Consider the following 288,358-nt stretch of genomic DNA (forward strand, 5'->3'; position numbering starts at 1 on the left):
GGCAATGTTTGTCCGTACGCCAATGACGTTCATCGCTGTCTTTTCCGGGGAAAATCGCCCCCCTGGCCCGGTTTTAATGTCTGAAAAGCTCCAGTATTTGTATTTAATCATGAAATGCTGCTAGGAAGTGGATTTTACCCAATTTTTGTGCATTAATTTATTGATTATTTTTATGTGTCGCAGCTCTAGCTGCAGTAGAGGTTTTATAGCCAGGTCTTTTTTGCATATCTTTCGTGTATAACAATATCTACAAGCACGGAACGATTAATTCAGACGAGTTTCTCATATGACCAGGAAACGCACAACGCGCGGGCAAAAATAGGGCTTTCTGGGTAATGAAGTATACTTGTGCACACAACACCCATAGGCAATGGCAACTTTTCTCAGAATAAAACTTCATTACCCACAATCAATACGTGGGTAAGCTCAACTATTGTATTTCCTGTTATTCTTTCTAAGGAAAGATGCTCCCACGATCGTTCTTTAAAGACTATTTCTCATTGGCAAGTGGCCGTGCGTTATCCTATTGTGATGACATTTGTATGCGACATTATCGAAATATTTTGAAGGGTAGACAAAAACAAACAACTCTTGATGCGTTCGTTTTGAAGACTTCGGCGTAGCGGCCAGGTGGTGTCAACCCGTAGAACTACGTAAGGTAAAAAAGATTACAACAAATTTAGAATTTAGTTTTGTTTGAAGTTACATTAAACGTTGAGTGTCTGTATATAGTTATCCAAGTTAATTTAAATTTGTTTGTTCGTTTACGAGTGCATTGTTGCCGTGGATAAAGCCCCCCGAACACCCCCCCCCCCCACCTCCGTGTATGCCGCTGTCTCTGCCCTCCGCGAAATGTGTCTAATTTTACTCCTATTAAACACATTATTACTATCAAACCACTCGTTATTTATTACTTTGTCAATATATGGCGAATTATAAGAAATACAACATTTTTTTCAATCCAATATCCTGTTTTTGGTGTTTTTTTCAGAGAGTTGGAACGAATTAATTTGTTTCCCATTCATTTCAATGGGAAACTTCCGCTCGAGTTACGAGAATCTTGTCATACGAGCTCAGTCCCGGAACGGATTAAGCTCGTATCTCAAGGTACCACTGTATATATATATATATATATATATATATATATATATATATATATATATATATATATATATATATATATATATATATATATATATATATATACACACACATTTTTGTGACAGTCACAGAGTATGATGTTAAGATATAACACAATGACTTATTTCACTTACTTCCTCTCAAGAATATCAAAACCATAGAGAAAATCACCCTCGGATAAAGGCACTGTTTGTGGGATGTTCTACAAGTTAATGTCAGAAAAAGAATTACATTAAGTGACTGAATCAGTGTGTTGAAGGGACAGTTTGGCTTATACAGACGCTCCCCAACTTACGAACGAGTTAGGTTCCGAGCGATTGTTCATAAGTTGAATTTGTTTGTAAGTTGATTCAGTGCTATATTTTGTATTATAATTTATGTTTAAGGCCTATATAAGTATATTGAAGGTTTATATAAGTGCATTTGTATGTTTAAGGCTTGTATAAGTGACACACATTGGTTTGTACTGAAAAAACATTTAATAAAATGGAGAGAATATGTACAGTACTGTATAGAGAGATTTATGTATTAGAAACTGGCCGAAAGAAGCGATCTAACGACGATTGCACAGTTTTCTTCTTTTTTTCATCATAAATGATGCGGTAGCACTGTATGGCATCATTCAATTGATTTGCAAACTTTGTGCAACGTTCAATATTTGGGTCCTGCTGCTCGATCTTTCTGTTTATAAATGGTACTGACGGTCGAACGATTCAATGCCCGTGAAACGCTCACCACTCTCACGCGCATCAAGCTTCGTTATTATTGCCACTCGTTTCAAATGAAATGGCTTGCCTCTTCCTTGCAACTCCCTCAATAGAAGCATTTCGCTTTTTACCAACCATATTCAATAATGGATGCACGAGATATTTAATGATACAAATGAAAAAGGTTTTTTGCCCACTGGACATACGTTCACGCACTTCCGCATTGCGACGAAGAAGGTAGAGGCTGGGTGAGCTGAGCCCTCACAGCGCCATGCATCGGTATTAACGGCGGAAAGAAGCACTACTCGGAAAAAAATACAAAATTGGACTTACGAACATTTTTTGACTTAAACGCAATTTGCAGACATGTTCGTATGTACCGTTGTTCGTAAGTTGAATGTTCGTAAGTAGGGGAGCGTCTGTAATCACAAGTTGTCCCCACTGATAGGCCTGGTATAGTAAATATCCAAATCATCAAAATGACAAAAACACTTTAAAAACAAAACACAGTATATTTGAAGCTATAATGATGAACGCTAACGGTCAGGGTTAAAGGCTGGCAGCAGGAAGACAAAAGGAGTATGTGGGTGAATGGACATGTGGCAGCAAAACAAGACGAAAAGCACCTAATAAGTTATTGCACATAACATCTAGTGGAGCTCTTTGAGAAAATTCCTAATGCATATATCTAATTAGAAAAGGCTACTTTTCCCATAAGTAACGATCGTGACGATAGGCGGCTCGGAAAATTGATGGATTTTAGAAACTTAAGCACATTTAATGAAGAGATTCCATAGCGAGTCAAACTTGCAAAATATTATGTCACGCGCACCTGCCAAGCGAATTGAACTTTTATCGGGCACAGATTTAACTCGCTGCCTGCCATTAGCAGCATTAGTTGTCCAATCCATTTAGCAGAGTGGATGTGCGCTCTTAGTCACAGTCATTAGCCTGTGGTAACAGATTTTTGGTTGAGCTGAAAATTTGAGTTGTAAGTGATATTGTCCCTTAAAAGGAAACGTGACAATTTTTGGTCATTTGAAAAGAATTTAACCACATCAAGACCTATATCAGGTCAGATATATTTTATAATTACTGTGATCTTTCACTGCTTCAGTACATCGCATTTTTTATGTTAAGTATAAAAAAATTCCTAAAACTGCAAAAATTCACACTGACACTTGCAAGCGGAAAACAGGGGATAAAAATGGCGGAAGTCAAGACCTCGCTTCTTCTTCGGGGCTGAATTGGGTGGCACTCAGCGCTGAAGAAGAAGCCATATTTCACCATAGAAGAATGACATAAAAAGGCCAAGAAAGGCAACATCTTGCCTTCTCCTGTTTTGTTGCGAGTGAATTTCCCAGCGCGCACTTTACCTGTGGAGAAAGACTACGCCGAGCCTATTCTAGGTTTGTTTGGATTTTGAGTCGCCGTGGAAAATGCCTCCTAGGCGTCCTGGCATCCAATGAGCCCAGGAAAAAACGAGACATGATGACAGTGACCACAAAAGCCACATATGCTAAAAGCATAGCACGCCATTGCAGCATAAATAAATCTACCGTGTGTTTTTTCCAAGAAAGAAGAAGCGAACATTCGGAAGACGGCCACAATATCCTTTTCCAAGGATAGTAAGCGAGTGATAACCACTAAGAATAAAAAACTGAACCAGCATTATGAGGGATTTACGCCGTAGATACGGCCATGAAGCTAGCATGACAAGGGGACGTCAACACACTGCGAGCCACTCAGAAAATAGTTCTTATTGATTATAATTACTATGTTATTATGAGTGATATTTGTGTTATTGAGGGCCAACACCAGAGTGAGTTCTGATTTTATTAATTTGAATTGTATTAGTTGTTTTTCTTAACAGTTTATTAAATTATAATTTGTACCTATTCATTAAAATATATTATAATATTAAAAAAGGAAGTATTACTTACATTTTTAACCAACTAGGTGGACATTTTGAGTCATGTAGGTAAAAAAAGAATGTCCAGCTATGTAGACACCATGGGTTAATTTTAATAACCACTTTCCCTTTAAAGATTAAACAACAAGCTCAACAAAACTGCCAGAAGCAAGACAAATGGAAGGCTCAACGTTTTTGTACGTTAAATAAACTCTCTTACAACTGCCGTGAGGCAGCTTTGAGGCATCATGGGCCTCTCTGCACCCGAGGCAAACAAATGGTGCAGGACAAAAAGGTCACTTGAAAACAATAATATGAAATGAAAGCTGTGGTTACTTCTGGATCTGAACCGTAAACCAGCGCCAATTAGTTATCTTGAAGTAGACTATCAAAATCCGGCAAGCAGGATCATGTTAGATGACGTCTGAATCCCCCGACGAGATCCTGGTCAACCTCTTGTTGGAGCCCCACAGCTTCTGTGTGATGTGGCCTGAACGCAGCTGAGATAGTGGAGGAAGTGAAGTAAAGGAAGGTATGATGGAAGCGGAGGATGGAGAATAAGTGTAAAGAAACAAACACAGAAGAGGATACGATTTATGACTGTTGTTCACATTTGATTGCGTGTGAAATAATAAATAAGCATTAACGGCTGATTAGGTTGGTTGTGAAAAGGTGACAAAAAGGTGCAATGATTCTGATTCTTGATTAATTTCGGTAATGTTGCTATAAAGGACCAAAAACCAAGCATATATGCATATGCATACATATACATACATACACACACACACACATATATTTATATACACACAAACACATGCATACATATATACATATAAATGCATATGCGATTACACACACACACCGTATTAGCCTGAATATAAGACTGATTTTCGCAGTGAAATGAGACTCAAAAAGTGTCAGTGGTCTTACAATCGGGGTCTAGACATTATACACATTCACAATACTAGATGGCGCAAGATATCTTTAAAGTGAATGCTGAACACTGATGGTTAATGCAGTTATTGCAATTTTGTTATTTTATGATCGCAGATCAATTTGGTTAACCTAATGAAAAAGAGGGTTTCGTCTTATATTTGGACAAATACAGTATGTATTGGAAATGGAAATCTATATACTTCATATGTACAGTCTTAGCCACCAGAGGATGTAGTGGTTCATACTCTTGACTATAGCGCAGGCAGCTTCGGATCGATTCCTGCTCGGTGGTCTGCTTGGTTTTTGAGTGCAAATGGATGCCTGTCCCTGTGTGTGCCCTATGACTAAAACAGTTTAGGGAGTAGTCCGCCTTTCACCCAAAGTCAGCTGGGATCACCTGACCAGGTACACATTATTATAGATCCTACTTTGTCATACATAGTAATCTTATGCATTGCTTAAACACCGGTAAATCAGTGCAATATTATCAGCTTGCATTAATAGAAAAGTAGCAGCGATTAGTCTTACACGTGATTACAAAAATCACAACAACTTTTCCCATAATGAGCATCCAATCATCTACGGTTTTTCGATGACAGAATCAGGACTTAACACCAACTGATTTCGTTGATGCAATATGCGAGTAGGAGAGCGAGCACAGAGCGGGGCCAGCAAGGGAGAAGCCAAGAGCGGCGATCCCTCCAGGCTCAGAGTGATGTAGTTCCTCAGAGAGTTCTTTACCTCAGCTGGCTTGCCCACACCCACAATGATCAGCTTGCCATCCTGCAAGCCCACCAGGATCTGACTCTGTTCCTTGGTGATGGAGACACAGCGCACCGGCATCCGCATGGCAATGGGCTCAGCACACAGCTTCAGACTGTGGACAAGGGCCAGACAGATCACTTGACATATCATACCAGTAAAAGCAGTAAAAGATGCATTTCTGTTCATATCCTAAGCAATTTAATGTACAGTAATACCTTGAGATACAAGCTTAATGCGTTCCGGGACCGAGCTCGTATGTCGATTTACCCGTATCTCAAATCAACGTTTCCCATAGAATCAAACAAACCTACATTTGTAATTACTAGGGCTACTGAATTTAAAAAAAGGAGAAATTTTGACTTTAAAGTCAGACTGACCTTATTCTCAGAATTCAAACTTTAATAAATTGGCCTTTTTTTCCCTGAAGTGGCTCTAATCCTCCTGCGTATACTTAGTATGTTGTTGATTTACTGGCCGCAACGCACCTAACATTGCTACGATATTGAAAAGCATTAAAAGCGATGAGTCCTTGGTGGCCTCTCTGTGATTGAAGAAAAGAGGTTGTCACTGAACAACGAGATGAGACTCCTTTAGATAGAAGAAATTGCAGGGCGTACAGTGAAGGAGTCGATTATTTCTGAAAAAGCAACTATTTAATGCTAAGTTCTTTTGAATTCATAATTTGTTCGTGTACTTGGTCTGTTGCCTAACATTAGCTTTCTCCTTAAACTTGAGCACTTGCACAAATAGAAAATGTTTTTGCATGATTGTTATTCATTTTAATACATTAACAAATAAATTTCTCATTTTTGTGTTTCTCACATCTTACAAAATTGGGATACTTTGATCATTTTTAAAGGGTTTAGTTGGTAGTTTTTTTGAGGACCATGGAACGAATGAGAAAATGTACATTTAAAATACTGCTCTATTTACGAAACAATTTCTGGAACCAATTAATTTCACAAGTAGAGGTACGATTGTATTTTTAAATTTTGCTGCAAATGTCAATTATTGTCCCCCAAATAAATAGAACAACACATTACAATTGGTTCCTGCTGGAATATTGTATAAGACTCTTAGAAACTTAATGGTTATTTGGTACCCCATACCTGCCTGAGTGGCTTCCTGTGAAATAATACGAAAACATGGTTTGAGGCTTTGATTACCTGTAGAGGTTTCGAATGGACAAGTAGCCTTGCTCACTTCCAGTAACAGCAAATTCCCCTGACACGCACATATCAGTCACCTGCTCTTTCAGATATTCACTGCAAAGGTGCTTCCCATTTACAGAGTAGAGATGGAGGGCGTATTTATCCTGTGACAAGAAAAAAGAACAATTCAGGTCGTTTGGAAAATGTTAAAAAAAAACAATTCTGAGATGGAATGTTTAACAAAGCAACATAGGTACTTTAAGTGCTGCCTTGCCCTCCAGGCAAGTGTGGACCAGCAGGTGACCTCCGCAGGACACAGCCAGGTGTAGGACGAAAAGAGGCAATGAGCTGTCACTTGGGGGTTGCAAGCAACGAACGTACTGACCTCTGCGGATGGTGTGGATGATCACTACTCCATCCTGATACACACAGAGATGAAATAGTCAATAGTAATAGGTTACAAATTGGGCTACTGAAGGGTACTGGAGGCAACATTTCCTATTGATCTTATGGAGGAAAAATGCTTCATACAGTAATACCTTGACATACGAGTGCCCCGACATAGGAGCAATTTGAGATACGAGTAAAATTTCAAGCAAATATTTATCTTGAGAAACAAGACACATTTTGATATACGAGCATACAGCGGACGCGAGAGCTTCCTCATAAGAACATCATGGGCACTGTCTTTCTCCCCGCAACTCCCTCATGTAAATGTCTCTACGAGCAGTGGGCGGAGCGTTGCATTTTTTCAGTCTGGAATATGGTCAACATGAGCACTTCCAAATTATGAAATATCAGCCTCTGAATAATGCAAAATTCTTTATGTAGACGGGTTATTTAAGAATTAATAGAATGGGATACAGTGGTACCTTGAGATATGAGCTTACTGCATTCCGGGACTGAGCTCGTATGTTGATTTACTCGTATCTCAAATCAACGTTTCCCATAGAAAAATGAACTAAAAAAAAATTAATTCCTACCAAACCCTCTGAAAAAACACCAAAAACAGGATATTGGAATGGAAAAAGATTTTTATTTGTTCTAATTTGCCATCTATTAATATAGTAATACATAACTAGTGGTTATGATGTTCACTAATACTAAAATTAGACGGATTTCGCGGAGGGGAGAGAGAGAGGGACGGAGAGAGGGAGAGAGAGAAAGAGAGAGAGAGAAAGAGAGAACAAGAGACTTTTTGCACGGCAACGCGCTCGTAACATAACATAAACAAATTTAAATGAACTTGGATTACACACTAAAATTAATTCCAATTTTGTTTTACATTTTTATACCTTTCTTCTCCCAGGTTGGCTCTATTTTCACTGCCTCCACCCTGACTTTCAGCTGCAACCTATCGAGGGTTGTTTGCTTTTGTCTTCCCTTCAAAATTGTCAGGCCCCAGACTAGACTGGTGGCTGGTTGCGCCTGTCACCCTATCACAGGTCCAGCCCCTAATGACTCGAGTGCTGCCTGGTGTGAGTTAATAGCCTACACGGAGTATTTAAAGCCACCAGGAACATGATCATGCTGCTGGATCGTCTAAACAGTTTACTGTGAGGTACCCTCTCACGTTTTTCCTTGCCTGCCTTATTGATATTCGACCTCTTGTTTGCATCCAGGATTCCAACCACGGACAACGACCACGGATCACGCACCACAGACAACGACCACTGATCACGGACCACGGGCAACGACTGCGCCTTCGAACCTGTACACGCCACACAGACTCCACGGCAACCGACCTTCCCCCTACGGCTAACGACCCGCCTCCGCCGTCCCCTCTTGTGCTCGCCCGCCTCGCGGACGATTGAAATAAATATTTGAAAGAACCAGACTAGCACCCTCGCCTGCTTTGGGGTCCTCCATCCCCGTACGTTAACAAAAATATTCCGAAAATGATGCACACAAATGTCCTCACAATTGGATAAAGCACGACCACTTGCCAACGAGAAGTAGTATACTCCTCTCGTATTAGCGAGCAAGATCAGCCACGCGTACACCATTCTGCACTGGGGGAAAAAATAAAAAATGCAACGCTCCGCCCCGTGCTCGTAGAGACATTTACACGAGGGACTTGGAACGGCAAAGACAGTGCCCATGTTGTTCTCAAAAGCAGCCTCTTGCGTTGGCCACACCTAGCTGTATGCTCGTATATCAAAATTTGTCTCGTATCTCAAGGTAAATATTTGCTCGAAATTTTACTTGTATCTCAAATTGCTCGTATGTTGGGGCACTCGTACGTTGAGGTATTACTGTACTGACCTACCGTATTTACTCACATGCAAGCCACCTGCTCGTATAAGCCGCACCTTTAAAAATGGTTGAATTTTAAAATTTCTTGCGTATAAGCCCCCTGATTCTCAATTTTCACCTCCATATTTATGGTTTTAATAGGGAGTACAAATGTGTTACTTTGAAGGGAAAATCTTAAGAAAATCATCACACGTGGTATTGCTGAGCTATTGTATGAATCAAAAGCATATTATTAGGGTCAATATCTTTAGTTAATTTGCCTGTCTTCGTAAATGCAAAATATGAAATTATTAAATTTGAAAAAAGAAATACCGTAAAACCTCTATTTCAACGGCATGCCGTTCTATTTTTCAAACTTTCCCCCGTACTGCCGTTCAATTAGAGGTGCCGTTTAATTAGAGGGTGCCACTATATTTTTCGATTAGCTGGTCAGAATTTTGAGAATATGCAGTAAATTTTATGGATGAAAAGAGAAACCAAACCAGGTAACATATACATATTCATTTAACAAAAGGCACAAATACAAGGCAATTATTAGTAAGTAATTACAAATTCACTGGTGAAAATCAAGTGACACATCGCTGTTGTAGCTGTCCTCGTCCTTCACATCACCTTCCGCATCAGCGTCGATTTTCTGAGTGAGTTCCTGTTCATCGTCGCCAGCATTGGCTCGCGCTTGCTGGAGAAGTTGCAAACCAGTCTGAATCGGGCCATCTGACCTGAAACAATGAATCTGGCAATCCTTTGAGCCGTTGAGAGGGTTGGTCAGTCCGCATCCCTTGAACGACTTGATGATTAGATCCTTCGGCAGATGAGCCCAAGCATCAACAATCCATTTCAAATAAACTTCCATTGTTGGTGCTCGCATGTTGCCAAATTTGGTGTATGTAGCTCTTCTCGCCGTGGAACATGCAGTTCTCGTAGAACTGTCGGACTTTGGCCTTGAATGCGGCATTCCAGTAGACCTCGGGGGCCTGTATAAATTTGGTGCAGCCTCCTGGAAATACGGCCACATCAATATGGAGCTTCTTCAATTGCTTCTTGGTGGCATCGCTAATGTGACAACAGTATGAATCCCAGGCAAAAAGGCGCTTGCCATCTGACCAACTTCTCAGGTTGAGAAAAAACTCAATTTCACCGGCATGCCGCTCTATTTTCCAAACTTTCCCCCATAGTGACGTTCAATTTGAGGTGCCGTTCAATTAGAGGGTGCCGTTCTATTTTTCAATTCGTCCACCAAGGTGCCATTTTATTAGAGGTGCAGTTCAAATAGAGGTTTTACGGTAAGTCTATCGTGATGAGAACCAGATGCTTTTTAATGAGATAAATTACAATTTTCTTACCAGAAGTTTAAGATGTTGTGTCAGCTAAATTACCTCTAATGTCGATATATCTAATTTTTTTCAATGGCTCATTACTGCAATAGTTGTCACTTTCGAACAAGAAATAAAAAGAAAACAAAATCAAAGCGGAATTTGGTTTTATTTCATAATCACAAATTTACAATCATTTCCTTTCTGTGTTCCGGAAAAGAAGGGTGTGTAAGTCGACAAATTCAAAAAGGAAGTAACGTAAGCACAACCAGGAAATTCCAATTCCAAGATGGTGCCGCTCACGCGGGAGCCAGTGGCAGTAGGTCTGTACACTCTTATGTTTTTCGTGTTTTACAGCCCTTCTATCTTTTTTTAAATTACATTTTAATATTTCTTAACTTTACTTTATACTTTTTACTTTAATGTTTTTACAACTTTCCTTGTTCTGTTAGCCTGGCTTTTTTCGGCTACTTCTTTTTTGGAACCATTCAGCCATGCCTACGCTGTCACACACATGGGACTAGCTGTTACAATACGCAGCGGAAGGAGCAACACCTCGGTGCCGCCGGGGATTCGGAGCTGGACAAAAGTGCCGGGAGAAGAGGCAACGCTTCTGACCAACCATTCCATCGGGGGATAAGATGGAAGAGCTGTCGGTGCTTACCAGCAACGGAGTCGAGGTGCCCTACTCTGCTACTGTTGTCTTCAGCTCCAGACTACTGAGGAACTGTGCGGATAAGCTTGGAAGAGTGACTCTGCATATTCTCTACCTCGGTCACTGTCTGCAGAAGTTCTCCATCTTGTGGAAGACTTCCTGTGTGTGGTTCCAGTTTTTGATTCCATTTTCCAGTTTCCATTTACTTTGATTTGCTTTGTACTTTTTGCTTTTGCTTTGTTGTTCTGCGGCCTTTGCGACTGTACTGTCCAACTTATAACTATGCCTTTTCTTGCTAATGTCACAATGAAATTTCCCGAATACGGGATGAATAAAGTTATCCAATCCAATCCAAATATGCCCATATCCTTATACGTAGTGTTGACCAAGTCTCTGGGTGCAATAATAGCATAAACATTACGCAGGTATCAAGGTTTATATTTTAACGATCGATCGCAAGACCTTCGATCAGCCTTTACTATTGTGATGTCCTGACATGGTAAACGCTATGGTCAGAGCACGTTTAATTACGGTAAGATGGCTGTGCCCCAAGCGAGCAGTGACGGGAACATGAGTTTTTTCATGTTTTATGCAAGGTACGTACGTTTTTTTATTGAATTTCATTCAGACATCAAAATACATTTTGTTTAGCGTTTTATCTGTTTCTCTTTTCTCTAATTTGAAATAAATGACCATATCAGCTGCATTGTCTTGCGTCATGACGTCACGGCGTCATTTTGTCGTGACGTCAACGTGTCATGGCGTCAACTAATTGAAGTTTTGTGCATGTCGTATTTCATGCGCACGTAAGCCGTACCCTCGATTCAGTCATCATTTTTTTGTCCGACAAAAGCGGCTTAGATGCGTGTATTTAGATATTTTGACATTAGAAGCAATATGACTGCCATAACATCTTAAACTTCTGGTAAGAAAATTGCAATGTAAGCATGTGCAATACTCACATCTTAAGACCTGCAATCCTCTTAGATTTAAAGGTCATTGGTCGCGAGACATATCTGCCTCTTTTAATGAGCTGCATTCACAACGTTGTAATACTAATAAATCTGATAAATTTCACCGCCCAAGTCTACGACGTGCCGGATGGAATTGTAGGTTTGACGTGTGTTTCTTCCAAACGGCATGGCCTAACGTCATTAAGTCTGTGGTGGACTAGCACTATACAAAACAAAACTTCTGGTTTCCTTTTGAAATAAAGCAATGTTGTCAACGAGTATAGCGAAACCTGTCCCAACTTTCAATTTTCATGGGCAGATAAAATATTTATTTCACTTTTCTCATGAGCTTGTAATGTCTTCATGGAGAAAAAAGGCAAACTTATGTGATCATTTTAATTATATAGTTTGTTTCGTGATATAACAACGAAAAATAGAGGTTGCCCTTCAGCATCATTTATTCAACAAGTGGCTGACAAAACAAAAAAAAATTGCGCTATTAAATTACAGTGTGCAGAAAGCGTATTTGCCTTTTTTTCCTCATACATGCATTTTAAAATGTGTTTGTGAGGAAATTTAGTCTAATCAGTCTAAACAAAGAAGTGTTGCCCAACCGTTTTTGAGCTGAGAAACACTGCATTGAAAAATGTCAATGCACACCACCATCTGAAAATCTGATGTTTTGCAAACTGTAACCTAAATTACTAATATTAAGTCATCCTCATCAAAGTTGTATCAACAGGAATCAAATAAATGATTTTTTAAAAAGGATTTCAATGTCTAATTTTTCACTGCAACCTTTTGTTGCCTAAAGTCTATGGAATACGAACATCTTCGAGTTAAGGTAACAAAAAACGTATTTACTCGCATATTAGTCGCTTTTGTCGGACGCAAAAATGATGACTGAATCGAGGGTACGACTTATAAGCGCATAAAAACATGATATGCAAATTTGATGACGCCATGACACAATGACGTCATGACGCAATGGCACCGTGACGTCATGACACAAGACAATGCGGTCAATACGGTCATTTATTTCAAAATAGAGAAAAGATAAACAGATAAAACACTAAACAAAATTTATTTTGACGTCTTTGAATGAAATTCAAGAAAAAAAAACGTACATATCTTGCTTAAAACGTGAAAAAGCTCACGTTCCCGTCACTGCTCACTTGGGGCATGGCCATATTACCTAGGTCCGGCGCAGCCATCTTACCTAGGGCGCTGCCGTCTAAACCTAGTTAAAAGTGCTCTGACTGGCCAGACGCGAGTAGCCTTGATTTAAAAATTGAAAAAAAATCGACTTGATTTTTTTTCCGTTTTATTTCTTATTCAAAGGTGACAACTATTGGAATAATATGAACCATCGAAAGAATTGAGATATTTTGACGTTGAAGCAATATGGCTGCCACAACATCTTAAACTTCTGGTAAAAATTTTTTAATTTTTTAAATTAGAAAGCATCAGGTTCGCATCAAGATAGACTTTCTTTTTTCAAATTGAATAATTTGATATTTTGCATTTACAAAGACAGGCATATTAACTTCCCTATGACATTGACCCTAATAATGTGCGTTTGATTCATACGGTATTTCAGAAATACCACTTGTGATGATTTTTCTTAAGATTTTCCCTTCAAAGTAACACATTTGTACTCCCTAAAACCATGAATATGTAGGTGAAATTTGGGAATCAGGTGGGTGGCTTATATGCGAGAAATTGTAAGATTCAAAAATTTCAAGGCAACTTTCAGGGTGCGGCTCATTCGCACCGGCGGCTTATATGCGAGTAAATACGGTATATACCAGTGGTGGACCGTCAGGGCCTGCAAGGCCTTCTCCGTTGGCCTAAAAAAAAATATCAGAATCACAGACTGATTATGTTTTCTCCATGAGTACTTATCAAAAAATTCAAATTTGTCTGTCAGCTTCCTTTCATTGCTTTTTCCCTGGTTGCGCTGCTTCCAGATGCGTGTTTTCATATTTAAGCATCTAACCAATCACATTTCAGCCATTATTTGTTGCCAGGGTCAGAAATCTGCCTTGAGACCATCACAATCAGTTCTGCAGGCTCTGCTGCATAAAACAAGCGTTGATAAAACTGTTGCTTTAACCAATCAGATTTTGAGTTGACGACACTTAGGCCTTCTCACAGGCGTAGGGATACGTCATCGCTTTCACCAACTATGATTGGCTAGTGATAGAGTGGACTAGCCAGAGCTACCAAACTGTATCTGGAGCAAGCTGCACAAGCAAATATAATGTTGTGTTGATTTAATAGCGGTTTTGTCAACCAGCAATGGCTGAAGGAGGAGAAGAAATGGATTTGTTGGCAGATTTACTGTCAAAGCCATTTTCAAGACAGACTTTTCAAAAAAGCTGGACATCATTAAGAAAGGTCGGACAACTCCAAAGCAAACAAGCCTGTCACACCTGGGAACGAAATACAACAGAACAGGCTCGACTTTCAGCATTAGCTGTCAAGGAGCCCTTTATGGGGATGGCAGGCCCAATGGACTTGTGGGTGGCGCATCGAGTACACAGTTCTGAGATTGACTATTGAGCCCCGGAGTGGGTTCCAACCTTAGAGCATGGTACCCCCCGAGAATTTGTGGGTTTTCTCCGGGTACCAGTTTCTTCCCACAAACCAAAATTATGCATGCTAGGCTAGTTGAACACTCTAAATTACCCCTGTCTGTGAGTGTGAGTGGGAATGGTTGTCCATCTTGTGTTTTTGAATGGCTGGCCACCGAGATATAATCAATCGATTAGATATTAATGCGGAAAATATTTGGCCAATAAGCCCTTTTAAGGGATGGCAGCGACAGATTATGTCAAAAATATTTTATCCTATTAAAGTTTAATGAAATGCAGCAGCAAAGTCCAAATTTGAAACTTAATCTGTGAATGAACCAATCAGCAAAATGGGAATTTTGGGAGCACTGGGAAAAAAAAACAGCCAAATTTGTAGATAAACTTTCTTGGGTGGGCTACTATATTGACTCATGGGAAATCTCATGTCGCAACAAGGGGGTGTTGGGCTGAATGCAGCGCCACTAAACAACTTTTGGGTTAATTTGTTTTCTAAAAATAAAAATTTATTGGAAGGAATTGTTCGATCGGTGCTCCACATAATCCCCAGGGCAATACATGACCAAGGCGTGGTCAATCCCCCAAAAATATATCAATTTCAAGGACTCCATATGGATTTTATCAAATTAAATGACAGTGAGAAGTATTGTCTATTCCTTGTAGATGTTTTTTTAGGGTTAGATGACAAGACAAATACAACAAAAGTAATGGTCTACTATCATGAATTGGACAAATTGAACTTAGTTAAACTAGGTTATAATCGAGTTAATAATATGTTAGGGTTATTAGTCTTACATTATTATATATTTGCTTGCAATGAAGAAAGTGCTTCGCTTTCTACATCTAAAATGCCTGCTTGCAACGAAGTAAATGCTTTGCTCCTTAATTAGACTGAACAAAAGGGAAGCCGTATCCACTTGGACAGCTGGAATGTGGAGAAGATCCTTCGGCTGCACATGACCTTCATTTGTTTTGACTATTTGACGTCTTATTTCTGTTTTCCCACCCCTCCCTTGAGAGTTGAGACATCCATTGTAACTAGGGTCCTTGAAGTTAATAAACAATAAAGAAGCATGTCACGCGAGAACGGGACTAGAACCTCAACGGTTCGATTTCTCCTTGCAAGAAAAAATCCAGAATATTGTCTTTTCTCTTTATTTGTGCATGCATTTGGGAATGCCTATTGGTGAACCTATCATAATATAAAGAATTGATCGCTGAATGACTTAAGAGATGGATAAAAAATCCAGAATATTGTCTTTTCTCTTTATTTGTGCATGCATTTGGGAATGCCTATTGGTGAACCTATCATAATATAAAGAATTGATCGCTGAATGACTTAAGAGATGGATAATTACTAACAAACATAATACACTTGCGGATGCAACAATTAAGATGTTAAGAAACGGGTATAATTGTTTCAATCAAATAAGGCAAATATTTAGACTTGAAGAAAGAATGTAAGAAGAGTTTTCGAGCTTATATACCGTAATTACTCGAATATAACACGCATATTTTTGCTATATAATTAATTCCAATAGTTGGGGGTGCGTGTTATAATCAATAACTAAAATAAATTACAAATTTTCGATCGAAAAAAGCATTGTCAAACTCACTTTGACGCACGGACATTGTGCAATTTCCAACTTTGAATTCAAAATACACGCATATTAAAGATCGTCAAGCCTCACAAACATCACAATCCTGCATTAATAAGCTGGAAAGTAGAATACTACATTGTAGTGTAGTACGTACTTGTATTTAGAAATATGTCCAGCGGGGGGCAGTACATTCCCTTGTTACATGTGATAGTCTTTTCCATTGTGCATATCTTCAAATCATTTATTTATTCAATTTGTATGTTCCTTTTCTTGTTTGAGAATGACAATAGATATTTGAATTAAAACATGGTATTGTCAATTGAAATGTAGTCAATGTTCAAGGTAGTCTAAAAGGTATTGCAACATAACATGTCTACATGATATGTTTGTCCACTCTGTGTATCATCTATTGCCCTAAAATTCAAACGCTCGTACCTGAAGATTTCTCTATCCGGTTTTGAACAAAACAATCGTGAAACGAAGAAAAAAAGGTAAGATTTCTGATTTTCGTCAGCGGGAAATTTTAGGTGCGCACTATATTCGAGTACTGCGTTTTTCCAGATTTTTTTGGCCCAAAATTACCTGCGTGTTATTTTCGAGTGCGCGTTATATTCGAGTAATTACGGTATATATATATATTGTCAGGGCCTTCAAGGCCTTCTCTGCTGGCCCAAGAAATATCTGAATCATATTATATTTTGTCAAACAATACTTATTATTCTTTTCATTGCTTTTCCCCCTGGTTGCACTGCTTCCAGATGTGTGTTTTCATATTGAAGCATTTAACCAATCACATTTCAGCCATTATTTGTTTCCAGGATCAGAAATCTGCCTCAAAGCCTTCACAATCAGTTCTGCGGGCTCTGCTGCATTAAACAAGTCTGTTGCTTTTAACCAATCAGATTTCGAGTTGGCAACCCCACAATGCTTTTTCATAGGCGTTGGCATTTTGCTGGCTGGGATACGTCATTGCTTTCACCAACTATTATTGGCTTGCTATAGAGAGTAGACGGGCCAAAGCCATAGTGAGGCAGCCAGAGATCGCAAACTCCACCCACAATGGCCGACAGAGCAAAACAAATGGATTTTGTTGCAGATTTGCTCACAAAGCTATTTTCCAGATGGACTTTTCCAGAAAAAAATGGACATCATTAAGAAAGGGCGGTCGACTACGAAGCTAGCAAGCCTGTTACAGCCGGGAAAAGGGTGTGTGCGCCACTTTCAGTGCGCTAACTTAGCTGCACAAGCAAATATATTGTTGTGTTGATTTAAAGCCATTTTCAAGACGGACTTTGCCGAAAATATGGCTCGATTTTCATCATTAGCTTCGATGGCGATAGAAAAGAAGGAAGAAAGAAAGGAGGATGGATATTGTATACAGTTAAAAATGATTTTTGGTGAGTATAATATGGCTATATTCCTAAATAATATTTCAATTGTGGGCCTGGTTCTGATATCTGAAAAGCTCCAGTGTTTGTATTCAATCAATAAATGCTGCTAGGAAGTGGATTTTACCTCATTTTAGTGCATTTTTTTTGCTGTTTCACGTATGGACGTATATGGACGTATCGACGTTCATCGCTGTCTTTTTACCGGGGAAATGATACTCTGATGTCTAAAAAGCTCCAGTATTTGTATTTAATCAATAAATTGGCTGGATTTTACCCCATTTTCGGGCAATGTTTGCCCGTACGCCATTGACGTTCATCGCTGTCTTTTCCTGGGAAAATCACCCCCTGGCCTGGTTTTGATGTCTGAAAAGCTCCAGTATTTGTATTTAATCATGAAATGCTGCTAGGAAGTGGATTTTACCCCATTTTTGTGCATTGATTTATTGATTGTTTTCTAATGTGTCGCAGCTGTAGCTGCAGTAGAGGTTTTATAGCTATAAATTAGTTTTTGAGGGTTGGATTGATACGTTGAAGGCGCTACCAGAAAATGCACGGACCGCCACTGATATATATATCAGTATACACATTCACATACACACGCATATATATATATATATATATATATATATATATATATATATATATATATAAATATATATATATATATATATATATATATATATATATATATATATATATATATATGCGTGTGTATCTGAATAAAGCAATGTACATACACACGCATATATATATATATATATATATATATATATATATATATATATATATATATATATATATATATATATATATATATATATATATATATATATATATATATATATATATATATATATATATATATATATATATATATGCGTGTGTATGTGAATGTGTGCGTGTGCATGTGTGTTTGTATATGTGTATCTATATTATGGTTGAAGTCATAACTCTCACCCGTGCTCCAGACACAGCCATGTCTAGCTCTGTGCTCACATTGACACAGACTACCTCATCCGTGTGGCCATATAACACCTGAACAGGTTTAGGATGCAGGCCTACTGGAGCGCCATCCTGTTGGTTGAAAGCAAACCACAAACAGTTATCCATTATAGTATAGTAATGAGTGAGAGAACATAAGAGCGTCGGAGCGAGACACTAACAATTATCTAGACATAACAATCATCACCTAAGGTCATAAGCTGAAAAAAAGGTTCCTGGAGAAATAAAATGGACAGTTTGATGAATATACAACCCTCCAGTTCTAATGAGTGATGCGCCAGATCGTTGCTGGTCGAACATTTTGCTTCTCAATATTTTCTTAGGAATTTAGTATCATCTTCTAAAAAGTAACTGAACTCTTAACATTTCTTAGTTAATTACAGTCTTAATTATCAACCATGAAAAAAAGAAAATAACTTTTTTGTTTCTCAGTAGATTGATGTGATGTGATATTGCGGTGGTGGTCGAGTTGTAGCAAGTGTGACAAACAATCCATGGAAGAAGCAACCCTGTTCTCCCCAACACTTCACAGTATTTGATAAAATTGCGTGGCTTCAACCTTTTTCTGTAGAAAATATTATTTTTTTTAGAAATATATAATGCATCATTGTATTACGTATTAACCTGCAACGCAACTCATAAAAAATGCATAAAAGAACCAACTGCATGTGCATAGCTGGGTTATGCTAATGTATACAACACCGGCTAGGTCTAATGATACAGCGTGCATTATAGACCTAGACAAATCGTACAATTCTCTTGTAATTTACTACTAGTAGTGCTCATGTACTAATAGTGATACTTGAGTTCAGAAATCAAAAAGATGAGAAATGTTTCAGGGGATGTTTAATTTTGTTTGACGTTTTGTAGCTTGGATTGTTTTTCGTCTTGGAAATAAAGGTTTCCCATCAAAGATTTTCGTAACCAGAATATTTCGTAGGATTCATAAGTATAGATACTATACTACTTCAATGTGAGATGTGAATTTTTTTTTAAGTATTAATGTAATTAGCAATGTTTTACAAGGGAAACCTTGGCCTGTGGTTGCCATCTATGCCTTCATCAACAAATAGTAGGAAAATGAAAAGCAGAAATTCTGACACGCCAGACTTCCTACTGTGGTTGTCAGGCATCTGAGACGCCAGAGAGGCAGTGGGTTGAAATGTCACAGTATCCTCCACTTCAAAATGTCGGTATTCTGTCCTATTTTGATACCGATCAGAAATAGCTACTTTGTGGTTCTGTGAATGCACACTTATGTCTGGCATTAGAAGGCATGGTAAAGTGGGTTATATTTTATCTTCTTAGTAAATGTAGTGAATCGATTTTTAAATTTAGTTTTTTTAAGGCTTCAGCGGACACGAGTTGGACTTGTGGTGTCAGCTTATCTGAGGAACAAGCCTCTGCATATAAATGAGGACATAGCCTGGCGTGTTGATGCATGTTTGTTTGGGTAATAAATGCATTGTGATTAATCAGATATTTCTATGTGACAGTTCACTATGTAAAAATATATCCCATATTAAAGGGAGCGAAGTGACAGCTAATTTGTTTGCCATATGGTATCAAACTAAACTACATTAGAGTCAAATTTAACCTTAAATTGATTTGTGAAAGCTATACAGTAATCGCTCGAATATCGCGGTTAATGTAGACCAGACATGGCCGCGATAAACAAAAAACTGGGAAGTAGGATCACCCCTATTATAACTACCTTTTTTTCTTCTTCAGTGCTGGGTTCAAGTAGGGGAGTGGCTTCTGCTCACAAGTTCCAGCGTGGATTTTCACATTCTTATGAACTTAAAAAATAAAATAAAATAAAAAAATCCCCAGAAAAAGCCGCGCTATTCGAGGGATAGGGGGATTGGGGATAGGGTTGTTTTTAAATGGATAGTCCAGCTCATTTTGTCCGCTTGTATCCGATATCTTGTTCTTTCTGTCACGACCCACAGGTTGTAACTATAGAGAGTATGCACATAGATCACCTCGTAAATAATAATAATAATAAATTAAGAATTTCTTAATCAACCATCCACAAACTGTTAGACTTGGTCCCCACCTCTCTTCCTCCATTACACTGAGCACTGGGTCCCCTCAAAGTTGTGTAATGAGTCCTCTCCTATACCCCCGGTACACATACGACTGTACACCAACCCACCACTCTAACTCCATCAAATTTGCCGATGACACCACTGTGGTCGGACTAATCTCAGGGGGGATTAGTCTGCCTACAGAGATGAGGTCAACAAACTGTCTTCGTGGTGTTTGGTGAACAACCTCACACTAAACACCACGAAAACAAAAGAAATAATCTGGGACTTTCGCAAACGCAGCACAGATCCACTCTTCATAAATGGAGTATGCGTTGAGAGGGTCCAGTCCTTCACATTCCTGGGGTCCAAGTCACGGACGAGCTCTCTTGGTCTACCAACACCACAGCATTGGTGAAGGCGGCCCAGAAGTGACTCCATTTCCTGAGAGTAGTCAGGAGGAACAACTTGGACACTAAGCTTCTGGTAACCTTCTACAGAGCATCCCCACAGAAAAGCCAGGCAGAGAGTGATCAACACCACCCAGAAGACCATTGGCTGCTCTCTGCCCTCATTGGATGACATTGCCATCCCTCGCTACGTCAGCAGAGCCGCGAACATTGTCAGGGACCCTTACCACCCTGGTCACAACCTGTTCCAGCTGCTGCCCTCTGGCAGACGCTACAGGTCTCACAAAACACAGACAAATAGACTTAGGGACAGTTTTTTTTCCCAGAGCCATCAGGGCTCTGAACTTACATTAGCATGACACACAATCCCTTCTGTGCAATAACTTCATTGTGTGCAATAACAATGTGCAATATTTTAGAATACAGTGGTACCTCGAGATACGAGTTTAATTCGTTCCGGGACTGAGCTCGTATGTCGATTTACTCGTAACTCAAATGAACGTTTGCTAAAGGAATGAACTAAAAATAAATTAATTTGTTCAACCCTCTGAAAAAACACCAAAAACAAGATATTGGATTGGAAAAACATTTTCAACGCGCTCGTAACATAACATAAACAAATTTAAATGAACTTGGATTACGATGCAGACACTCAAAAATAAGTTTAATCTAACCTTACACTAGACTTAATTCTAATTTTGGTTTAAAATTTGTTACCTTTCTTCTCCTGGGTTGGCTCTATTTGCCCCGCCTCCACCCTTACTTTCAGATGCAACCTATCTAGGGTTGTTTGCTTTTGTATTCCCTTCAAACCATTCCGAAAATGATGCACACAAATGTCCTCACAATAGGATAACGCACGACCACTTGCCAACAAGAAGTCTCGTAATAGCGATCGTTGCGCCAACAGGAGCTAACTGGTTGACGGGAAAAAAACCCTGTAAAAATGCAACGCTCCGGGACCCAGTACTTGTAGAGACATTACACGAGGGAGTTGCAGGGAGAGAGACAGTGTCCATGATGTTCTTAAGAGCAGCCTCTCACATCCGCTGTATGCTGGTATATCAAAATTTGTCTCGTATCTCAAGATAAATATTTGCCCGAAATTTTACTCGTATGTCGAGGTACCACTGTATTCTATAATCTTGCCCGGACGTGACTTTTTTAAATTACTTATGTTTTACTCGGAAACACGCACTTTGTGAGTAGCCCCACTAATTTCATTATACGCAGTTGATGTATAATGACAATAAAGGCTTTTGACTTGACTTTTAAAATAAACAGCTTCACTTTTCGGCTCAGATCCTACTTCACTACAATGAACCGTTGCAAAGTCCGAATCACTGCAGACACCACACCGATCCGCCTTTTGATCTTGCGCTCCATTCTTCCCTCACTCATGAATGAGGCCCTGAGATGCTTCAACTCCTCCACTTGGGGAAGGATCTTATCCCTGACCTCGAGAGGGCAGGGCAACTTTTTCCAACCGAGGACTATAGTCTCAGATTTGTACGTGCTGATTCTCATCCTGACTGGTTCACACTCAGTTGCGAATCGCTCCAGTTAGAGTTAAAGACCTAATGAACCCAACAGACCTAAATAATAAACAAAACAGCAATGCAATTCTGAGGCCACCAAACTGGACACCCTCAACACATGGGCTGTCTAAATATTCTGTCCATAAAACTTATGAACAGAATCAGTAACTAAGGGCAGCCTTGGTAAAATTCAACCCTTACTGGTACCAACTTAGCAGGGGTTCCGGTACCCAATACTCCTAGAGAACATCCAACAGAACCCCCGTGGAGACACGGTCAAACGCTCGCTCCAAGTCCACAAAGCACATGTAGACTGGATGGTGGAAGAGGATAGTGCAAGGTGGGAGAGTTTGACAGCCAGAATGTCCGGTATTATAGTGTTGAAGGCTGAGCTATAGTCAATGAAAAACATCCTCACATATTTGCCCTAGTGCTCCAGGTGGCTCAGTGCTGTGTGTAGAGCTACGGCGATGGCGGCCTCAGTGGACCTGTTTGCTCTATAAGCAAATTGGTGAGGGTCAACTGAGGGAGAAATTGTGTACCTGATGTGGTGGGCGACCAACATTTCAAAGCACTTCATCTAAATCAAAATCAAATCAAAAGCCTTTATTGTCATCATACACAGCTGCATATAACGAAATTGATGGTGCGACTCCACAAATTGCGTTTTCCCAGTAAAAAAAAACACAAGTAATATAAAAATATAAAAAGTCACATCCTGGCAAGGTAAATTCTAAAATATTGCACAATCTAGGATATTGCACATTGTTATTGCACACCCCGAAGTTATTGCACAGAAGGGATTGTGTGTCGTGCTAACGCAAGTTCAGAGTCCTGATGGCTGCGGGAAAAAAACTGTCCCTAAGTCTATTTGTCCATGCTTTGTGAGACCTGTAGCATCTGCCAGAGGGCAGCAGCCGGAACAGGTTGTGGCAATGGGGGTATGGGTCCCTAACAATGTTCCTGGCTCTGCTGAGGTAGCGAGGGCTGGCAATGTCATCCAGTGAGGGCAGAGAGCAGCCAATGATCTTCTGGGCGGTGTTGATCACTCTCTGCATGGCTTTTCTGTCTGCTGCCGTACTTCCAACGTACCACACTGTGATGCAGTATGCCAGGATGCTCTCCACAGTGGCTGGCTCTATAGAAGGTTACCAGAAGCTTAGTGTCCAAGTTGTTCCTCCTGAGTACCCTCAGGAAATGGACACTTCTGGGCCTTCTTCACCACTGCCGTGGTGTTGGTAGACCAGGAGAGCTTGTCCGTGACGTGCATCTCCAGGAATTTGAAGGACTGGACCCTGTCTACGGATACTCCATTTATGAGGAATGGGGCCAGATCTGTGCTGTGCTGCGTTTGTGAAAGTCCAGAATTATTTCTTTAGTTTTCATGGTGTTTAGTGTGAGATTGTTCACCAAACACCACAAAGACAGTTTGTTGACCTCATCTCTGTAGGCAGACTCATCCCCCCTGGTATGAGTCCGACCACAGTGGTGTCATTGGCAAATTCTATGATGGAGTTAGAGTGGTGGGTCGGTTTACAGTCATATGTGTACAGGGAGTACAGAAGAGGACTCAGTACACAACCTTGAGGGGAGCCAGTGCTCAGTGTAATGGAGGAAGAGAGGTGGGGACCAAGTCTAACAGTTGTGGACGGTTGGTTAAGAAGTCCTTAATCCAGCAGCAGATGGAAGAGGATAGTCCAAGGTGGGAGTTTGTCAGCCAGAATGTCCGGTATTATAGTGTTGAAGGCTGAGCTGTAGTAAATGAAAAGCATCCTCACATAGTTCCCATGGTGCTCCAGGTGGCTCAGTGCTGTGTGTAGAGCTATGGCGATGGCGTCCTCAGTGGACCTGTTTGCTCCATAAGCAAACTGGTGAGGGTCAGCCGAAGGAGAGATTATATCCCTGATGTGGCGGGCGACCAACTTTTCAAAGCACTTCATGATCACAGGCGTAAGTGCAACAGGCCTGTAATCATTCAGGCTGTCAATGGTTGGCTTTTTAGGGACAGGGATAATGGTGGCAGATTTTAGGCAGGATGGGATGATGGATTGTTGCAGGGAACAATTGAATTTTTTTGTGAAAACCCCAGTCAGCTGGTCAGCACAGGCTTTGAGCACCTTCCCAGGTACTCCATCAGGGCCAGCAGCCTTCCTAGTGTTCATAGTCTGCAGTACCTGTCTTCCTGAAGCTTCACTGTACTGCTGCAAGGTGGTGGATGTGTTGAGACCGAATCCGAATTGTCAGTCTCAAAGCGGGCAAAGAAACGGTTCAGTTCCTCTGCTAGTGAGGCATCTGTGTTAAAAGACACATCATTGTCATTGTAACTGGTGATGTGTCGAATTCCCTGCCACATCTTCTTTGGGTTATTTTCTGTGAAGTGGTCCTCAATTTTCCTTGTATATGCTGCCTAGGCCATTTTAATGCCTCTCTTCAGGTCTGCTCTGGCAGCGCTGTATTGTAACTTGTCCCCTGACCTGAAGGCGGTGTAACGGCATTTAATGAGTGACTGTGTCTCACTGGTCATCCAGGCTTTTTGATTAGGAAAAACCCGGAAAAGTTTATTAACAGTGACAGTGTCCGTACAGTTTTTTATGTAGGAAAGTACAGTGTCCGTGTAGTCCTGGAGGTTGTGGTGTTCAAAAAGTTCCCAAATGGTGCGGAAAAACTGTCCTGCAGCTGAGAAAGGGCATCCTCGGGCCATGTTTTTATTATCTTTATTTGTGGCCTTGTTAGCCTCTGGAGTGGGGCGTATGAGGGGGTGAGGGACAGGCAGAGATCCAGCCAGGTGAGGGAGGGGTGTGGCTCTATAAACATGTTTAATGTTAGAATAAACATGGTCTAGAGTTTTATCTCCTCTGGTGTGACACTTAACGTACTGGATAAACTTAGGCAGAACAGTCTTTAAACATGCTTGGTTGAAGTCACCGGCGACAATAAGGACTCCATCGCTGCTGTTTGTTTACAGTCGCTAGCAGGAGGCTAAGTGGCGTGCTAATGTTAGCATCCAGTGGGATTTAAACAGCCATTACAATGAATACCGGTAGCTCCCTTGGTAGATAGAAAGGCCTGCACAGAACTGCCAAGAACTCTAAATCATGAGAAGTGTGTTAATGATCCTACTGTTGCAGCACCAGTCATTGTGTATGTACACACAAAATACACCCCCCCCCTGCTCTTTCTGGAGTCTGTGGTGCGGTCCTGCCGCAGCATTGGGGATTTGCGGGTGTAGCCACGTTTCCGTGATGAGAATAATGTTGCAGTTCCTGACAAAGCTGTTGGTATCAAGCTGAAGTTCCAAATCATCCACTTTGTGGGTGATGGATCTGGCGTTGGTCAAGAAGATACTAGGTAGGCCTGCCCGTCATCCACGCTTTTGCTTTCTTTCCCCTCGCCGCCTCCCTCGTACGCTGGGTGGGCTGACTATCCACTGAGATCCCGATGGTCTCGAGATATCCTCAGGGATATTGTAGGTTTGTTGGTAATTTGTTGTGATAGATATATCACATCTCCTACCGACAGTAATTAAATCCTGGTGACTGTAAAAAACGTTTGCCTCGCAGATGTTTGTAAATAACAATAAGACTGAGGAAACACAGCACCTAACTGGAGAGCAAAGAGCCGCTGCACCCGTGCTCGCCGCCATCTTGGATGAATCACCATCACCGTCACTGACCTATTTAAGCCACCCTGAGCCTGAGCACGTCGCTGGATCGGCTTAAGCAGTTCACAGTCAGGACCTTCCCATATTACCAATTGTTCTCCTTGCGTGATCTATGACTTCTTGTTTTTGCCCTACGACCACATCTATGCCCACACCTCTTATAAGTTCACCTACAGACCTCATGGCTCTCGACGTCCATGTCACGTTCACCGACCTGCCTACGATGCTTCCCTCGTATCTTTGCCCTGTCCCAACCTCATGGCTCTCGACCTCCACGCCACGTTCACCGGTCTGCCTATGCTGCTTTCCTCGCACCTTCGCCCTGCCCTGGTACATTTCTAACAAACAGAAACCGCTAAGACTAGAGTTGTCTTTGTGCCTGCGTTGGGGCCTTCCGCCCATGATCATCTTTCCATCGCTGTCAAATATTTTTTCATGGTGTTTTGTAAAAGCTGAAAGTCAGTCAGTCCGTGTCGCTGACGTCTAGTACGGCAAAGGTCAGATGCTTTCGGGCATTGCTTTGCGCCACCCGAGGGGAATCACTACAGTCAGATGTGCTTTATAGTTCAGAAATTACTGTATGGAAGATTGACTAGTCAAATTAGGGTCGAACCTGCTGGAGAACCTGCCACACCATGCATGTGGTGTCTCTGGAGCCGGACATGAGGTGGATTCCACAGTGGTCTGTTGACAGGCAGGTTACAATGTCTAGAGGAGATACATGCACAGATTGAATTCATCTAAGAAAAGAAAAAAAACTAAATGGAAATGGTCAATTCAGGATTAATGACGCCAGCATTTAAAAATAATTAAGATTTAAGATTCTTTTACTCTTGGTTTTGCTTTCAAGTGCTAAAACAAGTTGATAAAATAAAATAAAACAAAATAACCCACTAAGAGAAATCATAATAATAAAGTAGCGGCCTGGTGGCGTGAGTGGTTAGCGCGTCGACCTCACAGTCCTGGGTTCAAATGTCCAGCTGTGGGGAGTTTGCATGTTCTCCTCGGGCCTGTGTGGGTTTCCTCCTGGTACTCCGGTTTCCTCCCACATTCCAAAAACATGCATGGTAGGCTGATTGGACACTCTAAATTGCCCTTAGGTTTGGGTGTGAGTTTGTATGGTTGTCTATCTCCTTGTGCCCTGCGATTGGCTGGCCACCGATTCAGGGTGTCCCCCGCCTCTGGCCTGGAGACAGCTGGGATTGGCTCCAGTACCCCTCGCGACCCTAATGAGGATAAAGCGTTTCAGAAAATGAGATGAGATAATAAAGTACTACATTCTGTCGGGCCCAGGGCCAGACAGGTGGGTGGTTGGTCCTGTCACGTTATCATAATTCCAGCAGCTGATGGATTAAGCAAAGGCAGGTGCGGCTCATCAGACAACTAGGACTATTTAAGCCAACCAGAACATGATCACGTCGCTGGATCGTCTTAATTAGTTTACTGTTAGGTACCTTCTCGCGCTATCTCCTTGTTTGCCTCGCCTGATCTGCGACCTCTTGTTTTGTTCCCAGGGCCCTGACCACGATCACAATTTCAACCACACATCTTGTACCTTTGCTCTGGACCTCTCTACGGACCCCTCGGCTTGCGACCTACACGCTACGTCAAACAACTCGTCTACGCTGCTCCCTTTGTGCCTTCGCCTGCCTCCGGAACATTCTCAATAAATAGAAAGTTCCACGTCCAGCTTATGAGCATTTGCCTCCTTCGGGGACCTCCGCCCATGATCGTAACACATACAAGTTTATGTATTTTGCGACAGCAGGCCTCTATACTACAAAAAATAAAATAATAAATAAATAAATAAAAACAGACTCTGCTTTGCCTGTGCCAAATTTGGCACCATATTCATTCATTAATTTTCTGAACCGCTTTTCGTCACAAGGGTTGCGGGGGAGAGGGGGGGGGGGGGAGCCTATCCCAGCTGACTTGGGTCACCAAGCAGGAGACACCCTGAAATTGGTGGCCAAAAAAAAATAAAAAAATAACCCTATCGTTATCAAGGATTAAATACTACTGTATACTTTTGGTATACAAGTATGGCTTAGACCAGGGGTGGACAGACTATTCCACAAAGGGCCGCAATGGGTGCGGGTTTTGATTCCAACCCATAAAGAGGACCGCTTTTCACCAATCTAGTGTCCTACAAGTGCAATCAGTGGATTGCAGTCAGGCGCTCCTTGTCTTCTGCAGAAATCTCATTGGTTAAAATGCCTTTGCTGGATTGGTTGCTACAAAAACCTGCACCCACAGCGGCCCTCGAGGACCGGTTTGCCCAACCCTGGCTTCGGCGAACCAAAATGTCCACATATGTGGATACCAATGTTCCCTCTAAGCTGCGCACTACTCTTGTCTTCTCTGCGCAGCAGCAATCATATGGCGCGCAGTATATATTTTTTTAACCCTTTCCCCATGATGGCGCCGTTTAAGCGGCAGCCAGTGGCAGTAGCTCTGTCCACTCTTATGTTTTTCGTGTTTTACAGCATGTTTTACTTGAAAAATTAGAGGGAACATTGACATGCACCTGCTTGTGGCAGGTGTACTACTGGTGTGCCCATAGCGAGCAATGATGATGTCGTGACCGGATGATTCGCCTAAAGACGTTTTGCCGACGGAGTTTTGACAGACGGACAGGTCGCCGAATGACCGTTCGTTCAAACAGCGTTTAATGATTAAATACAAATACTAGTATTTGTTAGTTTAATGATTAAATACAAATACTAGTATTTGTTAGTTTAATGATTAAATACAAATACTAGTATTTGTATTTAATCATTAAACGCTGTTTTCAGCTGGATTTGACCGAATTTGAGAGCATTTTGAGCCGTTTGGCGAATGGACGTATATAGACGTTTTTTTTGCCTCCATCGCGACATTTTACCGAGGAATTCACTTCCCTGGGCTCGGTTCTAATGTCTAAAGAGCTCCAGTATTTGTATTTAATCATTAAATGCTGTTTTAGGATGGATTTGACCAGATTGCTGTCATTTTACGGCTCAGTTCTGCTACAGCTGCCCGCCCAAGAGTGCTTATTCCCGGGCTGCCATGCCCGCCCAAGAGTGCTTATTCCCGGACTACCATGCCCACCCAAGAGTGCTTATTCCCGGGCTGCCATGCCCGCCCAAGAGTGCTTATTCCCGGGCTGCCATTGATGGTAGACTAACATTGATTTTTACTATAATTTGGACAACGCCGGCGGCGGGCCAGATTAAAAATCCTAACGGGCCGTATATGGCCCGCGGGCCGAGGTTGAAAAACTTGTACACACACGATCCGGGGGCGGGGCGAGCGCGCGAATCCCGTTTCGGCGAATGAACGTTCGGCGGAAGTCCATTCGGCGACCTGTCCGTCTGTCAAACGTCCGTCGGCGAAACGTCTTTAGGCGAATCATCCGAGTACCGATGATGTCGCTCACACTGGTACTCAGTGCACTCAGGGAGGTTGTCTTTCTGCCCAGACTAACGAAAAATTAGAGGGAACATTGGTGGATACCAGTATTTTCTGGCCTGTAAGACGCTTTTTTTCATAGTTTGGCTGGGTCTGCGACTAATACTCAAGTGTGACTTATAAATGATTTCTTTCCCTCTCTCTCTAGTTATGGCCATCAAGATCAACCTAAATTTTACCCCCATGTATTTAACTCAGTAAATACCGAACAATAGATGCCTAATTCATTTAAATTCCTCCATTTTATATTTAAACTAGGAGGATTCGTTGTGAAATATTCTCATTTCAGCACAATAGACAGCCAACCAATTTTGTTTGGGAGGTTTGACAGCGATTGTTCGCAAATAGAAAAGCCAAAATTGATTGGAAGTCTTGCACCATATAAATCAGCTAATAATATTAAATGAGTGTCCTATTAAGGGATAATAGGGGTGAGAGTGGTGACATGACGATATAATTTACCCATGTGCCTGATGTGCTGACCAACAGTCTTGCCCTTTACAAGCGAAGTGACCCGGATGCTGTTGTCACAGTGTCCTCCACTGAATATTAATTTTCCATCGTGTGACACCACAAACAGTGCCGTTGTTACGTCTGGACCGGGAGCGATGGGTCCTGACAGAAAACGCTGGGTTCTGCGGGCAATGCGTCGAACATGTGCTTGGTAAGTATTTCCCAAGAATTTAAAATGCACTCTTGAATGTGCAATTTCTCACTTGGAGTTGGACACTGTGGGGTCTTTAATGAAGGTGAAGTAGTTGGAGATACTCTTGTTGTAAGGCAGCCATCCATGGGTCCCAAAAAGACAGTTTTGACTTACTGTCACCTTTAGCAAAACGAGAAATGGAAAGACTTCACTCAAATATTTGAACTGAACAAGAATCATTATTTAATCTAATTGACATATGTTACTGAGCCAACCATAATGTCTGGACTCCCTTGATTGATGAAGAAGTGGGATTGATTCTTTGGGACAATAGCCTTAACCAGTGGCACATTGTCACTGATGCCCTACAGCGACGTGATATTAATGTGAGTCGAGTTGCATGAGACATTTAATTTTATAGAATAACACAGAGGTCAAACCTCCACAAAGAAAGATTTCAGGTCGCTGAGGTGTTCAAATAAAACCAGAGGGCACGGGTCAAGCATGGCCTTCCTCTTGTCTACTTCCTCCTGGGAAAGACGAATTGGATGGGGCTCCTAGTCCCCCTCAACACACACACACACACACACACACGCAGACGCACAAACACACGCACACAAACACACACACATAAAGAGATGTAGTTTGAAAGAAAACGATGGCAACCAGTTGGTATTGGTAATTACTGATTTAGGGTGTTTCTGCACCTTGAGTAGCTGGCAAGGTGTCTGCCCAAAGTTGCTGATCATGCCTTCAAGGGCCTTTCGTTCTTTTTCCTCAGTGATGGCATCAAGATCTACAGCTCCTGCACAGAACACGTGAGGTAAAATATTGTATTTCACAATTATCTAGTTCAGGAGTTTAAAAGTCATCTTTGACGTGAGCCATTATGTTTTTTTTTATCTTCCCAGCCTGGTGCAGGTCTACAATTTAGTCTCTGGTGTCCTTGGACAGCTCTTTGGTCTTGGCCATAGTGGAGTTTGGAGTGTGAGAGACTGAGGTTGTGGACAGGTGTCTTTTATACCGACCGATAATGAGTTAAAACAGATGCTATTAATGCAGGTAACGAGTGGAGACCTCGTTAAACCTCGTTAGAAGAAGCCAGAAATCTTGCTTGTTTGTAGGTGACCAAATACTCATTTTCCACTCTAATTTGGAAATAAATTCTTTAAAAATCAAACAATGTGATTTTCTTTTCTTTTTTCCACATTCTGTCTCATGAATGAGGTTTACTCATGTTTTCAATTACAGGCCTCTCTAATCTTTTCAAGTAGGAGAACTTGCACAATTGATGGTTGACTAAATACTTATTTGCCCCACTGTAAACGTGCTCTGACTGGCCAGACGAGAGTGGGCCTTGATAAATGTGTAGGGTTTACCATGTCAGCACATCTCAATTGTATTTAAGGTTGATCGAAGGTCTTGCAGTCGATTGTTAATGAAAAAAAATGGAAAACATAGGAAATTTATCACAATCAAAGTGGAATTTTGTCTTATTTCAAAATCAAGGCTACTCGCGTCTGGCCAGTCAAAGGACATTTACCTAGGTATACGTCAGCGCCCTAGGTAAGATGGCGTCCCTGGACCTAGGTAAGATGGCTGTGCACCGAGCGAGCAGTGAGAGGATTGTGAGTTTTTTCACGTTTTATGCAAGATATGGACGTTATTTTTTCTTGAATTTCATTCATTAAATACATTTTGTGTAGCTTTTTATCTGTTTATCTTTTCTCTATTTTGAAATGAAAGTATCGGCCGAATATGCCTGCGTCATGACGTCACGCGCCGACGCAACGGCGCCAATTTGTCGTGACGTCATTGTATCGCAGCACCGTCAATTTGCATTTTTTTTGCATGTCGTGTGTTTATGCGCATATAAGCAGTACCCTCGATTCAGTCATCATTTTTTTTGCAAGACAAAAGCGGCTTATATGCCAGTAGATACGGTATATACAGTCATACCGCTACTTACGAATGCCTCTAGGTACAAAATTTTCAGGTTACGAATTTTTTAGATGCAAACGAGTGACCTTGAGATACGAAAATATCCAAGTTACGGAATCCCCCCCAAGAGTAAATGCATTTCCTCATCCGTCATTTTATTTTGAAAGTATTGTCGCACATGTAGTGATTCTCACTTTAGAACATGCTACCCTCTAAAGGGCTCCCATTTCATCACTCATTCTATCTCATTTAATGACAATAAAAGCATTCAATAAAATTTAATTGGCTCTCTCACAACAACCATTATCCCTGTTTTAAGATTCTCTCTTACATACCTGTCCACCTCGGCTAAATGTTCCACTTATTAATGATTGCAATTCCGCTTATTAAGCGATTAAAAAAACGTACAAATGCAACGTGGCACATATTTTCACACACACGGGGCACACGTAAAAGTCTAAAATATACTACAAAGTTGACGGCTTTCGGGTGTGTGTGTATATATATATATAATCCTTGTGAGGATAAGCGGTTCAGACAACGTATATATATATACATACGTTGTCTGAACCGCTTATCCTCACAAGGATTGCGGGGGGGGGGGGGGGGGGGGGGGGAGGCTGGAGCCCAAATTAGGATTGCTTTACCCTCATATGTGCAGTAGTAGAAAACATTGAGGGCCTCCACTGCGGCAGGACCTCTCTGCTTGTAACCGAAAATCAGATCAATCCACTCATTAAGGTGTGCTGACACATATTCCGACTCCTGTTAAAGTGACAGTCACACAAGTCATAAAGCTTGAAACAATAACAGGAAAGTCAAGAAGCACATGAACTAAACAAAATCTCACCAGGGCTTTGCAGTGTTTATAAATGAAGTCCTCAGGGGACTTGGCCCATTTGGGAAGAATCACATCGTTGACTTTTTCTTTAGTTATTTGCCGGCGACCAAGGTCAAAATCTGAATGATAAAGAGTATATGTAAAAATATGTTATCGTAAATGCAACAACTTGGAATTAATTTTATCCATTGAGAACCACACCATTGTGATTCTCTAGAAACTCTGAGAAATAAAAAAACTCAGGGATGAGCTCCTTGACATCATTTGGGTTATCCATTAGAGTCAGCCATGTTGCTGGAATGGAGTGGAATTGGCGGTCGGAACAGTCGAACCTAAAAAACAGAAACAAGGTGGGAGCATGTAACCTACAATAAATACCGTATTTTCACGCCTATAGGACGCACTTAAAGTCTAAAATGTTCTCTAAAATGGTCGAATCGCCCAATCGGTCGGTGCGCCTTGTCTGTGCAGTAAATTCAATTTTTGTATGGCCCTGACCACTTGAGTGACTGGTTTTATTTCTTGCTGGCATGCTATTTATTGCGATCAACCCAGCGGACGTCCACCCTAAAAATAGCCTCCCCGCGCATTCCAAGCATTACGGTAAGTCCATTCAAACCATCCCAGGGGAGTGGCAAAGCATTTGACCTCCGTGTGCTCGCAGCACTTTTAACCCTAAAAAAAATCTCAATACTCAAAGAAAGAGCATATTAGAGCTATACAGAGGAAATGCCTGACGTGAATGACAACAGAATGCGGGTGTGAACGCTTGGAAAATGGACTGAAGCCATGGATCGAACACAATTTAAAAGCTTTGCTAACGTCTTGGGAGTGATGAATGTCGGATGGCCAACATAGTAGTTCGGGCAGACAGCGTCGCACAAGTTACGTGAGTGACGATTTGGAATGAATTGTCGATGCCGATATAACAGCGAGGAGAATCAAAGGCTTGGGACTGATGCATGTCGCGTGTTACAATGGATTGGGGATGACTGGGCTCAAGTGTCGGCCAGCACTGTTGTTCGATCTTTCGCCAAAGCTTGAATCAAGTTCCCGGAATACACAACTGATTGACAGTGGAGCCTAGCATGTTGAACGCCGAACTCTTTATATCAGAGTGTACCTTTTACCTCAATAAAGCATTATCAAACTTAGTTTTGCTCGTGCTGTCTTTAAAAAAACACGCTAGTGGCTAGCCTAACATACGCTAGCAGCTGGCATAACATACGCTAGTGGATAGCATAACATCCGCAAGCGGCTAGCATAACATAGGCACGCTGGCGGCTAGCATAACATCCGCAAGCGGCTAGCATAACATAGGTACGCTGGCGGCTAGCATAACATACGCTAACCTAGTGTCATGCTAGCGCCTTTTCCGACGAGGCGCCCTATGTATTGACAAAAAAAAGAAAATATACCCGCAACTGACACTGCGCCCTATAAGATGGTGCATTTTATAGGTGTGAAAATACGGTAAATTTTATAATATCAACCCTTTCAAACACAAATTACGATTTATTTTACCTTTAGATGGCAATAATTGAACTTGTTGGCTGCCATTGACGCCGCTAGACATCCAATCTGTTTTGATTTTTTGATTGTTGATTTAAATATTTGTTTAGTCGACCCTTCCAGTAAAAACGAATTAGAAGTCTAGTGCTGTCATAGGCACGGAAAGATGAGTACTCCTGACCAATTATATTAGGTCATGATTTAAATACTATGTAAAAAAAGGCTACAAAATAGTCATATGTTCTAAAAAGGGATAAGAGTCTTTGGTGTCAACTGTTGATTAGCTCTCCACTATCCTGATCACTGTGCCTGAAAGGGTTTATATGAGGGATCCTGTTTACCGTCCGCTTTGGAGTTGGATGTGCAGGGAAGTGAAGGGCTCAACTCTGATCAGGTAGTGCATTACCCCAGCAGCACTTGAATAGTGTGTCCCATAATGGAACTTGTCAACGGTTCCCGCTGGGTCTTCAAAACCTTCATACCTGAAAAACATAAAAGAAAGTTAGGGCTTTTGAGTTCATTCTAGTGAACTAAAACAAATAGCCTATTTTTTGTTACTGTATAGCTAATGTACAGTTGTGGTCAAAAGTTTACATACACTTCTGAAGAACATAATGTCATGGCTCTCTTAAGTTTCCAGTTATTTCTACAACTCTGATTTTTCTCTGATAGAGTGATTGGAACAGATACTTCTTTGTCACAAAAACATCCATGAAGTTTGGTTCTTTTATGACTTTATTATGGGTTAACAGAAAAAGTGATCAAATCTGCTGGGTCAAAAATATACATACAGCAACATGAATTAGCAATTTTGGTGACTAAGAAAGTTGTGTCAGTGAAATGAGCTTCATAGCATGGCCTCTTAACTTCTTGTGAGTGATGAGTGACTACAGCTGGTGACTTCTCTGAAGCCATTTAAAAAGAGCTCATTGGATGCAAACGCCCACAAACGCTACAATGGGAGAGAGAGTCAAAGGAGCTCAGCATGGATCTGAAAAAGCGAATCCTTGACTTGAACAAGTCAAGAAAGTCACTTGGAGCCATTTCAAAGCAGCTGCAGATCCCAATAGCAACAGTGCAAACAATTGTTTGTAAGTATAAAGTGCATGGCACTGTTTTGTCACTGCCACAATCATGAAGAAAACGCAAGCTATCACCTGCTGCTGAGAGAAAATTGTCAGAAGGGTGAGGATTTAACCGAGAATAACCAAAAAGCAGATCTGCCAAGAATTAGAAGCTGCTGGAACACAGGTGTCAGTGTCCACAGTCATGCGTGTTTTGCATCTCCATGGACTGAGAGGCTGCCGTGCAAGAAAGTCCTATGTTTGGAGGAGAAAAGGTGAGGCCTTTAACCCCAAGTACACCATGCCTACCGTCAAGCACGGTGGTGGTAGTATTATGCTGTGGGGCTGTTTTGCTGCCAATGGAACAGGTGCTTTACAGAGAGTAAATTGGATAATGAAGAAGGAGGATTACCTTCAAAATTTTCAAGATAACCTAAAGTCATCAGCCCAAAGATTGGGTCTTGGGTGCAGTTGGGTGCTCCAACAGGACAATGACCCCAAGCACACATCTAAAGTGGTAATGGAATGGCTAAATCAGGCTAGAATTAAGGTTTTCGAATGGCCTTCCCAAAGTCCTGACTTGAACCCTATTGAGAACTTGTGGACAATGCTGATTCACCAGAAGCTTGTGGATGGCTACCAAAAGCGCCTAATTGAAGTTGTTAGGTTTATCATTATTATAGATGTGTATCAATATTATTATATTATATGTACTTGCAACGAAGAGTAATTGACATTAATACAAAGGGCATTTTAATGCATCTCTTGCAAAAGTAAGGACTGTGGCTCGCATAAAGAGGATTGGGAACTGTGGACTGTTTTCGGCTTGGGCAGGATGAGTCCACAACAAGCGCCCTTGGGAACTGTGGACTGTTTTGGCTTCGCAGCACGGGTCCACAACAGGCGCTCTTGGGAAGATTCGACAGACCTACAATTGTTTTGATGACTGTGATAAATTGTTATGAGACTCTAAAGATGTTTAGACTTCAGTGGGGCATGTCGTTAAAATCTTATGAATAAATTAGCGAGAGAGACCTCGAGTTGTTAGAACTATCCTGACCGGAGTCGCGGATGGATGTATTCTCTTCTTGCAAGAATTAAACAAAGATATGACTTCAGATGCCTCTTTTATTGTGAATTTGGAAATTCCTAAGGATTATTCCAACAGAAGTGAAAATGGCCAAGGGACATTTTACCAAATATTAGCGCTGCTGTATGTATATTTTTGACCTAGCAGATTTGATCACTTTTTTCTGTTCACCCATTATAAAGTCATAAAAGAACCAAACTTCATGAATGTTTTTTGTGACAAAGAAGTATCTGTTCCAATCACTCTATCAGAGAAAAATCAGAGTTGTAGAAATAACTGGAAACTCAAGAGAGCCATGACATTATTTTCTTCACAAGTGTATGTAAACTTTTGACCACAACTGTAGGTGGGCCATTCAATACATAAGGTGAGTGTGTGTGTGTGAGTGTGTGTGCGCGCGCATACGCACGTGCGTGCGTGTACATACACTTGTGAAGAACATAATGTCATGGCTCTTGAGTTGCCAGTTATTTCTACAACTCTGATTTTTCTCTGATAGAGTGATTGGAACAGATACTTCTTTGTCACAAAAACATTCATGAAGTTTGGTTCTTTTATGACTTTATTATGGGTTAACAGAAAAAGTGATCCAATCTGCTGGGTCAAAAATATACATACAGCAACATGAATTAGCAATTTTGGTGACTTGGAAAGTTGTATCAGTGAAATGAGCTTCATAGCATGGCCTCTTAACTTCTTGTGAGTGATTGAGTGACTACAGCTGGTGACTTCTCTGAGGCCATTTAAATAGGGCTCTTTGGATGCAAACGCCCACAAACGCTACAATGGGAAAGTCAAAGGAGCGCAGCATGGATCTGAAAAAGTGAATCATTGACTTGAACAAGTCAGGAAAGTCAATTGGAGCCATTTCAAAGCAGCTGCAGGTCTCAAGAGCAACAGTGCAAACAATTGTTTGTAAGTATAAAGTGAAAGTGCATGGCACTGTTTTGTCACTGCCACGATCAGGAAGAAAACGCAAGCTATCACTTGCTGCTAAGAGAAAATTGGTCAGGAGGGTGAAGATTCAACCGAGAATCACCAAAAAGCAAATCTGCCAAGAATTAGAAGCTGCTGGAACACAGCTGTCAGTGTCCACAGCCATGCGTGTTTGCATCTCCATGGACTGAGAGGCTGCCATGCAAGAAGGAAGCCCTCGCTCCAAAAGCGGAACCTTAAGGCTCGACTGAAGTTTGCTGCTTATCACATGGACAAAGATAAGACCTTCTGGAGGAAAGTTCTGTGGTCAGACGAAACAAAAATCGAGCTGTTTGGCCACAATGCCCAGCAATATGTTTGGAGGAGAAAAGGTGAGGCCTTTAACCCCAAGTACACCATGCCAAGTGGTAATGGAATGGCTAAATCAGGCTAGAATTAACGTTTTCGAATGGCCTTTCCAAAGTTGTGACTTAAACCTCATTGAGAACTTGTGGACAATGCTGAAGAAACAAGTCCATGTCAGAAAGCCATCAAATTTAACTGAACTGCACCAATTCTGTCAAGAGGAGTGGTCAAAGATTCACCAGAAGCTTGCCAGAAGCTTGTGAATGGCTACCAAAAGTGCTTAATTGAAGTGAAAATGGCCAAGGGACATGTAACCAAATATTAGCGCTGCTGTCTGTATATTTTTGACCCAGCAGATTTGATCACTTTTTTCTGTTCACCCATAATAAAGTCATAAAAGAACCAAACTTCATGAATGTTTTTGTGACAAAGAAGTATCTGTTCCAATCACTCTATTAGAGAAAAATCAGAGTTGTAGAAATTACTGGAAACTCAAGAGAGCCATGACATTATGTTCTTCACAAGTGTATGTAAACGTGTGTGTGTGTGTGTGTGTGTGTGTGTGTGTGTGTGTGTGTGTGTGTGTGTGTGTGTGTGTGTGTGTGTGTGTGTGTGTGTGTGTGTGTGTGTGTGTGTGTGTGTGTGTGTGTGTGTGTGTGTGTGTGTGTGTGTGTGTGTGTGTGTGTGTGTGTGTGTGTGTGTGTGTGTGTGTGTGTGTGTGTGTGTGTGTGTGTGTGTGTGTGTGTGTGTGTGTGTGTGTGTGTGTGTGTGTGTGTGTGTGTGTGTGTGTGTGTGTGTGTGTGTGTGTGTGTGTGTGTGTGTGTGTGTGTGTGTGTGTGTGTGTGTGTGTGTGTGTGTGTGTGTGTGTGTGTGTGTGTGTGTGTGTGTGTGTGTGTGTGTGTGTGTGTGTGTGTGTGTGTGTGTGTGTGTGTGTGTGTGTGTGTGTGTGTGTGTGTGTGTGTGTGTGTGTGTGTGTGTGTGTGTGTGTGTGTGTGTGTGTGTGTGTGTGTGTGTGTGTGTGTGTGTGTGTGTGTGTGTGTGTGTGTGTGTGTGTGTGTGTGTGTGTGTGTGTGTGTGTGTGTGTGTGTGTGTGTGTGTGTGTGTGTGTGTGTGTGTGTGTGTGTGTGTGTGTGTGTGTGTGTGTGTGTGTGTGTGTGTGTGTGTGTGTGTGTGTGTGTGTGTGTGTGTGTGTGTGTGTGTGTGTGTGTGTGTGTGTGTGTGTGTGTGTGTGTGTGTGTGTGTGTGTGTGTGTGTGTGTGTGTGTGTGTGTGTGTGTGTGTGTGTGTGTGTGTGTGTGTGTGTGTGTGTGTGTGTGTGTGTGTGTGTGTGTGTGTGTGTGTGTGTGTGTGTGTGTGTGTGTGTGTGTGTGTGTGTGTGTGTGTGTGTGTGTGTGTGTGTGTGTGTGTGTGTGTGTGTGTGTGTGTGTGTGTGTGTGTGTGTGTGTGTGTGTGTGTGTGTGTGTGTGTGTGTGTGTGTGTGTGTGTGTGTGTGTGTGTGTGTGTGTGTGTGTGTGTGTGTGTGTGTGTGTGTGTGTGTGTGTGTGTGTGTGTGTGTGTGTGTGTGTGTGTGTGTGTGTGTGTGTGTGTGTGTGTGTGTGTGTGTGTGTGTGTGTGTGTGTGTGTGTGTGTGTGTGTGTGTGTGTGTGTGTGTGTGTGTGTGTGTGTGTGTGTGTGTGTGTGTGTGTGTGTGTGTGTGTGTGTGTGTGTGTGTGTGTGTGTGTGTGTGTGTGTGTGTGTGTGTGTGTGTGTGTGTGTGTGTGTGTGTGTGTGTGTGTGTGTGTGTGTGTGTGTGTGTGTGTGTGTGTGTGTGTGTGTGTGTGTGTGTGTGTGTGTGTGTGTGTGTGTGTGTGTGTGTGTGTGTGTGTGTGTGTGTGTGTGTGTGTGTGTGTGTGTGTGTGTGTGTGTGTGTGTGTGTGTGTGTGTGTGTGTGTGTGTGTGTGTGTGTGTGTGTGTGTGTGTGTGTGTGTGTGTGTGTGTGTGTGTGTGTGTGTGTGTGTGTGTGTGTGTGTGTGTGTGTGTGTGTGTGTGTGTGTGTGTGTGTGTGTGTGTGTGTGTGTGTGTGTGTGTGTGTGTGTGTGTGTGTGTGTGTGTGTGTGTGTGTGTGTGTGTGTGTGTGTGTGTGTGTGTGTGTGTGTGTGTGTGTGTGTGTGTGTGTGTGTGTGTGTGTGTGTGTGTGTGTGTGTGTGTGTGTGTGTGTGTGTGTGTGTGTGTGTGTGTGTGTGTGTGTGTGTGTGTGTGTGTGTGTGTGTGTGTGTGTGTGTGTGTGTGTGTGTGTGTGTGTGTGTGTGTGTGTGTGTGTGTGTGTGTGTGTGTGTGTGTGTGTGTGTGTGTGTGTGTGTGTGTGTGTGTGTGTGTGTGTGTGTGTGTGTGTGTGTGTGTGTGTGTGTGTGTGTGTGTGTGTGTGTGTGTGTGTGTGTGTGTGTGTGTGTGTGTGTGTGTGTGTGTGTGTGTGTGTGTGTGTGTGTGTGTGTGTGTGTGTGTGTGTGTGTGTGTGTGTGTGTGTGTGTGTGTGTGTGTGTGTGTGTGTGTGTGTGTGTGTGTGTGTGTGTGTGTGTGTGTGTGTGTGTGTGTGTGTGTGTGTGTGTGTGTGTGTGTGTGTGTGTGTGTGTGTGTGTGTGTGTGTGTGTGTGTGTGTGTGTGTGTGTGTGTGTGTGTGTGTGTGTGTGTGTGTGTGTGTGTGTGTGTGTGTGTGTGTGTGTGTGTGTGTGTGTGTGTGTGTGTGTGTGTGTGTGTGTGTGTGTGTGTGTGTGTGTGTGTGTGTGTGTGTGTGTGTGTGTGTGTGTGTGTGTGTGTGTGTGTGTGTGTGTGTGTGTGTGTGTGTGTGTGTGTGTGTGTGTGTGTGTGTGTGTGTGTGTGTGTGTGTGTGTGTGTGTGTGTGTGTGTGTGTGTGTGTGTGTGTGTGTGTGTGTGTGTGTGTGTGTGTGTGTGTGTGTGTGTGTGTGTGTGTGTGTGTGTGTGTGTGTGTGTGTGTGTGTGTGTGTGTGTGTGTGTGTGTGTGTGTGTGTGTGTGTGTGTGTGTGTGTGTGTGTGTGTGTGTGTGTGTGTGTGTGTGTGTGTGTGTGTGTGTGTGTGTGTGTGTGTGTGTGTGTGTGTGTGTGTGTGTGTGTGTGTGTGTGTGTGTGTGTGTGTGTGTGTGTGTGTGTGTGTGTGTGTGTGTGTGTGTGTGTGTGTGTGTGTGTGTGTGTGTGTGTGTGTGTGTGTGTGTGTGTGTGTGTGTGTGTGTGTGTGTGTGTGTGTGTGTGTGTGTGTGTGTGTGTGTGTGTGTGTGTGTGTGTGTGTGTGTGTGTGTGTGTGTGTGTGTGTGTGTGTGTGTGTGTGTGTGTGTGTGTGTGTGTGTGTGTGTGTGTGTGTGTGTGTGTGTGTGTGTGTGTGTGTGTGTGTGTGTGTGTGTGTGTGTGTGTGTGTGTGTGTGTGTGTGTGTGTGTGTGTGTGTGTGTGTGTGTGTGTGTGTGTGTGTGTGTGTGTGTGTGTGTGTGTGTGTGTGTGTGTGTGTGTGTGTGTGTGTGTGTGTGTGTGTGTGTGTGTGTGTGTGTGTGTGTGTGTGTGTGTGTGTGTGTGTGTGTGTGTGTGTGTGTGTGTGTGTGTGTGTGTGTGTGTGTGTGTGTGTGTGTGTGTGTGTGTGTGTGTGTGTGTGTGTGTGTGTGTGTGTGTGTGTGTGTGTGTGTGTGTGTGTGTGTGTGTGTGTGTGTGTGTGTGTGTGTGTGTGTGTGTGTGTGTGTGTGTGTGTGTGTGTGTGTGTGTGTGTGTGTGTGTGTGTGTGTGTGTGTGTGTGTGTGTGTGTGTGTGTGTGTGTGTGTGTGTGTGTGTGTGTGTGTGTGTGTGTGTGTGTGTGTGTGTGTGTGTGTGTGTGTGTGTGTGTGTGTGTGTGTGTGTGTGTGTGTGTGTGTGTGTGTGTGTGTGTGTGTGTGTGTGTGTGTGTGTGTGTGTGTGTGTGTGTGTGTGTGTGTGTGTGTGTGTGTGTGTGTGTGTGTGTGTGTGTGTGTGTGTGTGTGTGTGTGTGTGTGTGTGTGTGTGTGTGTGTGCGTGCAGTGGTACCTAGACATACAATCGTAATCCGTTCCGAGACTGAGATCGTATGACGAAGTTCTCGTAACTCGAGCGGACGTTTCCCATTGAAATGAATGGAAAACAAATTAATTCGTTCCAACCCTCTGAAAAAAACACCAAAAACAGGATATTCGATTGGAAAAAATGTTTTATTTCTTCTAATTCCCCATCTATTAACAAAGTAACACATAACTAGTGTTTTAATAGTAATAAAATGTGTTTAATCTAACTAAAATTGGGCGGATTTCGCCGAGGGGAGAGAGACGCACAGAAGGGGCGGGGGCTCCGTTTTTTACTTTCCACGACAACGCACTCGTAAACGGAACAAATAAATTTAAATTAACTTGGATTAATATATACGGACACACTCAAACATACGTTTAATGTAACTTTACACAAAACTGAATTCTAATTTTGTTTTAATCTTTCTTTTAACTCCGTTCTGGCTGGGTTGCCACGCCTCCACCCTTGCGTTCGCTATCGATGGGCTGTTTGCTGTTGTGCTATTCGCTTCAAGATATTCCGAAAATGATGCACACAAATGTCCTCACAATCGGATAACGCACGACCACTTGCCAACGAGAAGCAGTCTTTTATCAGCGATCGCTCCGCTGCTCATGGGAGCATCGGGGGCGCTGGCTCGCGGCTCCCTTCATCTGTGGTCGCAACCGCTTTGAACGGCGCCTATGAGAGAGTTGCGACCGGGGATGCTGTTGCGGGGAGTTGCGAGCCAGTGCCCCTGATGTTCTTATGAGCAGCGAACGAGAAGTAATATAATACTCCTCGTATTAGATAATAATAATAACAGGAAATGCAACAGCTGAGCCTACCCACGTATTGATTGTGGGTAATGAAGTTTTATTCTGAGAAAGAGTGCCATTGCCTATCGGCGTTGTGTGCACGAGTATACTTCATTACCCAGAAAGCCCTCTTTTTCCCGCGCATGCGCGTTGTGCGTTTCCTGCTCAGAACTCGTCTGAATAACTCATTCGGTGCTCGTAGATATTGTTATACGCGAAAGAGATGCAAAAAAGAGTGCCATGGCCAGCTGGCTTGGTCGCATCACGACATTTTGATCGCATCTCGGGCGAATTATCCGATCGAAATTTCCGCCGTAAGACGAGAATATTGTATGAGGAGCGGTCGTATGACGAGGTATGACTATATGTATATATGTGTATGTGTATATGTATATGTGTATGTGTGTATGTTTATATATTTGTGTGAATGTGTGTGTTTGTGTGTGTATGTGTATGTGTGTATGTGTGTGTATGTGTATGTGTGTGTATATACATATATGTAGGAAGAGAGATGCTTACATTTTTTTTTCTCAACGTAGACTCCCAGCACTGATCTCACAACAATTTTGACTTCTCTGTCATTTAACTTTGTGCCCCTCATGAACACTTTCAAGGGACTAAACAGGTGATAATGTATGGGGGATTAGATGAAGGCCCAGCCCAGTTCATTAATGGTCTGCACCACTTGGGCTTCTTCATAATGTATAATGACTGCCTCTAAACCACATGTGTCAAACCGATTCCGCCGAGGGCCACAGTGGGTCCTGGTCTTTGTTCCAACCGATCCAGTGCCGACATTTTAACCAATCAGGTTTATTTTAAAATAAGTAGCACCTGACTTTAATTAACTGATTACACTTGCAAAAGGTATCCTCTTGTTGAGTTGGAATGAAAACCTGCACCCACTGCGGCCCTTTGAGGACCGGTTTGACACCCCTGCTCTAAACGATGACTGCTGCGTTTGTTCTTCATGGCTTTCTTGACCGGCCTTAGCAGTTTATAGTAGTTAGTACGGAGCTTGAAAGTGACAGTGAAGTCATAAGTGCTGTTAGCGACTGGCTGAGATAGTCGAACATTTTTTACATTGAGGGACAGTGCTGTGAGACTACATTGAAAAATGAAATCTGTAATACAAAAATTCACCATATTTTTTGAATGACCCCTGTACAAAGGACATCTAGGTGAAGCATACTTCTCCCTAACAGCCTTTGCATTGCGGTTGTTCTGTACTGCCACAGGTTTTGACAAGTCCCTGAATACCAGGGGATCCAGAAGGTCGAGTTCTTCTGAAGTGTAGTCTGACAAAATCCAGGGAAACTATTTCAAAAGGATAAAGGGTTATAAAAGGAAGGTACTTCAATGGTTCATGTATAGATTCAAGGTATGTACGTACCACTGGATATTGGGCCAGGTCATTGTATGTTCTGCCAGCTATTGTGTTGAGCTGCATCAAGTAGTCAAAGTTGGAAATCTCTCGGTTGACCCATTTCTGAAGACAGTTTGGCAGCCAAATCAGATGACATTTAAGCATGGGGTCATTGAATATATATGATTTTTTTTCTAAAACTGAAAGTACAAACACCTATTCCCTTAATTTTTTTGCATGATTTTTCCAGCAAGCCAAGTTTCATGACCATGTGTAGGATTTATTTAATAAATTTGAATTTTCTCCGAAATTGACGGACATGAGTTCCCAAACCTGTCAATGTTATGTGACTTTGATGAGCGCGCCGTTTGACGGACGACATGCTGCCAATACAGTGGTACCTCGACCTACGATCAGCCCGTGGTACGACATGCTCGTAGTACGACATGCTCGTGGTACGCCGAAAATTTTGATCGAATAATTCGCCCGAGATACGATCAAAATTTCGAGATGCGACCAAGCCAGGTGGCCATGGCACTGTCTTTTTTGCATCTCTTTCGTGTATAACATATATATATATATATATATATATATATATATATATATATATATATATATATATATATATATATATATATATATATATATATATATATATATATATATATATACGAGCACTGGGCGGACTTTGCATTTCCCCACCCGTTTTTTCCCCCACGTTGGTCTACATTTACATACAAGGTATACAACAATGTATCGGCAGAGTTTTGCAAAGAAAAGGCGACCGTTGACAATCGACATGAAGCGCGAAATAATTGACCCTATCCCCGGCGAAATAAGTCTAATTTTACTTCTATTAAACACATTTTATTACTATTATTACTATTACTATACTCGTTATTTATTACTTTGTCAATTTATGGCGAATTAGAAGAAATAAAACATTTCTTCTAATCCAATATCCTGTTCTTGGTGTTTTTTCAGAGGATTGGAACGAATTAATTTGTTTTCAGTTCATTTCAATGGGAAACGTTCGCTCCAGTTATGAAAAGCTCGACATAGGATCGGAACAGATTACGATCGTATGTCGAGGTACCACTGTATAGAGGAAAGGCAGAAGTTGCTGAGGATTTTTTTTTGTGCACCAACTTAACCCCAGTCTAATTTGAAACCACTACTTTTCAAGACTACAGCATCATGTACTCATTTATTTTTTGGAATGTAATATACATAGGTTGTAGACTACACATATTGTATGTTCACATGACCATTGATAATTTTAATTGTTGCCAGTTTTTGCCCTCAGTCTTACAGTAATCCCTCAAATTTTGCAGATAATGTAGACCAGACATGGCCGTGATAATTGAAAAAACATGAAATAGGATCACCCTTTTTATTACTACCATACATCCACGTTTTTGAGCCTATACAAAAATAGTACAATTATCAAGTGTATTTATTAAATGTTACACTTATAGGCATATGAAAAGACTAATGTATTAATATCTAAATCTAATCTATTTATTAAAAATTGTAGAGTGGTACGTTGAGATACGAACTTAATGCATTCTGGGGCTGAGCTCATATGTCGATTTACTCGTATTTCAAATCAACGTTTCCCATAGAAATGAACTAAATAAAATTTAATTAGTTCCCACCATCTGGAAAAAACACCAAAAAATGGATATTACAATGGAAAAACATATTTTTATTGGTTGCAATTCACCATCTACCAACAGAGTAACAAATAACTAGTGGTTACGATGTTTAATAACAGGCATTATTTTATACAACGGGGAGTTTGTGGATGGGAGAGAGAGAGTACAGAGAGAGAGTCACTTGACGGATGCCCTCGTAACATAACAAACTTTAAATTTAACTTAAATGAACTTAGATTCCTATAAACACACTTAAAAAAAGTTTTAATCTTACGTTACACTAAATTTAAACTTTCTTGTGCAATAACCAAGGCAAAGAGGTTCATGTATTCTCCCGCGGTTTTTGGGGCGAACTTCCTGCTTCTCCATACGTATTCATGAGCCAGCTCAGTCATGCGTATACTACTCATGTTTTTCGATTATTTCATGCTTAATATCGATTGTCATCATACGCCTTTTCTTTGCACTACCCTTCATTGCACCGGCTTGCTTTGGATCCATTGTGTTCCCCCTAATTCTGCACTGACTATTGCAAAAATAAAATGAAAAAATGCAACGCACCGCCTAGTGCTCGTAGAGATCTTTGCACGAAGGAGATTCAGCAAGAGAGAGTGCGGGGAAATCATAAACCAGCCTCTCGCAGCCTGGCCAACTGGCTGTCTCAAATGCTCATATCTCAAAATGTGTCTAGTCTCTCAAGGTAAATATTTGCTCGGAATTTTACTCGTATCTCAAATACCTCGTATGTCGAGGTGCAGATATTCTTAAAGACCACGTTCGTCATCCTTATCCTTGTCGTTGTCCGCTGCCTCTTTGAGTGGCTCTCGAGCAGTGTGATGTCCTCTGTGGTCATGTCTGAGAAGCCTTTAGTGGCTACCAACCGAACCAGCTTCACGGTCTTATTTACGTCGTAAATCCCTCATAATCCTGGTTAATTTTTTGGGCGTCCACAAATTTACAGTTCGAGATCCTGACCGATAGAACATTCTCAATCTTTAATAAGTTTTCATCCCTAGTGGTTACTTGGACAAGGACTTGGTGTCCTTGGAAAAAGATATCGTTGCCGTTTTCGGAATGTTCGCTTCTTCTTTCTTGATGTAACGCACGTTAGATTCATTTATGCCATAATGACATGCTACATAGGCATACTTATTGCCCAGCTTCAGCCTATCCAGCAACTTCACTTTTTCGGTCCCTGTCATCATGTTTTTTTTCTTCTCTTGGGGTCATTAGATTCTTTAAATGGCACAAGACTCTTCAGAAGGCATTTTCAAGAGTGATTCGAAATCCAGACAGAGCTGGACTAGGTTAGCGTAGTCTTCCTTTACGAGGTGATGTGCGCGATGCGTAATCCAATCCGAACAAAGGAGGAAAAGGGAGGATGTCGTCTTCCTCTACGAGGTGATGCGTGCGATGCGAAATCCAATCCGTACAGAATAGGAAAAGGCAAGACGTCGTCCTTCTCGGGCTTTTATCATATTATTCTGCACGTATTTTTTCTTCTACGGTAAAATTTCGCTTCATCGGCGCTGAATTGCTTGGCGTTGCAAATTTTGACATTTTTATGAACATTTTTTATTCAGATGTCGTGAAACCGCAAATGTTGAAACCGCCCAGTGGTGAAGGATGACAGCATTGCTCCTTTAAATAAAGTGGTACCTCTAAAAATGCATATGTTCCAGAAGTGGATTCGTTAATGGGGTTCTTTGTAAGTAGAGAGTAAGTAGTTCTAAAGTCTTCAATACTACCCTTGAAAACCCTATAACAATAATAAAAGTATACAAATTTTTGTATGAAATATGTGGAAACACAAAAAAGAGAAAAAAAGTGTCGTGCAAAACCTTTCCATTGGTGTGGATGGGTGAGGGTGGAGAAGAAGGCAAAGGATTGGTAGCTGAGTAAACATACGCACAAACGCACGCAAACACACGACCGCAAAACTTATAATTTTGTTATATTTTCTGAAAAATGATTGCCTTTGAAGACACTTAATTTTCCTAAAATGTGCACGGTACTCACTCGTCGTCAACCTAGGCGATAGTAAGGCTCGTGACCACTTTGATAACAGCATGCTACTTTTTTTTCACTCGCTCCATAACTTTCTTCAGTGAAAATGATGATAAGCAAAGAATAGAGCTCCATTAAGCACTTTAAAAGCCCAAGAAACAAGGAGTCAAAGCTCCTTGACGAACGAGGTACGAAGGCGCCACAAATCAGGAACTCACCGCCTGAGCAGCTCTGCCATGATCCGGGGAAAAGAGAAAAAGTTCCCAGAAAGGGGGCTTTTGGTTGGAAGGTGACGCTCATACTTCGGACAAGATAGAGGTCAATGTTTTTGGTCCGGGTTCCAGTCATTTTCCCCTGTTGCATACGATGGACACTAACATAATTGTGCCAAAATATCAAATTATTCAAGTTGAAAAAAAGAGTCTATCTTGACGACAACTGGATGCTTTTTAATGACAGAAATGACAATTTTCTTACCAGACGCTACAGGTCTCACAAAGCATGGACAAATAGACTTAGGAACAGTTTTTTTCACACAGCCATCAGGACTCTGAACTTGCCTTAGCACGACACACCATCCCTTCTAATAATAATAATAATAATCGGACATAGGCCCTGTTGTCATTTTCACAACACAAAAAAGCCTACTTGTCATCACACGCAGAAACTGCGTGTGACGAAATTGATGGTGCTTCTCCATAAGCTACGTTTACTCGGCAAAAGACCTAAATAAGTGTAAGTTACGGACTTGTAATTTGGCATTCTGCTGTTGTGGATACAGGTCGCTTACCTCTCGCTTACCTCTCGCTTACCTCTCACTGTCTTTCACTTACCATACTTCAGTCAGCTAGTAGGAGGCAGATCACCACCCAAACATCTTTTCATATTACCGCAGAAGGGAATGTGTGTTATGTTACCGCGAGTTTAGATTTCTGATGGATGTGGGGAAAAAACTGTCCTTAAGCCTATTTGTCCGTGCTTTGTGGGACCTATAGCGTCTGCCAGAGGGCAGCAGCTGGAACAGATTGTGGCCAGGGTGGTAAGGGTCCCCTATGATGTTCTTGGCTCTGCTGAGGTAACGAGGGCTGGCAATGTCTTCCAGTGAGGGCAGAGAGCAGCCGACAATCCTCTGGGCAGTGTTAATCACTTTCTGCATGGCCTTTTTGTCTGCCGCCGTGCTTCCAGCGTACCACACTGTGATGCCGTACGCCAGGATGCTCTCTACAGTGGTTCTATAGAAGGTTATCAGAAGATTGGTGCCCAAGTTGTTCTTCCTAAGTACCCTGAGGAAATGGAGTCGTTTCTGAGCCTTCTTCACCACTGCCGCGATGTTTGTAGACCATGAGAGCTTATCCGTGACGTGGACCCCCAGGAATTTAAAGGACTGGACCCTGTCTACACATACTCCATTTATGAGAAGTGGGGCCAGATCTGTGCCTTGTTTGCGAAAGTCCAGGATTATTTCTTTAGTTTTCGTGGTGTTCAGTGTGAGATTGTTCACCGAGCACCACGAAGACAAATTGTTGACCTCATCTCTGTAAGCCGACTCATCCCCTCCTGAGATGAGTCCGACCACAGTGGTGTCGTCAGCGAATTTGATGATGGCGTTAGACTGGTGGGTGGGTGTACAGTCGTATGTGTACAGGGAGTACAGAAGAGGACTCAGTACACAGCCTTGAGGGGAGCCAGTGCTTAGTGTAATGGAGGAAGAGAGGTGGGGACCAAGTCTAACAGTCTGTGGTCGGTTGGTCAAGAAGTTCTTTATCCAGCAGCAGATTGAAGAGGATAGTCCAAGGTGGGAGAGTTTGTCAGTCAGAATGTCCGGTTTTATGGTGTTGAAGGCTGAGCTATAGTCAATGAAGAGCATCCTCACGCAGTTCCCATGGTGTTCCAGGTGGCTCAGTGCTGTATGAAGAGCAATGGCAATAGCATCATCAGTGGACCTGTTTGCTCTATAAGCAAACTGGTGAGGGTCAATTGAGGGAGGGATTGTATTCCTGATATGGCGGGCTACCAACTTTTCAAAGCACTTCATGATCACAGGCGTGAGGGCAACAGGCCTATAATCATTCATGCTGCCAATGGTTGGCTTTTTGGGTACAGGGATGATGGTGGCAGATTTCAGACAAGATGGAATGATGGATTGTTGCAGGGAACAATTGAAAATGTTTGTGAAGACTCCAGCCAGCTGGTCAGCACAGGCTTTGAGCACCTTCCCAGGTACTCCGTCTGGGCCAGCAGCCTTCCTGGTGTTCACAGACCGCATTACCAGTCTCACTTCCTGTTCCCGGAACGTCAGTGTATTGCTGCAGGGTGGTGGTGGGGTTGTTGAGACTGGGTCTGATTTGTCAGTCTCAAAGCGGGCAAAAAAACGGTTCAATTTCTCCGCTAGTGAGGCATCTGCATTAACAGACATATTATTGTTATTGTAATTGGTAATATGTCGTATTTCTTGCCACATCTTCTTTGGGTTATTTTCTGTGAAGTGCTCCTCAATTTTTTTGGTATATGCTGCCTTGGCCTTTTTAATGCCTCTTTTCAGCTCAGCTCTGGCAGCTCTATATTTTATCTTGTCCCCTGATCTAAAGGCGGAGTTACGGCATTTGATGAGTGCCTGTGTCTCATTGGTCATCCAGGGTTTTTGGTTAGGAAAAACCCGTATTCGTTTATCTATAGTGACGTTGTCAATGCAGTTTTTTATGTAAGAAAGTACAGAGTCCGTGTAGTCCTGGAGGTTGTCGTGTACAAAAAGTTCCCAGTTGGTGCGGGAAAAACAGTCCTGCAGCTGAGAGAGTGCGTCGTCGGGCCAAGTTTTTATTATCTTTATTTGTGGCGTTGTTTGCCTCCGGAGTGGAGTGTAAGCGGGGGTGAGAGATAGGCAGAGGTGATCTGATCCAGCTAGGTGAGGGAGGGAAGTGTGCAATATCTTAGATTGTGCAATATTTTAGAATTTACCTTGCCAGGATGTGACTTTTTATATTTTTATTTTATTTATCTATGTTTTTTTACTGGGAAAATGCACTTTGTGGAGTAGCATTGCCAATTTCATTATACACAGTTGTGTATGATGACAATAAAGGCTTTTGATTTGATTTGATGTTGTGGCGGCTATATTGGTTCTAATGTCGAAATATCTCGATTCTTTCGATGGTTCATTTTCGAACAAGAAATTACAAAAAAAATCAAAGCAGAATTTTGTTTTATTTCATAATTACAAATGTACAATCATTTCCGTCCTGTGTTCCAAAACTTAGACAAATTAAAAAAGGACGTAACGTGACCAGTACAACCAGGAAGTGTGTCCATAGCTGTCTAGTGTTCAACAAGTTTCTGGGTGCAATAATAGAATGAGCTACACAAAATGCAGGCTGATATTTTAATGATCGACCACAAGACCTTCGATCAGCCTTGACAACTATTGGGAAGTGCTGACGTGGTAAACACTACGAACACATCTATCAAGACTACCGTATTTTCACGACTATTTGGCGCATCATATTTTACGCCGCAGTGTCAGTAATGAGTGCTATTTCTGTATTTTAGACACACAAAGCACGCACCATTTCATTAGACGCATATATATTATATATGGATGAACATCGAAACGCAATAGCGCTGGCTACCGGAAGCAGCTTATTTCCGGGTTCCGGTCCGCAGTGACTGCTGGGAAATATAGTTCTTGCGCGCAACACCCACACGCTAAAAACACACTTTAAAAAGGCAGCGGAAGCTAAACTGAGTTTGGTTGTACTTTATTTAGACATTTTACAACTTACTCACGTCATCATCACCCACAAATCCATCAAAGTCCTCATTTTCTGTGTCCGAATTAAACAATTGCCCAAATGAGTCTTCCAAAACGCTGGGTCCCGCGGTTGTAGTTCTCAAGCCTCCGGGAATGACGGCAAGCTCCGAGTTATTATATATTATATATATACATAGTTCACAGTCTAACTTTGAATGCTCTGTTGACGCCAACATTTAGCGGCAGGATTTCTTTTGTAAATACAGCCGAAATGACGGCCGCCACCAAATTAGTGTGGTCGCCATCATACTAACTGTATTGAAGAGCTGGGTGTATTAAGAACTCTATATCCCAGCAGTCACTGCGCAGTACTTTATCTACGGGAAAATAGTAGAGTCGGGGGCTGGTTTCCGTAGTTGTCCTATCGACTGATTTATTTTATTTTATCGTGATAACAATTTTAGTATTAGTCCATATATAAAGCGCACTGGATTAAACGGCGCACTGTCTATTTTGGAGAATTTTTTTGACTTTTATGCGCGCCTTATAGTCGTGAAAATACGGTACTCACGTCTGGCTAGTCAGAGCACGTAAGATGGCGACGCCCTGAGCGAGCAGTGGCAGGCACAAGTGAGTGAGTTTTTTCATGTTTTATTCAAGATATGTTTGTTTTGTCTTGAATTTCATTCATAGATGTCAAAATACATTTTGTTTGGCGTTTATACTGTTTATCTTTTCTCTATTTTGAAATGAATGACCGTATCGGCCGCATTGTCTTGCGTTATGGCATTTCGTCGTCGTCACCTTGCAGTTTCGTGCATGTCAAGTATAATTTATGCGCAAATTAGCCGTACCCTGGATTCAGTCATCATTTTTTTAGCGACAAATACGGCCTATACGCGAGAACATGCGGTAAATACAGTCATACCTCTACTTACAAATGCCTCTAGGTACAGAAGTTTCAGGTTACATTTTTTTTAAAATATGCAAATGGGTGACTCAAGTTACGAAAAAGATCCAAGTTACGAAATCCCCAAAAAGTAAATGCATTTCCTTATCCGTTTTTTTTAATTTCCCACATTAAGCGATTACAAACTGTACAAATGCAACACCACACATATTTTCACACAGACACACACACACACACACACACAGTGCACACGTAAAAGTCTAAAATGTACTACAAAGAGGATGGCTTTCGGCCCTGGTAGAATGGGCTCTTGCCGCCATCTGGCGGAAAACACGGGTATTACATCTATAACGCCCGCGGAGGAAGATTTTTCAGTGGCGCAGGGCATATTTTCATATGCTTTATTTATTTTAAGACATTAATAATTCATTTCCTTATAATTTTCTCTCATTTTTGTGTGTTTCCTCACATCTTTCATACAAAATTGGGACACTTTGACCAATTTTAAAGGGTTTAGTTGGTAGTTATGTGAGGACCTTGGAACGAATTAGATAATTTACATATAAAGTACACCTAAATACGAAATTTTCAAGTAACGACAAAAGTCTTGGAACCAATTAATTTCTTAAGTAGAGGTACGACTGTACAAGCAAGTTTGGGGCAAGGATCACCACTTCATCAATAACTGCTTAACCATTAAAAAAATCATTGTACAATTGCAAGGAGATTGTTTTGCTCAATGCCCAAACATGAACAATTATTAATATCCTAACCTGTGTTAATCCAGACGCCTTAAGGAGCTCTTGTGGTGACCGGGTTCCATACAGACTGAGGGATCTCAGTAGCAAAATGCGATCATACACTTTATTTCTTGCCTGTAAGTCCAGAAAACACGGCAGACAGAATATTGCTACCCATCAAGAATCTGAGATGGATTCATTACAGCAAATTGGTCATCACCTCTTTTTTGAAGTTGAGAAAGTAGTTGGTTTGATCAATAAGAAAAATCTCTAGAGCAGAGCGTCTCAGATTATATCTCCTTAGATGGACCTCACGGATCTGACTCAGGGGCCATTTAAAATCATGGCCCAAACCTGTAGTAAAATGGAAGTCAGTCATAACGGTTGCACGTTAGTATTTTTGTTTACTAACACACCTTCATCCTTCTCTTGGCTGCTGTCATAAAAATATATGTGCTGCGTGGTAAGTTCCAGTCGGCCGAATACAACATCAATCACGGTCACAAGGTGGCAATCTTCCCAAAGAATACATTTTTCTTTTTGAGCCGCTTCCTCCTCTTCCATTCTATACGAAAGAAAATAGATAAAATATTACTGTATTTACTCACATTTAACCCACCTTGCGTATAAGATGCAGCCTTAAAATTGGTATATTTTACAATTTCTCACGTATAAGCCGCCCCCTGATTCGCAATTTTCACCTCCATATTCATGGTTTTAATAGGGAGTACAAATGTGTTACTTTAAAGGGAAAATCTTAAGAAAAGTCACCGCACGTGGTATTTCTGAGATAATGTATGAATCAAAAGCACATTATTAGGGTAAATATTATAAGGAAGTTAATATGCCTATCTTTGTAAATGCAAAACATCAAATTATTCGAGTTGAAAAGAGAAATAAGTCTATTTTGATGAGAAATTAATGCCTTTTTAATGACAGAAATTACAATTTTCTTACCAGAAGTTTAAGATGTTGTGGCGGCCAAATTGCTTCTAATGTCGAAATATCTCGATTTTATCGATGGTTCATATTACTGCAATGGTTTTCACTTTCGAACAAATAATAAAAAGAGAAAAATCTAAGCGGAATTTTGTTTTATTTCATAATCACAAATGTACAATCATTTCCTTTCTGTGTTCTGAAATGGAGGGTGTTGCCTACACGTAGACAAATTCAAAAAGGAAGTAACGTAAGGACAACCAGGGACTGTCCATAGCGGTATAGTGTTCACCAAGTTTCTGGGTGCAATAATGGCATGGGATACACATTATGCAGGTATCAAGGCTTGCAAGCCTTAACACCTATTCTGATGTTCTAACATTGGTAAAAGCTAAGAACTATCAAGGCTACTCGCGTCTGGCAAGTCAGAGCTCGTTTAACTAGGTAAGACGGCGGCACCCTAAGTAAGATTGCGACACCCTGAGCGAGCGTTTTATCTGTTTATCTTTTCTCTATTTTGAAATAAATGACCGTATCGGCAGCATTGTCTTGCGTTATGGCATCATGGGCTTATGGTGTTTCGTCTTTGTCAACTTGTAGTTTCATGCATGACGTCTTTTTATGCTCATATAAGCCGTACCCTCGCTTCAGTCATCATTTTTTGGTCCGACAAATGCGGCGTATATGCGAGTAAATACGGTATGTATTAACGGTTTAGATTTTAATTTTCTGAATATCAACATGGGCGGCCCGGCGGCTGAGTGGTTAGCGCATCCGCCTCACAGTGGGGGACCCGGGTTCAAATCCAGGTCTGTCTACCTGTGTGGAGTTTGCATGTCCCCCCTAATATTTTCTCTGGGTACTCCGGTTTCCTCCCACATTCCAAAGTCATGTATGGTAGGCTGATTGGATACTCTAAATTGTCTCTAGGTATGAGTGTGAGCGTGAATGGTGGTCCGTCTCCTCGTGCCCTGCGATCGGCTGGCCATCAATTCAGGGATTCCTCCCTGCCTCTGGCCCGAAGTCAGCTGGGATAGGCTCCAGCACCCTCCGCGACCCTAGTGTGGATAAAGCGGTTCAGAAAATAAAATGAGATGAGATGAATATTGACATACTGATTATCTGCTGCTGCCAAGTCATCCTCTGGCAGCTCCAAAATGTCATCATCCAGGTTGGTGACTTTGACCTGCTTTACTGCCTTCAGCAGCAGAGATTCTGGGTTGATAAACTGCTGAGGAACACCTGAGCAAAGCCACAATGTTGTAATGTTCATACTTGTAATGAAATATACTAGAATACATTTTTCCCTTACCAAGGTTGTCACGCAGGGCACTAGCCTCCCTATAAGGGTCAAAGTTGTAATTAGGAATCAACTTTAGCCTCATGCGGGAAAAGTTTTCAGCGTTGGAGAGCTTCCAGTGCATCGTCTTTGGCTGCCTGTTGCAAACAGATAAAAGGTTTCTTCAGCTGAATGCTTCAGTATGAAAGTAGATTGAGCCAAGTGTTAAACCCAGTTGTCTGGACATTCTTCGGGCACTGTGGTTATCTGTATTTGAATCCCTTTTTAAGAGAATTATATATTGAATTTCATTAAACAAAACTTCAATTTACTTACAATTTTTAGTTGAAGGCATTAACTTAATTTTTATTTTTCCAGCAAATCTAAAAGAAAATGTGAAATTGGTTGATTTGAAATTTGAAGTTCTGTCAACTTTTATTGTTTAACAGTCCAATACAACTTTTGAAGTGTTTCATCTCAGAGTTTTCCTAAACATTTTCATTATTTGTGCAATCATATGAGATGTCTGCCTAATTTTAACTCAATATATATTATTGGATTACTGTACTGCTGCATCTCTGATATAGGGTGATATAGGGGAAATTTTACTGCATCAGACAAGAAACAAAAACTACACTGGCCGACATTGTTTTTTTTCATTTGAGTTTTTTTTTAATACCAATTTTGTACAATTGTTAATCATTGATTTCAAATCTGACACAGTGTTCTGTATGTTTTAGATTTATTCGGCAATTTTCATATTTTTTGATTTGGAATATGTTGTACCAATTTATTGTATATTTTTACCCAATACCAGTTTAACCTTTAACTTTATTGCATACGTAGTTACAGTACTCTTTCGGAAATCGTAGATAAAGTAGATCAGACAGGCCGCGATAACCGAAAAACCGTGAAGTAGGATCACCCCTATCATTAGTGCAATATTACGTTTTCGCTCGTATACAAAAATACAAAATTATCAAGAAGTGTAATTATTAAATATTACAGTTATAAGCATAGAAAAAGACTAATATATTAATATATAAATATAATGTATAAATATAAAATCTAAATACTGTACTCAGTGAAAATAGTTCCTCTCTGCTTGATTTAAATAATAATTTAAAAAAAAACTGGTTACTGGGAGCTTTAGTCCACATCCTCTTTGTCAGATTCGAGAGGCATTGGATCATCGATAAAATCTCCAGGGGGCGGCTCGAGTGGTTAGCGGGTCGGCCTCACACCTCTGCGGTCCTGGGTTCAAATCCAGGTCAAGTCCACCTGTGTGGAGTTTGCATGTTTTCCCCGGGCCTGTGTGGGTTCCCTCCGGGTACTCCGGTTTCCTCCCACATTCCAAAAACATGCATGGTGGGCTGATAAATTGCCCCTAGTTATGGGTGTGAGTGTGCTTGGTTGTCCGTCTCCTTGTGCCCTGCGATTGGCTGGCCACAGATTCAGGGTGTCCCCCGACTCCTGCCCGGAGTCAGCTGGGAGAGGCTCCAGCAACCCCCGCGACCCTGATGAGGATAAAGCTCCGGCCATGTTGTCATCAATCTCCTGGGCCCATTGTTGCAAACTGCCATATTGAATATCTCCTGCAGATGTCTTAAAGGAAGACCACGTTCTTCATCCCCATTCTCATTGTTCTCCGCTGCCTCTTCTACATCACTCCCTGATGGGATCATTTCAATTAGGTCCTCATCAATTTGGGGTGCAAGGGGGTTATTAATATCTAAATTTAATGTATATATATAAAAATGTAAATATTTAAAATACTGTGCTCACAGTGAAAATGTTTCCTCTCCCCTTGATATAAATGCTAAAAAACAGGTTAATGGGAGTTTTAGTCCAAGTCCTTTGTCTTCTTGTGGCCATGGGTCCATTGTCCGCGATATTCGAGGGATTACTGTACTCGCCTGACTAAGCGTGGTAAGGAAACATATCAGGTAACAAAACGACCTAAAAAACACCATTGTCTGTTCTGAACATGTCAGTCAAAACATAGGCTTTGTTCTTGTTTTTTAAAGCATGAGGACGGATGGTCGAACTTGTTGATTAAAGCTGGCTTTACCATGAAGCCAGGCAGCAGCATTCCCACACATGATGAGGATGATCCGCACATTCAGTTATTAAAAAAAAACTTGTTCCTGCCTGTTCCGGCCGGGACCGGGTCGCGGGGCAGACCTCGCTCGCCGCCGGCATGTGCCGCTGGATGGTCGGCCCATACGCCACAGGGCCCCCAGCCGAGTAATTAAACTTCCATTTCACTTCTGTTAGGGTTATTAGTCTTACATTATTATATATTTGCTCGCAATTAGGAACGATTTGCTTTAATTAGCTTATGAACATTAAAAAAGTCATTTTGCTACATCTGCAACCGTGTAATGCTCGCTCCTGAACCTAAACAACGTGAAGGTCACTCCCCTCTCCATTTGGACTTCTCAAAACTGTTGTTCACACCGAAACATCGAGCTCCCTTGGGAAGATCTGGAGGACTTTCAATTGTTTTGAGAAACATTGACTTCTTCAAGTGTGGCTCACATGAGCTCCCTTGGGAAGATCCGGAGGACTTTAAATTGTTTTGAGATCTGAGATGCATGTTGTAAAATCTTATGTAATAAACAGCGAGAGAGATGCGTCTAACGGCAGAATGATCTAGGACGAAGACGTGTCAGGATCGATTCTCTCTTGCAAGACACCGGTTATGAGTCAGATGTCTGTTTTATTTTTGTGTGCATTTGGGAATGCCTATTGGTGAACCTATTATTTTGGTCCTTCGAGCCTGGGGTCAACATACCGGAGGAGTCGGGGCGCTTGGCCTACATCTGGAAAGACCGTGGCCACGGCGTCTAAAACCCTTTGCGGGCAGGATTTTCGGCGGAGCGCCTGGATTCACGACGGTTGAAGACCCATCCTACTAAAAGAGACATCTGAAAACATCTCTGGTGAGCCCACATGAATGTTTGCATGTTGCGACGGAGTCTCCAAATGCGTAAAAAAGAGCATTGCATGTGACGGTCCATTTTGAGAAGTGGACTCGTGTCCTGGGGACGGCAAATGCCTATTGGTGAACCTATCATTTTGGTCCTTCGAGCCTGGGAGTCAACATACCGGAGGAGTCCGGGCGCTTGGCCGACATCTGGGAAAGACCGTGGCCACGGCGTCTAAAACCCTTTGCGGGCAGGATTTTTGGCGGAGCGCCTGGATTCACGACGGTTGAAGACCCATCCTACTAAAAGAGACGTCTGAAGACATCTCTGGTGAGCCCACATGAATGTTTGCATTTGTTGACGGTTGCCAAATGCGGGGAAAGAGCATTGCATGTGAAGTACGCGGTCGATTGGTCGCCGGTCTTTTGGGCACCAGTCTTTTGGTCGCGGTCTTTAGGTCGCCCAGAAGTTTGGTCGTCGTCTTTTGGGTCGCCGGTCTTTTTTGTCGCCGGTCTTTTTTGTCGCCGGTCTTTGGGTTGTCTTTTGGTCGCCTGATCGGCTACTGCCATCTACTGTCAATTTATTAAATAGCAGATGGTGTTTTTATTGAAGCAGTCCAATGAACCTTCATTCTCTCTGGGAGAACTTGCAGTGTTGAAATACTTTAGATTAGATGGTCATTTTTATCAAACAAATAAAAGTATTAGTATACTTTTAGTTAGACAGTATTTAGATCGTTTCAACAGTATTTAGACTCTAAATACTGTTGAAACGATCTAAATATCTAATATCAAAATATCAATAAGAACACTCATTTAACACATCAATAAGAGCACTCATTTAACACATCGGCTGCTGCCATTGACTGACATAGGCGTCCAATGAACCTTCATTCTCTCTGGGAGAACTTGCAATGTTGAAATACTTGAGATTAGATGGTCATTTTTATCAAACATCAAAATATCAATAAGAGCACTCATTTAACACATCGGCTGCTGCCATTGACTGACATAGGCGTCCAATGAACCTTCATTCTCTCTGGGAGAATGAATGGGAGAATCTCTCTTAAGGTAGAAAAATGGTTAAAAATGCCCAGAAAAGTGTTCCAAAAGCGGAATAATAGTTTTTAAAACAGCATTTAATGATTAAATACAAATACTGTAGCTTTTCAGACATTAATTGGGGGTGATTTTCCCGGAGGAAAGACAGCTATAAACCTCGACGTGACCAAATGTGACGACCATTTGCGAAAGGGCCTACATTTCACTAAAACGGGGTAAAATACGCACTTATTGATGAAATACAAATATCGGAGCTTATCAGACATGACTACCGGGTTCTAGGGGTGATTTTCCCGGGGGAAAGACAGCGATAAAAGTCGGTGCGACCAAATGCGACGATATGCGACCATTCGCAAAAGTGCCAAAAATGCACTAAAATGCGGTAAAATCAGCACTTAGTGATGAAATACAAATACTGGAGCTAAAATGACAGTCAATGGCAGCAGCTGATGTGTTAAATGAGTGCTCTTATTGATATTTTGATGTTTGATAAAAATGACCATCTAATCTTAAGTATTTCAACATTGCAAGTTCTCCCAGAGAGAATGAAGGTTCATTGGACGCCTATGACAGTCAATGGCAGCAGCCGATGTGTTAAATGAGTGCTCTTATTGATGTGTTAAATGAGTGCTCTTATTGATGTGTTAAATGAGTGCTCTTATTGATATTTTGATATTAGATATTTAGATCGTTTCAACAGTATTTAGATCGTTTCAACAGTATTTAGATCGTTTCAACAGTATTTAGATCGTTTCAACAGTATTTAGATCGTTTCAACAGTATTTAGATCGTTTCAACAGTATTTAGATCCTAAATACTGTTGAAACGATCTAAATACTGTCTAACTAAAAGTATACTAATACTTTTATTTGTTTGATAAAAATGACCATCTAATCTAAAGTATTTCAACATTGCAAGTTCTCCAGAGAGAATGAAGGTTCGTTCATTGGACTGCTTCAGTAAAAACACCATCTGCTATTTAATAAATTGACAGTAGATGGCAGTAGCCGATCAGGCGACCAAAAGACGACCCAAAGACCGGCGACAAAAAAGACAGGCGACCCAAAAAACGACGACCAAACTTCCGGGCGACCTAAAGACCGCGACCTAAAGACCGCGACCAAAAGACCGGTGACCAAAAGACCGGCGACCAAAAGACCGGCGACCAATCGACCGCACACGGCATGTGAAGGTCCATTTTGAGAAGTGGACTCGCGTCCTGGGGACGGCGACATTAAAACCCTGTGAATACTAGTCCCTAACAGGTGAGAGACAGAGCATGAGTCTATAAAACTTAGGGTGTCCTGTACTGTGCTCTGGTAAGTACTTAAACTCCGAAAGTATACCACGAGCAGGAGGGTATACTTGTGCTTAATATGCATAGACCTGCAGGATAGGATACGCACTAAGCGTAGGGGTAATCTATATAAAATGGAGGATGATATGATGATACAAATTATTGGTTCTTGATGGCAAAAAACGTTGCGATGGAAATGTTAAGATTGTTTTTTTGCAAAGATACCTGAGCTGAGAGGGAATGAGCATGTTGATAAGAGAAACGGCTTATTCCACAGAAAGGAGGGTGATGAGACGGGTCCGTTGTGTAAAAAAAAAAAAAAAAGAATAGTGGGGCCTCCTCGGCTGAAGGGGAAATTCTTTTACCGAGATAGGTGGTGGGGGCGTAAGAATGTTAGCCAAGAGATTGGGAGAGAAGAAATGAGGAAATTAAACAGAAATCAAGTTTTCAAAAATGCTGCGTGCTGGGTTTGTGGAGAATTAGGGCATATATCGCGTGATTGCCAAACAAGAGGGTCTCTAAAAACAAGGCCCAATCGGCATGCCTGCTCAAAATGATTAGAATGAGGACTTTGAATATGGAGATGTTGAGCTAAATTTAATGGAAACACTGGCATTTGATTTGGTTAAACCAGGGATCGCATTTTTTGTGAAAGGAATTCAATTGGAATTTTTGTGTGATACTGGAGCTTGTAAAACGGCAATTAAAATGGATATTCCAGGTGCTAGGCCAGACATGGGCAAACTACGGCCCGCGGGCCATATACGGCCCGTTAGACCTTTTAATCCGGCCCGCCGACGTTGTCCAAATTCTTATAATTAAAAAAAATATATATATACAGACACTCCTCAACTTACGAACACAATTGGTTCCGAGCGATTGTTCATAAGTTGAATTTGTTTGTAAGTTGATTTAGTGCTATATTTTGTATTATAATTTATGTTTAAGGCCTATATAAGTATATTGAAGGTTTATATAAGTGCATTTGTATGTTTAAGGCTTGTATAAGTAACACGCATTGGTTTGTACTGAAAAAAAAAACATTTAATAAAATGGAGAGAATATGTACAGTACTGTAGAGAGAGAGATAGATTTATGTATTAGAAACTGGCCAAAAGAAGCGACCTAATGACGATTGCACAGTTTTCTTCTTTTTTTCATCATAAATGATGCAGTAGCACTGTATGGCATCATTCAATTGATTTGCAAACTTTGTGCAACGTTCAATATTTGGGTCCTGCTGCTCGATCTTTCTGTTTATAAATGGTACTGAATGTGCAACGCTCACCACTTTCTGACGCGCATCAAGCTTCGTTATTATTGCCACTCGTTTCAAATGAAATGGCTTGCCTCTTCCTTGCAACTCCCTCAATAGAAGCCTTTAGCTTTTTACCAACCATATTCAATATTGGATGCATGAGATATTTAATGATACAAATGAAAAAGGTTCTTTGCACACTGGAGATACATTCACGCACTTCCGCATTGCAACGAAGAAGGTAGATGCTGGGTGAGCTGAGCTCTCACAGCGCCAGGCGTCGGTATTAGCGGCGGAAAGAAGTACTACTCCGAAAAAGACGCGAAATACAAAATTGGACTTGCGAACATTTTTGGACTTAAACGCAATTTGCAGACATGTTCGTATGTACCGTTGTTCGTAAGTTGAATGTTCGTAAGTCGGGGAGCGTCTGTATATATATATATATATATTTTTTAATGCGGTCAAAATACAGGAAATCGTTGGATGACCTGCATGAGCAATTCTGCCGTCGGTTTTGTGATTTTGGACAAATTGACAGCTGGTGTCATGTCCTTTCTCACAAGACCCGGAAACGGTTCCACAGGAGTTGCAGTTGGAACTGATTGATCTCCAATGTGAAAAGTTCAACTCCCTGAAAGTCTCTGAGTTTTATGCTTCATTAAGTGCAGCCAAATTTCCAAACATCCAGAAGATGGCACAGAGGATTCTGGTGTTATTTGGCTCTACATGTGTGTGAACAGACCTTTAGTCTGATGAAAACCAAGAAAGCACCCCGTAAATCCCGCATGAATGATGAGTATCATACTTCAGTCCTTTTTTCTGTTTATGTTTCATATGTACTGTTAACGGATGCAGTTTTTATATGTATCGTATTTTGTGCTGACCCAGCCCGCCTGTCAAATTTTTCAAGTCAATGTGGCCCCCGGGCCGAAAAGTTTGCCCAATCCTGGGTTAGATGCTTAAATATGAAAACATACATCTGGAAGCAGCACAACCAGGGGAAAAGCAATGAAAGGAAGCTGACAGACAAGTTGGAATTATTAATAAGTATTCATGGACAAAACATAATTAACATCAGTCTGTGATTCAGATATTTTTTAGGCCAGCAGAGGCCTGGCAGGCCCTGACGGTCCACCACTGGATCAGTGGTGGTCCGTGAATTTTCTAGTGACGCCTTCAGCTATCGGAATCAATCCAACCCTGAAAAACTATTTTATGGCTATAAAACCTCTACTGTGGCTACAGCTGTGACACAAAAAACATCAATAAGAACCTCATGCAATTGAAATATTATTTAGGAATATAGCCATATTTTACTCACCAAAAATCCTTTTTAACTTTACACAATATCCATCCTCCTTTTCCATCGCCATCGAAGCTAATGCTGAATGTCGAGCCTGTCCTGTCGTATTTCTGGCATACGTTTTTATTCGATTTAGTGATGAAAATGTTCGTTCCCGGTTGTGACAGGCTTGCTTGCTTTGGAGTTGTCCGACCTTTCTTAATGATGTCCAGCTTTTTTTTCTTGAAAGGTTCGTCTTGAAAATGGGTTTGACAGTAAATCTGCAAACAAATCAATTTCTTCCCCTCCTTCAGCCATTGCGGGTTGACAAAACTGCTATTAAATCAACACAACAATATATTTGCTTGTGCAGCTCGCTCCAGATACAGTTTGGTAGCTCTGGCTAGTCCACTCTATCACTAGCCAATCATAGTTGGTGAAAGCAATGACGTATCCCTACGCCTGCGAGAAGGCAATGAGGTATCCCTATGCCTGCGAGAAGGCCTTGGTGTCACCAAATCGAATTCTGATTGGTTAAAGCAACAGTCTTATCGACGCTTGTTTAATGCAGCAGAGCTTGCAGAACTGACTGTGAAGCCCTTGAGGCAGATTTCTGACCCTGGCAACAAATAATGGCTGAAATGTGATTGGTTAAATGCTTCAATATGAAAACACACATCTGGAAGCAGTGCAATCAGGGGGGAAAGCAATGAAAGGAAGCTAACAGACAATTTGGAATTATGTAATAAGTATTCATGGACAAAATATAATTAACATCAGTCTGTGATTCAGATATTTCTTAGGCCAGCAGAGAAGGCCTTGAAGGCCCTGACGGCACACCACTGGTGGAATAGCGGCAAAGTATGTTGGAATCTCCCCAGTAGTGGAGTAGGAAGCAAAATCATGACAAGTTCAACCTGTTTCTCTTATGTAGTCCGCCAAATTAGCTTAATCTAATTTCCATTGCGTAGTAAATAATGGCAATTTATATGGTCTGCTAAATAAAATTCCACAAGATCTAAACTTATTATATTTATATGTAGTTTACTAGATCAATGCAATGTTTCTTCTATGCATTTTTTAATATTTTTTTTTCTTATTGCACAAATAAAGAGGAAGGACACTTGGATTTTTACTTGCTAGGAGGATGACCGTTGAGGATGGTCACAATTGACGTTTGTTCTTTTCGACCTCGGATCTACAACGCCATGTGTTCATTTTCTGTTCAGGATGGTTTTTGGAAGACAGACAGAGACATACTGAGATTCAGCGTGCGTAGTAAATAATGGCAATTTATATGGTCTGCTAAATAAAATTCCACAAGATCTAAACTTATTATATTTATATGTAGTTTACTAGATCAATGCAATGTTTCTTCTATGCATTTTTTAATATTTTTTTTTCTTATTGCACAAATAAAGAGGAAGGACACTTGGATTTTTACTTGCTAGGAGGATGACCGTTGAGGATGGTCACAATTGACGTTTGTTCTTTTCGACCTCGGATCTACAACGCCATGTGTTCATTTTCTGTTCAGGATGGTTTTTGGAAGACAGACAGAGACATACTGAGATTCAGCGTCAGTTCTCACACCAGCGTGACATTATTGTAACAGCGACCCCTTAACTGACTAGTTTATATATCCCTTTTCAGCAGGCTAAAGTGGACATTCATTTGAACATTAGTGGGTGTGTTTCAGTTTAGAATAACCTCTCCAAATATGGGATTTTCTACTATGCCCAGCTAGTCCAGGCAATTAACCCCCCCCCCACCCCCCCTTCACTCTGGGGCTAAGAACATGTATCTGGGTCAGGTACCCCCAGTCTCTTTTCTTTGATCACCCACCAATGATCAGCACAGTGTTGTGACCCCAAGCCACATGCAGGAGTTGAGCGCTCACTCCATCCCTTCCCCATCGTCAGCCTCCTGAACGGACATCGTCGCTCCTCGCAGTTCTCCAAAGCTCGTACGGTGTCCCTCACTGAATGGCTCTTCCCACAAGAAGACTTTTCTCGGTTGACTCACCACGCAGAACTTGTCCCTGGGTGGCTCGTCCCACAGGAACACTCTTCCAGGATGGCCCCGAGAACTCGTTCATCTACCTCTTCTGCCTGAATGCCAGTGTCTATCGCCAAATGTGTGCTAGTGTACACGTAATAAATGTGACTGTGGCTAATAATGCCTTTAACCGAGTATTTTGGGTAGAATATGAATACTGCACTGTTATGGAAAGTGTAAACCATAAGATAATGTTATAATGCCCAAACTCTGATGATGGCTAAGTACTGTCATTCTTGAAATTGTATATGTTAGTCGGACTAAGATAAATGTCTCGATGTATAGCTGATATTGAGCGGTTAGTTACTAGATGTCTTGTAATATCTGCTAGCTGATCCCACTCAGCAACCTTAGTGGTATATAGTCACAGGTACAAATTGTTAGGTGTCAGTCCCGTCATAACTCATTTGCTGTCTAGACTATTAGTCGCTGTCGTCCAAGTCATCTGAATTTGGGAACAGATCAGGCTGCTCGTATACTAGTTGCGCCAGCTGTACCTCTCGCACCTTGGTAACAGCAACTGTAGTCATCTCCTTTGCAAAAGTTTTTATTAGTAGTTTCTTCAGAACGGGTATGTCCGGACCACGATGAACATTTAACAAGGTCGAACACAACTAAGCACGCCAAGACAGATGAGTGAGATTTTGACGCTTCTGCAGAAGGAGAGCACGGAGGGAGAACAGACAGAGAGTTACTCTGCGTAAGTCTTCGGTCAATCTTCGACTGTTTCCGCTCTCCAATCTCCGACTCTCCTTTGTGCATCAACAATTTAATTAGGACAAGATTGCGTGACATACAACGTCTCTATGACAAAGATACAGGGCTGTGACACCGATGAAGGCTGTGACACCGATGAAGGCTGTGACACCTATTGAAGGCTGTGACACGTATTGAAAGCTATGACACGTATTGAAACATTCTTTTTGTTTCCGCAAGATTATTTGACAGGGTACAACACAACAAACCAAAAGGCATGATATTGGCAGAACCGTTAACACAATTTTTCCCATCCTTGCCAATCTGGCACCCCAATACACCAGTTTTGAGCTTAGCCAATGGAATGAACATACGCCACGCCCCCTATAGTCAGTTACTTCCTGGCGTAGCTCACTAATTCTAGCCATTGCTTCAGTAAATGCTCCTCCACTAGCAGTATTCATTGGAATGTAAATACAACACTGATCTCCAATCATATGACATCCTCCTCCTTTTTTGGCCAAAATCAAATTCAAAGCCTGACGATTCTGCACCGTCAAACCTGGATGTTTCATGCAACTGCTCATCGATCACTCTTAGGGCTTCAATTCAATAGTTAATGAAACGCTGCTGAAACGGTGCTGATTATAAAATACATATTTAATCCATTCTGCCTTTTTATTCGGAGTAATCCAAACCCTGACATAATTTCACTTCTGGCTTTGAACTCCTTGGTTCTCCTATTGAGTCTAAATAAACACGAGAGTATATGACCTCAGAAATATTTCACCAAATGAAATTTTAATGACAATAAAGAAGCAACGTCCAATTTTGAAACTTAAGGTGTAGATCAGGGGTCCCCAAACTTTTTCTTGTGAGGGCCACATAACTTTTCCCTTCTCTGATGGGGGGCCGGTGTCAGTTTGTAACAGAAAAAGCCATGGAACATTAACTTTCTGTTGTGCCATGCACAATCTTCTCCCTTTGCTCTGAAGTTTATGCACGACACCACAACCGTCATTACAGAATCCCACGTCAACATTTTGCAGCACAGTGCTTGGTGGTGAATTTGGCAGTGGACTCGTAGCGGGGCGGTGAGACCCCTTTTTTCCAACTCCCGGTTCATGCTTCCCATTATTAGACCGCGAGTTTCGGCCACCATGCTAGGAGCCCCGTCAGTCGTGATGCTAGCTAGCTTTGACCAGTCCAGGTCCAACTTCTCCATGGTTTGGCACACTTTGTCAAAAATATCCTCTCCCGTTGTGAGGCTGTGTGTTAAGACCTACCGTATGCATGCATGTACATTTATGTGTATGTATGTATATATGTGCTAAGCAACACGCTTATTTAATTATATATTTATTCATGTATTTATTTCTTGACCTACTTATTACCTATCTATTTATGTCTAAAATGCCTTTCCTATTCCTGCATCCTCACCCTCTTGCCACTGGAACAACGAAATTTCCCGAATACGGGATGAATAAAGTTATCCAATCCAATCCAATCCAATAACTCCACGAATAAAAATGAGCAGTTGCGCTGTGTCTTGCACGTCCGTGCTTTCATCCAGTGCTAATGAAAAAAAGTCAAATTATTTCATCTTCTGCTGCAGCTGGGCATATACATTACTCCCGATTTCATCAACGCGTCTGGTCATTGTACTCACCGACAGACTTACGGCATTAAATGCATCTTTCTTCTCGGGACACACCTCCTCCGCGACAGTATCCATACATTTCTTAACAAACTCTCCGTCAGTGAAAGGCTGCTTGCTATCAATTTAGCAACCCAAAAGCTGGCCCGAACGGATGCCTGGTTCTGCTGAGATAGTAGTCCACTTTTTCGCTTTGAGAGTTTGTCTGCTCGTATTTGGCCTTGCAATCTATCGTACTTGTCTTTGTGACGGGATTCATAGTGTCGGCAAAGATTGTATTCTTTGAATACCGCCACCGTCTCTTGACAAATGAGACAAACAGCCTTTTCTTTGCATTGAACAAAAAAATAATCGTTTGTCCACTCCAGGTTAAATATCCTGCATTCTGAATCAATTTTTCTCTCACCTAACTTTTTCGCCATTATTCCATTCTCAAACAGGTTGCAGTTTTAATATGCTTGAATAGTCCGCGATGGTCCCAGGGCTCCGCCCTCACCTGCGATCGTCCAGATGTCTCGGTAACACTGCTCGTGCATGCAACGGTGGACGTGCCTGCATGCATCAAAAGGAAACACTCTCCCCGCGCGTGTCACCAAAGAAGCAATGCGAAGCCCCGCTTCACTGGGATGATTTGTGGGCTCAGCAGGGGTGCAATGAACCAAACACAAGATTAAAATGTCCCAGTCTTCAAGGCCAAATAGGAAAAAAAATCCGATAGCGTCTCTGGTATTGTTCAGAGGGCCGGTCCAAATGTGCCAGCGGGCCGCATCCCCCCCCCCAAAAAAAATAAAAATAAAAAATAAAAAATAAATTAAAAAAAAAAAAAATTCCGATAGCGTCTCTGGTATTGTTCAGAGGGCCGGTCCAAATGTGCCGGCGGGCCGTATCCGGCCCGCGGGGCGTAGTTTGGTGACCCCTGGTGTAGATGAACAATTTTGGGAGCACTGGCGGAAAAGACACATTTGTAGATACGCTTTTGTTAGATGATCTTTTCTTTGTTCTGAAAGATCTTGAGACAAATGTCAGCAATAGTATAAGCAAGACATTATTGAAGCTTACATGACCAGTTCACTTTATTGGCTAGAGAAAAGGACAGCTTCTCGTGACTCCATTTCTTAAAGCCTTCATTGCTCCACCCAAAGTGGGCATTAATTTGAATACAAGTGGGTGGGTATCAGTTTGAAGGAACATGGCTGGTTTGAAATCAAATACTATTGGGTCTTAACTTGGACATCTGTTGAAATGGATGTTTAAGATATGGCACTTCCCTTTGAACCATAAAAGCAGGATATTTAGACAGGTAAGGAAAATGTTTACAACTGCCAGAACACAGCTCAATTGTTTATACAACAAACACCCAGAGTTACCTACTGTTTTTCACACATTGTTCTGAAAAACGTTACGCAACCCCCATGATCAGATAGTGACAGGCACTATGCTTAAGTAAGCGAATACGAATATGGCTCCAACCTTAATTAGTTAATTTTTTGTAACAAATTATTCATAACACTTACTTGGGTGGGCTACTATATTGACTCATGGGAAGTCTCATGTCTCAACAAAGGGGGTGTTGGGCTGAGTGCCCTCTAAACACCTAACTTTTGGGTTACTAATTTGTTTTCTAAACATACAATCTTTTGGAAGGGATTGTTTTATCTTTGCTCCACATAACCCCCAGGGCAATACACGACAGTCAATCTCCAAAAAGAATATAGTAGTATCCATTTCAAAGACTCCATATGGATATTATCAAATTAAATGACATTGAGGGGAAGAAGTATTGTCTATTTGTTGTGAACAGGGCAGTTGGAGTCCAGGAAAGACTGGAGGACAGACAGGAAAGACTGGATGACAGCAGGGAAAGACCGCACCGGGAGTGGGCAGCGACTTACCCAACCCACTAGTCCCTCGTAAGAGGGACACCCACCCTTAACTACGAAGAACCCAAAGAAGAAACAACCCGGAGGCCCTCCGAGAGGCGGGATGGAAGATGGGCCTAACAGGACGGACCACATGGAATCAACTATGGCAATGGAAAAGGAAAATGAGCATATCAGAACCCCAGTTAATGAGATGATCCTCCGAAAATGTGCTTGCGGATGTGAAAAGGTGACCACGTACAGGGGACTATGAATCCAAGATGAAGTGTGATCAGAGAGGCCAACAGCGACCTTCCACCGCGGCAGCGGGTGCGACAAGAGGGACGGGGAGCCAGGTAGAAAACCACAGTGCCAAAGGACCCAATGTTGCTGATAGCTGAGAAGGCGCAGAGGAAGAAAACCTGGGGATGTCATATACCAGACCTGCAGGGACAGGTTAGGTGAAATTACCTTCAAGCAGAAAACCACCCCAAGAGACAGGGAGAGGAGGGAAAAGGAGATTGCCCAGCTCGTGCAAAGGCGCCGACAACTCCGCAAGAACTGGAGGAAGGCAACCGAGTCAGAGAGAGAGGGCCGAGAGTTCTGTGGGAAGATGTCAGGTAAAGACTATCCAGGCTTCGCAGAGCTGAACGCAAACGCATCCGCATGCGTAGCAAACGGAAGCAGAAAGAGTGAGCCAGCTTCTACAAGGACCCCTTCAAGCACGCCAGACAATTGCTGGAGGAGAAGTCCCGAAAGCTCGAGACCATCAGGGAGCTAATGGAACAGCATGTCAGAAGGCAGTACAGCAACGAACTAAGAGACGCCCCACTAGGAACACCCGTGTGCGGTCGTTTGGTCGCCCAGACCCAAACAACGGGCGACTAAAAGACCGGCGACCAAAAGACCGGCGACCAAAAGACCGGCGACAAAACAAGGTAAAACAACACGGTCTACGCATCAATAAAAGCCAACAATGGCCTTGAGCAGTTTCACTGAGCGGACGTGAGTGTATAATGAGAGCTAATGAGAACTGCCTGGGAGAAGCAGCTCATTCCATCGGAGTGGCAAAGGGCTTGCGGTCTTCATCCCGAAGGAAGCGAATTCGAAAAAAATAGGCCAATTCAGAAGCATCGCCCTCCTGAACGTAGAGGGAGAGATCTTATTCATGGTCTGAGCGAGAAGGATGTCCACCTACCTTCTAGAGCAGGGGTAGGGAACCTATGGCTCGGGAGCCACATGTGGCTCTTCTGATGGCTGCATGTGGCTCTTCGCTAACCTGTGAGGTAAAATTTGTTTTTAAACCGCTGGTGACAGAGCAGAGTCCCGAATGCACCATTAGGAGCGTCACGTCGGCACTATGGCGCTGACAGTACCTCTAACTTTAATCATCTTTTTTTTTAAATTATATTTTTATTAGACTTTTCTGCATGCATATTTCCATTGCTTAGCAACTGCGCAACAGTTCTCTCTAAATAATTCATTTAGTACTTTAAAAGTGGTAAAATGACCCCAAAAAGTCACATCTCATTTTCACATTTTTACACTAAAATTCTGAGTATGGCTCTCAAAGAAATAAAATTTGAAAATAGGAATTGTTTATGGCTCTCTGTGTCAAAAAGGTTCCCGACCCCTGTTCTAGAGAATGGCTACATCGATACCAACTGCCAAAAAGCAGGAATCCCTGGCTTTCCAGGGTGCGGAAAGCATTTTGCCAAGATCTGAGACCAGACACAGAAGGCCGAGAGGGAGAAGACCGACCTGCACGACATTTGGCTCGATCTCGCCGATGCGTATGGATCTGTCCCACACCTGCTGATCAGTTACGCCTTGGAGTTCTTCCATATGCCTCCCTGCATCAAAAAGCTGGTAGCAACCTGCAGATGAGCTTTTCCCTCCAGGAATTTACCACCGGGTGGCAGCAGCTAGAAGTGGGAAATGCAATGGGGAGTGCTGTATCTCCAATTCTCTTTGTGGCAGCCTTTGAGGTAATCCTCATTGGAGCAAGACAAATGGTTGGAGAAATCACATTAAGATCTGGCCAGAGATTACGCCAATTGAGGAGCTACATGGACGATGTCATCGGCCTGAATCGGTGGCCAGCCGATCGATGGGCACGAGGAGACATACATCCATGCACACTCACACCCATACCCAGGGGCAATTTAGAGTGTCCAATCAGCCTACCATGCATGTTTTTGCAATGTGGGAGGAAACCGGAGTACCCAGAGGAAACCCAGGCACGGGGAGAACGTGCAAACAAAAAACCGGTGGACGTGACCTGGATTTGAACCCAGGACCCTAGAGCTGTGAGGCTGACGCTCTAACCACTCACGCAACCGAGCCGCCCACCGTAGAAATCAATAATTGAAAATTATTGCAATATATTTCTAAATCCAGGTGTTAATATTTTGCAAATTTACAAAAGAAAATTGGTGTATAACTCGCAAAGTTTCAAGGAAAATTATCATATTTGGCTGTCTTTTATTATTGATTTCTGACATTGAGTGGGCGCACCGTCTAGAACAGACATGGGCAAACTATGGCCCGCGGGCCATATACGGCCCGGCCCGTTAGGCTTTTTAATCCGGCCTGCTGACGTTGTCCAAATTATAGTAAAAATCAATGTCCTCATTCATTTCCCTGCAATACCCTCGTTTCCCCGATATATGGCGTACTAGCCTAGTAAAAGTATGTAAATGTGTGATGGAGCTACTTGAGAATACTGACACATTTCTGAACATTTAACTTTTACTGTGGACATCCTGACACACGAACGAGCTGAATGTGAAGCTACAAGAGAAAAAACAGTTTGTGCATGAAATGCAAGCAAACCTTCCGCCTTCAATACCAAGCTGGTTTTATTTTTCAAGCAAATATCAGACAAGTCATTTGCTCATTTCCCCACACTGGTTGCGTTAAAAGAGGCCCCTGCATGTGGAAAAATATAGGAAATCATTGGATGACCTGCATAAGCAATTCTGCCGTTGGTTTTGTGATTTTGGAAACATTGACAGCTGGTGTCATGTCCTTTCTCACAAGACCCGGAAACGGTTCCACAGGAGTTGCCGTTGGAACTGATTGATCTCCAATGTGACAAGTTCAACTCCCTGAAAGTCTCTGAGTTTTATGCTTCATTAAGTGCAGCCAAATTTCCAAACATCCAGAAGATAGCACAGAGGATTCTGGTGTTATTTGGATTGGATTGGATTGGATAACTTTATTCATCCCGTATTCGGGAAATTTCGTTGTTCCAGTGGCAAGAGGGTGAGGATGCAGGAATAGGAAAGGCATTTTAGACATAAATAGATAGGTAATAAGTAGGTCAAGAAATAAATACATGAATAAATATATAATTAAATAAGCGTGTTGCTTAGCACATATATACATACATACATACATACACATAAATGTACATGCATGCATACGGTAGGTCTTAACACACAGCCATTTTTTTGTTAAAGAGTCTGACAGCTGATGGGAGGAAGGATCTGCGGAAGCGCTCCTTCCTGCAATGAGGGTGCCGCAGTCTATTGCTAAAGGAGCTTCGGAGGGACTCCACAGACTCATGCAGGGGGTGGGAGGTGCTGTCCATGATGGACATCATCCTGGTCAGCATCCTCCGCTCTCCCACTTCCTCCAGAGAGTCTAAAGGACAGCCCAGAACAGAGCTGGCCCTCCTGACCAGCTTATTCAGCCCGTTCCTGTCCCTCTCCGTGCTCCCGCATCCCCAACAAAGCACTGCATAAAACACTGTAGATGCCACCACAGTGTCGTAGAAAGTCCTCAGCAGTGTCCTGCACACTCCAAAGGACCGTAGACTCCTCAGTAGGTAGAGGCGGCTCTGGCCCCTTTTGTACAGGGCATCTGTGTTTGTGGACCAGTCTAGTTTGTTGTTGAGGTGAACACCCAGGTACTTAAAATTCTCCACGATTTCAATGTCTGTACCTTGGATGTTCACCTGAGTGGTCTGTTGAGGATTCCTCCGAAAATCGATGACCATTTCCTTTGTCTTACTGGTGTTGATGTAGAGGTGGTTTTGCCTACACCAGTCAACAAAGGCTGTGATGACTCCCCTGTACTCCAGGTCGTTCCCGTCCGTCACTCGTCCAACAATAGCGGTGTCGTCAGAGAACTTCTGGAGGTGGCAGGTGTCTGTATTATGTTTAAAGTCCGATGTGTAGAGGGAGAAGAGGAGTGGAGAGAGCACTGTGCCTTGTGGGCCCCCCGTGCTGCAAGCTACCACATCAGACGTACAGTCCTGGAGTCTCACATATTGTGGTCTGTCAGTGAGGAAGTCGATGATCCATGCGGCTAGGTGGTTCCTTACTCCAGCCTCTTCCAGTTTCCCTCTCAGTAGAACCGGCTGAATGGTGTTGAACGCACTGGAGAGGTCAAAAAACATCATTCTCAGCGTGCTTCCCACGTTCTCCAGGTGTGAAAGAGACCTGTGCATCAGGTAGGTGGTAGCATCTTCCACACCAATGCCTGGACGATAGGCGAACTGCAGAGGGTCCAGCTCTGCATTCATCAGGGGGCTGAGGTGATTGAGGATGATTCTCTCCAATGTCTTGATCAGGTGAGAGGTTAATGCTACCGGCCTGAAGTGGTTTGGCTCCCTGGGGTACGCAGTCTTAGGAACTGGGACCACGCAGGAAGTTTTCCACAAGGTGGGGACCTTCTGCAGACTGAGGCTAAGGTTGAAAATATGCAGAATCACTATACCAAGCTGATCCGCACACTCTCTCAGTAGTGTGGAGCTGAGGCCGTCTGGACCGGTAGCCTTCCTTACCTCGATCTTCTTGAGCTGTTTTATCACCTGATCGACAGTAATGCAGAGACCGGTGGAAAAGGGGGAGGAAGAGGAGGAGGAGGAGGAGAACGAGGGGGGAGCGTTGCTTCTGGTCTGGGGGGTCAGGGGAGTGGGGGCAGGACTGAATCTGTTAAAGAACTGATTCAGTTCATTGGCCCACTCCCTGCCGCCAGACTCCGGGTCTCTCTCGCTGTTGCCTCCATGGCCCGAAATAGTCCTCAAGCTCCTCCAGACCTCTTTGGTGTTGCCTCTCTGGAGTTGGTTCTCCAGCTTCCTCCTGTAGATGGTCTTACCCTTCCTTATCTCTCTCTTCAGCTCCTTCTGGACGATTTTCAGGCTCTCTTTCTCCCCAGACCTAAAAGCCCTCTTCTTGTTCAGGAGGGCCCTTAGGTCCCTGGTGACCCACGGCTTATTGTTGGAGAAACAACGGACCTTCTTGGAGGGTACAATGTTCTCAACACAGAAGTTAATATAATCTGTGATGCAGTGGGTCAAGCTGTCAATGTCATTACCATGTGAATTGCACAGCACCTCCCAGTCAGTGGTCTCAAAACAGTCCCTCAGTACCATGCTGGTCTCCTCGGTCCATCTTTGTATGATCCTCGTGGTAGGTTTTATTTTCCTCACCATAGGGATGTAGGTGGGGATCAGATGGACCAGGTTGTGGTCTGAGCGGCCCAGTGGGGGGAGGGGGACTGAGCTGTATGCCTCCTTTGTGTTGGCATACAGCAGGTCCAGAGTTTTTTGTTCCCTGGTGTGGCACTTCACAAACTGAGTGAAGGTGGGGAGAGTAGAAGCCAAGGGAGCATGGTTAAAATCACCAGAGATAAGAAGGAGAGACTGGGGGTGTGACGTTTGCAGCCGGGACACAGTGGCGTGAAGCAGCTCGCAGGCGACTGTCGCATCGGCCGAGGGACGTATATACGCAGTTATTATGATAACGTGCGAGAATTCCCGGGGGATGTAAAACGGCCTGATGCTAACAGCTACTAGCTCGATATCTCGAGTGCAGAGTCGCTCCTTCACAGTAATGTGCCCGGGGCTGCACCATCTACTATTAATAAAAACAGCTAGTCCCCCCCCCTTTCTTCCTACCGCTCTCCTCAGCATCTCTGTCCGCCCTCACCAGCTGAAAACCGTCCAAGGAGACGAGAGAGCCCGGAATTAGTTCATTCAGCCAGGTCTCCGTGAAGCACATAATGCAGATATTCCGATATTGTCGTTGTTGTTTGGTCAGCGCCGTTAGCTCTTCCATCTTATTGGGGAGAGATCTTACGTTCCCCATAATAATAGATGGAATGCTGGGTCTGAAGCGTCGCTTTCTCTCCTGACATTTTCGTCCAGCTCTGCATCCTCTTCTCTTCCTATTATATTATTTGGCTCTACATGTGTGTGAACAGACCTTTAGTCTGATGAAAACCAAGAAAGCACCCCATAAATCTTAGATGAGTTTAGTATGTTCATACTTTATTCCTTTTTTTCTGTTTATGTTTCATATGTACTGTTAACGGATGCAGTTTTTTATATGTATCGTATCTTTTGCTGACCCGGCTCATCTGTCAAATTTTTAAAGTCAATGTGGCCCCCGGGCCGAAAATTTTGCCCAACATTGTGCTAGGCATACAAGGCGGATGGTCTTTGGGACAACGGCAGGTGGTCAGGATACCGCCGTTTCGGAAACAATTCCGGTTTTGGATAAGAGATCCGAATGGAGAAACGTGTGAAATGTCTGTGTTAGTAGTACCTGAATAAACTGTCAATTTACTGGGATGAGATGGCCTATTGCATCTTAGCCTGGCTTTGATCCCGTCCGCTAGCGGGAATATGGTGGTTAATAGACAAAAATAAATTCAAAACAGCCAATTAAAGGTTTTGCAGGGTTGCCAACCTGCGTTTTTTATTGTGACCGGACGTTTGGTCGAAAGACGTTTGGTCGACGGACGTTTGGTCGATGGACAGTTCGTGGAACGGACGTTTCGTCGAACGGACGTTTGGTCGACGGATTTGCCGGCGGACATTTCGTCGAATGGACATTTCGTCGTCGCCGGGTTTGCTCGCTCTCAAAATTATAATCATGAGAGAGAGAGACAGACAGAGTTTACTGTTGAAAGCGATCAACCAGGTAATCTCTCGCTCTCAAAATTATAATCATGAGAGAGAGAGTGAGTTTGTAATTGCATTGACAATGTAAGAGGATTAATATCTGAATATCTAATATCAAAATTATCAATAAGTTGCGTATTATTGGCGTGTGTACATGTTTCTCGTCGCCGGATTCGCTCGCCCCCCCCGGATTTGCTCGTATTGGCATGTGTGTACATGTTTTTCAAACTACGGCCCGTTAGGCTTTTTAATCCAGCCCGCCGACGTTGTCCAAATTATAGTAAAAATCAATGACCTCATTCATTTCCCTTTGCCCTGCAATACTGCTCATCACTCTCAATTTAAAGACTGCTTTCATGGAATGAAACAAGTGCTGGAATTATGGTCCAAATTCGCACTTCCAAATTATGAAATATCAACCTTTGAGTAATGCTTTAAGTAGACAGGTTGTCTAGGAATAAATGGAATGGGCGAAACTCAAACGGAATACGAGATACATTGACGGCTACTAAAACAAACTTTAGAGGCAAAACCATTGCCACCTCAATTCTACGTACAAACAGCTAAACTGATTAAGTATTAACGGAAGTGTATAACTTAATGCAAGACATGGAGGTTAAATTTTTTAACAAACGGTTAATATACTTGTGTGGGGGTGCGTGTGTTTCAATGTGTCACAGCTTTTCCATTATTGCATTATTGGCAAACAAAGAGTTAATCACAGCCAGTTTACTCCCACAAACCAAACTGATGGATGCTATACTGGTTGAACACTCTAAATTCCCCTGATTATGAGTGTGAGTGTGAATGATTGTCTGTCTTCTTGTGTTTTTGATTGGCTGGCCACCAAGATGTAATCTATCAATCAAATATCAAGGTGGAAAAGCATTTGGAAATTTGAAATTGATTTCTGAAATCGCCAATAAGCCTTTCGGGGATGGCGGCAACAGATTAGGAAAAAAAAACAAGTAAAACATTTTCGTCAAATGAAATTTTGGAGGAGAACGCAGCAGCAGTACTCCACATGTGAAACTTAACGTGGAGAAACAAGTAATCTGCTCTGCGAAATGGGAAATTTTGGAGCACTGAGGAAAAAAAAAAGAAAAACAAATTGGTACTTCAGCTTACTTGGGTGAGCTGCTTTTAACAAAGATGGCTTGAGTCATGGGAAGTCCTATGTCTCGACAGGGGGGATGGTGGCCTTGGTACGGTGCCACTACACAATTTATAGGGTTAAGTTGGTTGCAGAGCATGTTTAACCTGTGCTCGGCATATCAGTGCACGATTTGAAATTCCAAAGAATATTGATTTATAGTGATAATGGCACCCAAATTGTGTTAACAAAATAATGGGCTGGATTGACAAAAGGTTCCATATCTCGTTTAGAAATCACTGCCTACATAACAAGTTCAACCGGACAACAAATGAAAATCCTATTTGGATAGACCATACAAATTGCCATTATTCACTGCACGATTGGAACTGGATGATGAGGCTAATCTGGCTGACTACATAAAAAGGAAACGCATTGAATTTGGGTTAGCAGAATTAGACTGCTTCTCAACAGGAAACGGACTGGACCAACGGTGGTGCCAGGAGCCTGGGTGCTCAACCTGAAGAAGCACTAGCACGCCGAGAGGGGGATGTGGAGCCACCTTTTGCACTGTAGGAAAGTTATCTCAGTTGAAATGTTTGAGGAGACGGGTAAGATAAACTTTCTGACCTAATAATATGCAACCACTACAATATTAATAGGAAACATTAATGCTCAGGGAGCAATGCCATAAACCATAGGGAACTTTTTATATTGGTTTTATTGTCTCCATATGCAAAAAAACTGTGAAAACATTTCAATTGAGACTAAACCTTCTTACAAAGGGTTAAAACAAACGACCAGACGAGGGAAAATACGATCAGATATAACAACTCCCTTAATCACCATTCTTTGGGGAAAGTGTTTTTACAAAAGAAAAAAGTGCCCTGCTTGTAAAGAAAAGGAAAAATATTGAAACGGTGTCTATCCTGTTACGAAATCAGTGAATGACAAGCCAATTTTTCCACTGTGCTAACTTTACCTGGTTGAACCTTACAGGGCATGGTCTGAATCTGGGTGCGGTAGATGAGACATAGTGTGTCCATTGTCCAAGACAAACTGCGTCACTGATTCCATGTTTTGGCTTATGGTGGTGAAGTGGGGCAAATAAATTATATAACTCCTGTCAAAAAAGAAACAGGACTATGTGCTTTGGCTTCACTGTTTTTACCAGTATCTATTTTAGAGTGGAGGAGATGCAATTGGCGGCTCGGAATTTCGGTGCGGCGGCTGGCCTCTCTCGATGACGTTGAGCCTCATCGAGGGATGGCGATCCGATTTATGGGTTGGTTTGCCAAATTGCAGCAGGCGGTGTATGAGCATGACCATGAGCTTCGGACGGCAATGAGTTCTTGATTCGTGTGTCTTTGAACTTTGTTTGTGCACGGAGTTGTAAATTGAGTTTTTTTGTAAAATAATTTTAAGATGTGTTTTGTCATTAATCAATGCGCACAGATATTTTATAGAAACATTGCATGTATTTATAATTGTCAAGGGTTTAGTGGGTAGTATTAAAGATCATGGAACAAATTATGCTAATTTAATGTAAAATATGCTTCTACTCACAAAAAACCCAAGTTACATAACCACTTCCAAAACCAATTAATTTTGTAAGTAGAGGTACCACTGCATTAATTCAGATAATATAGTTTAAACAACGGAACATAATTCAATTAACATATTCTCAGTTTCACTTCAAACCACTATCACATCCATTCATTTCCTGATCTTCAGTATCCCTTCTGAACAAATCCGCTAAATCTGGCAGTGGAGAGCACGTGCTCAAGAATGCTCTTTGGTGGTTTTGAGTGTGAAAAAAAACATGGCACACCCAAGTATAAATTGCAGGTCCAGCTATATAATGTGTTTGGCTAACTGAAAATACAATAGAGGCAAACTGATAAAACTGTACCTTTCAGCCCATGGTCCCCTTTCACAAACAAGGCCTCTCCGAACTGAATTCCACTGTCTGATGGAGGTGCTGGTATGGCTATGCTGTTGCTTTAACATGCTGTTGTACCTCAGGTTTTCCTGATGGCTTCGACAAGAGAAGGGCTCAACAAACTGTTCCTAACAGAACAATGGGATTAGATGACATGGTACCACACGTAAATTCTAGTATTTGATTCAAATTTATTCATAGGAATCTAATTAACCTGAAAACAGATCTTGCTCTCCCCTTTTTCTTGCTCTCTCCTGTGCAGGCTGACCATGAAGACCTCATAGCATTCCTTCCAGTAGAGTGCCATGGTCTCGTGGGTCTGACTAAACATCTCAATTTCATACTGCTTCATGTACGGAATAATCTGTACAAAAAGGATGAACTTTAAAAATTCTGTCATCTTATATAAATTAGCAAATTCTCGTACATATTTATCCAGATAAACACGCCACTCAGGTGAGTTGCAGTATAACTGGAAGTCCTCAAAAAAGGATGGGCTGCCATCAATATCAGGCAATTGGGGCAAGTGTAGCTCCATATAGAGGATGCGGTGAACTTTAGAGAGGAGTGTTCGTAACAAGGGAACCAAGATTGAGTATTTCTCCTCTGTCTTTTCCTGGATAGAGCGCCACAGGATGCATTCAACCTTCCCAAGCAGGTAGCAGGCCTCATCCTGGCTGGAAACTTCCTTTGTTTGTAGAATACAATTGAGCTTCGCAGTGGCTATTGCACACAACTGAAAGGTCAGAAAAGTAATAATTTTCATGACCTAAGTTGGCCTCAGCAATTTCTGACAACATTTAAAGTTTAAAGTTTAACCTTTGGTTCCTCATGATCCATGAAGCCCAGCAACAATCTGAGCCCAACTTGGGAGAGCTGGAACCACTGCGTGCCAACAGAGTACCAACCCATGAGACAGTCCATTAGTGTTACAGTCTCCTCTAGCACCTTCTCTGTCCACAAGGCTGGGTTGATCAACCCCTCAGCTTGTAGAAAATCTTGTACCATGTGAAGTAGGCGGACCGCGTTCTTTGTGTGTTGAGGTAACGTGGCAGCAGATGCCTCGTGGTTGTCAGTCACGGCCCATTGCAGCATACGCTCCATGAGACTTGAAAAAGAATGCACAGAGGGGAAGGTATAACATTACCAAAAACAGCCAGAGGAAGCTTATAACCAGCTCTATTAGCTAAAGGTGCCGATTTCATACATTTTGTGTGATTGCAGATTAGATGATCACTAATAATACACAAAATATCTTGTCAAACTAACTTAAGCCACATTAGCTCCCTAGGCAGTCGGAAAACTATGTGTGACCAACTTAGTGTGAGCATATAAGGGCATTTGTTGCAACCCCAACACAATGTTCACATTGTAGCATCTGATGCTGTTTCTACGCTAATGTGGGAAGGAGAAAAAATTATTTTGAGTTTCCATATACTGCAATCCTTCACCACTTTGCAGCTTCAACATTCGCAGATTCAGTACATCGCATTTTTTATATTAAGTATCCAAATCAAAAAGGTTCCTAAAAATGTCAAAAATCATGCTGAGACTCTCAAGCAGAAGACACTTCCCTATCTTCCACTTGCCACTCAGAAAAATGGCGGAAGACAGGAGACTGTCACTCAGCTCTGAAGAAGAAAAATGGCGAGTGGGGGCCATTGCTTTTATACAGAAAGAACTTTTTGAGCGAACTGGACGGCCAGGAGCCTCGGTAAATGGAGATTTTTTTTCCAGAAATGCACACCCCCGGGCGTCGGACACTGTCGCCCTTATTTGAAAATAGAGATCGCTCAGCGTACGGCCGGGAGTCTTGGGGTAGCGGAGCTGTTGATGGAATTTGTCAGAAATGTTTCAAAGTACAAGCTCTGACGCTGTCGCCTTTATCCCAAAATAGAACTCTCTGGGTGGCTAAGACAACTGGACGCCGCGGAGGAGCAAAGTGGAAGTTGAGTTTGCGTTTAATTCTGGGTAGCAGGCAAACGCCATCGCAAATAGAGCTCTCTGGACGGGAAAGATGGCCGGATGGCCATAAAGATGAAGAACGAGGCCTTAGTGCTTTGAGAAATCAGCAAGAAATTTTCAATATGGCTCACAGTTTGAAACAATGTGTCCCAGAGATTGATGACAACATGATCATAGACATTGAATATGTCAATCGTCTTGACAGTGTCATGTCCCTGTACAAAAGCATATTTGTACAACAAAAGAAACAGCGGTCACAACTCTCCAATCACCATGTTCCTTGTGCGCCGAAAACCTTTCGCAGAAAGAAGCTCCTCCTGCTGCCTCTATGGTGCCTCCTGAAGATTCCATCGATGCCTCTCGAATCTGATGAAAAAGACTTGGACTAAAGCTCCCAATAACCTGTTTTTTGGGATTTAAACCAAGCGAAAATAAACTATTTTTACAGTGAGTACAATAGTTAAAGTATTTACAATTTTTAAAAATATAGATTATATTTAGATATACATTACAATATTTTCAAATGCCTATAACTGTAAAATTTAATAAATAGACTTCTTGATAATTGTACTTGTATTTTTTATAGGAGCGAAAACATATAGTATGGTAATAATAATAGGGGTGATCCTACTTTGTAGTTTTTCGATTATCGTGTCTGGTCTACATTATCTATTACTAGTGTGGGCCCCATAAACACACAAAAAATCCTAAATTTGTTTCTCAAAATTTGTAATATATATGGGTTATTGACAACCAAACATAGTCGACACACTGTATTTAAGATTGAAAATATTTATTTAACTTGTTAATATGAACAATGAATACATTCTTTTTTGTAGTTATATATTTGACACTTCCACAGAAACAGCAGCTATGGTCAGAACATGATGTATACCAGGGGTGCTCATTACATCGTTCACGGTCGATCGCCAAGGTACTCCTGGTAGATCGCATGACAGTAAGATTTGATCCAGCCTAAAAACTGTTTTCTTTGGGCCTGAACAATGTCTCATATGTACTGCAACCTCGCAATGTGCCCAACACAATACTCACATCACAGAAATTTTATTTTTTTGAACACGTATACCTAGCTGTTAACGAGAATCAGGCTCATCAGGATCTTCTTTTGTCTGGAGCTGAAAGTCTCACCTTACATAAACAAGCTGCGACAGCTGCTTGTTAATTAATAACTTGATCTTTTATGCATTAAACATGTGCCCCAATTATGCTTTAATTCAGTGCCCTTTGGTGGTGATCAATCTCTGTGTCCTCCCCTCAGTACTGAGCGAGTCCCCCACCTAAAAACCCTATAAAACCAATTCAAAAGAAGATGAGTAATTTAAGAGCAGCAGCACAACTCATATACAAGAAATTTGAGATGCGAGGAAAATTCCGAACAATTTTTTGCCCTGAGATATGAGACAAATTTGACATACGAGCTTACAGTGGGGCAAATAAGTATTTAGTCAACCACCAATTGTGCAAGTTCTCCTACTTGAAAAGAATAGAGAGGCCTGTAATTGTCAACATGGGTAAACCTCAACCATGAGAGACAGAATGTGGGGAAAAAAACTGAAAATCACAGTTTGATTTTTAAAGAATTTATTTCCAAATTAGAGTGGAAAATAATTATTTGGTCACCTACATACAAGCAAGATTTCTGGCTGTCAAAGTGGTCTAACTTCTTCTAACGAGGTCTCCACTCGTTACCTGTATTAATAGCATCTGTTTTAATTCATTATCGGTATAAAAGACACCTGTCCACAACCTCAGTCTCTCACACTCCAAACTCCACTATGGCTAAGACCAAAGAGCTGTCGAAGGACACCAGAGACAAAATTGTAGACCTGCACCAGGCTGTGAATACTGAATGTGCAATAGGTAAAATGCTTGGTGTAAAGAAATCAACTGTGGGAGCAATTATTAGAAAATGGAAGACATACAAGACCACTGATCACTAAATCTGGGGCTCCATGCAAGATCTCACCCCGTGGCGTCAAAATCATAACAAAAACGGTGAGCAAAAATCCCAGAACCACACGGGGGACCGAGTGAATGATCTACAGAGAGCTGGGACCACAGTAACAAAGGCTGGCCTAGCCAGACTCCAGATATCAACCCCATAGAAAATCTGTGGAGGGAGTTGAAAGTCGGTGTTGCCCAACAACAGCCCCAAAACATCACTGCTCTAGATGAGATCTGCATGGAGGAATGGGCCAAAATACCAGCAAGTGTGTGAAAAGCTTGTGAAGAGTTACAGAAAACGTTTGGCCTCCATTATTGCCAACAAAGGGTACATAACAAAGTATTGAGATGAACTTTTGGTATTGACCAAATACTTATTTTCCACTATGAATTGCAAATAAATTCTTTAAAAATCAAACAATGTGATTTTCTGAGGGAGGGCTTCTTTTAATATGGTCAAAGGGGAAACAGTTAGAGGAATCTACGAGCACTTGAAAGTAAAGCAAGTAGCTGAGAAAGGGGAAACTTCCGCACCAACGGAAACCTTCAAAGTAGAGCTGGGTTATATGATAAAAATTGTCATCACGATAAAAAAAAATATCAGTCGATTTCGATGATTATCCTGATAACTATCACATCTCTTTTGTTTGAAATTTTAAACTTCAAACTTCTGTGAATAAGTAAAAACATTAATACTTCACTCTTATTCAAATATGAAAGTAACTATGTTACCTTCATAAAAAAGAGAATATGAAATATGATGATTTAAAAAAATATTTTAGTTAATCTGTTAACTAGCTAAACAACTCCCTCCTTACACTGTGAAAAGTAAAGTATAAAACTTGGAGAAATTTTAACAGGCGTCTTTATTTTTTATAAATTTGCCTTCAAACTAAAAGTTTCTGTGCAATATGAAATAAATAAAATAATCAATGGAAGACATCGTCACCATTGGCAAGCAGACTATTTTCAGCATCACAAAAAGATTAATTGATTGATTAATTTGATAAAGGACAGCACATAGTAATGAACATATTTATATTCATGTAAATTAACATATGTAAAAATGTAAGATTGTAGCCGTGAGCTAATTTCCATCTTTAGTCCCTTGTGTAGGTACAAGATAAACAATGACACACACACACGTAGCACAATTTTAGACAGGGTTGTTATTGCAATTTTGTTCGTCTAACAGCCACGCTTTAAGTTGATTGGCGAAGAGGTTCAGAGACAGGAGTTCATGTATGTTAATTGGTATTGAGTTCCAGGTATGTGCGGCGTGGACAGAGAAGGTGCTTTGGCTGAAAGCACTCTTTTTGAAGGGAACTACATTTCCACCTCTAGAGCTAGCCCTTGTTGATGTTAGATTTTTTTGTGCAAAACCTTGCAGTGGAGGAGCTTTGTGTTGGAAGATTTTGTAGACTAAGGTGGCATCTGCAAATTTAACAGTATTGTTCCAGTTCAGGTGTTTGTGTTTTTTTAAATATCTGACCGTGGCGGTGTGTTTTTGGCTTTCTGTCCAATACTTTCAAAGCTTGCTTATAGATGGTTTCAATGTGTTTTAGTGTTGTTTTGCAGGCCGATGACCAACTTGTTAGGCAGTAAGTCATGTGTGATATGATCACTGTGTCAAAATATAATTTTGCTGACTCGGGTGTTACATTGTCTCTAATGAATCTAAAATTGGACAAATTGAATTTAATTTTATTTAGCGTGTTTTTCATCTGTTGCTTGAAGGCAAGTTGAGAGTCAAGAGTGATTCCTAGGTATTTATATTCTTGGACTACATTGATTTTTTTTCCATGGACAAGTATGTTGGGGTAGGTGTTATTTGTCCCTCTTTTTGAGAAGTACATACAGACAGTCTGTAGTTGAGATTTTTCAAGCCAGTTATTGACGCTCGTCATTGCATCTGTGAGTTCCTGTGTAGCATGTTTTTTGTCTTTCGCGTGGACATATAATACGGCATCATCGGCATACATTTGGCAGGTGACAGTTGAAGGACAGCAGCTTGGCCTATCATTTATGTAAAGACTGAAGAGCAGTGGGCCTCGCACTGTTATTCCGCAAAGTAGATTTTGTGCTTTGCATCCTGACGCACTGTGATCTTAAATTCACCTCACATATGGCTATTTAAAAAAAAAATAACATCAAAAAAGTTGGATGAACTTAACCCATTTCAACCCACATAACAAGATTTTTGCAACGTTTTCTGAACACTTACATGAAATAGGGAAACACCTTGATATCAAGTAAGAAACGAGGACAGTAGGTTAAGGTTATGTTCAATAAGTCTGTTCTTTGTGCTCAGGTGAGGCATTTTATAAAAAAAAAAAAAGAAAACGCCAAGGAGAATTCACTTGGAACTTTTAGTGGATAGGCTCTGTTATTATCTGTTATTGTCCTTTTGCGTCCCATGTTGGCCTTTATTTCTAACCAAACTAAAAACACATTTCCTTATCATCCTCTTCTTCTCCTGAGCGTTGGTCTAGAACTAGCGTTCTGTTGGAATTATTTTATATAAGTTATCCTGATTCTGGTATGACTGTTGAAATGTTAGTTAATAGAATGAGAGTGTCTTGGGCCCTGGAAAGTTTCACCTTAGAGGAACTACCCAGGGGGGCCGACGCCTGTCTGTTTGAACTATTGTGTGAGGGTTGCAGGATATCAGGAGGGTGACTGTAAAGATGTTATCTCGAAGGGGCATATGGTCATGATCAAAGAACCTTTTGTAACTGGGAGAGAACTATCTCTCCTGTGATCAGCTTGAAACTTCCTGTAACTTGGACACTCCCAAAACACAATAAGAGACTTGGCGAGGGAAGATTTTCTTCAGAGTGCTTTTGGAGGACTGTCACGAGGGACAGTCCTTGAACCTCTCATTTTTAAATAAAGTTTACTAAAATTCTCTGTGATTTCCTCCTTTTCAGATTGGTGATACAAATGTCTGGTGTTTAAACCTAACATTTAATTGGTCCTTCGAGCCGGATTCCAAGATACCTAAGGATCCCAGCGGGTGAGCAAGATCCAGAAAAGTCTGTGGCCACAGCATAAAGATCCTTTTCCAGGACTGTTTCTTCCTTACGGGCTGGGGTCCAAAGGTTGAAGGGATACCGAGGACGCAGAGAATCGTGAGTAAATTTTATTTAAAAAAGGAATGAATGAGAAAAAAGGAATGAATGATGAAATCCATGGCGTAACAGACCCCCTTAGTTGAAAAAGACTAATTAAACTCTGTAAAACTAAATCCATGGCGTAACAGACCCCCTTAGTTGAAAAAGACTAATTAAACTCTGTAAAACTAAATCCGTTGGCGTAACAGACCCCCTTAGTTGAGAAAGACTAATTAAACTCTGTAAAGGATAGCGGAGTCCTGATTAAAAAGAAATGAAAACCCTGACAATCCTAGGCCCTATCAGGTAAAAAATTCAAACAACAAAATTCCACATGCGTACAGAGGTCAAATTCAAACAACAAACTTTCGCAGGCGGACAGACACCCTTAGTTTTAGCAGACTAATTAAATTCTGTAAAGGAAAGCGAAGTCCAGGATGTATTGAATAGGAAAAATCTGTGACGGATAGTGGAGTTCTGGGTGTATTGAATGAAAAGTGAAAAAAAGGATAGAGTCCTGGTTAAAGAGAAATAAAGAAGCGAAGTAAAGAGAAAAGAAGCGAACTAAAAAGGAATGAAAGTGTGTAAAAGTGAGAAAGATATTGTTATACAGTGCCAAGATACTGAAAGAGCTCGATAAAGAAAAAAAAATAGAATAAAACTATAAACGCATGCAAGTAATCTTCATATGAATAGATAAATAAGATATAAGTACGCTGTGACGCGTTCATAAATCTCGATTGTAGCGCAATATAAGACTAGAAACGACTAAGAAATATACTTAGGCGGATAAATAAGATAAGAATATATATATATATATTAGGCCTGTTAAAAAACAGTGGTCCCTGTTCAGCTCTCCTCGTGCGAGGCTCCACACGCAAGCGGGGAGCACGACGACGAGGGGGGGGAAAGGGGGCCTGCTGGTCGTGCGGCAAAGAGGGCCACATAGCCAGGGAATGCGGGGGCAACCCTCCCCGCGCACAGCGACGACATGATAGCGCACGACTAGAACAGGAGGTAGCAAAACAAATGGTTAACAAAAGTAAGGGGATAGATAGATAAAAAAGGTGGTGAAGCCCCCCCTTCACAGATGCGGACCCCCTCAAGCTAAGCACACTCTTTGCAAACAAAAGGAGAGGGGGGGGGTGGGGAGCGCCCATACAGCTTACTGCTCCCTTCACACCAAAAACAAAGGGCAGGAAAGACTACCACAAGAGAGAGAGAGATAGTTGATAGTGTTATGATATATTAGTGAAAAATTATGGGTCTTTTATTAAACACTAAAATTTATATTAGGAAATGCCTAGTGAAAGGTTATTTTCCCTAAATTGTAATTGAGGTAATAGTGAGCACAGAAAATGGCTCTTATTTTAAATAAAACCGCCTTCTTAGAGCGGATAGGAATTCAGCCAGAGCTTTAACTATTGGGTTTTAGAAATATGAGAGTGATTTGCGATTTAGACTTAAGTATTAAGAATCATCCAAATTATTAATGATATCAAACATGAAAACAATGCAGAAATGGCATTTATCCAAATTATTAGGTAAATTTAGATAAAATAATAAATTTAGGATAGGCATGATTTCCCTAGGACGGAAGAGGCATGAAATGTTTTTCGGTGCACAGAAAGACATTCCTTGTTTTGCCCGAAACAGGTGGAATATGCTTTAGCGTGGTTCATATTAATGACTATTAGAATATTAATTGCATTAGCATCAAACAGTTGATGTCAACCAAACAACATTAACCTATTTCTTTTGAGAATGATTAGGCTGATAGCACAGCAAAAAGGTGGTTAGCTGCCAAGAAGCCCCAGACTGGGGATGGCTCTTAACCAGTGATAAAAAATTGCAGACCACTGAGTGTAAATGAATGGTTGTTTTGTTTGTCTTTTTGTGTTTCTAATTGGCCGACCATCAAGATATAATCAATCAGATATCAAGGTGGAAAATGATTTAGAAATTTGAAATCAATTTTTGATGAAAATTATGGAAAATTGTTTAGTCAAATGAAATTTTAATGGTAAAAGCAGCAGTACTCCAAACGTGAAATTTGAAGTGGAGAAACAAATCTGCTATGCAAAATTTAGGAGCACTGAAAAGACAGTGCTTGATACCAAATTCCAAAGTACTATTGATTTATTGTGATAATGGCATCCAAATTGTGTTAACAGAATAATTGACTGAATTGACAAAAGTTTCCATATTTCGTTCCGAAAAGAAAAAAAAAATGGAAATCTAATTTAGTGGAATGTACCAAACGCCATTATTAACTACACGATTGGAACTGGAGGATGAGGCTAAACATATGTCTGCATAAAAGAAAAAACTTTAAGGAAACGCATTCATTTTGGGTTGGCAGAGGGAGATTGCGTTTCTCAACAGGAAACATGATGAGCAACCCGGGATGAGAGTGCAAATGTTCCTGACCAAACCAGCAGACATGAAAATAGCGGATCCATTTTGTGCTCTGTAAGAAGGTTCTCTCAGTTGAAACGTGAGGAGACAGGTAAGATAAACTTTTTGACGTAATCAGATAAAATGGCAAGCACTCCAATATTGATTGGAAAGATTATTGCTCGGGGAGCAATGCTGTAAGCCATGAGGAACTTTTTATATTGGTTTTATTGTCTCCATATAAAAAAAGCGTTTCAATTGAGACTACACCTTCTTACAGATAGTTAAAGTAAACAATTGTGACTAGATCTTCTTACATATTTTTAAAGTAAACAATTAGAGAGAAAAGAGAAACTACAATGGATAGAAATGTAACTAGAATTTGATTTTATGCCTGACTATTGAAAAATATTGATTAAGAAAGATTTATAGGAGATGATTGGCAAACTCCGAAGACAATGGAATGTTACATTTGATAATAAGACTACTAGATTGGGATATTTTGAATTAAAAAACACTGAGGTTAATATGCAACGCAATACACATTGTTAGATGAATTGGGACTTGATTAGTATGCATTTTAAAAGTAATGGGCTTTAATTGCTCTAAAGGATACAATTATGCTAAAAATATTGACCCTGACAAACAAGGGGTGATTACATTTTACTGGGTTCAATTCTATTTAGAATTATAAATGTGTGCATTTTGTTTCTGAATATTAATTGATGTGAATCTAAACTGTTACAGAGAACGGGAAAGCTGTTTTCCTGAGGAGAAAGCAGCCTGGTTTGCTTTTTGTATTTTTCCTATTCTTAGTATGATTAGTTAATTTGTGTAATTGTAGGAAAGAGGAAAAAACAAATATGGGTTTTGATCTTAACAAGGAAGCAGTGTTCAAAATAGAATATCAGCTAGCATGTTTAATTTTGACTGATAAGGTATTTAAATTTTCACAAACATAATGATGAATGTTAAGCACGTGTTAAAGACAACGACAGAACACAGCAGCATACACAACAACAGAACTGAGCCGATCTCAAGAACAGTCAGCAGACGAACTGTACAAAGCTAAAGGCCTACCGTGCCTACCAAAAATGTATTCCATAATTGAGCCATATAAATGTCTCAACAGGGGGGAGGTATGGTGAACAGGTATAAATACCTATTTTAAAATTTTTGTAGGAACTGTTTAAGTTGTTATTTTATTGATCTGTAAAGAACGTGGGATCTCCAGAATCATCTGGAGTGACAATGGAGCTCATTTTTCAAACAGCATAGTGCAAAACATGGCAAAACAACTGGTAGAACTAGCTTGAGATTAACACTTTTTGAGATAGTTATTGGAAGACCATTTCAACTTCCTTTATGGGGAGATGACCCATGACGAGAGACTAAGGAAGGAGAGAAACTTATCCAAAGAACATGTAAGCTGCCGTGATCTTTTGTCTATCTTGCAGGAGGTGGTGTAGCCAGGTGACTGGATCCTGATCCGAGTCATAAAAATGAAGTCCTGGTTCTCTCCACGATGGGAAGACCCATTCGTGGCCCAACTCACCAACCTCCACAGCAGCAAAGATCGCTGAAAAGTCAAAGTCGATTCAGGTCAAGAGTTCGAGACAGGTGACTCTGAGTGGACTAAGTCGGACGGTGTCAAAACCCTTGTCCGTGAAGAAACTCATCTGACGTCTACTCACCAGCCACGAGCACCCCTCACTTAACCCTGACCTCCCATAGACTTTGCACCTCTATACAGAAGCCACAGTGAAAGCTGTTGCCATCCACATCACAGTGACTGGACTGTCAGTGACAGCCTGGGCGTATCTGAACGCCCCGCCCACAGAGCCTCGAGTTGGAAAACAAGTGCAGGAAACGTCCTGCCTCATCGCGGGAAAGGCAGAGCCAAGCGGTCCACTCTTGGACGGGGACCCAATCTACATCAACAACATCGGGGTTCCCCGCGGCGTACCAGATGAGTATAAGCTCGCTGACCAAATTGCACGACTCCAGAACAGGACGGAGGAAGGGTTTGCAGCCAATCCATGAACAGTTGTCGGTGACCTCTTGATGGCCTTCCAGAACAGAATTGCTGTTGACATGCTCCTGGCAAAGGAAGGTGGCGTGTGCTCCATCTTTGGCGACCAATGCTGCATGTTCATCCCTAACAACACAGCAGCTGACGGGAGTTTAACCAAGGCCCTGGAGGGCCTTCGATCCCTCAACAGCAAGATGAAAGAACATTCTGGAATCGACACCTCAATGTGGGGCGAATTTGGTAGCATGTTTGGCAGATACAAACAGTTGGTTGTATCAGTTTTAATGTCAATCGCTGTTTATGCTGCCATTCTCACAACTTGTGGCTGTTGTTGCATTCCCTGTATTCGTACGTTATGTCAAAGGTTAATAACAAATGCCATAGAACTAGTCAAATCCGAAATGTATGCCTTATTGACATCTGGAGGCGAACCACGGGATGACGACGACGCCGACGCATCTGGGGATGAGGAGGAAATGCAGTTCATTGGACTGCCTGACATGTTCCCAGATGCTAAAGACTATGGCATTAACTTTTGAGTGTAACGTTTTCTGTTATTTTTGTGATCCTGTAATGTGAAAATCTGAAAAGAAGAGGTTATGGATGATGATATTTTATAGCAGAATCCGGATAAACAGGAGGGTTATGTTGGAATTATTTTATATAAGTTATCCTGATTCTGGTATGACTGTTGAAATGTTAGTTAATAGAATGAGAGTGTCTTGGGCCCTGGAAAGTTTCACCTTAGAGGAACTACCCAGGGGGGCCGACGCCTGTCTGTTTGAACTATTGTGTGAGGGTTGCAGGATATCAGGAGGGTGACTGTAAAGATGTTATCTCGAAGGGGCATATGGTCATGATCAAAGAACCTTTTGTAACTGGGAGAGAACTATCTCTCCTGTGATCAGCTTGAAACTTCCTGTAACTTGGACACTCCCAAAACACAATAAGAGACTTGGCGAGGGAAGATTTTCTTCAGAGTGCTTTTGGAGGACTGTCACGAGGGACAGTCCCTGAACCTCTCATTTTTAAATAAAGTTTACTAAAATTCTCTGTGATTTCCTCCTTTTCAGATTGGTGATACAAATGTCTGGTGTTTAAACCTAACACGTTCATATCGCACCAGCGTCCCCGTACTCTTTTGTGGTCAGGTGGTGTATTTGCAGTTTAAAATTATCGAATTTTTATCTAAAGTTTTTATTGTTATTGTTGACAAAAAATATTTCACGAAAATTATCGTTATCGTTTCATCGCCCCGCTCTACTTCAAAGCGAGTCGTGGCTGGTTCGATAACTTTAAAAAACAAACTGAGAAAACACTCGGTTGTGAGGCACGGGGAAGCAGCTAGTTCTGACTCGAAAGCCACGGCAGAATACATACATCTTTGCCTCAGTTATAGATTAGATTTCATAAATAAGGTAATTTAAGTTAAATTTAAAGTTTACGTTACGTTACATAGTGTCACAAATGTGTAGCTGAACGTGTTGCCGTCAAGTCTCTCTCCTCCGCCATGAGCCGCTATCATCTGTCTCGAAGAAAAGAACTCCATACAGTAATGTACATAATAATGTCACACTTTATTGCAGCTCATAATAAATAGATAGGTATTTGTTACTTTGTGACCGTAAGTGGTCAATTGAAACTATTAAAAACATGTTTTTCCATTGTAATACAGATGCTCCCCTACTTACGAACATTCGAGTTACGAACAACGGTACATACGAACATGTCTGCGCATAGGTATTTTTTGTAAAAAAAAATGTATATATTTTTTTCCTTTTTTGTGTTTTTTTGTGTTTTTTTTTCCCAAGATGGTGCCGTCACGCAGAAGCCAGTGACAGTAGCTCTGTATATTCTTATGTTTTTCGTGTTTTACAGCCCTTCTATCTTTTTTTAAATTACATTTTAATATTTCTTAATACATTCCTCTTGACTTTACTTTGTACTTTATACTTTTTACTTTAATGTTTTTACAACTTTCTTTGTTCTGTGAGCCTGGCTTCTTTCGGCTACTTCTTGTAGTGCTTCTTTCCGCCGCTAATACCGACGCCTGGCGCTGTGAGAGCTCACCCAGCATCCACCTTCCTCTGCCCAGTTTGTTGCAGTGCGTAAGTGCATGAACGTATCTCCAGTGCGCAAAGAACATTTTTATCATTAAATATCTCGTGCATCCATTATTCAATATGGTTGGTGAAAAGCGAAAGGCTTCTAGTGAGGGTGGTAGTGCAAGGAAGAGGCAAGCAATTTCATTTGAAATGAAAGTGGCAATAATAAAGAAGCTTGATGCGGGTGAGAAAATGGTGAGCGTTGCACGGGCATACAACTTGAAGCGTTCGACGATCGTTCGTTAAATGTTTTTTTCAGTACAAACCAATGCAGGTTACTTATACAAGCCTTAAACATACAAATGCACTTATATAAAACTTCAATATACTTATATAGGCCTTAAACATAAATTATAATACAAAATATAGCACTGAATCAACTTACGAACAAATTCAACTTATGATCAATCGCTCAGAACCTAACTCGTTCGTAAGTAGGGGAGCGTCTGTATCCTATTTTAGGTGATTTTATCAGAGGGTGGGAATGGATTAATTTATATTTAGTTACTTTACATGGGAAAAAATGATTTGAGATGAGTAAATTGACATACATGCTCGGTCCCGGAACGCATTAAGCCCATATCTCAAGGTATTACTGTACAAATGCAAAGGTATTCAAACAAAGCTTAATTGCACTTTTATGTTTGTGCAACATGAATCATCAAAATAAGTTGTAAGAATTATCAATATAATTCTGAATAAATATGGTGGTAGAATAGATATATCAACATGCATAACAGCAGAGCTTAGTTGGTGGCCCGGAAAAAAGGGCAGAACCCGGGGGAGTTGGCTTAGTAGATCTTGGAGTAAAAGTGTGAGCACTCCTGTTCTATATAGAGTAGAACAACAGTGCCAAAAAAGCCCCAACTGGGTCATCTTTTTCACCCAAATGTTGTAAAAAGGCAAATTTTACCGATCATTTTACTGCGCACTACAAATAAATTTGCTATGCTCACACACTACAACTTGCTAATACTCATTGCTTCTCATCTCTCTCACCGGCCGTGACAGCCCCCATCCTCACGTGTAAAAATCATTATTTCTGGTTTGTCGACAAAATGGAATCATGGGATATGTGCAGTTTTTCATTGTTTTTCGACGGGAAAAAGGACAAGAAGTAAAGGAAAATGGATAAAAACACATGATCATGCAGCATTTGAGCATTTGCGAGGGCAATAAAACTAGGAAAACTCAAGTGGCATTATCTCCTTTTCCCTGATGTATTGACTTTAAGTAAAAACAAGGGGTGTGGCATGTAATCATGAAGTTATAAGGCTTAATAAAATGACGTGCCTAGGACACATTCACACATGCGTTGACTCCAGAGGGTTAAGAACAAAAAGACCAAACGTGGAGACAAACAAAAGACTTAACATTGAGACAAACCGGCAAAGTCCATAGTTTGCTTCCGTTGGGCCAGACCAAAATATATTTTGTGCGGACTAGTTTAGCGCAGTCCATTTTGACAAAATTTTTGCAAGCGACCCAGCGTTTGACAACAAACCTATGCAAATGCAGACATTGTTCAATCATTGGACAAAACTGTCGGGGTGGGTTAAATATGGAACTCAACAATACTGAGCTCCAGTGCACAGCACTCAGCTCATATTGGTATGGTTAATCTCGCTACTAGCGTTTCAAATCCATGGCATCTGCCCTAATAGCTACAGGACATTCCATGTCCTTATTGCTCCATGTTGAACCCCAACTTTTGTTAGTCGACGTACTGTGAACCAAACAATATTTCCCATAGTTAATCACCTCACAGGGGCCACGCAGCTGAGTGGTTAGCTCGTTGGCCACACAGTTTTAGGTTCCTGGGTTCAAATCCAGGTCGGTCCACTTGTGTGATGTTTGCCGGTTCTCCCCAGGCCTACATGGGTTGCCTCCGGGTACCCTGGTTTCCGCCCAACATTCCAAAGATATTGCATGGTAGGCTGGCTGGACACTCTAAATTGCCCCTAGGTATGAATGTGAGCGTGCATCGTTGTCTGTCTCCTCGTGCCATGTGATCGGCTGCCCGAAACTTAGCTTGGATAGGCTCCAGCACCCCCGGCGAGCCTTGTGAGGATAAAGCGGTTCAGAAAATGAATGAATAATAATCACTTACCAGTGGCTACAGAAGCCTGTTATGTGTGAACAGGTGTGTGATTTCATCTTTGGTCCAAAACATCATTCTTTATTTTTATTATACAGTTGCATGCATGGGACGTCTACTAGTAAGCAACTAATTTGAATTCACAACAGAGGAAAGCAACAAGCCACATGATTAGACGTTAATGGCACTGATAGAGTTAAAGGGGCATGCTGTTGTTTATGAAAAACATCATCATCAGTGAAAATTAAAGACTGGCAGGTTAGAGGAAAAAAAAATGGTAAATGGCCAGAAAATTGTGATTGATGCACCGCCATTTATCAAACATGCACTCCCCACTCTGGTAAGGGCTATACCTGAGTTTGATTTGATCAACAGGAAGTAGCAACTCGTTGGCAGTTCCAAGTTTGGTGAGAGCTGAAAAGACCTGGCCACGCTTTTGCCATGCTGAATCGTCTGAACCTTCAACTCCACGCCACATCACGCATAGAACTATCTCCAGCAACATGCTGCACAATTCCTCAGCACGCTAAGAAGAAATGACAGTTGCAATTAGGTACACTTACAGGAATACTGCAGTTTCCGGACATAAATCACAATTTCATTATAATTTCGCTAGGCCTCCAACTTACAGTTGTGGTCAAAAGTTTACATACACTTGTGAAGAACATAATGTCATGGCTCTCTTAAGTTTCCAGTTATTTCTACGACTCTGATTTTTCTCTGATAGAGTGATTGGAACAGATACTTCTTTGTCACAAAAACATTCATGAAGTTTGGTTCTTTTATGACTTTATTATGGGTTAACAGAAAAAGTGATCAAATCTGCTGGGTCAAAAATATACATACAGCAACACGAATTAGCAATTTTGGTGACTAAGAAAGTTGTGTCAGTGAAATGAGCTTCATAACATGGCCTCTTAACTTCTTGTGAGTGATTATGAGTGACTACAGCTGGTGACTTCTCTTAAACCATTTAAAAAGAGCTCATTGGATCCAAACTCCCACAAACGCTACAATGGGAGAGAGAGTCAAAGGAGCTCAGCATGGATCTGAAAAAGCGAATCCTTGACTTGAACAAGTCAAGAAAGTCACTTGGAGCCATTTCAAAGCAGCTGCAGATCCCAATAGCAACAGTGCAAACAATTGTTTGTAAGTATAAAGTGCATGGCACTGTTTTGTCACTGCCACGATCATGAAGAAAAGGCAAGCTATCACCTGCTGCTGAGAGAAAATTGTCAGAAGGGTGAGGATTTAACCGAGAATAACCAAAAAGCAGATCTGCCAACAATTAGAAGCTGCTGGAACACAGGTGTCAGTGTCCACAGTCATGCGTGTTTTGCATCTCCATGGACTGAGAGGCTGCCGTGCAAGGAAACCCTATGTTTGGAGGAGAAAAGGTGAGGCCTTTAACCCCAAGTTTCCAGTTATTTCTACAACTCTGATTTTTCTCTGATAGAGTGATTGGAACAGATACTTCTTTGTCAAAAAAACATTCATGAAGTGTGGTTCTTTTATGGCCATTATGGCTGAACAGAAAAAAGTGATCAAATCTGCTGGGTCAAAACTATACATACAGCAGCGCTAATATTTGGTAACATGTCCCTTGGCCATTTTCACTTCAATTAGGCGCTTTTGGTAGACATCTACCAGCTTCTGGCAAGCTTCTGGTTGAATCTTTGACCGGAGTGATCTTGACAGAATTGGTGCAGTTCAGTTAAATTTGATGGCTTTCTGACATGGACTTGTTTCTTCAGCATTGCCCACAAATTCTCAATGGGGTTTAAGTCAGGACTTTGGGAAGGCCATTGGAAAACCTTAATTCTAGCCTGATTTAGCCATTCCATTACCACTTTTGATGTGTGTTTGGGGTCATTGTCCTGTTGGAACACCCAACTGCGCCCAAGACCCAATCTTCGGGCTGATGACTTTAGGTTATCTTGAAGAAATTGAAGGTAATCCTCCTTCTTCATTATCCCATTTACTCTCTGTAAAGCACCAGTTCCATTGGCAGCAAAACAGCCCCACAGCATAATACTACCACCACCGTGCTTGACGGTAGGCATGGTGTACTTGGGGTTAACGGCCTCATCTTTTCTCCTCCAAACATATTGCTGGGCATTGTGGCCAAACAGCTCGATTTTTGTTTTGTCTGACCACAGGACTTTCTTCCAGAAGGTCTTATCTTTGACCATGTGATCAGCAGCAAACTTCAGTCGAGCCTTAAGGTGCCACTTTTGGAGCAAGGGCTTCCTTCTTGCATGGCAGCCTCTCAGTCCATGGAGATGCAAAACACGCCTGACTGTGGACACTGACGCGTGTTCCAGCAGCTTCTAATTCTTGGCAGATCTGCTTTTTGGTGATTCTCGGTTGAATCTTCACCCTCCTGGCCAATTTTCTCTCAGCAGGAGGTGATAGCTTGCGTTTTCTTCATGATTGTGGCAGTGACAAAACAGTGCCATGCACTTTCACTTTATACTTACAAACAATTGTTTGCACTGTTGCTCTTGGGACCTGCAGCTGCTTTGAAATGGCTCCAAGTTACTTTCCTGACTTGTTCAAGTCAAAGATTCGCTTTTTCAGATCCATGCTGAGCTCCTTTGACTTTCCCATTGTAGCGTTTGTGGGCGTTTGCATCCAATGAGCCCTATTTAAATGGCCTCAGAGAAGTCACCAGCTGTAGTCACTCATAATCACTCACAAGAAGTTAAGAGGCCATGCTATGAAGCTCATTTCACTGACACAACTTTCTAAGTCACCAAAATTGCTAATCCGTGTTGCTGTATGTATATTTTTGACCCAGCAGATTTGATCACTTTTTCTGTTAACCCATAATAAAGTCATAAAAGAACCAAACTTCATGAATGTTTTTGTGACAAAGAAGTATCTGTTTCAATCATTCTATCAGAGAAAAATCAGAGTTGTAGAAATAACTGGAAACTCAAGAGAGCCATGACATTATGTTCTTCACAAGTGTATGTAAACTTTTGACCACAACTGTATATGTTTATTTTTTTCACACTGACAGCTGGCACCCTAGGTGTGCCCTCTACTTCGAGACTTGGCAGTGGTTTAACTGGGACATGCGAAAGAAAAACATGTGCATATAATTTGTTTCTCACTAGAGTAATTTGAAAATATTGACAGTTATTGTAAATATTCCCCCAATATTCCCCCCTCTTTTAATTAAAAAAATAAAATGTAATTTATTATTATTTAAATTAAAATTTTACAAAAATAATCTGCAAATTCCACTCTTTATTACTATATAAAATGGTGAATTAAATCAATACATAACAATGAATCAATGTACCTAAATATTTTTAAATAACCACAGACGTCAACTTACACCCAATGTTGTGGAGATAACACGGTTGACAGGGTTGCCTGACAGTTGGTATCTGCAGCCGATGAACATGAGGCGGTGTCATGGTGAAAGAGACAGGCGATGCTGTCCCATTCATTAATTGGCATAAAATAACATGCAAAGCCCTGTTCCTTCTGCCTGAAGTTTACAAAACTATACTTTGTGAAATGTTTACTTCTTGCAGAGAGGGTTTTCGTCATTCTTTATTTTTGGAACAGTTGGTATGTCCCGTTAGTCAATTGCAGCTTTGCCAAATTTTGAGAACAGGAGAAATATAAACCTTTTCCCATTCATCCTTATGCAGTTAGGATAATGTATTTATCTGCAATCTGACAATATTTTGTTGTTTTTTAGGGCGTCATAGAAGAATACGGCAGAACATTACGTTTGCAATCAGAGCATACCAACTGTTCCAATATGTAAGGAGGTATTGGTCCTTTAGAATAGGTCTCTATTTGTGAGTCTTCCAGAACTTTTGATGTTTTTTTTTTAAATGATTACAACTTGTTTCCTTTTAAATAAAAAAATTTGGAGGTTGAAGAGGTTGTAAAAAAGAGGCTTTGGACCGTTTTTATGTCAACGTCGTTTTTGTTCTGGGAAATAAATCTGATCTCACCTCATTATTATTGAATGACTCCCCCAGTGAGACGTTGTCACTGAAGAAGAAGCTGTCATCAGTCAGTGGGGTGGTCTGATCTAAACTTCCAGAGGTCCCTAAAAAAATCTTTGGTGCCCCTATTGGAGAGGGTGTGCTAGGCATACTTCCAGGTGTCTGCTTGTCACTCTCCAAGCCTTTATAAGATTGTAGGTGTAACAGGTCAAGCGTCAAGCCCCCGGATTTTCCTCCTAACCAGGATTTGACCTGGATTTGTGGCCCAGGAGAATTGGAAGATAACGCTGTGTCCAGTAGTGAGTTGACATCGCTGTTCTCTATGCTGTCTACGGATCGAGAGTCACCTCTGTCCATCCAGTCATCCTCTAGGTGGTCCAAGAGGCCAGAAGTACCTTCCCTTGTTCTATGGTCTAGCGGTAGTTCTAGGCGGTTATTAACGCTTCCGATGGTTTGGTTCAAGTTCAGACTGCTGGTGCTGACAGTGTCGGTACTACGTGATGGCGGTGAGCCTTCATCTCGCAGGTAGAGTCGTGCCAGGGTATCCTGCCAACACTGTTGCTTTGAAATTAGGTAAGCAGCATCTTGTTGGGACTGGATGAGCTGGTACAGCTAAACAAAGCAAAACATTACTAAGTCTTGACATGGAGGTAAAAGTTTACTATTTTTAACTTGTCCTTTGTGTTTTTCTCTTAAATTCCTGATGCTAAGAACACCTGATACAATTGTTCTAACTGTCTTGCGATGTTAAACGAGTTCAAATGAACTGCATCCGGCCAGCAGCCAAATAAGATGTGATCAAACACGGTCATGCTTTGGAAAATATGCTACAATTACGCGATTACTCATTCCACAATTAATTACCGTATTTTCACACCTATATGGCACACTTAAAAGTCTAAAATTTTCTCTAAAATGGTCTATGCGCCCAATCGGTCGGTACGTCTTGTCTGTGCACTAAATTCAATTTTTGTATGGCCCTAACCCCTTGAGTGGCTGGTTTTATTTCTTGCCGGCTACTTATTGCGATCAACCCAGTGGACGTTCACCCTAAAAATAGCCTTCCCGCGCATTCCACGCATTACGGTCAATCCATTCATAACATCCCAGGGGAGTGACAAGGCATTTGATTTCTGTGTGCTTGCAGCGCTTTTAACCCTCAAAAACACTCATTACTCAAAGAAACAGCATATGAGAGCTATAAATATAATGAATTGTCGATGCCGATATAACAGCGAGGAGAATCAAAGGCTTGGGAGTGATGCATGTCGCGGGTTACAATGGACTGCGGGTGACTGGGCTCAAGTGTCGGCCAGCACAGATCGAGCTTTCGCCAAAGCTGGAATCAAGTTCCCGGAATACACAACTCTGACTGACAGCGGAGCCTAGCATGTCTTTTTCTTGTGTCTGCATCCGTTTTTGCTACTGCAACCAAGATGGCACCGCTCAAGTGGCAGCCGGTAGCGGTAGCTCTGTCCGCTCTTGCTCGTTTTGTATTTTTGCTGATTTTCTGTCTTTTTTTATTGCATTTTGGTATTTCTTCATGATTTCCCATATACTTTGCTTTGCTTTGTACTTTGTGCTTTTTGCTTTGTTGTTCTGCGGCCTTTTCGACTCGGCCCCACCTGTCGCGTGGCCAGGTTTCTTTGTGCTGGTCCTAGACGTCTTTGGAGCCGTTCAGCCGTACCGCCGCTGTCAAGCACGCAGGATCAGCTGTAAGCAGTGGACGATAGTGCCGGGAGAAGAGGCAACGCTCCAGACCGAGCATTCTATCATTGTTATGGGAGCGTGAGTTCTCTTCCCGGTCAAATGGAGGAGCTGCCGGTGCTTGCTGGGCTGCTTGTGTGCTTTTAAGCCCCCCACCGTACTCTCCGCTGCTGCTGATTGTTGTTGTTGTTAGGCCCAGGCGCCTGAGGATTACCCTCAGCAGCGCTAGAGCTGTCACTGGAACGCGGATTAGTTCATCCAGGGGGTAGCCGGAGGTGTGGGGCAGTGCGAATATCTCCGACTGGATGAACAACGTAGGGCGCCACGTTCCTGGGTGGCAGCTATGGGTGGTTTTGTTGGATTCGCAGGCCGCGACGGGCGGCCTCTTGGGAGACACCTCGTGAAGGTTCCAACTGTTGTCTCCCCCGCTGCTGCTGATTAGGTAATAGGACAGTTTAGGAGGATCTAGGCAAGGAAGATGATCTTTAAAACCTCTAGACTACTGAGGGACTGTGTGGTAACCTCAGTCTCAGTCTGCAGAAGGTCCCCACCTTGTGGACTTCGTGTGTGGCTTCAGTTTCTTACCTAGGTCTACAATGTGTTGGATTGGATTGGATAACTTTATTCATCCCGTATTCGGGAAATTTCATTGTGACAGTAGCAAGAAAAGGCATAGTTATAAGTTAGACAGTACAATCAAAGGTCGCAGAACAACAAAGCAAAAACAAAAAGCACAAAGTACAAAGCAAATCAAAGTCAATGGGATCATTAAGAATCACCAAATCATTAAGACAGAAAAGCAGCAAAAACACAAAAACGAGCTACGAGTGTCGGTAGCAAAAACGGATAGACTCAAAATGACGTAAAGTTGGACAAAAACTGGAACCACACACAGGCAGTCTTCCACGAGATGGGGAACTTCTGCAGACTGTGACCGAGGTAGAGAATATGCAGAGTCACTCTTCCAACCTTATCCGCACAGTTCCTCAGTAGTCTGGAGCTGAAGAAAAGAGCAGCAGGGCAGAACTCCTCGACTCCGTTGCTGGTAAGCGCCGACAGCTCTTCCATCTTATCCCACGATGGAATGGTTGGTCAGAAGCGTTGCCTCTCCTCCCGGCACTTTTGTCCAGCTCCGAAACTCCGGCGGCACCGAGGTGTTGCTCCTTCTGTTGCGTATTGTAACAGCTAGTCCCGTGTGTGTGACAGCGTAGGCATGGCTGAATGGTTCCAAAAAAAGAAGTAGCCGAAAGAAGCCAGGCTAACAGAACAAGGAAAGTTGTAAAAACGTTAAAGTAAAAAGTATAAAGTACAAAGTAAAGTAAAAAGGGATGTATTAAGAAATATTAAAATGTAATTTAAAAAAAGATAGAAGGGCTGTAAAACACGAAAAACATAAGAGTGTACAGAGCTGCTCCCGCGTGAACGGCGCCATCTTGGAAAAAAAAATCTAATCTAATGTTAAACACTGAAATCTTTATATCAGAGTGTACCTTTTACCTCAATAAAGCATTGTCAAACTTAGTTTTGTTCGTCCTGTCTTTAAAAAAACACGCTAGTGCCTAGCCTAACATGCGCTAGCAGCTAGCATAACATACGCTAGCGGATAGCATAACATACGCTAGCGACTAGCATAACATAAGCTAGCCTAGTGTCATGCTAGCGCCCTATCGGAGAAAGCGCCCAATGCATTGACAATAAACAGAAAATATACCCGCAAATGAGACTGCGCCCTATTACACGGTGGGTTTTATAGGTGTGAAAATACGGTAATTACCCTTGAGACACAATATATAAAAAATAAAAATATAAATCAGACTCCAAGCATTGATGCATATACATATCTAGAGTATACCAGAAAAATGTCATTCTGATCCCCCAATGAATACCAGTGAAGTAGCCATTTTAGCTAGGGTTAGGTTTGTTTCAACTAAGGCAATAAAAAATACAAAGCAACTCAAATGAGTTGCTTCAAGTAACTTAGGTAGTTTGTGCTTCCTCACCCTCTTGCAGACAAGAAGCCGTACACTGGGTCCGCTTCGATGAGTGAGCTGAACCAATGCCATCAGATCCTTGTAGTTCACCACTTTATCTTTTATTTTAAAATTGCACACATTTAAATATCCCATAGTTCATTTCTGGCGGTTCCCAAATTATTGCCATTGTGGAAAATAAAGCTGACCTGTATGAAGGACCTGGTTGAGGAGACAACGGATGAGCGTCGATGTGATGTGAAGATCGGTGAAAAGCAGCGAAAGGCCGCTGTAACCTGCCTCCCTCAGTCTCAATCGCTGCTTGTTTTTTTCATAGATCCGGTCGCACTGCAGCATCCGCTCAAACAGCTGGGCAGAACAAATTATGAAAATTCAGTGAGCTTCATAAGCATATCAACAGCATATAAGAAAAATGTATCCAGCATATTGCTGGGTGGATGGAGGTCATTTTGTTATTCCCAGGGATAGTTGGCTGGAAGTCACCTTGAAGACCAATTCCCTAAGCTGGTCAGAATATTTGTTGTTGAGTAGAAGAGCGTAGCAGGAGTCAGCAGCTCCAGGCTCGAAGAGGAGCAGAAAGAGTTGGTCTCTGGCTGGACCACTTTGAAGGAGGCTGAGTAACATCTCTAATAGCCCACAAATCTTTAATAACACAAAAAATAAAATCATTGATGACACTGTCTTTGCATTCTTTGATGGATTTCCAAACGTTACTAAACTAGTTGTTTAACAAATAAAAGATTGAGTTTACACACTTAGAAAAGGTGAAGAAATTAAATCGTCTATTAGGATCCGACAGCCGTTTCTGGCCACCTTAAAAAAATTCAACTCTCTATATTGCACGGTTTGGACAAACGTAGAGAAAGAATCTTAGCGTACACACACACACAAACACACTCACACCCATAAATAACGTTTTATAAGGATTATAGATTAATTTATTATTGTTATTACCACCTATTCTGTTCAATACAGTGGGGAAGTTTCCCCTCTCAGCTACTTGCTTTACTTTCAAGTCGTCGTAGATTCCGCTAACTGTTTCTCATTTAACCATATTAAAAGAAACCCTCCCTCTTGTCATGAATATCACTGCCCAGCTTGAAAAGGACTACCTAGCAGCCGCATCATACAGTGGGGTAAATAAGTATTTAGTCAACCACCAATTGTGCAAGTTATCCTACTTGAAAAGATTAGAGGCCTGTAATTGTCAACATGGGTAAACCTCAACCATGAGAGACAGAATGTGGGGAAACCCCCCCAGAAAATCACATTGTTTGATTTTTAAAGAATTTATTTGCAAATCATGGTGGAAAATGAGTATTTGGTCAATATCAAAAGTTCATCTCATTACTTTGTTATGTACCCTTTGTTGGCAATAACGGAGGCCAAACGTTTTCGGTAACTCTTCACAAGCTTTTCACACACTGTTGCTGGTATTTTGGCCCATTCATCCATGCAGATCTCCTCTAGAGCAGTGATGTTTTGGGGCTGCCTTTGGGCAACACGGACTTTCAACTCCCTCCACAGATTTTCTATGGGGTTGAGATCTGGAGTCTGGCTAGGCCACTCCAGGACCTGAAATGCTTCTGACGAAGCCACTCCTTTGTTGCACTGGCTGTGTGTTTGGGATCATTGTCATGCTGAAAGACCCAGCCACGTCTCATCTTCAATGTCCTTGCTGATGGAAGGAGATTTTCACTGAAAATCTCTCGATACATGGCCCCATTCATTCCTTCTTTTACACAGATCAGTCGTCCTGGTCCCTTTGCAGAAAAACAGCCCCAAAGCATGTTTCCACCCCCATGCTTCACAGGGTATGGTGTTCTTCTGATGCAATTCAGTATTCTTTCCCCTCCAAACGCAAGAACCTGAGTTTCTACCAAAAAGTTATATTTTGGTTTCATATGACCATAACACAATCGCTATTTTGTTCAATAGCTCCCAAGCCAATTGACGTATTGTTACCAAATTTACAGAAAAGATGGGTTTACCTTCTGTTTAACGAACATCTTTTAGTTTTTCAATAACACACTTCATTTATTTTTATTACAAGCAAACTGCTTGTTTAGAATCAAAAGACAATTGATGCCCTATTAAAAAAATCTCTTTGGAAAATGGTTGTTTAACAAATAAAAGATTGAGTTTACACACTTCAACCAAGCATGTTTAAAGACTGTTCTGCCTAAGTTTATCCAGTACGTTAAGTGTCACACCAGAGGAGATAAAACTCTAGACCATGTTTATTCTATCATCAAACATGCTTATAGAGCCACACCCCTCCCTCACCTTGCTGGATCTGACCATCTCTGCCTGTCCCTTACCCCCTCATAGTAACAAGGACACAAATAAAGAGAATAAAAATATGGCCTGAGGACGCCCTTCCTCAGCTGCAGGACTGTTTTTCCCCCACCATTTGGGAACTTTTTTAACACTACAACATCCAGGCCTACACGGACACTGTACTTTCCTATATAAAAAACTGTACGGACACTGTCACAGTTAATAAAAGCATCCGGGTTTTTCCTAACCAAAAACCCTGGATGACCAGTGAGACACAGGCACTCATTAAACGCCGTAACACCGCCTTCGAGTCAGGGGACAAGTTACAATACAGCGCTGCCAGAGCAGACCTGAAGAGAGGCCTTAAAAAGGCCAAGGCAGCATGTACAAGGAAAATTGAGGAGCACTTCACAGAAAATAACCCAAAGAAGACGTGGCAGGGAATATGACATATTACCAATTGCAATGACAATAATAAGGTGTATGTTAACACAGATGCCTTACTAGCAGAGGAACTGAACCGTTTCTTTTCCCGCTTTGAGACTGACAAATCAGATTCAGTCTCAACACATCCACCACCTTGTAGCAGTACACTGAAGCTTCATGAACATGAAGTGAGACAAGTACTGTGGACTGTGAACACCAGGAAGGCTGCTGGCCCTGATGGAGTACCTGGGAAGGTGCTCAAAGCCTGTGCTGACCAGCTGACTGGGTTTTTCAAACAAAAAAAATCAATTGTTCCCTGCAACAATCCATCATCCCCTCCTGCCTTAAATCTGCCACCATTATCCCTGTCCCTAAAAAGCCAACCATTGACAGCCTGAATGATTATAGGCCTGTTGCACTTACGCCTGTGATCATGAAGTGCTTTGAAAAGTTGGTCGCCTGCCACATCAGGGACACAATCTCTCCCTCAGTTGACCCTCACCAGTTTGCTGATAGAGCAAACAGGTCCACTGAGGACGCCATCGCCGTAGCTCTACACACAGCACTGAGCCACCTGGAGCACCAAGGAAACGATGTGAGGATGCTTTTCATTGACTATAACTCAGCCTTCAACACTATAATATCGGACATGCTGGCTGACAAACTCTCCCACCTTGGACTATCCTCTTCCATCTGCTGCTGGATTAAGAATGTCTTAATTAACCGTCCACAAACTATTAGACTTGGTCCGCACCTCTCTTCCTCAATTACACTGAGCACTGGCTCCCCTCAAGGTTGTGTACTGAGTCGTCTTCTATATTCCCTTTACACATACGACTGTACACCGACTCACCACTCTCCAGTTCTTCAAATTCCTGGGGGTCCAAGTCATGGACAAGCTCTACTGGTATACCAACACCACAGCAGTGGTGAAGAAGGCACAGAAGCGACTCCATTTCCTGAGAGTACTCAGGGGGAACAACTTGGACAATAAGCTTCTGGTAACCTTCTATAGAGCCACTGAGGAGAGCATCCTGAGTAATACAGCGTGGTACGCTGGAAGCACGGCAGCAGACAGAAAAGCCATGCAGAGAGTGATCAACACCGCCCAGAAGATCATCGACTGCTGTCTTCCCTCACTGGATGACATTGCCAGCCCTCGCTACCTCAGCATTGTTAGGGACCCTTACCACCCTGGTCACAACCCGTTCCAGCTGTTCCAGCTGCTGCCCTCTGCCAGACGCTACAGGTCTCACAAAACATGGACAAATACACTTAGGGACAGTTTTATTTCCCAGAGCCATCAGGGCTCTGAACTTGCATTAGCACGACACACAATCCCTTCTGTGCAATAACTTCGGGGTGTGCAATAACAATGTGCAATATCTTAGATTGTGCAATATTTTAGAATGTACCTTGCCCGGACGTGACGTTTTCTATTACTTATTTATGTTTTTACTTTTGATTTATGTTTTTACTGAGAAACACACACTTTGTGGAGTAACACCACTAATTTTGTTATACGCAGCTATTGTATAATGACAATAATGGCTTTTGATTGATTTTGATTTGAACTAGATCAGTGGTTCTTAACCTGGGTTCGATCGAACCCAAGGGGTTCGGTGAGTCGGTCTCAAGGATTCGGTAGAGTGTATGATATATTCATTAATAAATTTTCCATACCAGTTATCTTCATAAAAGTTGCAGGGGGTGCTGGAGCCTTTCTCAGCCAACTATGGGCAGCAGGCGTCGGAGATCCTGAATTGGTTGCCAGCCAATCACAGACCACAAGGACACAGACAACCATTCATGCTCACACTCATACCTCAGGGGAATTCAAAGTGTTCAACCACCAGCCTACCTGGTTTTGGGATGTGGAAGGAACCCGGAATATCTAGAAACCAAACCCACGCAGGCCTCCAAACTCCACATAGTGAAGACTCACCTGGGATCGAACCCTCGGCGCCCAGAAATTTGAGGCGGCCAACTCGCTAACCACTCTCTCACCAGGCTGCCTGTTTCGGGCGTAATTCTCCCCCCCAAAAAATGTATACTTTCAGAGGTACTATTGGTGATCTTAGAATTGTTAGAACAAAATAAAGCATTTCCATGTAAAATGTGTCTTTACTTACAAAAAAATCAAATTTACGAAACCATTTCTAAAACGAATTAATTTCTTAAGTAGAGGTACCACTGTATTTGACTCATTGCATGCCACTGACAATGACAGATATCCAGTTCATTCACACTGGGAGGACTGGATGTGAATGCTCATCTTTCTTTGCCATTGATTGTGCTAGACCTCCAATCCATTTTGACTAGGAAGGTTGGCACTGATAAGTCACTGCCTGCCATCATGTACCTGTCAAAATGCAATGAACGTCTACCACCATCAAAGTAGTATGTAGTGTAATAGTGTACAAAGGGAAATCATTTTGAGCAGAACCTTAGGAATTTGGATTTGACAAAAGCCACAAAAGTACTGCTAAAGGGAAAGAAACAAGCATTGCAGAAAGAGAGAAATTGAAAACACATTTACAGTTGATATTGCTCATGCAGAAATCATTTTGAAAATTCCCCATCTGGTGAGGCTGATACCGTGGATTCAGTGGAAATCCTAACCACTTTTCCATTGGGCCGCCAGACATTGTTTAGTCTAATGTAAAGTGCTAGTAACACATACAATTTATGCTTGCTCACCTGTTCTTCATTCCCAATGGCAGCGATGTATCCAATAATACTTTGCATCTCGTCTTGTGATATGCCCTTGCTGATGTAGTACTTGATAAGATCACAAATTGATGTCCGGATGTTAAGAATGTCATCGTCACTGAGGTCACTCTCTTTATTACAATTTTTCCTGAAGAAAAAAGTTTGACCAGGATTGTTAAATCTAAAAATTGGGGTCATTAAATCTCACCCATAGTAGTGGCGTATTGCGTCCAAAAGGAATCGGACTCCGTATTTTTTACGGAACAGCTTTCTGTTTTCTTTGATGATAGTTGTCATGTACTGTATATGACCTGAAAAATAAAAATAAAAGTAGGAACACTCTACACTACTAAAGTTAATGTTCAAATGTCCACTGTTTATGGTTAAAAATATGTAAATTGACAGTTTTATGATCTCACCTATACGTAAAGGAAAGTCTCCTTTGTTCCAAATGTTAAAGTTGAACAGCAAATGTGTGTGAAGTTGTTGCAGCAGACCATGGTTCTTCTCATGTGTCACTTGCTCTATTAGCAGTTGCACTGCCACGAGGACATGGACATCGATGTGTACTGCTGGAATCTGATACGCCGTACATACAGGTTTTAATATATTTTATACACTATATTGTATGAATTCACAACTAATCCTAAACAAAATACTAAATCAGGGTCTGGAAAGAATAGATCCACTAAAGGAACAACTGAGAGAGCACACTTATACTTTAGCAACCAAATTCAAAGGTTTGACATATTTCTGCCCACTGTGACCTTTTAACCTCTCTTCTCATCACATGACCACTCTGCAAATTTCAGGGAAAAATGCTAATCCATTGTCAAGTTATTGCAAAATGATTTTTCTTATCTATGTAATCTTGAACCTCCTTAACCCGAAATGTAATTACCTCTCCAGTTTACTATAAAAACGTTTTTTCTGCAAGTGTGATAATAATACTTTTAGTTATTCCTGAGTTATGTTGAACACATACATACAAACAAACATGAAACCCAATATCGTAGAACCTCTGCCTTCAGTAGCGTCATTCATTTAATTCAATACCACTTATCAAGGGCCGCGGGAGTGCTGGAGCCAATTCAAGCCAACTGTGGGCAGTAGGTTGGGAACAGCCAGAATTGCTTGCCAGCCATTCGCAGGGCACAAGGAGATGAACAACTAGTCACACGAGGCCTGAACTATATCTTGTTTGAAATGTGAAATTGCAATGTAAGCATGTGCAATACTCACATTTTAAGACCTGCAATCCTTTTAGATTTAAAGGTCATTGGTCACAAGACACAAAAAGCACATTGCATTTATTTTTCAATGTAGAACAAGAAATACAGTAATCCCTCGATTATCGCGGTTAATGTAGACCAGAAATGACCGCGATAAACAAAAAAACGCGATTGTTCCTTCGGTTTTCAACTTCCTTTATTCCCTTCCTTGGAGGGAGATATTGCGGTGCCGTCCAAGCACACCTGGCCAGATGTCTGTATCTGGGAACAATTTATCACAGTCATCAAAACAATTGTAGGTCCCAAGAGCGCCTGTTGTGGACCCGTCCTGCGAAGCCAAAACAGTCCACTGTTCCCAAGGGCGCTTGTGGTGAACTCCTCTCGCGAAGCAAAAACAGTCCACTGTTCCCAAGACCGTTTGTTGTGGACTCCTCTTCCTAAGCCTAAAAACAGTCCACCGTTATTGTTGTGAACCCATCCTGCCCAAGGCCATTCCCAGTCCTCTTGATGCGAACCACAGTCCTCACTTTTGCAAGAGATGCATTAAAATGCCCTTTGTATTAATGTCAATTACTCTTCGTTGCAAGTACATATAATATAGTAATATTGATACACATCTATAATAATGATAAACCTAACACAGGTAGATATTGCGGTGCCGTCCAAGCACACCTGGCCAGATATGTCTGTATCTGGGAACAAGCCCGGGCTGTGCTGCAACCCGCACCCAGAATCATCTTCACACCCCCGCACCTGCCTCCGTCGTCGGCCAGAAGGTATGGCTGTCCTCCCGAGACCTCCCTCTTAGGACCGAATCCTGGAAGCTATTTTCCGTATTTTCACACATATAGGACGCACCGCCTGAAAGGGGGCCATCTCAGTTGCGGGTGTATGTTGTTTTTTGCCCATAGATAAGGCGCTTTGCCCCAAAGGGCGCTAGCATGACACTATGCTAGTGTATGTTATGCTACCGTATGTTATGCTAGTGTATGTTATGCTAACATATGTTATGCTAGCGTGTGTTCCTCGACTTTTGTATTAGATATATAGTTCGGCCAAGTGGGTGAGTTTGCCGTTCAACATGCTATGCTCCATCTCATTGACAGAGAAGAGTTGTCGCCGGGGTATTCTGGGAACTTGATGCCAGCTTTGGTGAAAGCTCGAACAACAGTGCTGGCCAACACTTGAGCCCAGGCATCCACAATTCATTGACATTGTCGCGTAACTGGCCCGACGCTGCCTGCTGGTATTTTGTATACCATTGGACATCCATTGCTCCCAGCCCGTTCGCAACTTTGTTTTGAATGCTCAGTTTATGGCAGTGTTGTTGTAGTTCCTTCGTCAAGCCTGCTGGAATCCTGACATGCGATCCGTGTGAACCCTGGTACTATCAGTTCATTTTTGAATAAAAATGTCCGAGAAAGTATCCTCTTCCAAAAAACTTGCCACTGCCTGTTTCGGCTGGGGACGGGTCGCGGGGCAGGCCTCGCACGCCGCCAGCATGCGCCGCCGGAGCACCAGCCGACGCCGCTGCATCGACGTAGCGCCGCTTTTCAGCCATGTCGTAGCTCTGCAACGGGGAGGCGGCGTGCTCGCCTCGTCCTTGGCTCACTGTGGCTTAGACAAAGCTGGACGCTTAGCAGGCGATGTAAAATTCAAAGAAACCTAGGATTGACTCAAAGTATTCTTTCTTCACGATGTATTACGTACGCTATGCGAAACGCAACCCGCTGGAAACAACAAAAGACCTGGCGGCATATTTCGCAACTATTTATAGTTTGCTGTGCGCCCATTCTTCCTCGGTGGTATTCACTTATTTCAGCGCCGAAGAAGAAACGGTGCCCTGACTTCCGCCTTTTTCAACTCCATTCATCATCTGCCGACCGGGTGCAAGTTTCAGCGTAGATTTAGACATTTTTATGAACTTTTTAAATATAATTCAGAAAAAAAATCTGCGATGTAGTGTAGCCATAAAATCTGAAGCCGCAAAATGAAGAAGGATCACAGTATTTAATTTTCTGGTGGACTGGCAACAAGTTGCTTGTATAAAAAAAGACATGTCCATGTTTATGGGTTTATTTTGTTTTAATTGATTATCAAAAATAGCCACTTGCCATGAAAAGGGTTACTGTAGTGCCCAAGAAGTGTCGGACAAACTATCTAGTCCAAAATCTTTGCAAAAAGAAAAAAGCACAAATGCAAATTGGCCTGAGCACGAATTGACATTGGCCTAAGAACAGATCTAAAGAGACAAAACATGAAAATGACACGGCATCATCCCTAATTGCCAGAACACAAATGCCAATTGCCCAAAACACTTTATCACATGCCAATTAAACCCTACTTTGCACAAAACACATATGACATTTTTAGGCCTACCAAACACAACAATGAATGTAAAAAAGGCCTTCAACGCTCACCTTCTGCAGCAAGGCCCCCAGAGTTGCAACACCGTGTGAATGGAGCAGACTCTCCTGATTGATAGTATGCCTTTGTAGGAAATGCTTCAGCACCAACAGTAAGGTAGCCACCAGATTTTTCTCAAGGCGTGCTTCTGATACAAGTTATTAAAAAAACATTCAGTGGTTATTTACAGATTATTCACCAATTGAACTGCTGCTGGACCAAAATTAAAGCCTTAAAGCTAAGGTGTCTAGTTCAAGGCACGGAGGTCAGATTTGGCCTGCCACGTGATTATTTTGTGATCTGCAAAAGTAAATCATGTGCATGGACTTCATGTTCCTCAAAAAAAAAAAAAATGCTTTGTTCAAATTTTAAAAGTTAAAGTGTAATTATTTGTCTTTTCTTTACAATGAAAAATAAAGAAATAATGAAAAAAATATTTTAAAAATTAATAAAATATTTAATGCCTTTGCCCTTTTTTCAAATAAATGTTTAAAAATTACAAACATTGAAGAGAAAGAAAAAAGGCGATTTGGGTCATTCAGATCAACAATATCTCTAAATGATTCATCAACTAACAGATTATTGACAATTAAAATGCAACAACTATGAAATTTTTTAGGGTAAATAAAAAAAAATGGAATGTTTTTTTTGTCAATTAAAAACACCCAAACAAACAATTAGATTTTCGCCTTGTGCTTTTTAGTTTAGGAATGTAAACATAAAAAATACAATTATATTTATTACTTTGCCTAATTGGTTCCTTCCTTTTTTTGTTTAAAATAAGGGTTCAATAAAAAACATAAAAATAAAACTTTCAATTAAAAGGTTCATAAAGAGAACCTGGACAATTCTGAGGATAATATTTCTAAACAATTCGGCGACCATGAAAATAGTTGTTGATTTGTTGTCGATTAGTTCATTAAATGTGGTATTTTGCCTGGACATGTTTCCAGAGAGATGCCAAACAGACCTGAAGCCCTGTGAGCTTGAACAACGACCCACTCTCCATCACCGGGAGAAGCTACATCTGGAGTGATGATGTCTGAACCAGTCGAACTGTCACTATTTTGTTGATGAGTCGTGAAAGCCAGCTGCTCTAGTATTGGAAACAACACTTGCACCCCGCCTACACAATTGATCATATCCTGCCAAAGGTAGAAAATAGAATTCAACACAAAAGTACTGCATGAGATGTGCCGAGGATGATGAAATTTTGGGGTTTTCTCAACCTTGATGTCCCAATTAACAACTTTCTTCCCAGTCAGGCGCCCATGCAGTTTGTTGGGAGAAAGATCCAGACAGATAGGATTTTGACATGCCTGTAAGGAACAGGTGGTTCAAAGTTAAGATGTCACTTAACTAACACACCGTATTTTGCAGAATATAGCAGGATCCTGTGTATAAGTCGCACAAGTCTAATGATGAAGAAAAGAAAAAAAACATGCACTATGTCTCACTAGAATTTGGAGTATCTCACAAGTCAAAGGGCTCTATTTTCAGACAAGGGTGATGATGTCCGCCGTAACGTCACCCGGAGCTTGCACTTAGAAACATTTCTGTGAAATTCCACCATTAGCTCCACGACCACAAGGCTTCAGGAGTCTGCTGAGCGAGCTCTATTTAATGTTTAGGACCATGGCGTCCGCCGTAAGGTCAGGGTTCAGGAATTCTGAAAAAAAAATCCACCCTCACAGAGGCTACCGGCCCCTCAGAAAGTTCTATTTCCGTATAAAAATGACGGCCACCGCCCACTACCTGCCATTTTTTTCTCGGTGCTGAGTTGAGTGACAGTCCCCTGTCTTCCGCCAATTTCTTAGTGGCAAGCGGAAGACAGGGAAGTGTTTTCGGCTTGCAAGTTCTACTGTGAATTTTGACATTTTTATGGACTTTTTTACATGCGATGTACTGAAGCCGAGAAGTGGTATAGAATTACAGTAAGCGAGTTTTCCCAATGGAAAAATATGGACATAGTGACATTTATTAAGATATGTTATTAACGGATATTCGTTCATTCATTTTCTGAACCGCTATATCCTCACTAGAGTCACGGGGGTTGATGGAGCCTATCCCAGCTGACTTTGGGCCAGAGGCAGGAGACACTGGATCGGTGGCCAGCCGATCGCAGGGCAGGACGAGACAGACAACAATTCACACTCATACTCATACACAGTTGGCATCCTCCGTCAACCCCTTTTCAGGAGTACCCTTGTCCTTTATCCGGAGTGAATGCGATTCGCGCAAAATCGATATAAAATGCAAAAAAAAATATTTGTTATTTTCATGTTTTTCTACAGTGGGGCAAATAAGTATTTAGTCAACCACCAATTGGGCAAGTTATCCTAGTTGAAAAGATTAGAGAGGCCTGTAATTGTCAACATGGGTAAACCTCAACCATGAGAGACAGAATGTGAAGAAAAAAACAGAAAATCACAATGTTTGATTTTTAAAGAATTTATTTGCAAATTGTGGTGGAAAATAAGTATTTGGTCAATACCAAAAGTTCCTCTCAATACTTTGTTATGTACCCTTTGTTGGCAATAACGGATGCCAAACGCTTTCTGTAACTCTTCACTAGCTTTTCAAACACTGTTGCTGGTATTTTGGCCATTCCTCCATGCAGATCTCCTCTAGAGCAGTTATGTTTTGGGGCTGTCGTTGGGCAACATGGACTTTCAACTCTCTCCACAGATTTTCTATGGGGTTGAGATCTGGAGACTGGTTAGGCCACTCCGGGACCTTGGAATGCTTCTTACGAAGCCACTCCTTTGTTGCCCTGGCTGTGTTTGGGATCATTGTCATGCTGAAAGATTCAGCCACGTCTCATCTTCAATGTCCTTGCTGATGGAAGGAGATTTTAACTCAAAATCTCTCGATTTATGGCCCCATTCATTCTTAACTTTACACAGATCAGTCGTCCTGGTCCCTTTGCAGAAAAACAGCCCCAAAGCATGATGTTTCCACCCCCATGCTTCAGGGCATGGTGTTCTTCGGATGTAATTCAGTATTCTTTCTCCTCCAAACACGAAAACCTGTTTCTACCAAAAAGTTCTATGTTGGTTTCATCTGACCATAACACATTCGCCCAGTCCTCTTCTGGATCATCCAAATGCTCTCTAGCGAACCGCAGACAGGCCTGGATGTGTACTGGCTTCAGCAGGTGGACACATCTGGCAGTGCAGGATTTGAGTCCCTGGCGGGGCAATTGTGTTACAGATAGTAGCCTTTGTTACTGTGGTCCCAGCACTCTGTAGGTCATTCACTAGGTCCCCCCTGTGGTTCTGGGATATTTGCTCACCGTTCTTGTTATCATTTTGACGCCACGGGGTAAGATCTTGCATGGAGCCCCAGATCGAGGGAGATTATCAGTGGTCTTGTATGTCTTCCATTTTCTAATAATTGCTCCTACAGTTGATTTCTTTACACCAAGCGTTTTACCTATTGCAGATTCAGTCTTCCCAGCTTGGTGCAGGTCTACAATTTTGTCTCTGGGATCCTTCGACAGCTCTTTGGTCTTAGCCATAGTGGAGTTTGGAGTGTGAGAGACTGAGGTTGTGGACAGGTGTCTTTTATACCGATAATGAATTAAAACAGATGCTATTAATACAGGTAACGAGTGGAGACCTCGTTAGAAGAAGTTAGACCACTTTGACAGCCAGAAATCTTGCTTGTTTGTAGGTGGCCAAATACTTATTTTCCACTCTAATTTGGAAATACATTCTTTAAAAATTAAACAATGAGATTTTCTGTTTTTTCCCACATTCTGTCTCACGGTTGAGGTTTACCCATGTTGACACTTACAGCCCTCTCTAATCTTTTCAAGTAGGAGAACTTGCACAATTGGTGGTTGACCAAATACTTATTTGCCCCACTGTACGTGAGATTTATAGTCAGTAAATCCACCATGTGTTACGCTGAAGTGATGTGCAATCTGAAAATGTCGGTCCTTTTGGAGACGGCTTCAAGATTGGATATTTTGTCGAATACGACCCAGTAAACTTCTGCAAGTGTCTGTGTTTCTAATTAGAAGTTTCATCCAAATTGCCATCCATTTTGCGCTTAACCTGAGCAGGCATAGAGACTTACCAGGGTACACGGTCGATTGGTCGCCGGTTTTTCGGTGGCCGGTCTTTTGGTCGCGGTCTTTAGGTCGCCCGGAAGTTTGGTCGTCGGTCTTTGGGTCACCGGTCTTTTTTGTCGCCGGTCTTTTGGTCGCCTGATCGGCTGCTGCCACCTACTGTCAATTTAATAAAAAGCAAATTCACAGATGGTGTTTTTATTGAAGCAGTCAAATGAACCTTCATTCTCTCTGGGAGAACTTGCAATGTTGAAATACTTTAGATTAGATGGTCATTTTTATCAAACAAATAAAAGTATTAGTATACTTTTAGTTAGACAGTATTTAGATCGTTTCAACAGTATGTAGACTCTAAATACTATTGAAACGATCTAAATACTGTTGAAACGATCTAAAAACTGTTGAAACGATCTAAATACTGTTGAAACGATCTAAATACTGTTGAAACGATCTAAATACTGTTGAAACGATCTAAATACTGTTGAAACGATCTAAATACTGTTGAAACGATCTAAATATCTAATATCAAAATATCAATAAGAGCACTCATTTAACACATCAATAAGAGCACTCATTTAACACATCAATAAGAGCACTCATTTAACACATCGGCTGCTGCCATTGACTGTCATAGGCGTCCAATGAACCTTCATTCTCTCTGGGAGAACTTGCAATGTTGAAATACTTTAGATTAGATGGTCATTTTTATCAAACATCAAAATATCAATAAGAGCACTCATTTAACACATCAATAAGAGCACTCATTTAACACATCGGCTGCTGCCATCAACTGTCATAGACGTCCAATGAACCTTCATTCTCTCTGGGAGAAATAAGAGCACTCATTTAACACATCAGCTGCTGCCATCGACTGTCATTTTAGCTCCAGTATTTGTATTTCATCACTAAGTGCTGATTTTACTGCATTTTAGTGCATTTTTGGCACTTTTGCGAATGGTCGCATATCGTCGCGCCGACGTTTATCGCTGTCTTTCCCCCGGGAAAATCACCCCCAGAGTCCGGTAGTCATGTCTGATAAGCTCCGGTATTTGTATTTCATCAATAAGTGCGTATTTTACCCAGTTTTAGTGAAATGTAGGCCCTGTCGCAAATGGTCGTCGCATTTGGTCGCGCCGAGGTTTATAGCTGTCTTTCCCCCGGGAAAATCACCCCCAATTAATGTCTGAAAAGCTCCAGTATTTGTATTTAATCATTAAATGCGGTTTTAAAAACTATTACTCCGCTTTTGGAACACTTTTCTGGGCATTCTTAACCATTTTTTCTACCTTTAGAGAGATTCTTCCATTCATTCTCCCAGAGAGAATGAAGGTTCATTGGACGCCTATGACAGTCGATGGCAGCAGCCGATGTGTTAAATGAGTGCTCTTATTGATATTTTGATGTTTGATCAAAATGACCATCTAATCTAAAGTATTTCAACATTGCAAGTTCTCCCAGAGAGAATGAAGGTTCATTGGACGCCTATGACAGTCAATGGCAGCAGCCGATGTGTTAAATGAGTGCTCTTATTGATGTGTTAAATGAGTGCTCTTATTGATGTGTTAAATGAGTGCTCTTATTGATATTTTGATATTAGATATTTAGATCGTTTCAACAGTATTTAGATCGTTTCAACAGTATTTAGAGTCTAAATACTGTTGAAACGATCTAAATACTGTCTAACTAAAAGTATACTAATACTTTTATTTGTTTGATAAAAATGACCATCTAATCTAAAGTATTTCAACACTGCAAGTTCTCCCAGAGAGAATGAAGGTTCATTGGACTGCTTCAATAAAAACACCATCTGTGAATTTGCTTTTTATTAAATTGACAGTAGGTGGAAGCATCCGATCAGGCGACCAAAAGACCGGCGACAAAAAAGACCGGCGACAAAAAAGACCGGCGACCCAAAGACCGACGACCAAACTTCCGGGCGACCTAAAGACCGCGACCAAAAGACCGGCGACCGAAAGACCGGCGACCAATCGACCGCACACGACTTACCAGTGCTGTGTACGCCTACTTTCTTTAGAACAACCCCACAAATGATAAGATTTGTTCCAAAATCAAAGACTGGTGGTTTACTCAGCCTTAATAATATTTACTTCCCTTATGAAAAAACGGAAACGAAAATGTTAAAGCGATAGAGGCTACCTATGCAATCGATTCCGAATCGATTGCCACGCTGACGTCGCACGGGACGAATCATTCATCAGAACTTGTAACTCGGATGATTCACAATGCACTAGTGTTACCAAATTCTTCCAGTTTACAGTGCAGTTGAATCAAGATGGCAGAAGCCATAGTGATGGTGTGAATTTCGAGGCATTTAAATTGGAAATTTGGTACTTTTCCGAAATGGTTGCTTTAAAAAAAAGTGATATTTTTTGGGGATTTCCAGAGTTTAGGGTGGTTGTCCAGAGTCCCGGAGTTTGCGTGGCATTTCAGGGTAAACTCCGGAAATTCCGGAGTAGTTGGCAGCTCTGCTCATACCTAGGGGCAATTTAGAGTGTCCAATCAGCCTATGATGCATGTTTTTGGAATGTGGGAGGAAACCAGAGAACCCAGATAAAACCCACGCAGGCACGGGAAGAACATGCAAACTCCACACAGGTGGACTGATCTGGATTTGAACCCAGGACCTCAGAGCTGTGAAGCCGACGCACTAACCACTCAAGCCGCTGGGCCATTTATGGATATTATACGTCACATTTTATTATGGGTCGTAAAAATGCACTTGCTGATGGCAGGTGTGATAATGGTTTGTGGCAATGGTATGTTGCTCACAGGAAGGTTTTCTTTTGCCCAGACGTGAAAAATTAGAGGGAACATTGGGTACAAGTTCTCCTTATGGCAAGGGAAGGGAAAAATCTATGCTGGCATCTCTCTTAATTTTTGAGTAAATGAGTCTATCATTCGCTCTATCAGGAAGGACGAGGCTAACATTAGGAAGACGTCTTCCATCCTTTTAATAAGACAGCAAACGGCTGTTACGTCTCATAAAAAGACGTCTGTATGGTGGCTACTTTGGCCATATGGTCTCTTCTCAGTTGTTTTTATAAGTTACAGGCAATTCTACAGGTTCGCCATGGAAAACCATGGAGGGATCGGCAGAAAGTCCACCTACTGGCAATTTTGAAATTGTCAACACGGGACGAAAGTGCCTCCTTGCGGTTCAGGGTAAAAATAACGAGTTATTTGGGAAAAATTAATGGTTAATTCATCTTTACAAGCGTAAAGAATAAATTACCTTTGGAGAATAATGTAGCAGCAATTTGCTTGACAGGTCACCAATATCTGAATCAAGAGCTTTTGAAGGAGACATACAGTTGGGACCTGTAATGACACAACATGAAGTCCAACATTAATTACAAGTATATTTTCTTCCTCCATCTATCCAACTATCCTTATTAATTTACCTGCACTACAAAAGGCTTTAATGTGGTTGGGCTGCAGGGCTTCATGGAAAACCATGACACTTGCCAGATGACCCTGTAAAGATGTGGGGCTTCCCCACTCACTGTCCTGGGTCCCCGCTGAGATGAGCTTTGTCACAGACTCAGGCTTTCCAATCAGTACTACCCCCCACGTCTGTGGTGAAAGGAGGCTTCCCAACGAGGGGTGTGTGCTGGGCGAGCTGGTTGAAAATAAGGGGGGGTCAGGTATTTGGGAGGGTGGGGGAGTGGTAGTCCTGTGGCCTGCTGAGCCTATACAACAGGAGGTGAATGGCTGTGAAAGATAACGCAGAGATCTTTCAGATTACATATGCATATGCACATACACACACACATTATATATATATATATATATATATATATATATATATATATATATATATATATATATATATATATATATATATATATATCAGTGGCGGGCGGTGCATTATCTGGTAGCGCCTTCAACGTATCAATCCAACCCTCAAAAACTATTTTATGGCTATAAAACCTCTACTGCAGCTACAGCTGCGGCACATAAAAAATAATCAATACATTAATGCACAAAAAGGGGCTAAAATCCACTTCCTAGCATCATTTCATGATTAAATACAAATACTGGAGCTTTTCAGACATTAAAACCAGGCCAGGGTGTGATTTTCCCGGGAAAAGACAGCGATGAACGTCAATGGCGTACGGGCAAACATTGCCCGAAAATGGGGTAAAATCCAGCCAAAAACAGCATTTATTGATTAAATACAAATACTGGAGCTTTTTAGACATCAGAACCGGGCCCAGAGTATCATTTCCCGGGTAAAAAGACAGCGATGAACGTCGATACGTCCATACGTGAAATGACAAAAAATGCACTAAAATACTAAAATTAGGTAAAATCCACTTTCTAGAATCATTTATTGATTGAATACAAATACTGGAGCTTTTGAGACATTACAACCAGGCCAGGGGGTGATTTTTCCTGGGAAAAGACAGCGATGGAAGTCAATGGTGAAACGCCAAAAATTAAACTGGGGTAAAATCCACTTCCTAGCAGCATTTTGTGATTAAATACAAACACTGGAGCTTAAATACAAACACTGGAGCTTTTCAGATATCAGAACTTGGTCCACAATTGAAATATTATTTAGGAATATAGCCATATTTGTAATTTTACTCACCAAAAATCCTTTTTACACAATATCCATCCTCCTTTCTTTCTTCCTTCTTTCCTATCGCCATCGAAGCTAATGATGAAAGTCGAGCCTGTCCTGTCATATTTCCGGCATAGTCCGTTTTGAAAATGGCATTAAATCAACACAACAATATACTATTTGCTTGTGGAGCTAAGTTAGCGCGCTGAAAGTGCCCCACACACCATTTTCCCGGCTGTAACAGGCTTGCTAGCTTCGGAGTTGACCGCCCTTTCTTAATTATGTCCATTTTTTTCCTGAAAAAGTCCGTCTAGAAAATAGCTTTGTGAGCAAACAGAATCTATTTGTTTTTGCTTCTGTCGGCCATAGTGGGTGGAGTTTGGGATCTCGGCTGCCTGGGTACTGCTTTGGCCCGCCTACTAGCCAATCATAGTTTGTGAAAGCAATGACATGTGCCAGCCAGCAAAATGCTAACGCCTATGAAAAATCATTGTGGGGTTGCCAACTCGAAATCTGATTGGTCAAAAGCAACAGTCTAGTTTAATGCAGCAGAGCCCGCAAGAACTGATTGTGCAGGCTTTGAGGCAGATCTGATCTGGCAACAAATAATGGCTGAAATGTGATTGGTTAAATGCTTCAATAAGAAAACACACATCTGGAAGCAGTGCAACCAGGGGGAAAAGCAATGAAAGGAAGCTAACAGACCATTTGGAATAATAAGTACGTATTGATGGACAAAATATAATATGATTCAGAAATTTCTTAGGCCAGCAGAGAAGGCCTTGAAGGCCCTGACGGCCCGCCACTGATATATATATATATATATATATATATATATATATATATATATATATATATATATATATATACATGTGTATATATATAGACATGTATATATGTATATATATATACATATATATATATATATATATATATATATATATATATATATATATATATATATATATATATATATAATACATACGTGCACGCACGCACACACACACACACACATATGTGAAAAAGTATTTGCCCCATCCTGATTTCTTGTATTTGCATATTTATCACACACACAGGTTTCAGACCATCAAATCAATTTTTGTATGACACAGAGACAATCCAAGGAAAGAGAAAATGGAGTTCCTAAATAATGACTTTATTTACCAAGGCAGAAAATAATATGAACTTCTCTGGCACTGTGAAAAAGTAATCGCCCCTTTGTTAAATCACAAAATAACTTTGACTGCTCACAATTGTCGGAAACCTGAGTTCATTTTCACAGGCCACACCCACACCTGATTACCACCACGTGTTGAATCAAGAAAACATTTAAATAGATTGTGTCAGACAAAGTGAATGAAGTAGGCTACAAGATCAGAGCAGCATGCCATAATCCAAATAAATTCAAGAAGAAATGCAAAAAAAAGTGATCTATCAGTCTGGAAAAGGTTACAAAGCCATTTCCAAGGCTTTGGGGCTCCAGCAAACCACTGTCAGAGCCACTATCTACAAATGGAGAGAACTGGGAACAGTGGCAAAGCTTCCCCGGAATGGTTGGCCAGCTAAAATTACTCCAAGAGTGTGACAACGACTCCTCCAGGAGTTCACAAAAGAACCTAGAAAAACATCAAAAGAACTACAGGCCTCGCTGGCCTCAGTAAAGGTCAATTACTTTTTCACAAAGGGCCAAACAAGTTTGTAATTTCTTCTGCCTTGGTAAATAAAATCATCATTTAGAAATTGCATTTTCTATTTACTTGGGTTGTCATACCAAAATTAGTTTGATTATCTGAAAAATGATAAATATGCAAAAAACACAGAAATCAGGAAGGGGGCACCATACATTAAAAAGTACTTTAAAAGTTTTTAATTTTATCACGATTGAGGGTTTTACCTCTGTCATGGTGGGGTACTTGAGGGGGGCAGACACCTTTTGCTGTCCATCCACATAAATGTAGACAACACTCTGCCCAAATGGCCTTTTTCCTGGAATGTGCACCACACCAATGCTGTGCTGTTGACATTAACATTATTATACCCAAAGTGCCTCATACTGCCTCCCTGTTAATGTGTGCTATCCCTCTGGAACCACTAGTTATTGGCAGGATTAACAATCAGTGCTCATTGATTAATTCATTTTCAACACCGCTTATCCTAGGTCATGGGCTACCCAATTCTAGCTGACTTTTGGGCGGAAAGCAGACTACACCATAGACCAGTAGTGCTCACTGAATCGATCGCAATCGACCAGTCGATCACCAAGGCACTACTGGTACATTGCCTGGGAATAAGGCTTCATCACAGATCTTATATTAAGTATAGAAAAAGTTCTTAAAAATGTCAAAATTCACGCTGAAATCGCAACCGAAAGACGGGACATGAAAAATGACGAAAGTCGGGGCTTCGCTTCTTCTCCGGCGATGAATTGGATTGCGCTCAGCACCAAAGGAGAAGAATTTCACCACAGAAGAATGACGCGCCGAAGAAGAATTTCCCCGCAGAAGAAGAATGACCCGCCGTCTCGAGCCGTTGGTCGGCAGGCGATCCCGCGGTGTTCCCGAACATTCTTATTAAAAAATGAACCAAAAGTGCCAGGGTTCACACGGCTCGCATGTGTGGTAATTGTACTTTTGTTGTACTGTTTTTTGTATAGGCGCGAAAACATTTAGAATGGTAGCAATAATAGGGGTGATCCTACTTTGCGGCCATGTCCGGTCTACACTGTCTGCAAAAATCGAGGTATTAGATTACTGACACTTTGTTCGAACTTGCATATCTGATTCAATTAATAAATATTGTTAAGGTCTCATCAGGACCTTAGTGTGGTGCCGACAGCCCCGGCTAATATATACCTCTTACAGCTGCTTGCAAAGGCTTTCCTTTGATGTTGAACAGCTTCATTTTGGTCAGCGCCCTTTGTTGACAATCAGACGCGTCTGAGCAGCCCTCCCCCCAACTTCTGTGCCTATACCCCCAGGGAGGTTGGCTGCTTTAACATGGTAGATTGCAGGAGGTTGGCTACTTGAAAAGTAGATCTTGAAGCAAAAATGTGTGAGCACCGCTGCCCTAGAGTGATCATCACTCAGACATAGGCCAGAGAGAGACAGACAACCATTTGCATTCACAATCACACCACCACCGAGCTGGAATCAATCCCACGCTCGTTCTCAACAAAGTCAGGTGAGTTAACCACTACAACTGCTCATTGAAAAAAAAGAGCTTTTTCATTGCTTAAGATAGTGCTGGGGAATATGATGAATATATATAATACCAAAGCTATAGTAAATTTGGTGGGGTTTCTCCCAGTGCTTTATAAACCTGGGGGGCTGCTAGTATGATCTTGCTCACCCATTAGGCTAAGACGGGTGGGTGGTTGCGTCTGCTGGCCAATCGCAAGTCCAGCGCGGGATGGGCCAAGGTGCCAGGTGTGGCTCATCAGCCGTCAAGGAACTATTTAAGCCACCCAGAGCTTGACCACACCGCTGAATCGTCTTACACAGTTTACTGTTAAGTGCCTTCTCGCGCTATTTCCTTGCTTTGCTTACCTGATCTTTGACCTCTTGTTTTGCCTTAGGACCAACGACCACAGAAGCTACCACGATCACGATTACGACCCTGCGCTTTGTAACCTTGCTTTGGACCTCTCTACAGACTCGTCTACGCTGCTCCCTTTGTACCTTCGCCCGCCCCTGGAACACTCACAATAAATAGAAAGACGCCACGTCAAGCTTGTGTTGGTTTGCCTGTTTTGGGTCCCCCCGCCCTTGATCGTAACAAAATCAGAGGTACAAAAGAAAGAATAAAACGTATACAGATTTGAACAAAATCTGGTGATATGGTGAAAATCACAATGGTCAAATATTTTGGTCAATTTTTGAAAAAAAAGCCATAGTTCTCTTCATTATACTGCACTGTATTTTTGTTTGTTAGAATCTTTTTTCAAGACTAGGCCTTTTTTAAAGAAGCTAAAGTTAAATATTGGTCATAAATAGCTTATGTTAACAACCCCATAACATTTGTGAGGGTACTTTACTGAATTTGATAGTTGGGACTTTACTCAGGCACAAACAGTCTGTTTCTTTGTGAATTAAAAAAAAAAAAAACAGAGAAATCCCATTTTGCTGCATCGGAAAATTTTGCAGTATTACGGCGGAGTGACGCCAAGAACAGAGGGTGTAGTCGCGCACTACTGCATTACTTTACTGTACTATTATTGGCTTCATTACTGTGGCAGCTCGCATTTTAGTTGTTTTTTTTTTTCAAGAAATTCAAATGTTGATGGGATAAATGGTTCATATCTGTTGTGGAGGAAATTAGAACAACAGGAACACTGCCGATATAAGCCTTTCTTTCCCGTCCGACCATGGGATGAGCTTTATAATTGGGTACATACAAAAAAGTAGCAGCCGGTGAGTAGTTTATTCTGTTGTCTTGACCCGAATAATTTCCTCAAGACTGAATGACGAATGACGTTTAGCCAATAGCTAAACTACAGAAAAATATCCCGGCGTTAGATGGTTAGCATGCAGGCTAGCTCCCTTAGTCTTTTGCAAGGGGCTTTTGTCTCTTACGGGGTCACCCAAAAATATTTATTCTGTTGTTTTAAGCCAAATATTTTCCTCATGACTGCTTTGGCCAAGTGGACATGACGTGTGGGCAATGAGTTGTGTTCTTTTTGTGTGTTAAACTGGAGCGACTGGCGTTGTTTTCACCTACTCGCTACTGCAACAAAGTGAATTTCTCGAATACGGATGAATAAAATTTAGTCTAATCTAAGCTAAATGGTTAGCATGCAGGCTAGCTGACTGCAGTTCATATTTGATTGTGAATCAAAACAAAGGCTTTAGCTGGCGTTGTTGGTTCTGCCATCATCGTCAAAGGTGTACCATTAAAAATTCCGTTTTAATATCAAATCATGAAATATCAATTTCGATCACCAGGTTTTTTGTAGAGCCAAGAGGTCGTAAATGTAAGACATTAAGCGTCCAGTAGATACTATGTTAGGGGTGGAAAAACTATTCCACAAACGGTCGCAGTGGGTGCAAGTTTTCATTCCAACCCATTAGAGGAAACCTTTCCACCATATATTAGATTTACAATCAATCGGTGAATTGCAGTCAGGTGCTACTTGTTTCAGCAGAAATCTAATTGGTTAAACTGTCTGTGTTGGATCGGTTGGAACAAAAACCTGCACTCACAGCGGCCCTCGAGGACTGGATTGCCCACCCCTGTACTATGTGAATGGTGCCCAAGCTGCTTCCATGTCTTTCATTTTCTAAGTTGCGGCGGCCGTGTTATGGTGGGGTTTGAACTTGAATAGTACAATCTCATGTTTTCAGGGCCAACTTTCAATTTTGTATTCCATGATAAAACCAATAAGAATACGTCTACATACTGGTTTTGCGTTTAGGTGTGTTCCCTCTGCTGGCTCCCACATTCATGTGACATCATATGTTTTTAAGAAAGCTGATGGCAACGTTAGATAAATGTTTTTTGTATATTTTAATACTTATGTATCTGGCTGAGTCTTGATTGGTTTTTTTTAATACTCGTTGACAAGATTCTATCAGGCGGCCCAGTGGACGAGTGGTTAGTGTCGTCATCACAGTTCTGAAATTGAGGGTTCAATCCAAGGTTCAGACCTTCAGAGACAAATGCAAGATGCAAGATGGCGGCGCGCACTGACGCAGCGGCTCTAAGCTCTCCAGTTCGGTGGCGTTCGTTATCTTACAGTCGCCAGGATTTACTCACTATCCGAAGGATATGCGATACATCCGATTTCTTAACACACCCTCCGGGATCTCCGTGGCTAGCCAGCCCACCAAAAGCACGTCGAAGGCGGCGAAGGGACAGAAAACAGAAGCGTGGATGCCGGGCGGGCCTTGCTGCTAAGCTGAAACAACAACCACACCGAGCACCGCTTCCTAGTATCCTTTTGACCAACGCCCGATCCATCACCCACAAAATGGATGAGTTGGAACTTCGTATTGCTACCAACAGCTTTGTTAGAAACTGTAATATTATTATCATCACAGAAACGTGGCTACACCCGCATATCCCCGACGCTGCGGTATCGCTAGCTAGCCGAACGCTTTTTCGAAACGACCGTTCAAAAGTATTAACAGGCAAAAGCAAGGGAGGAGGACTGTGCATGTATATACATAATGAATGGTGTTGTGACAGTAAAATTATTGACACTCACTGTTCCCCGGATTTAGAGTTATTAGCAATACGATGTAGGCCCTATTATCTACCAAGAGAGCTAAATGTCGTCATAGCAACGGCTATCTATATACCTCCGAATGCTAACGTTAACACGGCACTTAACCTCCTGCTAACGGCTGTAAACAAACAACAGCTTGACCACCCCGATGGCGTTTTTATTGTCGCTGGTGATTTCAACAAGGCGTGTTTAAAGACTGTTTTACCTAAGTTTATTCAATACGTAAATTGTAATACTAGAGGAGACAAAACTCTTGACCATGTCTATTCTAACATCAAACATGCTTATAAAGCCACTTCCCTCCCTCACCTAGCTGGATCAGATCACCTCTGCCTATCTCTCACCCCCGCTTACACTCCACTCCGGAGGCAAACTACGCCACAAATAAAGATAATAAAAACTTGGCCCGACAACGCACTCTCTCAGCTGCAGGACTGTTTTTCCCGCACCAACTGGGACCTTTTTGTACACGACAACCTCCAGGACTACACGGACTCTGTACTTTCTTACATAAAAAAACTGCATTGACAACGTCACTACAGATAAACGAATACAGGTTTTTCCTAACCAAAAACCCTGGATGACCAATGAGACACAGGCACTCATCAAATGCCGTAACTCCGCCTTTAGATCAGGGGACAAGATAAAATATAGCGCTGCCAGAGCTGAGCTGAAAAGAGGCATTAAAAAGGCCAAGGCAGCATATACCAAAAAAATTGAGGAGCACTTCACAGAAAATAACCCAAAGAAGATGTGGCAAGGAATACGACATATTACCAACTACAATAACAATAATATGTCTGTTAATGCAGATGCCTCACTAGCGGAGAAATTGAACCGTTTCTTTGCCCGCTTTGAGACTGACACATCAGACCCAGTCTCAACACCCCCACCACCACCCGGCAGCAATACACTGACGTTCCGGGAACAGGAAGTGAGACTGGTAATGCGGTCCGTGAACACCAGGAAGGCTGCTGGCCCAGACGGAGTACCTGGGAAGGTGCTCAAAGCCTGTGCTGACCAGCTGGCTGGAGTCTTCACAAATATTTTCAATTGTTCCCTGCAACTATCCATCATTCCATCTTGTCTGAAATCTGCCACCATCATCCCTGTCCCCAAAAAGCCAACCATTGGCAGCATGAATGATTATAGGCCTGTTGCCCTCACGCCTGTGATCATGAAGTGCTTTGAAAAGTTGGTAGCCCGCCATATCAGGCATACAATCTCTCCCTCAATTGACCCTCACCAGTTTGCTTATAGAGCAAACAGGTCCACTGATGATGCTATTGCCATTGCTCTTCATACAGCACTGAGCCACCTGGAACACCCTGGGAACTACGTGAGGATGCTCTTCATTGACTATAGCTCAGCCATCAATACCATAAAACCGGACATTCTGACTGACAAACTCTCCCACCTTGGACTATCCTCTTCAATCTGCTGCTGGATAAAGGACTTCTTGACCAACCGACCACAGACTGTTAGACTTGGTCCCCACCTCTCTTCCTCCATTACACTAAGCACTGGCTCCCCTCAAGGCTGTGTACTGAGTCCTCTTCTGTACTCCCTGTACACCTACGACTGTACACCCACCCACCAGTCTAACGCCATCATCAAATTCGCTGACGACACCACTGTGGTCGGACTCATCTCAGGAGGGGATGAGTCGGCTTACAGAGATGAGGTCAACAATTTGTCTTCGTGGTGCTCGGTGAACAATCTCACACTGAACACCACGAAAACTAAAGAAATAATCCTGGACTTTCGCAAACACGGCACAGATCTGTCGCCACTCCTCATAAATGGAGTATGTGTAGACAGGGTCCAGTCCTTTAAATTCCTGGGGGTCCACGTCACGGACAAGCTCTCATGGTCTACAAACACCACGGCAGTGGTGAAGAAGGCTCAGAAACGACTCCATTTCCTCAGGGTACTTAGGAAGAACAACTTGGGCACCAATCTTCTGAGAACCTTCTATAGAACCACTGTAGAGAGCATCCTGGCGTACGGCATCACAGTGTGGTACGCTGGAAGCACGGCGGCAGACAAAAAGGCCATGCAGAAAGTGATTAACACTGCCCAGAGGATTGTCGGCTGCTCTCTGCCCTCACTTGAAGACATTGCCAGCCCTCGTTACCTCAGCAGAGCCAAGAACATCATAGGGGACCCTTACCACCCTGGTCACAATCTGTTCCAGCTGCTGCCCTCTGGCAGACGCTATAGGTCCCACAAAGCACGGACAAATAGGCTTAAGGACAGTTTTTTCCCCACATCCATCAGAAATCTAAACTCGCACTAACATAACACACATTCCCCTCTGCGGTATATGAACAGATGTTTGGTTGGTGATCTGCCTCCTACTAGCTGACTGAGGAAAGGTAAGTGGAAGACAGTGAGAGGTAAGCGGGAGGTAAGCGACCTGTATCCTCAACAGCGGAATGACAAATTACAAGTCCGTAACTTACACTTATTAGGTCTTTGCCGATTAAACATAGCTTATGGAGAAGCACCATCAATTTCGTCACACGCAGTTTCTGCGTGTGATGACAAGTAGGCTTTTGTGTTGTGATAATGACGACAGGGCCTATGTCCGATTATTCTTGAGTGGAGTTTGCATGTTCTCCCGGGGGATTTTCTCTGGGTACTCCGGTTTCCTGCCACGTCCCAAAAACATGCACGGTAAGCTGGTTGAACAATCTAAATTTCCCCTGGATATGGATGTGAGCGAGAATGGTTGTCTGTCTCCCTGTGCCCTGAAATTGCCTGGCCACCAATATATGTGTGCTCTGCCTGGTGCCCGTAGTTGGCTGTGATTTCAACTTTTTCATGAAATAATCAAAAATATAAAAAATTATCTGAGTATGTTGCATAGTAGTAATTTTGACTACATGTCACTCACCCAGAGAGAGTCACAAAAGCAGTTGTCTGGTAGCATGACTGTGACGTATTCCTTCTTTGTACAAACAGCCACCACCAGTACACCTGCAGCACTAATAAAGGCCTCAAACCCAGTGCCACCCGAGTTGAAAAAGCTGCACAGGTTGAGAAATAGGGAAAATAAATACTGATTAAACATATAAGGTCCTATCTGTTAGGGATGTTCCACTCTTTATGCTGTGTACTTTAAAAAAAAAATTATGCAATGTTTACACGGCTATCTAGTAAAAATGTGTTATATTAATGGTAGTCAAAATGCTGTATATTGAAAATGCTGCTTTCTGTCTCAAAAGTACACTCATAGCAGAGCTGTAATAAGTGTCAAACCCAAGGTCGAGCGGTCGGACCCGGTTCCCTTTCTCATTTTATGTGGCCTGCAAGAAAAATCATTTGCATTTGCATTTTTTTTAAATTAACAGTTCTGTTGTCCTCAATGAAAGTGTGAGGACTACAGCAATTAGACAACATTTATTGTTTGTAATATTTGTTTGTATTTAATTTGTATTTTTTTCTTAATAAAAATCTAAGAAGAGCATTTTCAATTGTTTCCCTTTTGGTTCAGGAAAATTTTGGCCTCAAAAAAATTAACTGACTGCCAAAATAATATTCAATTAATTTGCTAATCGAACGGTCAATCCATTGTGATAGCCCTAGGTGGCAGATGTAATCCGAAAGACAGCATAACTACAATGTGGCCACCACAAAGATCAGGTTAAGACAGGTAGTGGTATAAACAAAGTCAAAACTACTGATCTTATTGAGAATGTGTATTTTCTCTGCTTTTCTTAACCAACCTGTAGAGCTGTTTTCGCTTGTCTTTGCTGAATGGACTCAATTGATCCTGGTCCAGGGACAACCAGGCTAGGAAGCTGAAGGCAGTGCCTGGCCAGCGTTGCACTGTTGGAACTGCAATCCCAGCCATGCTGGGAGACAGATCAAAGTATTGCATGGCACTTTCCAGACCCTGCTTACGTACCATAGCTAAAAGAGCTTTTAGAGCCGGACCCACATAAGGGTGCGCTTGGCCGAATTCTGGAGGTCTGAGCAGGTGCAGAAGCCTAAGGAGATCTTTGGCACTTAAGGAATGGGAACCAAGACAACCTACTAATCGGAAAAGGCTCTCAGCACAAACTTGATGTAGTCGCTGGTAGCACTCAAGGACAGCCAGTGCTCTCAAGACCATGGCAGCGTTGACGCAAATGGCACGTGTCTGCCGATTAAGGCAGATTAGACGACACAGCCAGTTGGCAGCAAAAATCTGCAACTCGGATGAGTTTAATTCTGGCAGCCACTGGACTAGCAGGAGCAAAGGTTCCACATTGCTGATTCCCAAAAGGCCCACTGATGTATGCTCACCCTCCACTGCCTACAAGGCACACAAGCGATTGCAACACAAGTTATGGAAGAAATACAACAACAAATAGTCTTACCATGTTCATCAGCTCTCTAAGGAGGTGTTGAGATGGCTGGCCGAGCGAAACGAGAATTTCATACAAGTGATTATAACCGATCCTTTCTTTGAACACCTCCTATGGGGTTTCAGAAAATATATTTATTACCTAGTTATCAAAAACAGAAAGAGACAGCAAATTTCAACCAAGAGTTAGGCAGAGGCGTCAAACTCATTTTTGCCATGCAGCAAAATGATTTCAATACCATATAGGTGTATTATTGTCTCATTATTGCTTATATACACAAATTGATTGGAAGCTGGATTCAAAACCAGAAGCCACTCTTTTTTCCCAAAAGGAATGCTTTTGTGATTTAGCTTTTGCTGACTACACAGAATCATGTGGTCGGACGGATGTGGCCTTGGATTTGACGCCTGTGCTCTGTTAGATGACCCTTTACCTTTGCAGCTGGTGATTTATGCATCACAGTGGTTAGGGCTTTAATTGTTGCTACAGCAAGAGAGTTTAACCGTCCTTGTATTACCTAAATAAAATAAATCCAAAAGAAGCATATTATTTGAACACATTTTACAACACACATGTAAAGTACAAACAAATGTAGTTAGTTACCTGATTAAAAATTTAATGGAGATTTCACTGTTTGGATTTGAATGTTTCCAATGTGCAAAATTAGTAAAATCAACACAGACGTTAGAACGCTCACTTTAGTAGCAACAGGAATCAATTATATTGAAAATAAGAAATATCCTTGGGGCAGCCCCGCGTGCGGTCGATTGGTCGCCGGTCTTTCGGTCGTCGGTCTTTTGGTCGCCGGTCTTTTGGTCGCCCGTTGTTTGGGTCCGGGCGACCAAAAGACCAATGACCAAAAGACCGGCGACAAAACAATGCGTCGACCGTGTTGTTTTACCTTGTTTTGTCGCCGGTTGTCGCGGTCGGGGCGACCAAAAGACCGGCGACCAAAAGATCGACGACCAAAAGACCGGTGACAAAACAAGGTAAAACAACAGGGTCTACGCATCAATAAAAGCCAACAATGGCCATGAGCAGTTTCACTGAGCCGACGTGTGAGTGTATAAGAGTTTGTATGTACATGCGTTGTCCCTTTAAGAAGCTACGTCAGTCAGGGTCTTAACAAGATCTCCAACAAAAAACAATAAAAGTCTGGGAAATTTGGAGCTTTTCTTTAGCCTAATAATTACTAGGGCATTAAGTATGACTAAATAGTAATTCGCAGTTTGTATTTAGGGAATTTGAGCAACGATTTAAATGGTAATTATCACTTACCTTCCGGGCGACCAAAAGACCGGCGACCAAAAGATCGGCGACCAAAAGACCGGCGACCAATCGACCGTGTACCGGGCGGCCCGGTAGTTAGCGCGTCGGCCTCACAGCTCTGGGTTCAAATCCAGGTCATGTCCATCTGTGTGGAGTTTGCATGTTCTGGTTGGGTTTCCTCCGGGTACTCCGGTTTCCTCCCACATTCCAAAAAACATGCATGGTAGGCTGATTGGACACTCTAAATTCCCCCCAGGTATGGGTGTGAGTGTGCATGGTTGTCCGTCTCCTATTGCCCTGCGGTCGGCTGGCCACCGATTCAGGGTGTCCCCCGCCTCTGGCCCGGAGTCAGCTGGGATAGGCTCCAGCACCCCCCGTGACCCTAATGAGGATAAAGCGGTTCAGAAAATCAGATGAGGTGAGATGGGAAATATCATTGTTGCAAAGATATGAAAAAAAGAAAAAAACAAGCGCACGTGTACAGTTACACACCATGCCAACACGCAACCAATGCACCAGAAGCCAGGCCATGAAAATAAACACATTGCTGCCTAGCGCTGTCCTGGTGCTGTCCAACTGGTGCAGTGTTTGAGTTTTGAACCGGGTGGAGTCTATGTTGAAAGTGTCAAATTGCCCGATGCCCTCATACCCCTCAACTCTGGAAGGAAAAAAAAAGCTCCAAAGTAACCATAATAACTGAGGAAAACCAAGGGGTGGGTGGTGGTTTCTCATTTCATCTCATTTTCTGAACCACTTTATCCTCATTAGGGTCGAAAGGGGGTGCTGGAGCCTATCCCAGCTGACTTCGGGCCAGAGGCAGGGGACACCCTGAATCGGTGGCCAGCCGATAGCAGGGCACAAGGAGACGGATGCACACTCACACCCATTCCTATGGGCAATTTAGAGAGTCCAATCAGCTTACCATGTAGGTTTTTGGAATGTGGGAGGAAACCGGAGTACCCGGACAAAACCCAGGCAGGCCTGGGGAGAACATGCAAACTCCACACAGGTGGACGTGACCTGGATTTGAACTCAGGACCCCAGAGCTGTGAGGCCGACACGCTAACCACTCGCTCCACCGGGTCGCCCAAAGCGTGGTTGGTGGTTTGACAACAGAAATCGGAAATCTGATGAAATGGCAAAGATGCGTGAGAAGCATTGAGCTCACTCCTCATCAAGACTGCAGAGATGTCCTATAACACCATTTATAAATGAATGGTGAATTCTGGATACAAGAATAATTGTTTTTTAGTTTTTGCGATCTTGCCTTTTTGTCTCAATTGCAAATGGCTACATAATAGGGGGGTGTATTGCCTCATAACCGAATACGATTCGATCACGATCCGATCCCGATACAATTCTTTCTTTAATATCAACCAAAATGGACGTAAAAGTACATTCTTATCAATGAAACCTCATTCAGAGCTTAAGTAAACATGTTTTTGTTTAAACAACGTGACCTCCATTATAACATTTTCTCCGTTTATAGTGCAGACCTGCTTTAGTGTGAACCAGCTTTAGTCCAAACCTGTTTAGATGGATTTTGAATATGAAAAAAAACATCTTAAATGATATAATATGATACAGAGCGGCCAACCTCTATCGACTACAATTTCAGAAGTACCCTTGTCCCATTTCCGGAGTTTATCCGGAGTGAATGCGATTCACGCAAAATCGAAATGCGCTGATGTTGCACAAGACGAATCATTCGTCAGAACTTGTAACTCGGATGTGTCGGGGGGTGTAGTTTATTATAAAGATTCTCTCACTACGTTTGTCCAAACCGTGTACGTAGAGAGTTGAAATTTCTTATGGTGGCCAGAAAGGGCAGTAGGATCCTAATAGACGAGTGATTGAATTTCTTCACCTTCTCCAAGTGTGTAAACTCAATCTTTTATTTGTTTAAGCTGAAAGCAGATTTGATGTATGAATCTTTTTTTTAACATGATGTGCCCTAAACGAATCACGTGGCTGATTGGTCGTAAGGTAGGACGCCTTTCCACGTCATTTACAAACGTCATTTTGGGAAGAATTTCCGCCAGCGAACTTCCAGATGCTCCCCGGAGCACTTTTTTTTCTGTCGTGATGGGAGTTATAAAACATCCACCCATCCATAAATCACGCTTTATCTATTCTATAATCCTTATAAAGCGTGAATTATGGATGTATGTGTGGGTGTGTGTACCTGGAAACTCGCTGGGAGAAATTCTTCCGAAAATTACGTTTGTAAATGACGTGTAAAGGCGTCCTACCTTACAACTACATTGGGTCAGCGCGTCCAGCACCACCGTGTCTCGCCGAGTCTTTCCGTCACGACAGGAAACCTGCGTGGGTTTTCTCCAGGTACTGCGGATTCCTCCCACATTCGAAAGACCTGCCCGGTAGGCTGATTGGACACTCTAAATTGCCCAGAGGTATGAGTGTGAGGGTGAATGGTTGTTTGTCTCCTTGTGCCCTGCAAATGGCTGGCCACCAATTCAGGGTGTCCCCTGCCGGCCCCAAGTCAGCTGGGATAGACACCAGCACCCCCAAGACCCTAGTGAGGATGAAGCGGTTCAGAAAATGAGATGAGAAAAATGTATTTATCTGTTTAAGTATTGCTATTAAATCGCTTACACACTAACAGTAATAACTTCAAAATTCCTGTCAACTTATTTATTTTACCAAAACATAGCGGTCTGCCAGCGGGCTTCGCTACCACCAGTTTTTGCAAGTTATGTGGGGTTAACCCTGCAACAGAAAACTTGGAAATAAAATACAATCATTTGGTCTCATCATTAGGTATTAGATCAGCTAAGTGTCTTTTGTGTAAAGACTGACAAATCCACAATCATCAGTGCCCTCGGAAATTGCATCTGAAGAATCATGTAACAATTTTGCAGCATTCTGCACAAAGTGAGTGAATAATAAGAGGCTTTGTGGAACTCTAGTTCAGACAAAATTATTCCTAAACCTTTCCCCTAGTCAATCTTAGGCAGTTAGCCTCTTAGACTGTGCCACTGTAAAATAAATTATGTCAAAATTAAAGCCCAAAACTAAACTTATAGCCCCAAACAAAGTGCAAACATAAAACACAAGTAAAAAGTGGCCATGGTCTAGTTCGGTATGTGTGTGCACGGTGGATATGGATAGCGAATGAGGGAGAGGTTAAGGTTGGACTTTCACTGTTGTACCTGAGGGTCTGTCTCTCCCGTCAGTAACCTGTTGTTGGTTATATCTCTCTTGTCCATGCCTGCCGCCGTGCACCTTGCATTTACCAGCTGACACACACAACAGGCAAGAAGTCAGCATAGCATGTGTGAAAGATGAGAGTGGAAGAGAGATGGAAAAGGTCGATGCAAGAGGAGGAAGTATGTACGTAGTTACAGTTGTGGGAGAGAGGTGAAAAGACCTGACAGTCAGAAGGGTGGAGGAGCGATTATGATCCAGCCAAGCAGCAAAGTCACAATGCAGCTGTGTAAAATTCTTAAACTAAAGTTTCAAAAGGAGTAAACCACAAAAAGAACCACAAAGTCATAATAGGCATGTACCTATTCAAAAGCTTTGAGAACTTCTCAAAATGAAAAGAAAAAAAATCATAGTTTGTCTGATTATCATTATCATCGTCATCATCATGATCATCATCATCATCATCATTATTATAAGCCTTCAGTTTACAGGCTTTAATCTTTTGAGCCAGTGGTGGTAAACTCATCTATTCAGGGGGGAAATATTGTGGAGGGCCATTGTCTGGGCAACTATGACTACCACTATTAATCAACAACTAATTGAGTACTGTATTACAGATTTTGTTGTTGTTGTTCTTGCCTTGTAATCATTTTATATGTGTTGCTTGGGTCCAAAAGAAATTTTAAAAAGTGCCACTAAACAGGTAAAAGTTTGGTTGTTCTAAAATTAGAGACTATATTAATAATTTCAATTTATACGTCTAAGTTATGGAGCAAATATTGATGTTAAAAGTCATTCCTTTGTGTTTCAGGTCAAACCAAGTCTATGAAATATGGAGGGAAAACGAACAGAAATGCATTATAAAGTACATTAACCCCTGAAACCCAATCTTTTTGGTAAACAAAAGCAATTTTATAGGTTAATGCGATGAAACAAACTAGGAAATACCACTTAGACCTCGGAACAAAATATGTGTTTCAAGGTGACTATTTTTATGGCCTATTAATTGCTTGGACACATCGTTGACCTAAAAACTGTCCGAATCCTTCTGTGAAGCGCTTAATATCAAATGTTCTTTTATTTTTCATTTGATTTTGTTTTAATTCATTTTTAACAATCAGATACAAATGGGGGATAAAAGCAGTGAAGAATATTTTTGTATTGTTTTTATTTTGTAATCAAATTAGAAAAAAAACAGCAAATATTTTCTTTTCTTTTGTCAGTTATTTTTCATTTTTATTCTTTTATGTTTGTTTTAAAAAAACAAGAAAGGAACAAACACCAAATAATCTCAGATTTATGCATTTTGTTGTTTTGTAATTTAAAATGACACCAAATAATCTCAGATTTAAGTATTTTTTGTTTTGTAATTTAAAAAGACACCAAATAATCTCAGATTTATGTATTTTTTGTTTTGTAATTTAAAAAGACAAATCGGTTTAAAAAAAATCTGCTTTTGTATTTTAATTTTTTTTTAAATTACCTATACTTAAACTTAAAAAATATGTTCAATTAAAAAGGTGAAAACAGGAAATAACCAGTTTTTATATAAAGACATGAGATAATCTCTTGAAAAAATCTAAAAGGACACAAAATCTGATTTCTGCAGACCGCGAACTTTTGAGGACAACAGCAATTTTACCAAGCCTTGAGTTTGAGCCCTGCGAGCTAGGAAGTCACCTTGCTGTTCTGGAGTAGTCTTGTCAAATGCTCAAAACAATTACTGTTGAGGAAGATGGCTTGTAGAACTGGCCTGTCTGAACAAAGGAACATGTGCCTCATTGTATCTGTAAGGCAGTAAGTGACAAGGGAGGGGAGGTGATTAAGTGAATATTCAGCCAAATTAAGAATTGGAAAAATAAGTACACCCTTCATTACCCAGCATTTGCACTTGCAGAGCCACAAAACGGCTCTGCCAACGCGTACTCAGTGCTCGCTCTTTCGCTTGCTGCTGGTCTTGTTGTCGTGCAGCAAATACAGCTGCTGGGTCCGAGTTGAGCAATTTGAAGTAGTTATCCAACAGTGAAGCAATTTCCACTTGCCGCTGGTCCGAGCTAGCAGCCAGGAGGCACTGTACTACTACCCTCAAACAGCCCAAAGTCAGGCATGCTTTCCGATTAGAGGCCTCACTGTCCCAGTCCTCTCCTTCACCTAAGTAATAACTACCTATGGAGCAGTCCACCAAGACCCGTATCAAAACCTCCATGGTGGCTGGAGAGACTGCGAGCAGTGCGTTCCTCTGCCAGAAGGATAAGGAGAGAAAAAAATGAATTCAAGGATTTTAGATTTAGTTATTTGTTAAGCCTTTAAAATTTAAAATGCATCCTCTATGCTCAAACTGTTTTGCTCAAAGATTTACTTTTCAAGGAGCCAACTTTGCACGATCTACCCTTTTTTTCCAGCCCATGACAAAGGTCAGCAGTTATATATGCTGATGATATATCTGATGCCACCAGGACCCAACATAGTGTAGGCAGGTAGTCATCGTGCTTGGACTCGTGATGGCGCTGTTTCCCAGCTCAAGCCCCATATAAAATTTTACGACAAATCCAATCCTTGGATTAAATCTTTCGGTCATGCGATCTACCAATAGTACTTTAGCGATCGACTGTTAGCATGCGATCGACTGTTAGCATGCGATCGACGTATTGAGCACCCCTGCTCTATAGGGTTTAAGATAGCAGACTGACTTGGCCAGTATAAAAGCCTTTCACTTCATGATCCGGGCGGCCCGATGGCACGAGTGGTTAGCGCATCGGCCTCACAGCTCTGGGGTCCTGGGTTCAAATCCAGGTCACGTCCACCTGTGTGCAAATTGCATGTTCTCACCGGGCCTGCGTGGGTTTCCACCCGGTACTCCGGTTTACTCCCACATTCCAAAAACATGTATGATAGGCTGATTGGACACTCTAAATTGCCCCTAGGTATGGGTATGAGAGTGAGTGCTTGTCCGTCTCCTTGTGACCTGCGATTGGCTGGCCACCGATTCAGGGTGTCCCCCCCCCTCTGTCCCGGAGTCAGCTGGGATAGGCTCCAGCTCCCCCCGCAACCCAAACATCATCTCATTTTCAGAACCACTTTATCCTCACTAGGGTCACATGGGGTGCTGGAGCCTATCCCAGCTGACTTCGGGCCAGAGGCGGGGGACACCCTGAATTGGTGGCCAGCCGATCGCAGGGCACAAAGAGACAAACAACGATTCATGCTTACACTCATACCTATAGGCAATTGAGAGTGTCCAATCAGCCTACCATGAATGTCTTTGGAATGTGGGAGGAAACCGGAGTACCTGGAGAAAACCCACACAGGCCCAGGGAGAACAGGTAAACTCCACACAGGTGGACCGACCTGGATTTGAACCCAGGTCCCCTACTGTGAGGCCGACACGCTAACCACTTATCTGCCAGGCTGCCGCCTGCATAAACAGCTCATTTTTTTGTAATTGGAAAAACACAAATATATACAGTCAGACCCCTAGTTACGAAATTAATTGGTTCCAAAACTTTTTTCATAACTTGAAAATTTTGTAAGTAGAGCAGTACTGTATATGTAAATTCTCTAATTTGTTCCATGGTCCTCACAAAACTACCAACTAAACCAGGGGTGGGCAAACTGGTCCTCGGGTGCTGCTGTGGGTACAGGTTTTTGTTCCAAACGATCCAGCACAGAGTTTAATCAATGAGATTTCTGCAGAAAACAAGAAGCACCTGACTGCAATCCACTGATTGCACTTGTAGGACACCAGATTGGTGAAAAGGTGCCCTCTCTATGGGTTGGAATGAAAACCTGCACCCACTCCGGCCCATTGTGGAATAGTTTGTCAACCCCTGAACTAAACCCTTTAAAATTGGTCAGTATCCCAATTTTGTATGAAAGATGTAAGGAAACAGAATAATGAGAGAAAACTATAAGGAAATGATTTATTAATGTCTTAAAATGAATAAAGCATATGAAAATGTGCCCTGCGCCGCTGAAATATTTCCTTCCACGGCCGTTACAATGAGAGAATTAATACCCGTCTTTATCCGCCAGATGGAAGTAGGGGCCGTTCTACCAGGGACGAAAGCCATCCACTTTCTAGTACATTTTAGACTTTTACGTGTGCCCTGTGTGTGTGTGTGAAAATATGTGCCGCGTTGCATTTGTATGGTGTAATCGCTTAATAAGGGGAATTGCAATCATTAATAAGGGGAGCATTTAGCCGAGGTGGACAGGTATGTAAGAGAGAATATTGAAACTTGGATAGTGGTTGTTGTGACACAGCCAATTGAATTGAATTGAATGCTTTGTCATTATGAGATGGAATGAGAGCGATTAAATGAGAGCCCAATATAGGGTAACGAGGTTCTAAAGTGAGAATCAATGATCCGCGCCAAAATTTTCAAAATAAAATAACGGATAAGGAATTGCATTTGCCGTTTTTACTCGCATATAAGCTGCATTTGTCGGACAAAAAATGATGACTGAATCGAGGGCACGGCTTGTATGCGCATAAAAAGACAACATGCACAAAACATAGATGGTGGTGCTCACAGGTGCAGCGGCTCTTTGCTCTCCAGTTTGGTGCTTTGTTTCCTCAGTCTTATTGTTATTTACGAATATCTGCGGTAATGTTTTCTACAGTCGCCAGGATTGAATTACTCTCGGTAGGAGAGTGTGCACATACACAACGACTGGTGCTGCAACAGTAGGATCATTAACACTCACTGTTCTCCTGATTTAGAGCTCTTAGCAGTTCTGTGCAGGCCTTTCTATCTACCAAGGGAGCTAACGGTAGTCGATGTAATGGCTGTTTACATCCCACCGGATCCTAACGTTAGCAAGGCACTTAGCCTCCTGCTAGCGACTGTAAACAAACAGCAGCTTGACCACCCCGAGCATGTTTAAAGACTGTTCTGTCTAAGTTTATCCAGTATGTGAAGTGTCACACCAGAGGAGATACAACTTAGACCATGTTTATTCTATCATCAAACATGCTTATAGAGCCACACCCCTCCCTCACCTTGCTGGATCTGACCATCTCTGCCTGTCCCTTACCCCCTCATACTAACAAGGACACAAATAAAGAGAATAAAAACATGGCCTGAGGACGCCCTTTCTCAACTGCAGGACTGTTTTTCCCGCACCATTTGGGAACTTTTTGAACACCACAACCTCCAGGACTACACGGGCACTGTACTTTCCTATATCAAAAACTGTATGGACAATGTCACTGTTAATAAACATATCCGGGTTTTTACTAACCAAAAACCCTGGATGACCAGTGAGACACAGGCACTCATTAAATGCCATAACACCGCCTTCAGGTCAGGGGACAGGTTACAATACAGCGCTGCCAGAGCAGACCTGAAGAGAGGCATTTAAAAGACCAAGGCAGCATATACAAGGAAAATTGAGGAGCACTTCACAGAAAATAACCCAAAGAGGATGTGGCAGAGAATACAACACATTACCAATTACAATGACAATAAGAAGGTGTCTGTTAACAAGGGTGCCTCACTAGCAGAGAAAATGAACCGTTTCTTTTCCCGCTTTGAGACTGACAATTCGGTTTCAGTCTCAACACATCCACCACCTTGCAGCATTACAATGAAGCTTCAGGAACATGAAGTGAGACAGGTACTGCGGATTGTGAACACCAGGAAGGTTGCTGGCCCTGACAGAGTACCTGGGAAGGTGCTCAATCAAAGCCTGTGCTGACCAGCTGACTGGGGTTTTCACAAAGCAACCACTCCACTCCACTCCTGCCTGAAATCTGCCACCATTACCCCTGTCCCTAAAAAGCCAACCATTGACAGCCTGAATGATTACAGGCCTGTTGCACTTATGCCTGTGATCATGAAGTGCTTTGAAAAGTTGGTCGCCCGCCACATTAGGGATACACTCCCTCCCTCAGTTGACCGTCACCAGTTTGCTTATAGGTCCACTGAGGACACCATCGCCGTAGCTCTACACACAGCACTGAGCCACCTGGAGCACCAGGGGAACTATGTGAGGATGCTTTTCATTGACTATAGCTCAACCTTAAACACTATAATACCGGACATTCTGGCTGACAAACTCTCCCACTTTGGACTATCCTCTTCCATCTGCTGCTGGATTAAGAACTTCTTAACCAACCGTCCACAAACTGTTAGACTTGGTCCCCACCTCTCTTCCTCCATTACACTGAGCACAGGCTCCCCTCAAGGTTGTGTACTGAGTCCTCTTCTATACTCCCTGTACACATACGACTGTACACCGACTCTATTTCCATCATCAAATTTGCCGTGACACATTCAGCCATGCCTCCGCTGTTTTACACAAAGGATCAGCTGTTAGCGCTACGCAACACCTGGATGCCCCTGGACCTCCCCCCAGAGTTAAAGGGGAAGAGAAGAGGATGCAGAGCTGGACGAAAATGTCAGGAGAGAAAGCGACGCTTCAGACCCAGCGTCCGATCTATTATTATGGGGAACGTAAGAGCTCTCCCCAAAAAGATGGAAGAGCTAACAGCGCTTACCAAACTACAACGACAATATTGGAAAATCTGTATTATGTGCTTCATGGAGACCTGGCTGAATGAACTAACACCAGACTCTCTCGTGTCCTTGGATGGTTTTCAGCTGGTGAGGGCGGACAGAAATGCTGAGGAGAGCGGCAGGAAGAAAGGTGGGGGACTAGCTGTTTTTATTAATAGTAGATGGTGTAGCCCCGGGCATATTACGGTGAAGGAGCAACTTTGCACTCGAGATATCGAGCTAGTAGCTGTTAGCATCAGGCCATTTTACATCCCCCAGGAGTTGTCGCACGTTATCGTAATAACTGCGTATATACCTCCTTCCGCCGATGCGGCAGTCACTCGCGAGCTGCTTCAGGCAACTGTGTCGCGGCTGCAGACGTCACACCCCCAGTCTCTCCTTCTTAACTCCGGTGATTTTAACCATGCTTCCTTGGCTTCAACTCTCCCCACCTTCACTCAGCATGTGAAGTGCCACACCATGGAACAAAAAATTCTGGACCTTCTGTATGCCAACACAAAGGAGGCATACAGCTCAGTCCCCCTGCCCCCACTGGGCCGCTCAGACCACAACCTGGTCCATCTGTTCCCCACCTACATCCCTATGGTGAGGAAAATAAAACCTACCACGAGGATCATACAAAGATGGACCGAGGAGACCAGCATGGTACTGAGGGACTGTTTTGAGACCACTGACTGGGAGGTGCTGTGCAATTCACATGGGAAAGACATTGACAGCGTGACCCACTCCACTACAGATTATATCAACTTCTGTGTTGAGAACACTGTACCCTCCAAGAAGGTCCGTTGTTTCTCCAATGATGAGCCGTGGGTCACTAGGGATCTAAGGGCCCTCCTGAACAAGAAGAGGGCTTTTAGGTCTGGGGAGAAAGAGAGTCTGAAAATGGTCCAGAAGGAGCTGAAGAGAGAGATAAGGAAGGGAAAGACCATCTACAGGAGGAAGCTAGAGAACCAATTCCAGAGAGGCAACACCAAAGAGGTCTGGAGGAGCTTGAGGACCATTTCGGGCCATGGAGGCAACAGTGAGAGAGACCCGGAGTCCGGAGACAGGGAGTGGGCCAATGAACTGAATCAGTTCTTTAACAGATTCAGTTCTGCCCCCACTCCCCTGACTCCCCAGGCCAGAAGCAACTCTCCACCCTTTTTCTCCTCCTCTTCCTCACCCTCTTCCACCGATCTCTGCATTACTCTCGATCAGGTGATAAAACAGCTAAAGAAGATCGAGGCAAGGAAGGCTACCGGTCCAGACGGCCTCAGCTCCAGACTACTGAGAGAGTGTGCGGCTCAGCTTGGCAAAGTGGCCTCAGTCTGCAGAAGGTCCCCACCTTGTGGAAAACTTCCTGTGTGGTCCCAGTTCCAATGATTGCAAACCCCAGGGAGCCAAACCACTTCAGGCCGGTAGCATTAACCTCTCACCTGATAAGACTTTGGAGAGAATCATCCTTAATCACCTGGCACGGTGCTCTCTCCACTCTTCTTCCTCTACACATCAGACTTCAAACATAATACAGACACCTGCCACCTCCAGAAGTTCTCTGACGACACCGCTATTGTTGGACGAGTGATGGACGGGAACGACCTAGAGTACAGGGGTGTCATCACAGACAACCTTTGTTGACTAGTGTAGGCAAAACCACCTCTACATCAACACCATTAAGACAAAGGAAATGGTCATCGATTTTCGGAGGAATCCTCAACAGACCACTCAGGTGAACATCCAGGGTACAGACATTGAAATCGTGGAGAATGTTAAGTACCTGGGTGTCCTGGCCATACTGCATTACAGTGTGCAGAGCTGCCAACTACTCCGGAATTTCGGGAGTTTACCCGGAAATGCAAGGCAAACTCCGGATCCGGACAACCTCCATAAACTCCGAAAATCCAAAGAACTTGTCACTTAAATATTTTTGGAAGCAACCATTTCGGAAAAGTACCAAATTCACAATTAAATGCCTCGAAATTCACACCATCACTACATCTTGATTCAACTGCACTGTAAACTGGAAGAATTCGGTAACACAAGTCCACTGTGAATCAGTCACACGTTCTGACGAATGATTTATCTTGTGCGACTTCAGCGCATATCGATTTTTGCGTGAATCGCATTCAAACCGGATAAACTCCGGAAATGGGACAAGGGTAATCCTGAAATGGGGTCAACGGAGGTTGGCAGCTCTGAGTGTGGTACGCTGGAAGCACGGGAGCAGACAGAAAAGCCATGGAGAGAGTGATCAACACCGCCCAGAAGATCGGCGGCGGCTCTCTGCCCTCACTGGATGACATTGCCAGCCCTCGCTCCCTCAGCAGAGCCGGGAACATTGTTAGGGACCCTTACCACCCTGGTCACAATCTGTTCCAGCTGCTGCCCTCTGGCAGATGCAAAACATGGACAAATAGACTAAGGGACAGTTTTTTTTCCCAGAGCCATCAGGGCTCTGAACTTGCATTAGCACGACACACAATCCCTTCAGTGCAATAACAATGTCCAATATCTTAGAATTTACCTTGCCCGGACGTGACTTTTTATATTACTTATTTATGTTTTTACTGGGAAAACGCACTTTGTGGAGTAGCACCACCAATTACGTTATACACAGCTGTGTATAATGACAATAAAGGCTTTTTTATTTATTTTTTTATTTTGAAAAAGACGACATGCACGAAACTGCAAGGTGAAAAGACAGATCGCCATAACACCATAATGCCATGACGCCATAATGCAAGCCAATGTGGCCGATACGGTCATTTATTTCAAAATTGATAAAAGCTAAACAGATACAACGCTGAACAAAATTTATTTTGACGTCTATGAATGAAATTCAAGGAAAAAAACATCTTGCATAAAAGGTGAAAAAACTCACTTGTCCTTGCCACCGCTCGCTCATGACGTCACCAGCCCACCACAGTTATAAACGTGCTCTGACTGGCCAGACGTGAGTAGCCTTGATAGATGTGCTCGTTTACCATGTCAGCACATCCCAATAGTTGTTTTGGCTGATCGAAGGTGTTGCGGTCGATAATGTGTAATGTGTATCCCATGCTATTATTGCACCTAGAGACTTGGTCTATAATCCTTTTAAAGCGTGATTTGTGGATGGATGGATGGATGGATATGTTAAGATTCTCACGTTTGTCCAAACCATGAATCGTAGATAGTTGGAATTTTTTATGGTGGTTAGAAACGGCTGTCAGAATTTCTTCCCCTTCTCAAAGTGTGTAAACTCAAGCTTTGTATTTTTTAAAGCTGAAAAGAGTTGATGTATGGATCGTTGTTTTTACATGCTGTGGCTGATTGGTCGACGTGTTTCCAGGTGCGGGAAAACTGTTTTCTTTCCATGTTGACGACGCCTTATGGTAGATATGTTCATGCTCTCATGTGTGCTTCACGTATAGCCTTGATTGGCCCTGATTTGTTTGAATTGCGTGGTATAGCTGCCTTTGGGCCTCTTGTGCTTTGTAAACCAGGCATGGATGCAGTTATGGGTGCGAGTTGATGGTCGTAGTTAACACAATCAAATGATTGTAAAGGTCCATTTAAAGTTTTGCTGCTGCTTGGTTGATTTGGGTAATTTGTGTTGGTGGTTATTGTTTCCAATGAAGTTGGGCTGAATGTGTGGATGCTGTTGTCTTGGTTTTTGGTAAGTAAACTTCATTTTAACCTTAGCTCTCTCCAGAATATTCATGTTTTCTTTCACTTTTCAGGATGTCCATGAAAGAGAATTCTATTTCTACATATTCCTCAAACTGATATTGTGTGCTACTTTGTTTTGGTATCCTACTGATGCTTTGGCTTGATTGAATTGAACTGCTGAATTGCTTCTTATATCATATCTGTACATTTTGCAAAATTGATTTGAAGTGCTGAACCTCTTCTGTATCATAGCTGTACATAATTGTATACAAATGTTTGCCATGCTATGCGTGTAACTAAAATTTTCATTTCTCATCTAACCAATTTTTCAAAAGAGATTTTTTTATAGCGCAACAACTGTCTTTTGGTTCTAAACAAGCAGTTGGGACCGGCAAAGCAACTTGTGACCACGTGCAGGCAAACCCTCCCTTTCGGAACACATTAATGAAATAATTGTACATTTCTAATTATGAAACAAAACAAAATTCCACTTTGATTGTTTTTCTTTTTATTTCTTGTTCGAAAGTGACAGCTATTGCAGTAATATGAACCATCGAAAAAAAAATAGATATTTCGACATTAGAAACAATTTAACTGCCAAAACATCTTAAAATTCTGGTAAGAAAATTGTCATTTCTGTCATTAAAAAGCATCTGGTTCTCATCAAGATAGACTTATATTTTTTTTCAAAATGAATACAGACGTTCCCCTACTTACGAACGAGTTAGGTTCCGAGCGATTGTTCATAAGTTAAATTTGTTCGTAAGTTGATTCAGTGCTATATTTTGTATTATAATATATGTTTAAGGCCTATATAAGTATATTGAAGGTTTATATAAGTGCATTTGTATGTTTAAGGCTTGTATAAGTAACCTGCATTGGTTTGTACTAAAAAAACCTTTAACGAACGATTCAAGTTGTATGCCCGTGCAACGCTCACCATTTTCTCACCCGCATCAAGCTTCTTTATTATTGCCACTTTCGTTTCAAATGAAATGGCTTTCCTCTTCCTTGCACTACCACCCTCACTAGAAGCCTTTTGCTTTTCACCAACCATATTGAATAATGGATGCACGAGATATTTAATGATAAAAATGTTCTTTGCGCACTGGAGATACGTTCACGCACTTACGCACTGCAACGAACTGGGCAGAGGAAGGTGGATGCTGGGTGAGCTGAGCTCTCACAGCGCCAGGCGTCGGTATTAGCGGCGGAAAGAAGCACTACAAGAAGTAGCCGAAAGAAGCCAAACTCACAGAACAAATAAAGTTGTAAAAACATTAAAGTATAAAGTACAAAGTAAAGTAAAGAGGAATGTATTAAGAAATATTGCCGTGGATAAAGTCCCCCCAACACCTCCCCCCGCCTTCGTGTGTGCCATTCCCTTCCCCTCCGCAAAATGCGTCTAATTTTACTTCTATTAAACACATTTTATTACTATTAAACCACTCGTTATTTATTACTTTGTCAATATATGGCGAATTAGAAGAAATAAAACATGTTTTACACGAGTGTGTCATTGCTATGGATAAAGTCCCCCCCAACACCTCGCCCCGCCTCCGTGTGTATGTCGCTATCCCCGGCGAAATGCGTCCAATATTACTTCTATTAAGCACATTTTATTACTATTAAACCACTCGTTATTTATTACTTTGTCAATACATGGCGAATTAGAAGAAATAAAACATGTTTTACACGAGTGCGTTGTTGCCGTGGATAAAGTCACCCCAACACTTCCCCCCGCCTCTGTGTGTGCCGTTCCCTTCCCCTCCGCGAAATGCGTCTAATTTTACTTCTATTAAACACATTTTATTACTATTAAACCACTCGTTATTTATTACTTTGTCAATATATGGCGAATTAGAAGAAATAAAACATGTTTTACACGAGTGCGTCGTTGCTATGGATAAAGTCCCCCCCAACACCTCGTCCCGCCTCTGTGTGTGCCGTTCCCTTCCCCTCCGCGAAATGCGTCTAATTTTACTTCTATTAAACACATTTTATTACTATTAAACCACTCGTTAGTTATTACTTTGTCAATATATGGCGAATTAGAAGAAATAAAACATGTTTTACACGAGTGCGTCGTTGCTATGGATAAAGCCAACACCTCGCCCCGCCTCCGTGTGTATGTCGCTGTCGATATCCCCGGCGAAATGCGTTTAATTTTACTTCTATTAAACACATTTTATTACTATTAAACCACTCGTTATTTATTACTTTGTCAATACATGACGAATTAGAAGAAATAAAACATTTTTTCCAATCCAATATCCTGTTTTTGGTATTTTTTGGGGTTGGAACGAATTAATTTGTTTTCCATTCATTTCAATGGGAAACGTCCGCTCGAGTTACGAGAATCTCGTCATACGATCTCAGTCTCGGAACGGATTACGATCGTATGTCGAGGTACCGCTGTATATCGTATTGTCATGCCTTTAGAAGACACCGACTAAAAGGGCGCTGTCTAAGTTGGATGCTTAATATAAAAAAAAACACGATGTACTGAAGCCGTGAAGTGGTGAAGGATGACAGTACACTGTGTTTCTGAGTTTGAAACGACTTGCCATTGGATAATAGAATAGTCAGGCCAAATGGATCCAACAGACTAAGAAAACATTTTTCATGCACCCGCTGGTCACAGTCACATCATCATTAAGCATGATGAATACATAATCTTGCCAGATTGGACAACATTCATTAAAGTGATTGTAATCTCCTTTAAATGCCTTACCTGGTCACCTGCTACTATGGCACCAAAAAGGTGTAGTAGCCAACATTTTACACTCTCTTTAAGGTGTTCACTTTCTTGAAAACACTCTACAAAAAGAGTAAACACAGAAAGTTTGACACATTAGTGAAAAGTTTGGAAACTAAATGTACCTAGGCTTAATGATTCAATGCGGCAGATAAAACATGGTAGTCTCAGGTCATTTATTCGTTTTTCTGTCAATACAGCTTGTTGACTTTCAAAAAATTGTCTTTGCTCATGAATAGTACATTTAAGGAAAAATAATTTCCACATTAATTTACTTATCGGGAGTAGAAACGTGAATGGCGGTGCAAAGGAGTTGGCTTTTTGACATACGGTAAAAGAAGGGAACAAATTCCACAGTAAGTGGAGCAGCTTTGTACTTCTGTGTGCTTCTCTCGACTGTTCCCAGTGGATTCCTAAAAACATAATTGTAGTTAGGACATGAAAATGAATGCAATTGCACACACATTCCAGTGGTTAAAAACAATTCAACGCTTAGCTGTTTTTCGCTGGGTGATATTACCTGTTAATTTGATGCCTCCAGTTGCAATATGGGTCATAGAGGCTTTCGCAGAATGCTAGTGCATGATGGATGAACTCCTCTGCCTGGCTCTGGTTCACCAACTCCTTCTCCTTGTTATTGCTCTTCAGCTGAATGATCATATACAGATGCAACTCCAAATATGGAATAGAATTGTTATTATTGTAATTAGATACTAGGTACTAGCTAGGTATTAGGTATTAGTCAAGAGATAGAAAACTCTTACATACTTGATAATTATGCTGTACTGCAAAACAAACAATAACAACAAGTATCTGTACATTTTTTGTAATGTTACAAAACTTATTAGTTTAGCAGCCAAATATTTTCCTCATCACGCTAAAGTCCGACCCAAGTATTTATGCATGATGGCCAATAATATTTACGGGAGTCTTGACGGAGCAAATAAAGGGTGGCTTCTGAACTGACATGTTTGTGACTAATAAAAATACAATGTTGATGTAAAATGTTCATTTGAACTATGCATCAATTATTCCATTAAGAATAATCGATCAGCATCTAAGTACCTACCAAATTTACATATTTCTTACATCTGTAATTCATTTCTTTGCAACACAAAGGACATATCAGATAAAGAAATACAGAGTAAGAGACAAGGGAAATTTGTTAGACCTGCTGAATATAAAGTGTCGTCATGGCAATGATGTGATTGATGTAGAAGCAAGTGCCTAGCTCCTCCACATTGGATAGGTTCCTTTTCCAAAAAGAAAAAAAAGCTTCAGTGAATAAAAAAATACTTTAAAAGATATCAGTGACCTTACAAATGACGGGAATCATTTGTTATATTTAGTTGTTTTTACCTGCAGACAATGATGAGGAACTTGACCAGCAGTAATGCCAGGTTTTGCTGCTCAGGCTCCAGACCATCCGAGGCTTTTTGGACACACTGCAGCAGGTGGTGGCGCAAAACCTGAAGGATGTTGTCTGGGAGAAGACTTAATACTGGGGGCAGACCCTCTGGCCTGCATACATAATTATTTGTATTATCCTTCAACATGAACTTATTTGGCCCCACCATTGCCTGACTTAATACATCTGACGAGAGTCACTTTTTACCTTGACGCTGGCTTTTCAAAGTCCACATCCAGGTATCTCTCATAGGAGCCTATGAAACTCTCCAGCCATAGTTTCAAGTAGTCTGGGTCCCTCTTAGAGGCAAAATAGAGGTCACAATTATAAAGGCAGCCAAATGTGATAAATTTCCTTGAAACTTAGCGAGTTACACACTGATTTTCGTTTATAAATTTGCAAAATAAAGTCATACCTCTACTTATGAATGCCTCTAAGTACGAAAGTTTCAGCTTATGAAATTTTTTATATGCATATGAGTGACTCAAGATACGAAAAGATCCAAGTTACAAAATCCCACAAAAAATAAGTATCCGTTATTGTATTTTGAATTTCCCCTTCCCCTTATTAAGCTATTAAAAACTACAAACAATGTGGCACATATTTTCACACAGACACACATAGGGCACAAAGTAAAAGTCTAAAATGTACTACAAAGTGGACGGATTTCGGCGCTGGTTTGAATGGGCTTCTGCCGCCATCTGGCGAAAAAACACGGGTATTACATCTATAACAGCCACGAAGGGAGCTATTTCAGTGGTGCAGGGCACATTTTCATATGCATTATTTATTTTAAGACATTAATAAATCATGTCCTTATAATTTTCTCTCATTTTTGTGTTTCCTCACATCTTTGATACAAAATTGGGACCCTTTGACCAACTTTAAAGGGTTTAGTAGGTAGTTGTGTGAGGGCCATGGAACGAATTAGAGAATTTCCATATAAAGTGTAAGATATGCTGACTCACTATTTGCAATTGCTTGTTAGTATTGCATCAGTTTGGTGTGCGTAATGAAAAATGTCGAGTCCATGTTGAGACATCAGCTCTACAGTCGTTTGGGCATATCAGCCCACACCCTGTTTCTGTTATCTTCTCAGTGCAGCATCATGTTTTCACATATAAATAGATGCACAAACTGTTCGTTCGGAGAGAGTCGCGGCGAATAGGCTGTGCGTTCGCAGCCGTTCAACTTCTCCCCATCCTGTAGTCTGGTAATGTTGAATGTTGAATGCGGTAGTGTTGAATGTTCGAGGTCTAGACCGACGTAGGTAGAACATGAATGTTTGTGGTCTGGACCGACGTAGGTAGAACATGAATGTTTGAGGTCTGGACCGACGTAGGAAGAATGTAAATGTTCGTGGTCTGGACCGACGTAGGTAAAACCTGAATGTTTGTGGTCTGGACCGACGTAGGTAGAACATGAATGTTCGAGGTCTAGACCAACGTAGGTAGAACAAGAATAGAGTCAGGTACTCCGCTAAGAGACAGTCTTGTGGTCTTGGTGGGTTCAGAGATATTGGGTGAATCACGAAGTATTGAGATCAATTTGGTAAATTTAGAATAGAATTATTGTTTAAACTATTAAGTAAGTGATTAATATGGATCGGAAAGCGACAAGAGAGATGGGTTTGTTGCCAGACTGCAGAATGGAAATCGGAGGGTTGCCAGATGTGGGGTATGTGCGGATGCGTAGTGTGGGGGGGTTGCCTGTGTCTGCCGCGATGGGTGGAGAGGCATGGTTTCTGTCCCAATTTAAAGGATGTGGAAGGTTTGATGAACGTAGTAAAGATTTTTGGTAAGTAAATAGAAAAGATTTTGGTAAGTGAATAGAAAAGAGTTTTGTAAGTGAATAGAAAAGAGTTTTGTAAGTGAATAGAAAAGAGTTTTGTAAGCGTGAAGAAAAGATTATTGCAACTAGAAGTGGAACGCCCCCCCGAATATGAAGCCTCCGCCCCGTACGTTGACGACAGAATTGTGATAACATTGAGCTACAGAAAATTATCTTAAGTAAACACGTCTTTTTGGTGGGGGTTAGACAAGTCGGTTACTGGAGCAACTCAGCCAGTGATTCTATCTACCCTTGGGTGCGTTAGCAATATAGGGGTCATTTGCGAATTAGACCTTAAGTATTAAGAATTATTTGGCTGTTAATGATATCAAACATGAAAATAACAATGCAGAAATGGCATTCATCCAAATTATTAAGTAAATTGTACCTGGCTGGTTTAGATAAAATAATTGTTTTAGGATAGGCATGATTGTTGTTGTTGTTGATTGGTTGTTTTACAGATCTATCATAAAGTACACCTCTACTTACGAAATTTTCAAGTTACGAAAAAAGTATTGGAACCAATTAATTTCGTAAGTAGACCTACGACTGTATTAAAAACTGGATTTAGAAATATATTTCAATAATTTTCAATTATTGATTTCTACAGCAAAATTTTAAATATATTTATTGACTGTGGCCTGAAAAAATATATATTTATTTTGTGACACAAATATATTTCTGCCCCAAAAATTCATATTTTCCAGGCCCTGATCATGAGCTCCCGCCAAGGTGGAAGCCTCGGCACCACTTTGGAATGCAGAAGATTGTGCTGCCATCTTGGTGCGCTTCAATTGTTTACACCTATCCCAACTCGAAAGGAAATGAGAACTCTTTTTTGGCATAATTGGTGAAAATGACGGTGCAAACGTATGTTAAGTATGCAAAAAAGGAATGTATAATATATACAGAAGCAGGAGTATGCTTTTTAGGAAAAAGTGAAAAGTGACGGTAAATTTCAAAAGAAAGGCTGACAAATTTTACCTATTTAAGCAATGTTTGGGTGTAATTTTTGGTAAAACATTGTAAACCAAAGTGAAAATATAACGAAAATAAATACAATAGCGGTGCTGTTGCGTAGTTCTTGCAACTAACTTCAAGCGGAAATGACTAAGCGGGAGCACTCCGTTGTGCACTGAAGAAAGTATGGATTTTTGGAATCGTCAGACTGTAATGCTTAAAACCACCACAAGAGAGCAACAAGCTAACATATTTCTGCTCAGGCATACTCATCCATAATACTTGCAAATGCTCAAAGCTTGAGTTTATAAACTTAGAGAAAGTAAAGAAATTCAATCTCTATTGGGATTCGACAGCCGTTTCTGGCCACCATAAAAAAAATTCAAATACTTACGATGCACGGTTTGGATCCGACAGCCGTTTCTGGCCACCATAATGTCAACTCTCTACGATGCAGGGTTTGGACAACAGTAACATGAGAATGTTAACATAAAAAAAACATCCACCCATCCATAAATCATGCTTTATCTATTCCTGCTCCCCGAAACACTTTTTTTCCCTGTTGTGACGGAAAGACTCGTGAGACACGATGGTGCTGGACGCGCTGACCCAAGACGCCGTTCCATGTCATTTACAAAAGTCATTTTGGGAAGAATACCCGCCAGCAAGTTTCCAGGTGCACACATACACACACACACACATCCAGCCGTACATCACGCTTTATATGGATTGGAGAATAGATAAAGCGTGATTTATGGATGGGTGGATGTTTTATAACTCCCGTCAAGACAGGGAAAAAAAGTGTTCCGGGAAGCACCTAGAAACTTGCTGCCGGACCAATGAGCCACGCGGTGCGTTTAGGGCACATCATGTAAAAACAACGATTCATACATAACCTCTGCTTTCAGCTTTAACAAAAAAAAGTTGAATTTACACACTTAGAGAAGGTGAAGAAATTCAATCACTTGTCTCGACATTAGGATCCGACAGCCGTTTATGGTCAGCATAAAAAAAATCAACTCTCTACGTTGCACGGTTTGGACAAAGATAGCGAGATAATCTTAACATACACACTCACACACCCATAAATCATGCTTTATAAGGATTATAGATAACAACTTTTGTCATTTCAAGTAGGAGGGCGAGATTGAAAACGTTAATATTTTTTACTCTGACGGACCGGCACTATGTGGCTCGCGGACCGGTGCTTGGGGACCACTGGTCTATAGGGTTCAGATCAGGTGAACAAGGAGGCAATGTCAGTAGTTTTTCTTCTTTTTGGCCCTTTGGCCATGCAGTGGAGTACGATGGAGGATTGTCCTGCATAAAAAGAATGTTTTTCTTGAAGGAGTCGAACTTCTTCCTGTACCACTGCTTGGAGGTGTCTATCAGTAATGGGAATTGAGCTTTACTCCATCGGTAAACCTAAACACGAAAAGGCCCCACAAACTCATCTTTGATTATACCAGCCATACCAGTGCCCCCACCTCCACCTTGTTGGTGCCTCTCAACTCATTGTTCCTGGAGCTCTCTGTCCTTTACCGATCCAGCCACAGGCCTATCCATCTGTCCAATCAAGACTAACTCTCATTACATCAGTCCATGAAACCTTAGAAAAATCAGTCTTGAGATATTTCTTGGCCGAGTCTTGACATTTCAGCTTGTGTTCAGTGGTGGTCGTTTTAAAACCTTTCCTACCTTGGCCATAGCATTTGGGCACTCGTGTTGTTGCAGCTATAAAATGTGGGGAAACTGGTGGCACGCTTCAGAAGCTTGGCAATTTCAAAAGAGCTGCATACCTCTGCAAGATATCTCACAATTGTTTACTTCTCTGAGCCTCTCAAGTCCTTCTTCTGACCCATTTTGCCAAAGGAAAGGAATTTGCCGAGCCACCTTGTGGTCTAGAGCAGCAGACCCGAAACTTTTTCTCACCTTGGGCCAGTAAAGCTCTTTATATTTTCTCGCGGACCAGCTAATGGGGACGGCGACAACTTAAGACAAAATTGTGTGGAGTTGGAGTCGGTGCACGAATGAAGCCCACGACGGCAAAAAAAAAAATACCAAGCATAATAGAAATTATTTATTATTATTATAACAATCTTTCTCATTTCAAGTACGAAGGCGAGATTGAAAACATTAATATTTTTTTACTATGACCGGCACGAGGTAGCTCGCGGACCAGTACCGGTCCATGGACCGGTGGTGGTAGGGTCGCTTGGTTTTATGCTTTTTCCCCCCTGGTGTCCTGTCTGAGTGATTGCCCATTGTATTCAGCTGTCGTTTCTCCGCCCCTGTTGTATTCCCTGCCTGCTCCCTCGTGTGTTTCCCAGGTGTTCCTAATTGTCTCGTAAACCCATGTCTGTCTATTTAAACCCCACTGATTGTTATGTCATTTGTCGGATCGTCTGCTTTTGTTAGTCCTCGCCACGTTTCCTCGTTACCTTGATGCACGGGGGGGCTGGACGCTTGAGCCCCCGAGTTAGCTCCTCGCAACATGTGCCTCGTTTCTCGCTTTCCCATATCTCCCCTTGTCAGGTTTGGTTTTGTGATTTGATTTTGAAGTCTTTGTTATTTTCTAAGGTCCTGCCTAAATTATTAAAGTTTTGGTATGAGCACTACTTCTCTCGTCCTCGCCTGCTTCCCTGAGATTGTGTCCTAATTCCTCATTACCTCGCCAAGGTCTCCCCAAAGACATAACAGAACGATCCGACCAGCATGGACCCAGCGGGAAGCTACCGACGCTCTCGCCGCTCATACCCCCCGATTATTGACACCATCCCGTACTCCTGGCTACTCGCTCGACTAGGAGAGAATACTCGACTTCCATCGCCATCTTGGTGCGCTTCAATTGTTTACGCCTATCCCAACTCGATAGGAAATGAGAACTCCTCTTTTTTGGCATAATTGGTGAAAATGAAGGTGCAAACATATGTTAAGTATGCAAAAAAGGAATGTATAACTTATACAGAAGCAGGAGTATGCTTTTAGGAAAAAGTGAAAAGTGACGGGAAATTTCAAAAGAAAGGCTGACAAATTTTACCTATTTAAGCAATGTTTGGGTGTAATTTTTGGTAAAACATTGTAAACCAAAGTGAAAATATAACGAAAATAAATACAATAGCGGTGCTGTTGCGTAGTTCATGCAACTAACTTCAAGCGGAAATGACTAAGCGGGAGCCCTCCGTTGTGTACTGAAGAAAGTATGGATTTTTGGAATCGTCAGACTGTAATGCTTAAAACCACCGCAAGAGAGCAACAAGCTAACATATTTCTGCTCAGGCATACTCATCCATAATACTTGCAAATGCTCAAAGCTTGAGTTTATAAACTTAGAGAAGGTAAAGAAATTCTATCTCTATTAGGATTCGACAGTCGTTTCTGGCCACCATAAAAAAAATCAAATCTTTACGATGCACGGTTTGGATCCGACAGCCGTTTCTGGCCACCATAATGTCAACTCTCTACGATGCAGGGTTTGGACAACAGTAACGTGAGCATGTTAACATAAAACATCCACCAGTCCATAAATCATGCTTTATCTATTCCTGCTCCCCGAAACACTTTTTTTCCTGTTGTCGCCCTAGCTATCTGTGTTCGGACTCCGGCTATTCACTTTCTCAATGGAGAGAGAATTCTCAGCCTCCATCGCCCCCTGTGATCGCCCAAGCTATCTGTATTTCGACTCAGATTTTTCTGACTGTGAGGACGGTCATGAGCTAATTGATTTGTGGGCTGCAGATTCGGAGTGGGACTGTGATTCCCTCAGCCGATTCGGACTGTGATTCCCTCAGCCGATTCGGACTCCAACTGTGATTCCCTCAGCCGATTCGGACTCGGACTGTGATTCCCTCAGCCGATTCGGACTCGGACTGTGATTCCCTCAGCCGATTCGTACTCGGACTGTGATTCCCTCAGGCGATTCGGACTCGGACTGTGATTCCCTCAGCCGATTCGGACTTCGATACACCCCCCCCCCCGGGAAGACCTTGACCCCGCCTTTTTCTCCGATGACTCCGACCTGGATTCCCAGCTGGCCATCTGCAATGGACCACCACGTGCCGGCCGGCGGGGAGGCTCAGGTAGGAGTTTCGAACACCGCCCGTCTTGTCTTTGTGGAGAGGCGCAGCAGCGATATTTTCCCCGTGTCGGCTGGCCATCTAGAATGGCGGACGGCATGCTACGCTGTCCTCCCAGAGAAGGCGGCAAGCGCCGGGACGCAGGGAGAAGAGGAAGGAGGGGCTGGATGCTCAAGCCCTCGAGTTAGCTCCTCGCTCGCCTTCGCCCGTCCGAGCTCCTTGCTCGCCAAGCCCCAAGCCCGCCCGAGCCCCCTATTCGCTTACGCCCGCCTGAGCCCCCCGCTCGCCTATGCCTGTCCAAGCCCCCCGCTCGCCTTCGCCCGTCCGAGCCCCCCGCTCGCCTTCGGCCGTGCGAGCTCCCCACATGCCTTCATCCGTGACGGTTAGCTCATCAGTAATCCCTGTGCCGAAGCCACGCACGATTATCTGTGCCGAAGCCACGCACAAGATTATCTGTGACCGAAGCCACGCACAAGGTTATCTGTGCCGGCTGGGCCGCCGGTCAAACCCGTGCCGAAGCCACGCACAAGTTTATCTGTGTCAGCAGGCCCGCCGGTCATACCCGTGCCGAAGCCGCGAACCAGCGTCCCCGTGCCGGCCGGCCCGACAGTCATCCCTGCGCCGAAGCTACGAACCAGCATCCCCATGCCGGCTGGCCCGCCAGTCATCCCCGTACCGGCTGGCCCGCCAGTTATCCCCGTACCGGCTGGCCCGCCAGTCATCCCCGTACCGGCTGGCCCGCCAGCCATCCCCGTACCGGCTGGCCCGCCAGCCATCCCCGTACCGGCTGGCCCGCCAGTCATCCCTGTGCTGAAAGCCACAAACCACAGTCCCTGTGCTGAATCCATGAAGCAGGGTCCCTGTGCCGGCTGGCCCGCCGGTCATGCCCGTGCCGGCTGGTCCCCCGGTCATGCCCGTGCCGGCTGGCCCGCCGGTCATGCCCGTGCTGGCTGACCCGCCGGTCATGCCCGTGCCGGCTGGCCCGCCGGTCATCCCCGTGCCGGCTGGCCCGCCGGTCATCCTCGTGCCGGCTGGCCCGCCGGTCATCCCCGTGCCGAAGCCACGAACCAGGATCCCCGTGGCGAAGCCACGAACCAGGATCCCCGTGCCGAATCCACGAACCAGCATCCCCATGCCGGCTGGCCCGCCAGTCATCCCCGTACCGGCTGGCCCGCCAGTTATCCCCGTACCGGCTGGCCCGCCAGTCATCCCCGTACCGGCTGGCCCGCCAGTCATCCCCGTACCGGCTGGCCCGCCAGCCATCCCCGTACCGGCTGGCCCGCCAGCCATCCCCGTACCGGCTGGCCCGCCAGCCATCCCCGTACCGGCTGGCCCGCCAGTCATCCCTGTGCTGAAAGCCACAAACCAGAGTCCCTGTGCTGAAGCCATGAAGCAGGGTCCCTGTGCCGGCTGGTCCCCCGGTCATGCCCGTGCCGGCTGACCCGCCGGTCATGCCCGTGCCGGCTGGCCCGCCGGTCATCCCCGTGCCGGCTGGCCCGCCGGTCATCCTTGTGCCGGCTGGCCCGCCGGTCATCCCCGTGCCGAAGCCACGAACCAGGATCCCCGTGGCGAAGCCACGAACCAGGATCCCCGTGCCGAATCCACGAACCAGCATCCCCATGCCGGCTGGCCCGCCAGTCATCCCCGTACCGGCTGGCCCGCCAGTTATCCCCGTACCGGCTGGCCCGCCAGTCATCCCCGTACCGGCTGGCCCGCCAGTCATCCCCGTACCGGCTGGCCCGCCAGCCATCCCCGTACCGGCTGGCCCGCCAGCCATCCCCGTACCGGCTGGCCCGCCAGTCATCCCTGTGCTGAAAGCCACAAACCAGAGTCCCTGTGCTGAAGCCATGAAGCAGGGTCCCTGTGCCGGCTGGTCCCCCGGTCATGCCCGTGCCGGCTGACCCGCCGGTCATGCCCGTGCCGGCTGGCCCGCCGGTCATCCCCGTGCCGGCTGGCCCGCCGGTCATCCTCGTGCCGGCTGGCCCGCTGGTCATCCCCGTGCCGAAGCCACGAACCAGGATCCCCGTGGCGAAGCCACGAACCAGGATCCCCGTGCCGAAGCCACGAACCAGGATCCCCGTGCCGGCTGGCCCGCCGGTCATCCCCGTGACGAAGACACGAACCAGGGTCCTCGTGCGGGCTGGCCTGCTGGTCATCCCCGTGACGAAGCCACGAACCAGGGTCCTCGTGCCAGCTGGCCCGCCGGTCATCCCAAGCCCAAAGCCACCAACCAACCTTCCCGTGCCCACTTTCCCGCCAAGTTCCTGCCCGCCAAAGGCTGCGGCAACTCTCCGGGCCCCCTGGACGAGGGGGTCGGCGACGGCGTCTCCCCGGGCCCCCTGGACGAGGGGGTCGACGACGACGACTCTCCGGGCCCCCTGGACGAGGGGATCGGCGGCAGCGACTCTCCGGGCCCCCTGGACGAACGACGAGGGGGTCGGCGGCGGCGACTCTACGGGCCCCCTGGACGTGGGGGTCGGCGGCGGTGACTCCCCAGGCCTCCTGGACGAGGGGATCGGCGACGGAGACTCTCCGGGCCCCCTGGACGAGAGGGTCGGCGGCCCCCGAACAGCCAGGGTAAAGTGGCTGACGATCTTTCTGAAATTCTGATCTGTGCTCAGGGCAGGGCGCTCGGCCATCACTTAAAGGACTGGCGCGGACGCCCGCCGGACCGGCCACTCCCACGTCTCTTCACGGAACGGTCGGGACGGCCGCCTGACTAAGTTTCGAGGTGGTGGTATGATTGGGAGTGCAGATGGTCGTTTGTCTCTCTGTGTGCCCTACGACTGACAAGCATTCTAGGGTGTAGTCTGCCTTTCTCCCGAAGATAGCTGAGTTAGGCTCCAGCAATCCCCACAACCCTTCCGAGTGTCGGCGGTATGGAAGATGAATGAATGGATAGATGAAAGAAAGGAATTTTCCTAATAATTATGGAGTATTTACTCGCATATAAGCCGCTTTTATTGGACAAAAAATGATGACTGAATCGAGGGTATGGCTCATATGCGCATAAAAACACGAAATGCACGAAACTGCAAGTTGACAACGCCAGGACACGATGACGTCATGACGCAAACGCCTTCTTAGTAAACTCCCGAAACACTCCAGAGATGGGTTTGTGGACCACCTACTGCCTAAAGATCGGCTAAACACAAACAGTTTGAACCCATACAACCTAAGAGACCTCGCTAATTGGCTTAAATTCAAAGCTGAAGCTCAAAGGTTGTCCGCCAAGATGGCACAACGTCATCGAACTGAAGGAGCTCCACAGTCCAAAACAGATATAACAGCTGCTCCTTTCAAACCTCGCAATCGGTCCATTTCAGTCTACCAAGGCTCTGATAAGCCAAAACCCAATGACAACCAGCCTGCAGAGGAAAACCAGTCAGAAGCTAAGCAGCAGAAGTTTAAGAGAATGTGTCTCTTCTGTAAGAGCACCAATCACTACATCTCACAGTGTCCAAACATCGCTCAGCGCACGCTTGAGGAGATTGAAAGGTGGGTCACGGCTGGTAGACGGTGTCAAAATTGTGGTCGGACTAACCACAAGCCAGAAACTTGCACTTTGAAGAAAGCACACAGTAAATGCCAAGAGATTCACCCCAAGGTACTACATGTCATCGCCAAACCAGGTCCGAGCGTCTACCTAGTCACTCCAAAGGGTCATGCTGTGTCTGCAAATCCCAGGCAACAAGGGGCAGTGTACCTCAAGGTGGCTCCAATCATCATCGGCCACGGGAGTAAGTCAAACTTATGCAATCTTGGATGATGGAGCTGAACGCACTATTATACTGCCAGCTGCTGTGAGGCACTTGGGACTCAGAGGCAGGGCTGAATCACTTGCCCTTCGGACCGACCATACGCCAAGAAGTTACATGTCTCACCGGCTCTTCAGCCAACTTCCATGTAGCTTCTCTGTCACAGCCCAGGAAACAATATTAAATTGAAGATGCATTCTCATCAAACCAGTTAGCTTTGTCAGAGCAGACCTATCCTGTGGCAGCGCTACATGAACGATATCACCATCTGAGGGGCATCCCATTTCAGGGATTCAATAAAGCACAGCCACTACCACTGATTGGGGCAGATTGCACCCACCTAATCACCGCAAAGGAGCCCGTCAGGTTTGGCCCCAAAGGTGACCCTGCAGCCGTTCACACAGCCCTCGGCTGGGTCCTCCAAGGAGCAGATGGTTCAATGTCACAGGCCTCGTCATGCTACTTCACCACTCTCAATCCAGTGTCAGATGCTCTCTACCAACATGTAGAACGTTTATGGCAGCTGGATGTGCTACCATTTCGGAGTGAGCGACTGGCAATACGGTCCCGTTTGGATCAGGAGGTCATTAACATTCTAGAAACTCACACTGTGAGAGTGAAAGTTGGTGACATCTTTCGGTGTGCCACGCCCCTGCTCTGCGTTAAGAATGCCCCACCATTGAAGGTCACTGCTGATACAGTCTTTCCCACGGGACTGCAAGGTGAAAAAGACAAAACGCCATAACGCAAGACAATGCGGCCGATATGGTCATTTATTTCAAAATAGAGAAAATATGAACAGAAAAAGTGCAAATAAAATTTATTTTGATGTCTATGAATGAAATGTAAGAAAAAAATAAACCGTATCTTCCAAAACACCTGAAAAAACTCACTTAAGCCTGTCACTGCTCTCTCAGGGCGTTGCCATCTTATCGTAGTTAAACGTGCTCTGACTGGCCAGACGCGAGTAGCCTTGATAGATGTGTTCGTAGCGTTTACCATGTCAGCACATCCGAATACAGTGGTACCTCGAGATACGAGCTTAATGCATTCGGGGACTGAGCTCGTATGTCGATTTTCTCGTAACTCAAACGAGCGTTTCCCATAGAAATGAACTAAAAACAAATTAATTCGTTCCAACCCTCTGAAAAAACACCAAAAACAGGATATTGGATTGGAAAAACATTTTTGCTTATTCTAATTTGCCATCTATTAACAAAGTAACAAATAACTGGTGGTTTAACAGAACTAAAATGTGTTTAATATTATTAAAATTAGACAGATTTCGCGGAGGGGAGAGAGACAGACAGACAGAGAGAAAGGGAGAGGGGGGGGGACTTTTTGCACGGCACCGCGCTCGTAACATAACATAAACACATTTAAATGAACTTGGATCACGATGCAGACACACTCAAAAATAAGTTTAATCAACGTTACACTAAACTTTTTTTTAAAATGTATACCTTTCTTCTCCCGAAAGGCTCTACAGTAGTACCTCGTGATACAACAGCTCGTCATACGACATGCTCGTGGCACGACGAAAATTTTGATCGAATAATTCGCTCGCAATACAATTAAAATTTCGAGATGCGACCAAGCTAGGTGGCCATGACATGAGAGGCTGTTTATCATTGTAGTGCACTGTCTTTTTGCCGCATTTCTTTCGTGTATAACAATATCTACGAGCACCGAACTAATTATTCAGACGAGTTTCGACCAGGAAACGCACAACGCGCATGCGCGGGAAAAAAGAGGGTTTTCTGGGTAATGGATTGGATTGGATTGGATAACTTTATTCATCCCGTATTCGGGAAATTTTGTTGTCACAGTAGCAAGAGGGTGAGGATGCAGGAATAGGAAAGGCATTTTAGACATAAATAGATAGGTAAAAGTAAGTTAATAAATAAATACATGAATAAATATATAAATAAATAAGCGTGTTGCTTAGCACATATATACATACATACACATAAATATACATGCATGCATACGGTAGGTCTCAACACTCAGCCATTTTTTTGTTAAAGAGCCTGACAGCTGATGGGAGGAAAGATCTGCGGAAGCGCTCCTTCCTGCAATGAGGGTGCCGCAGTCTATTGCTAAAGGAGCTTCGGAGGGACTCCACAGACTCATGCAGGGGGTGGGAAGTATACTCGTGCACACAACGCCGATAGGCAATGGCACTCTTTCTCAGAATAAAACTTCATTACCCACAATCAATACGTGGGTAAGCTCAGCTGTTGCATTTCCTGTTATTATTATTATCTAATACGAGGAGTATTATACTACTTCTCGTTCGCTGCTCATAAGAACATCAGCGGCACTGGCTCGCAATTCCCTCTTTGTAATATTTCTGGTCGCAACTCTCTCTCATAGGCGCCGTTCAAAGCGGTTGCGACCAGAGATATTACAAAGGGGGAGTTGCGAGCCACTGATGAGCAGCGGAGCGATCGCTAATATTACAAGACTACTTCTCGTTGGCAAGTGGTCGTGCGTTATCCTTACATTAAACGTATGTTAGAGTGTGTCTGTATATATTAATCTAAGTTAATTTAAATTTGTTTGTTCCGTTTACGAATGCGTTGTCGTGGAAAAAAAACGAAACCTCCCGCCCCCTCTGTGCGTCTCTGTCTCTCGTCGGCGAAATCCGCCCAATTTTAGTTAGATTAAACACATTTTATTACTATTAAACCACTAGTTATGTGTTACTTTGTTAATAGATGGCGAATTAGAAGAAATAAAACATTTTTTCCAATCCAATATCCTGTTTTTGGTGTTTTTTCAGACGGTTGGAACGAATTAATTTGTTTTCAATTCATTTCAATGGGAAACGTTCGCTCGAGTTACGAAAACCTCGACTTCTTTTTTCAAATTGAATAATTTGATATTTCGCATTTACAAAGAAATGCATAGGAACTTCCTTATGATATTGACCCAAATAATGTGCAATCCAGCAGAGATCCTTTGAATTCATACATTATCTCAAAAATACCACGTGCGATCATTTTTCTTAAGATTTTCCCTTCAAAGTAACACATTACAGTCTTTTCATATGCTTATAACTGTAGCATTTGATAAATACACTTCAGGATAATTGTGCTTGTTTACTTGTATTTTTGTATATGCGTGAAAACATAGTATGGGAGTAATAATAGCGTTGATCCTATTTTGCGTTTTTTTGATTATCGGGGCCAAGTCTGGTCTACATTATGCACGACATTCAAGGGATTATAGTATTCCTTTTTGCCTGTTTTTTCCACTCATGCATTTATAACTGAAAAGGGAAGTGTTGACCCGTTTCAACGATGTTGTAGGAAAATATCGCTCATGCAAATTATTCAGATCATTGTAAGAACAGAACAATTGGATTGCATCTCACCTTAGTACAGTAAAGCATCCATACTTCGTACAGTCTCTCGGTAGATGCCATGGCACCGGGTGAGTGATCCTTGGGATGCAGGTTCCACAGAGGTCACTTTCATAGACGCTTCATAAAGCAGGCAGTACTTCAACCTCCGTTGTTGTGTAGCAACATGATGATCGTGCCATGCTGACGTTGCATCCCACGAAAACAGGAAAATCCACGGATTTAATGTTAAAACAAGGAACTAAAGAATTCCATACTTCTGATGCACTTTGAGCTGTCTGTCCTGCTATAACTCCAGCAGAGTCAAATCTGTACTCGGTCAACAAGCGCACATGAACAGTCGTCTCCTCGTTGTGTATAACAGAACAAGGAAGCTACACCCGACCTGGCAAGGCCTCCAAACGCTGTGTAACACCTTTCGTCACCGTGAAAAAAGTAATGCACTCGGCGACGACATTTCCCGATTAAACTAACCTCAAGCTAACTGTCAAAATACCTGTTACCTGACTTGATTTCTCCTTTCTCCTCCCACTCATGTGACAGAAACGGGTCGTCTCACCGAACCAGTCCAGCTACAATGATCTTGTTGCTTTTGTTTTTTAAAGAATGAAAGAACCTGCTTTTGTTTTTAAAGAATGAAAGAACCTGTTTGGGTGTTGCAGAAGAAAATGGAAAGACACTTGGGACAATGCGTCGTAACCTACTGCTCAATGGGATTGTTTTATGTATATTTCAAAACAATAGCGTAGCCTTCTATAGAACGCCTAAAAAACTATGATCTAAAAAAAGATTATTTTTAGTATTATTATTATTTGACATTTAAGGACATTTTACAAAATTTACTTGTATTTGCACTACAACCCTCTATTAGCGTTTAACGTGACCTCTTACTTTGTTACCAAACCGGTAATACTGCTTCTAATACACAGTCACTGCTCCGGAAACACTGGGAACGTCGTATAGTTTATAGTGCTGTCTGTCGTATTAAAAATTGTAATTGTGCAAAACTACACTATCGTGTTGTTATAATGCATTTATGACAAATCATTACTGTATGGTGCTCAATATCAATGTTCCCTCTAAACTGCGCGCGTGCGCAATTGCGCACTACTCTCGTCTTCTCTGCGCAGCAGCAATCATATGGCGCGCAGTAAACAAAATCCAAATTGTTTTTATTTTTATTTGTATTTCTTTTTTTTTTACCCCTTTCCCCATGATGGCGCCGTTTAAGCGGCAGCCAGTGGCAGTAGCTCTGTCCACTCTTATGTTTTTTTGTGTTTTACAGCATGTTTTACATGAAAAAATAGAGGGAACATTGACATGCACCTGCTTGTGGCAGGTGTGATACTGGTGTGCCCATAGCGAGCAATGATGATGTCATGACCGGATGATTCGCCTAAAGACGTTTCGCCGACGGACGTTTGACAGACGGACAGGTCGCCGAATGAACGTTCGTTCAAACAGTGTTTAATGATTAAATACAAATACTAGTATTTGTTAGTTTAATGATTAAATGCAAATACTAGTATTTGTTAGTTTAATGATTAAATACAAATACTAGTATTTGTATTTAATCATTAAACGATGTTTTCAGCTGGATTTGACCGAATTTGAGAGCATTTTGAGCCGTTTGGCGAATGGACGTATATGGACGTTTTTTTGCCTCCATCGCGACATCATCGCGACATTTTACCGAGGAATTCACTTCCCTGGGCTCGGTTCTAATGTCCAAAGAGCTCCAGTATTTGGATTTAATAATTAAACGCTGTTTTCAGCTGGATTTGACCAAATTTGAGAGCATTTTGAGCCATTTGGCGAATGGACGTATATAGACGTTTTTTTTGCCTCCATCGCGACATCATCACAACATTTTACCGAGGAATTCACTTCCCTGGGCTCGGTTCTAATGTCCAAAGAGCTCCAGTATTTGTATTTAATCATTAAATGCTGTTTTAGGATGGATTTGACCCGATTGCTGTCATTTTACGGCTCGGTTCTGCTACATCTGCCCGCCCAAGAGTGCTTAATCCCGGGCTGCCATGCCCGCCCAAGAGTGCTTATTCCGGGGCTGCCATTGATGGTAGACTAATAAATTGAGAGTGATGAGCGGCAAAGGGAAATGAATCATTGATTTTTACTATAATTTGGACAACGCCGGCGGCGGGCCGGATTAAAAATCCTAACGGGCCGTATTTGGCCCGCGGGCCAAGGTTGAAAAACTTGTTCACACACGATCCGGGGGCGGGGCGAGCGCGTGAATCCCGTTTCGGCGAAACCTCCGTTCGGCGGAACGTCCATTCGGCGACCTGCCTGTCTGTTAAACGTCCGTCGGCGAAACGTCTTTAGGCGAATCATCCGAGTACTGATGATGTCGCTCACACTGGTACTCAGTGCGCTCAGGCAGGTTGTCTTTCTGCCCAGACCAATGAAAAATTAGAGGGAACATTGCTCAATATGTATATATACCCGTTAGCGTGAATACTATGATCGGTTTTTGCGACACATTCCCCCGCTTACGGGGCCAATGTGGCTTTACGTAGCTTCGTAGTGCAGTGTTTCCCAATCACTGTGCTGAGGAATGATCAGGTGTGCCACCGTAAATTGCAAGAAGTCAAAGAACGTAATATTCAGATAGAAAAATTAATTTGAATATTATGAGATTAAAATTGAACTATCACAAGGTTAAAATCAAAATATGAAGAATGTTAAACTATTTATAATAGTGACTATAATCTATGAATAGTGACTATTATCTATAGTTTAACGTTCTTCATATTTTGATTTTAACCTTGTGATAGTTCAATTTTAATCTCGTAATATTCATATTAATTTTTCTATCTGAATATTACATTCTATGACTTCGTGACCGGATGATTCGCCTAAAGACGTTTTGCCGACGGACGTTTGACAGACGGACAGGTCGCCGAATGGACGTTCCACCGAACGTTCATTCGGCCGAATGGAGGTTTCGCCGAAACGGGATTCCCTCGCTCGCCCCGCCCCCGGATCGTGTGTGTACATGTTTTTCAACCTCGGCCCGCGGGCCATATACAGCCGTTACAGATAACATTCATTTAGGAATAACAAGGGCGTGTACTGCCCCCCGCAATAACAAGGGCATGTACTGCCCCCTGCTGGACATATTTCGAAATACAAGTACGTACTACACTACAGTGTGGTGCCAATTTTTTTATATTTTTTATTTTATCCTTGCGTTTAAAGTAGTAGTAGTAGTTATAGTTATAGTAGTGATAGTTTTAAATTAAAATAATTCCCCTTGAGATTTTTTTAATGCAAAAAGTGTGCCGCAACTCAAAAAAGGTTGGGAGACTCTGGCCTAGTGCTATTACCCAGCGGAGAAATGCTAAATGTCCAACTAGTTAGCAAAAATATATATTCCGAGCACAGCACAGGATTTTATTAGTAATCAACAAAAGACATGAATGTGAATTTACAAATTAAATAAAAGAGCATTTAAAATTAATAGTTTCTATTACATACCGTATTTTCTCGCATATACGCCGTATTTGTCGCTCAAAAATATTATGACTGAATCAAGGGTACGGCTTATATGCGCACAAATTAGACTTGACATGCATGGGACTGCAAGGTGAAAAAGACGAAACGCCATAACGCAAGACAATGCGGCCCATACGTTCATTTATTTCAAAATAGAGAAAAGATAAACAGATAAAATGCAAAAAAAAATATTTTGACGTCTATGAATGAAATTCAAGGGAAAAAAATGAATATTGCTTAAAACGGGAAAAACTCACTTACTTGTGCTTGCCATGCTCGCTCAGGGCGCCGCCATCTGACCGTAGTTAAACGTGCTCTGAGTGGCCAGACGCGAGTAGCCTTGATACACGTGTTCGTGTTTACCATGTCAGCACACCCAGTTGATGTACAGGTAGGTGTTTTTCCCTGCTTGGCATTGGGGCCTGTCGCACCTCCTCCAGTGTGCACGGGTCAGCTGCATGGTCATCAGCCATGAACCACCGTTCATTGATGTTTCGCTCCTTTAATCCTGGAACATATCCTGGTGGTGGAGCAGTGACAGAGACGTCTCCCTGTCACCCCCTGCAGCTGATAGCTGTTGTCTCCTGCAGCCGTTGTTGGGGTTAGCTGTTGTTTCCCCAGCTCCTGTCCTTCCTCCTAAGGCAGAGCCAAAAGCTGCCTTTCTCTGCCTCCTCTGCCTCCTCTGCCAACTTTTTTATGACCTTCCTCAGGCTGCCTCCAGACACCCCTGCGTCCCTCAGGGGGTGTGTTGTTGACAGCCCGACGTAGCCTCGGCAGCCAACCTCGACTGGGTAGATAGTGCACTTCCAGCCAATTTCATGGCACTCGGCTGCCAGCTCCAAGTATTTGGCCTGCTTGCGCTCGAAGGCGGCCTCAATCCCCTCCTCTGATGGTACTGTTAGTTCTATGAGGTGCACTGCTCTTGCCTTGGAGGACCATACCACAATGTCAGGGTGGAGTGATGTGCCTGTTGACGTCAACCCTCATGTCCAACTCCTGTCCATGGGAAAAGGGCCTTTGTGAAATCTGAATTGTATTCTTTTATTCACTCTTGTACTCTTTTGCACTTTTATGTATTTTAGTCACTAGAATAGAATTTTATTGAAACCTATTGGTTAAAAGTGCACTACACCTATTTTTGTATCACCACCTCCTTCTATGTGACGTGATCTACCTCAATAAAAGCGCCGTTGAGCGAGGAGGTGAGTGGGAGGACAACTTTGGAGAGCGGGAGGATAGACACATTCTCCAACTTCTGCATTGTTCCCTTCCCCCCTCTGCAGACGCGGTTAAAAATCTCATTCTTGCTGTCTCGGAGTGCTCTCTGTGTTCGATTTTATTTAAGTGTCGACACTAGTTTTGACAGCCTTAGTGTCTCTCTTGGCCTGGTGTATCTCTTTTTACCCCATTCCGTGACAAAGTTGGTGTGGATCTCTGCTGGTGGTGAATTTTAAACTGCTCTGTCGGCGTCTCTCCAGCATCTATTTTCCTCAGGACCTGATCATGGCGCCATCTGTAGCTCCCCTGAGAAAGTGCAGTCTTGCTGCCTGACAAGATGTGCTGGAGGCTAGCGTTGGGAGCGTTGCAAAGTGTGCAGCATACCTCCTTCTTGAACCATTGGTGGAGGTTACGAGGACAGGGAAGCGTGTCGTAGGTTGCGCGAATGAGGAAGCTGATCCTTGCCTGCGGGATCTTCCACAGGTCGGGCCAACTGATGTTTCGGTTGACAACTCCCTTCCAGGTTGTCCAGCTTCCTTGTCGGAACAGCCTTCATCTTGTAGCGCTCTTCCCCCATCCTTGTCACCTCCGCCACCACCATCTCCATCCTCTCCTTACGGTTAGCTCTGGACCAGAATTGCGGTGCTTCTCCCCATCCTAGCCCTGCTCTTCCTGCCTGAACTCTGCCCATGATCTCCTGATGCTGCAGATTTTCTGAGTGACAGACTACGGGATGTGGAGGGTTTGATATTTATCCTGGCCTACGATGTCAACCCGTCCATCGTCTTCAGCAGTCGAGATGTGCATGCTGCTGTTCTTCTTCTTTTTCACCTCAGGCGCCTGAGGATTACCCTCAGCAGCGCTAGAGCTGCCACTGGAACGCGGATTAGTTCATCCAGGGAGTTGTGCAGGCCGCGATGGTAGCGTTCGGTCATTAAGGCCGGACAGCGGAGCCATAGGTGTTCAGACGACTCAGTTTCCTCGTCGCAAGGGGGCCGCGATCCGAGTCGGATTTCCCCATAAGGTGGAGCCAACGGCGGAGCAGGGGGTGGTGTCCACTGCGGAAACAAATCAGGTCTGTGTGGTCTCCTTTCGGTAGGGCAAGTTCTTCCTCTGTGACTTTCGTAGTGTAGGTCTGCAAAAGGCAGGGGTGGGAGAGGGGGGTAGAGCGATTTTCACGTTGGATGATGGCGCGTCTTGTGGCTGCGTCCGGGGAGGTATGGGTTTGGTCATCTTACGAGCCAAGTTTAGCTAGCGCATCGGCCAGGTCGTTACCGCATATGTTGCAGTGGCCCGGGATCCACAGTAGCTGTAGTCGCTTAGGCGGAGCGAAAAGGGCGATGTCACCCTGAAGTCTCCGAATGGCGGGGTCCTGCGTGTTGGGGTTTCCCATAGCTTGGACCAGCGATTTGCAGTCACTGAGGAGGATTGATGTCTGCCAGTCTGCTGTTTCCCTCAGCCAGGAGAGTGCCTCGGTCAATGGCACTTTTTCAGAGTGCAGTCTGAAGGAGGCTGGTGGCATCGTCCATGTACCTCCTCAATGGGGGTAATCTCTGGCCAGATGGTAAAACCCCAATAGTTGTTAAGGCTGATCGAAGGTCTTGCGGTCGATCATTAAAATATCAGCCTTGATACCTACGTAATGTGTATCTCATGCTATTATTACACCCAGAGACTTGATGAAATCTAGACCACTACAGACACACTTCCTGGTTGTACTGCTCATGTGACTTCCTTTTTGAATTTGTCTACGTGCTGGCAACACCTATTCGGAATGTGCAATCCAACAAACGATCCTTTCGATTCATACAGTATCTCAGAAATACCACGTGCAATAATTGTTCTTAAGATTTTCCCTTCAAAGTAACACATTTGTACTCCCTATTAAAGCCTGACTATGGAAGTGAAAATTTTGAATCAGGGGGCGTCTTATACGAGAGAAATTGTAAATAAACAATTTTAAGGTAATTTTAAGGGTACGGCCCATTCTACTGGCTAAAATGCAAGAAAATCTTAATCAATATTCTCACCACCCAACAAACCCTTTCAACATTACTTACACTAAACATGTATTCTGTTTATATCATCACTCAAGGCTTGCATGGCAAAGCTTGAAATAATCTCAAAACCTACGTACTAAATCAAGTTAATTAAAAGACTTGCACGCCTTAGAAAAATCCTCGATGGACATTCCTGTGTAACTGAAACCCAACCACTAATATTCAAATTAAAACCCTCGTTCGGCTCCGGGAGTCAGATCATTAGAGGCTGTCTTTTTTTCTTGTCAATAAAGAGAATTGATCAATGAAGCTTCAATAATGTCCTATCTATGTTTTGTCAATTATCTCACAAAATCCTTCAGAGCGAAATTAAGAACAGTATTAAAATGGTGACCACTGAGGTGATGCTCCAAAGGTCTCATCTCCTTTTCTGAACAGCTTTACCCTCAGTAGGGTCGCGGGGGGTGCTGGAGCCTAACCCAGCTGACTCCGGGCCAGAGACGGGGTACACCCTGAATCAGTGGCCAGCCGATCACAAGGCACAAGTAGATGTACAACCATGCACACTCACACTCATACCTAGGGGCAATTTAGAGTGTCCAATCAGTCTACTATGCATGTTTTTGGAATGTGAGAGGAAACCGGAGTAAGCGGAGGAAACTCACACAGGCCCGGGGAGAACATGCAAACTCCACACAAGTGGACAGACCAGGATTTGAACCCAGGAGCCCAGAGCTGTGAGTCCAACACTCTAACCACTCGCGCCACCAGGGCCACCGCTCTGAAGGTCCCAGACAGAAATTGAAGATCTTCTCTGCAGACTCTTGCCGCGCCAAAAAATATAGGTAAGCAGATTTTAAATTCTACACGATTTACACAAACATCCAAATTTTAGAAGAGTCTGTGTGGAATGATCTGACATTGTCGTGTTGGTGAGATAAGATTGTTAATTACGTAATTTGTGATTTTTTTGTTGCAGTTGTTGTTAAGTCTATATCGCATGCAAAGTTGAAAATAAAGCTGCGGACGTGTCCAGTACCCCACACTAGCAGAAGCTTTCTGTACCCTGCTAAAACTGCGGATGAGCAGTAAGGCCTTTGGATGAGTAGACTTAGTTTTGAATTGAGTCTAAATAAATTAAGGATCCAAATATAATACAAGAATTGAGCGATTAAAGACTTAAATACTTTGATTCAATAACATTGAAGTATTATTGGGCGGCCCGTTGGCACGAGTGGTTAGCACGTCGGCCTCACAGCTCTGGGCTCCTGTGTTTAAATCAGGGGTGGGCAAACTTTTTAATCCACAGGCCAAAATGGGTTCTAAGATTTGACAAAGGGGCCATTCCAGGGGCAGATGGATGGATTGCTTTTTTTAACCCCACCTCATTGGAGAAAAAAAATACACATCCTGGGGTATAGAGGAAACATGCTTTAATTTCAAATGAAGATAACCATTACAACAAAACATCTGAATTTGGAATGAGTCTTAAAACACTGAAAATCTAATGAATGAAATGTTCCTTTTTTAAATTACTAACCATTTCTATTTTAAATCACGGAAAGTTCTGTTGTCCTTCAGACAAAACAGTGGCAGCAAGTCCGTCTGTGGAGCGGAATGATATTTCATCAGCGCGCACTCTTTATTTTGAGAATCTGTGCATCACGTAGACGCTTTCAATTTTAATGGGGACAGTGTTGTTGGTCTCCTTTTTTTAGCCAGCGCATCAAAGTCTGCATTTAGTTTTGTTGTGGTGATTCTCAGAATGGATTTGAGGTGTTGGACTGTTAACCTGGATCTGTGGCTGACTTTGTTGATGTTCATGATTGTTGATGATCACACACGTAGGTTGAGCCGAACAATACCAGCATCTTCCGCACCGCCCGCCAAAGCCTTGGAAACGCTGCTTTGTTGAGTGAAGCATAGAAGTCAATGAGTTTTAGAAAGTTGAGCTTCTCTTTGAAGACAGGGTCGATCAGTTCGAGCTGCAGCTCCTCTAGGGCAGTTTCGGGGTCTTGTGACAAAGAACAGGCCACCAACTGAAGTGACTTGTCAATTTAGTCGAAATCCGAAAACCGACGGCAGAATTCTCCGTGCAGTGCATCCAGTAACTCACTGTATTTCTTCACTTTTGCTCCGGCCTCTTTCAGTGTGGCCAGTGTAGGAAAATGAGTGAATTCCTTGTTCAAAATTTGCCTCGAGAATAAAGTCAGCTTGGATTTTAAGGCTTTCACGTTTGTGTACGTCTTGCACAAACAGATCCTTCCCCTGCAGTTTCATGTTGAGCTCATTCAAAGTGTAAAAATACCTCCGTAGCAAACACAAAATCACAAATCCAGCTCTTGTTGCTGAGCCTACTCAGGAAATTCATCAGCCTTCCCCAGTTGCTCCAAAAACACGCCAATCTCCTCTTTGAGCTCCCACACGCGTTGAAAGACTTTGCCCGAACCCAACCAGCGCACACAGTGTTAGGAGTAGCTTGTCATTGTTTTTCCATTGCTTTCTCCCTGTGTTCTGATGTTCGTTTCTTTACTCTTGTTTGTCCCTCCTGCCTTGCAGTTGTGCTCGCGCAGCTGCGCGTGATTCAAAATTAGTTCCTGTTGTGTCTATTTAAACCCCACTGAATATTATGTCAGCGTCGGATCGTCTGCTTTATTTCCCTTGCCATGTGTCTGTGTTACCTCGTTCCTCGATTCCCATGTTTTCCCTAGTCCGGTTTGGTTTTGTGATTTGATTCCTAAGTCTTTGTTATATTCTAAGATCCTGCCTAAGTTATTAAAGTTTTGGTATGAGCACAAATCCCTCGTCCTCGCCTGCTTCTCCGCGATTGGGTCCTATTCCGAGTAACCTCGCCTCAACGTCTCCCCAAAGACGTAACACACGGGAGTGATAAAGCAAGTCCTGATGATCAGTTTCCTCCAGAAATGCAATAAACTGACGGTGCGGAAGTCCCCTTGCACGTATGAAGTTGACAAGTTTCACAACAGGATTCACAACATGATTCAGCTGTAATACCGATTTACATAGAGATTCCTGGAGGGTGATGCAATGGAAGAAAATGACATCCTGGTCAGGGTTTTCATCTTTGACTCTATTCTGGATTCTGCTCAGCAGGCCAACGTTTTTCCCCGTTAAATTCGGGAATCCATCAGTAGTGACATTGACAAGCTTACGCCTAGGAAGCTTCACATTTTCGATGACAGCAGACACCCGCTCAAATAAGTCCTCTCCCCGTGTTTGTCCTTTCAGAGATTCCATTGTCAAAAACTCTTTTATTTCAAAATTGTCATTGATACCTCGGATGAAAATTAGGAGCTGAGCAGTGTCTTTGACATCATTGCTTTCATCCAGGGCTAAAGAATTGGATTGGATTGGATTGGATAACTTTATTCATCCCGTATTCGGGAAATTTCATTGTGACAGTAGCAAGAAAAGGCATAGTTATAAGTTAGACAGTACAGTCAAAGGCCGCAGAACAACAAAGCAAAAAGCACAAAGTACAAAGCAAATCAAAGTCAATGGGATCATTAAGAATCACCAAATCATTAAGACAGAAAAGCAGCAAAAACACAAAACGAGCTACGAGTAGCAAAAACGGATAGACTCAAAAAGTCGTAAAGTTGGACAAAAACTGGAACCACACACAGGAAGTCTTCCACGAGATGGGGAACTTCTGCAGACTGTGACCGAGGTAGAGAATATGCAGAGTCACTCTTCCAAGCTTATCAGTACAGTTCCTCAGTAGTCTGGAGCTGAAGAAAACAGCAGCAGGGCAGAACTCCTCAACTCTGTTGCTGGTAAGCGCCGACAGCTCTTCCATCTTATCCCACGATGGAATGGTTGGTCAGAAGCGTTGCCTCTCCTCCCGGCACTTTTGTCCAGCTCCGAAACTCCGGCGGCACCGAGGTGTTGCTCCTTCTGCTGCGTATTGTAACAGCTAGTCCCATGTGTGTGACAGCATAGGCATGGCTGAATGGTTCCAAAAAAAGAAGTAGCCGAAAGAAGCCAGGCTAACAGAACAAGGAAAGTTGTAAAAACATTAAAGTAAAAAGTATAAAGTACAAAGAAAAGTAAAAAGGTATGTATTAAGAAATATTAAAATGTAATTTTAAAAAAAGATTGAAGGGCTGTAAAACACGAAAAACATAAGAGTGTACAGAGCTACCCCCCATACAATGTGAATGAGTCCATCTTTTTGTTTAGGATGCTCTTGATATCTTCATCTATTAGTTCCACACGCCGAGTCACGGATTTTCTCAAATTTGTATTTGGTCTCCAGGCACAAAATACCTGCTGTCTCCACCATACATTCTTTTAAAAACTCGCCCTCAGACAGTGTTTTGCTGGCCTTTGCTGTTTTGAATGAAAGCATAAAACTGGCCTTGGTACTTGACTCTTGAATGGCAGTCTGACGACGAAAAAAAGCTTTGTTGGGCCTTAAAATTACCTGCCAAATTCCGAGCAGCAGCTTCCCTTTCTTTTGTTGACAGCTTGCTAGCATAGTTAGCATGCTGTGTAGCCAAGTGCCGGCTAATATCACACTCTTTGGAAACCGCAAAAGTTTCTTGGCATAATAGGCAAACACAGTGGCGGTCCGTGCATTTTCTCGTAGTGCCTTCAACGAATCAATCCAACCCTCAAAAACTATTTTATGGCTATAAAACCTCTACTGCAGCTACAGCTGCGACACGTAAAAAATAATCAATAAATCAATGCACAAAAATGGGGTAAAATCCACTTCCTAGCAGCATTTAATGATTAAATACAAATACTGGATTTTTTCAGACATTACAACCGAGCCAGGGGGTGATTTTCCCGGGAAAAGACAGCGATGAACGTCAATGGCGTACGGGCAAACATTGCCCGAAAATGGGTAAAATCCAGCCGGAAACAGCATTTATGGATTAAATACAAATACTGGAGCTTTTTAGACATCAGAACCGGGCCCGGAGTATCATTTCTCCACTAAAATGGGGTAAAATCCACTTCCTAGCAGCATTTAGTGATTAAATACAAAACACTGGAGCTTAAATACAAACACTGGAGCTTTTCAGATATCAGAACCGGGCCCACAATTGAAATATTATTTAGGAATATAGCCATATTTTACTCACCAAAAATCCTTTTTAACTGTACACAATATCCATCCTCCTTTCTTTCTTCCTTCTTTTCTATCGCCATCGAAGCTAATGATGAAAGTCGAGCCTGTCCTGCCGTGTTTCTGACATAGTCCTTCTTGAAAATGGCTTTAAATCAACACAACAATATATTTGCTTGTGCAGCTTGCTCCAAATAGAGTTTGGTAGCTCTCTCGTAGTTAGCGCACTGAAAGTGGCGCACACACCCTTTTTCCGGCTGTAACAGGCTTGCTAGCTTCGGAGTTGACCGGCCTTTCTTAATGATGTCCATTTTTTCTGGAAAAGTCTGTCTGGAAAATAGCTTTGTGAGCAAATCTGCAACCAAATCAATTTGTTTTCCTCCGTCGGCCATTGTGGGTAGAGTTTGCGATCTCTGGCTGGCTCACTCTGGCTTTGGCCCGCCTACTCTATAGCACCAATCATAGTTGGTGAAAGCATTGATGTATCCCAGCCAGCAAAATGGCAATGCCTGCGAAAAAGCATTGTGGTGTTGCCAACTCGAAATCTGATTGATTAAAAGCAACAGTCTTGTTTAATGCAGCAGAGCCCGCAGAACTGATTGTGAAGGCTTTGAGGCAGATTTCTGATCCTGGCAACAAATAATGGCTGAAATGTGATTGGTTAAATGCTTCAATATGAAAACACACATCTGGAAGCAGTGCAACCAGGGGGAAAAGCAATGAAAGGAAGCTAACAGGCCATTTGTAATAATAAGTATTGATGGACAAAATATAATATATGATTCAGATATTTCTTAGGCCAGAAGAGAAGGCCTTGAAGGCCCTGACGGCCCGCCACTGGGCAAACAGCAGATGATCGGTGTTCTGTGAAAAAATATTTAGTTGTCCACTCTGTATTGAACACTCAACATTCTCTGTTCACTTTCCGTTTCTTAGGTCTGCTCATCTTTACCGAAGGGCTGATGGATTGAGAAGGGTCAAAGGGGAAAAAGCAAATGTGTACAAAGCCCTACCCTTCACCTCAACAAAGCCAATGTATCCACAGTGCCATCTAGTGGACAAAAACTGAATTGCAGGAACAATAAAAAATAATTAACAAGGTTTATTAATGTGTTATCAAGTTCGGTGGGCCGGATTAAAACGTTTAACGGGCCGCATGTGGCCCCCGGGCCGTAGTTTGCCCATGCCTGGTTCAAATCCAAGTCATGTCCATCTGTGTGGAGTTTGCATGTTCTCCACAGGCCTGCGTGAGTTTCCTTCGGGTACTCCGGTTTACTCCCACATTCTAAAAACATGCATGGTAGGTTAATTGGACACTCTATATTGCCCATAGGTATGGGTGTGAGCGTGCAAAAGCTGACCGGAAAAGACTGCAGGGTGTGATCAACATAGCCCAAAAGATTATCAACTGCTCCCTGTCTACCCTGTCCAGGTCTACGCATCCCGGTGCCTTAGAAGGGCAGAGAGCTTTATGAAACACAATACACATCCCGGCTTCCACCACTTCAACCTGCTGCCCTTTGGTAGGCGCTACAGAGCTATAACTGCCAAAACAAACAGACTCAAGGACAGTTTCTTCCCAAGAGCTGTCACCATACTCAACTCTAGTTCTGCACCTAGGACCTGATCAAGATTAATTACTACTACAGTGGTACCTCGACATACGAGTGCCCCGACATATGAGCAATTTGAGATATGAGTAAAATTTTGAGCAAATATTTATCTTGAGATTCGATGTACGAGCAGACAGCGGATGCAAGAGGCTGCTCATAAGAACATCATGGGCACTGTCTCTCTCCCCGCAACTCCCTCGTGTAATGTCTCTGTGGTCGCAACTCCCTCGTGTAATGTCTCTGCGAGCACTGGGCGGAGCGTTGCATTTTTTCAGTGTTTTTTTCCCGTTAGTCAGTGCGAATGGCGTATATACGACTTCTCGTTGGGAAGTGGTCGTGTGTTATCCTATTGTGAGGACATTTGTGTGTATCATTTTGGGAATATTTTGAAGGGAATACAAAAGCAAACATCTAGGTTGCATGTGAAAGTCAGGGTTGAGGCAGAGCAAATAGAGCCAACCCGGCCGGGAAAAGAAAGGTATCAAAATGTAAAACAAAATTAGAATTAAGTTTAGTGGAAGGTTAGATTAAATTTATTTTTGAGTGTGTCTGCATCGTAATCCAAGTTCATTTAAATTTGTTTATGTTATGTTACGAGCGCGTTGCCATGCAGTCAGGGTGGAGGCGGGGCAAATGAAGCCAAGCCGGGAGAAGAAAGGTATCAAAATTTAAAACAAAATTAGAATTAAGTTTAGTGTAAGGTTAGATTAAATTTATTTTTGAGTGTGTCTGCATCGTAATCCAAGTTCATTTGAATGTGTTTATGTTATGTTACGAGCGCGTTACCGTGCAAAAAGTCCCCCCTCTCTCTGCCCGTCTCTCTCTCTCTCCCCCCTGCGAAATCCGTATAATTTTAGTACTATTGAACCCATTTTAGTAATATCAAACCACTAGTTATTTGTTACTTTGTTAATAGATGGTGAATTAGAACAAATAAAAATGTTTTTCCAATCCAATGAATGAATTAATTTGTTTTTAGTTCATTTCTATGGGAAACGTTCGTTTGAGTTACGAGAATATCGACATACGAGCTCAGTCCCGGAACGCATTAAGCTCATCTCTTGAGGTACCACTGTACTTATACTTCTTATGCTGATGACTAATTTATCTATTACTATTACTAGTTCCATATTTCATTACAAAATCATTGCGCTTACCATCCACAATCGGCGGTGGGCCTTGTAGAACAAATGAATGGGACTATGAAAGATAGACTGAAGAAACAAAAAGACCATGGACAAAATGCATTGATTTGGTAAAATTATACATTTACATAATGAGTTCAACCGGACATCACCATATGAAATCCCATTTGGTAGACCATACAAATCGCCATTATTCACTAGACAATGGGAACTGGATGATGTGGCTAATCTGGCTGACTACATGAGAAAAATCTTTTAAGAAACACATCGAACTTAAGTTACCAGAGGGAAATTGTGCTTCTCAACAGGAAACGGAGTGGACCAACAGTGGTGCCAGGAGCCTGTAAGGTTATCTCAGTTGAAACATTTTAGGAGACAGGTGAAATAACTCTCTGGCGGAAAAAGAAAGGAAATGAATGAGATAACCACTCCAAAATTGATTAGAAACATTATTGCTCATGGAGCAATGCAATTACACATGGGGATCTCTTTTATGTTGGATTCATCGTCTCCATATGCAAAAAAAGTGAAAGCGTTTCAATTGAGACTCAAACTTCTTACAAAAGGTTAAATAGAATGACTAGGTGAGTAAAAATCGGGAAAAAATACAATCAGATATAACAACACCCACTGAATGTCGTTTCCAAACATGAATTTCGGTGAGGCGGCTGGTCTCCCTCGACGGTGTTGAGCCTCATCGAGGGATGGCGATCCAACTTACATTGATGCAATTTGCTTCCCCAGAGGCAAACCAGATGAGTAGGGGTTGATTGGCCAAATTGCAGCAGGAATCTATTTTTCCCAAGTTCAGCGAGCAAGGGCGCAGGGAAACGGAGCGCCACAACGAAAAGGTAAAGAAAAATAGGGAAATCTGAAAAAGTTTGATAGACTCTGTAAACTTTCATTTTGGGGACACGATGAAAGCGCTGTATCCCCCAAACAAAGGAAATTATGTGGAACTTATTTCTCTCATTGCTGAGAGAAACACGGCTTTACATTATCACCTGTCCACTAATAAAGAGTTTAGTGGCACGTCGGGCAAAATACAAAACAACCTGATCAGTGCTATTGCTGAAGTGATGAAGGAAGAGATCAGAAGGCAAATAAAAGTACTGTTTGTCTCTGTAATGGTGAATGAGTCTGCGGTGTGCTGATGGATTTAAAGCACATCTGGATGATTATTAATTTTGTTTTTTTGCTTCACACATTTTAATGGCATTTTTGAGCATTCATACGTGCTTTTTTAAATACTACAGAACAACAAACTGGATGTACAGTTTTGTCTTGCAAGAGTAAAGGAGCTTTGTGACACAGTTGAGCGCGAGAGGAGCCGATATGAGGAAATCTATGAGGCCACTGAACGCAGTGCAGGTGCTCCAAGCGCACGAAGAGGTCAAGCGCAAGATTCTCTCACGCACTACCACCAACTCCACGACAGGATTCTGGACAATATTATTTGCCAGTCGTGGACCAGATTTCAAGAACACGAAAGACTGATGTCCCTCTCCCTCCTCGACCCGCAGAAGTTTCGGGAATACCATAAAACGTTCCCACATGCAGCCTTCTCCATCTTAACGCAGAGCCATGGTACACTTTTCGATCTGCATCGGTCGGCTAAGAACAGAACTGATTGTAATGTATAACACGGATGATTTTACAGGAAAATCTCCCACTGATCTCCTTGACTTTCTTCATCAGAAAAATCTGAATGAGCGCATGGGGCGGCTGTACACATTAGTCGGTTTGACAGTGACATCCCCGTTTCCACTGCTTCTGTCGAACGGACATTTTCAGCCCGAAACAGAATCAAAACTTATGCCAGAAATACAACAGGACAGACTCGACTGTCAGCATTAGCTTTGATGGCGATAGAAAAGAACTTCTTGATGGACCTGAAACGCACGTGTAATCTGTACGACAGAGTAATTGAAATATTCTTGACGAAAGAAAGGAGGATGGATTTTGTGTATAAATAAAATGTCTATTTTCCTAAATAATATTTCTTTTTTTTTTAGGTTATTATTGATTCGTTTTTATATGTGTCGCAGCTGTAGCTGCATTAAAGGTTTTATAGCCATAAAATACTTATTGAGGGTTGGATTGATTCACACACTACTGAAGGCCTAGGTGTGAAACGCACGGCCCGCCACTGAAACAATGTTACGGCGGGGCTCAAGATTTAACACTTCCTTCTGAACTATAAGAACAAGACAGGATGTTGGGGCACAGGTCGGAACTTTTTTTCGATGTTGTCTCTCTGTTAAACTCTGAAGCATTCATTGCAACTGTAGAACACAGGTTTATAAAGCAAACACCAGGACCATATACTGTGGTCACACATTCCTGTGACCAGGCTACACAAACCAAGGATCAAACACTTTGAGCAGGGTGAGCAAATTTGAATATGGCTCAAACTTTTAAAAGCTAGTTTTTATAACAGATTATTCATAACACAACACAGAACCAACAGGAAGTGCCACAAACCTACTCTAAACCAATATGACCTAAGGAAATTAGCCCAAATCAACAGGAAGTGACTCATCCTTGTCCCAAAATCAACAAAATGCTGCAAAATGAATAGGAACTGACCTATACTCAACTAAAAGAGATCCACAAACGCTAAAAAAAAATCAATGGAAAGTGACACAAAGTTGGCCCAAAATCTTATAGGAAATGACTGAGAAATGCTACAAAATTAATAGGAAGTGACCTAAAATTAACAGAAAGTAAAGACTAATAGCCTCGATAGTTATAGGAAGTGACCGCGAATTGTTCCAAAATAAACAGGAAATGAGTCTAATTCAATGCAAAAGGCCCCAAAAATGCCAAAAATTAACAGGAAGTAAGCACAAAGGAACAGGAAGTAACTTAGAGTTACTCCAATATCAACACGAAATGACCCAGTAATTGCCCAAAATTGACACTCAGTGACCCGGAAATATCTTCAAAATCAAAAGGGAATGACCCCAAATTTACAAATCACTTGTAAATAAAAAAAAAACCCAGCAAAGGATAGTCAGTATGCTCATTGTAAGCTTTGTGATTGGGATATAAAAGTTGCACCGTGAGACTCTTACTGACTTTCTGCCATGCAAAGTGAACCTAACAGTGGCGGTCGGTGCATTTTCTCGTAGCGCCTTCAACGTATCAATCCAACCCTCAAAAACTATTTTATGGCTATAAAACCTCTACTGCAGCTAGAGCTGCGACACATAAAAAAATAATCAATAAATCAATGCACAAAAATTGGGTAAAATCCACTTCCTAGCAGCAGTTCATGATTAAATACAAAAACTGGAGCTTTTCAGACATTAAAACCAGGCCGGGGGGGGGGGGGGGGGGGGCGATTCTCCCGGGAAAAGACAGCGATGAACATCAATGGCGTACGGGAAAACTGCCCGAAAATGGGGTAAAATCCAGCCGAAAACAGCATTTATTGATTAAATACAAATACTGGAGTTTTTTAGACATCAGGACTGGGCCCGGAGTATCATTTCCCCGGTAAAAAAGACAGCGATGAACGTTGATACGTCCATACGTGAAATGACAAAAAATGCACTAAAATTAGGTAAAATCCACTTCCTAGCAGCATTTATTGATTGAATACAAATACTGGAGCTTTTGAGACATAACAACCAGGCCAGGGGGGTGAGTTCCTCGGGAAAAGACAGCGATGGACGTCAATGGCGAAACGGCAAAAATTAAACTGGGGTAAAATCCACATCCTAGCAGCATTTAGTGATTAAATACAAACACTGGAGCTTTTCAGATATCAGAACCGGGCCCACAATTGAAATATTATTTAGGAATATAGCCAAATTATACTCACCAAAAATTCGTTTTAACTGTACACAATATCCATCCTCCTTTCTTTATTCCTTCTTTTCTATCGCCATCGAAGCTAATGATGAAAGTCGAGCCTGTCCTGTCATATTTCCAGCATTGTGGGTGGAGTTTGCGATCTTTTGGCCCGCCTACTAGCCAATCATAGTTGGTGAAAGCAATGACGTATCCCCGCCAGCAAAATGCTAACGCCTATGAAAAATCATTGTGGGGTTGCCAACTCGAAATCTGATTGGTTAAAAGCAACAGTCTTGTTTAATGCAGCAGACCCCGCAGAACTGATTGTGAAGGCTTTGAGGCAGATCTGATCTGGCAACAAATAATGGCTGAAATGTGATTGGTTAAATGCTTCAATATGAAAACACACATCTGGAAGCAGTGCAAACAGGGGGAAAAGCAATGAAAGGAAGCTAACAGAACATTTGGAATAATAAGTATTGATGGACAAAATATAATATGATTCAGATATTTCTAGGCCAGCAGAGAAGGCCTTGAAGGCCCTGACGGCCCGCCACTGGAACCTAATAATAATAATAATAATAATAATAATAATAATAATCGGACATAGGCCCTGTCGTGATCATCAACAACAAAAGCCTACTTGTCATCACACCCAGAAACTGCGCATGACGAAATTGGTAGTGCTTCTCCATAAGGTGCGTTTACTCGGCAAAAGACCTAAATAAGTGAGAACATTTGAACTTGGCAAGGAAGGCAGTTTCAGAGTACAATGCTAATCATGTATAGCAGTGGTCTCCAAACTATTACACAAAGGGCCGCAGTGGGTGCGGGTTTTCATTCCAACCCAGAAAGAGGAAACCTTTTTTCACCAATCAGTGGATTGCAGTCAGGTGCTTCTTGTTTTCTGCAGAAATCTCATTGGTCAAAATGTCTGTGCTGGATCGGTTGGAACAAAAACCTGCACCCACAGCGGCCATCGAGGACCGGTTTGGGGACCCCTGATGTATAGTAATACTTTTTATTATGCACATTCTATTATTTCGTGATTACATTATTGGTGTAAAAGTGTATTTTGTTTGTCACACAAGTGTATTTAAATGTTCTTTCTTGTTGGTGCTGATTCCCATAGGGATACTGAAGGTCCATATAAGGTTTTTTTGTTGCCAGTCATACGGATTCATGTGGTCTTAGGTTGAAAGGTATGATCTCATCTCGTCTCATTTTCTGAACCGCTTTATCCTCACTAGGGTCGCGGGGGGTGCTGGAGCTAATCCCTGCTGACTTCGGGCCAGAGGTGGGGAACACCCTGAATTGGTGGCCAGCCAATCGCAGGGCACAAGGAGAAAAACATCTATTCACGCTCACACTCATACATAGGGGAAATTTAGAGTGTCCAATCAGCCTACCATGTATGTCTTTGGAATGTAGGAACCCACGCAGGGGAGAACATGCAAACTCCACACAGGCGGACCGACCTGGATTTGAACCCAGGTCTCCCCCCCCCACTGTGAGGCCGACGCGTTAACCACTTATCCGCCGGGCCGCCCGCATGTCAGTCTACATGCAAAAAACATAATCTGAAAGATTTGACAAGTCAATTATTGCGTTGCCTTCATCTGTGAGGGGAAAATCAGCCTTCATGACTGACATTGGAATTAGTGTACTTCATTTGGGTCACTCCTGACTAACTTCACCGACCAAAGTCTTTCTTCTATAATACTTAATTATGTCACCTAAAACACCGCTGAGATTAGCCTGGACCTTATTTTCGCCGTGTCCCCTTCATCACTTGTATAACTGGTCTGTCTCTGTCGCGACAGAGTAAAGGAGGCCACTGGTTTCTACTTTTCACACACGGCAGTAAATAAATTCAAATAGTTTTCATGTAACATTGCTAACAAAACAGAAAAGATGAAAATAAACTACATCATCAATCGGGCACGTTAGGGTTTGAAATAATACATGATGTTGGTTGTTAAATTCCAAATTACAGTCATACCAGTGTTTTTTACGAGAAAATCGACATACGAGCTCAGTCCCGGAACGCATTAAGCTCGTATCTCGAGGTACAACTGTATTTACATATAAATATGATATTATGTTATAATGCTCTACTTACGAAAATTTCAACTCAAGAAAAAAGTTCAGGAAACAATTAATTTCAGAAGTAGAGATACGACTGTAACTTGAAAGGAGAGAACAACAAAGTCCATTTTTATTTTTTAATACAAAGTTGTCAAAATTTGATAGTATTTCTGTAGTTCTCATACAGATCGAAGCAGAACAGAAGTTACATATTCATTGTTTTTTTCCATTCATTAATTTTCTTTACCGTTTATCGTCACAAGGGTCTCAGGGGGTGGCGGAGCCTATTTCAGCTGACTTCGGGCACCAGGCGGAGAACACCCTGAGTTGGTGGTCAGTTAATCACAGGTAAGCTTTTTTTTCTTTAAAAAGAAAAACAAGGAAAATTATATAAAGGACTTCTTGACCAACCGACCACAGACTGTTAGACTTGGTCCCCACCTCTCTTCCTCCATTACACTAAGCACTGGCTCCCCTCAAGGCTGTGTACTGAGTCCTCTTCTGTACTCCCTGTACACCTACGACTGTGCACCCACCCACCAGTCTAACGCCATCATCAAATTCGCTGACGACACCACTGTGGTCGGACTCATCTCAGGAGGGGATGAGTCGGCTTACAGAGATGAGGTCAACAATTTGTCTTCGTGGTGCTCGGTGAACAATCTCACACTGAACACCTCGAAAACTAAAGAAATAATCCTGGACTTTCGCAAACACGGCACAGATCTGGCCCCACTCCTCATAAATGGAGTATGTGTAGACAGGGTCCAGTCCTTTAAATTCCTGGGGGTCCACGTCACGGACAAGCTCTCATGGTCTACAAACATCACGGCAGTGGTGAAGAAGGCTCAGAAACGACTCCATTTCCTCAGGGTACTTAGGAAGAACAACTTGGGCACCAATCTTCTGATAACCTTCTATAGAACCACTGTAGAGAGCATCCTGGCGTACGGCATCACAGTGTGGTACGCTGGAAGCACGGCGGCAGACAAAAAGGCCATGCAGAAAGTGATTAACACTGCCCAGAGGATTGTCGGCTGCTCTCTGCCCTCACTTGAAGACATTGCCAGCCCTCGTTACCTCAGCAGAGCCAAGAACATCATAGGGGACCCTTACCACCCTGGTCACAATCTGTTCCAGCTGCTGCCCTCTGGCAGACGCTATAGGTCCCACAAAGCACGGACAAATAGGCTTGAGGACAGTTTTTTCCCCACATCCATCAGAAATCTAAACTCGCGCTAACATAACACACATTCCCTTCTGCGGTATATGAACAGATGTTTGGTTGGTGATCTGCCTCCTACTAGCTGACTGAAGTAAGGTAAGGGGAAGATAGTGAGAGGTAAGCGAGAGGTAAGCGACCTGTATCCACAACAGCGGAATGACAAATTACAAGTCCGTAACTTACACTTATTTAGGTCTTTTGCCGATTAAACGTAGCTTATGGAGAAGCACCATCAATTTCGTCACACGCAGTTTCTGCGTGTGAAACGCAGTTTCTGCGTGTGATGACAAGTAGGCTTTTGTGTTGTGATAATGACGACAGGGCCTATGTCCGATTATTATTATTATTATTATATATTAATACACTTGTTTTTCTAATTGAAAATAAAGAGAATACTATTTTCCTTCTTTTTTCCTAATTAAAAATACAAATAAATTAAAACATGAAAAATAAAAGGTTAATATTTATTTTTAAGTAAAAACAAAAATTAAAGATAATACGTATAGTAATCCATCGATTATCGCGGCTTCAACTATCGCGGCTTCACTACATCGCGTTTTTTTTCTGGGGGATTTTTTTTTTTGTTAATTAAAATGTTTTTGTAAGTTCATAAAAATGTGAAAATCCACGCTGACACTTGGAAGCGGAATCCACTCCCCGCTTCCCACTAGGACTCAGCACTGAAGAAAAAAAACATATTTTTAGTTATTTTTTTTAAAATAGGGGTGACCCTACTTCGCGTTTTTTTTGTTTATCGCGGCCATGTCTGATCTACATTAACTGCGATAATCGAGGGATTACTGTATTTACTGTTCTGCCCACCTTTAATTTTAGCTGAACAATGTCTCTAAATGATCAATCATCTATCAAAATAGTGCTCCAGTTAAATGTAAAGAATACATTTAAAAAAAGAAACAAGACAAATATCAAATATTTACGTTTTAAAATAAAAAGGAAAAAAAAGTTTTACAATTCCGTCTGTTATTTTATTTTAAAAAAACTAAGAATACTTTTGCAATTAAGGAACTCAATTAATGGCGTTGAATATCTTCAGGTGAAAAATGTATCTAAAATTAATCAACTATAAAATAATAGCTGTTGGTTAAATTGATAATCCACTAGTTATATTAGTTAATTAATTGTGACAATGCTATTTGGCCTTCCTTATTTGAACACAATGGAACTCCCTACACCACTCTCCTGTCACGTCTTTGGTGACGTCGTGGCAAGGAAACATGGAAATGGACCATTGCAGGGAAGCAGGCAAGGACGAGGGAAGTAGGGCTCAAACGATACTTTAATAACTTTAACTGGAGTCAAAGAAAGTTACAAAAGACTTCGTGTCAAATAACAAAATAAACCCTGAAGGTGGAAAACACGGGGAAGCGAGGACCGAGGAACTTGGAACATGGAATGAGGATCTGAGGAAAGATGGCAAGACAAAATCTAAACAATCTGACAATGACAAACTAATCAGTGGTGTTTAAATAGACAAAAGAACTTATTATCAATGACGCGCAGCTGCGCGAGAGGAACGTCAAGTCAGGCGGGACAAACGAGGATGGGAAATGAGCATAAGCACACAGAGGAGAAAATGAAATAATAACCCAAACCAAACCTAACACCTCCAATGACTAAATCATTCTGTAAATAGGGCCGGCCTGGTGGCTGGGTGCTGAGTTCGATTCCGGGTCAGCACTTTAGTATGGAGTTTGCATGTTCGCCCTGGGCTTGTGTGGGTGTTGGGTTTAAACACCAGACATTTGTATCACCAATCTGAAAGAAGGAAAAACACATAGAATTTAGTTAACTTTATTCAAAAATGAGAGGGTCTGGGACTGCTCGCGTCTGAATCCTCCGACACACTCTGAAGATGTCTCCTCTCGCCAAGTCTCTTATTGTGTTTAGTTACAGGAAGTTTCAAGCTGATCAAAGGAAAGAGGGAGTTCTCTCCCAGTTACAAAAGGTTCTTTGATGTATGACCATATGTTCTTTTAAGGTAACACCTTTACAGTCCTCTTTCCCGATCTCCCGCAATCCTCACACAATGGTTCAAACAGGCGCCGGACCCCTGGGCAGTTCCTCTTTGTTGAATAAGGTGAAACTTCCCAGGGCTCGAGACATCCCTAATTCTATTAACTAACATTTCGACAGTCTAAACTAAAAAATCAGGATAACTTATTTACAATAATTCTGTCAAAGCTGGTTTGCCTCGACAATAATCTTCATACAGAGGAAGCAGCAAAACACGTGGTAGTTTTTGACTCCCGGCCGATGGAGGTTATCTGGAAGGGAGGCCTCATCTCGACCGCTCTCAAAATGGCCGCTGCCCGCTCCGCTTTCTTTGTTCTTGGCTAGCCCCCACCCTTCCTAAGAAGGGGGGAAGCGGACGGACAGAGCTAGCGTCCACGTCGAGGACCCCCAACCAGATACGCCGTCCGCTCGGTCGGTGATGGTATTTAATAGAAGTTAGGCGGAGACAAACTTTAGGCGGGAACACGAAAGGGGTGTGTTATATACAAAGTGATGACAGGCCTTGACCTGTAGGTGTCAGTAAAAATTCTATTCTAGTGACTAAATTCATAAGAGTGCAGAAGGGTGCAAGATTAAATATAAGAATACAATTCATATTTCACATTTCCCCCTGTTGTGACTTGAAAGAATTTTCATTAAACATATCAATTTGTATCCCTCCCCTCCAGGTTCTAGAATACAAATATCATTGACAGTTACTCAACAGGGTATGGAAAATAACAAAATCACATGTCAAGGCAGAGGCGAGAAATGATGTATTCAGTGGTAAAAATTCCTCTACGTCCCTCTTAATGAGCGAACCCAATATTTAAATCAAGACAAACACATTTGCATAGAGGACTCGTCACACTTCGAAAGAATGCGATAATCTCCAGTATGGTCTGTCATGCGGGGATACTGTGTCACTATAAGCTACTAGCGTGGGCTGGATTGTGTTTTGAATCATAACTTTCATACAGGGGATTACACACAGAAGAAATACAGAACAGTAACAAAAACCGCAAGGTTGCAATTTTAAACAGAATTGAGAATCATGACCCGGTTATTAACCACGACCACAATGATACACCTACGGCTGAATGATCCTGGGCCATGGTGTTGACTAGGGCCTTTATTTCAGCTACGGCACGAGTAATGTACTGGTTTCATCTGGGATGAAGGTGCAGCAGTGTTCTCCCATCATGGCACACACATCTCCATCTTTGGCTGTTATCAGATCCAGGACTATCGGTCCTGCAACTTCCCTAAGGGCTTTTAAATCATCTGCTATACCCTGTAGGGCCTTGACAGTTTGGTTAATGAACACTCATGTAACAGCTCAATGTCTTTACACATGATTTTCTGGGGGGGTGGACCACAACCTTTGGTCAACAGGAACATCATCGCCCCAGATTGAATCACGTGGTTTGAATTGCACTGATTTTGCACTGATTTTGATCTCTTACTGTTATGTTCACTCCTTAAAAGGAATGCATCTTAGACCATCTGCACGACTGCAGATTTAAATGTGACGCCTCGACCCAGTGAATTCAGGATGTCAGGATCTGTGGAAATGGGTATACGGCAACAACTTTCATTCGCAACAATCAGTTTTTTCTGGAACACCATGAAATTATACCACACATCTTCTTCATAGTAGTTCTCCAGATTGTTCTTTCCATACCACTTCACTCTCCTCTGTGGTAGGAGTATGTCACCATCTTGGTTTCCATCTTGAGTTTTTGTGGGTGGGGCGTTCAGACACGCCCAGGTTGTCACTGACAGTGCAGTCACTGACAGTCCAGTAACTGTGATGTGGGTGGCAACAGCTTTCACTGTGGCTTCTGTATAGAGGTGCAAAGTCTATGGGAGGTCAGGGTTAAGTGAGGGGTGCTCGTGGCAGGTGAAAAGACGTCAGATGAGTTTTTCACGGACAAGGGTTTTGACACCGTCCGACTTACAGTCTACTCAAGAGTCACCTGTGTCTCGAACTACCTTGACCTGAGGTTGGTGAATCGACTTTGACTTTTCAGTGATCTTTGCTGCTGTGGAGGTTGGTGAGTTGGGCCACGAATGGGTCTTCCCATCGTGGAGAGAACCAGGACTTCCTTTTATGACTCGGATCAGGATCCAGTCACCTGGCTTCACCACCTCCTGCAAGATAGACAAAAGGATCACGGCAGCTTACATGTTCTTTGGATAAGTTTCTCTCCTTCCTTAGTCTCTCGTCATGGTTCACCTTCCCATAGGAGGAAGTTGGAATGGTCTTCCATGAACTATCTCAAAAAGTTGTTAATCCCGAGCTAGTTGGTACTATCTTCATATACGTTTTGGCCAGTGTTAGGCGTTCTGGCCTTGGCTTTTTTATCTCCCCCATGGTTTTCTTAAGCCTTGGTTTTATCGTACCATTTGTTCGCTCTACTTAGGTGTTTTGCCATATTTTGCACTATGCTGTTTGCAAAATGAGCTCCATTGTTACTCCAGATGATTCTGGAGATCCCATGTTCTTTACAGATCAATAAAATCCATGTGTATAATTTCAAATGGGTAGGTACCTTTTGGACGTTGTCCTGGTTTGGACCTGAGGTTACCTTGCACATTATATATGTAACAAATGAAACAGTTCCTACAAAAATTTTAAAAGTAGGTATTTCGATGTCCATCATATCATCCTCCCTTTTGAGACATTTATGGCTCAATTTTGGAATAAATTTTTGGTAGGCACGGTAGGCCTTTAGCTGTGTACAGTTCGTCTGCAGACTGTTCTGCGTCTTCATGTATCCATGCATCTTTTCCTTCTGTGGTGCAATGTTTTGCGTATCAATTAATACCGTTTTTGAGATCGACTCAGTTTTTGTTGTTGTGTATGCTGTGCAGTAAGTGTTTGTGCTGCTGCTTTAGCTGCTGTATTCTGTCGTTATCTTCAATTCGTGCTTAACATTTGCTTACGGCTATTTTGTTGGGCTTAATACCCCAATGAACAAAAATCGCAACAATCTTACTTATTCCATCACTATAGTTTGTGAAAATTTAAATGCCTTATCAGTCAAAATCAAATATGCTAGCTGGTATTCTATTATGATCACTGCTTCCTTGTTAAGATCAAGAACCATATTTGTTATTTTATTTCCTAAAATTACACAAATTAACTAATCATACTAAAAATAGGAAAAATACAAGAAGCAAACCAGGCTGCTTTCTCCTCAGGAAAAGAGCTTTCCCGTTCTCTGTAACAGTTAAATTCACATCAATTAATATCCAGAAACAAAATGCACACATTTATAATTCTGAATAGAATTGAACCCACTAAATTGTAATCACCCCTTGTTTGTCAAGGTTAATATTTTAGCATAATTGTATCCTTTAAAGCAATTAAAACTCATTACTTATAAAATGCATACTAATCAAGTCCCAATTCATTTAACAATGTGTATTGCGTTGCATATTAACCTCAGTTGTTTGAAATTCAAAATATCCCAATCTAGTAGTTTTTTTATCAAATGTAACATTCCATTGTCTTTAGAGTTTGTCAATCATCTCCTATAAAACTTTCTTAATCAATATTTTTCAATGGTCAGGCATAAAATTTAAAATCTAGTTACATTTCTATCCATTGTAGTTTCTCTTTTCTCTCTAATTGTTGACTTTAAAAATCTGTAAGAAGATCTAGTCTCAATTGTTTACTTTAACTATCTGTAAGAAGGTTTAGTCTCAATTGAAATGCTTTCACTTTAACTATCTGTAAGAAGGTTTAGTCTCAATTGAAACGCTTTCACTTTTTTATGGAGACAATAAAACCAATATAAAAAGTTCCTTATGACGTACAGCATTGCTCCCCGAGCAATAATCTTTCCAATCAATATTGGAGTGCTTGCCATTTCGTCTGATTACGTCAAAAAGTTTATCTTACCTGTCTCCTCATACGTTTCAACTGAGAGAACCTTCTTACAGTGCACAAAATGGATCCGCTATTTTCATGTCTGCGGTTTGGTCAGGAACACTTGTACGGACACTCTCATCCTGGGTTGCTCTCCATGTTTCCTGTTGAGAAACACGATCTCCCTCTGCCAACCCAAAATTAATGCGTTTCTTTAAAGTTTTTCCTTTTATGCAGATATATGATTAGCCTCATCCTCCAGTTCCAATCGTGTAGTGAAAAATGGCGTTTGGTATGGTCTACTAAATAGGATGTCCATATTTTGTTGTCCGGTTGACCTCGTTATGTAGGCGCAATGATTTCATAACGAAATATGGAACCTTTTTTCAATTCAGTCAATTATTCTGTTAACACAATTTGGATGCCATTATCACAATAAATCAATAGTACTTTGGAATTTCGTATCAAGCACTGTCTTTTGTTTTTTTTGTTTTTCTCAGTGCTCCTAAATTTTGCATATCAGATTTGTTTCTCCACTTCAAGTTTCACGTTTGGAGCACTGCTGCTTTTTTCACCAAAAATTTCATTGGACTAAACAATTTTCTATAATTTTCATCAAAAATTGATTTCAAATTTCTAAATCGTTTTCCACCTTGATATCTGATTGATTATATATCTTGGTGGTTGGCCAATTAGAAACACAAAAGGGACAAACAACCATTCACGCTCACACTCATTTTCAGACATCAGTGGTCTGCAATTTTTTTTTAATCACTGGTGAAGAGCGCCATCCCCAGTCCTGGGGCTTCTTGGCAGCTAACCACCTTTTGCTGTGTCATGGCAAGTCATTCTAAAAGGAAATAGGTCAATGTTGTTTGGTTGGCATCAATTGTTTGATTCTTAGGCGATCCGTGATATTCTAATCGTTATTAATATGACTCGCGCTAAAGCATATTTCATCTGTTGATGGGCAAAACAATGAAATATAATCCGTGCACTGATATCTCATGATGTTTATTGCATCTCAGGGAAATTATGCCTATCCTAAATTAATTATTTTATCTAAACTTGCCAGGTACAATTTACCTAATACTTTGGATAATTCTTAATACTTAAGTCTAAATCGCAATTCACTCTCTTTTTGCTAAAATAGCTAAATTGCACTTGTTGAATTGCTATTCTGCTCCAAGATTGTGTTTATTTAATATAAGAGCCATTTTTTGTAGCTCACTCTTACCACAATTAAAATTTAGAGAAACTAACCTTCTACTTAGCAATTTCTTAATCATTTCCTAATGATAAATTTCAGTGTTTATTAGAGGACCCATAATTTGTCACTAATATGTTACATTGTCAACTTTCTGTCCCCAACTCTCTTCCCCTCTTTCTCTGCCTCTCTGTCTCTCCATCACTGCTACTCCCTGCTTCATCGTGTGGAATGTGAGATGTAACCTGAGATTTCTTGCATTCCAATCCCCCCCCTCGTGCTCCTGGCTTGCGAGTGGAGCCTGGCACGAGGAGTGGGCTGAACAGGGGGGGCACTGTTTCTTAACAGGCCTAATATATATATATCTTCTTCCTGGGTTAGTGGAAAGTGGGCTGGGGAAGAAAGGCAGTTTTAACTTCAGTTGGCTCACCGCCATTTTTTTCCTTTCACATGTGGTCTGCCTTTCACCCCCCCCATCCTGTCCCAATCCACCATCTCTTAAATACTTATTTTTATCCGTCTAAATATTCTTTATATTTATATTAAACTCCTATTTTTCGCGGCAATCGTACTTATATATCGTTTATGAACGCGTCACAGCGTACCTATATATATATATATATATATATATATATATATATATATATATATATATATATATATATTCATATGAAGATTACTTGCATGCGTTTATAGTTTTACTCTACTTCCTCTTTTCTTTATATTGAGCTCTTTCATTATCTTGGCACTGTATAACAATATATTTCTTCTATATTTTTAACACAACCCTCGAAGTCCCTTGGCGGGGAGGTGCGACCTCCTCCTCTGTCTGCTTTCCAGGCAGATAGGCCGACACACAGCCTTTTATCCTGCTGTATACTTTTATACATCAATCCGACACACCGAGAGATGCCTCCCCCGACACACAGGGAAGTATACGCAACTTTTTTTTTTTTTCCTCCGACGAATGGAGCATTTCCCTTTCCTCGAAGGGAAACGGGGCCTTATGCTGGGTTGGATTCTACAAATTAATTTTTAAAAGTGCCTTACCGTTTTTTGGTGCCTCCTCTGTACGAAAGGATAATTCGTAATCTGTTCCCGGGCCAGCAGGCCAGATCGCCCTCTCTCAAGGCTGGAGTAGCCGACGTCAAGCCATCCATCCTTCTGTCGATCTGCCGTGGCCGGAAAGCAGAGAAGAATCTCGGGTTCTCGGCACCAAAATGTCAAAGCTGGTTTGCCTCGACAATAATCTTCATACAGAGGAAGCAGCAAAACACGTGGTAGTTTTTGACTCCCGGCCGATGGAGGTTATCTGGAAGGGAGGCCTCATCTCGACCGCTCTCAAAATGGCCGCTGCCCGCTCTGCTTTCTTTGTTCTTGGCTAGCCCCCACCCTTCCTAAGAAGGGGTGAAGCGGACGGACAGAGCTAGCGTCCACGTCGAGGTCCCCCAACCAGATACGCCGTCCGCTCGGTCGGTGATGGTATTTAATAGAAGTTAGGCGGAGACAAACTTTAGGCGGGAACACGAAAGGGGTGTGTTATATACAAAGTGATGACAGGCCTTGACCTGTAGGTGTCAGTAAAAATTCTATTCTAGTGACTAAATTCATAAGAGTGCAGAAGGGTGCAAGATTAAATATAAGAATACAATTCATATTTCACAAATTCCAACAGTGGGTCTGCCAGTACTCCGGTTTCCTCCCACATTCCATAGTAGGCTGGTTGAACGCTCTAAATAGCCCCTATAAATGAGTGTCAGAATGAATGGTTGTTCGTCTCCTCGTGCCCTGCGACTGGGTGGCCACCAAATCTGGATGTCGCCCTCCTGAAGCCCAAAGTCAGCTGGGCTAGGCTCCAGGACCCCCGCGACCCTTGTGAGCATACGCGGTTCAGAAAATTAATGAATGAATTCTCTATACAAGTGAAGATAATGCTGCAGTAACAGGTAACATTTAAAATGAAATGCTTTATTTTATTTAGCATAAGCATGATTGGCTCACCTCTGAGCTGCGACAGTTTTACTGATAACATACTATTGAAACAGTCTGTTGTCACTGCCATCATTCATATGGCTTGGTGACAGCCCCAGACACTGACATGATTGTTCATCTCTGGTGATGAATGCAGCCGTTATCCTTATGGCTCTGTCATCATGTTGGTATAACATTTAAAGACAACCTCAGGTGTATGATATCTGTCCTATATTTATAGGACGGACACAGTAAAATCCTGTTTATTTTAAGAAACCACTGCCTGCCCATTACTCACCACACTAACATGCCACATGTAACAGAAACCTTAAACTGGTATCATAAGGATAGCCTGTTTTTATCAAACAGGGCCTGAATCCTAGTCATTAATACCAACTCAAAGACACTTAAGAACAAGTTCCCGTTTGGAGTTATTTACGTTTCAGTCCTTCAAAGACCATACGTTAACTGGGAGGCTAAGGATTCAATCATTATGTTACAACATCATTGACAGTGATAGACATAATATTATATACAATATATATTATATACAACATAATAATATTTCTTAATACATTCCTTTTTACTTTACTTTGTACTTTATACTTTTTACTTTAATGTTTTTACAACTTTCTTTGTTCTGTTAGCCTGGCTTCTTTCTGCTACTTGTTTTTTGGAACCATTCAGCCATGCCTACGCTGTCATACACGTGGGACAAGCTGTGAACAATACGCAGCAGAAGGAGCAACACCTCAATGCCGAGCTGGACAAAAGTGCCGGGAGAAGAAGCGATGCTTCAGACCAACCATGCCATCTATTATTATGGGGAAAGTGAGATCCCCGAAAAGATGGAAGAGCTGTCGGTGCTTACCAGGCCGGAAACGGAGTCGAGGGGTTATACTCTGCTACTGTTGATTCTTCATCTCCAGATTACTGAGGGACTGTGCGGATAAGCTTGGAAGAGTGACTCGGCATACTTTCAACCTCGGTCACAGTCTTCCAAGATAACGCACTCGTAACGGAACAAACTAATTTAAATTAACTTGGATTAATATATACAGACACACTCAAACAATTTTGTTTTAAAAGAAAATTACCTTCGTTTTCCGGGTTAGCTGTTTGCCACGCCTCCACCCTCACGTTCGCTATTGATGGGCTGTTTGCTATTGTATTCCCTTCAAAATATTCAAAAAATGATGCACACAAATGTCCTCGCAATAGGATAATGCACGACCACTTGCCAACGAGAAGTAGTCTTGGATGAGCGATCGCGGGAGCTAACAGGCTAAGGAAGGAATAACAGCCTACCCACGTATTGTTTGTGGGTAATGAGGTTTTATTCTGAGAAAGGGTGCCATTGGCTATCGGTGTTGTGTGCACGAGTATACTTGATTACCCAGAAAGCCCTCTTTTTGCCCGCGCATGCGCGTTGTGCGTTTTCTGGTCCATGCGTAGGAGAAACTTGTCTGAATAAATCATTCAGTGCTCGTAGATATCTGTTATACACGAAAGAGATGCGGCAAAAAAGACTGCGCTACGATGATACACAGCCTCTCATGTCATGGCCACCTGGCTTTCTCGCATTGCAAAATTGTTCTCGTATCTAAGGCGAATTATTTGATTGAAATTTTCATCGTATCTCGAGCATCTCATAGGTAGAGCTGCTCGTAGGTCGAGGTACCACTGTGCTTTGCTTTGTACTTTGTGCTTTTTGCTTTGTTTTTCTGCGGCCTTTGCGACTGTATTGTCTAACTTGTAACTATGTGTAACTAGCAAGCCTCCCAGGTTGTCCAGCTTCCTTGCAACACGGCCTTCATCTTGTAGCGCACTTCCCCCATCCTTGTCACCTCTGCCACCACCATCTCCTTCCTGTCCTTACGGTTAGCTCTGGACCAGAATCGCGGTCAACCTCGGCCTGGGCGTTCCACCTCCAGCCAGTGGGAACCGTGATGTTAGCGTTCCTTACTGACTGGTCAGTGGACTCTCTTAGCTCGAGAACCAGCCTAGACTTCTCTTGCCTCTAGCCCAGACTGATAGACTGCAGTGGCAGTTGCAGTACATTCCTTCCAAAGAGGCCCGTTTCGGAAAGGCATGTTGGTAGACCTAGCCACTTCCTGATGAATGAATTGGCTTTTCAATCCATCTTGCTCACAGTGGATGAGGAGATCTTGCTCGTTTTCAAGGGCCACTTTACCCTTCTGTAGAGTATGAATTAGTAGCACCAGACCTTGAACTTTCCAGTGAGTTGGCTCTGGTCAATCCTTGACAGCCCATCACTAAGTTGTCTCATGATGGTGCTTGCCATCTGTTTATCAGACAGCTCTGTGGTGTACTGCAGCTCTAGACTTTTGATGGGTTGCTCAGAGAGGAGGGGGATTCTTTCTCCCCCAAAAATAAAGGTGGTATTGTCGTTTCTGACTCCTCTTCTGAGTGACAGACTACAGGATTTGGAGGGTATGAGCTTCATCCTGGCCCACGATGTCAAATTGTCCAGCCTCTTGAGCAGTTGAGATGTGCATGCTGCTGTCTGAAGGAGGCTGGTGACATTGTCCATGTAGCTCCTCAATGGGGGTAATCTCTGGCCAGATGGTAATTTGATTCCTCCAACCATTTGTCTTGCTCCTATGAGGATTACCTCAAAGGCTGCCACAAAGAGGATTGGAGATATTGCGCACCCCATTGCAATTCCCACTTCTAGCCGCTGCCACCCGGTGGTAAATTCCTGGAGGGTAAAGCTCATCTGCAGGTTGCTGAAGTACAGTGCATTCAGCTTCTTGATGCAGGGAGGCATGTGACTAGTATCTTGTTCTGTTCCCAATTGTGAAGCCAAATTAACCAATCATTCACCAATCAATTTTTTTTACTGATTGCGGTAACTTGAAAGATATTCTCGCGTAAAATCCGAAAAATGCAACAGTAACTACAGAATCCTGCAATTCCTGCAGGCCATGTTTTGCTCTTATACTGAAATGTTCAACGGAAGCGCGCTCTTTAACGGTAACTGTGAGCTTTAGACTTCTCTCACACACACAGCTTATCTGTCATGAATTCCTTGATGTTTTGCTCTGTTTACAAATGCCTCCCCACTGAGCTATCATGTTTGAAATGTCACCTTTTAGCTGTGAGTATTGCATTTAGAGAAGACTATCATAATCTATAAAAAAATGACACAGCTGTGTGAACACTTGGAGACAGAAAAAGGAGTGGTGACGAAGAAGCTGAGCCAAAAGGCGAGGCTCTCTATTTACCGATCGATCTACGTCCCACCCTCATCTATGTTCACGAGCTGTGGGTCGTGACCGAAAGAACAATATCCCTGATAAAGCGGCCGAAATGAGTTTCCTCCGCAGGATGTCCGGACACTCTCTTAGAGATAAGATGACAAGTTCGGTCATCCGGGATGAGCTCGAAGTAGAGCCGCTGCTCCTCCGGATTGAGAGGAGCCAGATGAGTTGGCTCCGGCATCTGACCAGCATGCCCCCTGGATGCCTCTCTCAAATCAAATCAAAAGCCTTTATTGTCATCGTACACAGCTGCGTATAACGAAATTTGTGGTGCTACTCCACAAACTGCGTTTTCCCAGTAAAAAAAAACATAAATAGTAATAATAAAGTATATATTCCTATATCTGCATTCTCACCCTGTTGCTACTGTGACAACGAAATTTCCCGAATATGGGATGAATAAAGTTATCCAATCCAATCTAGGCTAGGTAAATTCTAAAATATTGCACAATCTAAGATATTGCACATTGTTATTGCACAGAAGGGATTGTGTGTCATGCTAAAGCAAGTTCAGAGTCCTGATGGCTGTGGGAGAAAAACTGTCCTTAAGTCTATTTGTCCGTACTTTGTGAGACCTGTAGCGTCTGCCAGAGGGCAGCAGCTGGAAAAGGTTTGGACCAGGGTGCTATTGGTCCCTGACAATGTTCCTGGCTCTGCTGAGATAGCGAGGGCTGGAAATGTCATCCAGTGAGGGCAGAGAGCAGCCGATGATCTTCTGGGCAGTGTTGATCACTCTCTGCATGGCCTTTCTGTCTGCTGCCCTCCACAGTGGCTCTATAGAAGGTTACCAGAAGCTTAGTGTACAAGTTGTTCCTCCTGAATACCCTCATTTCTGGGCCTTCTTCACCACTGCTGTGGTGTTGGTAGACCAGGAGAGCTTGTCCGTGACGTGGACCCCCAGGAATTTGAAGGACTGGACCCTGTCTACGCATAAACCATTTATGAGGAGTGGGGCCAGATCTGTGCTGTGTTTGCAAAAGTCCAGGATTACAGACGCTCCCCTACTAACGAACGAGTTACGTTCCGAGCGATCGTTCGTAGAGTGAATTCGTTTGTAAGTTAAAATTAAGTTTAACTTACTTTTGGAAGATGTACTCGATGCTTAAGGAGATGATGGAGGAGGAGGAGGAGGAAGAGGAGGATTTTATATCATGAGAGGGTCTTCGTCGTCGCTAGGATGGGCTTCAAAACTTACTTCCTCTTCCGTAACTTCAATGTAGTAAGAAGTTGAGGGTCGAGGAGAAGAAGATGAGGGTTGATGAGTATCTTCCTTGGAGGATTTACTAGAAACTGGCCGAAAGAAGCGATCTAACGACGATTGTACGGTTTTCTTCTTTTTTTCATCATAAATGAGGAGGTAGCACTGTATGGCATCATTCAATTGATTTGCAACCTTTGTTCAACGTTCAATATTTGGGTCTTCCTGCTCGAAGAGTGCGATGGCTTTATTTAGTTTTGTCTCGAATTTCCAAATGGGGACAGGCGTTTCTTCCTCCTCCTCCTCCCAGAGGTAGGTGGATACTGGGTGAGCTCTCACAGTGCCAGGCGTCGGTATTAGCGGCGGAAAGAAGCACTACTCGGAAAAAGGCGCGCAATACAAAATCTAACTTACAAACGTACAGCATCTTTTCCGAACATTTTTCGACATATGCCATATTCACAGATATGTTCGTATGTACCGTTGTTCGCAACTCGAATGTTCGTAAGTAGGGGAGCATCTGTATTTCTTTAGTTTTTGTGGTGTTTAGTGTGAGATTGTTCACCAAACACCACAAAGAGTTTGTTGACCTCATCTCTGTAAGCAGACTCATCCCCCCCTGAGATGAGTCCGACCACAGTGGTGTCATTGGCAAATTTGATGATGGAGTTAGACTGGTGGGTCGATGTACAGTCGTATGTGTACAGGGAGTACAGAAGAGGACTCAGTACACAGCCTTGAGGGGAGCCAGTGCTCAGTGTAATGAAGGAAGAGAGGTGGGGACCAAGTCTAACAGTTTGTGGACGGTTGGTTAAGAAGTTCTTGATCCAGTAGCAGATGGAAGAGGATAGTCCAAGGTGGGTGTTGGGGTTATTCTGGGATATTATTATATATGTGCATATTAGTCATTATATGGTACATGAGCTTTATTTCAATTTGGGTACGAGCATACATTGACGACTACTAAAAACATTTTTAGAGGTGAAACTATTGCCACCTCAATTCTGCAAACAAACGGCTAAACTGATAGCATTAACAGGGGGTGTAACTTAATGCAAAACATGGAGGTAAAGTTTTTACAAACGGTTAAAATACTTGAGGGGGTGTGTGTGTCAATGTGTCACAACTTTTCCGTTATTACATTATAGGCGAACAGATAGTTAATCACAGCCACTCGCATGGCAGTCCTCATGCTGACGGACTGGGGCGATGAACGGCGGCAATTGAACTTCCAAAACAAATGTCTATTTGTAGATGTGTGGCATGTGAATCTAATAAATTAATTACCTAGTTCCTTCTGGAATGATTATTGCTGACAGGGCAGCAAAATTGGGTGAACTACCAAGAAGCCCCACTGAGGATGGTTGTTTACACCTGTGATGAAAATTTACGAGTCACTGATGTATGGGTGAACGACCCAAATTGAAAGACCAGTGATTAACGCATCAACCTTGTGGTTCGAGGATCTACTAATGAAAGCGGGGTGGATCCAGACCTTCCAGAGTGTGGAGTATTCCTGGTGTCCTCGAGAATTCTTAGGTTTTCTCCGGGTACTCCAGTTTTACTCCAACAAACCAAAATTATGGATGCTAGACTGGTTGAACACTCTAAATTCCCTGATTGTGAGTGTGAGCGTGGATGATTGTCTGCCTTTTGTGTTTTTAATTGGCTGGCCACCAGGATATGATCTATCAATCAGATATCAAGGTGGAATTTGGAAATTTGAAATAGATTTCTGAAATCGCCAATAAGCCTTTCGGGGATGGCGGTGGCAGATTAGAACAAAAACAAAAAGAAGGAAAAATAATTTCGCCAAATGAAATTTTTGACGAGAATGCTGCAGCAGTACTCCACATTTGAAACTTAACATGGAAAAACAAGTAATCTGCTCTGCAATGGGAAATTTGGGAACGCTGGGGGTTAAACAAAAACAAAAGACTTGTTTAGGAGGGCTGCCATTTTGAGTCATGGGAAATTCCAAGCCTCAAAAGGGGGGATTGGTAGCCTTGGTACAACGGCACTACAAAGCTTATGGATTTAATCTATATGCAAAGAATTTTTGCAGAACATGTTTGACTTGTGCTCGGCATAACCCCCATATAAGGCCAAAATGCGGGCAATTCCCAAAAGCTACATATCCATTTCAAAGGACACATATGGATTTTATAGAGAATGTGTGGTACATAACAGCCCTAAGCAGAAATTGGGGAAGCCTTGTTGCAGAAACTGGTCAAGATTGGTAAGCTTGGATGACACACGTGTGCGCAAAAGCCATCAGGCCTTTGATAAAATTAACCCATACAGTGGGGGGATTACAAATCATTATTCAGACTGACAAGTTAACTTGTGGAAAAGATCCTTGTCTGACGTTTTTCCTAAGTCCATGGTCAGGTGGAGAAGACCCTTTTAACAAATTTTACATTTGTGTCTCAACAGCAATGACCATGCCTATGGAGGCTGTGAGAAAACCGTCAGAGACGGAAACACCCGGATCCGCCATAGTAAAATTGAAATTTGAGATGACCAGGGATGATAAATTCATTTCTGAACAGGGATTTCCCAAATGGGCAATAATTGGATGTTGTTGATGGAAAATGCAGCTATCACTATAAATCAAACCTGCATAACATGTATGGGGCCCCGACCTCTCTTACGAGTAGTACCCGCGCAAATTACCCCTGATTGTGTAAAGGAGATAATGACACCCCCGCTTACACACAACGCCACAAATAAAGACAATAAAAACTTGGCCCGACAACGCACTCTCTCAGCTGCAGGACTGCTTTTCCCGCACCAACTGGGAACTTTTTGTACACGACAACCTCCAGGACTACACGGACTCTGTTCTTTCTTACATAAAAAACTGCATCGACAACGTCACTATAGATGAACGAATACGGGTTTTTCCTAACCAAAAACCCTGGATGACCAATGAGACACAGGCACTCATCAAATGCCGTAATTCCGCCTTTAGATCAGGGGACAAGATAAAATATAGCGCTGCCAGAGCTGAGCTGAACAGAGGCATTAAATAGGCCAAGGCAGCATATACCAAAAAAATTGAGGAGCACTTCACAGAAAATAACCCAAAGAAGATGTGGCAAGGAATACGACATATTACCAACTACAACAACAACACTATGTCTGTTAATGCAGATGCCTCACTAGCGGAGCATTTGAACCGTTTCTTTGCCCGCTTTGAGACTGACAAATCAGGCCCAGTCTCAACACCCCCACCACCACCCTGCAGCAATACACTGACGTTCCGGGAACAGGAAGTGAGACTGGTAATGCGGTCTGTGAACACCAGGAAGGCTGCGGGCCCTGACGGAGTACCTGGGAAGGTGCTCAAAGCCTGTGCTGACCAGCTGGCTGGAGTCTTCACAAATATTTTCAATTGTTCCCTGCAACTATCCATCATTCCATCTTGTCTGAAATCTGCCACCATCATCCCTGTCCCCAAAAAGCCAACCATTGGCAGCATGAATGATTATAGGCCTGTTGCCCTCACGCCTGTGATCATGAAGTGCTTTGAAAAGTTGGTAGCCCGCCATATCAGGAATACAATCTCTCCCTCAATTGACCCTCACCAGTTTGCTTATAGGGCAAACAGGTCCACTGATGATGCTATTGCCATTGCTCTTCATACAGCACTGAGCCATCTGGAACACCCTGGGAACTACGTGAGGATGCTCTTCATTGACTACAGCTCAGCCTTCAATACCATAAAACCGGACATTCTGACAGACAAACTCTCCCACCTTGGACTATCCTCTTCAATCTGCTGCTGGATAAAGGACTTCTTGACCAACCGCCCACAGACTGTTAGACTTGGTCCCCACCTCTCTTCCTCCATTACACTAAGCACTGGCTCCCCTCAAGGCTGTGTACTGAGTCCTCTTCTGTACTCCCTGTACACCTACGACTGTGCACCCACCCACCAGTCTAACGCCATCATCAAATTCGCTGACGACACCACTGTGGTCGGACTCATCTCAGGAGGGGATGAGTCGGCTTACAGAGATGAGGTCAACAATTTGTCTTCGTGGTGTTCGGTGAACAATCTCACACTGAACACCACGAAAACTAAAGAAATAATCTTGGACTTTCGCAAACACGGCACAGATCTGGCCCCACTCCTCATAAATGGAGTATGTGTAGACAGGGTCCAGTCCTTTAAATTCCTGGGGGTCCACGTCACGGACAAGCTCTCATGGTCTACAAACACCACGGCAGTGGTGAAGAAGGCTCAGACACGACTCCATTTCCTCAGGGTACTCAGGAAGAACAACTTGGGCTCCAATCTTCTGAGAACCTTCTATAGAACCACTGTAGAGAGCATCCTGGCGTACGGCATCACAGTGTGGTACGCTGGAAGCACGGCGGCAGACAAAAAGGCCATGCAGAAAGTGATTAACACTGCCCAGAGGATTGTCGGCTGCTCTCTGCCCTCACTTGAAGACATTGCCAGCCCGCGTTACCTCAGCAGAGCCAAGCACATCATAGGGGACCCTTACCACCCTGGTCACAATCTGTTCCAGCTGCTGCCCTCTGGCAGACGCTATAGGTCCCACAAAGCTCGGACAAATAGGCTTAAGGACAGTTTTTTCCCCACATCCATCAGACATCTAAACTCGCGCTAACATACACACATTCCCTTCTGCGGCATATGAATAGATGTTTGGTTGGTGATCTGCCTCCTACTAGCTGACTTGAAGGAAGGTAAGTGGCAGACAGTGTGCGGTAATCGAGAGGTAAGCGACCTGTATGTAATCGAGAGGTAAGCGACCTGTATCCACAACAGCGGAATGACAAATTACAAGTCCGTAACTTACACTTATTTAGGTCTTTTGCCGATTAAACGTAGCTTATGGAGAAGCACCATCAATTTCGTCACACGCAGTTTCTGCGTGTGATGACAAGTAGGCTTTTTTGTGTTGTGGTAATGACGACATGGCCTATGTCCGATTATTATTATAAAAGATGCAAGCCAAATTGTGAGAAATGGAATAATGTATACCCTGTTATAAGAGCAGGAAAGGACAAACCTAACTTTTCAACACATGTTGCCTTTGATCATTTTACCTGCTTAAACCTTAGGGCATGGTCTGAAGCTGCAGGGGATAAATGACACGTGGTGTGCCCACGTCCTAAAACAGACTGCACCCCTGATACCACGTTCTGACCTATGGTGGTGGTGTGGTGGAAATAAATCATACGACTCCTGCCGAAACACGGCAGGACTTTGTGCCTTGGTCTTACTGGTCTTACCAGTCTCTGTTTTTCCATCTACAGTGGAGGAGATACAATTGGCTGCTCAGAAATCCAGTATGATGGTGGGTCCCTCCCGACGGCGTCGATCGGTATGGAAAGAGGGAGATCCAACATACATTGATGCGATTGGCATCCCCCAGGGCGTACCAGATGAGTATAAGATGGCTAATCAGGTCGCAGCAGGTTGGGAGTTTATTTTTCTTCTAATAACCCCAAACAAAAATGAGGATGGGATAAATTACCTGCATTACAATGTCCAAAAACTTGGAAATTATACTGAACAGGGATTTGTGGCAATAAAGGAACAATTGGCAGCCACTAGTCTGATGGCGTTCCAGGATCGCATAGCGGTTGAGACACTTCTTGATGGACCAGGGGGCGTATCCAATGTTTGAAAATGTTGCACTCATTAACATGTCCCCCAGTGGGTCCCTCAACAGGGCCATTGATGGCCTGCAGACCCTAAACCGCAATATGAAAAAGCATCCTGGAGTAAACTTATCCGCTTGGACAGATTGGTGGGATAAGGCCTTCGGTAAATACAAAGATTTGGCCCTATCTGTTGTGTTTTCAGTAGCCATTTTTGCTACGACTTTGACATTGTGTGGGTGTTGTCTTATCCCCTGCTTACGCTCCTTGCTAAGCTGACTTATAACCACTGCAATTGCCCCTACAAATTCTAAATTGAATGAATTATATCCTCTGCTTATGAAACGTACTGAAGAGAACAGTGAATTCCAGGAGCATGGTAATTCCAAGAACGAATTGGCCAATAATGATTTTGTTCTTTCTTTTTCAGACCAGCCGTGCGAGTAGGGACGATGCCGGTAAAATTTAAGCAGCCAACGGACATTTTCCCTCATTTGTATTTGCCATAAAATGAATGAATAGCAAACATATAATAAAAACGGGGGAATGTTGGGGTTATTCCGGGATATTATTATATATGTGCATATTAGTCATTACATGGTATATGAGCTTTATTTCAATTTGGGACTGAGCAAGCTCCAGGTCACTCTCCATGACAGCTGGCTCCAAGGACATTTAATTGTTTTTAGGACTATTGACCTGACAGATCACCAAGTTCAGGGCCGAGGACTGTTGATCTGAGTTTGCAATGAAGATCTGTGAAGGACTCTTAAATTGCTTTGACTTGGATTCCGGCAGATGGCGATAATCGAATTAACTTCCGAAAATACTCGCATATTGTTCCAAAATACTGTCGCTCGGTTAACCTTGTATGGAAATTATTATGCTTACTTGTGCAAATTCTTACGCAGTTGTTTTTGGTTTCTGACCTGATATGCAATTGTTGTGGCAGTTGATTTTGACCTTAATTGTGTTATTCGGTTAGCTTATGCAATTGTTTGAATCAGATAACCTTAAGTGTTTTGATTATGCGCGACTAAATGGACAGAGGAGGATGCCTTTCTTCAGAATGTCCCGGTGGCGAGGACGAGCCAGGACGATTCTCACTTGCAAGTTATCGCTGGAATATGTCAACAATGTCTCTCCTATTATTAAAGTATACCTATTAATAAACCTATCAGTGTATTATAATGTTGAAGGCTGAGCTATAGTCAATGAAAAGCATCCTCACGTAGTTCCCATGGTGCTCCAGGTGGCTCAGTGCTGTGTGTAGAGCTACGGCGATGGCGTCCTCAGTGGACCTATTTGCTCTATAGGCAAACTGGTGAGGGTCAACTGAGGGAGGGATTGTATCCCTGATATGGCGGGCGGCCAACTTTTCAAAGCACTTCATGATCACAGGCGTAAGTGCAACAGGCCTATAATCATTCAGGCTTTCAATGGTTGGCTTTTTAGGGACAGGGATAATGGTGGCAAATTTCAGGCAGGATAGGATGATGGATTGATGCAGGGAACAATTGAAGATATTTGTGAAAACACCAGTCAGCCGGTCAGCACATGCTTTGAGCACCTTCCCAGGTACTCCGTCAGGGCCAGCAGCCTTCCTGGTGTTCACAGTCCGCAGTAACTGTCACTTCATGTTCCTGAAGCTCCAGTGTACTGCTGCAGGGTGGTGGATGTGTTGAGACTGGGTCTGATTTGTCAGTCTCAAAGCGGGCAAAGAAACGGTTCCGTTCCTTTGCTAGTGAGGCATCTGTGTTAACAGACACATTATTGTCTTTGTAATTGGTAATATGTTGTATTCCCTGCCATATCTTCTTTGGGTTATTTCCTGTGAAGTGCTCCTCAATTTTCCTTGTATATGCTGCCTTGGCCTTTTTAATGCCTCTCTTCAGCTCTGCTCTGGCAGCGCTGTATTGTACCTAGTCCCCTGACCTGAAGGCCAAGGCTGGCCACCAATTCAGGGTGTCCCCTGCCTCTGGCCTGGAGTCAGCTGGGATAGGCTCCAGCACCACCCGCCACCCTAATGAGGATAAAGCGGTTCAGAAAATGAGATGAGATTATATTTAAATCAAGCGGAGAGAAACCATTTTCAGTGTGAGTACGGTACTTGAAGCATTTACAATTTTTTATTTATTAATTACATTTAGATAAGAATACATTAGTCTTTTCATATGCCTATAACTGTAATATTTAATAAATACACTTCTTGATATCGCAGATGGAGTTGAGTAAAATTATTACACCATTTTCCCGCTCTCCCTCCATTCCTAGATTTGAACCCAGATTCCCCACTGTGAGGCCGACGCGCTAACCACTCAATCCCCGGGCCACCCTGATTTAAATCTATGTCCCCTGTATTAACAAATAAAGTCGTTCTCATCAAAGTTTTATCAACAGGAATCAAATAAATCCTCAAAATTATTCCAAAATCTAATTTTTCACACCAATCTAATGCCACCAATGTCTGTCTGTGGACCCTGAACAACTTACAGTTCAAGTGACGTAAAAGTAAGTAATGTAACGTTTTAAATCTCATCATTGTATGACTTTTAATCCCAATATTACTAAAATCTCCTAATTTTACGTGAAAAGCAATGCTGTGGTCACACAACATACACGCACACACACACACACATTGCCACAAGTTGATGCCCCAGAAACCAAAAAATGTATGGTTCATGTAACGTAAAAACAAGAAAATGACTTAAATCTCGTAACATTACAACTTTTTTTACTTTCAATGTTACTTAGTTTTCCTAACATTACACAAAGAGCAGTTTTGTGCTCACACAGACTTAACGCTGACTAAACTTGAACCCATTGAAGCCAAACAACCTCTGGTTCACGTTACAGAACATAAGCAACAAAATTACTTTAATCTTATTGTACTACAAGTTGAATCTTGTAATAGTACAATCTATCATTTAATGTCCATTACATTTTGATTTTTTAATCTCTCTGAGTTAAATTTTATTCTTATATTAATATTTTTCTCTCAGAACATTACAATGTATGAATTGTTATTTCCCACGGCACACCTGACCATCTCTAACGGCACACTAGTGTGCCACGGCACAGTGGTTGGAAAACACTGACTTACAGACTGAATAGAAGCATGGCAGGCAGGCTCAGCTTCAAACAGGATACGCTGAATAATTTTTCCTGCATTTCACTGCTATAATAGCGTGTTGCAATGCCATAATCCAGGGGTGGGCAAACCGTTCCTCTAGGGCCACTGTGGGTGCAGGTCTTTTTTCCAACCGATCCAACACAAGACACTTTGCCCATGAGATTTCTGCACAAGACAAGAAGCACCTGAATGCAATCCACTGATTGCACTGGAAGGACACCTGATTGAAAATATGTCCTCAGTATGGGTTGGAATGAAAACCCGCACCAACTGCGGCCCTTTGTGAAATAGTTTGCACACCCCTGCCATAACCTGACAAAAATTCCTAGACAAAATCTGCATGGGATTTTAGATATTTTTTCCTACCTTAGTCAGTAGCTTTTGCCAGTACAGCCACACAAACGTGACAAGGTGCCCCAGCAGCTCGAGTGTGACTTGTCTAATGTCCAACAAAAATATATAGATGTTGACTGTTCTTTCTGTGTAAAATCAATCATGACAAACTGATGTGGAATTTGATAGCGTGAGTGGTTGTTTTGTTTCATCGTGCCCTGTAATTGACTGGCAACGATTTCAGGGCCCAAGCTTACTGCCCAAAGTTGGCTGTTATAGATACCCAGTGCCCTTGGTCTTTTTAGTCTGGTTTAACATCACTTCGCAAAGAAATTGGATTTGGGTGTTTTTTAAATCCCCCACGAACATCCTTTTAAAGCCTACTACTACAAAAACGTGAAATGACAAAAAATGCACTAATATTAGGTCAAATCCACTTCCTAGCATCATTTATTGATTGAATACAAATACTGGAGCTTTTGAGACATTACAACCAGGCCAGGGGGGTGATTTTTCCCGGGAAAAGACAGCGATGGACGTCAATGCTGAAACGCCAAAAATTAAACTGGGGTAAAATCCACTTCCTAGCAGCATTTTGTGATTAAATACAAACACTGGAGCTTAAATACAAACACTGGAGCTTTTCAGATATCAGAACTTGGCCCACAATTGAAATATTATTTAGGAATATAGCCATATTTGTAATTTTACTCACCAAAAATCCTTTTTACACAATATCCATCCTCCTTTCTTTCTTCCTTCTTTCCTATCGCCATCGAAGCTAATGATGAAAGTCGAGCCTGTCCTGTCATATTTCCGGCATAGTCCGTTTTGAAAATAGCTTTAAATCAACACAACAATATACTATTTGCTTGTGGAGCTAAGTTAGCGCGCTGAAAGTGCCCCACACACCATTTTCCCGGCTGTAACAGACTTGCTAGCTTCGGAGTTGACCGCCCTTTCTTAATGATGTCCATTTTTTCTGGAAAAGTCCGTCTGGAAAATAGCTTTGTGAGCAAACAGAATCAATTTGTTTTTGCTTCTGCTTCTGTCGGCCATAGTGGGTGGAGTTTCCGATCTCGGCTGCCTGGGTACTGCTTTGGCCCACCTACTAGCCAATCATAGTTTGTGAAAGCAATGACATGTCCCAGCCAGCAAAATGCTAACGCCTATGAAAAATCATTGTGGGGTTGCCAACTCGAAATCTGATTGGTTAAAAGCAACAGTCTAGTTTAATGCAGCAGAGCCCGCAAGAACTGATTGTGAAGGCTTTGAGGCAGATCTGATCTGGCAACAAATAATGGCTGAAATGTGATTGGTTAAATGCTTCAATATGAAAACACACATCTGGAAGCAGTGCAACCAGGGGGGAAAGCAATGAAAGGAAGCTAACAGACCATTTGGAATAATAAGTATTGATGGACAAAATATAATATGATTCAGATATTTCTTAGGCCAGCAGAGAAGGCCTTGAAGGCCCTGACGGCCCGCCACTGGTTAAAAGTGATTTTGTATTCATTTGAAGACATTTAGAAACAACTCAATCAGTATGTATCACTATTTTTATTAGGTTGTCGCAACTGACCTATCGCAAAAGCTCCACCCCAGTTTGATTCAGTTGCTACACTGTCAAGCTTTGTGACTCTGATGGTAGAATCGCATCTCATCTTCAACTGCTTATCCGAAGACCAGACTTCTTTCTCCCCCGCCATTTCATCCAGCTCTTCCGGGAGTATGCTAAGGCGCTCCCGGGCCAGCCGGGATACATAGTCTCCCAGTGTGTCCGAGGTCGGCCCCGTGGTCTCCTCCCGGTGCGATGTGCCTCCCAAGGGAAGCGTCCAGGGGGCATCCTGATCAGATGCCTGAGCCAACTCATCTGGCTCCTCTCGATCCGGAGGAGCAGCGGCTCTACTCCGAGCCCCTCCCGGATGACCGAGCTTCTCACCTTAACTCTGAGGGAGAGTCAGGACATCCTGCGGAGGAAACTAATTTCAGCCGCTTTTATCTCTTTCTTTCGGTCACAACCCACAGCTCGTAACCATGGATGGGGGTGGGAACGTAGATCAACCGGTAAATAGAGACTCACTTTTTGGCTCAGCTCCTTCTTCACCACGACAAACTGGTGCAGAGTCCGCATCACTGCAGACGCCGCCCCGATCCGCCTGTCGGTCGTCTCACGCTCCATTCCTCCCTCACTCGTGAACAAAACCCCAAGATACTCCTCCACCTGGGGAAGAACCTGATCCCTGATACGTAGGGGACATGCCATCTTTTGACCATGGTCTCAGATTTTGAGGTGCTGATTCGCATCCCAACGGCTTCACACTCGTTTGCGAAGCGTTCCAGGGAGAGTTGGAGATCACGGCCTGATGAAGCCAATAGAACGACATCATCTGCAAAAAGCATGGAGGCAATACTGAGACCACCAAACCGGACCCCCTCAACACCACAGCTGCGCCTAGATATTCTGTCCATAAAAGTGATGAACAGAATCGGTGACATAGGGCAGCCCTAGCGGAGTCCAACCCCCACTGGAAACGGATTCAACTTACTGCCGGCTACGCGGACCAGACTCTGACACCGGTCATAAAGGGACCGGACAACCCCGGTCTGCCAATCCAGAGGCGCTTTCCCCCGGGGCCTTGCCACCGATTAGCTTTTTAACCACCTCGGTGACTTCAACCCCAGAGATGAGGCAGCCCATCCCAGAGTCCCCCTGCTCTGGGTCCTCATGGGAAGGCGCGTCGGTGGAATTGAGGAGCTCTTCAAAGTATTCGGCCCACCGATTCACAACATCCCGAGTCGAAGTCAACAGCGCCCATATCCCCACTATACACTGTGTTGACGTTGCACCGGTGTCCACCAGCGGGTTTTGGGGTTGCCGTCATGACAGGCACCGACCACCTTGCAACCACAGCTCCGGTCTGCCGCCTCAGCAATAGAAGCGCGGAACATGGTCCACTCGGACTCAATGTCCCCCGCCTCTTCCCGGACATGATAGAAGCTCTGTCGGAGGTGGGGAGTAAAACTCCTTCTGACAGGGGACTCCGCCAGGCGTTCCCAGCAGACCCTAACGAAACGTTTGGGTCTCCCGGGCCGCACTGGCATCTGCCCCCATCATCGGAGCCAACTCGCCACCTGGTGATGATCGGTGTACAGCTCTGCCCCTCTCTTTACCCGAGTGTCCGAGTGTCCGAGACATGCGGCCGCAGGTCCGATGACACAACCACAAAGTCGATCATCAAACTGCGGCCTAGGGTTTCCTGGTGCCAAGTCCACATACGGACACTTATGTTTGAACATGGTGTTTATTATTATACTCCAAAAAGGGTGGGTACTCTGAACTGCTGTTTGGTGCTCACACACAAACAACAGTCAGGTCCCGTCCTCCCACCCAAAGACGGAGGGATGCTACCCTCTCGTCCACCGGGGTAAACCCCAAAAAACAGACACCGAGCCGGGAGGCAACAAGTATGCCCACACCCGCTCGGCGCCTCTCACCGCGAGCAACTCTAAAGTGGAAGAGTGTCGTCTTCCTTCTTTTTTTTGCTTGGTATTCCCATAGGTATCGTGTATACAGACTAGATTTCCGATGCGCGTTGTGAGGCAACGGAGCTAGACGTCGTCGCTTGTCGGCCATTTTAAGAACAGGCCCATTTGCTCCTCACGCCCAAATGTTAATGTGTTTGTGTTGTTGAGCGAGTTTTTGCTGTTTTATTTTCTTTAATAGAATATGTGAATTCCCTTTGTCTTCTTTAATAGTGGTTAAGGTTAGGCCAACTGTCTTGCGACAAATCCTATTGTGAGGACATTTGTGTGCAAATATTTTGAAGGGAATACAAAAGCAAACAGCCTTCGATAGGTTGCATTTGAAAGTCAGGGTGGAGGCGGGGCAAATAGAGCCAACCCAGCTGGGAGAAGAAAGGTATCAAAATTTAAAACAAAATTAAAATGAAGTTTAGTGTAAGGTTAGATTACACTTATTTTTGAGTGTCTGCATCGTAATCCAAGTTCATTTAAATTTGTTCATGTTATGTTACGAGCGCATTGCCGTGCAAAAAGACCCCCCCTATCTCCCCCCCCTCTCTCTGTCCCGCTCTCTCTACCCTTCGCGAAATCCGTCTAATTTTAGTTCTATTTAACACATTTTAGTGTACTATTAAACCACTAGTTATTTGTTACTTTTTTAATAGATGGCGAATTAGAACAAATAAAACATTTTTTTCCAATCCAATATCTTGTTTTTGGTGTTTTTTTCCAGAGGGTTGGAAATAATTAATTTGTTTTTAGTTCATTTCTATGGGAAACGTTCGTTTGAGTTACGAGAAAATAGACATACAAGCTCAGTCACGGAACAAATTAAGGCGGTCTCTGTACAGTTTAATCGCATAATAAGGGGAATTCAAAATAAAATAATGGATAAGGAAATGCATTTACCTTTTGGGGGGTTTCGTAACTTGGATCTTTTTCGTATCGCAAGTCACTCATTTGCATATACAAAATTTCGTAACTTGAAACTTTCGTACCTAGAGGCATTCGTAAGTAGATGCATTCTTAAGTAGAGGCATTCGTAATTAGAGGTATGACTGTATAAACATTTTTAGCAAAAGGGAAACTACAACCATCACAACCAAAAGCCTACAGGTCTCAAAGTAAATGTGAGACCTCGATTTAAGATGTGACCTGTGTCGCTTTGTGGAATAGTCATGCTCTTGTACTGTTGCATAAGTTATCTTAAATCTATTTGTGAAAAATGAGGCCAAATATGAGTATTACTGTTAGGTTTGCGTGTTAGGGAGTGATGGCGTACGTCTAGACAGTTTAGTCATTTTGGAATCAAGTTTTTTTTTATATTGTAAGGCAATACGGCCTGACATAACCCACATACAAGCATCCCTACGCTATAGAAGCAGAAGGAAGCATTAAAACTGACGACTCCTTGGAATGGCCTCTCTGTACTGAACGACAAGATGCAGATATGGTTACTCCTTTGGAGTTCTATTTATTGCTAAGTTGTTTTGAATTCACAGTTTGAAAGTGTAGGTCGGCCCAGCCGCTGAGTGGTTAGTGCATCGGCCACACAGTTCTGGGGTCATGATTTCTATTCCAGATTGGTCCTCACTGTGTGGAGTTTGTATGTTCTCCCCGGGCCTGCCTGGGTTTTCTCTGGATACTCCAGTACTCATCCCCAGAACATGGAGGGTAGGCTGATTGAAAACTCTAAATTGCCCCCAAGTATGGGTGTGGGCGTGAATGGTTGTCCGTTTCCTTGTGCCCTGTAATTGGCTGGACACCGATTCAGGGTGTCCCCTGCCTTGTGCTCATAATTAGCTGGGATATGCTCCAGCACCCCCCGTGACCCTTGTCAGAATAAGCAATAAGGAAAATAAATAAATGAATAAATTTGAAATTATTTAGATGTGTGTTTTTGTGCTAATGTTAAATTTCTCCTTCCACTGCACTCTACTTTTGGAAAAATCAAAGTTATTTTTTCATGCTTGTTATTCATTTTAATGCATGAATAAATCATTTTGTAATTTTTGCATTGGGACACTTTGCATTGGGACACTTTGCATTGGGTCATTTTAAAGTGTTTAGTTGTAGTTTTTTTAGGACTATGGAACGAATTAGATACGTAAGCTACATATAAAATACTGCTCTACTTACGAAAAATCCAAGTCACGAAACAAGTTCTGGAACCAATTACAGTCGTACCTCTACTTACGAAATTAATTGGTTCCTGAACTTTTTTCGTCACTTGAAAATTTCGTAAGTAAAGCAGTACTTTATATGTAAATTCTCTAATTCCTTCCACGGTCCTCACACAACTACCAACTAAACCCTTTAAAATTGGTCTTTAAAAGTGTTCCAATTTTGTATGCAAGATATGAGGAAACACACAAAAGAGAGAAAATTCTAAGAAAATTATTTATTAAAGTCCTAAAGTGAATAACAAGCATACAAAATCTATCCGTGTTGAAAAGCAGGGGAACAAGAGGAAGCTAACGGTAGGCAGCAGAGAGATAGCACACAACCACACGAACACAGGAACACACATCTCATAAACGCAACATTAAGAATTAAAACAACAACATTAATCAACAACAAACATTTACCTTTTATGATTTCTTTGGAATTTAATTTTTCACCCTTTTTATTAGTCGCTACTGGTTCTTACCTGTTTGGATTTAACTTGCGCTTCTGCTGAGCTGGTTGACGGACATTTTGCCCCCCAAAAAACTATCCCAAGACGATTGCCTTTTACGACTTTCTAGCCCGCAGACAATAAATGTGTAATTAAAACTGAACTTTGAAATAGAAAATGTCTAGTTATTAGCTTTCTAGTTTCTATAATGCAACAGACGAAAAGTTGGCGATCCCACGACTCATGAACACTTTTTCTGGATGTGTTTTTTTTTTCTCTACGCAGACAGAAAGTTCATGACATTTCTCCAGCATTTCTTTGATTTTTGCTGTTGCAAAGCTTGCTGCTTCCTCCGATTTTTGCTGTTGCTTCTTCTTCTTCTTTTTCACCTCAGGCGCCTGAGGATTACCCTCAGCAGCGCTAGAGCTGCCACTGGAACACGGATTAGTTCATTCAGGGAGTTGCCCAGGCCGCGATGGTAGCGTTCGGTCATTAAGGCCGGACAGCGGAGCCATAGGTGTTCAGACGACTTTGTTTCCTCGTCGCACAGGCGGCAGCGATCCGAGTCGGATTTCCCCACAAGGTGGAGCCAACGGCGTAGCAGGGGGAAACGAATCAGGTCTGTGTGGTCTCCTTTCGATACGGCAAGTTCTTCCTCTGTGACTTTTGTAGTGTAGATCTGCAAAAGGCGGGGGTGGGAGAGGGGGGGGAGCGATCTTCACGTTGGATGATGGCACGTCTTGTGGCTGCGTCCGGGGAGGTAGGGGTTTGGTCATCTGACGAGCCAAGTTTAGCTAGGGCATCGGCCAGGTCGTTACCGCATATGTTGCAGTGCTGTTGCAATGCTCGCTGCTTCCTCCTCATTCCTTTTTATGCTCTCGACCAACTCGTCTTTGTCCTCCTCGCATACCACTTCTTTTCATTCGCACTGGTAATTTTCTTGGGAGGCATGATAAAAACAGAAGCAGCTGCTTTATCCACACTTGGAAAAATTCAACATAAAAGAGAATGTTGAAACATGAATCACGCCTCCTTCTCCCGATTCGGGAGTCCCGAGTCCTCACAAATAAAATATGAAATTTCGGGTTTGCTTCAGGCTCGCTCCTGCAAATTAATTTAATTCGCCGGGCTCAGGCCGGGCCGGATTATTTTGGCCCAATCTTACCTCTACTCCCAAACCATTCGCAACGCTGCTTACTTTGTTTTCGATCCATGGCTTGAGTCCATCTTCCAAGCTTTCTCACCTGTGTCAGGCCTTTCCTCTGTATAGCTATAAGGTGTTATTTTTCTGAGAATGTTTTTGAGGGTTAAAAGCGCGACGATCACACAAAAGTCAACTGCCTCACCACTCATCTAGGATGTTTTGAATGGATATGTTAGGGTTAGTTGGGGTTTTGGTTGGTTTTGTTATGCTTTTTTCTCTGTCCAGCTTGGATTGGATAAGTTGGCAGTAGCAAGAGGGTGATTAGACAGAACAACAAAGCAAAAGCACAAAGTACAAAGCAAATCAAAGTAAATGGGATAATTAAGAATCACCAAATCAAATCATTAAGACAGAAAAGCAGCAAAAACACAAAATGAGCAAGGGTGGACGGAGCTACCGCCCTAGTATTGTATATACAAATACTAGTATTTTGACCGAATTTGAGAGCATTTTGAGCCGTTTGGTGAATGGACGTATATAGACGTTTTTTTGCCTTATCATGACATCATCGCGACATTTACCGAGGAATTCACTTCCCTGGGCTCGGTTCTAATGTCCAAAGAGCTCCAGTATTTGTATTTGATCATTAAATGCTGTTTTAGGATGGATTTGACCTGATTGCTGTCATTTCACGGCTCGGTTCTGCTACATCTGCCCGCCCAAGAGTGCTTATTCCCGGGCTGCCATTGACAGTAGACTAATAAATTGAGAGTGATGAGCGGCAAATGGAAATGAATCATTGATTTTTACTATAATTTGGACAACGCCGGCGGCGGGCCGGATTAAAAATTCTAACGGGCCGTATATGGCTCGCGGGCCGAGGTTGAAAAAAATGTACACACACGATCCGGGGGCGGGGCGAGCGCGCGAATCCAGTTTCGGCGAAACCTCCGTTCGGCGGAGCGTCCATTCGGCGACCTGTCCGTCTGTCAAACGTCCGTCGGCGAAACGTCTTTAGGCGAATCATCCGAGTACCCATGCCATCATGACCTCCGCTGGCCTGGCCAACGTCCGCGTTGTCGTGGCCATCGTACGTGACTCCGCCTTCGCAGCCGCTGTCATGTCCACAGTCAGTGACTCCGCCTTCGGAGCCGCCGTCATGGCCGTGGTCTGTGAATCCGGCTTTGGAGCGCCGTCATGGACTCGGTCCGGGCCCCCACTGTCGATGTCACATCGTCAGGGCTCCCATTGTAAAAAAAACCTCAGTATATTTCATAATAAATATATGTGTAGAATAGATTATTTTGAGTTGGCCCTTTCTTTATTATATATCAACAGACATAACAGCTGAGCTTTGTGGGTGTTTATTGGTGGTCTGGAAAACAAAAGGTAGATTGCGGGACATTGGCTCCTTGATAAGTAGATTTTGGAGCAAAAAGTGTGAGCACCTCAGGTCTATAATTTACGCTGTATCCTTAGACCATAGACCCAGCGGCTGTTATAATACATTAGTATTAGAGATTGGTTTGGTCAGTTTTTTCTCCGTGTGTGACCTGTCCTTGTGATTGCCCATTGAGTTCACCTGTCATTTCCCTGCCCCCGGTGTACCTCCTGCTTTCTGCTTCTTGTGTGATCCACGTGTTTCTGATTGTCTCGTCAACCCATGTCTGTCTATTTAGACCCTGTGTATATGTCAGTGCGGCCCGGTGGAGCGAGTGGTTAGCGCATCGGCCTCACAGCTCTGGGGTCAAGTCCAGGTCATGTCAACCTGCGTGGAGTTTGCATGTTCTCCCCGGGCCTGCGTGGGTTTCCTCTGGCTACTCCGGTTTCCTCCCACATTCCAAAGACATGCATGGTAGGCTGATTGGACACTCTAAATTGCCCCTAGGTATGAGTGTGAGTGTGAATTATTGTCCGTCTCCTTGTGCTTTGCGATCGGCTGGCCACCAATTCAGGGTGTCCCCCACCTCTGGCCCGGAGACAGCTGGGATTCGCTCCAGCACCCCCTGCGACCCTGATGAGGATAAAGAGGTTCAGAAAATGAGATGAGATCATACCCCTTTTCTTTGCACTACCCTTCATTGCACCTGCTTACTTTGGACCCATTCTTTTTTCCTTAATTCTGCACTAACGCAAAACAAACACGGAATGCAACGCTCTTCCCAGTGCTCATAGATATATTTACACGAGAGAGATGCGGCGAGAAAGACTGTTGCTGTTATCATATGCAGCCTGACTGTCTTGTATGCTCATATCTCAAAATTTGTCTCGTATCTCAAGGCTAATATTTGCTCGGAATTTTACTCGTATCTCAAATTTCTCGTGTGTTGGGCACTGGTATGTCAATGCATTACTGTATTGTTATTTTAAATCCAACGAATGTAGAAAATATGTAACCGTGAACCGTCGGATGGTGGTGACATCACAGTGCTTCCTTTTTCATTCTCCCCAACTGAAATTTTAATCCACGCTGTCACTGTGGCAATCTGGTGTGCTAGCGGCTGAGCTAATGGAACAGTTTAGTTTCAACTACTAGTACACTATTTTCTGAATTTGGGGAGTTATCTATTGCTAACATTCTCCATGTACAGACCTTTCTTGCTCAGTAGTTGGCATCACTGACTGGCAAGATAACAAAGTGGGTTCTAATCCGGGTTGGTGAGGGGGCTCAAGAGGAAAAAGTGTGATGGGATATTTTATATATTTTTAGTACCATAATTTCCAGTTGAAATAAATCTAATAAAATGTAACACAAATTTTACTAACAAAATGTCCTGTTTTTACAGTTTTGCAGATTTCTGGCCATGACACCTGACAGTGTTTTATTTTTTTAAATTTGTTATCACGTATGTAAGTGTTCTGAGTGAAAATGGGAATATAGTTCATTTTTCTTCTCTTAGAAGGAGCTTTCGCCTTCCTCTGAGGTGACGGTAAGAAGCAATATCGGAGAAGTCACACCCTCCACAAGCATCCTTCAAAATCCACAAGAGGTACCTGTTATCTGTTCTTAATATTACAAGCATGATCAAAAATATGCGCTTTTGAAAATATGTATACATGATTTATTGAATGAAAAGCATTCAATTCAATTACCTTGTTTTTGCAGGTGTTGCATTGTGACAGAGTCCACCATAACAATCTGCTTGCCGGTCATGGAACTGACCACAAAAGAGGTTAATTCTGATTATTTCTCAAACTGAACATTAAAACTCACTAACAGTTAAATAAATCTGTATTTTTCACAAAATAACGTGATATTTCAAAGATTTTTTTAGTTGCGATTATAATTAAAATTGCAACTCAAATGTGTCCATTAAAGGCTGTTTTTCGAAAACCCCTTTTAACCTCTCATTAAGTCCTGCAACATTTTACTGAAGTCAGGCACAAACTGTTGCATGGGGAAAAGTGATTATGTGACTGGTGTTAGCATTGTGTCTTGACTTCTTAGCTACAATGCCATGTGCTCGTTTGCTCTTCTGGGTTTTTTGAAGATAAACAGAGCTGAGAAAGCTGAGAGTCTCAGTGTGCGTTCATACACATTAGCAATGGCTTTCATGAAAGAAGCACACCCGATTGGACCTCTAACTTCAGTATATATCTTTTCAGCAGGCAAAAGTAGGCATTAATTTGAATATTTGTGGGCATGTTTCAGTTTGAAAGGAACTTCCAAACATGGAGTTGTTTCCATGGCTAACTAGTCGTGGCAATTAAACATGGAATTATCACTCAGGTGCTTGAGAATAATGGTAGGATCCTTCTCATGGTATCAGGCCCAACCCAGGCCAGAACTGGAAAGTCTCCTTCCTATCTCAAGCTCGATAGAGCTAGTGGTCCAAAAGAATTATGAGTCCTTGGATACAAGGTTGAATTTGCAGAACAAAGGAGAACTGTGTTGAAAAGGGTACTCGGACGATTCGCCGAAAGACGTTTCGCCGACGGGTGTTTGGCCGGCGGACAGTTCGCCAAACGGACGTTTCGCCGAAACGGGATTCGCGCGCTCGCCCCGCCCCCGGATCGTGTGTGTACATGTTTTTCAACCTCGGCCTGCGGGCCATATACGGCCCGTTACAGATAACATTCATTTAGGAATAACAAGGGCATGTACTGCCCCCCACTGGACATTTTTCTAAATACAAGTATGTACTACAATGTGCTGCCAATTTTTGATATTTTTTATTTTATCCTTGCTTTTGCACCTAGAGGCATTCGAAAGTATAGGTATCACTGTGTGTGTACATACATATACATATACATATCTCCTGGCACTTTTGTCCAGCTCTGGATTTCCAGCGGCATTGAGGTGTTGCTCCTTCTGCTGCGTATTGTTCACAGCTAGTCCCATGTGTATAACAGCGTAGGCATGGCTGAATAGTTCCAAAAAAGAAGTAACAGAAAAAAGCCAGTCTAACAGAACAAAGAAAGTTGTAAAACATTAAAGTAAAAAGTATTAAGTACAAAGTAAAGTAAAAAGGAATGTATTAGGAAATATTAAAATGTAATAAAGAAATATAGAAAGCCTGTAAAACACGAAAAACATATAAGAGTGGACAGAGCTACTGCCAACGGCCGCGTGACAGCGCCATCCTGGAAAAAATGGGATCATTGTCATGCTGTAAGACCCAGCCATGTCTCATCTTCAATGTCCTTGCTGATGGAAGGAGATTTTTTACTCAAAATCTCTCGATGCATGGCCCCATTCATTCCTTCCTTTACACAGATCAGTCGTCCTGGTTCCCTTGCAGAAAAACAGCCCCAAAGCATGATGTTTCCACCCCATGCTTCACAGTGGGTACGGTGTTCTTCTGATGCAATTCAGTATTCTTTCTCCTCCAAACACGAGAACATGTGTTTCTACCAAAAAAGTTCTATTTTGGTTTCATCTGACCATAACACATTCTCCCAGTCCTCTTCTTGATTATCCAAATGCTCTCTAGCGAACCGCAGACAGGCCTGGATGTGTACTGGCAGGGGGACACATCTGGCAGTGCAGGATTTGAGTCCCTGGTAGCGCATTGTGTTACTGATAGCAGCCTTTGTTACTGTGGTCCCAGCTCTCTGTAGGTCATTTACTAGGTCCCCCTGTGTGGTTCTGGGATTTTTGCTCACCGTTCTTGTTATCATTTTGACGCCACGGCGTAAGATCTTGCATGGAGCCCCAGATCGAGGGAGATTATCAGTGGTCTTGTATGTTTTCCTTTTTTTAATAATTGCTCCCACAGTTGATTTCTTTGCACCAAGCGTTTTACCTATTGTAGATTCAGTCTTCCCAGCCTGGTGCAGGTCTACAATTTTGTCTCTGGCATCCTTCGACAGCTCTTTGGGCTAGTGGAATTTGGAGTGTGAGAGACTGAGGTTATGGACAGACGTATTTTATGAGTTAAAACAGATACAGGTAACGAGTGGAGACCTCGTTAGATCTCGTTAGAAGTTAGACCTCTTTGACAGCCACAAATATTGCTTGTTTGTAGGTGACCAAGTACTTATTTTCCACTCTAATTTGGAAATAAATCCTTTCAATCTTTTGGGTTTTCTTGCAAGAGAACATACATACATACATACACACATACATACACATTCTTACATACATACACACATACATACATACATGCGTACACGCGTACACGTATGTATGCACATACACACACACACATACACACACACATACACACACGCACACACACACGCACACACACACATACACACATACACACATATACACACATACACACACATACACATACACACACACATACACACATACACACATACACACATACACACACATACATACACACACACATACATACATACACACACATACACACACACATACACACACACATACTGTTAGGTTTATCCTTAGGTATTTCCAAACTCGGCTTTCAATAAAAAAGGCATCTGTAGTCACATCTCCATTTAATTCTTGCAAGAGAGAATACATCCACCCGCTCGTCCGGTCAAGATTATTCTGCCAACTCGAAGTCCGTCTCGCTAATTTATTCCTAAGATTTTAATGCCATGCCCCACAGAAGTCTAAACATTCGTAGAGTCTCACAACAATTTTGTACAGTTCTCAAAACAATTGTAGGTCTTGTCAATCTTCCCAGGAGAGTTTCGATGCGAACCCTTCAGTGAAGAGGTGCTTCCCAAAACAGTCCTTGGTTCCCAAGAGCGCTTGTTGAGAGACCATCTTCCGAAGCCGTAAACAGTCCTTGGTTCCCAAGAGCACCTGTTGTGAGCCCTCCGAAGCCAAAAACAATTCGCAGTTCCCAAGAGAAATTGTTGTGAGATCTCTCCATGCCCAAGGCCATTCCCTGTCCTCTTGATGTGAACCACAGTCCTTACTTTAGTAAGAGATGCATTAAAATGGCTTTTATTAATGCCAATAACTCTAACATAAAAGCACAGCGAACAAACACATATATACATTGTTTAATATTGTTACACATTTAGGATGAGCATTACTATTCCTAATAAGCAAATATATTGATTAATATTGTAAGCATGTATATAATAAGGTTTTATATTCCTAAATAAGTATTGCAAACACATTTATAATAATGATTACTCCAACACATACACACACACACACACACACATACACACACATACACACATACACACTCATACACACATACACACACATACACACATACGCACACACACACATACACACACACATACACACATACACATACAAATACATACACACACATACACACACATACACATACACACACACACACATACACACACACATACATATATACACATATATACACATGTATACACATACATACATGCTTGACGGTAGGCATGGTGTACTTGGGGTTAAAGGCCTCACCTTTTCTCCTCCAAACATATTGCTGGGCATTGTGGCCAAACAGCTCGATTTTTGTTTCGTCTGACCACAGAACTTTCCTCCAGAAGGTCTTATCTTTGTCCATGTGATCAGCAGCAAACTTCAGTCAAGCCTTAAGGTGCCGCTTTTGGAGCAAGGGCTTCTTTCTTGCACGGCAGCCTCTCAGTCCATGGAGATGCGAAACACGCTTGACTGTGGACACTGACACCTGTGTTCCAGCAGCTTCTAATTTTTGGCAGATCTGCTTTTTGGTGATTTTCGGTTGAATCTTCATCCTCCTGACCAATTTTCTCTCAGCAGCAGGTGATAGCTTGCGTTTTCTTCCTAATCGTGGCAATGACAAAGCAGGGCCATGCACTTTATAATTACAAACAATTGTTCGCACTGTTGCTCTTGGGACCTGCAGCTGCTTTGAAATGGCTCCAAGTGACTTTCCTGACTTGTTCAAGTCAAGGATTCGCTTTTTCAGATCCATGCTGAGCTCCTTTGACTTTCCCATTGTAGCGTTTGTGGGCGTTAGTATCCAATGAGCCCTATTTAAATGGCCTCAGAGAAGTCACCAGCTGTAGTTACTCATAATCACTCACAAGAAGTTAAGAGGCCATGTTTTTCTCTTCACCCATAATAAAGTCACAAAAGAACCAAACTTCATGAATGTTTTTTTGTGACAAAGAAGTATATGCCAATCACTCTATCAGAGAAAAATCTGGAAACCCACAACGCGCATGCGCGGGCAAAAAGAGGGCTTTCTGTTAATGAAGTATACTCGTGCACACAACACCCATAGGCAATGGCAACCTTTCTCAGAATAAAACTTCATTACCCACAATCAATACGTGGGTAAGCTCAACTATTGTATTTCCTGTTATTCTTTCTAAGGAAAGAAGCTCCCGCGATCGTTCTTTAAAGACTATTTCTCGTTGGCAAGTGGTCGTGCGTTATCCTATTGTGAGGACATTTGTGTGCATCATTTAGGGAATATTTTGAAGGCAATACAACAGCAAACAATCCATCGATAGCGAACGTGAGGGTGGAGGCGTGGCAAACCGCCAACCCGGAAAACGAAGGTAACAAAAGATTACAACAAAATTAGAATTCAGTTTTGTGTAAAGTTACATTAAACGTATGTTTGAGTGTCTGTATATTTTAATCCAAGTTAATTTAAATTTGTTTGTTCCGTTTACGAGTGCGTTGTCGTGAAAAAAAAACGAATTCGCCTTCACAATGACGCCGGCTGGAAACTTTTCTTTCGGCAGCGTCTTTCGCTTAAAAATCACCATTGGTGGTAACTTCTGCCCATTAGCAAGGCAAGCGAGAACGAAAGTAAAAGCCGACTTCTCGTGCCCCGTTGTTCGTATCTCCACCATGTACACCCATATATATATAAAGGAAAGGAAACACCACCATTAGAGAAATGTCATATATTGGAGACACTGCTCACTCAGATGAAAGTTTTGGAGGGCATGCCAAGCAAAATTGAGCCCACCACTTTGAGCACTATTATCAGCGATCTTCCTGACTGGTTGCTTGGTTCAGATGAGAGAAATAATCTATGTGGGATTGCTAAACAGTCAAATAAGAAAAAGTTGAAAGAATATATATATATATAGAGATATATAGAGATATAGAGAGATATAGAGAGATATAGAGAGATATAGAGAGATATAGAGAGATATAGAGAGAGATAGAGAGAGATAGAGAGAGATAGAGAGAGATAGAGAGAGATAGAGAGAGATAGAGAGAGATAGAGAGAGATAGAGAGAGATAGAGAGAGATAGAGAGAGATAGAGAGAGATAGAGAGAGATAGAGAGAGATAGAGAGAGATAGAGAGAGATAGAGAGAGATAGAGAGAGATAGAGAGAGATAGAGAGAGATAGAGAGAGATAGAGAGAGATAGAGAGAGATAGAGATAGAGAGAGATAGAGAGAGATAGAGAGAGATAGAGAGATATAGAGAGATAGAGAGAGATAGAGAGAGATAGAGAGAGATAGAGAGAGATAGAGAGAGATAGAGAGAGATAGAGAGAGATAGAGAGATATAGAGAGATAGAGATATATATATATATATATATATATATATATATATATATATATATATGTATATATATACATATATAAAACACTAGTCAAAATGATTCGATGTCTTGTGGAGTCAATGTCAGCCAATGAGTTAACATTTTTGAATTTGTGCCAGTACCACTCTTTGCTTAACCTCTCTCTTACACTCGTTTTGGGTCCACCTCGTTCCTTGTCAAAAAAGTTACTTGAAAGATACTTACCAGACAGTAACTTGGCCATATTACCACTTACAAAACTAAAACTAAGAAAATACACCAATTACCTTCCTACTGTTCTCTGGGGTTTAATGTAATTTCATAAATAAATAATAAATCTAAATCTACCATCCTGGGGTGAACCTATGTTCAAACCACAGCAGAAAATCAAAGTGGCATAGAATGGATGATAAAATATTAGAAAGAGGAAACTGCCTAATTTGATTATTCACCCTCCGTACCGCGCATCCTCGTAAGAGTTGCTGAAGCCTATCCAAGCTGACTTCGGGCGAAAGGCAGACTACACCCTAGAATGGTCAGTCAGCCGTAGGGCAGACGACCATTCGCACTCACAATCATACCACCACCAGTGGGTATCGAGCTAATTGGATTATGGTTTCATGAAATGAGAAGTACCCTGTTTTCAAATGAAATATTTCACTTTCCATTCCCCTCATTCTGAAAGACTTAATGAGGCAGTTTTCTCCTTGTGTCTAATTTAGTTATGCTCGGAGTTGAAGAGGACCTACAGAAGATTTCCACTCAGGCTCTGAAGCAACAATATGAAAAAACCATTGAGGAAGCCACAACAGCCAGTGAAATAAAGGTAATGATTGGTTTGATCAAGACAGTTTTTTAGGATATACACCTCAGGTATAAAATGAGGCCACATAACCCTTTCTTTGGCACTTTCCATGTCTAATTAATTTTGACAGGGAGAGACAAGCAGCAAATGATCATGCCAGGCAGGCATCACAGTCAAATTGAACGTCTATTGTGGGCTTAGGCCTTTTAGGTGGCCATAACCACACCTCCCACAATAAATGAAAAAAAAGTTTAAAAAAAAATAGTTTTATTAGTAGCCATAAACAGTTTATTCATTTTCTTTCAACTCTGGGCCCTATGCCTGACAAACTTTTGTTATGGACCCCAACTACAATCTCAGGTTGATTTTTTTGTTTATTTTTTATTTGTATTTTTTTTAACTCAAACGAGGAGGTGAAGGTGAAACAATTGTTATAAATGACTCTTATGATTTCCAAATGACCACGGACATAGACATTTAATTCTAATTCTAATTAAAGAATCTTAGATGGTTAAAATTACTGATTTTTGGAATGAAAATGCAATTTTCCCTTAACTATTCTTCTTGCAATGCACCTGAACAACTTAGGTCGATATGGATTTCAACCAGTTTCAATGGACGCCAATTAAAGATTTTCCTCCTCCCCTGAATCTGCTGGTAGCACCACATAAAACATCTGAGAGTGGAGTCCAATCTCACTACCAAGTCGCACGGAATAAAAGCAATGTAAACAAAGAGCAATATGACAAACACAAGAGCATGGTTGAACTAAAGCGCCTCTATAAGCATATTCATCCAGAGGTCCGAAAGAACCTAGAAGAAGACTATTTAAGTCACCTTGCTGAGTCAGAACAGACACAGGGAGCTGTGGGAGATGTCCAGCAGGCATGCTTTATGTTTGAAAATGAGGGCTCTAGTAGGAGTACAAGCCCTGATCGTCAATCTGTAGAGTGGGATGAGATTCTTCGAGGAGAAGTGCAATCTAGGCGCTGGATATTTGAGAACAAGCCATTGGACACAATAAAAGATGACACCTCTGATGAGAACGAGGTGAAGAATATTGCACAGCAAGAAATTATAGGTGGGAAGGATGTCAAATACACAGCATGGATGTTTGAGACTCAGCCCATGCATGCTCTAGGAATTGAGACACTTGTGTCTTCTGACCAGATACAAAAGGTGACTGATCTTGCAAGAGGTGATGTTCGTACCGCAACATGGCTCTTTGAGAGACAACCGTTGGACTATGTGAATAAAATCTATCAGGAATACAAACAGGACTCCACCGTTACAAAAGACATCACTGGAGGAGATGTGAAAACTACCAGGTATCTCTTTGAGACTCAGCATCTGGATTCACTTGGGAAAACAGAAACCATTGAGGAGAGCCATTTTCTGAGCCTGAAGTCTGAGCTGGAGGATGTTAAAGGGGATGTGAAGATGACCATTCGCATGTTTGATACTCTGCCCATGTGTGTCATCAGGGGAGACTCAGGAGAGATGCTGGAAATCAGAACTATTCGCAGGGAGGAGACTGAGAAAGGAGATGTGAAGATGTCACGCTGGATGTTTGAAACGCAACCCCTGGATATGATCAACAAAGACCTTGCTCAAGTTCAGCTTATATGTGGTATTTCTTGGAAGGACAACATTCAAGGGGGACTGAACAAAGGTAAATGGCTTTTTGAGACAAAGACTCTGGAAAACATCAACGATGATGAATGGGAGCCCGTTGGCAAGAAAAAGGAAAAGATAATCGGAGCTGATGTTAGGAAACACTGCCTGGTTTTTGAGACTCGCCCTATGGATACCCTGAAAGATGATGCTAATGCTCGAAATTTGCCTGCTGAGGAGATTCTCAGAGGTGACGTGCAATCGGTAAGGCATCTTTTTGAAACCGTGCCAATGGAAAACCTAAAGGAGCTAAACGATGTGGGGAAACTTAAGAAAATGGATGCAAGCCAGGAAGAAATGGGCGATGTGAGGCATCAAAAGTGGGTTTTTGAAAGTCAACCTTTAGCAAATATAAGAGAAGAGGAGAAAGAGATGACAAGAATTGTATATGTTAAGGCTCTGGATAAAGGTGATGTGAAAAACTGCAAGGTAAAGTTTGAAAGAATGGATTTAAATAATTGTGAAGGGGCACAGAAAATTCCAATTGAGGGTGTCACAAGTGGCTTTGTGGAATTGAACCGAGTTCTTTTTGAATCAACACCTTTTTATGCGATGCAAGACAGGTCTGGTCATTACCATGAGGTAAGGACACTAAGGCGAGAAGAGATTGTTAAAGGAGACGTACGTAGTTGTCGATGGATGTTTGAAACACACCCTATTGATGAGTTTGATGACAGCCTTCAAAGATTTCAACTTATTAAAGGCATATCGAAAGAAGAAATCGAGTCAGGGGATGTCAAGACGGCCAAGTGGATGTTTGAAACGCAGCAGCTCGATTCCTTTAAACATGTTGACATTGAAGAAAATGAGAAAGAGGTAAAGACCCAAATTGAAAGAGGCGATGTTAAGACGTGCAGGTGGCTATTTGAAACACAACCAATGGATGTCCTGTATGAAAAGGTTGAAAAGAGTGAGAAAAATCTTCAGGAAGTGCAGAAAGGCGATGTCAAAACATGCACTTGGCTCTTTGAAACCCACAGTCTTGACAACATACGTGACCACACAGAATTAGAGTCTGAGACCACTTTAAAAACCTCCACTGTGAAAGAAGACATCCAAGGAAAAGACGTGCCACTGGTCCGCTTTCTTTTTGAGACAGAAAACCTTGAAAAGCTAACTGGTCAGGACAGTGGCTCTTTTAGAAGGGTAACCGAAATTGACATCCAGTCCGGTGACGTTTCGAGAATGAAGTACATTTTTGAGAATCGCTCATCAGACCTAATGAGTTCCACCTCACAGGAAACAATGCAGCTGTTAAAGATGCAGCAAGCCGAGGATATCTGTAAGGGCAATGTGGTCAATTGGACCTGGATGTTTGAGAACCACCCAATTGATTCTATCCCTGATGAATCTAAAGAAGAAAGAGAAATCCAAACTGTGACTGATATTCAAGGAGGTGATGTTCACAAAGGCCGTTTCACTTTTGAGACGTTCTCACTGGATAAAATCAAAGATGAGTCAACCGAGTCTGATATTTCAAAATGCGCAACTGTATGCAGAAATGAGTTAGAAAAAGTGGATGTCAAAAAATACACCATGATGTTTGAAAGCCAGCCTCTGTATGCTATCCGTGATAAAGAAGGCCATTATCATGAGGTCACCACAGTCATTAAAGAAGAGCTAATTAAAGGAGATGTTACAGACGCCAGGTGGCTGTTTGAGACCAAACCTCTAGATTGTATTAGGGACTCAGAGGATGTATATATTATAAAAGCTGTTACTGAAGAGGGCACCAAAAAAGGAGACGTTAGCTCTGCCAGGTGGAGGTTTGAAACACAACCTCTGGATGAAATTACAGAGGAAATCAAAGTAATATCCAAAACGGTTGCAGACATCCAAGGTGGTGACGTCAGGACAAACAAACAGAGATTCGAGACGGATGAGATGTCCCAAAAATATATTCGGACGGTCAGTGTGAGTGAAATCCAAAAAGGGGATGTCAGATCAGCCACATGGATGTTTGAAATCCATGCGATTGATGAGATTGGTGGCAAAGGAACAGAATATGATTTTATGGAGACAGTTACAAAGGAGGAAGGGATGAATGGGGATGTCAAACAGTGTGTATGGCTCTTTGAGAAGCAGCCACTTGACAGCATCAAAAATACAGATGACACAGAATTTGTGATGGAAAGGGAAGAAATTCCACAGGGTGATGTGAAGAGAACAATGTGGCTTTTTGAAACAACACCATTTCATGAATTCAACGAGACGGCTGTGGAGAAAAGAGACATAGTGGGCAAAAGTGTTAAAGAGACGCTTGAGGAGCTTTACTCTCAGAAAATGGTCGACTCAAAAGGCATCCTAATAGAGTCAGATGAGATTGGTGATGTCCGCATGGCCAAGTACAAACTGATGAACCAGGAGACGCCAGAAATCCAAAGAGAGGAGATTGTTTGCGGGGACCTGGCTAACATTATGATGAACCTCTTGAATCGTAAGGAGACTGTTGAGAGGGGGATAACTATTGACACAGAAGAGCAGGGAAATATCAACACCATGGTCAAGCAACTGTTCAATCGAGAGACAAGTAGCAATACTGAAAAAGAGGAAATCTCTCATGGGGACATTCAGAATGCAATAAACAGTTTGGTTAGAAATAAGATAAATTCTAAACGTGGCATTCTGATTCAAGAGGATGAAAAAGGAGATGTGAAGATGACAGTATACTCCTTGTTCAATAAAGGAGAAAGGGCAAGCATAGATAAAAAGGATATTGTTCAAGGAAATGTCAGCAAAACTCTTCACCGGCTTCTCTCCAATTCCGGTGCAGAGGATACAAAAAAAATAAAGGTCAGAGATAAAGAAAGGGGGAATGTCAGTTTTTACACGACATGCATTGAGTCTGGAGCTTTGGACTACTTGAAGCAGCTTCAGTGTGACATATATGAAACTGCAGCGCCAGTGGAAAAAGAGTGCATTATTGGTGGGGATGTTGAGGAAACCAAAATGTTGCTAAGGCGGAATCAGCAGGATATAGTACACACAGTGGCAAAGGATGATATAGTTCCCGGAGATGTATGCAAGATTGTTAAAGTCTTTATGACTGAGCCAAAAGTGACTTACAGAAATCTGCAGAAACAGGACATAGTGAAAGGTAATCTTAATGCAGTCTTGGATTCACTGAGCCAAGCCATCAATCAGAAGGTATGTGAAAACATCCATAAAATCGCACTATGAAGGACATGAAACAGCATTTGTAGAAAAAGAAGTAGTGAAAGGTGATGTGCAAGGATCGATAAGGTGCCTGATGCAAAAGAAACAGTATTCAAAGCCGAGGCGCCTCCACTCGAAAGTAAAGGCTCCACCAAAAAATTCTATTACTGTAAATCAAGTGACACTTGAGGATAAACGGAAAAACATAGCAGGCAGTTCTGAGTTTGGTGAGAAAAAACTCCCCCAAAGCTATGAGTCAAAATATCCCAATGAAAGCAATGTGGTTAAAACACAGGTAATTACCAACGAGGCCTCTCTGGCTCTTTCAAAAGCAGACAACACTACTGGATCTTTTCAACAAAAGCACATAGAAGAAAAGGACAAAGTCCTCCCCCCACAGAAAACACAATCCCCTAAGCCCATTATGATGAAGACAAAACAAATATATAATTATGAAAAAGAAAACACAAAAACAGATGACGTAAATGTGAATAAAGTGGTGTACAACACATTGCAGACAAATAATTCAACTGGACAAAAATGCAAACAGGTACACATGACCGTCGTCCAACAAACGGTCTCTCACAAACAAAATGTCACAATAACAGAGGACTCTTCTAAAAAGGAAGGTACATCTCTAAAGCATAAGCAAAGCTTCAAAAACATGATGAGTGAGTCTCCTAATCTTGACATGATGACCAGGGGTATGATTAAAAAGGGTAAGCCAGAAATCCACTTCCTTCCACCTCCCTCATCACCACTGCCTCCCTCAGATTCTGACCTTTTCCTCCCTACACCACCATCTCCAGCGCTAGAAAGCTCAGTACCCAGTTTATCCCAACCTCCCACTGTTACACAGCAAAGTGACCTTCCACCACCACCACCTCTACAATCACAGGTAGATTTTTTCCCGCCTCCTCCGACCTCCAGCTCTGCACAAGATTTCCTCCCCCCTCCACCTTCACAGGAGGAACTTAATGAAATGCCTCTATTTACTGCGACAAAACCCTCTGCTAAAAGTTTGTTTAAAGTGTCCAAACAACCAGAGTCACAAAAGTCTTTACCAGTACGACCAAAATGGCAAAGAAACATGCAAACTCCAATCCAACGTCCCATTCACCTCTACCTTGACAAAGAGAAAACAATGTCAGCATCCCTCACGGAGGTCAAAGCGCTGAAAAATATTCAATCAGACTCAAAAATACCAGAGCTTCCTCTTAATCATATGGAAAAACCAAGCCCCCAGCCAACTAAAAAGATATTTCCTCCCTCCATAAAGTTGCCACAGCCCCCCCAACCAGTTCCTGCTCCAAAACTAAGGCTAAGGCCATACACTCGTAAATTTAAAACCCCATTAATGCTTGCGGAGGAAAAATTCCGTCAGCAGAGAATGGAGACTGAGGAAACGGGGACGAGTTCAATCACAACTCCTAACTCTCCTCCAGTAACTACACAAGCCCTCTCCAATGTGGACAGTCCGCAGCTTTGCACATTCAAAAGGACTGAAAAAATAGAGACCGCAGAATCTGTAAAAGTACATGTTCCTATAGAACCTTCATTACAGCATAAAACCACCAAGAAGAGCCCATCTCAGATTCCTACAAGCAAGCCCCTGTTCTCTGTAACAAATAAGAAAGTAACACAATTAGTTTCAGATAACTCGCTGGACCATCATCCATCTTCCAATAACATTGGCTCAAAATTGCTCTCTTCAAATGTCAGTGACACAAATCAAGCAACACAAGTGATCAAGAGTCAATCATTTTCTCTATCCCAGTCTGAACACGCAACATCTAATGTCAAAGTCCAGTCATACTCTACTGCTGACACATCTCCAGTCACTGAGCAGCAGCAATTCATTAATAAAACCAGGGCTAGTAATATCCCTGTCACATAGAGTGGTACAGTTCAGGATAATATACATATCCAAGGAATGGCCGCAGCGAACCTCAAAGATGTGAAACATCTCAATGACGTGGTGACAAAAGAAGGAAAAAGGCAATCCTTTCAACGCACAGAAATTTCTAAGGTCATGCCAAGTTTCAAAGTGAGAACCATCAAAATGGCGGCTGAGATAAAAAAAGAAAAAGGCAACAGCGAAATGAAAAGTCGAACGCATTTTCAGGAGACAAATAATGTCTCGTTGCAGCTTTGTGACATCATCAATGGAAGATGTTCAGGTGAATGAGACAACTCATTTGGCACCACAGAAGTCTGCTAAAGATGTGCATTCGATTGAAGCCGAAGAAATACAGCCCCTGGGAGTCACTGTTTTAACATCTGAGAAAGGTAAAACAACCGAGGTCCAACCTAGCATGAACACACAGCAGGTCCAAAAACAACAAAAATTTATTGTGACCAAAATGGTGCTCCAGCAAAGCTCCCAGAGGCATGAAGCTGCTCATATGCCACAAAAGCAAGTAAGGCAAGAAGTTGGAGAAATAGCCAAAAAACAAATATCAGCAAACAATAGTGACATATTGATTAAAACGACTGAATCAAAGGAAACACCACCATTAGAGAAATGTCATATATTGGAGACACTGCTCACTCAGATGAAAGTTTTGGAGGGCATGCCAAGCAAAATTGAGCCCACCACTTTGAGCACTATTATCAGCGATCTTCCTGACTGATTGCTTGGTTCAGATGAGAGAAATAATCTATGTGGGATTGCTAAACAGTCAAATAAGAAAAAGTTGAAAGAAATGTTGTCTTATTTGAAGAATTTTATTCAAGTTAAGCACACAGATTTGGAGGCCACACTGATACCTGTCGAAATGAAAGAGTTACATCCCCCAACCCCCTCAGGTCCCCAAAAACCAGATCGGAAAATCTTTAGCGGAGCGACAACAAAAGCATCAAAAATCAGCGTTGGTTCATCCAAAACTAAAAAAATGGGGTCTGAAGAAAGAGAATTACTGCATGAGGGCAGAGAACCGCACAAGCTGAGTAAAGCAACGGATCAGAGAATCCACTCCCCGCTGGCAAGCATTTGCACTCCTTCTCCCACCTTCATTAGCATTGAGTCCAAAAGGATAGAGTCACCGCTCAGAGGTACCTCATCACCACCTCCTTTCAAGTCTGTCAGGACACCTCCTCCTACAGCTTGTAAGCAGCACACTGCCACGTCCACCTTCCAAACCATGCAATCCCCCACCATGAGCCAAACTGAAAAGATGATGAAATTGAAAGACACTACCCTAAAGTATTCTTGCAAGCCCACTCCCCCTCCTCCCATGGCGGAACAAGAGTTATTTGTGGATGTGGGAGAGCAAACAATCAGACAGACCACTCCTATATTGAGAAATGAACAGGTACACATTTTAGAAATGGTTGACTCTGTGATGACAGTCAAAGACAAGAAGAGTTTATTTGAGGGAGCACAGAAATCCGAAGCAAACAAGTCGTACCTATGGAAGGATCCCATTGATATTCCTCAAAGTCTTGGTGAAGATTTTGAGAAGCGTACTCGGGTTTTAACAGCAGAAATCCTAAAAGAGGACATCCCCAGAGTTGACATGACTAAGCTGGTAAATAAATTTGAGTCTCCACAGACAACAGTCTACCCCAGGAAAGAGCCAATTGTGATTACGGAGAGGCTCGGGAGTGACACTGAGGATGCAGAGGCTGAACTGCACACCCTACGAACAGAAGAAACGTCGACGTACAGCATTAATGCAATAAGGAATGTGTTTGAAAGTGGTGAGCACAGTTCTCAGGCAGCACAAGACCTCCGTGAACAAATCGAAAAAAGAGAATCCGATTTTTCCCACTCGAAGCCAGCGGATCGAGTTGCCACGCTTTCTGAGCGATTCTGGAGTATCGACGACTTTGGCAATTTGAGGAGTGAGGTAAATTCTGGAGGCTCTGTGAGTGCTGTGACACGTGGCAAACCTCCATCTTACGCTGATGTGGTAAGAGGAAGAGTTCCAACTGTTGCTGTGCCTTCTGATGCCTCCACCGAAGAACTACTGAGAAACTTCCAGCAGTCTTGGGCTGAGAGCCAAGGAAACTTCCAGAATGTGGACTTCAGTGTGACTGAGCAGAGAAATTCACCGATGTTCACACATCGGCAGGAGACTGTTGTGACGGGTAAAGCTAACGCTGCAGCATGGGGATGCTAACACTGCGTGATAGTGTGTGGTGGCTTGATTTTTGGATACAAATATTTACCATATTTTCTTGCATATTAGCCGCCTCTGCCTATAAGCCATACCCTTAAAATTGCCTTAAAATCGTTGAATTTTACAACTGGAGAAACCGCTGGCTCCTAGCCAATGGCTGGCCAGGGAAGTATTGGAAGACAATAGGAGGGCAAGTCGATCACGACAATCTCAAAATAAAATACAGAATGCTATAGGAGGATGTTGCATTTCATAACTTGGATTTTTTTTCGTTTCCATTGACGTCTTTCATAACCAGAATGCTTTGGATTGGATTGGATTGGATAACTTTATTCATCCCGTATTCGGGAAATTTCATTGTCACAGTAGCAAGAGGGTGAGAATGCAGACACAGGAAAGGCATTTCAGACATAAATAGATAGGTAATAAGTAAGGTAATAAATAAATATATAAATAAATAAACGTGTTGCTGATATATATATATATCTATATATTTATAAATATATATATATATATATATATATATATATATATATATATATATATATATATATATATATATATATATACACACATACATACACATAGATGTACATGTATACATACAGTAAGTCTTAACTTTCAGCCATTTGTTTTGTTAAAGTATGTAGTTTGTTTAAAGTATGTTTTGTATGTAGAGACATTCAGAAATAGGTTTACCACTGCATCTTCAAATACATGACACATGGAGTGAATTATATTCATGCTGTGGGGAAAATCCCAATTTTATATACTAATGGACCACCCAGTCATTCATCTTCCATCCCACCCATCCTCGAAAGGGTTGCGGGAGTTGCTGGAGCCTAACCCAACTGTCTTCTGGCAAAAGGCAGACTACACTCTACACTGGTCGCCAGTCAGTCGTATGGCACTGGACCCAGTCAAAGACAAGAAATACACAAAGGCAAGAGATTTGCAACCAACATTGGTTTTTGTTATAGTTTTCTTATATTTGCTCAGAAGGATTTTGTGAGACAAGTGACAAAAACACAGTTAGACCAAACAAATGAAGGTCGAATCATCTTAGACTGCTGGAATGCGGAAAAGAACCTTCGGCTCAACATGACCTTCATTTGTTTTGAGAGCTAAAACTTCTATTGACTTCTCACGCCTGTTTTCACACCCCTCCCTTGAGAGCTGAGATGTCCATTGTAACTAGGGTGCTTGAAGCTAATAAACAGGAAAAAGATGCGTGTAACGCCAGAATGAGACGGGTCGGTTCGATTCTCTCTTGCAAGAAAACCACAGATGAGTCTCCTGTCTCTTTTATTTGTGCGTGCATTTGGGAATGCCTACTGGAGAACCTAACATATTGGTTCTTCGAGCCTGGGAGTCAACATACCGAAGGAATCCGGGCGCTTGGTCGACATCTGGGAAAGACAGTGGCCACGGCATCCAAAACCCTTTGCGGGCTGGATTTTCAGATGAGAGCCTGGGTTCACGACGGTTAAGACCCATCCTACTAAAAGAGACATCTGAAGACATCTCTGGTGAGCCCACATGAATGTTTGCATGTTGTGACGGTGGTTCCGAATGCGGTAAAAAGACCATTGCATGTCCATTTTGAGAAGTGGACTCGCGTCCTGGAGACGGCAAAGATAAAACCCTGTGAATACTAGTCCCTAACAGGTGAGCATTAGTCTATAAAACTTAGGGCGTCGGTGTCCTGTACTGTGGGCCGGTAGGTACTTAAACTCCGAGAGTATACCGGGAGCGGGAGAATATACTTGTGTTGCGTGTGTAGTGATAACCTAACGAAAAACAAACAAAGAAGTGAGGGAAAAAAAGAAAATTACTACCTAATTGCACACCAACTCACTTCAAAATGGGGAGCTCGAATAACAAGGCGGCTAGTGAAGATGATCCAAAACAGCGTCTGCCGTGTAAAGGTTGGAAATTTGTTGAAAATCAAAGCGCTTCAAGGGTTAAACACTTAAACTTATGGATAAACAAATACGGGTTTGCTGGACAGCTTAATATGCATAAAATAGTAGACCTGTAGAATAAAATACATACTAAGTGAAGGGGTAATCTGTATGAAATGGAGAAGGATGGATATGATGATATAATGATAATCATTTTACCTGCTTAGTCCTCACAGGGCACGGTCCGGCACTGGGAGCGATAAATGTGACGTGGTGTGCCCACGTCCTAAAACAGACTGCACCCCTGATTCCACGTTCTGACCTATGGTGGTGGTGGGGTCAAAACAAATTATACGACTCCTGCCAAAATGACAGCAGGACTTTGTGCCTTGGTCTCACTGCTATTACCAGTGTCTGTTTTTCCATCTACAGTAGAGGAGATACAATTGGCTGCACAGAAATCCGGTATGATGGCGGGCCCCTCGCGACGGCGTCGCATGGAGAGAGGGTGATCCGACATACATTGATGATGAGTATAAGTTGGCTAATCAGATCGCAGCAGGTTGGGAGTATATTTTTCTTTTAATTACTCCAAACAAAAATGTTGATTGGATAAATTACCTGCATTACAATGTCCAAAAACTTGGAAATTATACTGAACAGGGATTTGTGGCGATAAAGGAACAACTGGCAGCCACTAGTCTGACGGCGTTCCAGGATCGTGCAGCGGTTGAAATGCTTCTTGAAGGAGCAGGGGGCGTATGCAACGTTTGAAAATGTTGCACTCAACAACACGCCCCCCACTGGGTCCCACACCAGGGCCAACGATGGCCTGCAGACCCTAAACCGCAAGATGAAAAAGCATCCTGGAGTAGAATAATGTCCGCTGACAGATTTGTGGCCTCACTAATAATGATTTGGCCTAATTTGTGGTAGCCCTTTTTGCTACGATTTTGACATTATGTGGGTGTTGTATTATTCCCTGCTTAAGATCTTTGATGAGCCGACTTATAACCACTGCGATTGCCCCTACAAATTCCAAATTGCATGAATTATATCTCCTACTGAAGAAACGTGCTGACACTAACAGTGAATTCCAGGAGCATGGTAATTACGAGGATGGATTGGACGAAAATGATCTTGTGTTCTGCTTTTCAGACCTGCCGAACGAGTAGAGCCTAAGCGGGTAAAATTAAAACAGCCAACGGTGATATCCCTCTCATTTTGAATTTGTCATAAAATGAATAACAAACATATAGTAAAAGGAGGGAATGTTAGAATTATTATGGAATATTCTATATGTGTTGTAAGCATTTTTAATAAGTAATAAGGCATTTTAATTACTTTTGTATAAGACTGGGACAAACTCGAGGTCACCCTGCTGGCTCCAGCTTGTTGACATAACACCTCACCCTCCAAGGACTGTTTACTGGGAGATCTACGAAGGACTCATAAATTGTTTTGTCTGGGACACCGGCAGTTTACCTTATAAAGAAATTATTATGCTTATACTGCAAATTCTTACGCAGGTGTTTTTCTTTCAATGGCAATTGTTTAAATCAGATTACCTTTGAATGTTTTGGTTATGTGCCGCTAAATGAACCGAAGAGTATGCCGCTCGTCAGAATGCACTGGGGACTAAGACGGCGTCACATTGCATCTCCTTGCAAGTTGTAAGCAGAGTTTGTTGAAAGATGTTTTTCCTTTTTTTAATTAAATATTACTAATAATGATTTAAAAGGTTTGAATCATTATTCCAACATTTGGTCCTTCGAGCCGGATCGTTATTCCAACATTTGGTCCTTCGAGTAGCCGGGGTCAACAAACCGATAGGGAATCCAGACGCTGCGGTTTAATATCTGGAGTGACCGTGCACGGCGAGAATCCCTTTTCCAGGCCGGACTATTTCTCAGCAGCGCCTGTTTTCTAATCGGTTGACGACTATCCTCTTGGTAAGCATCTTTCGACATTTCTGCCGAGTCCGCGTGTGATGGCTGCATATTGTTGACGGGTTCCGAGTGCGTGAAGGGCATCACACGCGAAGGCCTTATTTTGAGAAGTAAGGCTCGCGTCCTGGGGATTAGCGATTTTAAAAAACCCTGTGGATACTAGTCACTAGCCGGTAGACACGGTGTGGTCTATAAACGTCTGCCGTGTACAAAGAAAAAAGGTACTACGGGGGCACACAAATCCACTCCAAAAAATGGGTGGTGCAAACAGTAAAACGGCTATTGACGATCCAAAGATGCGTCTGCCGTGTAAGGATTGGAAATTTGTTGAGAATCAGAGCGCTTTGAGAATTAAACATCTAAACTTATGGATAAATAAATATGGATTTGCTGGCCAGCTTAATATGCATAAGATATTGATACTGCAGGATAAAATACGTGCTAAGCATGGGGGAAATCTTAACAAATGGAGCAGGAGGGATATAATGATACCTATTATTGGTTTATGATACATGGGTTAAATCAGTTAACGGTGGGACTGGAAACACAGAGGCTGTGTTATTCCACAGAAAAGAGGACGGGGAGACTGGCCCGGTGGGGAAGAAATGTGTTGTTGTTGTTGTTAAAAAGGAGGGCCCCCTCCGACAAATATGACCAGGTCGGGAGGGCCCGTGGGGGACATGGGGAGAAAACACTATCTCCCCAGGCCGGGGCGCCGCCAATGAGTGATGTGTTATTGAACAATATCCCATGATCGAAGTTGCTGATACTAATGTGGGCAAGGAGCAGGCTCCTACTAAATTTGGATGTTCGAATCCAAAAGCTGATGGTGGCCCGTTGTGTCATGACGGGCGTAATTTGAATTTAAGAGTGCATGAACTGATTGATCGGGTTACGGGGAAGTTTAAAACAAAAGTTAATTATACCGTGATCAGCAGAGCTAAGCAGAGGGATGGTGAGCCTTTTGCAGAATATCAAATCAGGATGACGGCTTGTTTTAAGGCCAACAGCGGCCTCGCTGAAGACCACGCGGTGGGCAGCATTTATCAGGAGCAGCTAAAAAATGTGTTGCATGCTCATTCAAATGTGTTGCATGCTCATTCAAATTATACTTATATATATTACATATATCGCGTGATTGCCTGGACAAAAATGTCTCTAAAAACAAGGCAGGCCTGCTCAAAATGATTTGAATGAGGATTTTGAACATGAGGATGTTGAGCTAATTTTAAACCAGAGATCACATTCTTTGGGAATGAATTCAATTGGATTTTTTTGTGTGATGCTGAAAGTTGTAAAATGGCAATTAAAATGGTTATTTCCAAGTCCTAGGCATACTTTGTTAATAGTACCTAAATGTACTGTCAATTTAATGGAATGAAATGGCTTATTGCGGATTATCTTGGTTGTATCCTGTCAACGGGAATGTTTTGGTTAACAGTCGAAAAGAAATACAAAACGACCAATTAAATGTTTAGCGGGGTTGCCAAACCTGCGTTTTTTGTCATACTCTAAACTGGTCAAATAATGCTTTGGCTGCAGGGGAGCGCGGCTGTCTTTGCTGCTGATTTGAATGCAAAAAAACATGTGGACCGCGTAGCGGCTGATTTGACGGTGTTAGGCATTCAGTATGCGCGCAGACCGCACGAGCGGCTAATTTTTTTGGACCCCTTCCGTGAAGACATTACAATAATTGGCCTTGGGGGTGCTGAAGCAAACTTGAGGGCAGAAATGGGTTTTGCTATGCTTGCAGCATATTGTGATTTAGTCTTCTCTATAAAGCGTTGTAATTATACACAGGAGGTGAAACATTGTGCGCAGAAAGAAAAAGAGGTCGCTTAGGAATGTCAACATTGATAAGCTGCTTCTGCAGCGAGCGTGAAGGTCACAGTCAGCGGGTAAGGGCGCGCTTCCGTTTAAACATTTCAGAATAAGAACAAAACATGGTCTGCAAGGGATGCAGAGTTCCGCGATTATCTTCGCATTTATTTTTGGGATTTAATCAGAAATGTCTTTCGAGGTGATAGAAGATCTGTTTGGCAAAGATTGATTTGGTAAAAGCTTTGGAATTGGGAATAATACTGTTATTATTGGTTTCTTTTTACTTTAATATAGGAGATTGGCTGGTTAAAGAAAAATGAATGGATTTTTTTACAATATTATGGCATATTGGTTACAATTTGTGGGTCCTTTATTAAGCATTGAAAATTGTAATTAGGAAATGCCTAGTAAAAGGTGGATTTCTCTAATTTAATTATTGTAGATTTTTCTTGTGGTAACAGGGAGCTATAAGAAATGGCTCTTATCTTAAGTAAACATAGTATGGGGTGATTTGCAATTTATGTCTTAGGTATTAAGGGTTATTTGGTTGTTAAAGAAATCAGACATGAAATTAACAATGCGGAAATGAGAAATTTCATGGGCTGGGGTAGATAAGATAATTGGTTAAGGATAGGCATAGTTTCCCTAGAAGAAACATGGAGCGTCTTTAGGTGCACAAAAGACTTTCCTTGTTTGACCTGAAGGGGGCGTATGCTTTGCTATAGGTCATATTGATGACTATTGGGACGTTATTACTGTCTATTGCTTTAGGGGCATACAAATTAAGAATTTAGCCAAAACTTACTGCATTGCAATTATGGGGTTAATACACCTGAATGTTACGGTGATAACGATTGGCAATAACAAGCTTAGATAAAGGGGAATATCTACAACAAATTCAGGTGGGGCCTTTCATAGTGTGAAACGAGTGATGAAATAATGTCTATGTTTTAAAAATAACATCTCCAAATTATAAAATATCAACCTTGGAGAAATGCTTTAAGTAGATGGGTTGACTAGAATGGGCAAAATTCGATAACATTGAAAGGGGGTGTAACTTAATGCAGAACAATGAGATAAAGTTTTTTGCAAACGGTTAAAATACTAAAAGGGGGTGTGTGTGTGTTTCAATGTGTGCAACTTTTCCGTTATTGCATTATTGGCGAATAGATAGTTAATCACAGCCACTCGCATGGCAATCTACATGCTGACTGAATGGGGTAAGGGGCGGTGGCAATTGAACAAATTTCTATTTTTAGATATGTGGCATGTGAATCTAATACATTAATTATCTAGTTTCTTCAGGCATCAATCTTGCGGTTCGAGGATCTACTAATGCGGAGTGGATCCAGACCTTCCGGAGTGTGGAGTATTCCTGGTGTCCTCAAGAATTCGTAGGTTTTCTCTGGGTACTCCAGTTTTACTCCAACAAACCAAAATTGTGGATGGTTGGGGGAGCACTCAAAGCAAATTCCTTGATTATGAGTGCGAGCGTGGATGAGTGTCTGTCTTTTGTGTTTTAATTGGCTGGCCACCAAGATATATCAATATTCTAATATCAAGGTGGAATATTTCTGAAATCGCTGATAAGCCTTTCGAGGACGGCGGTGGCAGAGTAGGACAGAAACAAAAAGAAAAGAATTTCGCCAAATGAAATTTTTTGATTTCTGCAATGGGAAATTTTGGGAACCTGGGGGACTAAACAAAAACAAAAGACTTATCTGGGAGGGCTGCCATTTTGAGTCATGGTAAATTTCATGCCTCAAAAAAGGGGGAGGTTATATATTCAATCTATATGCAGATATATGGCAAAAACACGGGCGATTCCCCCTTATGTCAAGCTACAAAAGCTACATAACCATTTCAAAGGATACACATGGATTTTATAGAATATGTGTGGTACATAACAGTCCTAAAACAGATTGGGGAAACCTTGTTGCAGAAACTGGTCTAGATTGGCAAGCTTGGGTGACACACGCGTGCGAAAAAAACCCATCAGGCCTTCGATAAAATTAACCCATACGGTGGGGGCATTACAAATCATAATTCAGACTGACAAATTAACTTGTGGATCTTTGTCTGACGTTTTTCCTAAGTCCATGGGTAAGAAGGTCGTCAGAGATGGAAACACCCGGATCCTCCATAGTAAAATTAAAATCTGAGATGACCAGAGAATTCATTTCTGCAACGGGGAGTTCCCAAACGGGAGGCGGTAAGAAATAATTGGTTATTGTTGATGGAAAATGCAGCTATTATAAATCAAACCTGTATCAAACCTGTATAACATGTATGGGGGGCCGACCTCTCTTAAGAGTAGTACCCGCGCAAATTACCCCTGATTGTGTAAAGGAGATAATGACAAAAGATGTAAGCCCAAAATGTATGAAATGGAATAATGTCTACCCAGTTACAACGGCAGCAAAGGACAAGCCTAACTTTTCAACACATGTCGCGTTTAATCATTTTACCTGCTTAGTCCTCACAGGGCACGGTCCGGCACTGGGAGCGATAAATGTGACGTGGTGTGCCCACGTCCTAAAACAGACTGCACCCCTGATTCCACGTTCTGACCTATGGTGGTGGTGGGGTCAAAACAAATTATACGACTCCTGCCAAAATGACAGCAGGACTTTGTGCCTTGGTCTCACTGCTATTACCAGTGTCTGTTTTTCCATCTACAGTAGAGGAGATACAATTGGCTGCACAGAAATCCGGTATGATGGCGGGCCCCTCGCGACGGCGTCGCATGGAGAGAGGGTGATCCGACATACATTGATGATGAGTATAAGTTGGCTAATCAGATCGCAGCAGGTTGGGAGTATATTTTTCTTTTAATTACTCCAAACAAAAATGTTGATTGGATAAATTACCTGCATTACAATGTCCAAAAACTTGGAAATTATACTGAACAGGGATTTGTGGCGATAAAGGAACAACTGGCAGCCACTAGTCTGACGGCGTTCCAGGATCGTGCAGCGGTTGAAATGCTTCTTGAAGGAGCAGGGGGCGTATGCAACGTTTGAAAATGTTGCACTCAACAACACGCCCCCCACTGGGTCCCACACCAGGGCCAACGATGGCCTGCAGACCCTAAACCGCAAGATGAAAAAGCATCCTGGAGTAGAATAATGTCCGCTGACAGATTTGTGGCCTCACTAATAATGATTTGGCCTAATTTGTGGTAGCCCTTTTTGCTACGATTTTGACATTATGTGGGTGTTGTATTATTCCCTGCTTAAGATCTTTGATGAGCCGACTTATAACCACTGCGATTGCCCCTACAAATTCCAAATTGCATGAATTATATCTCCTACTGAAGAAACGTGCTGACACTAACAGTGAATTCCAGGAGCATGGTAATTACGAGGATGGATTGGACGAAAATGATCTTGTGTTCTGCTTTTCAGACCTGCCGAACGAGTAGAGCCTAAGCGGGTAAAATTAAAACAGCCAACGGTGATATCCCTCTCATTTTGAATTTGTCATAAAATGAATAACAAACATATAGTAAAAGGAGGGAATGTTAGAATTATTATGGAATATTCTATATGTGTTGTAAGCATTTTTAATAAGTAATAAGGCATTTTAATTACTTTTGTATAAGACTGGGACAAACTCGAGGTCACCCTGCTGGCTCCAGCTTGTTGACATAACACCTCACCCTCCAAGGACTGTTTACTGGGAGATCTACGAAGGACTCATAAATTGTTTTGTCTGGGACACCGGCAGTTTACCTTATAAAGAAATTATTATGCTTATACTGCAAATTCTTACGCAGGTGTTTTTCTTTCAATGGCAATTGTTTAAATCAGATTACCTTTGAATGTTTTGGTTATGTGCCGCTAAATGAACCGAAGAGTATGCCGCTCGTCAGAATGCACTGGGGACTAAGACGGCGTCACATTGCATCTCCTTGCAAGTTGTAAGCAGAGTTTGTTGAAAGATGTTTTTCCTTTTTTTAATTAAATATTACTAATAATGATTTAAAAGGTTTGAATCATTATTCCAACACCAATCTTTGGTTCTTGACGGCAAAAAACGTTGGGATGGAAATGTTAAGATTGTTTTTTGATGGCAAAAAAACGGTGCGATGGAAATGTTAAGAAAGTTGAGCGGAGTGAATGAGCATGTTGATAAGAGCGAGACGGCTGGAAAAGCAAAGCATGCTGTTTTGTTCTGCAGAAAAGATGATGATGAGACGGGTCCATTGTGTAAAAAAAAAAAAAAAAGAATAGCGGGGCCTCCTCGACTAAAGGAGAAATTTTTACCAAGATAGGTGGCGAGAGCATAGGAATGTTAGCCAAGAGATTGGGAGAAAAGAAATGAGGAAATTAAACAGAAATCAAGTTTTCAAAAATGCTGCGTGCTGGGTTTGTGGAGATTTGGGGCATATATCGCGTGATTGCCCAAACAAGAAGGCCTCTAAAAACAAGGCCCAATCTGCATGACTAGCCGGCATGCCTGCTCAAAATGAATTGAACGAAGACTTTAAATATGGAGATGTTGAGCTAAATTTAGTGGAAATACTAGCATTTGATTTGGTCAAACCTGAGATCACATTTTTCGTGAAAGGAATTTGATTTGAATTTTTGTGTGATACTGGAGCTTGTAAAACTGCAATTAAAATGGATATTCCAGGTGCTAGGCGTACAAAGCGGTGGGTCTTTGTGACAACGGCAGGTGGTCAGGATACCGCCGTTTCAGAAACAGTTCCGATTTGGATAAGAGATCCGAATGGAGAGACGTGTAAAGTGTCTGTGTTAGTAGTACCTGAATGTCCTGTCATTTTACTGAGAAGAGATGGCCTATTGCAGTTTGGCCTGGCTTTGATCCCATCCGCTAGCGGGAATATGGGGGTTAAACGACGAAAAGAAATACAAAACGGCCAATTAAATGTTTTGCAGGGTTGCCAACCTGCGTTTTTTATTATACTCTAGAGTTGCCAAATATTGCGCCGACTGCGGTGGGAAGCGCCCTGTTAGCTGCGACTGCTGATTTGATTGAGACGTGGGAGAGTATTGAAAACATGAACTCCCTCCATGTGAAAATGTGGTGCAAAATGACTGAGGGGCCTGATAAGGCCTATGAGAAAAAATAGCTTGATTATATGCAGTCATTCAGCATGCATCTTAAGTGCCCGAACCGTACACGCTACTAACATTTTTTTGGACCCCTTCCGTGAAGACATTACATCAATTGGCCCTTGGGGTAGCTGAAGCAAATTTGTGTGTGCAAAAATGTTTTTTGCTATGGGGTAAAGTTGTGTTTGCAGCATATTTGGAGATTAATTAATTTAGCTTATTATGGACTAATGGTAGTCTTCTCTAAAATGCAATATTCACAGCTAAAAAGCGACATTCCAAGATGTGTATGAGAGGAGAAATGCTGCTTTTGCAGCGAGTCTGAAGCTCACAGTTAGCGGCTAAGAGCGCGCTTCCGTTAAACATTTCAGAATAAGAGCAAAACATGGTCTGCAGGAAACACAGGGTTCTGTGGTTACTTTCGCTTTTTTGGGATTTTAAACAAAAATGTCTTTCAAGGTGATAGACAATCTGTTTGGTAAAAGATTGGTTTGTTTGGCTTCGAAATTGGGAATAGAGCAAGATAGCCATTTTTTGACCAATTTGTTGATTTCGAAGGGCTCTTAATTAAAGAAAACTAGCTTTTGGAGGATAAAAGATTATTAATACTGTTTTTGAATGGTTGGTTTGTTCAAAATACTTTAACATAAGAGATTAGCTGGTTAAAGAAAAAGGGATGAGAAAATTTACAATATTATGTCATATTGGTGAAAATTTATGGGTCCTTTATCAAACACTGAAAATTCTCATTAGGAAATGCCTAGTAGAACGTTGTTTTATCTAATTTACATATTGTAGGTTTTAATTGTGGTAAAAGTGAGCTACAGAAAATAGCTCTTAACTTGAGTAAACATCGTATGGGGTGATTTGCGAATTAGATCTTAAGTATTAAGAATTATTTGGTTGTTAATGATATCAAACATGAAAATAACAATGCAGAAATGGCATTCATCCATATACCGTAATTACTCGATTATAACACGCACATTTTTGCCATATAATTAATTCCAATAGTTGGGGGTGCGTGTTATAATCAATAACAATTTTTTTTTTTTTTTTTTTGTGTCTTGTTACATGGCCCTTAGCCTGGTGCTTTTTCTTGCCAAATAAATTGAATTGAAATTGAATTGAATAAAATAAATTACAAATTTTCGATCGAAAAAAGCATTGTCAAACTCACTTTGACGCACGGATTTTACGTCATCTCGTAAAGCCAATCGGATGATGTGTTGTGGGAGGAAGAGGAAGTGGATGAAGGAAGCGTGGACGTTGATAGGATTCTCAACGAAGAGATGTATGAGAGGACAGACAAAGAGAGAGAGGAACTCTTCATTTGAAGGATTCTAATGAATAAATTTGTTTGAACAAAACAATCGTGAAACGAAGAAAAAAAGGTAAGATTTCTGATTTTCGTCAGCGGGAAATTTTAGGTGCGCACTATATTCGAGTACTGCGTTTTTCCAGATTTTTTTGGCCCAAAATTACCTGCGTGTTATTTTCGAGTCCGCGTTATATTCGAGTAATTACGGTAATTAGGTAAATTGTACCTGGCTGGTTTAGATAAAATAATTGATTTAGGATAGGCATAATTTCCCTGGGGAATCTGCTTTGGCATGGGTCATACTGATGACTATTAAAATATTACGAATTGCATAAGCATGGAATAATTGATGACAACCAAATGATGTTGCTTTCTATTGCTTTAAAGGCATTCAAATTAAGAGAACTTTAGCTTAAAAGTTACAGATTTGGCATTGCAATTATGGGGTTATTGCAACTAAATGTTACAGAGATAACGATTGGCAAGGACAATCTTAGATAAGTGGGAAATGGACAATTCTCCAAGCTCCAAAATCTGGCTAAGAAACAGATTATATTTGTCGCTTTGGTTTGACAAAATGCGTTGGCGCACGAGTTCTAGAATATTTGGGTAATGTGAATCTCATTTCTAAAACAAATTTGAGGGAAATTTGGAAATAGGCTCTATTTGGCACTGGATGCCCAAAATCTGGTGGGGCCATTCATGGTATGAAACAAGTACTGGAATTATGGTAAAAAATAACACCTCGAAATTAAGAAATATCAACCTTAAAGTAATGCTTTAAGTAGATGGGTTGTGTAAGAAGAAATGGAATGGGCAAAACTCGAACGGAATACGATATATATTGATTGCTTCTAAAAAAAAAAACTTTAGAGGCAAAACTATTGCCACCTCAATTCTATGTACAAACAGCTAAACTGATAGCATGAACGGAGGTGTATAACTTAATGCAAAACATGGAGGTTGCTTTTTTTTTTTTTACAAACGGTTAATATACTTGTGTGGGGGTGCGTGTTTCAATGTGTCACAGTTTTTCCGTTATTGCATTATTGGCAAACAAAGAATTAATCACAGCCACTCCCATGGCAGTTGCTCATGCTGACTGACTAGGGCGACGAACGGCGGCAATTGAACTTCCAAAAAAAAATTCTATTTGTAGATGTGTAGCGCGCACATCTAATATGTTAATTACCTATCTGTGACTCTGCATATTCTCTACCTCGGTCACAGTCTGCAGAAGTTCCCCATCTTGTGGAAGACTTCCTGTGTGTGGTTCCAGTTTTTGTTTCCAGTTTCCATTTACTTTGATTTGCTTTGTACTTTTTGATTTTGCTTTGTTGTGCGGCCTTTGCGACTGTACTGCTGTACTGTCTAACTTATAACTATGATACTTATACTATAACAAAATGAAATTTCCCGAATACGGGATGAATAAAGTTATCCAATCCAATCCAATCCTTCGGGAATTATTATTGCTGATAGGACAGCAAAAGGGGGTGAACTACCAAGAAGCCCCACTGGGGATGGTGGTCTACACTGGTGATGAAAATTTGCGGGCCACTGATGTATGGGTAAACGGCCAAAATAGAAAGACTAGTGGTTAGCGCATCAACCTTACGGTTCTAAGATCTACTAATGAAAGCGGGGGGGATCGCAACCTTCCAGAGTGTGGAGTATTCATGGTGTCCTCAAGAATCCGTGGGTTTTCTCCGGGTACTCCAGTTTTCTCCCACAAACCAAAATTATGGATGCTAGACTGATTGAACACTCTGATAATTAGGCTTTTTGTCAGGTCAATGATGATGACAAAGCCTATGTCCGATTATTATTATGCAAATGAGTTGGACGAGAATGATTTTGTTCTTCCTTTTTCAGACCAGACATGCAAGTAAGGTGAATTCGGGTAAAGATCGAGACAACGGACTTCCCCCAAGTGTATTTGTATTTGTCATAGAAAAAGATTATGGGATTACGTACAAAAATATAATAACAGGGGGAATGTTAGGGTTATTAGTCTTACATTATTATATATTTGCTCGCAATGAAGAATGCTTTGCTTTACTTAGCTTATTAACATTAGAAAAGACATTTTAGAACATCTGCTTGCAACCATTAGGGTAGAATCATCTTAGACTGGTGGAATGCGGAGAAGAACCTTTGGCTCAAGATTACCTTCATTTGTTTTGAGAGCTAAAACTTCTATTGACTTCTCACGCCTGTTTTCACACCCCTCCCTTGAGAGCTGAGATGTCCATTGTAACTAGGGTCCCTGAAGCTAATAAACAGGAAAAAGATGCGTGTTACGCCAGAATGAACCTGGACAAAGAACCTAACATTGGAAATTATGCTGAGCAGGGATTTGCAGCAATGAAGGAACACCTGGCAGCCACCAGTCTCATGGCTTTCCAGGAATGAATGAATGAATAAAAAAAAGTACATAGGATACAAAATGTACAATATAAGGTCTAAATGTCTGCACAACAGACGCTTAGAGAAAATAATGCGTAGCCGAAGGATCTTCTCCACATTCCGGCAGTCCAAGTGGATTCGGCTTCCCTTTTGTTTAGTCTAATTAAGGAGCAAAGCATTTACTTCGGTTCAAGTAGGATTTTAGATGTAGTAAGCGAAGCACTTTCTTCACTGCAAGCAAATATATAATTATGTAAGACTAATAACCCTAACATTCCCCCCTGTTATTATATATTTGTAAATAATCCCATAATTCCTATTTTATGACAGATACACTTGGGGGAAGTCCGTTGTCTCGATCTTTACCCGAATTCACCTTACTTGCATGTCTGGTCTGAAAAAGGAAGCTTGCAAAATCATTCTCGTCCAACTCATTTCATAATTAGCATAATCCTGGACATTAATGTTCTCACCAGTAGGCTGTCTAATAAGCAGATACAATTCTTGCAATTTGGAATTTGTTAGAGAAATTGCACTAACCATAAGTCGGTTTAGCAAAGAGCGTAAGCAGGGGATAAGACAACACCCACACATTGTCAAAGTAGTAGCAAAACAGCCATTGATATCACCACGGTGAAGGCCAATTTTTTACACTTGCCGAAGGTCTTATCCCACTAGTCTGCCCAGTCGGACAGTTCCACTCCAGAGTGCCTCTTCGTTTCCGGTTCAGGGTCTGCAGGCCTTCAACGGCTCTGGTTAGGGACCCATTGGGTGACGTGTCGTTGGGTGCAACATTTTCAAACATTGCACACGCCCCCTGCTCCACCAAGAGCATATCAACCGTCAGAAGCATATCACGCGCTTTGAGATCCTGGAAAGCCATGAGACTGGAGGCTGCCAGCTGTTCCTTCATTGCTGCAAATCCATGCTCAGTATAATTTCCAAATTCTTTTTTGGTCATGGTAATGGATGTTGTTCACCCTATTCATATTTCTATTTGGTGTAACCCAAAGAAAAATAGACTCCTGCTGCAATTTGGCCAACCAACCCATAAAGCGGATCGCCATCCCTCGATGAGGCTCAACGTCGTCGAGAGAGGCCAGCCGCCGCACCGAATTTCTGAGCCACTAATTGTATCTCCTCAACTGTAAAACATACTGGTAAAAACAGTGAAACCAAAGCACATAGTCCTGCTTCTTTTTGACAGGAGTTATATAATTTATTTGCACCACTTCACAACCATAAGCCAAAACGTGGAATCAGTGTCACAGTTTGTCTTGGACAATGGGCACACCATGTCTCATCTACCGCACCCAGATTCAGACCTTGCCCTGTAAGGTTCAAACAGGTAAAGTAGAAAAATTGGCTTGTCTTTCACTGCTTTCGCAACAGGATAGACACCGTTTCAATATTTTTTCTTTACAAGCAGGACACATTTTTTCTTTTGTAAAAATACTTTCCCCAAAGAATGGTGATTGAGGGAGTTGTTGTCATATCCGATCGTATTTTCCCTCGTCTGGTCGTTTGTTTTAACCCTTTGTAAGAAGGGTTGAGTCTCAATTAAAACGCTTGCACCTTTGTTGCATATGGAGACAATAAAACCAATATAAAAGAGTTCCCTATGGTTTATGGCATTGCTCCCTGAGCAATATTCTTTCCAATCAATATTGGAGTGGTTGTCGTTTCGTTTTATTACGTCAGAAAGTTGTTTTAACCTGTCTCCTCAAACGTTTCAACTGAGAGAACCTTCTAACAGTGCAAAAGGTGGATCCACATCCTCCTCTCGGTTATATATTTATGTATATATATATACTTCAGAGACACGCTTATTTATTTATATAATTATTCATTTATTTATTTATTAACGTACTTATTACCTATCTATTTATGTATGTATGTGTGTATATATATATATATATATATATATATATATATATATATATATATATATATATACATATATACATATATATATATATATATAAATATATATATATATATATATATATATATATATATATATATATATATATATATATATATATATATATATATATATATATGTGTGATAGTGCTGCTTCTTTATGCTGCAGGTTGAGCACCCAGGCTCCTGGCACCACCGTTGGTCCAGTCTGTTTTCTGTTGAGAAGCACAGTCTCCTAACTCAAATTCAATGTGTTTCCTTATGCATATTTTTTTCTTCTTGTCATCCAGGTTAGCCTCATCATCCAGTTCCAATCGTGCAGTGAATAATGGCGATCTGTATGGTCTACCAAATAGGATTTTCATGTGTTGTTGTCCGGTTGAACTCGTTATGTAGGCGCAATGATTTCATAACGAAATATGGAAACTTTTGCCAATCCAGCCAATTATTTTGTTAACACAATTTGGGTGCCATTATCACTATAAATCAATGGTTCTTTGGAATTTCTAATTGTGCACTGATATGCTGAGCACAGGCTAAGCATGCTCTGCAACCAACTTAACCCTATAAGTTGTGTAGTGGCACCGTACCAAGGCCACCATCCCCCCTGTCGAGACATAGGAAGACGGAAAACCATTCACACTTACCCTCATAATCAGGGGAATTTAGAGTGTTCAACCAGTCTAGCATCCATAATTTTGGTTTGTGGGAGAAAACTGGAGTACCCGGAGAAAACCCATGAATTCTCGAGGACACTACTCCACACTTTAGAAGGCCGGGATCCAGCTGTCTTTCATTAGTAGATCTAAGAACCGTAAGGTTGATGCGCTAACCACTAGTCTTTCCATTTGGGTCGTTTACCCATACATCAGTGGCCCGCAAATTTTCATCAGAGGTGGAGACCGCCATCCCCAGTGGGACTTCTTGGGCGCTCACCCCCTTTGCTGTCATATCAGCAATAATCATTCCCGAAGGAAATAGGTAACTAACGTGTTAGATGTGCGCGCCACACATCTACAAATAGACATTTGTTTTGGAAGTTCAATTGCCGCCCTCCGAAGCCCTAGTCTGTCAGCATGAGCGACTGCCATGCAAGTGGCTGTGATTAACTCTTTGTGTGCCGATAATGCAATAATGGAAAAACTGTTATACATCGAAACACACACGCACCCCCACACAAGTATATTAACCATTTGTAAAAAAAGAATAACCTCCATGTTTTGCATTAAGTTATACACCTCCATAAATGCTATCACTTTAGGTGTCTGTACATGGAATTAAGGTGGTAATAGTTTTGGCTCTAAAGTTTTTTTTCTTTTCTTAGCAGCAGTCAATATATATTGTATTCCTTTCGAGTTTTGCCCATTCCATTTATTCTTAGACAACCCGTCTACATAAAGCATTACTCACAGGTTGATATATCATTATTTGGAAGCGGTATTCTTGACCATAATTCTAGCACTTGTTTCATGCCATGGAAGGGCCCCCAGAATTCGGGCGTCCAGTGCAAAATAGAGCCAATTTCCAAATTTCCTCGAATTAGTTTTAGAAATGGGATCTCTGTACTCTAACATTTAGCTGCATTAAACCCCATAATTGCAATGTCAAGTCTGTAAGTTTTAAGCTGAAGTTCTCTTAATTTGTATGTCTTTAAAGCAATAGAAAGCAACGTCATTTGGTTGACATCAATTGTTCGATGCTTATGCAATTGTTACACCCTGCATTCGATCTTGACACACAGGGGGAAATAATCAGAACAGAGAGATGTTGTTGTTAGTTCAATCCAACTTTTACTGTAATCAATTAACACAAAAACCCATAACATACAATTACACCCATATATATACATTATCAACACGTTAGAACCCAAAACATAATGTACAATTACACCTATATATATATAAATATATATTAGCAACACTTTAGAACCCAAAACCCAATGCACACACACACTCGTTCAACACACGGTCATAACTTGTCATATCTTTTCCCATTACAACTTCCAGTAGTCCTACTATTATTCAACAGGGCAAACAATGCAAAATCAACAATATAACATCCTTTCTATGACCGTTATAGACACTGTCAACGATAATGGTGGACGAAGGTAGCGTGCTAAATGCTATTCCATGTGCGTGGCCCGACACTCTCACATTCACGCCCGTAATTCAAAAGTAAATAAACATTAATAACCATTATCTCTTTTCTCACACGCTAAACAGTGTATATTACAAACCCCAAACTCAAACAACCTTTACAACAAACAGCATACCTTGACACACAGGGGGAAATAATCAGAACAGAGAGATGTTGTTGTTAGTTCAATCCAACTTTTACTGTAATGATTCAGCATACCTCCCGTGCCTCAAGCTACTTGCTAAGACATCAATAATCGAATACCGATCTACTTTAACATGCCCCACACTTGCCATGTGGATCCAAGGATCACCAATCGAACACCGATACACACATTCAATCCAAACTCGTCATAGCTTCTTTACATGCAATCGTTAATAAATCAAACACTCTAGCATGTCACACTAATAAATCAAACACTAGTATGTCACACTAATAGATCAAACACTCTAGTATGTCACACTCTCCCCCACAAAAACAAATGTCGTCCCGACATCAGTATATTCCAAATATCTTCCCCTTGTTAGTTGTTATGCTGAACAGTCTAGCGAACTTGTCATTTCACATCCTCTTCTGTAAACTGATACTCATGAAAACTCCAGGCGGCAAGGGCCACAGTTCAAATATAATCCACAACTCGTACGGTCCACGTTCACTGGATGGAAACTGTAATCACAGTCCGTAACAGTCCATGTTCGCATAATACATGCCACCCTTGTAGGCTCAAGCCCGTTGGAGTCCATACATAAAGGGTGGTTGAATGTAATATGGCTGCAGGTGTACTAACCAAGGAACCACTCCTGGTGCAGGGTAAGCAGGTAGCAGCTGATGTGGTGACTGAGTACTATAACAGGAGGGGACACCAAGCTGATCATAGGTCGTTCGTCGTGGTGGATGTCTCTCCCTTCTTGGCCGTTCATAAGTCAACGCCTCAGGTTCATTCACACCGGTTGGTGGAGAGGTCTCTGATAAATGATCATCCCGAGGATCTTCAACAGCCAGATTTGTTCCCTCACCAGGCAGGTCCTCCCGCTGATAGTCATCTTCTCGTTGTACTGGTCCGGAAGCAGGGCCCTTCACTCCGAGTCTCTGATTCGCTGGCAGTGGCCTGTGCTCAGACTCCATCCCTTGGGCATCTCTCTCATTTAGCACCTGGAGGGGCTCGTAGTGAAAGTCATATTCGTCACCACTGTCTTCGTCTGACTCTTGAAGATGAGATACGGGCTGCTGTTTCTTTCTCTGCATACTTTTGTCAATTTTTCCTCCTTCTGGTGTCAGGTTTTTTATCAGGATGCGCTCTCCTGGTTGTAGCACGGAGCTCCTCACTTTGGTGTCATAGTGCTTTTTACCTCGTTCTGCAGCTTTTCGTACACTCACGGTGGCAATGGTGTACGCCTCCTCCATCCCTTGTCTTCCTTTCTCCACTTTGGCCTTGTATAACTCCAGCTTGTCAGCTTTGATTGCGCGTTCTCTCAGCGCATCCAGTTCATCACGATAGGCGCGGGCTGCACGGGCGTCTACGAGCAGCTTCAAATTCTCCTGCTGGAGCCTCTTTATTTCTTCCTCCATGTTTTCCTGCTGGTGTCTGTTGTCCAGCAGTTGTTCATTCCTCTCTTCTAGCTCTTGTCTAAGTCGTCTGATCTTTGCCTTTGAATCGGCAGGTTCCACCATCAGGTGTTGCTGAGTTCCCACCTGCTGCTGTTGCATGCTGGGAGGATTGACGATGGCCAGTGGACTGGGTGTGCCACAAAGCACACGAACCACACCTTCCCTTTCCTGAGTTAGCTCTGCTATAGTCTCTTCTTTTAGTGGTCTGCCTCCTCGGATTTTACATCCAGCTTGGAAATGTTCTCCACTCCCACACCGATAACAATGTGTGCACTTCACATCTCGCCCTCCCTGCTGACAAGCAAAACACCTTCTTGGGACATAAGCAGGGCGGCTAGTGTTCCAGGGGGGTGCTGGGGGCTTGCTGTAGTAATTTTGTTTTGCAAAAGGTGGCTGGGGCTCCCTAACTGGTCTTCTAACTGAAGGTGGGAGGTAGGACTGAGGCTGAAACATAGCCTGCTGTAGTGTCTTTCTGATCTGAGCTATCTCTGCACTGAGATCTTTAAGAGAAGCAACACTTGCCTTAAGTTCAGTCAACTCCGCTCGTACCTCACGGGACACTTTTGGTTTTTCTTCTCCAGGGCAATTGGTAGGTCGTAGTTCTTCTGAGTGCACCTTGCTAACATGTGTCGCTGCCTGTGGGGTACTAAACTTCTTTTTATTTCTCCTTTCTGTTTCATTAGCACAGGCTACATTTAACCTCTCTAGTAACAGTTCATCTGAAGTCTTACAGTCCAGCAAGAGAGGCTGCATATCTACCCTCACACTGTCACTCTGGAGACCAGTGAGTATTGTGTGCAAGCACATACGCTGGACTAAACTTGGGTCATACTGGAGTCCTGATTCTGATTCTCGAGATGCAAACAGTACCTTCTGCCTAAGACCCAAGACTCGCATTAAGAAACTTTGAGGAGTCTCTTTGATCTGCTGCACTTCTGAAGCTAACTGCTTATAGAGGTCGGTAGCACTCCTCTCCTGAAAGTGAGTGCGTAGGATGCATTTGAGTGTGGGAAGAGTGAGGTTAGGTTTCTCTTCCAAATAATTACGTAGCTGCAAACTGGGGGAGATAGCTCTGATAACTGCATCAATAATTTCCACATCTAGGTAACCCCTATTCAGTCCATTTTCAATTTGATGAACAAGGCTGGAGAATGTCAGCTTGTCCCTTTGGCCTGGTTCACCTATCTGGCCAGCAATTTTGAAGTCCTTGCGCCAGTATGAGCTTGGCTGGGGCTGGGGAGACACACCCCCTTGAGGGTCCGCAGCATCTGGTAGCTGGGGCAAAGTTATTGGAGTCTCTTCCAATCTTGATCCTTGCTTTTCGTTTTCATCTATTTTGACTTCATGCTTCATATCTGATATTTTATCTTTCAGTTTCAACAATTCAGACATGCCTTCATCCTCTACTTCCTCTAGTTCTTCTCTTTCTAGGTACTTTACAATGTGAGCCACTAATGATAGACGCGATTTCCGTTTAACACTTCTTAATATGTTAAGAAAATCACATATTTCCAGTAGGTTATTTTCCGTCAGGTTGTTCAATGTTCCTACCACCTCTTCGAGTAACTGTTCCATTTTGTTGACGATCTAGGAGCTCTGTTGACTGTACAGGAGTGAACTCTGAACTGGCACGTCTTTACCGTCCCTCTGATGATCTCGTAGGCCTCAGATGACAAGTACTCAACCGCCAACTTCCAGTTCTTCTTAAACAGCAACACCTCCTCTCACTGCCATCTGCCTGGTTTGTAGTGTTTGGGGGGATTTAGCTGGCTCAGAATTCAGTGAGCAGGTCTTGGACACTGGACATCTGAACAGCAATCCCAGCGGTGCCTCCAAAATGTTACACCCTGCATTCGATCTTGACACACAGGGGGAAATAATCAGAACAGAGAGATGTTGTTGTTAGTTCAATCCAACTTTTACTGTAATCAATTAACACAAAAACCCATAACATACAATTACACCCATATATATACATTATCAACACGTTAGAACCCAAAACATAATGTACAATTACACCTATATATATATAAATATATATTAGCAACACTTTAGAACCCAAAACCCAATGCACACACACACTCGTTCAACACACGGTCATAACTTGTCATATCTTTTCCCATTACAACTTCCAGTAGTCCTACTATTATTCAACAGGGCAAACAATGCAAAATCAACAATATAACATCCTTTCTATGACCGTTATAGACACTGTCAACGATAATGGTGGACGAAGGTAGCGTGCTAAATGCTATTCCATGTGCGTGGCCCGACCCTCTCACATTCACGCCCGTAATTCAAAAGTAAATAAACATTAATAACCATTATCTCTTTTCTCACACGCTAAACAGTGTATATTACAAACCCCAAACTCAAACAACCTTTACAACAAACAGCATACCTTGACACACAGGGGGAAATAATCAGAACAGAGAGATGTTGTTGTTAGTTCAATCCAACTTTTACTGTAATGATTCAGCATACCTCCCGTGCCTCAAGCTACTTGCTAAGACATCAATAATCGAATACCGATCTACTTTAACATGCCCCACACTTGCCATGTGGATCCAAGGATCACCAATCGAACACCGATACACACATTCAATCCAAACTCGTCATAGCTTCTTTACATGCAATCGTTAATAAATCAAACACTCTAGCATGTCACACTAATAAATCAAACACTAGTATGTCACACTAATAGATCAAACACTCTAGTATGTCACACAATCCATAATATTGTATTAGTCATCAATATGACCCATGCTAAAGCATATTTCACCCGCTCAGGACAGAACAGGGAATGTCTTCCGTGCACTGAAAACACTCCATGCCTCTACAGTCCTGGGGAAATTATGCCTATCCTAAATCAATATTTTTATCTAAACCAGCCAGGTACCATTTACCTAACTAATTATTTGGATGAATGCCATTTCTGCACTGTTGTTTTCATGTTTGGTATCATTAACAACCAAATAATTCTTAGAGATCTAATTCGCAAATCACCCTCATATTGCTAATCCACCCAAGGATAGCTAAAATCACTAACCGAGTTCCTCCTGCAACCGACTCGTCTCATCCCCACCAAGGAGATGTTTACTTAAGATAAGAGCCATTTTCTTTAGCTCACTGTTACCACAATTAAAACCCACATAAGAAAATTAGAGAAAATAACCTTTCACTAGGCATTTCCTAATGACAAATTTCAGTGTTTAATAAAGGACCCACAAATTGTCACCAATATGTCATAATATTGTCAACTTTCTCATCCGCTTTTCTCTAACCAGCTAATCTCTTATGTTAAAGTATTTTTAACAATCCAACCATTCAAAAACAGTATTAATAATCTTTTATCCTCCAAAAGCTGGTTTTCTTTAATTAAGAGCCCTTCAAAATCAACAAATTGGTCAAAAATGGCTATCTTGCTTTATTCACAATTTCGAAGCCAAACAAACCAATCTTTTACCAAACAGATTGTCTTATCACCTTGAAAGACATTCTTGTGTAAAATCCGAAAAATGCGAAAGTAACCGCAGAACCCTGCATTTCCTGGAGACCATATTTTGCTCTTATTCTGAAATGTTTAACGGATGCATGCTGTTTGCCAATGACTGTGAGCTTTAGACTCGCTGCAAAAGCAGGATTTCTCCTCTAACACACAGCTTATCTGCCACAAATTCCTTGTTTTACTCTGTTTACAAAGGCCTCCCCAGCGAGGTATCATGTGTGAAATGTTGCTTTTTGGCTGTGAATATTTATTTTAGAGAAGACTACCATTAGTCCATAATAACCTAAATTAATTCCTCAATCCAACCATATCACAATTTTTGCCGAGACCCCATAATCTCAAAATATTGGATTGGATTGGATTGGATAACTTTATTCATCCCGTATTCGGGAAATTTCGTTGTCACAGTAGCAAGAGGGTGAGGATGCTGCAAGCACAACTTTATCCCATAGCAAAAAACATTTTTTGAACACACAAGTTTGCTTCATCAACCCCAAGGGGTCTTCACGGAAGGGGTCCAAATTATTTAGTAGCGTGTGCCGGTCAGGCACACAAGGTGCACGCTGAATGACTGCATATAATCAAGCTCTGTTTCTAGCTCCGTCCAATCGGTAGCCCCGCGGCCCACATGTGAAAAGACACGTAGCACTTCCCTCCTCTGATCATATGCCTTGTATAATACAGTGTGGAGTTGACCATTCATGAAAAAGGGGTTTCAACCTCTCAGGCAACGCAACCTCCCCCCCACAACTGTAGACACACCGTCTGCATACTGGTTACTGGTAGTCTACCGTAACCTCGGCCGGAGTGGCCCGAGCTCATTTTTCCTCATAGGCCTTATCAGGCCCCCCAGTAATTTTGCACCACATTTTTACATGCAGGGAGTCCATGCTTTCAATACTCCCCCACGTCTCAATCAAATCAGCAGCCGCAGCTAACAGGACGCTTCCCACCGCAGTCGGCGTATTATTTGGCAAGTCTATATTATAATAAAAGAACGCAGGTTGGCAACCCTGCAAAACATTTAATTGGCCGTTTCGAATCTGTTTTCGTCTTTTAACCACCATATTTCCGCTAGCAGAGGGGATCAAAGCCAGGCCAAGCTGCAATAGGCCATCTCTTCTCAGTAAAATGACAGGACATTCAGGTACTACTAACACAGACATCTTACACGTCTCTCAATCCGGATCTCTTATCCAAACGGAACTGTTTCCGAAACGGCGGTAACCTGACTACCCACCGTTGTCACAGAGACCCACCGCTTTGTACGCCTAGCACCTGGAATATCCATTTTAATTGCAGTTTTACAAGCTCCAGTATCACACAAAAAATCTAATCGAATTCCATTCACGAACAATGTGATCTCAGGTTCAACCATATCAAATGCCAGTATTTCCACTAAATTTAGCTCAACATCTTCACATTGAAAGTCTTCATTCAATTCCTCTTGAACAGGCATGCCGGCTAGTCATGCCGACTCGGCCTCTTTTTTAGAGGCCTTCTTGTTTGGGCAATCACGCGATATATGCCCCAATTCTCCACAAACCCAGCACGCAGCATTTTTGAAAACTTGATTTCTGTTTAATTTCCTCATTTCTTTTCTCCCAATCTCTTGGCTAACATTCCTATGCTCTCGCCACCTATCTTGGTAAAAAATGTCTCCTTAAGTCGAGGAGGCCCCGTTATTCTTTTTTACCCACTGGCCCGACCCGTCTCATCATCATCATTTCTGCGGAACAAAATAGCATGTTCTGCCTTTCCAGCCTCACTTTTATCAACATGCTCATTACTGCTCAATTCTCTTTGCATTTCCATCGCACCATTTTTTTGCCATCAAAAACCAATAATTGGTATCATCATATCCATCTTTCTCCATTTTTTATAAATCACCCCTCCCCTTAGTGCGTATTTTATCCTGCAGGTCTACTATTTTATGTATATTAAGCTGGCCAGCAAACCCATATTTTTTATCCATAAGTTTAGGTGTTTAACCCTTGAAGCGCTTTGATTTTCGACAAATTTCCAATCTTTACACGACAGCCGCTGCTTCGGATCGTCTTCACTAGCCGTCTTGCTATTCGATCTCCCCATTTTGAAACAGGCGTGTAATCAGGGCAGTAATTTCCCCATTATTTCCTTTTTTTACTTCCACCTTCGTTTGTTTTCCTTAGGTTATCATTACACACGCAGCACACAAGTATACTCTCGGAGCTTAAGTACCAACCGGCTTAGGTACAGGACAAACGCTGCCCTCACAGCTTTCTAAACTAATACTCTGTCTCTTCACCTGTTAGGGACTAGTATTCACAAGGTTTTACTGTCGTCGTCTCCCGGACGCAATCTTATCCATTTCAAATGGACCTTGAATGCTTCCCCCACATTCGGAAACTCCTCACAAATGCAAACATTCACGTGGACTTACCAAAAATGTCTTCAACTCTTTTAGGATGAGTCTTCAACCGTCGGGAACCCAGGCGCTCAGCTGAAATCCAGCCCGCAAAGGGTCTTAGATGCCGTGGCCATGGTCTTTCCCAGATGTCGACTCAGCGCCCGGATTCCTTCGGTAGATTGACTCCCAGGCTCGAAGGACCAATATGATCGCTTCACCAATAGGCATTCCCAAATGCACGCACAAATAAAGAGACAAGACAATCTTCTGGGTTTTCTTGCAAGGAGAATCGAACCTTTCAGGTGTCTGACTAATAACCCTAACAGGAAATGATGTCAAAAGGTTTGTAGACTGGTGAGAATATATTTTAAGTACATAACATTTTACATCAAATACATTTTCATTTGGCATTCTGTTCTGTTCTTTTCTCTGCTACTCTGTTCTATTCACTTACTGCTTTCGCTAGATGCATGTTTGTAACATCCAACTAATTATTATGTTTATTATTGTTGTTGTTTGCAGTAATACAGGACTGTAATATAACGTGCTAACGCTGTGCGATATGAAAGAAATTAATATGCCATGAAACAATAACATTTCTAATTATTCAGTGAAAATTTACACAACAATTATCTACCTTAAATTGACCTCCCACAAATTTTGAAGGCATCAAGTAGCGCTGCAACCTAAAACTATCCAGTGTAAACAGAAGCAGCCCAGTACCATACTTTTTTTTACTCAAATTTAACTATATCTAATTATATATGATTCATTCATTCATTTTCTGTACCCCTTATCCTCACAAGCGTTGTGGCGTGCTGGAGCTTATCCCAGCCAACTGGCATTGAAGCCCTGATCTCAGAACTGTGAGGCTGACCTACTAACCTGTCGTGCATAAGGCCACCCTACTTGTTCATCAGTGCTCTGATTTTAAAGACTGTTATATTAAGTTTAAAATTGTTATTATTAAATTAGCATAAGGGGCGGCTGAGTGGTTAGCACGTCGGCCTCACAATGAGGGACCTGGGATCAAATCCACATCGGTTCACCTATGTGGAGTTTGCATGTTCTCCCTGGGCTTTTGTGGGTTTTCTCTGGGTACTCCGTTTTCCTCCCACATTCCAAAGACAAGGCTGATTGGACACTAAATTGCTCCTAGGTATGAGTGTGAGCGTGAATGGTTGTTTGTCTCCTTGTGCCCTGCGATCGGCTGGCCACCGATACAGGGTGTCCCCTGCCTCTGGCCCGAAGTCAGCTGGGATAGGCTTCAGCACCCTCTGCAACCCTAGTAAGGATAAAGCAGTTCAGAAAATGAGATGAGATGAGATGATTATTTATTATTGAAACAAAATGTGCTGTCTATCTGGATTATTATTTTTTTTTTTCAATTCAATTTATTTGGCAAAAAAAAAAAAAAAAAAAGCACTAGGCTAAGGGCCATGTAACAAGACACAAGAAATGTGCAACAAACGCGGTGTAGTCACTGGTTCACGGCCAAAAAGTCATCCAGAGCCCGCTTGAACTGGGCGACCGTCGGCTTCTCGACCACACCCTGCGGAAGCCGGTTCCAAGGACCGGCGATGCGCACTGAAAAAGCCGCCTTCCGCCGATTCAACCGGAACCCGCGAGGGTACAGCTTCCACGGATGACCCCTCAGACCACGATCAGGTGCGGGCGTGAAGAAGAGGTCGCGGGGCACGCTGTAGATGCCGTGGAGGATGTTGTAGGCCAGTATTAGGTCCCCTCGCAGACGCCTAGCCTCAAGGGTCGGCAGGTTGAGTCGCTGGCATCTTTCCTCGTAGGACAATAGCCTGAGGCCGCGGACCATCCTCGTTGCAAGCCTCTGGACCCGCTCCAGATGCTGGATGTCCTTGGCGAGGTACGGTGATGCGGCTTGGATCCCATACTCGAGAATGGGCCTCACCAGGGAAACATACAACGGAAGGAAGATGTCTGCTGTGATGACGGCAAAGGACCGGAACATTAGGAACAGAACTCCGCGAGCTTTGTTGGCTGCTTGGATGCATTGGGCCGTTGGTTTGAACGTGTCGTCGACAATGATGCCCAGATCTTTGCACCGTTGAGTTCGTTCCAGTTCCAGGCGTCCCGGTTCAAAGTCAAGAGGTGAATCAGGAGGAGCCCCAATAGCCAGATGACTGCATTTCGTGATATTGAGCCGCAGGTCCCACAGGTTCGACCAACTCCACACATGATGAAGCCACCTACGCAGGTCCTCATAGTCGCTCCGGGGAGCAACGAGCTTCACATCATCGGCGAAGAGGAGAACCCGCTGGGAGATGTGCTCTGGCAGGTCGTTTACAAACACCACGAACAGCAGTGGTCCAAGAACGGAGCCTTGGGGGACACCGCTGGGGGCGTTGTGAGTCTCTGAAAGTATGCCATTGACTTGTACTTGAAAGGTGCGGCCAGCCAAAAACGCATCAATCCACCTCACGACCGCTGGGTGAATCGCATACGCTTCCAACTTGCGGAGTAGCAAGCGATGGTTGACCGAGTCAAACGCCTTGGCGAAGTCCAGGAAGACCAGGTCGGCAATTTGTCGATCGTCCATTAATTGAGTGACCCATTCCTCCATCATCAGCAAGTTGGTGAGGCAGGATCTGTTGGACACGAATCCATGCTGACTATCGGAGATCGCCGCTGTGATCTGGAGATGGGCCATCATGGACGTTTTGATAATTGATTCCAACATTTTGCAGATTACTGAAGTGAGGGAGACCGGTCGGTAATTCAACGGGTCCTCTCGGTCTCCTTTCTTGTAGATAGGGCAGATGACGGCCCGTCTCCAGTCTTCGGGGACTTCACCTGATTGCAAGGACAGTGTGAAGAGATATGCGAGGGGAAGTGCTATGGTCGGAGCGAGTGCCTGGAGGACCCTCGGGTGAATACCATCCGGACCATGGCTTTTAGTGGCGTCCAGACACATCAAGGCTCGGTAGACCTCAGGAGGTGTAATGGCAACTGCAGGAATTGGGGGAACATCCCGAGCAAGTGGGGGTGCTGGTCGCCCATCATCGGCTTTGTAAATGCCTGCGAACACCCTAGCAAAAAGAGAGCTTTGCCCCTCTGCATCCGTGACACCGACTCCATCAGCATCCCTGAGTTTAACCACTTGATTGTGCAGACGTTTGTTGGCTTGAACATGGGCGAAGAAGCGCTTGGGGTTTGCACGAGATGACTGCGCCAACCTCAGCTCATACTTGCTCCGCTCTTGCCTTTCAGTGAACACTGCCCTATTTCGTTGCTGCTTATAGACCTCATATGCAGCTGCCGTGCCTCGTTCCTGGAATTCGCGCCAAGCAACGTCTCTGAGAGTCCGTTCCCGCTTCACCTTTTGCGTCGCCCAGGGTTTGTGCTTCTGGTGCCGTGGCATCGACAATGGTACTGAGCGCTCAGTCACCTGGAGTATGGATTGTTTGAACAATGCCCACAGCTCGCCGACTGAAGTGATCTCCATGAAGGAAGCCCAGTCCACAGCCTCGGAAGCCTCCTCCAGTGCGTGATGATTCAGGGTAGCAAACCTTCTCTTCGGAAGCATCACGCTCTGTAAGGCCGGAATTGTTGCGTGCCAGTTGAACTTGAGCACCGCATGGTCAGACATGGAGAGCGGCGGGAGGATGATGAGAGACGATACCGACGACGGGTAGCACGTGAGTACCAGGTCCAGAAGAGACGGGCGTTGGTTACTGCGGAAGCGTGTCGGAGCTGCAACATGCTGTGTTAAAAAGCAGTTATCAACTGTGTCGAGGAGCGCCTGGTCGAACCGGTCGGCTGATGAGCAGACGACATCGCTCCAGTCTATTGATGGTGCGTTGAAGTCGCCAACAATAAGGCAGTCCTGGTGTGATGAGACCGAGCGAATTGCACTGATTACGTGGTTGTCGTCTTCGGCGGTAGCTTGCGGAGATCGGTAGACTCCCAAGATAGGCAGACAGACTCCGCCCACAGTTACATTGCATCGCACAACCTCAAAGTCGGTCTGTTGAGCGGACAGGGAGAGGACAAAGGGAGGGCTTTAGCTCGCCCTTAGCATAGATGATAACTCCACCACCACGTCTGTCTCGCCTGTCGCACCGGAAGGGGATGTAGCCCATCAGGTTTATCTCAGCGTCGTGCACTTCAGAGCTTAGCCAAGTTTCAGTAATGACGATCAAATCAGGCTTGAGTCCTGATACAATACTGAAGAGGTCACTGAACTTGGCGATCAAACTGCACGCGTTGGTGTAGATGATGACTAGGACTATTATGTTGCCATTTAAATTGTCTTGCATGCATCACTTACTTTCGGTTGGTACGGAAAGCCAATTTGCTAACTATTTAGTGAACATAGTTAAATTTTTAGGGTGATTGGTGATACTACTATGGTATATGGAATTCCAAAATTGGTGCAACACAAGACACGGTCTATGGCGATAATGGTGATTGATAGGTTCACCAATAGGCATTCCCAAATGCACGCACAAATAAAAGAGACAGGAGACTCATCTATGGTGTTCTTGCAAGAGAGAATGAACTTGGACGAAGGCCCTAAAAGTGATAAACTAAAAAATATAAAATATTGATAGAATGTTGAATGCGCGACCGGACGTTTCGTCGAAGGACGTTTGGTCCCCGGAGGTTTGGTCCCCGGACGATTGGTCGACCGGACGATTGGTCGACCGGACGTTTTGGTAGAACGGACGTTTGGTAGAACGGACGTTTGGTAGAACAGGTTTGCATGCAATTGATAGATTTTAACATTGGGTGAATAGGGATTTAATGAATATTATTTAACATTGAGTGAATAGGGTTAGGGTTAAACAAATGAAAGTCTCCTGACTCAAACCTTGGGAACCTCGCGAACCCGGCGACCAAACGTCCGTTCTACCAAACTTCGGGTCGACCAAACGTCCGGTCGACCAATCGTCCGGGGACCTAACGTCCGGGGACCAAACGTCTTTCGACGAAACGTCCGAGTACCTGTTGAATGTAGTATATCTTGTTGGCAATACATATTGTCAAAACCTATTTAGTTTTCATATCAGAATATACATGCTGTGAGTGCACACTCTTGTAAACAAAGACAAAAATGTCAATATTTGAAATTCAAGACCTTTTTTCAGTACATGCATAGAAAAGGTTCCGCAGGGTCTGAGCTCAGAGGTCAGTGTGCTTCACCTTCATGGTAACAGTGTGGGTTTAATGCATGGGGGAATGAAAGCAAAAAAGAACACAGGTTACACATAAAAAACATTTCTACCCACATTATGAAGGTTTTAGCTCTCGTTTTGCATGTCATTGCGTTGCCAGAACATCTGATTAATTGTGCTTGATGCTGTTATTGTATGTTAATGCTTACTTTATGTTCATCTCTGTGTGCAGAAGAATCAAGTCCCGGATTCCGAACTGTGCAAGTTGTTTTGGAAGAGGGCTTACCCCATGGACTCTCTAATAGCAGACAAGTAAAAACCTGTCTCCGTTGTGAACACTGTGAACGCAAGTTAAGGTATGAAAGTGCTCTTTAATTTTACTGCACCTTTCTTTTCCTAAAAGTTTCCCTGCTCTTTTTGCTCCTTCCTTAAAGTCTTGGCAACTACGCCTCTCTCCATGGACAAATGTATTGCACGCCATACTACAAACAACTCCAAGTCCAAAGGGAATTATGAAGAAGGATTTGGACAGAAACAACTCAAACAGCAATGTAATAACATTAACCAAAGGGATTCAGCTGAAAAGACTATAGTCCAATCTCCTTTGCCTGACAAGAAAGTAAACAATTCCAAATATTCCACTGTTTAAAGCAAACCCAAATTTATTTTTCCGGATTGTGACATAATCTCATCTTGGAGTGGAAACACAAAATCAACAAGTAAGATTTCTGTTGTGTGGCCTCAGATGGATTCCTCAAGAGATCGTTTACTTTGGAGGAGGAGCTGAAGTTGATGAAGACATTATGTCAGCCAATCAAACCTGTATAGAAAATGGGTCGCGTTCCCTCTACACAAGCAAAAAATAGCTAGTAGCTAATACTTAAATTTACTCTGCCTTTGGCTCTCATGAGGCAGAATGTGAGCGAATCAGCCAGGAAGTAAACTCCAGTGTTTTAGACTCTGTATCCACAATGGACTCTGTTGTGGAGTTTGAATTCAAAGATCAAAGTGAAAAGACTGAAGGTGTATGTAGGGTATGATGGAATTTCAAGAGAAAGTCCAAGATGAAATTTGGAGAAAGTGATCGTACAGACGCTCCCCTACTTACGAACGAGTTAGGTTCCGAGCGATTGTTCATAAGTTGAATTTGTTCGTAAGTTGCTCAGTCGCTATATTTTGTATTATAATTTATGTTTAAGGCCTATATAAGTATATTGAAGCCTATTGTTGGAGTAATCATTATTATAAATGTGTTTGCAATGAATATAAAGCCTTATAATAAACATGCTTACTATATTAATCAATATATTTGCTTATTAGGAATAGTAATGGTCATCCTAAATGTGTAACTATATTAAACAATATATATATATATATATGTGTTGATCGCTTTTATGTTAGAGTTAGAAATAATATGTGCTTTCAACGAAGACAAACGCTTACTCCAAGGTCGCTCTCCAGGACAGCTGGCTCCAGCTAGAGATACAAGTTCGCAATGACTTAACAATACACTGAGTCCTTGCTCCGAGGACTGATTACTGGAAGATACGCCTCAACCCTTTCCCCAGATACAAGTTCGCAATGAAGATCTGTGAAGGACGCTTAAATTGTTGTTGATTCAGCGGATGGCTATCAATCAACTCGCATATTGTTTTAAATTGTGACGCTTGATATGGAATTGTTTTGCTTCTTGCTTACCCAATTGGATCGAATCGATAACCTTGTAATTGTTTTGATTTGAGGCCTTAAATGGGCAGGACATAATGTCGCTCGACAGAATAATCTTGACCGGACGAGCGGGTGGATGTATTCTCTTCTTGCAAGAATTAAATGGTGATGTGACTACAGATGCCTTTTTTATTGAAAGCTCAATTTGGAAATACCTAAGGATAAACCGGAATTGGATAAACCTAACATTTGGTCCTTCGAGCCTGTGGTCAAGATACCGAAGCAGAATCCAGGTCGCTTCCGTTCGATATCTGGAAAGACCGTGCATGGCGCTTATATACCCTTTTCTGGGCTGGATGACTCGAAGGGGCGCCTGGATTCTCGACGGTTGACGACTAACCCTCTGAAAGAGACATCTGGTGTCATATCTGGTAAGTCCACGTGAATGTCTGCGCGAAGGGGCATTGCACGTGAGGTCCATTTTTTGAAATGAGACTCGCGTCCAGGGGTGACTGCGTAAAACCCTGGGTATACTAGTCGCTGCCAGGTAAAGAGACAGAGCATGAGTCTATAAAACTTGGGGCAGTTCGGGGTGTCCTGTGCCGCGGTCCGGAAAGGTACAAATATAGCTCTGACAGTATTTCACGCTAGGTTATACACTAGGAATTTGGGGCAGTTCGGGGTGTCCTGTACGGAAGGTACAAATATAGCTCTGACAGTATTTCACGCTAGGTTATACACTAGGAATTTGGGGCAGTTCGGGGTGTCCTGTACGGAAGGTACAAATATAGCTCTGACAGTATATCACGCTAGGGTATACATTTGTGTTGCATGTGTTACGTGTTGCGTGTGTTACGTGTGTCCTTCCGCGAAAAAGAAATTTGCTAACTGATAACTGAGTGCACGCGGGCTCCCTCCCAAAAAAAAAAATGGGCAGCTCGACTGAAAAAGCGGCTAGCGACGACGATCCAAAACAGCGTCTGCCGTGTAGAGATTGGAAGTTTGTACAAAGTCAAAGCGCTACAAGAGTTAAACACCTAAACTTATGGATAAGCGAGTATGGGTTTACTGGACAGCTTAATATGCATAAAATACTGGATTTACGAGATAAAATGCGCGCTAAGCACAAGAGTAATCTGTGTAAAATGGATAATGATGGATATGAGGATATAAATTATTGGTTCTTGATGGCAAAAAAGCGTTGTGATGGGAACGTTAGGAAAATTGAGCGAAGTGAGAGCCAAAATGTTGATAAAAAGCGAGGCGGCTTGTTCCACAGAAAGAAGGGTGATAAAACGGGTCCGTTGTGTAAAAAAATAAAAGATGGCGCGGCCTCCTCGGCTGACGGGGACAGAATAGAAATGTTACCAAGGGGTTGGAAAAAAACAAAACAAATGAGGTTAGACAGAAATTGGGTTTTCAAAAATGCTATGTGCTGGGTTTGTGGAGAATTGGGGCATATATCGCGTGATTGCCTGGACAAAAAGGTCTCTAAAAACAAGACAGGCCTGCTCAAAATGATTTTAATGAGGATTTTGAACATGAGGATGTGGAGCTAATTTTAAACCAGAGATCACATTCTTTGTGAATGAAATGAATTGGAATTTTTTGTGTGATGCTGAAAGTTGTAAAACAGCAATTAAAATGGTTATTTCCAAGTGCTAGACATACTTTGTTAATAGTAACTAAATGTACTGTCAATGTACTGGAATGAAATGGCTTATTGTGGCTCCTGGTTTCGTTCCCGTCTGCTAGCGGGAATATTTTGGTTAACAGAAATACAAAACGGCAAATTAAATGTTTAGCGGGGTTGCCAAAACTGCGTTTTTTGTCATACTCTAAACTTGCCAAATAATGCGTTGATTGCGGGGGAAGCGCTCTGTTTTGGTGCGGCTGATTTGACGGTGTTAGACATTATAATACAGTATATGTCATCATAGGCGCCATTCAAAGCGGCTGCTAGTTGCAGTGGCTCCCTAAACCCTCACTCGTATTCTGTGTTTTTAGGGCTTTTTTAGAGCTTTTTTATCCTTTATTTTTACATTTTATTGTCTCTTAAGATTTTACTTGTTACTTTGCTTTATATATTATATTCCAAACTTTAATGTTTTAAAACTTTACTTTCAAGACTCTACTCCGAGACTCAAGTTGTGCGAGAGGCAGTCTTTGAGCTATTAGTTTAGTTTATCTTTTGGGAATTCTGGACATTATATTTTGACCCACTCAGCCATGCCTCCGCTGTCTTACACAAAGGATCAGCTGTTAGCGCTACGCAACACCTGGATTCCCCTGGACCTGGACCTGGACCTCCCCGCGGAGTTAAAGAGGAAGAGAAGAGGATGCAGAGCTGGACGAAAATGTCAGGAGAGAAAGCGACGCTTCAGACCCAGCATTCCATCTATTATTATGGGGAACGTAAGATCTCTCCCCAATAAGATGGAAGAGCTAACGGCGCTGACCAAACAACAACGACAATATCGGAATATCTGCATTATGTGCTTCACGGAGACCTGGCTGAATGAACTAATTCCGGACTCTCTCGTCTCCTTGGACGGTTTTCAGCTGGTGAGGGCGGACAGAGATGCTGAGGAGAGCGGTAGGAAGAAAGGGGGGGGACTAGCTGTTTTTATTAATAGTAGATGGTGCAGCCCCGGGCACATTACTGTGAAGGAGCGACTCTGCACTCGAGATATCGAGCTAGTAGCTGTTAGCATCAGGCCGTTTTACATCCCCCGGGAGTTCTCGCACGTTATCATAATAACTGCGTATATACGTCCCTCGGCCGATGCGACAGTCGCCCGCGAGCTGCTTCACGCCACTGTGTCCCGGCTGCAAACGTCACACCCCCAGTCTCTCCTTCTTATCTCTGGTGATTTTAACCATGCTCCCTTGGCTTCTACTCTCCCCACCTTCACTCAGTTTGTGAAGTGCCACACCAGGGAACAAAAAACTCTGGACCTGCTGTATGCCAACACAAAGGAGGCATACAGCTCAGTCCCCCTCCCCCCACTGGGCCGCTCAGACCACAACCTGGTCCATCTGATCCCCACCTACATCCCTATGGTGAGGAAAATAAAACCTACCACGAGGATCATACAAAGATGGACCGAGGAGACCAGCATGGTACTGAGGGACTGTTTTGAGACCACTGACTGGGAGGTGCTGTGCAATTCACATGGTAATGACATTGACAGCTTGACCCACTGCATCACAGATTATATTAACTTCTGTGTTGAGAACATTGTACCCTCGAAGAAGGTCCGTTGTTTCTCCAACAATAAGCCGTGGGTCACCAGGGATCTAAGGGCCCTCCTGAACAAGAAGAAGAGGGCTTTTAGGTCTGGGGAGAAAGAGAGCCTGAAAATGGTCCAGAAGGAGCTGAAGAGAGAGATAAGGAAGGGTAAGACCATCTACAGGAGGAAGCTGGAGAACCAACTCCAGAGAGGCAACACCAAAGAGGTCTGGAGGAGCTTGAGGACTATTTCGGGCCATGGAGGCAACAGCGAGAGAGACCCGGAGTCTGGCGGCAGGGAGTGGGCCAATGAACTGAATCAGTTCTTTAACAGATTCAGTCCTGCCCCCACTCCCCTGACCCCCCAGACCAGAAGCAACGCTCCCCCCTCGTTCTCCTCCTCCTCCTCTTCCTCCCCCTCTTCCATCGGTCTCTGCATTACTGTCGATCAGGTGATAAAACAGCTCAAGAAGATCGAGGCAAGGAAGGCTACCGGTCCAGACGGCCTCAGCTCCAGACTACTGAGAGAGTGTGCGGATCAGCTTGGTATGGTGATTCTGCATATTTTCAACCTCAGCCTCAGTCTGCAGAAGGTCCCCACCTTGTGGAAAACTTCCTGCGTGGTCCCAGTTCCTAAGACTGCGTACCCCAGGGAGCCAAACCACTTCAGGCCGGTAGCATTAACCTCTCACCTGATCAAGACATTGGAGAGAATCATCCTCAATCACCTCAGCCCCCTGATGAATGCAGAGCTGGACCCTCTGCAGTTCGCCTATCGTCCAGGCATTGGTGTGGAAGATGCTACCACCTACCTGATGCACAGGTCTCTTTCACACCTGGAGAACGCGGGAAGCACGCTGAGAATGATGTTTTTTGACCTCTCCAGTGCGTTCAACACCATTCAGCCGGTTCTACTGAGAGGGAAACTGGAAGAGGCTGGAGTAAGGAACCACCTAGCCGCATGGATCATCGACTTCCTCACTGACAGACCACAATATGTGAGACTCCAGGACTGTACGTCTGATGTGGTAGCTTGCAGCACGGGGGCCCCACAAGGCACAGTGCTCTCTCCACTCCTCTTCTCCCTCTACACATCGGACTTTAAACATGATACAGACACCTGCCACCTCCAGAAGTTCTCTGACGACACCGCTATTGTTGGACGAGTGACGGACGGGAACGACCTGGAGTACAGGGGAGTCATCACAGCCTTTGTTGACTGGTGTAGGCAAAACCACCTCTACATCAACACCAGTAAGACAAAGGAAATGGTCATCGATTTTCGGAGGAATCCTCAACAGACCACTCAGGTGAACATCCAGGGTACAGACATTGAAATCGTGGAGAATTTTAAGTACCTGGGTGTTCACCTCAACAACAAACTAGACTGGTCCACAAACACAGATGCCCTGTACAAAAGGGGCCAGAGCCGCCTCTACCTACTGAGGAGTCTACGGTCCTTTGGAGTGTGCAGGACACTGCTGAGGACTTTCTACGACACTGTGGTGGCATCTACAGTGTTTTATGCAGTGCTTTGTTGGGGATGTGGGAGCACGGAGAGGGACAGGAACAGGCTGAATAAGCTGGTCAGGAGGGCCAGCTCTGTTCTGGGCTGTCCTCTGGACTCTGTGGAGGAAGTGGGAGAGCGGAGGATGCTGACCAGGATGATGTCCATCATGGACAGCACCTCCCACCCCCTACATGAGTCTGTGGAGTCCCTCCGAAGCTCCTTTAGCAATAGACCGCGGCACCCTCATTGCAGGAAGGAGCGCTTCCGCAGATCCTTCCTCCCATCAGCTGTCAGGCTCTTTAACAAAAAAATGGCTGTGTGTTAAGACCTACCATATGCATGCATGTACATTTATGTGTATGTATGTATGTATATATGTGCTAAGCAACACGCTTATTTAATTATAAATTTATTCATGTATTTTTTCTTGACCTACTTATTACCTATCTATTTATGTCTAAAATGCCTTTCCTATTCCTGCATCCTCACCCTCTTGCCACTGGAACAACGAAATTTCCCGAATACGGGATGAATAAAGTTATCCAATCCAATCCAATAGTATGCGTGCGGACTGCACAAGCGACTTAAAATTTTTGGGGGACCCCTTCCGTGGAGAATATTACAATAATTGGCCTTGGGGGGTGCTGAAGCAAACTTGAGGGCAGAAATGGGTTTTTGCTATGATATAGTTGTGCTTGCAGCATATTGTGATTATGGGGTCTTGGCAAAATATTGTGATATAGTTGGATATCGGGAGAGTAATTAATTTAGTTTATTAATTTAGTCTTCTCTAAAAATATAATTGATTGGGCACAGGAGGCGAAGCTTTGTGCACAAAAAGGAAAAGAGAGCGTTTTGGAATTTGTAAACAAAAGATAAGAATGCTGTTTCTGCAGCGAGCGTGAAGGTCACAGTCAGCGGCTAAGGGCGCGCTTCCGTTTAAACATTTCAGAATAAGAACAAAACATGGTCTGCAAGGGATGCAGGGTTCCGCGATTATCTTCGCATTTATTTTTTGGGATTTAATCAGAAATGTCTTTCGAGGTGATAGAAAATCTGTTTGGCAAAGATTGATTTGGTAAAAGCTTTGGAATTGGGAATAATACTATTATTATTATTTTATTTTTTATTTGTGAAGTTCAAAGGGCTCTTAATTGAAGAGAGCTAGTTTTGGAGGATAAAACGATATTAATACAGTTTTTGAATGGTTGGATTGTTCAAAATACTTTAATATAGGAGATTGGCTGGTTAAAGAAAAATGAATGGAATTTTTTTTTTACAATATTATGGCATATTGGTGACAATTTGTGGGTCCTTTATTAAGCATTGAAAATTGTAATTAGGAAATGCCTAGTAAAAGGTGGATTTCTCTAATTTAATTATTGTAGATTTTTCTTGTGGTAACAGACAGCTATAAGAAAAAGCTCTTATCTTAAGTAAACATAGTATGGGGTGATTTCCAATTTATGTCTTAGGTATTAAGAGTTATTTGGTTGTTAAAAAGATCAGACATGAAATTAACAATGCAGAAATGAGAAATTTCGTGGCATTCGTCCAAATTATTAGGTAAATTGAACCTGGCTGGGGTAGATAAGATAATTGATTTAGGATAGGCATAGTTTCCCTAGAAGAAACATGGAGCGTCTTTAGGTGCACAAAAGACTTTCCCTGTTTGGCCTGAAGGGTGATATGCTTTGGTATAGGTCATATTGATGACTATTGACACCTCTCTTCCTCCATTACACTAAGCACTGGCTCCCCTCAAGGCTGTGTACTGAGTCCTCTTCTGTACTCCCTGTACACCTACGACTGTACACCCACCCACCAGGCTAACGCCATCATCAAATTCGCTGACGACACCACTGTGGTCGGACTCATCTCAGGAGGGGATGAGTCGGCTTACAGAGATGAGGTCAACAATTTGTCTTCGTGGTGCTCGGTGAACAATCTCACACTGAACACCACGAAAACTAAAGAAATAATCTTGGACTTTCGCAAACACGGCACAGATCTGGCCCCACTCTCATAAATGGAGTATGTGTAGACAGGGTCCAGTCCTTTAAATTCCTGGGGGTCCACGTCACGGACAAGCTCTCATGGTCTACAAACACCACGGCAGTGGTGAAGAAGGCTCAGACACGACTCCATTTCCTCAGGGTACTTAGGAAGAACAACTTGGGCACCAATCTTCTGAGAACCTTCTATAGAACCACTGTAGAGAGCATCCTGGCGTACGGCATCACAGTGTGGTACGCTGGAAGCACGGCGGCAGACAAAAAGGCCATGCAGAAAGTGATTAACACTGCCCAGAGGATTGTCGGCTGCTCTCTGCCCTCACTTGAAGTGATTGCCAGCCCTCGTTACCTCAGCAGAGCCAAGAACATCATAGGGGACCCTCACCACCCTGGTCACAATCTGTTCCAGCTGCTGCCCTCTGGCAGACGCTATAGGTCCCACAAAGCTCGGACAAATAGGCTTAAGGACAGTTTTTCCCCACATCCATCAGGAATCTAAACTCGCGCTAACATAACACACATTCCCTTCTGCGGTATATGAACAGATGTTTGGCTGGTGATCTGCCTCCTACTAGCTGACTGAAGTAAGGTAAGTGGAAGACAGTGTGAGGTAATCGAGAGGTAAGCGACCTGTATCCACAACAGCGGAATGACAAATTACAAGTCCGTAACTTACACTTATTTAGGTCTTTTGCCGATTAAACGTAGCTTATGGAGAAGCACCATCAATTTCGTCACACGCAGTTCTGCGTGTGATGACAAGTAGGCTTTTGTGTTGCGGTAATGACGACATGGCCTATGTCCGATTATTATTATTATTATTATTATTGGGACGTTACTGCCTATTGCTTTAGGGGCATACAAATTAAGAATTTAGCCAAAACTTACTGCATTGCAATTATGGGGTTAATACACCCAAATGTTACGGTGATAACGATTGGCAATAACAAGCTTAGATAAAGGGGAATATCTACAACAAATTCTGGTAGGGCCTTTCATGGTGTGAAACAAGTGATGAAATAATGTCTATGTTTAGAAAATAACATCTCCAAATTATAAAATATCAACCTTTGAGCTTTAAGTAGATGAGTTGACTAGAATGGGCAAAATTCGATAGCGTTGAAAGGGGGTGTAACTTAATGCAGAACATGGAGATAAAGTTTTTACAGACGGTTAAAATACTAAAAGGGGGTGTGTGTGTGTTTAAATGTGTCACAACTTTTCCGTTATTGCATTATTGGCGAATAGGTAGTTAATCACAGCCACTCGCATGGCAGTCCACATGCTGACTGACTGGGGTAAGGGGCGGTGGCAATTGAACAAATTTCTATTTTTAGATATGTGGCATGTGAATCTAATACATTAATTATCTAGTTTCTTCAGGCATCAATCTTGCGGTTCGAGGATCTACTAATGCAGAGTGGATCCAGACCTTCCGGAGTGTGGAGTATTCCTGGTGTCCTCAAGAATTTGTAGGTTTTCTCTGGGTACTCCAGTTTTACTCCAACAAACCAAAATTATGGATGATTGGGGGAGCACTCTAAATTCCTTGATTATGAGTGCAAGCGTGGATGAGTGTCTGTCTTTTGTGTTTCAATTGGCTAGCCACCAAGATATATCAATATTCTAATATCAAGGTGGAATATTTCTGAAATCGCTGATAAGCCTTTCGAGGACGGCGGTGGCAGAGTAGGACAGAAACAAAAAAGAAAAGAATTTCGGCAAATGAAATTTTTTTATTTCTGCAATGGGACATTTTGGGAACCTGGGTGACTAAACAAAAACAAAAGACTTATCTAGGAGGGGTGCCATTTTGAGTCATGGTAAATTTCATGCCTCAAAAAAGGGGGAATATGTGTGGTACATAACAGTCCTAAAACAGATTGGGGAACCTTGTTGCAGAAACTGGTCTAGATTGGCAAGCTTGGATGACACACGCGTGCAAAAAAAAAAAACCATCAGGCCTTTGATAAAATTAACCCATACGGTGGGGGCATTACAAATCATTGTGTCTCAACAACAATGACCATGTCTATGGAGACGGTAAGAAAGTCGTCAGAGATGGAAACACCCGGATCCGCCATAGTAAAATTAAAATCTGAGATGACCAGAGAATTCATTTCTGCAACAGGGATTTCCCAAATGGGCCATAATTGGTTGCTGTTGATGGAAAATGCAGCTAATACTATAAATCAAACCTGCATAACATGTATGGGGCCTCGCCCTCTCTTACGAGTAGTACCCGCGCAAATTACTCCTGATTGTGTAATGGAGATAATGACAAATGAAAATGTAAGCCCCAATTGTGAGAACTGGAATAATGTATACCCTGTTACAAGAGCAGCAAAGGACAAACCTAATTTTTCAACACATATTGCCTTTGATCATTTTACCTGCTTGCACCTTACAGGGCTTGGTCTGATGAGACATGGTGCGCTCGAATTCTAAAACAGACTGCACCCCTGATTCCACGTTCTGACCTGTGGTGGTGGTGGGGTGGAAATAAATTATACGACTCCTGCTGAAACGCGTCAGGACTTTGTGCCTTGGGGTCACTGCTTTTACCAGGGTCTGTTTTTCCATCTACAGTAAAGGAGATACAATTGGCTGAAATCCAGTATGTTGGCGGGTCCCTCTCGACGGTGTCAATCGGTATGGAGAGAGGGAGATCCAACATACATTGATGCGATTGGCATCCCCCGGGGCGTACCAAATGAGTATAAGTTGGCTAATCAGATCGCAGCAGGTTGGGAGTCTATTTTTCTTTTAATGACTCCAAACAAAAATGTTGATCGGATAAATTACCTGCATTACAATGTCCAAAAACTTGGAAATTATACTGAACAGGGATTTGTGGCGATAAAGGAACAACTGGCAGCCACTAGTCTGATGGCGTTCCAGGATCGTGCAGCGGTTGAAATGCTTCTTGAAGGAGCAGGGGGCGTATGCAATGTTTGAAAATGTTGCACTCAACAACACGCCCCCCACTGGTTCCCACACCAGGGCCAACGATGGCCTGCAGACCCTAAACCGCAAGATGAAAAAGCATCCTGGAATAGAATTATTATCCGCTTGACAGATTTGTGGGATAAGGCCGTACTAATAATGATTTGGCCTAATCTGTTACATTTTCCGTAGCCCTTTTTGCTACGATTTTGACATTATGTAGGTGTTGTATTATTCCCTGCTTAAAATCTTTGATAAGCCGACTTATAACAACTGCGATTGCCCCTACAAACTCTAAATTACATGAATTATATCCTCTGCTGATCAAACGTAATGAGGGGAGCAGTGAATTTCAAGAGCGTGGTAATTCCGAGGATGAATTGGGCGCAAATGATTTTGTTTTCTGCTTTTCAGACCAGCCGTGCCAGTAAGCGGGTAAAACTAAAGCCAACGGAAAAGGACATTTCCTCCCCATTTTTATTTTTGCCATAAAATGAATTAATGGTGTTGAGTAATCATTATTATAAATGTGTTTGCAATGAATATAACGCCTTATAATATACACGCTTACTATATTAATCAATATATTTGCTTATTAGGAATAGTAATGCTCATCCTAAATGTGTAACTATATTAAACAATATATATATATATATATGTGTTGATCGCTTTCAACGAAGACAAACGCTTACGCCAAGGTCGCTCTCCAGGACAGCTGGGTCCAGCGAGAGATACAAGTTCGAAAAGACATAAAACAATACACTGAGTCCTTGCTCCGAGGACTGATTACTGGAAGATACGCCTCAACCCTTTCCCCAGATGCAAGTTCGCAATGAAGATCTGTGAAGGACGCTTAAATTGTTGTTGGTTCAGCGGATGGCTATCAAGCATATTGTTTTAATTTGTGACGCTAGTTTGACGCTAGGTTTGCTTGATTATGGAATTGTTTTGTTTCTTGCTTACGCAATTGGATCGAGTCGATAACCTTGTAATTGTTTTGATTTGAGGCCTTAAATGGGCAGGACATAATGCCACTCGTGAGAATAATCCTGATCGGACGAGCGGCTGGATGTATTCTCTTCTTGCAAGAATTAAATGGTGAAATGACTACAGATGCCTTTTTTATTGAAAGCTCAATTGGAAATACCTAAGGATAAACGTACAATTGGATGAACCTAACAATGGAATAAACCCGAAAGGAAGTTTTATTAAGGAGATCATGTGCAAATTTATAATATAGGGGGGAATGTTGGAGTAATCATTATTATAAATGTGTTTGCAATGAATATAAAGTCTTATAATAAACATGCTTACTATATTAATCAATATATTTGCTTATTAGGAATAGTAATGCTCATCCTAAATGTGTAACTATATTAAACAATATATATATATATATATATATATATATATATATATATATATATATATATATATATATATATGTTGATCGCTTTTATGTTAGAGTTAGAATTAATATGTGCTTTCAATGAAGACAAACGCTTACTCCAAGGTCGCTCTCCAGGACAGCTGGCTCCAGCTAGAGATACAAGTTCGCAATGACTTAACAATACACTGAGTCCTTGCTCCGAGGACTGATTACTGGAAGATACGCCTCAACCCTTTCCCCAGATACAAGTTCGCAATGAAGATCTGTGAAGGACGCTTAAATTGTTGTTGATTCAGCGGATGGCTATCAATCAACTCGCATATTGTTTTAAATTGTGACGCTTGATATGGAATTGTTTTGCTTCTTGCTTACGCAATTGGATCGAATCGATAACCTTGTAATTGTTTTGATTTGAGGCCTTAAATGGGCAGGACATAATGCTGCTCGACAGAATAATCTTGACCGGACGAGCGGGTGAATGTATTCTCTTCTTGCAAGAATTAAATGGTGATGTGACTACAGATGCCTTTTTTATTGAAAGCTGAATTTGGAAATACCTAAGGATAAACCGGAATTGGATAAACCTAACACCTATATAAGTATATTGAAGGTTTATATAAGTGCATTTGTATGTTTAAGGCTTGTTTAAGTAACACGCATTGGTTTGTACTGAAAAAAAACATTTAATAAAATGGAGAGAATACATACAGTACTGTACACATACATTAGAGAGAGAGAGAGATTTACTAGAAACTGGCCGAAAGAAGCTATCTAATGACGATTGCAGTTTTCTTTTTTTCATCATAAATGATGCGGTAGCACTGTATGGCATCATTCAATTGATTTGCAAACTTTGTGCAACGTTCAATATTTGGGTCCTGCTGCTCGATCTTTATGTTTAGAAAGGGTACCGACGGTCGAACGATTCAAGTTGTATTTCCGTGCAATGCTCACCACTTTCCCACGCGCATCAAGCTTCGTTATTATTGCCACTCATTTCAAATGAAATGGCTTGCCTCTTCCTTGCACCTCCCTCAATAGAAGCCTTTCACTTTTCACCAACCATATTGAATAATGGATGCACGAGATATTTAATGATAAAAATGAAAAAGGTTCTTTGCGCACTGGAGATATGTTCACGCACTTCCGCACTGCAACGAACTGGGCAGAGGAAGGTGGATGCTGGGTGAGCTGAGTGTGGAGTATGGAATGTATTCTTATGCTTTTTGTTAGTCAATAGGTTTATTTAGTGTAGTCACTAGAATAGAATTCTGCATGACCTAGCGGAAATTTCCGTCCGTGACACCTATGAGTTAGGGGCGCGTCCTCTACCATGACACGCCCATTTCTTTGTTCACATTTTCCCGCCTAAAGTTTGTACCTATGTCACATGACCTTTCTCAATAAAACTGGTCGACCTGTTGGGGGGATTCAGGGAGTTCAAACTAGTCAGGCTGGAGGTTAGACGCGCTCCTGGCGCTGGCTGCTCTGACTCCCTCCTTCAGCTGAAGCTAGATAAAACTCATCATGGCCGACTCTGTGTTCTTCCTCTAATTCGAAGTTATTGAATGTTTATGAATTAGTTCCAACATTTTCTGGTGCCTTAGAAACCCGGGAGATTCATTTCTGAATTTTCGGACCGCGGTGGACTGAAAGCCAGGAATTCTGACGTCAGCTACTCTTACTTTGAAAGAGAGGGCATTTCGGTCGATCGCGGCCCGTTTGAAGAACAAACGCCCCATCGAAAAGGAAGAGGCACAAGAGACGGTAAGGGGCTGTTTAAAATTAATATTTAGGACAAAGCTGGTGGGAATCCCGTTTTTCCAATCGTGAGAAAGTCGAAGGAAAACGCTTCATAAATAGAAGATAGTTGCATATCGTTGGGGAGTATGTATGTAAAAAAAGAAGGAAATACACAAGGTATGCGGCGGACGTACACTTCGGCCATAAGTGACGTTCGTAAGGCAAGCTGGTGACGCGGCTTTAACCTAGGGGGTGGAATAGTCCCTCGGTAAAGGATTTCTGGAGATTGTCAAAAATAAAGCTTCGAAAAATACTGCACCCGATGAGTAAGAAAGCGCTCGATTAAAAAGGATAGTACTACTATTATATAAATCAGAAGCGTTTGTTAAGAACCGGAAGTAGGCCGTGACGCGCTTTATGACGCGCTTGGTATGCGCTCGTGAATCGAGAGGATTGAAGAGAATAACGGTTAAAAAGACGACATAGACGGATAAATAGGATAATAAAAGATAAGTATTAAAGAGATAATAAATTAGATGGGACGTCCCTAGAGAATCGCCGTAAATGTATTAATAGCGTAACATGTGACCATTGTTTAAAAAAAACCGTTCAAACAAAGGGACGTAAAGCAAGAAGATGTGAAATTCATGCTGAGACATTTTCCTGATCATTGAAGAATGAAACAAAAACATGGTTAACATGCTTGTGAAGATTCTGGACAGAAAGGATGAGGAGCTGCTTTAGGTGATTGTCTTTCCTCAAGAAACTTTCTATCTTCATGGAGAACAAGAATGATATGTTTTTCACAAGTTCATGTACTAGTCACACATTTCAAGATTGGGGCCCTCCCTATGAACATCATTGAACATGAGCTCAAGAGGTACGACCTTTGGCAAGATGAGCTAAGAGGAAGGCCTATGAGGAATTCTCAGAGAACCAAAATCTGAAGAAGGAACATGAGAATTCCCCTAAAAAGTCTGCCTGCTTTTGAATCTTGCTGAAGACACACAGAACAAAGGAAGAAAATGGCCGAAAAATGTGGAGCCAGGCAAGAAGCCCACTTTACGGCCAGCCCCCCTTCACAAGCAAGCACACCCGGTGCAAACAAAAGGGGGGGGGGGTCGCCCATAGCGCTTACTGCTCCTTTCACACCTGAATCCAGGAGAGAGGAACCACAGCACGCAAATGCCAATGCAGGTATGAACCTAAATCACCTGGGTCCGATTGTCTCCCCACAGAGAGACAGAGAGATGTAGAGAGAGAGAGAGAGACAGAGAGATGGAGAGAGAGAGAGAGAGAGAGAGAGAGAGAGAGAGAGAGAGAGAGAGACAGAGAGATGGAGAGAGAGAGAGAGAGACAGAGAGATGGAGAGAGAGAGAGAGAGAGAGAGATGTAGAGAGAGAGAGAGAGAGAGAGAGAGAGAGAGAGACAGAGAGATGTAGAGAGAGAGAGAGAGAGAGAGACAGAGAGATGTAGAGAGAGAGAGAGAGAGACAGAGAGATGTAGAGAGAGAGAGAGAGAGAGACAGATAGATGTAGAGAGAGAGAGAGAGAGAGACAGAGAGATGTAGAGAGAGAGAGAGAGACAGAGAGATGTAGAGAGAGAGAGAGAGAGAGAGACAGAGAGATGTAGAGAGAGAGAGAGAGAGAGAGAGACAGAGAGATGTAGAGAGAGAGAGAGAGAGAGAGACAGAGAGATGTAGAGAGAGAGAGAGACAGAGAGATGTAGAGAGAGAGAGAGAGAGAGAGAGAGACAGAGAGATGTAGAGAGAGAGAGAGAGAGAGAGAGACAGAGAGATGTAGAGAGAGAGAGAGAGAGACAGAGAGATGTAGAGAGAGAGAGAGAGACAGAGAGATGTAGAGAGAGAGAGAGACAGAGAGATGTAGAGAGAGAGAGAGAGAGACAGAGAGATGTAGAGAGAGAGAGAGACAGAGAGATGTAGAGAGAGAGAGAGAGAGACAGAGAGATGTAGAGAGAGAGAGAGAGAGACAGAGAGATGTAGAGAGAGAGACAGAGAGATGTAGAGAGAGAGAGAGAGACAGAGAGATGTAGAGAGAGAGAGAGAGAGACAGAGAGATGTAGAGAGAGAGACAGAGAGATGTAGAGGGAGAGAGAGAGACAGAGAGATGTAGAGAGAGAGACAGAGAGATGTAGAGAGAGAGAGACAGAGAGAGAGAGACAGAGAGATGTAGAGGGAGAGAGAGACAGAGAGATGTAGAGAGAGAGACAGAGAGATGTAGAGAGAGAGAGACAGAGAGAGAGAGACAGAGAGATGTAGAGGGAGAGAGAGACAGAGAGAGAGAGACAGAGAGATGTAGAGAGAGAGAGAGAGACAGAGAGATTTAGAGAGAGAGACAGAGAGAGAGAGACAGAGAGATGTAGAGAGAGAGAGACAGAGAGATGTAGAGAGAGAGACAGAGAGAGAGAGACAGGTGTAGAGAGAGAGACAGAGAGAGAGAGAGACAGGTGTAGAGAGAGAGACAGAGAGAGAGAGAGACAGGTGTAGAGAGAGAGACAGAGAGAGAGAGAGACAGGTGTAGAGAGAGAGACAGAGAGAGAGAGACAGGTGTAGAGAGAGAGACAGAGAGAGAGAGACAGGTGTAGAGAGAGAGACAGAGAGAGAGAGAGACAGGTGTAGAGAGAGAGAGAGACAGAGAGAGAGACAGGTGTAGAGAGAGAGACAGAGAGATGTAGAGAGATAGAGACAGGTGTAGAGAGAGAGACAGAGAGAGAGACAGGTGTAGAGAGAGAGAGAGACAGAGAGAGAGACAGGTGTAGAGAGAGAGAGAGACAGAGAGAGAGACAGGTGTAGAGAGAGAGAGAGACAGAGAGAGAGACAGGTGTAGAGAGAGACAGAGACAGAGAGAGAGACAGTTGTAGAGAGAGAGAGAGACAGAGAGAGAGACAGGTGTAGAGAGAGAGAGAGACAGAGAGAGAGACAGGTGTAGAGAGAGAGAGACAGAGAGAGAGACAGGTGTAGAGAGAGAGACAGAGAGAGAGACAGGTGTAGAGAGAGAGAGAGACAGAGAGATGTAGAGAGAGAGACAGAGAGATGTAGAGGGAGAGACAGAGAGATGTAGAGAGAGACAGAGAGAGAGACAGGTGTAGAGAGAGAGAGAGACAGAGAGATGTAGAGAGAGAGACAGAGAGAGAGACAGGTGTAGAGAGAGAGAGAGACAGAGAGATGTAGAGAGAGAGACAGAGAGATGTAGAGGGAGAGACAGAGAGATGTAGAGAGAGACAGAGAGATGTAGACAGAGAGATGTAAACAGAGAGATGTAGAGAGATAGACAGAGAGAGAGACAGGTGTAGAGAGAGACAGAGAGATGTAGACAGAGAGATGTAAACAGAGAGATGTAGAGAGATAGACAGAGAGAGAGACAGGTGTAGAGAGAGACAGAGAGAGAGACAGAGAGAGAGAGAGACAGGTGTAGAGAGAGAGACAGAGAGATGTAGAGAGAGAGACAGAGAGAGAGAGACAGGTGTAGAGAGAGAGAGACAGAGAGAGAGAGAGACAGGTGCAGAGAGAGATACAGAGAGAGAGAGACAGGTGTAGAGAGAGAGAGACAGAGAGAGAGAGAGACAGGTGCAGAGAGAGAGACAGAGAGATGTAGAGAGAGAGACAGAGAGAGAGACAGGTGTAGGGAGAGAGAGAGACAGAGAGAGAGACAGGTGTAGAGAGAGAGAGAGACAGAGAGAGACAGGTGTAGAGAGAGAGAGAGACAGAGAGATGTAGAGAGAGAGACAGAGAGATGTAGAGGGAGAGACAGAGAGATGTAGAGAGAGACAGAGAGATGTAGAGAGAGAGACAGAGAGATGTAGAGGGAGAGACAGAGAGATGTAGAGAGAGACAGAGAGATGTAGACAGAGAGATGTAGACAGAGAGATGTAAACAGAGAGATGTAGAGAGAGAGACAGAGAGATGTAGAGAGAGAGACAGAGAGATGTAGACAGAGAGATGTAGAGAGAGAGACAGAGAGATGTAGAGAGAGAGACAGAGAGATCTAGACAGAGAGATGTAGACAGAGATGTAGACAGAGAGATCTAGACAGAGAGAGACAGGTGTAGAGAGAGAGAGAGACAGAGAGATGTAGAGAGAGAGACAGAGAGATGTAGAGGGAGAGACAGAGAGATGTAGAGAGAGACAGAGAGATGTAGAGAGAGAGACAGAGAGATGTAGAGGGAGAGACAGAGAGATGTAGAGAGAGACAGAGAGATGTAGACAGAGAGATGTAGACAGAGAGATGTAAACAGAGAGATGTAGAGAGAGAGACAGAGAGATGTAGAGAGAGAGACAGAGAGATGTAGACAGAGAGATGTAGAGAGAGAGACAGAGAGATGTAGAGAGAGAGACAGAGAGATCTAGACAGAGAGATGTAGACAGAGATGTAGACAGAGAGATCTAGACAGAGAGATGTAGACAGCGATGTAGAGAGAGAGACAGAGAGATGTAGAGAGAGAGACAGAGAGATGTAGAGAGAGAGACAGAGAGATCTAGACAGAGATGTAGACAGAGAGATCTAGACAGAGAGATGTAGACAGAGATGTAGACAGAGATGTAGACAGAGAGATGTAGACAGAGAGACAGAGAGATGTAGAGAGAGAGACAGAGAGATGTAGACAGAGAGATGTAGACAGAGAGATGTAGACAGAGAGATGTAGACAGAGAGATGTAGACAGAGAGATGTAGACAGAGAGATGTAGACAGAGAGATGTAGACAGAGAGATGTAGACAGAGAGATGTAGACAGAGAGATGTAGACAGAGAGATGTAGACAGAGAGATGTAGACAGAGAGATGTAGACAGAGAGATGTAGACAGAGAGATGTAGACAGAGAGATGTAGACAGAGAGATGTAGACAGAGAGATGTAGACAGAGAGATGTAGACAGAGAGATGTAGACAGAGAGATGTAGACAGAGAGATGTAGACAGAGAGATGTAGACAGAGAGATGTAGACAGAGAGATGTAGACAGAGAGATGTAGACAGAGAGATGTAGACAGAGAGATGTAGAGACAGAGACTGAGAGATGTAGAGAGAGAGACAGAGAGTTGACAGTGTTGTAATATATTAGTGACAAATTATGAGTCCTTTATTAAACACTAAAATTTATATTAGGAAATGCCTAGTGAAAGGTTATTTTCCCTAAATTTAAATTCTGGTAACAATTAGCTACAGAAAATGGTTCTTATTTTAAACAAAAATCGCCTTCTTGGAGCGGATATGAATTCAATATGAATTCATAGCGCAATTTAGCTATCCTCATAGCTATTTTAGCAATATGAGAGTGATTTGCGATTCAGACTTAAGTATTAAGAATCATCCAAATTATTAATGATATCAAACATGAAGACAATGCAGAAATGGCATTTATCGAAATTATAAGGTAAATTATACCTGGCAAGTTTAGATAAAATAATTAATTTAGGATAGGCATGATTTCCCTGCGATGGAATAAACAATACATGTTCAGTGCACGGGATATGTATCTTGTTTTGCCCATCAGCAGATAAAATATGCTTTAGCGTAAGTCATATTAATGACTATGAGAATATCTCGGATTGCATTAGCATCAAACAATTGATGTCAACCAAATGACGTTAACCTATTTCTTTTGAGAATGATTAGGCTGATAGGACAGCAAAATGGAGGTGAGCTGCCAAGACGCCCAGACGTGGGATGGCGCTCTTCACCAGTGATGAAAAAATTGCAGACCACTGATGTCTGAAAACGAGTGTGAGCATGAATGGTTGTTTGTCTTTTTGTGTTTTTGATTGGCCAACCACCAAGATATGATCAATCGGTTAGATATCAAGGTGGAAAAGGATTTAGAAATTTGAAATTAATTTCTGAAATTGCCAATAAGCCTTTTTTCATGGATGGCGATGAAAAATTATGGAAAATTGTTTAGTCCAATGAATTTTTTAATGTTAAAGCAGCAGTACTCCAAATGTGAAACTTGAAGTGGAGAAACAAATCTGCCAAGCGAAATTTGGGAGCACTGGGAAAAACAAAAAACAAAGACAGTGCATGATATGAAATTCCAAAGTATTATAGTGATAATGGCATCCAAATTGTGGTAACAGAATAATTGACTGAATTGACAAAAGGTTCCATATTTCGTTATGAAATCATTGCGCCTACATAACGAGGTCAATCGGACAACAAAATATGGAAATCCAATTTAGTGGAATGTACCAAACGCCATTATTCACTACACGATTGGAGCTGGATGATGAGGCTAATCTGGCTATCAGCGTAAAAGGAAAAACTTTAAAGAAACACATTGAATTTGGGTTAGCAGAAGGAGACTGCTTCCCAACAGAAAACAGACTGGACCAACGGCGGTCCCGGGAGCCTGGGTGCTCAACACAAGTGTTCCTGACCAACCAGCAGACATAAAAATAGCGGGATCCATCTTGTGCACTGTAGGAAGGTTCTCTCAGTTGAAACGTTTGAGGAGACAGGTAAGATAAACTTTTGACGTAATCAGACGTAATGGCAAGCACTCCAATATTGATTGGAAAGATTTTTGCTCGAGGAGCAATGCGATAAACCATAAGGAACTTTTTATATTGGTTTTATTGTCTCCATAAAAAAGATGAAAGCGTTTCAATTGAGACCAAACCTTCTTACAGATTTTTAAAGTAAACAATTAGAGAGAAAAGATAAACTACAATGGATAGAAATGTAACTAGATTTTAATTTTATGCCTGACTATTGAAAAATATTGATTAAGAAAGTTTTATAGGAGATGATTGGCAAACTCCAAAGACATTGGAATGTTACATTTGATAAAAATACTTTTGAATTTCAAACAACTGAGGTTAATATGCAACTCGATACACATTGTTAATTGAATTGGGACTTGATTAGTATGCATTTTATAAGTAATGGGCTTTAATTGCTCTAAAAGACACACTTATGCTAAAAATGTTGACCCTGACAAACAATTGGTGGTTACATTTTAGTGGGTTCAATTCTTTTCAGAATTATAAATGTGTGCATTTTGTTTCTGGATATTAATTGATGTGAATGTAACTGTTGCAGAGAACTGGAAAGCTGTTTTCCTGAGGAGAAAGCAGCCTGGTTTGCTTTTTGTATTTTTTCCTATTTTTGGTATGATTAGTTAATTTGTGTAATTGTAGGAAAGGAAAAAAACAAATATAGTTATTGATCTTAACAAGGAAGCAGTGATCAAAATAGAATATCAGCTAGCATATTTAATTTTGACTGATAAGGCATTTAGATTTTCACAAACTATAGTGATGGAATAAGTAAGATTGTTGTGATTTTTGTTCATTGGGGTATTAAGCCCAACCTAATAGCTGTCTGCAGATGTTGAGCACGTGTTGAAGACAGCGACATAGTGCGGCAGCTAAAGAATCAGCGCGGACACTTGCTGCACAGTATGCACAGCAACAAGGGCTGAGCCGATCTCAAGAACAGTCTGCAGATGACCTGTACACAGCTAAAGGTCTACAGTGCCTACCAAAAAAATTGTATTCCAAAATTGAGCCATGGACAATGTCTCAACAGGGGGGATATATGATGAACAGGTCTAAATACCTACTTTAAAATTTTTGTAGGAACGGTTTAATTTGTTACAGATATAATGTGCAAGATGACCTCAGGCCAATGTCCAAAAGAGTGTGGGACTGGTATAGCAAACAAATGGTACGATAAAACCAAGGCTTAAGAAAACCATGGAAGAGATAAAGAAGCCATGGCCAGAACGCCTAACACTGGTCAAAACATATATGAAGATAGTGCCAACTAGCTCGAGATTAACGCCTTTTGAGATAGTTCTTGGAAGACCATTCCAACTTCCTCTATGGGAAGGTGAACCATGACAAGAGACTAAGGGTGAGGCAGATCTACTTACAGAGTGGATGGTAAAATGTTTGGAGAAACTTGTCCAAAGAACATGTAAGCTGCCGTGATCCCCTTTTGTCTATCTTGCAGGAGGTGGTGAAGCCAGGTGACTGGATCCTGATCCGAGTCATAAAAAGGAAGTCCTGGTTCTCTCCACGATGGGAAGACCCATTCGTGGCCCAACTCACCAACCTCCACAGCAGCAAAGATCACTGAAAAGTCAAAGTCGATTCACCAACCTCAGGTCAAGGTAGTTCGAGACACAGGTGACTCTTGAGTAGACTGTAAGTCGGACGGTGTCAAAACCCTTGTCCGTGAAAAACTCATCTGACGTCTTTTCACCTGCCACGAGCACCCCTCACTTAACCCTGACCTCCCATAGACTTTGCACCTCTATACAGAAGCCACAGTGAAAGCTGTTGCCACCCACATCACAGTTACTGGACTGTCAGTGACTGCACTGTCAGTGACAGCCTGGGCGTGTCTGAACGCCCCGCCCACGGAGACTCGAGTTGGAAAACAAGATGGTGACATACTCCTACCACAGAGGAGAGTGAAGTGGTATGGAAAGAACAATCTGGAGAACTACTATGGAGAAGATGTGTGGTATAATTTCATGGTGTTCCAGAAGAAACTGATTGTTGTGAATGAAAGTTATGTGTGTAGCCGTATACCCATT

The 288,358-nt window shown here is 42.5% G+C and overlaps 2 protein-coding genes and 1 long non-coding RNA gene across 10 annotated transcripts; 2 read left to right on the forward strand and 1 right to left on the reverse strand.

The window, feature by feature from the left end:
- Positions 1–3,852: 3,852 nt before the first annotated feature.
- Positions 3,853–164,754, reverse strand: nbeal1 (neurobeachin-like 1). Of its 8 annotated transcripts, none has more exons than XM_077617428.1 (54): positions 163,784–164,743; positions 149,988–150,079; positions 149,732–149,893; positions 149,544–149,625; positions 148,893–149,020; positions 148,703–148,785; positions 148,349–148,434; positions 137,342–137,702; positions 137,144–137,250; positions 135,469–135,555; positions 131,460–131,543; positions 131,039–131,137; positions 130,403–130,974; positions 129,571–129,703; positions 122,343–122,462; positions 119,283–119,592; positions 119,114–119,199; positions 113,015–113,104; positions 112,756–112,930; positions 111,800–111,933; positions 108,567–108,726; positions 108,356–108,458; positions 108,136–108,295; positions 103,213–103,371; positions 102,918–103,077; positions 102,739–102,827; positions 99,038–99,643; positions 95,411–95,583; positions 80,202–80,490; positions 79,810–80,118; positions 79,597–79,746; positions 79,353–79,504; positions 55,364–55,488; positions 55,167–55,293; positions 53,529–53,677; positions 53,333–53,466; positions 53,146–53,247; positions 44,080–44,175; positions 43,879–44,003; positions 34,747–34,887; positions 33,095–33,225; positions 32,903–33,012; positions 32,700–32,817; positions 30,819–30,916; positions 30,552–30,668; positions 30,387–30,476; positions 30,182–30,291; positions 29,928–30,100; positions 26,629–26,723; positions 18,332–18,448; positions 6,869–7,030; positions 6,627–6,775; positions 5,437–5,572; positions 3,853–4,259 (listed from the first exon to the last, which is right to left on the reverse strand). In XM_077617428.1, exons 1-54 carry the CDS (start codon positions 163,832–163,834, stop codon positions 4,173–4,175), a joined length of 8,244 nt encoding a protein of 2,747 aa, XP_077473554.1. In that variant the 5' UTR covers positions 163,835–164,743; the 3' UTR covers positions 3,853–4,172. The 8 variants fall into 8 exon arrangements, 7 of the variants coding, with proteins under 7 accessions (XP_077473554.1, XP_077472732.1, XP_077472025.1 ...); XM_077616606.1 differs by having other exon boundaries at positions 79,353–79,510; positions 111,800–111,930; positions 163,784–164,742; XM_077615899.1 differs by having other exon boundaries at positions 79,353–79,510; positions 163,784–164,741.
- Positions 6,187–11,345, forward strand: LOC144069219 (uncharacterized). Its single transcript, XR_013298486.1, has 3 exons — positions 6,187–8,172; positions 8,234–10,503; positions 10,633–11,345. It is a non-coding gene; the product is annotated as an uncharacterized LOC144069219 (long non-coding RNA).
- Positions 164,755–225,741: 60,987 nt separating the features above from the next.
- Positions 225,742–230,792, forward strand: LOC144074129 (xin actin-binding repeat-containing protein 2-like). The gene is given in 3 exon segments (XM_077600336.1): positions 225,742–229,982; positions 229,984–230,116; positions 230,751–230,792. Coding segments are annotated over 3 exon segments (4,416 nt in total).
- The last annotated feature ends 57,566 nt before the right edge of the window (positions 230,793–288,358 follow it).

The sequence above is a fragment of the Stigmatopora argus genome, chromosome 1 (genome assembly GCF_051989625.1).
Source record: "Stigmatopora argus isolate UIUO_Sarg chromosome 1, RoL_Sarg_1.0, whole genome shotgun sequence".
Classification (NCBI taxonomy): domain Eukaryota; kingdom Metazoa; phylum Chordata; class Actinopteri; order Syngnathiformes; family Syngnathidae; genus Stigmatopora; species Stigmatopora argus.

Coding starts and splice junctions, on each gene's coding strand:
- nbeal1 (XM_077614301.1), bottom strand. CDS start 163,834: ATGGCATCTACCGAGAGACTGTACGAAGTATGGATGCTTTACTGTACT. Junction 55,294..55,363: donor TGCCCTGCGTGACAACCTTG/GTAAGGGAAAAA, acceptor GGCTTTGCTCAG/GTGTTCCTCAGCAGTTTATC. Junction 34,888..43,878: donor GCAAAGGCTGTTAGGGAGAA/GTATGCTTCACC, acceptor TATGTTTTTCAG/GTATGAAGGTTTTGAAGACC.